This window comes from Pseudorca crassidens, chromosome 11 (genome assembly GCF_039906515.1).
Source record: "Pseudorca crassidens isolate mPseCra1 chromosome 11, mPseCra1.hap1, whole genome shotgun sequence".
In the NCBI taxonomy this organism is placed as follows: domain Eukaryota; kingdom Metazoa; phylum Chordata; class Mammalia; order Artiodactyla; family Delphinidae; genus Pseudorca; species Pseudorca crassidens.
Window position 1 is genome coordinate 48,042,343 of NC_090306.1, and position 224,082 is coordinate 48,266,424.

General features: G+C 42.9%; 7 protein-coding genes, 2 non-coding genes and 2 pseudogenes across 23 annotated transcripts; 3 read left to right on the plus strand and 8 right to left on the minus strand.

The window, feature by feature from the left end:
- Window positions 1-8,379: 8,379 nt before the first annotated feature.
- Window positions 8,380-11,900, minus strand: MIP (major intrinsic protein of lens fiber). Its single transcript, XM_067698672.1, has 4 exons — window positions 11,541-11,900; window positions 10,873-11,037; window positions 10,354-10,434; window positions 8,380-8,609 (listed from the first exon to the last, which is right to left on the minus strand). Exons 1-4 carry the CDS (start codon window positions 11,898-11,900, stop codon window positions 8,424-8,426), a joined length of 792 nt encoding a protein of 263 aa, XP_067554773.1. The 3' UTR covers window positions 8,380-8,423.
- A 7,882-nt stretch (window positions 11,901-19,782) lies between these two features.
- Window positions 19,783-36,065, minus strand: GLS2 (glutaminase 2). Of its 6 annotated transcripts, none has more exons than XM_067697000.1 (19): window positions 35,945-36,065; window positions 31,066-31,165; window positions 30,504-30,625; window positions 29,761-29,890; window positions 29,148-29,227; window positions 28,900-29,063; window positions 28,627-28,685; window positions 27,301-27,333; window positions 26,961-27,019; window positions 26,354-26,420; window positions 26,156-26,206; window positions 25,758-25,934; window positions 24,930-25,061; window positions 24,724-24,816; window positions 24,493-24,554; window positions 23,894-23,970; window positions 23,541-23,604; window positions 21,002-23,394; window positions 19,783-20,118 (listed from the first exon to the last, which is right to left on the minus strand). In XM_067697000.1, the coding sequence occupies exons 2-18, from the start codon at window positions 31,144-31,146 to the stop codon at window positions 23,238-23,240; spliced, it is 1,608 nt and encodes a 535-aa protein (XP_067553101.1). In that variant the 5' UTR covers window positions 31,147-31,165; window positions 35,945-36,065; the 3' UTR covers window positions 19,783-20,118; window positions 21,002-23,237. The 6 variants fall into 6 exon arrangements, with proteins under 6 accessions (XP_067553101.1, XP_067553097.1, XP_067553098.1 ...); XM_067696996.1 differs by lacking the exon at window positions 35,945-36,065 and adding an exon at window positions 35,647-35,930; XM_067696997.1 differs by lacking the exon at window positions 35,945-36,065 and adding an exon at window positions 35,410-35,659.
- On the plus strand, window positions 20,640-22,103 carry SPRYD4 (SPRY domain containing 4). The gene is made up of 2 exons (XM_067697002.1): window positions 20,640-20,765; window positions 21,133-22,103. The coding sequence occupies exons 1-2, from the start codon at window positions 20,681-20,683 to the stop codon at window positions 21,669-21,671; spliced, it is 624 nt and encodes a 207-aa protein (XP_067553103.1). The 5' UTR covers window positions 20,640-20,680; the 3' UTR covers window positions 21,672-22,103.
- Window positions 36,066-62,142: 26,077 nt separating the features above from the next.
- On the plus strand, window positions 62,143-123,790 carry RBMS2 (RNA binding motif single stranded interacting protein 2). Of its 4 annotated transcripts, XM_067697012.1 has the most exons (15): window positions 62,143-62,298; window positions 62,426-62,493; window positions 100,222-100,388; window positions 104,919-104,977; window positions 105,846-105,937; window positions 107,010-107,167; window positions 111,201-111,280; window positions 111,414-111,523; window positions 111,990-112,036; window positions 112,577-112,670; window positions 116,775-116,852; window positions 117,192-117,302; window positions 117,910-117,990; window positions 118,450-118,535; window positions 118,641-123,790. In XM_067697012.1, exons 3-14 carry the CDS (start codon window positions 100,246-100,248, stop codon window positions 118,528-118,530), a joined length of 1,134 nt encoding a protein of 377 aa, XP_067553113.1. In that variant the 5' UTR covers window positions 62,143-62,298; window positions 62,426-62,493; window positions 100,222-100,245; the 3' UTR covers window positions 118,531-118,535; window positions 118,641-123,790. The 4 variants fall into 4 exon arrangements, with proteins under 4 accessions (XP_067553113.1, XP_067553111.1, XP_067553112.1 ...); XM_067697010.1 differs by lacking the exons at window positions 62,143-62,298; window positions 62,426-62,493 and adding an exon at window positions 63,270-63,479; XM_067697011.1 differs by lacking the exons at window positions 62,143-62,298; window positions 62,426-62,493 and adding an exon at window positions 63,270-63,479 and having other exon boundaries at window positions 118,780-123,790.
- On the minus strand, window positions 63,509-88,836 carry LOC137202683 (RNA-binding protein 7 pseudogene; annotated as a pseudogene).
- A 381-nt stretch (window positions 123,791-124,171) lies between the features above and the next one.
- On the minus strand, window positions 124,172-158,450 carry BAZ2A (bromodomain adjacent to zinc finger domain 2A). 6 transcript variants are annotated; one of them, XM_067697007.1, is made up of 30 exons: window positions 158,242-158,450; window positions 153,385-153,470; window positions 143,215-143,352; window positions 141,047-141,640; window positions 139,987-140,172; window positions 139,269-139,487; window positions 138,326-138,814; window positions 138,120-138,180; window positions 136,956-137,064; window positions 136,684-136,785; window positions 136,304-136,514; window positions 134,985-135,046; window positions 134,605-134,670; window positions 134,191-134,424; window positions 133,799-134,053; window positions 132,341-132,555; window positions 131,977-132,051; window positions 131,600-131,780; window positions 131,436-131,495; window positions 131,075-131,219; window positions 129,890-130,548; window positions 129,508-129,730; window positions 129,234-129,389; window positions 128,969-129,120; window positions 128,492-128,781; window positions 128,267-128,399; window positions 128,006-128,152; window positions 127,371-127,597; window positions 127,113-127,256; window positions 124,172-127,025 (listed from the first exon to the last, which is right to left on the minus strand). In XM_067697007.1, exons 3-30 carry the CDS (start codon window positions 143,348-143,350, stop codon window positions 126,860-126,862), a joined length of 5,697 nt encoding a protein of 1,898 aa, XP_067553108.1. In that variant the 5' UTR covers window positions 143,351-143,352; window positions 153,385-153,470; window positions 158,242-158,450; the 3' UTR covers window positions 124,172-126,859. The 6 variants fall into 6 exon arrangements, with proteins under 6 accessions (XP_067553108.1, XP_067553104.1, XP_067553106.1 ...); XM_067697003.1 differs by having other exon boundaries at window positions 134,946-135,046; window positions 158,242-158,449; XM_067697005.1 differs by lacking the exon at window positions 158,242-158,450 and adding an exon at window positions 156,961-157,027 and having other exon boundaries at window positions 134,946-135,046.
- Window positions 158,451-160,096: 1,646 nt separating this feature from the next.
- Window positions 160,097-165,687, minus strand: ATP5F1B (ATP synthase F1 subunit beta). Its single transcript, XM_067697015.1, has 10 exons — window positions 165,516-165,687; window positions 164,870-165,052; window positions 164,453-164,627; window positions 163,790-163,911; window positions 163,358-163,542; window positions 162,684-162,842; window positions 162,474-162,596; window positions 161,566-161,778; window positions 160,943-161,144; window positions 160,097-160,364 (listed from the first exon to the last, which is right to left on the minus strand). Exons 1-10 carry the CDS (start codon window positions 165,640-165,642, stop codon window positions 160,267-160,269), a joined length of 1,587 nt encoding a protein of 528 aa, XP_067553116.1. The 5' UTR covers window positions 165,643-165,687; the 3' UTR covers window positions 160,097-160,266.
- Window positions 163,634-163,704, minus strand: LOC137203049 (small nucleolar RNA SNORD59). The gene has a single exon (XR_010932879.1). It is a non-coding gene; the product is annotated as a small nucleolar RNA SNORD59 (small nucleolar RNA).
- LOC137203048 (small nucleolar RNA SNORD59) lies at window positions 164,725-164,799 on the minus strand. Its single transcript, XR_010932878.1, has one exon. It is a non-coding gene; the product is annotated as a small nucleolar RNA SNORD59 (small nucleolar RNA).
- A 7,045-nt stretch (window positions 165,688-172,732) lies between the features above and the next one.
- On the minus strand, window positions 172,733-198,363 carry PTGES3 (prostaglandin E synthase 3). Of its 2 annotated transcripts, XM_067697016.1 has the most exons (8): window positions 198,230-198,363; window positions 180,249-180,362; window positions 180,027-180,096; window positions 179,379-179,477; window positions 177,085-177,174; window positions 175,105-175,167; window positions 174,193-174,217; window positions 172,733-173,894 (listed from the first exon to the last, which is right to left on the minus strand). In XM_067697016.1, coding segments are annotated over exons 1-8 (483 nt in total). In that variant the 5' UTR covers window positions 198,232-198,363; the 3' UTR covers window positions 172,733-173,874. The 2 variants fall into 2 exon arrangements, with proteins under 2 accessions (XP_067553117.1, XP_067553118.1); XM_067697017.1 differs by lacking the exon at window positions 175,105-175,167.
- Window positions 185,515-187,007, plus strand: LOC137202081 (heterogeneous nuclear ribonucleoprotein A1-like; annotated as a pseudogene).
- Window positions 198,364-224,082: the final 25,719 nt, after the last annotated feature.

Genomic DNA, 224,082 nt, shown 5'->3' on the forward strand with positions numbered 1-224,082 from the left:
GGTTTACCTGAAAGGCAAAAATAACAGAGGTGGTAACTGCTGTTACCTGGCTACCTAAATAAAAGCTGGAGGGGAAAGAAGATAGGGAAGGAGCATCCTTGCAGATGTGAGAAGGGAAGAGGTTATGTAAGAGACCTAAGACTTCAGGTTCTAATCCCCTGCAGTTCTGACAGAACCAGAGAGCAACAAGCAAAGTAGAGGAAGAAATGGGTAAGATGACTATTATAAAGCTCCCAGGCAAGCTGGGTTTACATGAGGCAAGCTGGCAGTCTTGGGCCTATTCATTAGAACTGGAATAAAAGAGCTCTAAACAGGAGTTCCAGCCCTCACTGGTGGAAACATACTATTAAAAAAAGAGCCAGGGACAGAAAACTTACAGTTCACTCTCTTTTCATGCAGTTATCTAGAAGCTACTCACCTAGTCTGTGTGGCCTCATCTTCCTCTCCTAAACCACTTATAATCTGATTATCTGTCTTATATCTACTTCACACTTACCCATCCAACCCACCACTTCTTAGATCCATGCCTTAGGTGCCTCCTCTGGCTATCTAGTCCCCCAACCCAGGAACATAAACATACACATTCCAAGACACAGAGCCCCCTCACGCTCTCTAAACCTTGCTTCCTCCTTCTGGAAGGTCCACCTCCCTTAATTCCAAAAGTTCTAAGCCTACCTGACCTTCAAGATCCAGCTCAAATGCCACTCCTCCACGAAGCTCTCCCTGATAGCCTACAGCAGGACAGGATCTGACTGCACATATCACTCTAAATGGACTTCCTCCTCTGGCACTGTACTACTTCTTTTTTTAAAATTTTTTATTATTATTATATTTTTTTTGCGGTACGCAGGGCTCTCACTGTTGTGGCCTCTCCCGTTGTGGAGCACAGGCTCCGGACGCGCAGGCCCAGCGGCCATGGCTCACGGGCCCAGCCGCTCCGCGGCATGTGGGATCCTCCCGGACCGGGGCACGAACTCGCGTCCCCTGCATCGGCAGGCGGACTCTCGACCACTGCGCCACCACGGAAGCCCTGAACTACTCCTTTACGTTACAATAACCTAGAGTACATCTTTTCTCCTCTACTAAATGTTTTATGCATTTCTGAATGCACTGAATTTCTTTCATAAGATAGACATTCAGTAGAAACTGTTAAATGCAACTTGGTGTAATAGAAAGAACAGTACAACATTCAGAAGGTGGGGTCAGAGTCCTGGCTTCACTGCCTACCGGCCCATTTATTCCTCATCAAGTCAGTCTTAGCTTCCTTATCTGAGAAATAAGGTAAAGGATACTGTGGCAGCCATGGAAGTGCCTGCTCAGATTTCTCAAGAAAGAACTTTCCATTCAGCTGCAAAGAATGCAGTTAGCTGACAGCACCTCCAGGACCCACCTCAGCCCTACTCTTCCTGGGCAGACCCCCAGCTAATGACTAAGCACAGGGCTCACTAGTCATAGTGAGCATGGGCTCACGATAGTTACCACCACCAAATTCTTTCCTCTTACAAAGAGGGAAAAGGAGAAACCACAAGTGCTATTCAGGACAACGGGACAGAACAGATATATACAAGCTTTTAATTTCTCTTTGTTCTAATTGGAGTACTTTACTCTCCTTCCTGAGTTTTCTACTTTGCAAATAATTCTCCCCATGCCACTTCTTTGACCCAGAACAAAGGCAAAACAGGAAAACCAGCCATTCTGGCTTGCCAAAGAACCAAGAGAAAAAAGAAATTCTTTTTTTTTTTTCCTGAAAAAATGTTTATCTTAGAATTAACAAAACATGCAAGTAAAAGCATTAACATTATACCCTCAATGTCCCAACTACCTTAACAGTCATTCTCAAGCCAGGCTGTACTTTAAAACCACCTTAGGATACCTGCTTAGGCCCTGTCCAAATATTCAGAAACTCCAGGGGCTGGCGAGAAGGGGCACAGGCACAGTATTTAGGAAACGCTCGCCAAATGATCCTATAATTGGGAACTGCTTTAACATATACAAGACTATTATGCTGAAGGAAAATCAAGATGCAAAGGTGGGGGGGAAAAAAAAGATGCAAAGGTGGTCTACAACTTTATTCAACAATCAGCAGTTAGTTCTCATCATTTTTTTAATTGATGACCTTCTAGATAGGGTTTTTTTGAGTTTTTTGTTTTGTTCTGTTTGCTTTGTTTTGAAATACTGACTGGGGTAATATAGTTGTTTCCAAACTTCTGGATTTCATGGATGGGTCTTTAATTTTTTTTTCAATTTAGGGAGACTAACCTAAGGTGGCAGACTCTAAATTTTGTAACTTAAGGACAATTTAAAAAAAATACAGACGCACAAACCTCGTATATTGCTGGTAGGACTGTAAAATGGTGCAGCTGCCATGGAAGTTGGTTTGGCAGTTCCTCAAAACGTTAAAACAGAGGTACCATAGGACCTAGCAATTCCACTCCTAGGTACATATCTGAGAGAAATGAAATGTACGTCCACACAAAAACCTGCACACCAATGTTCACAGCAGCATTTATAATAGCCAAAATGTGGAAAACCCCAATGTCCATCAATTGATGAATGGATAAACAAAAAGTGGTATATCTACACAATGGAATATTATTTGACAATAAAAAGGAATGAAGTACTGATACACGCTACAATATAGATGAAATTTGAAAACATTACGTTCCATAAAAGAAGCCAGACACAAAAGGTCACATGTTGTAAGATTCCACTTATATGAAATGCCCAGAATAGGCAAATCCATAGAGACAGAAAGTAGATTAGTGGCTGCCAGGCACTGGGGAGAGGAGGCAATGGGGAGTGACTGCTAGTAGGGACCTATGTGGTTTCTTTTGGGGGTGATAAAAATGTTCTAACATTAGCTGGCAGTAACAGTTGCATGTCTCTGTGAATTGTACATTTTAAAAGGGTGAATTTTATGGTATGTGAATTATATCTCAATACAGCTGTTATAAAAAACACCCACACAATTACTATACATTGTTTTCAGTAAACACCAAAAAACCCCCACAAAAACCTAAGAAGGACAAAAATCCCAGAATAAAGTACAGTCCTTTAATACATTTAATTTTATGAAAAAACTCATTATGTTGCATTTTCACATTTTATCATAGACAGATAAGAACTCTGTCAAATACCTTAGACAAAGCAGATCTGGACATTTAAAAGGGATGTTAGTTACTTTTCTCACTCAACTAAGTACTAAGCAGTTGAGATGAAGCAATAATCGTCTCAAATGCAGGCCTCAAAATGCAAGAACCAAAGGAAAATAAAGGATAAAATATTAAATACGCTTGCAATTCAAAATAGAAAATTAACACATTTCTTGAAAACAAAATAAAACCAAGCAAAAAACTCTGTCCCAAACCAACCCTGCTCTAAGAACCAGCTCTGAGATTCACTAGTATGAACAGAATGACGCTTGGCATTTGAATTCCAGTTCTGTCCAGTACTAAGGTGGTGATCTTGAGCATGTGGCTTAACCTAAACCTCAGTTTCCTTATCGGTACACAGAGAAAAATACGTAGGGGGTGGTTCAAATGAGATCATAGAAATCAGTGTCATTTGTGGACCAACGGACCATTGCTGGTCCACAAACTGTTAGCAGTCTGCATCAAGATATGGACAAAAACAAAACATAAGCATTTAGAACATCTTATAGCAATTTGATGCAGTTGATGTTTGTTGAATCTAATAGTAAAAATGCCTATATTCTGTATGTCTTTTTTTCACGTTATTTCTCTAGTAATTTAATTTTTCTAATAATACGATTCTAGTTCTACTATTTTAGAAAAGTACTTTATATTTCAAGTGATATATCACAATAAAGCTAGAAAAAAAGAAAGAAAGAAAAGTACTGGCCTGCAACAGCCTGGGGGGGCGGGAAACACTGGTCGTTCACCACAAAAGTTTGAGAAGCTCTGATATCAAACACTTATACTGAGTGTTGAACACAAAGAATTCTCAAAATATTAATTTCCTCTCCATCTATTGGACTCTATAGTCAGTCACTAAGTGCTTACGAAAATCCTCCTAGGCAAAAGATAGTGCTGTGCAGGTGCAGTGTGGCTGCAGTGCTAAAGAAATTTAAGGAATTTAGTTGCAGAAATAAAACCCACCTAATATAGAAGAAACAATGTAAAAGAAAGTCAGTACTAGCTCTAAGTGATATTTAAAAAAAAATTCTGAAAAACTAGGGCTCTTTTCAGGTTAAAGTGGCCAAGGAGGTTTTGTCAGAGAAAGTGTGATTAGAACTGGGCCTGTGAAGGCTGCATAGAATTGAGGCAGCTGAGAGGAGGAGGGGAACTTCAGCAGAGAATTTGCCAGAGTAAAACCAGAGAGGGAGCCACTATGAGTAGAGGAGTCTTAGGAAAAAAATGGAAAAGAGGGTTGGAACCGGCTTTATGGGAAAACTTGGTCTTTGTCTATCAATTCAAGGATTTAGAACATAAGCCTGGGACTAACTGAAGATTTCTGAGCTGAAAAACAAAACGATCAAACTGGGGTCGCACAAGCAGGAGCACATATCCTACTCGTGTATCACTAAACATATCACTCTCTGTAAGGTCTCAATCTTTTTTCCTTTTACTGCATTCACTCTGCAAAAGGTCCCAACCGCAGATCAATGCAACCATTTGCTTTCTAGACTCCTGGATTCAAATCTAGACTCAGATTTGCTAGAGGAAACCAAACAACCCTGCAAAATGATACACAACAAATGTGGTCTCCAATCTGAACAGGTCCTCAGCCTGGCCCAGCAAATCCTTCGTGTTCCTGGTCCTCTCCCTCTTCTTCCCAAGGAACAGCTGTTTCTAACTTTCACCGTTACCCTCAAGCCCCTTTACTCCACTGCTTCCCACACTTCTCAGCCGGTGTCTCAGGTCCCTTCCTCTCAGAACAACTGAGATCATCAGAAACGAACTGTCTCAATTCTCCCCACCCAAGTCTAAAAACATACATATTTCAAATGAATCTAAGCCCTCCATTTGTGAATGATCAATTACTTCTCGTCCCTCAATTGCTTCTTCCTCATTCCTCATTTGTTTCCAATTTTCTCTTTATACTGGCTCCATTCCCATATGTTATGAGTTGCTCAAAGCTCCACCATCTTAGGGGGTGGGAAAAACCCCCAAAACAAAACAAACACCTTTCCTTGACCTCACATTGGCTGCTCCTGTACTCCTCCTTAAGAGATGATGCTCCTCAGGCTTGCATCTTTTTCTTCTTTTGGTAGCCCTGCCACACAGCTTGGGGGATGTCAGTTCCCCAACCAGGGCTTGAACCCGGGCCACGGCAGGTATCATAAGTGTTCAACACATGCTTTCTAAGCTGAAGTAGACAAGTTTCGAAGTTGAGGGAGCAGAGGATGGGGCTGGAGATTTGGAGGCATCAGGATGTAAGGTGGTGTGTCAAGTTGTGAAAGTAGATAAACTTACTCAAGAGAGTTCTGAGTGAGAGGAGTAAGGAAGCCAGGGCAGACTTCTTTGTCACCCTGTAACTGCAGAGGACTCATTTACATGTGTTCTTCCTTCCAGTTCCTTAAGGGCAGGAACTCTGTTCTATTCATCTTGTCCACCTGGTACTGAGCACACGGCACAGTACATGTTAGGAGCTCAGTAACCTTTTACTCAGTTGTATAAGTGCCACTGATAATAGAGGGAGGTCAAATACTTCAGGGACACAGAGGAAGAAGTGACTACTTTGGCCCAGGAGGGCTGGAAATAGAGGTTTTCAGCGGGACAACTGAGCTCCTGAAAGAGAAGTTCACCTGGCAGAGAAGTGGCAAGAACTTCAAGTCGAGGGAACAGCAGGAGCACAGGTACCAAAGCATGAAAGAGCACAATGCAGACACACCCTTTCTATAGGTTTGGGAGTCAAGTGCATGAGATAGAAAAAAATGATAGGCAGCTTTAGAAAATCAGCTGAGAGGATCGGAGTCAGACTGCCAAAGGCCATAGACACCCACCTAAGGATATAAACTTGACCGTGGGAGGCCAAAGAGGAGTTTTAAATTTAATCTGAAATGACCAGATTGACTTTTTAAAACGGTAATTATGTAGTGGCAGCACGAAGGGCCAAGAATTGAGAGACTCAAGGGAAGGAGCTTAATTAACGACTGATGGTCCGGCTAACAAACCCAAGCAGAGGCTGTATCCTCCTTAAGCCTTCTACCCGAGGGAAAGGAGGGAAGGGAATGAGAAATCCATTTTATAAAAACTCAAGATTTAAGTCAAGCGACCAGTGAATCCCAGCTCCTGCTGACCACCAAGCTGGACACCTATTTTTTTCGGGTCTGAACTGGATGGAAAATTCCGAAGTGGAAATGCCCGGGAAGCTTCTGTCTTATTGTAAGGGTTTCAAGCCCCTTCCCATCACAGCCGCACCGCTGCGTGAGGACCTATCTGTGTAGAATGGCGTCGGGAAAACGAGGGGACGTCCCAGGAGAGTTGGAAACCCTGCGGCTCCCACACAGGACGCGGGGTGGGGACGCGTGCGCACCTAAAGCGCGCGCCCCACCCCCTGCCTTTAAACCGGGTGACGGGAAAGGGAACTCCGCGCCTCCCAGAAGAGCCCCCGCGGCTTCGAAGGGACGCAGTCCGCTTAGAGCCCTCTCGCCCAGACACTCACCCGCTCCCCGCCGGTCCTCAGGGTCCCCGCGGAGACAACAGCTCCCGCTGCATTTCCCGCCACCCGGCTGGGCTGGACCACATCCCGCCTACGTGGGGAGCTGGGCGGGGAGAGCGGGGCTGGTCCATGTGACCCCGAGCGGGCGGGGGAGTTGGTGATGAAGTAAGGAAAAGGGAAGCGAGTACAAGTATTCTTTTATCTGAGTCGATCCCTTATATTGAGTCCCAAATCACAGCACAATGGATTTCCTGCTGACTTAAGATAATTGGGATCTAAGTCCGATTAGAGGTGAATTTACAAACATTCTTCCCCCTGCACCTAGTCAAGTGGATTATTCCAAAGTCTTAACAAGGTTAGTTAGAAAAGTTAGGCTTTATTTGTGAGGAAATGGAGAGCTCAGCTACGTGGAAGAGTGGTCTTTTGCGGGACTGGGGTGTCTGTCTTACTATAGGTATAGGTTTAAAGCTTGCGCAATACGCAGGAGGCTCCTAAAAGGAAGAGGTCAACACAAGTATTCATCGTCAGGTCAGGGTCTCCTCTGGCTTCTGTTGAGATGAGTGTATTTTCCCAACAACAAAAGAAAATAGGGATCAAACAAATAATATCTTGTGAATAATTAAAATTTGAATGGAAGGAATCAATTTCTGGGACATGTAAAGGGTTAGATTTGCTGAAGATGAAAGGACAGATGAGAGAAAAATGAAAAGACACACACAAAAATGGAAAATAAAGAAGACTATAGAACTAGTGATAAAAGCAGAAGGATGCCATTTGAAGAGTGTTTTGGGCTGCTCTAAATTAAAACTGAGGGTCAAATCCTTTTCCTCCTATGTCCCCCACCCCTACCTCTGCATTTGCTCCAGGCATCAGGTTTCCTGTTTTGGCGTTAGGGAGCTCTTCTGGGCTTAAGTACCACCTGCTTGGAGGCCACATTGCGGGTGTGTCAGGCAGAACAGTTAAGCTACTTAATTTTTCTAGATTCTAGGCTCACCCACCTTTTGCTTAGGTTGGGAGCTCAGTGGCCCAGGGCCTCCAAACAGATCCATCATGCCAGAATGCACGCAAAACCCAGCCAGTGGATGTAGATAGGTTGATGTGGATTTATAGAATAGTTCAAACCCCAGTGTTCACTTTTCTCAGAGCTACTGCCCCACCCAAGTCCCTGGGGCAAGCATTTCTGAGATAAGTAGGCTACACCCTCGGGTTAACTACTCCAAAACTTTTTGGCATCCTGATCTGGGGCTGATACCTCCATTTCGTCCACCATGCCCAGCTGCTTCTACCAACTCTTGGAATGCCTCATCTCCTCCACTTCTCTCCATCTGCCTCCTCTGAGGAGTAACTAACTGCTTCCCTGCTCCCTCAGAAACCTAGAGCCATACACTTGACCGGCAGCAGGGTAAAGGCCAGAAACTTAAGGTCTTGGTTCCCTGTACTTACCACACTGGGTTGGGAGAGGAAGGTATAGGGTGACACCTCTTTTCCCTTCCCTACCTCTCGTGCCATGCCCCAAAACTCAGACACGGTCACATTCACTCACAGTCATACGCACAATCATGCACACACAGCGGCGAAGAGAGGTGGGATGGGGAGGAAGGGAAGTTTGCACCAAACAGCTCATGAATGCAACTTGAAAGATTTCACACGGCAAAAGGCAAAAAAATAAAACACACACATAAATTTAAAAATAAAGAAGTACATGCCCCTCCCCACAGTCTCTTTCTTTATCCAGGGGCTGGCTCAGCCCCTCCATGTAAACCCAGGAGCTTCCTATTCCCTCTATTCAGCTGGAGCTTTTACAGGGCCTGGGTCTTCAGTTCAACAGGTTCCCCTGTGCCCTCTGGTTGTCCATTGGATTCACTGGGCCTGGCACCCTTGAGAATAGACAGTCTCTCAGAAACACTCTTGAGCCGGGGGAAGAGGAGAAAGTCATAAAGGAGACTGCCCAGGCCTGCTCCAATGATTGGGCCCACCCAGTACACCTGCAGGAAGAGGAAAGGAATAATCAGGTTTGGGGAGGGGACCAAGAGCAAGGCTGCTCTTTTTCCAACCCCATTGTTGTAAAACACACATCCTGCACTTGGCAATTACAGCTGGGCACTATTTAAGTAGAAATCAGTGTTTGTTTGTTTATTTTAAAACTTTAGACTCCTGCACTGCCTGCACCACAGAACTTACCATTTCTTTTCCGACTCATTAAATTATACCTTTATCCCACACATTCTTAGCACATGTATATTCTATTTTTTGCTATAAGTTTGTACTAGTTTCCATATTGCTTTGAGAATTTCTTTTTAATTGTGGTAAAATACACATAACATGAAATTTACCATCTTAACCATTTCTAACTGTACAGTTCAGTAGTGTTAAGTATATACATGTTGTTGTGCAGCCCATCTCCAGAACTTTTTCATCTTGCAAAACTGAAATTCTATACCTATTAAACAACTCCCCATTTCCCCCTCTCCCCAGCCCCTGTTACCTACCATTTTGCTTTGTTTCAATAAATTTGACTACTCTAAATACCTTGTATAGGTAGAATTATATAATATGTGTCTTTTTCTTTTCTTTTATCTTTTTTTTTGGCTGCTTCTGGGTCTTTTGCTGCCTGTGGGCTTTCTCTAGTTGCAGAACTTGTGGGACCTCTCTAGTTGCAGAGAGCGGGGGCTATTCTTCATTGCGGTGTGTGGGCTTCTCATCGTGGTGGCTTCTCTTGTTGTGGAGTATGGGCTCTAGGCGCACAGGCTTCAGTAGTTGTGGCTCGCAGGCTCTAGAGCGCAGGCTCAGCAGTTGTGGCGTATGGGCTTAGTTGCTCCGCGGCATGTGGGATCTTCCCGGACCAGGGCTCGAATCCATGTTCCCTGCATTGGCAGGCAGATTCTTAACCACTGCGCCACCAGGGAAGTCCCCAATATGTGTCTTTTTCTAATTGGATTATTTCACTGAGCATAATGTCCTGAAGGTTCCTTCATGTTGTATATAGCATGTATAGAATTTGCTTCTTTTTGAAGGCTGAATACTATTTTATTGTATGTATATACTACATTTTGTTTATCCATTCATCTGTGAGGGACACGTGGATTGCTTCCACATTTTGGCTCCCGTAAATAATGCTGCCATGAAAATGGGTGTACAACTCTGAAAAATTTTTTGAATTATTTTCATACGTTTAGCTGGTATATGGCCAAACAACACAAAAATAGCCAATTTTTATTGAGGACTTATTCCATATCAGATTCTGTGCTAAATATTTCACACATATAATTTTCACGTTTATTTCTCATAACATCCCATTTTGTAGTTAAGGAAACTGAGATGCAGAATGATTGAGTTATTTGTCATGGTCACACATGAAGCTAATAAAGTGCTAGAACTGGGATGAAGCCCAGGCCCATTTGTGCTCATACATATCCTGGTCTCTGAGAGTAGAAGCTTCTGTCTTCCTGATCAGTATTCTGTCCTCTTAGCTCCTAGTTTGGAATCCAGGGAATACTTAGTAAAAATCCCTAACTAACTAGTGAAGGAACAATATAAACAAGAGCCTATCTTTCTAGCAAAATAATGAATCCTGCTCACACAGGCATGCAAACTCTGTGCAGCCCCCTTAGCTGAGTGTTGGTAGAGCAGTCAATACATCCAGATGGAAAGCAGGAACCAAACCTGGGAACCTGCAGTCCACACCCATGCAGGAGGGCCTCAGGATCTTGCCCTTCTCCTCTCACTCACCCAGTGGTTGGTGAAGTTTCTGGTAAGAATGGCAGGAGCAAAGGAGCGGGCAGGGTTCATGCCTGCACCAGTATAATACATCTGCAAAAGACACAGTTGTAACTGAGACACTTCCCGCCCACTCCACCCTGGCTTCTCTCCCACCACCCACCTGCCCACCAAGGGTTGGCACCTTGCCTCCAGCCAGCAGCAAGTAGGGGAGAACAACCTGCATGGAAGTCCCACAGTGGGGTGAAGTCACTAATGCCCCATCTGGGGACAGACTATGGATCCCCTGGCAAAACCCACATCTACCCATGATGCATGCCTTTCCTCCTTGGGGTCAAGAAGGACTAGATAAAGCCATCACAAGAGAGGAGAATAGGGACTTCCCTGGCAGTCCAGTGGTTAAGACTCCGCGCTCTCAATGCAGGGGCACGGGTTTGATCCTTGGTGTGGGCAAGAAGAATGCTTAAAAGTCAACAAAGGCTTGGGGGACCGGGAATCCTTAAACAAGAGTTGCTCCCCTCTCCTGCTTACCCCAAAGAGGTGCCCCAGGGTGAGGGAGAAGCCAACGGCCAGGGCCACGGAGCCCAGGCGGCCATTCCGCCTCTCGTCGTATGTGGCAAAGATGCAGAGCACGAACTGGAGCGTCAGGAAGATCTCCACTATGGTGGCCTGGCCCACACTCACCCCAGGGTGCAACTGGGCAAAGGAAGAAGAAGGGGGGCAGTGCATTAGGGTTGCCACAGCCTTACCTACTCAAGGCTTCCCTGGCAGGAACCCCCTTACGGCATCCATTCCGTGGAGAGGAAGGATAATACAACCTCTTTCATAGTAATTGTATTTGCTCCTTAATTTCTCCTAATAATACTCCTTCATAGTAGAAATAAATGCACCCACTAATATGGATGAGGAAACTGAGGCCCCATAAGGTAAAATAAGTTTCTTCAAGAACCTGCAGGAGTTGGAAGAAAAGTTGGGACCTGAACTCAGGTCCAGGGCTCTATGACTTCCTTATCCCTCCACAGCACCTGTGATCCTCCCCACCCTGAAAACACACACACACACACACACACACACACACACACACACACACACACACACACACACACACTGTCCCAGACCCCTGGGGAACTGATCTACCTGCACTTCAGGAAGGAAGTCAGGGCACCAGGTTCCCCCAGCCCCACTCAGCCAACCATTACCGTGTTAAGTGCTAGGTTTCCTCGGACGGCAGTCGGGGTAACACTGTACAGCACGGCAGCCCCAGCCACGGCTCCCAGGAGTTGGGCTGCCATGTAGCAGAAGGCACGGAGCAGGGACATCTGGGAGCCCACAAGGAAGGCGAAAGTGACTGCAGGATTGACATGGGCTCCACTGATGTGGCCCACAGCCTGCACCAGTGTAGCCAGGGCCAGGCCAAAGGCCAAAGCCACCTGCAAGATATGCAGTGGTCCAGGGGCCCAACGCAGTGAGGCCCCTAGCCCGAAGAAGACATAGAAGAGGGTGGCAAAGAACTCAGCAGATATGGCCCTCCAGAAGGAGGCTGACCGCAGTTCCCACATGGCACGGGGGATAGGCACAATGCCTGGGTCCCTGATACCCCCCTGGCCTGATCTGGATGGACAGCCCCCTTTATAGAGGACTTTTAATCCCTGGGAGGGGCAGGCTGAGGTGGCTGGCCCAGCCTCTTAACCCCTTCACAGCTGCAGAGGACTGGGACCACTCTTGTGCATCGGATAAAGCTGCTGCATTTTCCCCTCCCTCCTCAATTGGGAGATGAGCACAGCCATGGGTGTGAGGGTGGGGATAGGGTCAGGGCTCATGTCAGGCTCTGAGAGAAAAGGACTAAGAACAGGGGAACTGGAGGAATCTGTCTTTCTCAAGTCAAAGTTGGGGTTCATAGTCCTGACTGACATCTATATTAGAACATTCCTCAACTCTGCTTGGGAGGTTAGTGAGGCTGAGTTCACTTCATGGAGTATTTGACTGCTCCTGGGGGCCTCCAGGTTCCTCTGAACAAGCCGGGGTAAGGGTGGGGGTGGGGATCAAGAGTGGGGTCCAGCAGGGAAGTTGGATAGTTGAAGAGAATCCTTTAGTTCTCTGGGATTAGAGGGCCTTCTCCCATTGGCTGGTTTGGGCTGGAATCTGTGGACCCTGCAGCTCTGGGACAGAATAGTTCTGCTGCGTCTGGCTTTCTCTGAGCCCGGGTTCCCTCCCCCGACCCATGCCAGCACCTCCCTTTCCAAACCCTCAGCCTGGCCTTTTATTTTTATTATCTATCTATCTATCTATCCATTTATTTTTTGCCACACCGCACAGCTTGCAGGGTCTTAGTTCCCAGACCAGGCATTGAACCTGTGCCCCCTGCAGTGGAAGCTTGGAATCCTAACCACTGGACCGGACCGCCAGGGAATTCCCAGGCTGGCCTTTTAAACCACAGGATAGAGAGCAGGAAAATGCTATCTTCCATGGATAGGCTGAGAGTGGGGTTGGGGAGCTGGGGAGGGGAAAAGGGGTGAGTAGTTAAATCTCAGACTCAGTTTGTACTTCATCTTTCCTAACTCTAAGATCGTAGCAGGAAGTACTGAGAGGAAGGAAACTGAGTCATGCCTATGAAGCAATGGGAGTGTCTAATTCCTCCTAAACTGGCTGTGATCAGGACACTGGAGTCCTAAATCTCTATGCCTAGGGAAAGGTCTGGGGGTGTGGGTATCTGGGGAAGCAGGCTGGTCAAGGAGAGAGGAAAGGACAAGATGAGGAAGAAAAGCTTGGGGAAAGAGGTTCAGTTGTGGACAGGCTTAGTGAGGGACTTGGGATCTAGAGATGGGGGCTGTGTGGTGGCGGAGAAGGCAGAATGGGACACACTGATAAGCTCCACCATCTCCACATCGTGGCAAGTCACAGAGATCATAAGCTGTTCCCATGTGAAACACCGGAATTGGGAGTCACATATAGGCTATTGAGAAGGGGATGTCATGAACAAAGGACTATTCTGTGCACTTGAAATCCATAAAGAATAGCAGTAACAACAAAAATCCTGGCTTTACCACTTTCTAGGTGGGGAAGTTACCCCACTAGATACAAACTCCAGGAGGGCAGGGACTTGTCGATTTGCATGCAAACCCCATGCTTGACACACAGTATGCAGTAAATAAGTATTTGTTGAATAAATTAATGTAAGCTCTCTGAGACTCAGTTTTCTCTGGATCAAATAAGGTAATGTAGGTACAAGCCCAGGATGGTGCCTGGCACAGAACAAAGCACTTAATAAATTGGAGCCATTTGATAAGGGTTTTATCAACAGGAACCATTACCCCATAGCCTCTTATAGTAAGGAATAGAAGGGCAAAGAGCAGCTAATTTGGTGCCCTTGTAGACACCAAATAAAATGGTTAAATTTCCTTATTTGGAGCTACCAACCTCTCTCCTTCACTCTTTTTAAAAATTAATTAATTAATTAATTTTGGCTGTGTCAGGTCTTCATTGCTGTGCAACGGGCTTTCTCTAGTTGCTGCGAGCGGGGGCTACTCTTTGTTACGGTGCGCGGGCTTCTCATTGCGGTGGCTTCTCTTGTTGCGGAGCACGGGCCCTAGGCGCCCAGGCTCAGTAGTTGTGGCACGTGTGCTCCATAGTTGTGGCTCACGGGCTCTAGAGCACAGGCTCAGTAGTTGTGGCGCACGGGCTTAGTTGCTCCGTGGCATGTGGCATCTTCCCAGACCAGGGCTCAAACCTCTGTCCCCTGCATTGGCAGGCAGATTCTTAACCACTGCGCCACCAGGGAAGCCTGTCCCCCTTACTCTTTATCAGATGTTGATAAGAACCCCATGGAGAACTGAACCCCAGCCCATTTCCTTTCACATCAGCCTCCCTACTTAGCTGAATGCCAAACTTTCAAACTAGGGATGAGCTCTCAAAAGCTCACATGAATTTTTGCATATCTTTACATGTAATTAGCATACACAATGTTTTCTATTAGCCTAGCCTCCTGAAGGAAAAAAAAAAAAAAAAGCTGTGTCTCCCTTGAGGAATGGAACCCAGCCTTCCCCAAGACTGCTGCTTGGTATGGGTGGGGTTCTTATCTATGCCAGTACTCCAGAAGTCACTGAGAAACCCACTGCCAGCCTGCCTGGTCTACCTGCTGGTGAGCCACGGCAAACTGGAAAGTGGAGAACTTCATGCCCTGGCCCCGGCCTATATAGCTCCTCTTGCTCATCTGGAAAGGACCAGAGATGCTAAGACCAGGGGTGGAGGACACATACATCCCTCCTACTGGCCCACAGCTCCCACCATCTATCCACAAAGGCAGCTTTGAGCAGAATCTGCAGCAAGTCACCCAAATTCCTGAGCTGCTCAGCCTGACTCATTGGCCTATTGCATCGTATTGAGTGGCTTAATGAGAGGATGCACAGAGCAGGGCTGCCCCCTCTTTTGTTCATTCCGTAAAGTCCTAGCCATCCACCCTCCTTAACTACCTAATGTCGTCCTACTCAGGGAGAGGGGCTGCTGCTTACCTGAGAGACCAGCTAGGCTGCAGTCACCCATGGCAGTACCAGGTAGAGGAGGACTGAGGCCAGGATGGCTGCTGTGTCTGGGCCAGAACATAGGATACCCGCTGGAAAGGGTCAAGCCATTGGGCCCAGAAGTGCCAGTGGCAGGGCCGGATTTGTCTGGGCCCCACTGACCTCATCAAAAACCTGTGCCAGGCTCACCACTACCAGCCCTCCAGGCAGGGGGTGAGAGACTGTGCCTGACACGGAGCTCCCACTGGGGCATGATGCCCTAAGGACAAACCCCATAAAGATCAGGGTATCCAGGCCTTCAGCCAATACCTCTCTCCAAAACCGCCGGCTCTGTAGGTCTTGGGGGAGAGGAAGGAGAAGGGAAGGCGGCAAGATCATGCTGTCTTCTCCCCACTGTTTTCCCACCCCTCTCCTCCTTAACCTCTCGCTGTCCCCATCCCCTTTAACAAACTCTCCCAACCAGGCCTCAGCCTCTTCATTCTGTACCTACTGACCCCCAACCACCTGTTGTGAAAGGAAGAAGAAGGACTAAGAGACAGAATAAGGAAGTGATCAGAGAATAAGGCCCCCTTGGTTGGACTGAGATTTATTTTATTTTTTGTTTTACTATTTTTTAAAATTGAGGCAAAATATTTTTATATTTATTTTATTTCCTTTATTTTCTTGGTTGCGTTGGGTCTTACTTGTGGCATGCGGGATCTTCATTGCAGCATGAGGGATCTTTTGTTGTGTCGCGTGGGCTTCTCTCTAGTTGTGGCATGCGGGCTCCAGGGCCCGTGGGCTCTGTAGTTTGAGGCACGTGGGCTCTCTCGCTGAGGCTTGCGAGCTCAGTAGTTGTGGCGCGGACTTAGTTGCCCTGCGGCATATGGGATCTTAGTTTCCCAACCAGGGATCAAACAAGCGTCCCCTGCACTGGAAGGCGGATTCTTTACCACTGGACCACCAGGGAAGTCCCTGGACTGGAATTTAATGGCAGAGAAGATGAAATGTCTTGGCTTCAATGGGAGAAGGATGGAGTCTATAGAAAAAGATGGTGGTTTCTCCTCTCTCCAGGAATCTGACCTCCCAGGTCACCATTTTGCCAGCCTGGTCTGGAGTCTCTGTTGGGTGTCCTGCTCCAGTTTGGAGACTGCTATTCTAGGTCTAGGTGGGTGGAGTTGGGAGATGAGGAACAGTTGTTTCAGGTACTGGAGAAAGAGGCAGCCAGAGAGATGAGAGCTCTGCTCCTGTGTCAGGGAACATCCCTCATCTCCTTCCTTCAGCCAATACAGAGGAGCCTCATCCCTCAACCTGCCACCCCTAACCCCAGTCACTGCCCTTCCCAAGGCAGCCTTCGACATTTGTACTCACACATTCTCACACCTAGGCATCCACTCTCCCCAACCTCGGCGCTTCTCTCTCCTACCAAGCTTTTCTTCCTCCTTAGCCCTTCAACCCCAGCCTCACTGAGTGAGGGGCTGGAGCTTATAATGGCTTCAGTCAACCAGAGGTACTCACAGTGAAAGGAGAGACTCATTCTTTCACTCCCTAATCATCTCTATGAACCTGGCTTTCAGGAGCCAGAGAGGTAAAGAGGAAAGCTAATGTGTGGATCTGGAAGACAATGAAAAGAATTCCGGGGAAGGGGAGGTAAGGCCATTCCCATCCCTCACCAGAAACAAAGTCAACCAGTGAGAAGGTACCAATGCTGAAAGAGCACTTGGGCCACTGGAATGGGCAACGGAAAGCACCTGTGAGGAATTGCCTGGGAGTGCAGGGGATTCTTGGGGTCAGCACTCGGGATCACCCAGGACACACCCTAGTTCATCTTTGGCTTCTTTTCTGGCTAGTTCGTTCACTTTTTTGCTACCACTCTACTCTATTCTTGTATTTGGGGCTCTTTTCAAGGATTGCCAACGAAGTTTACTTCTAGATTCTCCACCTTTCTCTCTTCTGGCCTTAAGTAAACATATAAACATTTTTGAAGTTTTTTCCACTAGGAACTGCAGAAATGGATAAAAGGGATTTGTAAAGTAAGAAACTTGGGGTAGTTACAGAGTTATTTTAAGTCTTACTGGCTTGTGGTAGTAAACATCCTGGAGTCTCATCTAGCTCTACACTTGATTGAGTTATCTCTTGGTTACTAACCATCAGCCTTTCAACCTATTTATATTCCTGGAGCTAGTGATCCTAAGTTTACTCCCCTCTTCAATAAAGAAGGCCCGATTTCTGTCCCATAGAGGTGCCATAGGAAGCATAATCCACACTACTAGGGATCAAGTGAGTCTATAAAGCTTAGGGACTCTTCAGGCAGAGCTACTGGTCTTGCTTCATTTCTCCACAGTGGGTCCCATGTGATTACCCACTACCTTTCTGAAGCTACTCCCTAGCCAGCCTGTAACACCAGGACCTAAAGAATAACCCAAGTTTGAGTTCCATAAAAATATCTACTGACCATACAGGATTGTACGAGGATCAGATGAGATATGCCCAAGCAATATACACAAGTTGGCTGCCTTAAAGTATAAATGAACTGATTCATGAACTAATCTGATATAAACATGATTTATGATTTAGTATTGACCACCCTCTCTAACAATTACAATGTGGTTGAACAGCGATATGGTCCTGAGGGGCTGGGTGGCCATCCATCTCTGCTTCTACCATGTGGAATCTCTATCCCACCCCATATTTAGAGTGCCAGGTCAGCATGTAACCCAACTCCATTGTGTGGACAGTTTCAGTAGGACAAAGGCTGCAGCATAGCACAAGCTAGCAGCCCCTTTGGCTAGCTCCTGATGGCCCCCCTTCTCTCACTTTCTCTGGTTATGCTTTGCTGACTGCTGACTCCTGGCAAAGCCCAGAACAATCACCAAGCTCTGAGTGCATCATCCCTCTCCCACTCATAGCACTTAGAAAAGACCAGGGCCCCCACATGTTAGAAATGGGGTAATCCAAGAAATAAAGAGTAAATACACTGGCCTATCCTGTCCTTTCCTCCTTCACTACTTTCTTTCCTGTGGAGTCAGATACAACTCCAAGCCAGGCAGACCAATGCTCACTATGGGTCAGGTCCTGTTCCAAGCACTTTATATGTGTTATCTCAGATACTGGTATTCCCTTGGATTGCACCTTCAGTTTATTCCCTAATTACTCTAGTTTACATCCTCTCCTTGGATGACTTCATCTAAGTCATCTCCTCCCTTGAAATTTATATCCATATATCTATGGAATGGTTTACCTACTTGGGTATCCCACTGACCACAAATTCAGCCTGTCCAAAACTGAACTAATTATTTTCCCCCATCCAAACATGCTTTTCCTTCTGTATCCCCTCATTAAGTCAGAAACCTATGTATTAATTTTCCTTCCCCCATCCTCTCACTCCCATCTAACAGTCACCAAAGTTCTATCAGTTCTACCTCTTGGATAGCTGAACCCACACCATGTCCCACCTAACTCTAGTGGCCTTGGACCCTGCTTAACAGTTTCTAGTCTCATCCCCTCCAATTCATTCTCCATGCTGCTGCCAGCCTGACGTTTGTAAAAGTACCTGTAATTTGTCACTCCCCTGTGTTCCCTTCAACAGCTTGTGAATGTCTGAAAGACACTCTTATCAGGGCATACATGACTCTTCATCATCCAGCCTCAACTTTTCTAACTGCTCTCCTCATCTCCTTAGCATGAAACTCCAGCAATACTGTGCTCCTTGTTGTTCCTCAAACACCCACTCTGCTTCATAACCCAGTGCTTTAGTCTAAGCTGTTCCCTGTAACTTGAATGTCTCTTCCTCTTTCTTCTGTCAGGTAAAATTCTATCACTTCCTAATTATTATGCATGGAAATGTTAAAGAGTTAATTACTTGTTCATTAGCAACGAGGCAGGTAAATCATCAGAATGAGGGTGAGTTTATCAGATGGATAGTCAGTCTGTTAAAGTGAAATAATGCAAGCGATGACAGTTAAGACACTATACCCTGAGCAGGGAATAAAGTAATAGAGTTGTGTCTAAGTGACAGTGTAAGGAATGTGCAGTGATTGCTTCAGCTCTCAGGACCAAGTGGAACCGAGGGAGAAATCCTACAGAAACAGTCCTGGAACTCTTCTCTCATTACTACCAAAATGCAAAGTATTGACAGAGCAGGACTTTACTGAAGGAAATGTCACCTTCACGCCTTTCCTCCCAGGATTGAAAAGAATAGAAACCTCTCTTCTCACATACAAAGTAGGATGAAAAGGCTGGACCAGGATGACCCCTGGTGAAAGGAATCAGCTATTGCATGCAAGAATCAGCACAAAACTTCCTTTTTAAAATTTTTAAATTATTTTTAAAATATTTATTTATTTGGCAGCATTGGGTCTTAGCTGCGGCATGCAGGATCTTAGTTGCGGCCTGCGGAATCTTTCGTTGTGGCACGTGGGCTCTCTAGCTGCGGCACACGGGCTTAGTTGCCGCATGGCATGTGGGATCTTAGTTCCTTGACCAAGGATTACTCCCGTGTCCCCTGCATTGGAAGGCAGATTCTTAACCCTTGGACCACCAGGGAAGTCCCAAAACTGCTTCATTTATTCATTCAAAAATAGTGGACTTCCATGGTGGCGCAGTGGTTAAGAATCTACCTGCCAAAGCAGGGGACACGGGTTCGAGCTCTGGTCCGGGAAGATCCCACATGCCGCGGAGCCTGCTCGGCAACAAGAGAAGCCACTAAAAAGAGAAGCCCGCGCACCGCAACGAAGAGTAGCCCCCATTCACCACAACTAGATAATGCCCAAGCGTCCAGCAACGAAGACCCAACGCAGCCCAAAATAAATAAATTTATTAAAAAGAAAAAAAAATTCACAACCTAATGATGAGGTAGGTAGCTACCTCTTTAAATGTTCCCACAGCAGCACTGGGGAGAAGGTAAGACCAGTTAGAAAGCCAGTGCAGCAGTCCAGGGGAAAAATAATGTGATAGGGATTTAATAACAATCAGATATGTGAAGTGAGGGAAACAAAGAAGTGAAGGGCTTCCAGGTTTCTGGCCTGGGCAAAGGGCTGGTTGTGGGTTGCAGTTCACCAGTCTGTGTAGAAAAACGAAATTAGCTTTAGACATGTTAAATTTGAGGTGAATGGGGGACATTCAGGTAGAAATGTCCAATAAGCTTTTGGATATACAGATCTGGAACTCAGGAGAGAAATATGGAGTAGAGATTTTGAGAGTTCTCCAATAGGCGATAGTGGATTCTGCCTTCCGGGAGAAGGCATTAGATGAAATCTTGAGCAAACTCGGGTTCCTCCACCTGAGAAAACCAAATATTGAGTTAAACCTTCCATTGCCAGTCCTGAAAACACAAAACCAACACTTATTTATTAGAACAACTGCCACTTACCCAGTGACTGCTATTTGTCAAGATGTATCCTAGGTAATTCTCTCGTTTAATTTTTACTACGGTCTGACGGCTAGACATTTTTGTTTTACAAATAACATTAAGGCTCACAGAAGTTAAGTGATTTGCCCAGTCACACAGAGGAGCCGGGTTCGAATAATACAATTATTGTTTAATTCTGAAATCTATACCTTTAACCATCTTGTTACACCATCTTTCTAAACGCCCTATTTAGTTAAAACGTGAACAGCATTCCTCTCCGCGGAAAAATTGAATAAACTGTTCCGGACGCAACCAGAACAGAATTCACTAAAATGGCGGCTCCCTGCGGGGCGCTCGTTCTCTTACGTCATCACACTGCGCTGCTGCCTCTCGCGCACAAAGTGCCAGGGGAGCAGGCGGGCAGATGGAGGGGTCTCAGCCAGTGCGGAGGGGGGCGGGGCGGGGGGCGTGCCCTGTTCATCCGTGGCGTAAGATGGCGCTGCCCTTTGGTCGTTCGCTGTGCCTGAGCCGTTGGGGAGCCAAACGATTGGGGGTTGCCGCCGTAGATGCCCGCAGAGGTAGGATTATATCATTTTACTCTCTTTTACTTCCAAAATAGTTTCCGTCTGTTATTCCTGGAGCCCGCTCGGAGAAACAACTCCAGCCCCTTCGACTCATTCCCCCTCCCCCACCGCGTTGGTCTTGAGATTCCAAACCTGGGACACTCTCTGGTTTCTTTAAATTCCAGGGCTTCCCCAGTCCGAGTTTTTCGGATCCTTGGGCTGCCCATACTAAAGCGCCCCCACTCTCTTACCCGCTTGACGTTCCGACTCTTCCGTGTTTCCTCGTGATCTCTTGACTGCCTGTTTCAGATCGGAATATGTACGTCACTGGTTCTAGAGTTCTAGCGCACGTCATTATCCAGCCTCTTTGCTCTGCCCGCAGGCGTCAGTTTCAAACTGGAAGAAAAGACCGCTCACAGCAGCCTGGCACTCTTCAAAGGTGACACAGGTGTCAAATACGGCATGGTGGGATTGGAGCCCACAAAATTGGCCCCGAATGTGGAGCGCTTCCGGGAGTGGGCAGTGGTGCTGGCAGACACAGCGGTTACCAGTGGCAGGCACTACTGGGAGGTGACAGTGAAGCGCTCCCAGCAATTCCGGATAGGAGTGGCAGACGTGGATATTTCCCGGGATAGCTGCATCGGTGTTGACGATCGTTCCTGGGTGTTCATCTATGCTCAGCGCAAGTGGCACACCATGTTGGCCAACGAGAAAGCCCCTATTGAGGGCATTGGGCAGCCAGAGAAGGTGGGGCTGCTGCTGGAGTATGAGGCCCAGAAGCTGAGTCTGGTGGATGTGAGTCGGGTTGCTGTGGTCCACACACTACAGACAGATTTCCGGGGTCCAGTGGTGCCTGCTTTTGCCCTTTGGGATGGAGAGCTGCTGACCCATTCGGGGCTTGAGGTGCCTGAAGGCCTCTAGTATGTCCGTCACTGGAGTCCCTAATCACGCTCTTGGCCAGCCTCCTGATCCAAGTGTCTGAAACCTTTTAACTGTGCCCCAAGCAACTGCTAGCTCCCACAATTCAGTGATGGATCCTCTGTGCAATATCTGTCAGCTTCCTCTCCCCTACCTTGTGAAAGCTAGGCATACAGCTACCCTCTCCCCTCCCCCAGACTATTGCCAATTTCCTAGGCTACCATGAATGTACTTTCTCTGACTTGCTTCCTTCAGTCTCTCTGCCTCCCTGTGCCCAGGACTTTCTCAGACTGTATTCAGTCCTAGGGTCTTACTTTTCAGCTTTGTTTGAATTTATTCATCACTGTGCTACTTCTCCTTCCCTTTGCCCACATGTAACCTGTTTGTTTTGGGGGCTCTACCGAATCTCTCCAGAGTAAATCCTTTCTACCTCTGGCTGGAGGAGTGGTGCAGTGAATGACTTTGCCCTTTCTGTACAGCACGTACAGAGTCTGGGCTCTGGCTCCCTCAGGTAGTGCTTTATTGACTGTGTCAGAATGAGAACAGAGCCCTCCTTGCCTAATACCTCAGTGTTACAGACTCTCAGCCCCAGACAGCTGCAGCTCTCCTCACCCTGAGTCCATCTGCCTTAATTTGCACACCTCTGACACTTGGTCAATCTGTTGCAATCATTGGACCAGTTACAACCATGACCAAAGGGGAAGAGACATGTGGGGATTAGTACTAGAAACTTTATTCTTGAGAAGTTCCATCTTCATTTCTGCTATAGTTGTAACTTGCAGAGGGAGGAGGGAGGCCTGAAGTCTTGCACAATCCAATTTGGGGCCTGTTCAGACCCAAGCACTTGTCCCCACTTGGAGCAGAATACACTTAGCCTAAAGCAGTATTTGGGATTGAAAAGAACCTAGTGGGGTGAGTATATATGTGAAATATGTATTCTTTGGGCTCTGTATGACCCTGTGGTTCCATCTTACTCTACCTTTATGATGTGATGCAGCTGGATGGCCCTAGGGGAGAAAGAGAAGGACTGGGTCTAGCAAAAATAATAATTTGTGTAATTAAAGTTTATTTGAGCACAAAATACTTCCTCTGTCTATAAAATTGCTGTTAGCAGTAGCAGCACTTCCTGGTCAAGGGGGGCAGATCTCTCCAGACGACTAAAGCCTGGTGCATAGCTCCTCTCTTTCTCTGTGGATATATACATGTGCGTGGTGGCTAGAGCCCCTTACCAGAGTATCTCTCTCTCATAATGGCTTCTTCAGAGAGAGGAAGAGGGGACCTGCGTGAAGACCTGGGATGATCTGGAGTGGGCTAAGCCATTAGGCTGTCCCTTAAAGAAGCCCACAATCTTCATGGATAGCTCTACTGCAGGAGTCCACAAAGGCACTTCTCTATACTCTGTCTGCCAACGGAATGGGGTATTTTGACTCTCACTGAAAGCACTGCCCCCCCGCCCCCCCCCCACCACCACTGAAGCAGTGCGGCCCTCTGTAGCATGTTTGGTGGTTATATGTTAAGTGTGTGGCCAGCTCGTGCTTCTCTTATGCAGGGACTGTGCATGCCCCATGCTCACACCATGCTCTCTAAGTTCTCTTTGGACAGGGCCTCAGCTGTTGCTTCAGCCTGAGTCTCAGATGGTGTGTATGAGTCCTGGTAATCTTGGAGCAGTTTAACCACCTCCAGGTGGTTGAACTGCACAGCATCATCCAGGGGGATGTTGCCCCACCTGAGAGGAGGAACAAAGACCATGATCAGGCAAAGAAGACATCAAGAGTGCCCTGGTTATATACATAACTGTGGTGGCTGGAGGGCCGTGGTGGAGAAGCTGCTGCCCACCTCCCTTCCCCCCACTTTCAGCTTAATCCTACTCACCTGTCCTTGACAAAAGGATTCACTTTGCAAGCCTCAATAAGGAATTTAACAACTTCAGTGTGTCCTAGGAATACAGGCAGAAGGAAAATGAGAGGGTATAGATCCTGACCCTTTTGGTGTTAACATTAGTACAGACCCTTGGCAGCTAGAGTCTGAACTAAAAGGGGAGGGGGGAAAGGCCTCTTCCCATTTTCGCTCCCTGCAGCACCCAATAAGAGCCTGCAAACTGAAGCACAGCTGGACAAAACTAGTTGCTGCCCTTGTAACCTTGAGGGCACATACAATGCGGGGTACTCTTGGTAGAAAAGAAAGGTCTTAGGATCTGCTTCCTCTCTTATTTAACCTTCAGATACCTTCAGCTGCAGCAACATGCAGGGCTGTGCGGGAGTCATAGTCTTTCTGTTCCATGTCCATGGCTGACAAGGCAAACCTGAGAGGAGTGGAAAGTAGCTGGAGTTACCCAGATCAGCCTAGAATCACTGGTATCCTTTCTGAAGTGGGGTCAGACTGGATGAGTTCCAGAAAAAGCAAAACAGAGCTTATACCAAGATCTGTAGACCGTGTACAGTCTGTGTTCTCTATCCAGATGAGACTGCTACTCCTACGTCAGAGAGATGGGAGTGTGATGGTTCCAGAAACATCACTGCCTACCTGTAGTAGGTGCCCAGTACATATTTGTTGATGTTGGTAATCCATTTGAGGCAGGGTCCTTACCAGCCTCCTAGGACTCTGCTTTTAACACCCAGGTTAATCATAACGGTGGCTACCATTAATTAAGTTCTTATCACATGGCAGTCACTGTACTTTTTTAAAAAAACTCATTTAAATGTAGTCTCTGACCATTCAGTCTGACTCTAAGGCTGAAGCACTTAACTATATTGCTATGTTGACGGCTAATGAGATCTCTGACCAGGAGTATTTTATTGTGTTTATTTGGTCAGAGTAGAAGTACCTTCGAAGAGCTGAGACATCTCCACTATAGGCAGCAAATAACAGGTTCACCACAGTTTTGTTCTGGAAAACAAATCATACCCACCTGAGATTAACTGTGACTTTGAACCCACCCATGCCCAGCTCTACCCTGTCGCCCTCCCGCATGGATGCTTAGCCAAGGGTTTTACTGAAGTGTTACGGAATATTCTCTTCTGAAATAGTCTTACAAGCCACCTGGGGTTTTCCTTACCCGAACTTCTCCTCCTTCACGCCGTGGGTCTAATTTCCGAGCGCAGTGCCTCAGGTTGTCATAGTTGTGGAAATTGAAGAGAGATACCAACTTCTAGGATTGTAAGGCAAAAAGATTGTTTACTTCCTCCCTGTACTTAGTAGGAGCTCAAAATTGCTTTATTTTCTCATTCAAAAATATTAAATACTATATGCAAAGTGACTTACTTGGCAGAAGCTGACACCCCTATAGCTGTTCCCCAGCTTGTCCAGGGGAGGTGATAGACACATCATTCCCATGATATTGGGCACCACCAGGAGGATGGCTCCTGACACAGCTGACTTGGCTGGCAGGCCCACCTTGGGGACAAAGTTGGAACTGTGGATGAGCAAGAGGTGCCCCAAGTCTGTGTTAACAAGTTAGTCTATCCCAAATGACTTCATGGGCAAGGCCACAGCCATCTCAACCTATTGGCTTGTTAATTAGCTTTTCTTACTCCTGTCCTCCCCTGCCCCCTCTTAAATTTATGGCTTCAGTAAGGAAATATTTACTGAGTATCTACTCTGTGCCTGATGATGTGCTAGGACTAGGACAAGGTCTCTCAGTTAACTTACATTCTGGTGGTAGGACAGAGACAATAAATAGGTAAACAAACAAATAGACAAAAATAATCACAACTTATGATAACATGTTAGGAAAAAAGGAGGGTGCTGTGATAGAGAATGATGTGGGAGGGAGAGCCCAGTGGAGAGAGGGTGGTCAGAAAAGCCTCTCTTTGGAAGTGACATCCTGTATGAGACCTGGAAGAGAATCACCAGCGATGTGAGGGGCGGCAGAGGAGTGGTTCTGAAGTTGCACTGTCATGTGTTTATGTGTTTGAGGGACTTACTGTGTTTGACAAACTCCCCTAAGGATTCTTGGCCTAATTGCCCGGCTGGAAGTTAGTGAGTGAGAGGCAGGAACAGGTGTCCACCTCTCCACCTTCAGAGACTCGGTGTCCCCTTTTCTTGGCTCTGGGCTCATGGCAAATGGATGGCAGGGCCAGAAGCACTCACATGGAAAGCAAACTGGCCCGAGAGGTCATACATGCCGCAGGAATGCATGAGGCTGAGGGTGTTGCGCACTGCTTCAGCGCTCAGCACGCTCTCGCCTGTGATGGGGCAGATCCCGCCATTGGCCAGGGTGGCTGCCATGACACTGCCTGATTCACAGGTCACCTCCACGGAGCACAGCTGTGGAGACGAGGCAGAGGTGAGGGTCCGGTGTGGACCTGAATGCTGTGCTCTGAGGTGTAGAGCAATGTTCTTGACATCCTGATCCTTCAGTAAGTTCCCCTGGTGTTTCTGAAGGATGCCAGAACCACTGGAGATGAGTATCCCTCTTGTGGGTCAGAGCAAGGAAGGCAGTGTGTCCCGTTCCCTTGGCGCTGGGCTGAATGGCGGCATCTGCTTACCTGGAAGTAGAGATCCAGGGCAGCCATCATGTCCACCCCTTTAGGAAAGCACTGCAAGGAAGAAGAGGGGAGAGCGTTTCTCAGGCCATCAGCAGCCCCTGTCACACTGCCAGGACCTCAGCCGAAGTCCCCAGCCCCCATCGCCCTTCCACCAGCCACAGAATTCCCAGGGACTTTGTACCAGCCTCTCCCAGTTACCTTCTTTTCCTTTAGATAATAGCCGATGGCATAATTCCGATCCCCTGTTTCCTTCTCTGACTGGAATCTGAAGCAAACACCCAATTTAGTACTTGACATTTGAGGGATGGGTGTGAGGAGAAGGGGAAAAAAATACCTTCCCTGAGAGAGACAGAACTAGATCACACATGTCAAACTAAATCAGCCCCTTTATTAATTCTCACACTTACACTGGAGAAAACTTCTGAACCTGAGAAAGCACTGGGTCCAGCTTTATTGTAAAGTGTGAAAAACAAAACCAAACCCAAAATGATCTAGTCATTTAGTCTAGGAAAATGAGGTTTTTGGCTTTGAGAGACTTGGCAAGAGAGGGCCCAGGTGCAAACTCTCACACTGTCTTTCTCATTAAGTACCAAATAGAAATGGAACAGATCCTTTTACAAAGCAAACAAATGTCCATGAAGGGGCTCAGAGGAAGCTGAAAGGCCAAGGTTCCCCTGGGATTTCTTCTTCCTAAGATTCTATCCTCCTCCTCCATTCCCTGCCCCCCACATACGTATACACACACACACACACTCAAACACACATCCCCACACACATTCAGCCAATCCTGTGAACAGGGCCTTACGTGGCATTGCTGAAACCCATGTATTCATTCCCAGCCATTTTATTCAGATACTGCAAGACCTGGAAGAGAAAAAGGGGCATGGGAGGCACCCCATGCGTAAGGACCCCTAGTAAACACATAGGCTGATTAACCCTTCTGCACTCCTCAGTCCTTATCCCAGCAGGGACTTCAGGAGGCTTTCTTCCCTCACGCCAGCAGATTCCTACACCTCTGGAAATAAGGCTTCTAGTATGGGCTGGTACACCATCAAAGTGGGGTTAGAGCCAGGCACTGGGACAGCTGGAATGGACAACATGCCATGGAGAAAAGCAGCCAGGGGCTGAGCAGTGAGGGAACTTACAAAATCAAACTTCTCTGCTTTGTTACAGTCCATCTGCAAGGAGACAAAAAGAGATATCAGTATTCTAAGCCTAGGAGGATGACAGGGAGGGTCAGAAGGATGTAGTGGAGATAAAGTGTTAGACCGGTTTTGCTACTGGGTGTGTGTTGCATTTTACAATTTTTTTTTTTTAACAACTGAGACTTTTTTATATCCATGCATACCTAGTGATCTTAAAAACCAAATCATTTAGATTTTATTATCAGGTAATGAGTACAGATAAGCTCACCCCAGCTATGAGTCTCCCCCATCCCTGAGTCTCACTCTCATTTCCATTTTCAATGCCAACCATCATCCCTGACTCCCACTTTCATTTTCTTGATTCCAATCCTGTTCCCAAGCCCCACCCCTATTCCTGGTCCCCATCCTCATTCCTTACACCCCAGGCTGGAGGCTTCCTCTATCCTACCCCTGACTCCCATGGCCATTTCCAAGACTGGAGTGAGTGATGGGAATGGGAGGACGGTGTGTGTTGCATACATTATAATATTCAATTATATCAATTATATTGATAACTGAAATAAAGCTAAAGATTTTAGCTAAGAGTCAAGTCAGTAGGGCCTGTTTAGATAGGAATGGGATGAGGCAGGCCCCAGATACAGGGCTGTAGATAGAGCTATCCCGGAGCAAGGGGAGAGCCTGAGCCTGGTCCATCCCCCTCCCCCCACCCCACAATTGCTTCCTGTACTCGTCAGCTATAGTGTCAACACCACAGGGACTCTGACACTTGGGTCCCTGGGGGGAGGGTTCCTAACACCACCTTCCCCAGGAAGGGCTGTTATTGGCTCTGGATTGTTGCTGCCCACACTGCTCTCAGGTTCTTGCTCAAGCCCTGGGAGACCTACAGCTGACAGGCTGGCCAGACACCGTTGCTCAAGGCCAACTCACAGCTCCAGGTGACGTGAATAGCTGCCCTGTTCTGGCCATTCACCCTTCTTTCCATGTGTCCCTTACCCACAAGTGGCCAATCAGTACCTAACAGAGCTGTCCTCCCCCTGTGTGTGGCATTTGGTCCTTCGTGCTAGGCTGGGGTCAGGACCTGCTCACTTCCCTCAGAGCCAGGAAGCTCTGGGCTCCAGACTCATGGGTAGGAGCTGGGATACAGTTCCATTTACTAACATCCTCAGCATAATTTGTGAGTCCCTGCTGTGTCTTCACTGCCTCCTGGGCACCCTCAAAGGAATCAAGTCCCCACCAATCTCCCTGGAGAGACAGGCAGATACGAGGGATATAGGAACAAGGGGGTTTAGAGAACAGTACCTTCCAGAAGGCTAGGGTGGCACTGACCTTGATCAGGGAGCTCACAACAATGGCACCAGCATTGACCATGGGGTTATGGGGGATTCCTGGGGAAATACAAACCACCCAGAGTCTTACCAGCCACTGAGCAAAACCTTTACCGCCTGCCCACTCTGTAGGGTAAATGGGAAAGATCTCTTTGCTGGGGAGGATGGAGTGACAGAGCTGATCAGGAAGGGCAGAGAAACACACACCCTTGGGAGGAGGGTAGGGTAAGAAGGGGGCATCTGTGAGTCTGGTCTGAGCCCAGGGAGTGCTCACCTTCCTCATTGAGGGAGAGCTTATTGTAGCGCAGGCCGCTGGGCTCCTTGCCCACGAACTTGTGCACGTAGTCAGTGCCTAGGGTGCTTATGGAGATGGCATAGGTGAGGGGCTTCACACAGGACTGCAGGCAGAAGGGGATCTTTGTGTGGCCCACGGAGTGCCTGGAGGCAAGCAGGTGCCATGAAAGGGGTCGGACTATGCTCTGCCCGTGTGCCCTGCCTCCCCTTCCTCACCCAGCATCTCACCGCTGACCGTCCACAGTGCACAGGGAGACGCCCCACAGATCTGGATTTGACTTGGCCAGCTGAGGGATGTAGGCCGCCACCTGGGTATGAGTGGGTAGAGAAAACAGAGACAGGATGAAGACATGGATGTGGAGAGGGGGAACAGAGCTGAGGTTCGGGTCAGGAGAATCTTTTAGATAAAAGCTAAAATTCTGTCTTCTGCAAGACAAACAGGGTTCCCTCCTGCCTGTTGTTCCTAGAGACACCCAAGCCTTAAGTCCTAGAAGGCCTTGTATTTCTGCAGCCCCACTCCTATAGAGATGGCAGTAAAGCCCATAGAAGGTATAAAGAGAATTCTGGGGTCAGCTTCCCTTTTCTGCTCTTAGGCTTAATTACCCTGTAGGTCTCTTTCAAAGTTCTATTGAATCCTTATGTCAGCTGTCTCCATAAAAACTTCAGATTCCCTCACCTGTTCTAGAAATCACAGGTAAAATACATAAAGCCCTTGTCCCCATTTTTAGAGGTTCTGCTTCTCATCACTCATCCACTGAATTCCCAGCCCCAGGAAATCTCTGAGAAGCAAGGTATATCTGGTCCAGAGCCCTTGCCCATCCCTCAGTCCCCTGGCCCTCACTTTGCCTCCAGTGAGCTCTTTGGCATCCTCAAAGATGCGGTCCACATGGCTCGTGAACTCCTCAAAATCAGGAATGACGAACTTCTTTCGGAATGCCTGGGTCAGGAGCACAATGTTCCTGCTCACACACCTGGATCCCAGACACGATTGGGTTAGGGGGCTGGAGAGATGCAGCTGTGACTCACTCTGGAGCCATGGAAGTTGGGAACGAAGAAAGTGTGAGTGGTCATTGGGTTTGGGACCAACAGCTGTGTAACCTTTGGCATATCACTTGATCTTTCTGGGTCTTAAGTTTCTATGCCTCTAAAATGAGGGGTTGTAATGATATGTAAAGATATTCCAAGACACAGTGTCTTGGGATAGGAGAAAAAATAAATACCTGAATAATATGTATGGTAGGTCATCTTTATATTTTAAATCTTAAATTATACAAGTATGTTTACATATATTCCTATATATATATGTAAATGCTTAGGACATTATCTAGAAGATATCTACTAATCTGTTAACAATGTTTACTTCTGGGAAAAGGGACAGGGATGGGGAGAGAGGGAAAGGAGAACATGTATTTCTCTGTTGCTTGAACTTTTACAATACGTATAGGCATATATATGTGTTACTTGTGTAATAAATAAGTAATAAAGTTGAGGGGTTGAATTATCCAATCCCCAGTATCCCTTCCTGCTGTCAAAGTGTCCAAAGAACTGCTTTGAGAGCAGTGCCCTTGTTTCCGGGGCCCTCACTTTCGGAAGAGATCTCGGTCCAAGAGGCCACCACTGCTGGTCTCTCGAACCATGCGGCGCATCTGGCTCATGCAGTCCCGGAGCCGGGGATCTGACGTCTGCAGTCCAGTGGCCTTCAGTGCCTTCAAGGGAAAGGAGCCTGGTAAGGTCAGCTACAAGGACAATAATCTAATCCTAATCATTTTTCCCAATGGATAACAATTAACTCAACCCCAACTACTACAACAGGTGGAAGAAATGGGTTTGCAGACCAAGAAAGGATGGAATATAACAGTTTTGAAGGCTAATAGGGGTTTCCTGCCCTTTTTCATCAAGGCAGCTGGTTTCTGAACCCCTTGGGTCAAAGTCGCAAACCAAAAAGATGGGCTGAGTCAGAGGGTTGAATCATCCCACCTGGGGCAGGGATGGGATTGCCTCATCAGCCTAGGTATCTGCTATCATCAGCTATTCTTCATCCTCATGAAGCAACCCATTAGCTGCCCTGTACTTGTCCTACCTTCCTTTCCCCAGTTTCCAGAGATCCTAAGGGATCAGTGTTCTGAGCAGGTAGAGAGGAACTTACAGTAGTGAACTTGTGGATAGGGATTCGTTCCTGTCCCTCAGCAATAGTGTAGAAGAGCAGATCACCCAGACGGGACAGCATGCCACTCTCTGACGAATCACTGTTTGGGGGCAGAGACAGGGGAGGAGGACAGGAACCTGAGAACTCCTCCCTGCTCCTCCTCCTAGAACAAGGGCTTAGCAGCAGGTAGGTGTCCTCAGTCTACACCTTCTCCCTGAACCATCTGATCTACCCCTATAATTCCAACCTTCACATCGGTCCTGAGAAGTCTTAAATCCTATTCTCTTTCTTTTGTTCCTAAACTTCAGACATTTATTTCTAGTTGCGTTCTAAATACTTCCATTTCTAGATGTCCCATAGGCACTGCAGACTCAACATGTCCAAGCCTGAGATCATCTTGCCTCCCTCCCTCTGCTCCTCCTCTTGTGATTCCCATTTGGATTAATAGTGTTACCACTTACCCGGGGGCGGGGGGCAAGCCGGAAATGTGGAATCATTTGGATAATTCCCATACCTTACGTTCATAACCAACATTGGATGAATCTACCTCCATAATGTCTCTCAAATCCACCCTCTTTTCTTCTCTTCCCCTGTGCTAGCACGGCGTTGTAGAAAGAACCAGTTTGCCTTTAATAGCTGTGATCTTAATATGGATAGTAAGTCAGGTTATTTAATAAAGCTGAACCTGTTTCCTCATCCCTAAAATGAGGGTTTAACGTCTGCTTCACATGGGTGATGTGAGGTTTAATTTAAATGCCATTCCATGAAAAACCATCTTTCACAAAGTAGATGCTCAGTAGCTCCTTGTTGTCTGTTACCTATCTGCTCCTACACTCTCTTGACTTGCAACCCACCTTCTACAATGTGCCAGTTATCTTTCTAAAACTCAAATATCATTTCTCTACTCAAAAACCTTTGATAGCTCCCCAGTGCCTACAAAATAAGTTCTTATTCCTTGGTATGGCATTCAAGGCTCTTTAAAACCTGTCAATATTCCTTTCCTATTCTCCACTATGCCCCCATACTCCAGTTATGCCAGGTAATAAATAGGTGGCCTAGGCACTGTCAGGCTTCCTGGCCCTTGTTGTTTACACTGAAACTTCTGCATGGAAAGACCTTTTCCTCCTTCACCTGCACAGTCCTGCTTATCCCTCAAGGTCCAGATCAAATGTTACTAACTCTGTAAAGCCTTTCCCAAACTTCTTGATTTTGCTTATGCTGCTGGTATGACACAACATACCATCTTATTGACAGAAGACAATCTCCCTTGCTCCACTGTTATGTCTTCGTGTTTTATACATCTTTGTCTTCCTAGAACTGAGCAAAGTCCCTAGCACACTACGGATCTTCAATAAAGAATCACCAAGTTACATTTCTAGGAATACCCCTGTTCCCTAAAGTATCTCTCTCACTGGATTATAGCACCTAAAAATACAGGTACTAAAGATTTTTGATCTTCAAGATTTCTTCTATTAATATGTTAACAGATTTAGAGGAATTATTTTATCAGCTCATTCCAAATATGATAACTATGAGATTAGACCCTTCAAAACCCTTAGATCCAACAATTTGACTTCCAGGTATTTACCATATAAGTGTATTCACGTACCTACAAGGTAACATATTCACAGTCATTCATTGCATTGTTAGTAATAGTAACACTGGAAACAACCCAAATGTGCATCAACAGGGAACTGGTTAGGTAAATTAGGGTATATTCATATGATGGAATATTATGCAATGTAGAAAAAAGAAATGAGGGCGTGCTTTAAGTATTGATATGGAATGATCTTTAAGATGTAACATTAACTAAAAGAAGAAAGCTGTAGAACAGCGTTTATAGTATATGGTCCTATTTATGCTTAAAAGGGAACATATATATGTATGTTTTTTCAGGTACAAAATATTTCTGGAAGGATATATAAGAAACCGGTAAGACTGATTTAGCTCCCTCTAGGGAGATGAAGCAGGTGCTGGGCAAAAGAAGCAAGAGGGATACTTCCCACTATATATCTTTTTATATATTTTGAATTTTGAATCATACAAATATGTACATTTTACCTAATGGATATGATATATTGATATATGATTATGAATATATTATCTATTGAAACAATGCATTTAAAAATAAAAAGCCTCTCAAGGAACTTGGCATAGACTAGGCGTGTGTGTGTTTTGGGCCAGGAGGAATACCAGGAGAGGGGGGAGTTCTTCTGTTTCTGAAGAAATCCAGTTGTTATAATGAGGCTGGTGCCTATAGGGAGGAAAGGATCCATGTGGTGGCAGAGGAAGGGAGGAAAAAGCTATCTGAGGAATAACTCAAGAAGGAAAGTACGCAGGAATATTTTGAGGCCAGGTCTCCTTACCTGGAAAATGAAGGAAGACAGGAAACAATGCCACACGGCTGAATGTATCACAAGCATTTAAAAAAAAATTGCATACCCTTTGACCAAGATATGGATTGATCTGCAAGATAATGTTGGGGGTGGGGTAAGGTGCAGAATAATATGTATAGTATGATACCACTTGTAAAAAGTGGAAATAATATCAACATATATTTGCTGATATATGCATAAAATATCTCTAGAAGGTTATACAAAATATCAGTGACATGTCTCTGGGGAGCAAAATTTCCTAGGAATTTAAGAAATAATTGAACAAGTGCATAAGAATATGGAGTAACCAAATTGAAGACTGGTTAAATAAACTGATACCTCATACAATGGAATCTTAAAATGGCAAAATGGCAGCCATTAAGATGACATCATGCATGCCCACATTAAATCATAATAACAGCTGTTCATAAATGGGAAATATAGGCTACCAAAGAATAGGAATACTATGATCCTATTTTTGTTCAATTTTATATATACATATAGAGTATATATATGGGTTTAAATCATGGATAGATATTAAATATGGATATATGGTTCCCTCTAATATTGGGATCTTGATTTTCTTCTTGATACTCTATTTACCTGGTTCTTCTTTAATAATTAGAAATAAAGTTAAATATTAAAGAAACAAAACAGTAACCTAAATAACAGGGCATTTTCTCTTTGCTGCCCTCCTTATCCACCAAGAACACTTCCCCTCATGGTGTCACACTCCCAGAACCCATCCCCCTCCATGCCCTCAACTCCTGCCCAAAGGAGCATTGGTCCAAGGCCTTTACCAAGAAGTCCCTGGGAGCACAGGCAGCAATAGGCAAGAGGATTAAGGTTCCTAAAAACAATTCCAATTGTAAATCAACTATACGCCAATTAAAACAACAACAGCAACAACAAAACAAACCACTTCCATCACCTGACACCACAGGGTAAGGAAGGGTGTGTGTGGAGGAAACAGGGATGCTTCTTGCTCCCCATCCCACAGAAGGTGTGAGGGTGAGGGAGGTTAAGCCTTTTCTCTAGCCCACCACCATTTCTCCCAAGGTGATTATTTGGGAAAAGCCAGGATGGAGAGTAGACCAGGAGAGAGAGGGTTTATTCTTTAAAATTTAAACATTTTGTGTCTCCTTGAGAAGAGGCTGATGGAAAAGTACAGCATAATACTAATTCTTATTAATAATAAATAGATAATACCTTATTGGATGTTACCTATCCAGGACAGGGACTCCAGTGGTGGTGAGGTAGAGGACAGAGCAGTCTGTCTGGCTACTTTAATTATGGTGTGCATGTCTTTCTGAATGTCATCAGTAGATATCAATGACAAGGGAGATGGTCCATTTCCTGTTCCTGCTATAAAAAAGCAGGGACTACTTGGATAGTGTCTATGTTGGCTTCTGGGGAGGAAAAAATTTCCTGCTCAGCTCCGTTTCTGCGTCTCGAAGAAGCTCAGCCACCAAGTGTTCCAGGGCGGTGGGGGAGAGAGGTGCAGCCTCTCGGGCAGAGTAAGAACCCAAGGGAAGAGAACCCCTTAAATCAGGGAGCCGCCTGAGCAGCACATAAAACGGCTCTGACTGGCTCTGGTTTGGGAGATCTGCGTCTTATGATTCTCCCCCCCCATTATAAAGATTTTCCTCCTTCAAAAACCAATCGGAGAACCACCCTTATTCTACAGATTAGGGAGCCCTGATAACGTACACACCCAACACATACGCAAGTATCTGCGCACCAGTAACACACGAGCATCACACACGCCGAAACACAGATCGACCACACACAGACCCAAGAACACTAGGACTCTAGGCAGGCTGTTCTATACCCACGCATCCCCTAATATACACACGAGGACAGGGGAGAGAAGGAGGATTAGGATGGGCGGTGCGCACACGGCCCTGCACTCAGACACGCGCACCAAGCAACACTCCGCACCCACCTGCGCTCCCAATTAAGTACGCACCTTGGACAGGCACCATCCCGAGGACCGACCTGCCCAAAGGCCTTGCCGGGCGGACGGCACGTTACCGCCCGAGCGCGGCGGACCCAAAGCCCCAAATCTAAAGGAAAAGGCATCGCAGGCCAGTAAGCGAGGAGAGGAGAAGGGAGATGCGAAGCGCTCCTTGGGGAAGGGGACTCGGAAGCTAGTGGGAACGACAGTGAGAGTGCCTGTCCTCTGCCCCTGTCCCGCGAGCCTTACTGATCCTGATGCTGCGGCTGGTGGCTGTGTGGCATCTCCCTGCCCTGCGCCGCGGCCTCACTGAGGTGGTGCCAGACGCCCCCGCCAAGGAGGGGGCTCCGGCTCAGGTGACCCCAGCCTCCCCGCCGGCAGTAACTGCCGGCCCCGCTCAGCGCATTCTGCAGAGCCTTGATGGAGCGCATCCCCTCAGCGCGCCGGCCGCTCGGCCAGAGCTCCCAGGGCTTCTGAGCGGTGGTCGGAGGGAGGGGCGGAGGAAACGCGGACCACGTGGGGCGAGCTAAGCAACGGAGTGCCGGACCTGCGGGGTGGAGAGGTGAGACCCGGTAGGTGGGGTTGGAGCAGGAGGAGGGGCCGGTCCCTACAAGGCTCGGTACACTGCCAGGTGCACCCAATCCTCGCCTAGACAAGGCGTCGATGTGGAGTGCACGCGATAGGGAACACAGAGCGCAGGGTGTCTAGTGGCTGGTGAGAAGTGGGCGGTGCCTGAGAGTTGGGATGGACAATGCCCAGGCCCAATCATTGAGAAAGTAAAAAACTTGGGGGCGGAGATAAAACGAGGCTACCCAATGAAAGCAAGGCGGTGGGCCGTCCACAAAAAGCCGGCGGATTCCTCCGCGTTCCGGCTCCCTGCGGCCCGCTGTGCGTGAAAGCGCCGAGGGCGGGAAAGCTGAGGTGGGGCAGTTGTGAAGGCGAAGGACGTGGCGGCGTCAGAACGATGGAATTCTCGGAAAGAGGGGAAAGCGGTACCTCTCTACACTCGGATAAGAGTGAGCCCTGCTCAAGAGGCCTCTTAGTGACCTCCGATATTCGAAGTCCAAAACCGGCCTTCAGTACCCGGCCTTGTAGCGCGGCGTGGAGGCCCAACGAATGCCTTGTTTCCAGCACGCGGTGTTGGTGAGTGAGGAGTCATGTGGCAGGAAATTACCCCGACCAGAAACAGCGCCCAGGCACTTCAGTGAGATCATGAGGCGGGGGAAAGGTCATCCTGGGCTGCTAGGGTGCCTGGGTTCTCGTTTTACCTCTGCCAATTATTTGGTGTCTGTTTAAGACTTAGGTGTCCTTAACTCTGATCCCTTAAACATTTTATAAGCCGTTAGGTGTCCCCTAAATTTTAGCTAATTTAATTGCTTGCCTCTGTATTCCTCACAGGCAGAAAAGATGTACAAAAAGAATTTTGAAAAGTAAGCACATTCGGGAATTTTATCATTTGCAACTAGGAGAACATTCACCTATATCTTCACAGCATCCGTATTTAGTAGGAGCTCATGGAAATAATAGCTGTTATGGTTTGTCAACCACTTTATATAGTGTGTCTCTCCCTCTTACCAGAGACCTAAAGAATAGTTATTACTAGTCCCATTTTGAAGATGAGGAAACTAAGACTCAGAAATTAAGACTTTTTCTTTTTTTAATATTTATTTATTTATTGGATGCATCAGGTCTTAGTTGCAGCATGTGGGATCTTTTGTTGCAGTGCGCGGGCTTCTCTCTAGTTGTGGCGCAGGGGCTCAGTTGTCCCCCGGCATGTGGGATCTTAGTTTCGCCACCAGGGATCCAACCAGCGTCGTCTGCACTGCAAGATGGATTCTTAACCAGTGGATGACCGGGGAAGTCCCAAGACTTTTTTGAATAAGATAACCCATCTAATAAGTACCAGAGTCAGGAATCAGACCCAAGTCTCTGACTACAAGGCTCTCTCCATCATGCAGCTCATCCCAAAATTAACCACTGAATTATTCCAGTTGCTCCTAAAGGAAGCATTTACGTCGAAGCAGTATAATATGGTACTGAGAATTGGCTAGAGGCTGGCTGTATCACAAAATGTCACTTGCTTTTCTTTTTGTTTTTGGATTAAAATGAGCATCAAGGGTAACTGTGGGAAAAGAAATATCAAAACGATACTCTGGTGAGTTCTGTGGAAAGGCAGTTCTCCTTTGGCTTGGTTAAGGTCAGAGGGTTTATTTAGTTTGAAACCAGGTTAGAGTGACCTTCCTTTTGTTTTTGTTTGTTTTTCCCTTCTGTAGTTAGTTATTCCTTATCTGCCCTATCCATTCTCCTATAGGTAGGACTCTAATTCAGGGACTCCAGCTTACCCTGGCTGCCTTATTAATGGCTTTGCCCATTACTTCTTTAAGAAAGTTCTGGGTCTTAATACTTAGTATAAATGCGAGCCAGCATTAACTTTTCCAAATGTAGTAGGCTAATCTTATCCTTGTTTCATAGGAATGTTATATCTCTGAAGTTTTTTGAGCTGTCACGAGAAAGATAACATGTGTTAGGGAATTTCTAAACATTACCCAGGTGTTTGCTTCCTTTTATTTCCTACCCCTGCTTTTTTGAATTAGCTTTAATTATAATCAGTAACAAGTTCCTCACTCTTTTTCTTCCCAGGTCTCTCTGATAGTAGGAACTGGTTGGGCAGTGAAGAAAGTCTGCCTGTAGAAGGGGAGGTTCTTTGCATAGAGATCTAGCACTTTGACCTTTGGACTGATTCTTCTTCCACTATAACATTGCTACTTTTGTATGAGGATGGAGGGTGAACCGGTGACTTGGGAGGCCCACAGCATTGTGTAAAGTATAAGATATTTAAGAACAAGTTTGTCATCCCAGGTGGTTAGAGTTTGGCAATGTTAAGTTCTTTTTTTTATTTCTGATTTGAAAAGGTCCTATCCAGTTAAATCTTTGCAAAAGTACTAGCCAGCTGTGACATGGCCAGCTAAACCCGAAGCTTTTCATAAGCTTTCAGGTATCTCTAATAGTAGGTTTTTAGGCCAGTCCCTTGTTGTGCTAGAGTTTTGTGGTGTATGGGGAAGGATTTTGAATTTTTAAATCAGAAAAGCTATATCCTCTGTGGTACAAAATTGGAAACTTGATGCTTATGTTTGGAGGATGTATATTTGTTATGATTTACAGACTGTCATTTGTTCTACTCTTTAGATTGTAGTTAGAATCTTAATTAGTCAGAGTGAAAGATTATTTCACATAAGTTATTTTTTTCATTAGCGTTTGTTCTGCAAAAGTTACTCTTGGTGCACATTCCTTCCTGCCTTAGTTTCTCCATTTGTAAAAGATAATCTTGTCTTTTACTGGGTAAAATATAAGTACTGGGAGCTCTGACATAATCATCTTCAGTTCACTCAATGAATATTTATTCATTGGCCTATAGTGTGCCAGGCCCAGTGCTAGGAAATACAGAAATTAAAAACAAAAAACCAGTTTCTGATTATTGGAAGAAATGAGAAAGCCAGTTTTTAAAATTCCTAATGAAAAATGCTGAGGTGAAGAGATATGAAAAAGGAAGTAGAAAGAAGGGGCATCTAACTAGGCTCGGGGTGAAGGGTAGCTAAGATAAAGGGAGAGGGGCATCAAGGGAGGTTGGGGGATTGGAGCCAACTCTTTTTCTTTTTCCCATTCATGGATGGGTTTTTTAAACCCACTTTTTTTTAAAAATTTATTTTATTTATTTATTTTTGGCAGCATTGGGTCTTCGTTGCTGCACGCGGGCTTTCTCTAGCTGCGGTGAGCGGGGGCTACTCTTTGTTGTGGTGCTCAGGCTTCTCATTGCGGTGGCTTCTCTTGTTGCGGAGCACGAGCTCTAGGCGTGCGGGCTTCAGTAGTTGTGGTGCACAGGCTTAGTTGCTCCGCAGCATGTGGGATCCTCCCGGACTAGGGCTCGAACCCGTGTCCCCTGCATTGGCAGGCGGATTCTTAACCACTGCGCCACCAGGGAAGCCCTAAACCCACTTTTATTCGTTAATTGTAAGTAGTACAGATATTCCAAAAATATAAACAGACACTTAATGGCGTCCTACATTTCAAGTGTTGTTTTTTTTTAAATTTTTATTTATTATTTATTTTTAGTTTTGGCTGCGTTGGGTCTTTGTTGCTGTGCGCGGGCTTCTCACTGCAGTGGCTTCTCTTGTTGCGGAGCACGAGCTCTAGGCGTGCGGGCTTCAGTAGTTGTGGCCCGCGGGCTCAGTAGTTGTGGCCCGCGAGCTCTCAAGCGCAAGCTCAGTAGTTGTGGTGCACGGGCTTAGTTGCTCCGCGGCATGTGGGATCTTCCCTGGGCCAGGGCTCGAACCCGTGCCCCTGCATTGGCAGGCGGATTCTTAACCACTGCGCCACCAGGGAAGCCCCTCAAGTTTTTGACAACAAGTTTATCAAACCATGAACCTGTGAGCAAGGTAGTCAGAACCCCACAGCCCAGTCACGTTGGGAAGCAGATCTCCCCCACCCTCCAAACGGTATCTTGAAGGGGGTTGCGTGGCACGACATGGAACATGTAAAATCTGAGATACTACAAGCAAAGAAGCTCACGGGGCGCAAAGAGGAGGGTCTGCTCCAGGGGCAAACCCCACAGCAGTAAAGGAATGGTGCAGGGGGCCAGACCCCTGCCTTCCCTCCCCTGCTTGAATGCAAGTATTTACCAGTATTAAAAGGACAAAACTAAAACCCCATTTTACAAAAAAGGCGACTGAGGGACAGTAGTGGCAAGTAACCGACTGAAGACCTGAAGGGGAAAACAGGCTTACTTTCCGCAGACACTTGACCTTTCTGGGACATGGGATACAGGACAGCCTTACGGAGGGGTTGCCTTATTGAATGAGGCCTCATGAACAGGGTAGGGGTAGCAAAACAGGACGGGATCCATTTCCCAGGGAATGACTGCCTTTAGACTTCCCATGCTTTTAGCACAGAGAAGTTTCTGGGCCACTGTTAACAGAGGTGAATTTGTAAAATGGTCAAAATCTTTGGGAGGCAGGAGGGAATTAAACAGAAGGTCCCAGGTTAACTGAAGGCAAATTTACTCAACCTCGCTATAGTAAGGGACCCATGGACCTACAGTGTCCCCTCTACAATGTGCAGAGTGGAAACTCTGACCCTTTCCAAATTGGTCCTGTGTCCAAAGCTCCCCCTATGAGAGGGACACGAACATCAGGCTTTTGATTTAGAAGCCCAATCAGAGAGACACACTGTGTCCCTGAAGAGGCATCTTAAAGAACTGAACCTGGCAGGTGGGCAGATTCCTGGCACGGCGTGAACTGGGGTCGACCAGGCCTGGTGGCCTATTGCTTCCCGAAGACCAGCCTCAAACAGGAAGGGCTGGTAGGAAACCCCGGAAGAGATCCTGGGGTGAACTGGCTCTCTCTCAATCTTGCCTTCCTCCAAAACTGAGTCTGGCCTGATTCCTCTAAGGAGCACGTCTTGCAGTCATCTCTTGCCCCTAACACACTGTGAAACTGGAGACCAGAAGGTGCATAATGACTTCAGGCTGGCTCTGGTCCACACCGATGGACCCTGCTTAGACCTATTTGGCTGAGCTGCCTCTCCAGGGAAGGGAGGAGAGGGTGAGTGGGGGTGTGGCATTTCCGGTGAGGAACTGCATGGGGGCGGGGCAGGGTTCTGGCGAGAACGAGGCCTATGGAGCCAGGCTTCATGCAGAAGCAGCGGGGACACTCCCACCAAGCCATGCTGGGCTCTGGTCATGAGTCCCTTGGAACACTTGGACAAGTCTGATAGGAAAGCGGGTGGCACCAGCTCTTCCTTCACCTGGAGGCAAGGAGACCCAAAGCAGGGCAGAAAGGGGCCTCGGAACTGGATCAGCTTAGAGCCTCTTATTGCTTATTTAGTCAGAAAAGCATAGCTGGACCCCATGGCAGATTTGGCCCAAGGGCTAATCCTTAGGATGGGGCTTGGGAGAGAGGTCCCTCCTGCAATATTAGGATAGAGGCCTAGGCCAGGGCCTTAGAATCAGAAGCTCCCACTTTCCTTCAGGAGGTGTCGCTCCTGGCCAGCCCTGGAGCCCTCTTCCCCTACCTTGCATGAAGCAGGATCCCACAGGCACCAGGGAATGATGCCTGGGAAATGATCACATGGGCTTTGGGGACCCTGTTCTACTCATGTGACACCAAAGGGAAAGACAAAGCCTCACAACCTTGGGACAAGGAGGGGAGGTGGCATCACAATGCTAGAGAAGGATGCTAGGCGCTCAGAACGCCAAGCTACTGCTCCACCACCTGGTCCCGGCTAGCTCCTCACACTGCCCTAGTGTGTGGCCAGTCCGAAAAGGATAATGGGGGTAAGTCCTGAGTGGGCGGTGTTCTTGCACCTGAAGCAACTTACAAATGCTTTGTGACATCTGCCTCCAGGGAAAACAGAGAGGGGGATAGGAACCCCCTCCCACCCAAGGGAGGGAGGGGAAGCCATGGTTAAGGCAGTGATGCTGAAGTGAGGCTTCCTCTGGGGGATCCCTTGTGTGGAGCCAACTCATAAAGGTTGAGAGATGTTTGCAGGCACATAAGGAGAAAGGTGTTCCAGACAGAGAGCTCTGCAAGAACAAACATCATGAGAGGAACAGTTGAGGGACTCTAGATGAGTTTGGTTGGAGTGAGTTTGGTTGGGAGTGAGAATATGTGGACCAGTGAAGCTGAGGGTATACTGGGGGCTGCATTATGAAGAGTTTTGAATACTGTGATAAGAATATTCAGCCACAGCCTAAAGGCAACTCCATAGTAAACCTTCTTTTAAAGCTCCTTTCATTTAAACTTACCATCCCATTGCTTCATAAAGAAGCCCTCAATTTGCTTGCCATTACACTCATAACCAACATCTATCTCTTCAGATACTATTTAAGAGGACTCCTTCCTCCACTCTCAGGTTAATCTCTCTACTTACTTTGCTCTATTTTTCAACTTCTTCTGATGACTCCATCATTCAGCATTTAAATATGCTCAAGACTCTGCCATCTTAAGAAACAGCCACTATATTTTGACTCTTTTTGTGTGTGATTAAATTAAAATATATTTCAGTTAAGTAGCTTTATGCAATTCAGATTTTCCATCAATATTGCTTTTTTTTCTTTTTTTAAAATTTGAGATATAATTGATATATTTTTACTCTTATCTGTATTCCTTCCATCACCAAGTTTTTTGAAAAAGTTGTTACACTTACCACTTCTTTATGCTCAGTTATTATTTATTATGGTGAAACTAAGCTGATGCTGCCATTGTGTTGCTTTAGGCTCATAGGCTTTAAGGGATTCAGTGGAGTTGAAAGTTTAAATAATAATTCATCAAGGTCAGCAAATAGATTAATATGTTTAAAAACTCCTAAGACATCATTAGTTAAGCACGTGTATTGGAATAAGTTTTTTTTTTTTTTTTGCGGTACGAGGGCCTCTCACTGTTGTGGCCTCTCCCGTTGCGGAGCACAGGCTCCGGACGCGCAGGCTCAGCGGCCATGGCTCACGGGCCCAGCCGCTCCGCGGCATGTGGGATCTTCCCGGACCGGGGCACGAACCCGCGTCCCCTGCATCGGCAGGCGGACTCTCAACCACTGCGCCACCAGGGAAACCCTAAAAATTTTTTTTTTTAACTTTTTATTTTATATTGGGGTATAGCCGATTAACAATGTTGTGATTGTTTCAATAGAATTTTTATTATTCAGCATATAAGCTCAAGCAGGGAAAAAATATAGGTCATAAAACTTATCAATTAGCCAACTCATTAATAGGACCATTTTCTTTTAAAATTTTATTTATTCATCTGGTTCAAAGTTCAAAAGGTACAAGTGGGCATATGGTGAAGTCACCCTCCTGTTTCTGTTTCCTAGCTACCCACTTCCCCTTTCCAGTGGCAAACGTTGTTATTGGTTTTCTATATATCCTTCCAGATATATTTTATTCATGTCTAAGCAATTATATTTTTCCTCTTTTACACAAATGGTAACATAATATAAGCACTGTTTTATATTTTTCCTTAAAATTTTTTTTTTTTTACTATACATCTTGGAGAACCTTCCAAATCAGTGTATAATGTGCTTCCTTTTATGGCTATGTAGTATTCCATTGTCTGGATGTATCATTATTATTTTAAAAATCCCCTATTGGTGAATATTTGTATTGTTTTCCATCTTTTGTTGTTATTAGAATGACTTCATTTCCTGGTTTGTTTGGGACAGTCTCAGCTATGCCAATTGTCCCAGCCTAAATTTTTTTTTTCTTTATTGGAGTATAAATGCTTTACAATGATGTGTTAGTTTCTGCTTTGTAACATAGCGAATCAGCTATACATATACATATATCCCCATATCTCCTCCCTCTTGCGTCTCCCTCCCACCCTCCCTATCCCACCCCTCTAGGTGGTCACAAAACACCGAGCTAATCTCCTTGTGCTATGCTGCTGCTTCCCACTAGCTATCTGTTTTACATTTGGTAGTGTATATATGTCCAGCTTAAATATTAATAGTGTCCCTTTCTCTTATAAAAGTGTCCCGATTTGGACAAAACAAAACAATTTATTTTATGGTTACCTTAGCTAATACAATGCTGCAGTGAATAAGATTATATATCCTTTTATTTTGCAAGTTTGCAAATATAACTGTAAGTTGAATCCTAGAAGTAGCATTGCTGAGTCCAAGAGCCCGCATGCAACAACGAAGACCCAACGCAGCCAAAAATAAATAAATAAATTTATTAAAATAAAAAGGTCTATACATTTGTAATTTTGATAGATGTTGCCATATTGCCTTCCATATTGGTCATACCATTTTCCAGTCTCACCAACAATCAGAAGAGTACTTGTTTTTCCACCCTTACCTCAGTTCATTATCACTTTGTTTTTTAATGTTTGTTTTTCCAATAGGTATAAAATGCTATCTCAGTGTTTGTTTTTTTTTTAGTGTTGTTTTTATTTTACTTTTTAAAAATTACCAATGAGGTTGAGCATCTTTTTATGTGTTTAAGAACCATTTGTGTTTCCGTTTTTATGAATTATTCATGTATTTTCCTATGTTTTTGTTGGATATTAGCCTTTTGTGAAATGAGTTGCATACATTCCTCCTCCTCCCAGTTTATCATTTGACTTTTGGTTTTCCTTTTGCAGTTTTGCCATGTAGGAATTTTTTATCTTTACGTAGTCAGATTTCTTCATCTGTATTTTCTATTCAATGAATATCAAAATCCATTATTCAGCTGGAATCACGTGTAATCTTTGATTTCCTCATCCTTCAGATCCTATAATAGTTCTCAAATCCATCTACTTCTCCCCATTCTTGCTATTCTAGTTAAGCTTCTTAATTCAGTTCTCCCTCCCATCAGTTTCACTCACTTCTATTCTTAACAGCATAGCCACAAGTGATCTTTCAGAAATGCAAATCTGGTTGCGTTGTGTTTTTATGGAACCCATTGATGATTTCCCAAATCTACCATAACTTAAAATATAGAGAAAAATGAATAGGGAAAAAAACAAATGAGAGATGAGGACACTTAGCAAATGTAGATTACTCTTTTTTTAAAAAAAGATTTATTTATTCATTTTATAATTTTTTATTTTTGCTGCGTTGGGTCTTTGTTGCTGTGCGCAGGCTTTCTCTAGTTGTGACGAGTGGAGGCTACTCTTCACTGCAGTGCGCGGACCTCTCACTGTGGTGGCTTCTCGTAGCGGAGCACGGGCTCTGGGTGCATGGGCTTTAGTAGTTGTGGCACACGGGCTCAGTAGTTGTGGTTTGTGGGCTCTAGAGCACAGGCTTAGTAGTTGTGGCACATGGGCTTAGTTGCTCCGTGGCATGTGGGATCTTCCCGGGCCAGGGGTCAAACCTGTGTCCCCTGCATTGGCAGGCAGATTCTTAACCACTGTGCCACCAGGGAAGTCCAGATTACTCTTGACTATGGGGAAAATTAAAAGAACAAGAATAGCTAGAGAAGAATCTATAGTTCAGGGAAGGGGATTTTGTTTGTTTTGCATGTTTGTTTTTGTTTTGTCTTTTTAAGAAAATCATCATCTCAGTATGCTGAGGAGGAAAGCCAGTAGAGATGAAAAGGTTGAAGATAGCAGGTGAATATTATATGCTAAGATTATAGGGAGAAAAAGTGAGGTAGAAAGCTTGAGAATGGTAAATATTTAGAATAGCTTTTGTAGAAGTAAGAGAAGGCACTAACTAGAATCTTGTAGGAGTGTTGGGAAATATCTAAGAGCCTGTTTGAGATGAGAAGTTTGTAGTTTAAACATTTACGCAGAAAAAAAAATACAGATAGTTTTATGTGGGAGTGCTGTGAAACTTTCAATGGACAGATAATCCCAATCTTATGCACTTTGTTCCATGAAATAGAAAAAGAAGAAAAACTTTACAACTTGTTTTGTTAAATTACTGTATATTTTAAAACCAAAACCAGACAAGGACAGTTTAGGAAAGATAATTATAAAGACATAGGTGCAAAAATCATAAAACATACGTTTTATGATCAAGGAATTTTTATCTCAAGGATGCTAGAATGGTTAACATTAGAAAATGTGCATAATTACCAAATCAACAGATTAAGAGAGAAAATCTATTTGATCCTCCTGGTCACTGCAGAAGAAGTATTTGATAAAATTAAATACCTATTCATCTTCAAAGTTCTTAGCAAACTAGACAAGGAAAGGAATATCCTGATAAACCTGACAAAGGGTTTTTCAGGTAACAGGCCTGGTATCACAACTTCTGTTAAATATTTTATTGGAGGTCTTATTATTGTCCAGTAAGACAAGAAAAATAAGCATAAGATATAAAGGTTACAAGAAAAGATACAAAATTGTCATTATTCACAAGTGATATTTATGAGGAAAATCCAAGTGACAGGTAAATTGTTGGGGCTAATAAGAGAGTTAAACAAGTTTGCTAGATAAAAGATCAGTATCCAGAATTCAATAGCATTCCTATATTGAAGTAATAATTATACCTATTTCTTATGGCATTACAAACTGAGAAGTGCACATGAATAAACCTATTATAGGATGCGTAAGAATTTTAGGGAGAAATTAGTTAATGGAAAGGTATACCGTATATTGCAAATTCTAAGCTGGCTCCCATGATCCCCGCCTCCTGATATTCATGCCTTGTGTAAACCCTTCCTCTTGAGTATGAATGGGAGCTGTGATTTGCTTTTTTAAATTTATTTTTATTTATTTTTGCTGTGTTGGGTCTTCGTTTCTGTGCAAGGGCTTTCCCTAGTTGTGGCAAGCGGGGGCCACTCTTCATCGCGGTGCACGGGCCTCTCACTATCGCGGCCTCTCTTGTTGCGGAGCGCAGGCTCCAGACGCGCAGGCTCAGTAGTTGTGGCTCACGGGCCTAGTTGCTCCGCGGCATGTGGGATCCTCCCAGACCAGTGCTCGAACCCGTGTCCCCTGCATTAGCAGGCAGATTCTCAACCACTGCGCCACCAGGGAAGCCCTGATTTGCTTTTAAGAAATAAAATCTGGCAAAGGTTACTCTCCCTTGTTGGCGTTCAAGAAGCAAACTGCCATTTTGTGAGCTGTCCTAAGGAGAAGGCCACATGATAAGGAACTGAAGGCAGCCCCTAGCCAACACGCAGCAAGAAATTGAGGCCCTCATCCAACAGCCTGCAAGGAACTGAATGCTGCCAAAAATCATGTGACAGAAGTGGATCCTTCCCAACTTGAGCCTTAGATGAGAACTCAGCCCTGGCCAACGCTGACTGTAGCCTAGCTAAGCCATGCCCAGACAACTGACCCATAGAAACTGTGAGATAATAAATATGTGTTGTTATATACTACTAAGTTAATGATAATATTTTATGCAGCAATAGACAACTAATATACTGTGTTAAATGGAGGGAAACAATCAAAAATATGGAGGCTCTCCCCAAAGTAACTTATAAACTTAATACAATTCCAATTAAAATCTCAACAGGGTTTTGCACAGAATTTTCATGAATCCTAAAATTTTATTGATAGTAGAAGACAAAACAGAAGCCAAGATAATTTTGTAAAAGAGTGAAGAAGGGTCTGGACTTCTCTACAGGATATCAAAACTTTATAAAGCTATGTGGTAAAGATGTGATTAACTTTTTAAGAAACTGCCAGTTTTCCAAAGTGGCTTACCATTTTAAATTCCCACCAGCAATGTATGAGAGTTTTGGTTTCTCTACATCCTCATCAACACTTACTATTGTCTGTCTTTTTTATTATAGCCATTCTAATGGGCATATAGTAGTATCTCATTGTGGTTTTAATTTGCATTTCCCTAAAACCCAATGATTCTGAACAGCTTTTTATGTGCTTATTAGTCATTTGGGTGTCTTTGGTGAAGTGTCTATTCAAGTCTTCTGTACATTTTTAAATTGGGTTATTGCCTTATTATTGAGTTATAAGAGTTCTTTGTATATTCTAGATACAAGTCTTTTATCAGATATGTGATTTGCAATATTTTCTTCCAGCCAGCGGCTTGTTTTTTCATTTTCTTAATTGTATCTCTTAAAAGTCAAAAGTTTTAAATTTTATTGAAGTCTAATTTATCATATTTTTCTTTTATGCCTCATGCTTTTGGTGTTGTCTCTGGGAATTCTGCTAGCCCAGAGTCATGAAGATTTTCTCCTGTTTTCTTCTAGAAGACTATAGTTTTAAGCTTTTTCATTTAATTCTGTGATCCATTTTGAATTAATTTTTGTGTATGGTATGAGGTAAGGGTCTAAGTTTTTCTTTTTTGCATGTGGATATCCAATTATTCCAGCACTATTTGTGGAAAAATTCTTTCCTCATTGAATTGTCTTGACACCTTTGTTGAAAATCAGTTGACCATTAATATAAGGGTTTCTTTCTGGTCTCAAAATTCTGTTCCATTGATCTACATTCCTATCTTTATAATAATACCACATTCTCTTGAGTACTTTAGCTTTCTCATAAGCTTTGAAATCAATTACAGTTAGTGTAAATCTTTCAATTGTTCTTTTTCAAAATTGTTTTGGTTCTCCTAGGTCTTTTGCACTTTCATCAGCTTATCAACTTCTACAAAGAACCCTACTAGGATTTTGAGAGGAATTGCATTGAAACTATATATCAATTTGGGGGAAATTACCATCTTAACAATTACTTCTTTAATTTCTCTCAGCAATGTTTTATACTTTTTGGTGTATAAATTTTACATTTGTTTTGTTAAATTTATTCCTATTTAATTCCTTTTGATATTATTATGAATGGAATTGTTTTCTTAATTTCATTTCAGTCTGTTTATTGCCAGTGTATAGAAATATAGTTGATTTCTGTATATTGATCTTGTATCCTGTGACCTCCCTGGACTCATTTACTAATTCTAGTAGTTTTATTGTGGGATTTTCTACATAGACTGTCATGTCTTGAATAAGGACAGTCTTATTTCTTCCTTTCCAATCTGGATTCCTTTAAGCTATTTGTTTTTGTTTTTGTTGTTTGTCTGCTTTTTCTTAGGGCATTGTCTAGAACTTCCAGCATAATGTTGAATAGAAATGGTGAGAGCAGATACCTTTGCCTTGTTCCTGATTTTACAGGGAATGCATTCAGCCTTTTAGTGTTAGGTATGAAGTTAGCTGTAGGGTTTTTATAACTTTTTTCCTATCAAAATGAGGAAATTTCCTCCTATTATTAGCTAGGAGATTTTATCATGAATGAGTATCAGATTTTGTCAAATGCTAGTTCTGCATTTACTGAGATGATCATGGGGATTTTGCCTTTATTCTTTTAATATGCCAAATTACATTACTTGATTTTTGAACATTTAACCAGTCTTGGGTTCCTGGCACTAACTGCAGTTGATCATGGTGTTTACACCTTTTTTATATGTTCCTGAATTCAGTTTGCTAATATTTTTTAAAATAAATTTAGTTATTTAATTTATTTATTTTTGGCTCTATTGGGTCTTTGTTGCTGCGCGTGGGCTTTCTCTAGTTGTGGTGAGTGGGCTTCTCATTGCTGTGGCTTCTCTAGTTGCGGAGCATGGCCTCTAGGCATGTGGGCTTCAGTAGTTGTAGCATGTGGGCTCGGTAGTTGTGGCTTGCGGACTCTAGAGCACAGTCTCAGTAGTTGAGGCGCAAGGGCTTAGTTGTTCCGCGGCATGTGGGATCTTCCTGGACTAGGGCTCGAACCTGTGTCCCCTGCATTGGCAGGTGGATTCTTAACCACTGCGCCACCAGGGAAGTCCCTTGGTTTGCTAATAATTTTGTTGAGGTTTTTTACATCTACATTCATAAGGGATATTTGTATATAGTTTTTTTTCCTTATGATACCCAATCAGATTTTAACCTAATGATTTTTAATAACCTTTGATAATCATTACCCAAATGAACTGTTTCACTACGGGTTGCAAAGTGGTGCTATTCTATCATTCCTTATTTATTATTTTAAATTCTTCTATAAATAAGGACTTTGCTTTGTCAACTATTTGGTCATTCAGGGATACAGTTCATATAGAAAAGGTAGGCTGTATATTTGATCTGTTTCTCTTTATTTGCTAAGTTATAGAATAATAAGTTGGTTCTGTAATATCCTCCAAAGGTTATCAGAGTTTTAAAAATTATTATGATTTTGAACAACTATGATATGTTTACATTCTTTGCAGTTGTTATTCTTTTTGATGCTCAAATGTCCCATCTCTGGACAGTGGGAGTCCCCTCAAGTTGACTCTTGAATTCTTTGACACAACCCCAAGTAGTTTTGTTTTGTTTTTTTGATGGTTGACAGATCTTTTATTAACAGTCGAAAGACTTCACACTTGTTACAATAGGAGAATAAGTGTTTCTTTAATGAATAATTAAATGAAAACTACCTAGGACCTTATAGGATTTTTAATGTGTACTAGGTTTGATACATATCTTAGAAGATAGGACTAGCTTGCTGGAATCATGAGGGTATGACCAAAAATTAGGAACAGTAATTTATAAAACATTCACCTAGATGCACCAGAGGGCAGACAGCAGAAGCAAGAAGAACTCCAATCCTGCAGCCTGTGGATCAAAAAACACATTCACAGAAAGATAGACAAGATGAAAAGTCAGAGGGCTATGCACCAGATGAAGGAACAAGATAAAACCCCAGAAAAACAACTAAATGAAGTGGAGATAGGCAACCTTCCAGAAAAAGAATTCAGAATAATGATAGTGAAGATGATCCCGGACCTCGGAAAAAGGATGGAGGCAAAGATTGAGAAGATGCAATAAATGTTTAACAAAGACCTAGAAGAATTAAAGAACAAACAAACAGAGATGAACAATACAATAACTGACATGAAAACTACACTAGAAGGGATCAATAGCAGAATAACCGAGGCAGAAGAATGGATAAGTGACCTGGAAGACAGAATGGTGGAATTCACTGCTACAGAACAGAATAAAGAAAAAAGAATGAAAAGAAATGAAGACAGCCTAAGAGATCTCTGGGACAATATTAAACGCAACAACATTCGCATTATAGGGGTCCCAGAAGGGGGAGAGAGAGAGAAAGGACCTGAGAAAATATTTGAAGGGATTATAGACGAAAACTTCCCTAACATGGGAAAGGAAATAGCCACCCAAGTCCAGGAAGCACAGCGAGTCCCATACAGGATAAACCCAAGGAGAAACACACCGAGACACATAGTAATCAAATTGGTAAAAATTAAAGACAAAGAAAAATTATTGAAAGCAGCAAAGGAAAAACGACAAATAACATACAAGGGAACTCCCATAAAGTTAACAGCTGATTTCTCAGCAGAAACTCTACAAGCCAGAAAGGAGTGGCATGATATACTTAAAGTGATGAAAGGGAAGAACCTACAACCAAGATTACTGTACCTGGCAAGGATCTCATTCATATTCAATGGAGAAATCAAAAGCTTTACAGACAAACAAAAGCTAAGAGAATTCAGCACCACCAAACCAGCTCTACAACAAATGCTAAAGGAACTTCTCTAACTGGGAAACACAAGAGAAGAAAAGGACCTACAAAACCAAACCCAAAACAATTAAGAAAATGGTAATAGGAACATACATATTGATAATTACCTTAAACATAAATGGCTTAAATGCTCCAACCAAAAGACACAGTTGCTGAATGGATACAAAAACAAGACCCATATTTATGCTGTCTACAGGAGACCCACTTCAGACTTAGGGACACATACAGACTGAAAGTGAGAGGATGGAAAAAGATATTCCATGCAAATGGAAATCAAAAGAAAGCTGATTTTATCATATCAGATAAAATAGACTTTAAAATAAAGACTGTTACAAGAGACAAGGAAGGACACTACATAATGATCAAGGGATCAATCCAAGAAGAAGATGTAACAATTATAAATATATGTGCACCCAACATAGGAGTACCTCAATACATAAGGCAACTGCTAACAGCTATAAAAGAGGAAATCGACAGTAACACAATAATAGCGGGGACTTTAACACCTCACTTACACCAATGGACAGATCATCCAAAATGCAAATAAATACGGAAACAGAAGCTTTAAATGATACAATAGACCAGATAGGTTTAATTGATATTTATAGGACATTCCATCCAAAAACAGCAGATTACACTTTCTTCTCAAGTGTGCACGGAACATTCTCCAGGATAGATCACATCTTGGTTCACAAATCAAGCCTCAGTAAATTTAAGAAAATTGAAATCATATCAAGCATCTTTTCTGACCACAATGCTATGAGATTAGAAATCAGTTACAGGGAAAAAACCGTAAAAAACACAAACACATGAAGGCTAAACAATACGTTACTAAATAACCAAGAGATCACTGAAGAAATCAAAGAGGAAATCAAAAAACACCTAGAGACAAATGACAATGAAAACACAATGATCCAAAACCTATGGGATGGGCTTCCCTGGTGGCGCAGTGGTTGAACGTCCGCCTGCTGATGCAGGGACACGGGTTCGTGCCCCGGTCCGGGAAGATCCCACATGCCGTGGAGCAGCTGGGCCCATGAGCCATGGCCGCTGAGCCTGCGCGTCCGGAGCCTGTGCTCCACAACGGGAGAGGCCACAACAGTGAGAGGCCCTCGTACCGCAAAAAAACAAAACAAAACAAAACAAAACCTATGGGATACAGCAAAAACAGTTCTAAGAGGGAAGTTTATAGCTATACAAGCCTACCTCAAGAAACAAGAAAAATCTCAAATAAACAATCTAACCTTACACCTAAAGGAACTAGAGAAAGAAGAACAAACAAAACCTAAGGTTAGCAGAAAGAAAGAAATCATAAAGATCAGAGCAGAAATAAATGAAATAGAAGCAAAGAAAGCAATAGCAAAGATCAATAAAACTAAAAGCTGGTTCTTTGAGAAGATAAACAAGATTGATAAACCATTAGCCAGACTCATCAAGAAAAAGAGGGAGAGGACTCAAATCAATAAAATTAGAAATGAAAAAGGAGAAGTTACAACAGACACCGCAGAAATACAAAGCATCCTAAGAGACTACTACCAGCAGCTCTATGCCAATTAAATGGACAACTGGAAGAAATGGACAAATTCTTAGAAAGGTATAAGCTTCCAAGACTGAACCAGGAAGAAATAGAAAGTATGAACAGACCAATCACAAGTAATGAAATTGAAACTGTGATTAAAAATCTTCCAACAAAAGTCCAGGACCAGATGACTTCACAGGTGAATTCTATCAAACATTTAGAGAAGAGCTAACACCCATCCTTCTCAAACTCTTCCAAAACATTGCAGAGGAAGGAACACTCCCAAACTCATTCTATGAGGCCACCATCACCCTGATACCAAAACCAGACAAAGATACTACAAAAAAACAAAATTACAGACCAATATCACTGATGAATATATGCAAAATCCTCAGCATGCAAAAATCCTCAGCAAAATACTAGCAAACAGAATCCAACAGCACATTAAAAGGGTCATACACCATGATCAAGTGGGATTTATCCCAGGGATGCAAGGATTCTTCAGTATACGCAAATCATCAGTGTGATACACCATATTAACAAATTGAAGAATAAAAACCATATGATCATCTCAATAGATGCAGAAAAAGCTTTTGACAAAATTTGACACCCATTTAGGATAAAAACTCTCCAGAAAGTGGGCATAGAGGGAACCTACCTCAACATAATAAAGGCCATACATGACAAACCCACAGCAAACAATGGTGAAAAACTGAAAGCATTTCCTCTAAGATCAGGAACAAGACAAGGATGTCCGCTCTCACCACTATTATTCAACTTAGTTTTGGAAGTCCTAGCCATGGCAATCAGAGAAGAAAAAGAAATAAAAAGAATACAAATTGGAAAAGAAGAAGTAAAATTGTCACTGTTTGCAGATGACATGATACTATACATAGAGAATCCTAAAAATGCCACCAGAAAACTACTAGAGCTAATCAATGAATTTGGGAAAGTTGCAGGATACAAAATTAATGCACAGAAATCTCTTGCATTCCTATACACTAATGATGAAAAATCTGAAAGAGAAATTAAGGAAACACTTCCATTTACCATTGCAACAAAAAGAATAAAATACCTAGGAATAAACCTACCTAGGGAGACAAAAAACCTGTATGCAGAAAACTATAAGACACTGATGAAAGAAATTAAAGATGATACCAACAGATGGAGAGATACACCATGTTCTTGGATTGGAAGAATCAATATTGTGAAAATGACTATACTACTCAAAGCAATCTACAGATTCAATGCAATCCCTATTGAATTACCAATGGCATTTTTTACGGAACTGGAACAAAAAATCTTAAGATTTGTATGGAGACACAAAAGACCCCGAATAGCCAAAGCAGTCTTGAGGGGAAAAAATGGAGCTGGAGGAATCAGACTCCCTGACTTCAGACTATATTACAAAGCTACAGTAATCAAGAGAATATGGTACTGGCACAAAAACAGAAACATAGATCAATGGAACAAGATAGAAAGCCCAGAGATAAACCCACGCACCTATGGTCAACTAATCTATGACAAAGGAGGCAAGGATATACAATGGAGAAAAGACAGTCTCTTCAATAAGTGGTGCTGGGGGGCTTCTCTGGTGGCGCAGTGGTTGAGATGCAGGGGACACGGGTTCGTGCCCCGGTCCAGGAAGATCCCACATGCCGCGGAGCGGCTGGGCCCGTGAGCCATGGCCGCTGAGCCTGTGTGTCCAGAGCCTGTGCTCTGCAACGAGAGAGGCCACAACAGTGGGAGGCCCGCGTACTGCAAAAAAAAAAAAATGGTGCTGGGAAAACTGGACAGCTACGTGTAAAAGAATGAAATTAGAATACTCCCTAATGCCATACACAAAAATAAACTCAAAAATGGGTTAGAGACCTAAATGTAAGACCGGACACTATAAAACTCTTAGAGGAAAACATAGGAAGAACACTCTTTGACATAAATCACAGCAAGATCTTTTTTGATCCACCTCCTAGAGTAATGGAAATAAAAACCAAAATAAACAAATGAGACCTAATGAAACTTAAAAGCTTTTACACAGCAAAGGAAACCATAAGCAAGATGAAAAGACAACCCTCAGAATGGGAGAAAATATTTGCAAACGAATCAACGGACAAAGGATTAATCTCCAAAATATATAAACAACTCATGCAGCTCAATATTAAAGAAACAAACAACCCAATCCAAAAATGGGCACAAGACCTAAATAGACATTTCTCCAAAGAAGACGTACAGATGGGCAAGAAGCACTTGAAAAGCTGCTCAACATCACTAATTATTAGAGAAATGCAAATCAAAACTACAATGAGGTATCACCTCACACCAGTTAGAATGGACATCATCAGAAAATCTACAGACAACAAATGCTGGAGAGGGTGTGGAGAAAAGGGAATCCTCTTGCACTGTTGGTGGGAATGTAAATTGATACAGCCACTATGGAGAACAGTATGGAGGTTCCTTAAAAAACTAAAAATAGAATTACCAAATGATCCAGCAATCACACTACTGGGCATATACCCCGAGAAAACCATAATTCAAAAAGACACATGCACCCCAGTGTTCACTGCAGCACTATTTACAATAGCCAGGTCATGGAAGCAACCTAATGCCCATCGACAGACAAATGGATAAAGAAGATGTGGTACATATATACAATGGAATATTACTCATCCATAAAAAGGAACAAAATTGGGTCATTTGTTGAGCCGTGGATGGATCTAGAGACTGTCATACAGAGTGAAGTAAGTCAGAAAGAGAAAAACAAATATTGTATATTAACGCATATATGTGGAACCTAGAAAAATGGTACAGATGAACTGGTTTGCAGGGCAGAAGTTGAGACACAGATGTAGAGGACAATTGTATGGACACCAAGGTGGGAAAGCCGCGGGGGGGTGGGGATGGTGGTGTGATGAATTGGGCGATTGGAATTGACATGTATACACTGATGTGTATAAAATGGATGAGTAATAAGAACCTGCTGTATTAAAATAAATAAATAAACAAACATTCACCTAATAGCTTTCCTAAACATTAGTTCCCCTGAAATTAAATCAGGAAATAAAATTTCTGTTTATACCCAGTTTTAGATATGATTCATAACAGATGTTAATTTTATAATTTTTTTTTTTTTGCGGTACACGGGCCTTGAGCTCACTGTTGCGGCCTCTCCCGTTGCAGAGCACAGGCTCCGGACGTGCAGGCTCCGGACGCAGGCTCAGTGGCCATGGCTCACGGGCCTAGCCGCTCTGCGGCATGTGGGATCTTCCCGGACCGGAGCACGAACCCGTGTACCTTGCATCGGCAGGCAGACTCTCAACCACTGTGCCACCAGGGAAGCCCTAATTTTATAATTTTGATGCTACCTTTTTTTTTTTTTTTTTTTTTTTTTGCTGTACGCGGGCCTCTCACTGCTGTGGCCTCTCCCGCTGCGGAGCACAGGCTCTGGACGCGCAGGGTCAGCGGCCATGGCTCACGGGCCCAGCCGCTCCGCGGCATGTGGGATCTTCCCGGACCGGGGCACGAACCCGCGTCCCCTGCATCGGCAGGCGGACTCTCAACCACTGCGCCGCCAGGGAAGCCCCTGATGCTACCTTTTTAAAGGTACTCAATAAAAATTCAAATCTCATTTTTTAAGATTACGAATTTAAAGTGTGCAGTAAAACAACCCCAGTATTCTTTGATAGCTTCCTTGCTTACTGGTCTGGATATGCATTGTACATATTGTTTTCTCTTATTTTTGCCATTATATCTTTGGAATATATTCCTAGAAGTAGAACTGTTAGGTTGAAGGGTAAAATGATATGTAATTTTGCTAAATAGTGCAAAAGGAGTTATGCTATTCTCTATTTCCACGAACAATATATGACAGCCTTTTTACTACAGTCTCTCCCACTTGTTTGACTACTCAGTTTGTTGTCAAGCTTTTGGATTTTTGCCAGTCTGGTAGGTGAGAAATGGTATCTCTAAGTAGTTTTAATTTTAACATATTTTTCTGTTCAACAACACATTTCAATAAGTTAATGATAGTCCACATTAACATATAAAGAAAGAAATTTGCCATTAGGCATCTAAAATTTATGAGTTGGCTCTCAAGCTGAAGGTTATTTACTTAGATTTGCGGTAAGGAATAAGATGGATTTGTTTAGACAACTATTACGTTAATAAAATATTCAATAAAAAAAAGATGGATTTGTTATACTCAACATGGCATAGTAAATATCAACTGTGGTCTCACACTTGGAAAATGCTTTGTAATCAATAAAGTACTTTTACAGTCATTATCTAATTTGACTGTCATGATTATCCCTGAGAAATAGAACAGATACTATGCCCATTTTGTAGAAGGGGAAACTGATGTTTTAAAAGATTGAGATTTTCCAATTTAACACAGCAAATGATAGAGCTGGGTTTAAATTTCAAAGTTCTGATCTACTTACAAATTCTGTGCTTTCTCTTCCTGGTATTTGCTAAAGGGTGCATGACCTATATTATCCAGGCGGTGGCAGTGTTCTCTTAATGTTCATTGAGATTCACTTTCCCATTGGAGATACTTAAAAGAAATTGGGGCTTACCTGGTGGTGCAGTGGTTGAGAGTCCGCCTGCCGATGCAGGGGACCCGGGTTCGTGCCCCGGTCGGGGAAGATCCCACATGCCGCGGAGCGGCTGGGTCTGTGAGCCATGGCCGCTGAGCCTGCGCGTGTGGAGCCTGTGCTCCACAACGGGAGAGGCCACAACAGTGAGAGGCCCGCGTACTGCAAAAAAAAAAAAAAAAAAAAGAATAGGCCAAAATATTAGGTATCACTGCTTTAACACTTAAGATAAAAAGCTGATTTGAGGAAAATGGTTGAACTTTCACCTCTGAAATCCTAGGATTATTTCTTTATTATTTCTGACCCCGAAAGATATATATATCAGAATTCTAAATTTTACAGTCAAATCAGATTAGTATGGGAACAATGTTGAATTGAGACAGAAAGTCTGGATTCTGGTTTCAGATATTTGACCCCTATGACCTTATGCAAGTGAGTTTACCTTTCCGGGTTTTTTTATTTTCAATCTGAAAATAAGAGAGGACAAAGGAAAGGAACTATCCAATTCATCAGTATTCTGACTCATTATCATCTCCACAGTCTCACCCTTCTTGCAGTGTTAGATTTAACCATATGAAATTACCAGTATTTGACTATTTGAAAAGATTTATATTTAACCTACATAAGCAGCCATTTCATTTGGTTCTAATTGTTCAGTTCAGTTGTGGACGCTTATGGGGATCATCTGAGCTATTTATTTTAGGGATAGCTGAAGCCAAACAAAATTAATGTCTCAAGTGTAAAGGCAACATACATTTGGAGACTATAATATTACCCATCAATGCAGTCCATTCTGGGTATGCATAGAAACCAGTCTAATCTTTTCTTTCTACATTATACTAATTTTCTGGTCCAGTGATTCTAGAAGATTTGATTCCTCTATTTCTTTAGTGTCTGGCAAAGGAAAAGTCTACTTGAAAATTTTGTTAGGATATTCTCTGTAGTAAGTTTTGGCCAGAAATATCTGTTGTTATAGAAGAGGAGAATATACTATTAGCACTGATATCCAGGGTATGAGATAAATAATTCTTCAGAGTTGCCTGTCTTTTCCCCTGTTTTCCAATGAGTTAAGTCAAGGAGTCGAGAGGCCAAACTTTCCCAGTTTCTAGTTTTAGACCAATTTTGTCATTCCATCCTACATTCGAAGGGGACAGGGCTAAGCTTTTCTAGTTGTTTGATTCAGATCCTTAAATTTTCCTACTTAAGGAAGCTGATGTGTTAAACTTTTTTTTTTTTTTTAACTTCTTCTTAAGGCATTACCTCATCTCTTTACCATTAAATAAATTGAACTTTTTGGTTTTTTTTCATGACCTAGACTTTTGGGCACAAAAGTTAATCAGTGGGAGGAAAGATAATCCACAGAGAATATATATATATATATATATATATATATATATATATATATATATAACATATATTTATATAAATATAAATTTATATTATATATTTATTTGAAATATATATATGTATATTTTTTGGCCACGATCTTAGTTCCCTGACCAGGGATCAAACCCGCACGCCCTGCAGTGGGAGCGCGGAGTCTTAACCGCTGGACTGCCAGGGAAATCCCCACAGAGAATATGAATAGCTGGGGAAAAAAAAACCCTTGGCCCTAATATATTTATTCAGGTCTCTGAACCATATTCAGAGCTCCACTAACAAACTTGGTCCTGTCTCACTGCTGGCAGACACATGTGCTACATCAGCCTGGCTCTAGTCCTATAGTTAGGGTCTGGCATATCTGCAGGTAATACATTCCTTGAGTTCTCCACTCTGATGTGGAGGGCCCAATAGTTGCATGCAGTCATCTTTCAACGTACAAGTCAGGGTTGATCTGACCCCAACTGCTCTGTACCTGAGACACATACTTAAAAGTGTTGTTTTGTTACCAAGTCCAAGCTCGTGCTGCTTGCCAAAGGACAGGCCAGTAAACTGAGAGACAAGTTGTTGGGGCAAGGAATAGTGACTTTATTTGGAAAGACAGCAGACCGAGAAGTGGTGGACTAGTGTCCTAAAGAACCATCTTACCCAAGTTGGAATTTAGGCTTCTTTTTTACTCAAAGGGGAGGGGGTGTGGTTGGTTGCTGCAAACTTCTTCGTGTCAGAATCCTTTGTTCTTGCATCTGTCCAGGTAGGTCAGGTCATATTGTTCCTGTAAACCTCCAACATGACAAATGTTATTCTCTGTTCTGCAACTTTTTATCTCTGTAGGAATGGAAAAGTTTTATGCCTTTAAAGGTCAGAGCCTTGAGAATGGGCTGTCATGTATATTTCAGGCTATAGGCAACATTCTTAACTTGTAGCAAAAGCAATAGAATACAAAGGTTAAAGTAAAAGGAACAGGTCCAACATGGAGTCAGATTTGTTCTTCCCTGTTACAGTTTTTCTGGAGAAATCACAAACCAGTCTATATTGAATCTGAGGTATAAATGTCTCCGTCCAAGAGATGTTCCAAATAACTTATTTTACTTTTTCCCCTCAAAACAACTTTTGGGTGCTGGGCTCAAGAGAACCAAGAATTTGAGAGGCATTGACTAAATCTGGAAAAATGTAAGCAATATAACGGGCAAAGCAGATGGGGGGTGGTGATCAAAGTAAACACACTGGAAGAAATAGGATTCTTCCTCTTCTCATATACTTCCTGAATATAACCACAGAACTCCATTACCTTCTCTGTCACTTCCACAAGATTCCATCACCTCCTTTAAAAATATACTTACCATAGTAAAGGTTGTAGTTTCCAGTCCTGTTGGTGCTCTTTGACATAATTGACCTTTGGCATCAGTTCACCAATCTGGGTCATTTTACTTTTATGGCCCTAAACTTATAATCAGAGTATAAACATACAGGTTTTTGTATTAGTAAATACATATGGAATTTATTTATATAGAATTTATAAAATAGAATTTATTTAATTGGATCTTTTTTTTTAAAATAAATTTATTTATTTATTTATGGCTGCGTTGGGTCTTCATTGCTGCGCGCGGGCTTTCTCTAGTTGCGGCAAGCGGGGGCTACTCTTCGTTGTGGTGCGCGGGCTTCTCATTGCAGTGGCTTCTCTTGTTGTGGGGCACGGGCTCTAGGCATGAGAGCTTCAGTAGTTGTGGCACATGGGCTCAGTAGTTGTGCCTCGCGGGCTCTAGAGTGCAGGCTCAGTAGTTGTGGCACGCGAGCTTAGTTGCTGCACGGCATGTGGGATCTTCCCGGACCAGGGCTCGAACTCATGTCCTCTGCATTGGCAGGCGAATTCTTAACCACTGCGCCACCAGGGAAGTCCCAATTGGATCGTTCTTTATCTCCCTTCTGATACTTTCTACTTTTTCTAGATCTATTTCAATTTCTTAGAGTAGTAGGACTCTAGAGAAATGGGAGCTGGGATGTCTTGTCTAGTGTACTTTGATTCTGTACTATTTTGTTTCCTTTTTTTCCTAGAGATAAGAGATGATCCACCAATTTCCAAGAGATTGGGAGTTATGAAAAGAATTTACAAATAATCGGATTGTTTGCTTCTAGAAGGCAGAGAAATGAAATTGGATTGGGTGATTTCTGAAATTTCTTATTCAGTATTTTCACTTATATAGTTTCGCCTGCCTAGTCCTAGTATGATCTTTTGAATGTAACTAAGATACTAGTTTTTGGAAATGTTCACTTCAGATCATAAAATCTGGGTTATACAATACCCAGAGGGATACACTGGGAGACAGTAGGGTAATTAATCAAAATGGAGCTAACATCTGTTGAATGTGTACCAAGTGCCAGATACCTGCCTAAGGGCTTTATATACATTGCCTTATTTCATTTCACTACAATTTAGGAAGCAGAGACTATTTATTTTGTATATTTTACAGAGGAGAGAAGGTTCAGACATGAGGTAATTCTCCCAGTGTCACTCAGCTTGTGAGTGACAGGACCAAATCAGAACTTAGATTTGATTCCAAAGGCAAATGAAGTAGGTATTATCTCCATTTTGGAAATGAGTAAATTAGAGATGTTAAGTAACTTGGCCTAAAGTTACATAAACAGTAACTAACAGTGGTGTCAGAATTTGAACTCATGTCTGCTTCTCTCTAAAACTTACGGTTTTAACTATATTAAATTCTAAGATATCATTGAGCGTTAAGGAATACAGTAAGAGAACACAACACGTTGAGAATATTAGAAGTTTTAAAAAATTAAATTAGGTTGACTGCTATTATAAATCCCATTATAAATCAGGCCTTAAAAATGAAGGGTTTTTACCACATTGTTAGGCTTAGGGAGAAGACATCAACCAAGGACCTAAATGGCAATGATAACTTGGCATATCATGAATGAGAATCTCTGAGGGCAGAAAAGGGACTTTAAAAAAATATGGTATCACTGAGAGATGCCTTTATTGATTTATTGACTGCATTTGGCTGCTGTGCTTCCAATCTCAGTTGCAGTTCCCACATTGAGGCTGTTCCCACCCTTCCTGTGTCCCTTGAGCTGAGCAGGAACTTCCTGTCCTATTGGAAATGAAAGTTAGAGATTGGGGGTATGGTATGTGTATATTTACTCTGCAGACTGTTGGTACTGTCTGTCCCATTATTATAGCAAAAAGGTGACAGGAAAACTAGAATAGAGACTGGGACTTCATTTAAGGGACGGTTTGGGCTTAATGTTTTTTGTGGCAAAGCAGACAGGGTTAATTTATTATTTAGAATATCCACTATGGCTGTGAGGGGGCCTTAAGAAGTGATTTGAAGGCTTTCATTCTATATCCCTGTTCTACTTCGACTGGATTGGTAAATTACTGGGTATCATTCTTAAATTTTTGTTTTCCAACAAGTTTCTTTTATTGTTAAGGTACCTTCTACAGGACATTCCTTTGAAAGTATTAGAGGTGAGTGTTGCAACTGTGTTCAATTCTTGACTCTAAATTAATGTTCTTCTTTCCTAAGAACTTTGTATTTTTCTTCTCTGTGAAGCATATGTTTTTAAAATAGTTATTTATTTATTTTTTTCTACAGTTCACAGACAGCTTGAAGCAGACATCCCAACTCTGTGAACTTCAGCTTGGGCATAAATTTCAGGTTGGGTGAGTAACTAATTGTTCAGCTTCATAGACCTTGAAGACTAGGAAATAGTGGGATAAAGATTCAAATAAGATAGCTTACAATTGAAGAAATCACTAGGCAATTATATCTCAATAAAGCTGGGGGAAAGAAAAAAGAAAGCACTAGGCACCAAGTTTCATGACATAGTCCAGTTTGAAAATTCCTTCTCAAGTACTAAGTCATAGCTGGGAGAATCTGAAAAGGATTAAGAGGCATCAGCCCATCAGCATAACCTAAGAGGAGTAAAACTATCCAAGGATCTGAAACTAGTTATTTCCCATCCTCTGTTTTGCTTGTTTCTGCTCTTTGGTGAGCTCTTCTGTTTGTTCTTTCTTTGTGTGTTAAGGTCGCTCTAAATATAAAGTGGGGGGTAAGTCCTGAGCTCACCCCACATATTCTTTTTCAGTACTGTGATTTTCTTCACATGTTCTCCAAAGCAGTGTCCCAGTGGCCCCTTTAAAATCAAGATTGGAATCTTCTTATAGCTGAGATCTAAGGAGAAAATACCCTCATTTTTTCATGGGAATCTGAACTTGTTCACATAGGAAAGGTGATGGAGTTGAAAGGGGTAGACTTAAGAACTTTTCTTTTGCTTTAACTGCTAAGCCTGTGGGGGAAAACAAAAAACTAAAAAACCAAAAAAACATCTTGGGCATTAGGACCCAGTGGAAGAGCCTCACTCAGACTCGGGGTTAAGTTCTATCAGTGACGTAAACAAGCAGCCCTAGCTCATTCTTTACTCCCCCCTCCTTCTCTCCCCCTTTCTCCTCCCCCTCCTTTCTCCCTCTCCCTTCTCTTCCTCCCTCCCTCCTTCCCTCCCTCTCCCTCTCTCTCTTTCCTCTCCCTTTCCCTCTCCTTCTTCCCCTCTTCTGTCTCTTAGCTTCCTAACATTAAAGAGAAAATGCTGCTATCAGTGACTTCCAGGCCTGGGATTTCGACTTTTGGCTATAACAAAAACAACAAGAAGGTAGGGAAAAGTGCTTTTTTGGAATCCAGCTACTTCCTTTTCTGGGGATCGGGAGTGCCCTTGGCTTTAACATTCTCCTTAAGAGGGGAACGGGATTCCTCTCCTCTCACCGCCTCTCTTTTTCCATCACTTTTTTTGGCATCTTTTCTCACCTGGTTCTGAAGTTTTAGGAATTTATAGTCCCTGATGTGAGGCCTGAAGGCAGTGGAATTAAAAACAAATTAAGCTTTGCAAGTTTGTATCTTTGTGAAAGGAAGTTAGTTTGACTTCCTGCTGATGTATCCAATTTTCACAGGGAAAATATGTCACCTCAAACCCTGGCCCCCAGCCTACCACCTCCAAGGTTATTTTGTCATTTTGATTAACTGTTTGCATTCTCCCCCCAGCCCACCTTCCTTCCTACCATTCCTCCAGCATTATCAGGTAGCTGAATACAGTCAGTGAAATCACAACAGCTTCATCTGAGGACTGAGTCTACTCTTCTAGCTTTGATAAAGACCCTACCCCACCCAGCCTGTAGGGAAGGAGTTTTAAGAGAAGACGTACCTTGGGAATTAAGGCAGAAAGTTCTGTGATTCTTTGGGGTCTGCTGCTGAGCTGGGCCTTTCTGCTCTGCAGATAGCCAGGCTCAGCAGAGATATCTGGAGTCTATGCTTGGGCACAGGGGCAGTCTGGGGAGAGGTGTACAGGCATCCCCACAGTTGCCAGGGAATATCTTGGGCAGTTTCTTGGCATTTCAGTGCACACCGTGCTGATTAGGAGGAACTGTATGCTGTAGCAGAAAGACCATTTACCCCGTCTCTTGATTTTATAGCTGTTCTTTTTTTTTTTTTTTTTTTTTTTGCGGTACGCGGGCCTCTCACTGTTGTGGCCTCTCCCGTTGCGGAGCACAGGCTCCGGACGCACAGGCTCAGCGGCCATGGCTCATGGGCCCAGCCGCTCCGCGGCATGTGGGATCTTCCCGGACCGGGGCACGAACCCGTGTCCCCTGCATCGGCAGGCAGACTCTCAACCACTGCGCCACCAGGGAAGCCCTATAGCTGTTCTTTGAAGAAAAAAGGTGCCTTAGACATTTAAGGATCTTTTGCTCATTTGATGGATTGTTGGGCAGTGGGTAAGAATTCCTGATGCTTTCTTATACACCTAGGGAGACTGTTATAGGTGAACGAAGTATCTGATCAAGGCATTGGTAAGTATTTAGACCCAAAACACCTAGTGTTAGTTTATGGGTGTTAGTTTATGGGCGTTAGCTTATGGGTGTTAGTTTATGTGGTATTCATTCTGTTACATCCTTAAGAAATATGGGTTCATATTTGTTATCAATTTTATATGTACAGACACACACACACACATAAATCAATATGATTTTGATAGATATCTAATCTGTCTTTATTCTTTTCATATCTTGTATAGTACTGTATGAAATCTCCTTCCTAATTTTTTCCCTCCAAGTCTATCAGGTTACCCATTAAAATACAGTAAAATGAATTCCAGAAATTGGTTTTTTCCCTATTAGCGGCTTCATGTATTTGATGCTATCTAAAATATTCTCTTTTCTTAGCTCTCCACTCCCTTTCCCGCTTGTGGTATAGGAAACATTTAACTAGCTTCTAAATCTAGGATAGTGTAGGGGACAAGAGGTATGATTGCGGACTGGGATTCAAATCTCATATCTCTTTCTGATAACTTGTAAGGTTTGAGAAACACATTAGGAAACCTGGGGTAAGGGTAGATACATACTTACTAGTGTATTTGTCAAGTATTCTTTGAGTTCTTACAGGTCACTGCTATGATGACATCACTTTGTGACTATATCGATGACTCCTTGTGTGTATATATAGGTTTGTGGGTGTTGGGTATATTTAAACTAATTGATTACTACACTGCTCTTTGTCTTTTTGTTTATATGTATGGCCTAATGTGTTCATTCATTTTTTGGGAAGAATGTTTCGAGTGAATTTGCTCATGTAATTTGTCCATTTTTATACTGAAAATTAAATTTTTAAAATAACTTATTAGTTTATAGTAATAAATGTAAGACATGTCTATTTTTAAAATTTAAGCATAAAGAGGCATATAAAATAAAAAGTCAGGTCTTCCCTTCATGTCCTGAAGTTCCTTACCTAAATCCCACTCCTTAAGGGAAATAACTAGTAGCAGTTTGCTCTATCTATTCTACCAGACTTTTTTCTATGACAAAGTAAAGTTTTAATTTTGACATTGGCTTATTTGCTCAGTTCCTCAAGTAGGACAAGTCTATGTAAAAAAGTTCTTAGACCTGTCTGGAACATTTAAAAAACTGAAATAAAAAACAAAATTCTTAACTTCTGAAAAAGTACACATAAATGTGTGCTTTTATTGTCCATCATTTTGTTATACCAGAATCTGGAAATAATAGATTTGCAGAAATCTGCCTTCTTTAAGGAACATTTTTACATCATAATTTACTGTAGTCATCACTTCTGGTTGGTGGAATAAAAATAATTTCCAGTGAGCTCAGTTTGAAAAGACATTTGTACATTACTGTTGTGACTTCATTAGTTTTATTTACTTGTCCTTATTATTTATTTATTTATTTATGTCTGCATTGGGTCTTCGTTGCTGTGCGCAGGCTTTCTCTAGTTGCAGAGAGCAGGGGCTACTCTTGGTTGTATGCACAAGCTTCTCACTGAGGTGACTTCTCTTGTTGTGGAGCACGGGCTCTAGGCCCGCGGGCTTAAATAGTTGTGGCACGTGGGCTCAGTAGTTGTGGCACACGGGTTTAGTTGCTCTGCGGCATGTGGGACCTTTCCGGACCAGGGCTTGAACCCGTGTCCCCTGCATTGACAGGTAGATTCTTAACTACTGCACCACCAGGGAAGTCCTGCTTGTCTTTAAAAAGTAGGATTGGGGCTTCCCTGGTTGTGCAGTGGTTGAGGGTCCGCCTGCCAATGCAGAGGACACGGGTTCGTGCCCCGGTCCGGGAAGATCCCACATGCTGTGGAGCGGCTAGGCCCATGAGCCATGGCCGCTGAGGCTGCGCGTCCAGAGCCTGTGCTCCGCAACGGGAGAGGCCACAACAGTGAGAGGCCCGCGTACCGCAAAAAAAAAATAATAATAATAATAAAGATAAAAAGTAGGATTGTCTGGGGACTTCCCTGGCAGTCCAGTGGTTAGGACTCGGCGCTTTCACTGCCATGGCCAGGGGTTCAGTCCCTGGTCAGGGAACTAAGATCCTGCAAGCCCTGCGATGTGGCAAGAAAGATAAGTAGGATTGTTTTATTTTGAAACATATTTGTATACTTTATCAGGGAAGTTGTTAACTGAGGAGCCCAGGACAATTATCGTTTTCTTATTCTTTTTTGGCTGTTGTAAATATAGGCATACAATCAGCAAATATATAATGCCTGATAAAGGCACATTCTTTCTCAGGATGTAGTGTTGAATATCCTTTCCTTTCTTTGGAATTAAAATAGTCACAGAAGGGGGAAAATGTGGATTTCAAAGAGAGATTCTGCAAAATTATGGTACATGAAAAAAAACACATCTATTTTAATGGCCTTCAATTATTCTTTGTTCTTAAAAAAAAAAAAGATCAGAGTTCTAGGGTCTCAACACTTCCTTCAGCTTTTGAAAGAGTTGCCTAAGTAGAGAGATTTGAGTATAGGTGAGATTGAAAGAGGAAGTGTTTGGGACTAAAGGAATTTCAGACTTGTAAAGAACCTAACCACGCCTTCCCTGACATCATCTTCCTGGCATGTGTTATTATAAGTTAACTCCTCAGAGCATCAGCAACCATTCCCTTTGGAAAAAAAGAAAAGGGACTGTGTTTAACTTGGGATAATTTGCCTTCCCCAACCTATTTTGCATAAATTTCTATTTCTTCTTGATTTTAACATATTGAAGACCATATTGGGGCTGGGAGTTGTGGGGAGTGGAGGCAATGATGAGAGTAGAAGTGACTGGTAGGCACTGCCAGACTTTCACTCTTTAAGAAGTTTGAGTTACCTGAAATTTTTGGAAGAATTTACTCAGGAGAGAAGAAAGTAGGAAGCAATACTAGAATTGTTTATACTTCTAACAGGGAGAGAGAATTTTTCTGTGTTTACTACATTTTCATCTAGTTTCCATCAAATCAAATTTAGTAGAACTTTTAAAGTCTAACATCTCTTGACTGGGGGCAGCTAATAGTTCTGTTATCAGTAATAAAGTTAACTCAGTTGGTTAAAGTTTAGTAGTAATGTCTTTCCATTGATTCCTCCTTTTTTTTTTTTTTTTTAGCTCTACTACACTAACTTATGCCCTCATTACCACAGCAATAAACATTCCGCATGATCTCCTTGTCTCCTATTTCTCCACTCCCTACCCCTTGACTCCAAGTAATTTTATACCTGCTACCAGAATAATCTTCCAACATTCCAGCAGTTTAGTGCTGAGCATTTCTTATATACAAACCTTTAATGGCTATGTATTACCTGCTAAACAAAGTCCAAATCCTTAGCCCAATACCCACTGTTTATCCAGCCTTTCCTTATCTTCCCCACCTCTCCTGTATGATTTCATCACATTGACTCTGCTCTAGCCAGTTGTGTTACCTGCAGTTCTCTGGATATAACCTTTGGTTGTCAGTTTACATTTCTCATCCCATAAGAAAATATGCTATATAATAAAACAGAAAAATATAGAAAAGAACAGGACAAAATAAAATACAGATTAGAATAGGAAGTCAGGGCCTTCCCTGGTGGTCCAGTGGTTAAGACTCTGTGTTTCCAATGCAGGGGATGTGGGTTCGATCCCTGATCGGGGAACTAAGATCCCACATTCCACGTGGTACGGCCAAAAAAAAAAAAAAAAAAGTCAGCTGGAATTAAAATGCAGATGTGCAAACCATAGAATTAATCCTGGAAGATGAAGGCTGATGAATAGTCATTGATTTTGTCAGTGTAGAGGTGGTTGGTGACTTTGACATGCAATTTCAGAGCGGGGGAGCAAAAGCAGGGTTGGAGTGGGTTGTTGAGTGAAAGAAGGTAAGGAAGTATAGATGGTATATATAGACTAATCTTTTAAGAACTTTGATTAAGATGAAGAGCAGAACCCAATTTAAAAAATGGGCAAAAGGTCTGAATAGATATTTCTCCAGAGAAGATCTACAAATAGCCATGAAAAGATGTTCAGCATCATTAGCCATCAAGGAGTCAAAACCACAGTGAGATACCACTTCACACCCACAAGGATGGCTGTAATCAAAAACACAGATAATAATGTGTGGTGTAATTGGACCCTTATACACTGCTGATGGGAATATAAAATGGTGCAGCTGCTTTGAAAAACAGTTTGGCGGTTCCTTAAAAGGTTAAACACACTCCTAGGTATATACCCAAGAGAAATTAAAACATGTCCACACAAGAGCCTGTACATCATTGTTCATAGCAGCATTATTCATAATAGCCGAAAGGTGGAAACAACCCAAATATCCATCAGCTGATGAAAGGATAAATAAAATATTATATATACCCATACAATGGAATTTTGGAATTTTATTCAGTGATAAAAAGTAATAGAGGGACTTCCCTGGTGGCACAGTGGTTAAGAATCCGCCTGCCAATGCAGGGGACACGGGTTCGAGTAGATCCCACATGCTGTGGAGCAACTAAGCCCGTGCGCCACAACTACTGAGCCCGCATGCCACAACTACTGAAGCCTACAGGCTCTGCAACAGGAGAAGCCACTGCAATGAGAAGCCTGTGCACAGCAACGAAGAGTAGCCCTTGTTTGCCGCAACTAGAGAAAGCTCGCGCAGCAATGAAGACACAACACAGCCAAAAAATAATAATAATAATAAAGTACTGATACATTCTACAAAATGGATGAACCTTGAAAACATTATGTAGTGAAAGAAGCCACTCACAAAAGAACACATACATTTGACTCTTGAACAATGCGGGGCTTGGGAAAATCTATGTGTAAGCTATAGTCGATCATCCATATATACATGACTCCTCTATATCCATGGTTCTGCATCCTAGGATTCAACCAACAGCAGGTCTTGCTGTAGTGTAGTATTTACTATTGAAGAAAATCCACATATAAGTGGACCTGTGCAGTTCAAACCTGTGTTGGTCAAGGGTCAACTGTATTTGATGCTTCCATTTATATGAAATATCCAGAATAGGCAAATCCAGAGAGACAGAAAGCAGATTAGTAGTTGCCTAGGGATGGAGTAGGAGATGGTTAGGGGGGAAAAGAGGAGTGACTGGTAATGGGTATTGGGTTTCTTTCTGGGGTCATGAAAACGTTCTAAAATTGACTATGGTGATAGTTGCACAACTCTGTGATCCAAATACCATTGAAATTATACTTTAAATGGGTTAATTACATGGTATATAAATTATATCTCATAAAGTTGTTATTTTAAAAAGATAGGGAGCAGAGAAATGAGATAAAGCCTGAAAGAGGATGGTGGTAGTGTTGAGAAAATTTCCTTAAAGATGGGAGATATGGGAGCCAAAATGTAAAAAGAATCATGATGAGTAACTTGATACTTACTTTCCAAATATATATGTTCATATTCATATCCCTCCTACTCTCTGATTCTTTTGTCATTGTGCCTCATGTAGTATTCAGCCTCTGATCCTTTTGTTGTTGTTGTTGCTTCCTTTTGGAATGGCCTTTCTGTTCATTTGTTCACTCTGCCCACATTCGTTAAATAGCTCCAGAATGCTAGGACCTGGGGCTAAGGCATGATGGTGGCCATTCAAGAGCTCACAGTCAAAACTCTTTCAAAACCCTAACTACGCTTTAGAAGTTCAGCTGAAATGTTACCTCTTCTATAAAGCTTCTCCTAATCCCTCTACCTCCTAACCCCAAAGGGGACTTTTTTTCTTAGCCTCCATAATATTTTGTACTTCATATGTGGTATTTATATAATTTTGCATTGTATTGGAATCATTTAGGTGATTGTCTTATCTTCATTGCTGTAGTGTAAACTCTGTAAAGGTAAAGACAGTGTTGTTCAGTTTGTTATCCTCTGAAACACCTGATATAGCATCTTAAGCCTATCTAGTAGATACTTAAAATATATATCCTAATAAATGTAATTAAACTAATGTTAGGCATTAGATTAAGAAAAGAAAAGCAGCATTTTGTTCTATACAAATTGTGAAATTTCGAAGGGGGTGGGAGGGAGGGATAAATTGGAAGATTGGGATTGACATATACACACCACTATATATAAAATAGATTACTAATAAGGACCTACTGTATAGCACAGGGAACTCTACTCGATACTGTGTAATGACCTGTATGGGAAAAGAATCTAAAAAAGAGTGGATATATGTATATGTATAACTGATTCACTTTGCTGTACACCTGAACCTAACACAACATTGTAAGTAAACTAGACTCTAATAAAAATTTTAAAATAAAATAAAGTTGTGAAATTTGGAGTTAGATCTGAATTTAAATATGGCTTTTGTCACTTATTAGATGTGTGACCTAGTTCCAAGTTTCTTAGGCTCTCTGACCTTGAGTTCTTCATCTTAAAGTACTGATATACTTTATTGGGTTATTTTTGAGGATTGGTAATATTTGTTAATATTTATAATCATATATCAGTATGTAAATAGACTGTTTTATCAAAAAAAAACCCTTTTTCTTGATGCCATTTCTTCCTCCACCTGCTGCCCAATTTCTCTTTTTCCCTTTATATAAACTATCTGAAAGTGTTGTTTATTCAAGAGTTATATACTTGCTGTCTCCAATTTATTTCCTTCCATTACTTTTTCTTTTATTATCTTTAATATATTGTTTGATAATACAAAAGGTTACATGTAACTCTAAAGCATAATAATAAGAGGAACACCTGTAAACCCATCTTCCAACTCAAGAACTAGAATCATTGCTTGTAAATTGCATATATTCAGGAGTTTCTCCCCATCCCATCCCCTCCCTCCCTCCCTTCTAGAGGTAACCACTCTTTTAAATTTTATATTTATTATTCTATTGCTTTTTTAAAACAGTTTAAAGTCATGTTTAATTTGCTTGTTTACATTGTTCTAAGTACTTTATGTATAATTATATATATCATTTAATCCTTATGACAATTTCATTATTATTTTCCCTGTTTCACAGATGAGAAAAAATGAACTACACAGAGTTTAATAATCACATTGCTAGTGAACGGCCCAGCTGGGATTTGAACCCACATAGTTTGGCTCCTAGTCTATGCTCTCAACCACTACTATATTGTCTTATTGCAATTAGACAAACAGTCTTCTGTTTGTTTCCATTCAGTATTACATCTTCATGATTAATTCATGTTGTATATAGCTGTTTTATTCATTTTTTCATGTTGTATAATATTTCATTTTGTGAATATACCATAATTTATCCATTCTCCTGCCAATGAGCTTTTGGATTAATCCAGGTTTGTTTTTGCTATTCCTAACATTGATGCTCAGAATATTATCATTTATGTGGTACATTTGTGTAAGAATTTCTTTTGGGTTTATACCTAGGAGTGGTATTGTGCAGTATAGGTATGTGAATGTTCACTTTTAAGAGATAATGCTATGGAATTCCCTGGCGGACTGGTGGTTAGGACTCTGCACTTCCACTTTAGGGGGCACGGGTTGGATCCCTGGTTGGGAACTGAGATCCTGCATGCTGCACAGCATGGCCAAAAAAATTAATTAATTAAAAAAGAGATAATGCTAAATTGCTTTCTAACTATACCACATTTGTTTCCATCAACAGTGTAAAATTTACTGTAGACTCACATCCTCTCTACTTGTTGATAGTGTCATACCTCTCATTTTCTCCTAAACCTAATCCAGTTAGGCTTTTACTCCCACCACTCCACCAAAACTGCTCTTATGAAGGTCTGCAGTGACTTTCACGTTCTTCAGTGGTCAGTTCGTAGCCCTCATCTTACTTTTAATCTATTGTCAACACTTGACACGTTTGATCACACAATTCCTTGGAACACTTTCTTCATTTGGTTTGCAGGCCACCATACCCTCCTGTTCCTCTAGTATCTGTGGCCTTTCCTCTTCAGGCTCCTTTGCTGGTTCCTCCCAATTTTCCTGATCTCTAAACCTTGGAGATCCCCAGGACTCAGTCCTTGTTTCTTTTCTATCTACACTTCTTCCTTCATAATTTTATCTAGTCTCGTAGCTTTAAATATCACCCATATCTAATGGAAAATAGAAACCCTGCTGGATCCCATGTCTCCTGCCAGTTACTGTCCCATTTTTCTGATCCCTTTTATAATCCACCTTCTTGAAAAGTAGTTCCTACCTATAGAATCTCTACTTCATTACATCTTACTCTCTTTTACTTAGTATTTGGGGTTTTTTTAAAAAATAAATTTATTTATTTTTGGCTGCTTTGGGCCTTCGTTGCGGTGCGCGGGCTTCTCATTGCGATGGCTTCTCTTGTTGCAGAGCATGGGCTCTAGGCACATGGGCTTCAGTAGTTGCGGCATGCAGGCTCAGTAGCTGTGGCTCCCGGCTCTAGAGCGCAGGCTCCGTAGTTGTGGCGCACGGGCTTAGTTGCTCCACGTCATGTGAGATCTTCCAGGACCAGGGATCGAACCCGTGTCCCCTGCATCGGCAGGCGGACTCCCAACCACTGCGCCACCAGGGAAGCCCTCCATTTTTAAGTATACAGTATAATAGTGTTAAGTACGTTTACATTGTGCAACCAATCTCTAGTAGAACTCTTTTCATCTTGTGAAACTGAAAATCTACACCATTAAACAACTTCCCATTCTCCCCTCCCTGCAGCTTTTGGCAAACACTATTCTATGTTCTGTTTTTATTAATTCTCTAAGTACCTCATATAAGTGTAATCATACAGTATTTGTCTTTTTGTGATTGGCTTATATCACTTAGCATAATGTCCTCAAGGTTCATCCATGTTGTAACATATGTCAGAATTTCCTTGCTTTTTTTTCCTTTAATTATTATTTTATTTATTTATTTTTGGCTGCATTGGATCTTCGTTGCTGTGCATGGGCTTTCTCTAGTTGTGGTGAGCGGAGGCTACTCTTTCTTGCAATGCCGGGGCTTCTCATTGTGATGGCTTCTCTTGTTGCGGAGCGCGGGCTCTAGGCTCGTGGGCTTCAGTAGTTGTGGCACATGGGCTCAGTAGTTGTGGCTTGCAGGCTCTAGAGCGCAGGCTCAGTTGTTGTGGCACACAGGCTTAGTTGCTCCGCGGCATGTGGGATCTTCCCGGACCAGGGCTCGAACCCGTGTCCCCTACATTGGCAGGCAGATTCTTAACCACTGCGCCACCAGGGAAGCCCCAGAATTTCCTTGCTTTTTAAGGCTGAATAATATTACATTGAATGTATTTACTTCTTTTTTTTTTGGCCACACCACATGTCTTATGGGATCTTAGTTCCCCAACCAGGGATTGAACCGGGGTCCACGGCAGTGAAAGCCCGAGTCTTAACCACTGGACTGCCAGGGAATTCCCGCATTGAATGTATATACCACATTTTGTTTATCCATTCATCTGTGAGAGATACTTGAGTTGCTTCCATCTTTTGGCTGTTGTGAATAATGTTGCTATGAACATGGGTGTATAAATATCTCTTCAGACTCTGCTTTCAATTCTTTTGGGTATATTCCCAGAAGTGGAATTGCTGGATCATATGGTAATTCTATTTTTAATTTTTTGAGGAATTACCACATTGTTTTCCTCAGCGGCTGTACCATTTTACATTCCCACCAACAGTGCACAAGTTCTGATTTCTCCAAATCCTTGCCAACACTTATTTTCTGTTTTTTTTTGATGGTAGCCATCCTAATGGGTATGACAGGGTATTTCATTATGGTTTTGATTTGCATTTGTCTAATGATTAGTGATGTTGAGCATCTTTTCATGTGCTTATTGGCCATTTGTATATTTTCTTTGGAAAAAATTTAAGTCCTTTGCCCATTTTTTAAAATGGGATTGTTTGTTTTTTTGTTACTGAGTTGTAGAGTTCTTTATATATTTTGGCTATTAACTCTTTATCAGGTATACGATTTGCAAGTATTTTCTTTTTTTTTCAAGGAATGAATTTTTTTTTAATCTTTTTAAAAATTATTTATTTATTTATTTTTGGCTGCTTTGGGTCTTCGTTGCTGCGCGCCGGCATTCTCTAGTTGTGGCGAGCGGGGGCTATTCTTGGTTGCGGCGTGCAGGCTTCTCATTGAGGTGGCTTGTCTTATTGCAGAGCACAGGCTCTAGGCACGCAGGCTTCAGTAGTTGTGGCACGTGAGCTCAGTAGCTGTGGCTCGCGGGCTCTAGAGTGCAGGCTCAGTTGTTGTGGTGCACTGGCTTAGTTGCTCTGTGGCATGTGAGATCTTCCTGGACCAGAGCTTGAACCCGTGTCCACTGCATTGGCAGGCAGATTCTTAACTACTGGGCCACCAGGGAAGTCCCTAGGAATGAATTTTTATAAACAAGTTCTACAATGAAAAGTAAACAGCGTCTGTTTTTTAAAATTAACTAATTATTTTTAGTTTTGGCTGTGTTGGGTCTTTGTTGTTGCACGCGGGCTTTCTCTAGTTGTGGTGAGTGGGTCTACTCTTCGTTGCAGTGCGCAGGCTTCTTATTGTAGTGGCTTCTCTTGTTGTGGAGCATGTGCTCTAGGCGTGTGGGCTTCAGTAGTTGTGGCACACGGGCTTAGTAGTTGTAGCTCACGGGCTGTAGAGCACAGGCTCATTAGTTGTGGCAGACGGGCTTAGTTGCTCGGCGACATGTGGGATCTTCCCGGACCAGGGCTCAAACCCGTGTCCCCTGCATTGGCAGGTGGATTCTTAATCACCATGCCACCAGGGAAGTCCTGGAAACAGTATCTTGATACATAAAAGTTTTGTTAAACAAGGTTTTAAAGTTTTTAAATCAAAGTGTTTAAGACTAAATTCTCAAATGTTCAAATAAAAACAAAAAGCAACCTATACAATTTCAACAATAAAATGTGTCCTTGTGCACTTGTCTTGGGTACTTTGAACATGTTAAAATTTTAGAAGTTTGAGTTATAGAGGCAGCATTTAAAGGTTTTGTGAACCATTTTTTCCCCAAAAAAGTATACTTTTAGTAAAACATTTTACCATTTTATCTGACCATGCATTTACATTTTTATTCTTCCAGAATAAGGGGATTTACATTAACACTGTATTTTTACTGTAAAAAAATACATTTAGAGATATTTAACTTACTGAGTGGCTTCAGTCATACATCAAACATGATTTAATGAACAAATTCTAAAATTTTATAATGAAATAGCACATGTAGATATATACTTGCATGTTCAATTATGGTAAAGTTCAAGATTATGTCACAGAACTTACACTTAAGTTCTCTAAGAAGTTAAATAATATGATTTATCCTGAAGCTTTACCAAACAGCTTTCTGAAATGTTAGTAAAATGAATCACTGAAGTTACATTTTCTCATTTATTAACAAAATACTGAGTCATTTCAGACTATCAACTTGAATGTTTTCTATTACACCAAAAATCTGATTCACTAACAAGAAACTTCTTGCAGTACAAAAAGATAACAGATAATTAAAATATTTGCTCCATAATACAGCTAATCCATATAATACATCCCTTCCTCAACTATCTAAAGTGATTAGGAATTGTGGCACCTTCGTTTGCTTAAAACCCTTGCCTCCTCTTAAAACCCTGAGGTGAAAGGTTATTAATGTAATAAAACTAGAACCACAATTCTTCTCGTTTCTGTATTGGACTGCTGTTAGGTTTTAAAATTTTTATAAAGAAATGTGGCGACTTATAAAGCTGTTCTATACAGTTTTTTAAGAAAACAGTCCCAGACAAATTAACAAAAAGGGCCTAGAATGACCTTATGAAAACATCCTTTTATCACTTGTTAGTGTCGAGATGAGCACCATTTTCCTTCTCTACCACTGTCTCTTCTGTTATCATAGTCATGGCTCCAGCCATCGTGATTCCTATCTTCATAGAAGAAATCATCTCTGTTTTCTCTGTAATGATGGTCAGACCCATGATCAGTGGTGTAACACTGTTTACGGCTATAATGTCTATCTGCTATGTAGGAATGAGAATTCTGACTTTTCTCTGTGATAATGTGTATCTTGGCGCCACTGGGAGCTTGAAGACTGGTTAAAAGTATGATTATGTGGGGGACTTCCCTGGTGGCGCAGTGGTTAAGAATACACCTGCCAATACAGGGGACACGGGTTCAATCCCTGGTCTGGGAAGATCCCACATGCCACAGAGCAACTAAGCCCGTCTGCCACAACTACTGAGCCCTCGTGCCACAACTACTAAATCCCGTGCGCCTAGAGCCTATGCTGTGCAACAAGAGGAGCCACTGCAATGAGAAGCACGTGCACCACAAGGAAGAGTAGCCCCCACTCACCACAACTAGAGAAAGCCCGTGCATAGCAATGAAGACCCAATGCAGACAAAAATAAATAAAAATTTTTTTTTAAAAGTATGATTATATGACCGAACTGATGGGGAAAATCCTGATTGATCCAGATATGGAGAACCAAATTTCCCTCCATGTGACATCTGTCTCAAAACACTGTTCATCACTGCTTGTCTCTGAAAATTTTCTGAAGAAGAGAAAGATCTTTGAATTATCTGTGCTGATCGAGTCATTTTAGCTCCTTTCCTACCTACTAGGAGATGTGGAAGTAGGGCTTGAATTTCCAACATGATGCTGGGGATATGACAAACTGACCTCCTGTGAGGCATGGTTACTTCCTAATCTAATCTGAATTTTGATGGGCCTTCCAAAAAGCTTGATTCCGTAAAGTAGATTCATGGCATAAGGAGCAGATACTTTATGTTCGAAATTCACAAACGCAAACTGCTTTGCTTTACCATCCTTATCTTTTGGAATTTTCACTTTTATTACTGGCCCAGCCTGGTGAAAAAGCTCAAAAAGGAGCTCCTCTGTGACTTTGTTTCAAGGTTGCCCACAAAGAGAGTGTGATTTGCTTTGGCTCGCAAATATTTTCTTACATTCTGTAGGCTGCCTTTTTACTCTGTTGATTGTGTCCTTTGAAGCATGGAAGTTTTAAATATGGATATAGTCCAATTTATCCGTTTTTTTCTTTTGTTACCTGTGCTTTTGGTGTCATATCCAAGAAATTGCCAAATCCAATCTCATGAAGTTTTTCCCCTATGTTTTCTTCCAAGATGTTTAGGTCTTTGATCCATTTTGAGTTAATTTTTGTATAAGGATAATTTTTTACCCTTACAGTGTAAGGTAAGGGTCCAATTTCATTCTTTTGCAGGTAGATATCCAGTTTTTCCAATACTATTTGTTGGAAAGGCTGTTCTTTTCTCATTGAGTGGTCTTGGCACCCTTGTCAAATCATTTGACCATATGTGCAAGGGTTTACTTCTGGCTCTCTACTGTGTCCCATTGGTTAGTATGTCTGTCTTTATGCCAGTACCACACTGTTTTGATTACTATAGCTTTGTAATAATTTTTGAAATGAGAAAATTTGAGACTTCCAGCTTTGTTCTTCTTGTTCAAGATTTGGCTATTCAGGGTACATTGAGATTCCAAATGAGTTTTAGGATGGAACTTTTTATTTCTGTAAAAAACCCACAACAACAACAAAAAAAAAACCCACAACATTGTTTTTCATTTACTTGTGTCTCCTTCCATTTCTTTCAGCAGTATTTTGTAGTTTTCAATGTACAGATCTATCACCTCCTTGTTTACTTTATTCCTATTTTATTTTTGATGCTATTGTAAATGGATTTTCTTTATTTCTCTTTCAGATAGTTTGTGTATAGAAATAAAACTGATTTCATTGTTGGTGTATAGAAATGGAACTGATTTTTGTATGTTCGATTTTTGTGTGTGTGTGTGGTACGCGGGCCTCTCACTGTTGTGGCCTCTCCTGTTGCGGAGCACAGGCTCCGTACGCGTAAGCTCAGTGGCCATGGCTCACGGGCCTAGCCGCTCCGCGGCATGTGGGATCTTCCCAGACCGGGGCGTGAACCTGTGTCCCCCGCACCGGCAGGTGGACTCTCAACCACTGCGCCACCAGGGAAGCCCTGTATGTTCGATTTTGTATCCTGAAACTTTTTTTAAAATTTTATTTTTGGCTGCATTGGGTATTTGTTGCTGCACATGTGCTTTCTCTAGTGTGGCGAGCAGGGGCTACTCTTCATTGAGGTGCACAGGCTTCTCATTGCAGTGGCTCCTCTTGTTGCAGAGCACGGGCTCTAGGTGCATGGGCTTCAGTAGTTGTGGCTCATGGGCTCTAGAGCACAGGCTCAGTAGTTGTGGCACACGGGCTTAGTTGCTCTGCGGCATGTGCGATCTTCCTGGACCAGGGCTTGAACCCGTGTCTCCTGCACTGGCAGGCAGATTCTTAACCACTGTGCCACCAGGGAAGTCCGTGTATCCTGAAACTTTATGGAACTTGTTTATTAGGCCTCACACTTTTTTGATGGAGTCTTTAGAATTTTCTGTATACAAAATCATGTCATCAGCAAACAGACAATTTTACTTCTTCCTTTCTGATTTGGATGCCGTTATTTCTTTTTCTTGCCTAATTGCTCTGGCTAGGACTTCTAGTATTATGTTGAATAGGAGTGGTCAGAATGTTCACCCTTTTCTTGTTCTTGATCTTAAAGGAAAAGCTTTCAGACTTTCACTGTTGAATATGATATAAGCTGTGGGCGTGTCATATATGGCCTTTATTATGTTGAGGTATGTTCCTTCTGTACCCAATTTATTGAGTGTTTTTATCATGAAACGATGTTGAATTTTGTCAGTTGCCTTTTCTGCATCTATTGGGATTATCATGATTTTTGTTGTTCTGTTAATGTGCTATATCACATTTATTGATTTGTGTATATTGAACCATCCTTGCATCTCAGGGATAAGTCTCACTTGATCATGGTGTATGATGCTTTTAATGTGCTGTTGAATTTGTTTTGCTAGTATTTTTTTGAGAATTTTTGCACTTATGTTCATCATGGATGTTGATCTCTTGTTTTATTTTAATGTCATCATCTGGCTTTGGTATCAGGGTAATGCTGGTCTTGTTAAATGAGTTTGGAAGTGTTCCCTCCTCCAATTTTTTGGAAGAGTTTGAGAAGAATTGGTGTTAATTCTTCTTTAAATATTTGATAGAATTCACATGTGAAGCCATCTAGTCCTGGAGATTATCAGTCTCCTTACTTATTAGTCTGTTCAGATTTTCTGTATTTTTATTATTAAGACTTGGTAGATTGTATGTTTCTAGGAATTTATTCATTTCTTCTAGGTTGTCCAATTTGGTGGCATATGATTGTCCATAGCAGTGTCGTATGATCCTTTGTGTTTCTGTGGTATCAGTTGCAATGTCTCCTCTTTCATTTTTAGTTTTATTTCTTTGAGTCCTCTCTCTTTTTTTCTTGGTAAATCTAGCTAAAGGTTTGTCAATTTAATCTTTTAAAAAAAAACTAACAGTTTTCCATTGTTTATCTATTCCGGATTTCATTTATTTCTGCTCTGATCTTTGTTATCTCCTTCTTTCTGCTAACTTTGGGCTTAATTTATCCTTTGTCCAGTTCCTTGAGGTTGTTTATTTGAGATCTTTTTCTTTTTCTTCTTCTTAATGTAGGCAGTTATCACTCTAGACTTCCCTCTGTGCTCTATTTTTGCTGCATGCCATAAGTTTTGGTATGTTGTGTGTCCATTTTTGTTTGTTTCAAGATATTTTTTGATTTTATCTTTGACCCATTGGTTGTTCAGGAATGTGTTGTTTAATTTCCACATATTTGTGAATTTTCCAGTTTTCCTTCTGTTATTGATTTCTAGTTTATATCATTTTGGTCAGAAAAGATACTTGGTATGATTACAGTATTTTTAAATTTACTGAGACTTGTTTTGTGACCTAATGTGCTCTATCCTGGAGAATGTTCCAGGTGCACTTGAGAAGAAGGTGTGTTATGTTGTTTTTATTTTTTTTATTATTTTTTAATTTTTTTTTTATTATTATTTTTTGCGATACACAGGCCTCTCCCGTTGCGGAGCACACGCTCTGGACGCACAGGCTCAGCGGCCATGACTCACAGGCCCAGCCGCTCCGCGGCATGTGGGATCTTCCCAGACCAGGGCACGAACCCGTGTCCCCTGCATTGGCAGGCGGACTCTCAATCACTGCACCACGAGGGAAGCCCTGTTATGTTGTTTTTAGGTGGAAGGTTCTGTATATGTCTGTTAGGTCCATTTGATGTAAAGTATAGTTCGAGTCCATTGTTTCTGTATTGATTTTCTGTCTGGGTGATCCATTCATTATTGAAAGTGGAGTATCGAAATCCTCTGCTATTACTGTATTGTCTGTTTCTCCCATCAGATCTGTTAATATTTGCTCAATATTTTAGGTGCTCTGATGTTGGGTATATACACATTTACAACTGTTAACATCCCCTTGATGAATTGACCCTTTCTTATCATTATATAATGACTTTCTTCGTCTCTTGTTACAGTTTTTGACTTAAAGTTCTTTTTTCTGATATAAGTATAGTTATCCTTGCTTTCTTTTGGTTTCCATTTGTGTGGAATATCTTTTTCCAACCCTTCACTTTGTTCTTATGTGTGTCCTTGTAGTAAATGAGTCTTCTGCAAACAGCATAAACGTTAGACCTTGTTTTTTATCCATTCAGCCACTCTCTGCCTTTTGATTGGAGAATTTAATCCATTTACATTTAAAGTAATTATAAGTAGGTAAGGACTTATTATTGCCATCTTGTTCATTGTTTTCTGGCTGTCTTGTAGTTCCTTTCTTCCTTTCTTCCTCTCTTACTGTCTTGCTTTATGAATTGATGATTTCTGATAGTGGTATACTTTGATTCCCTTCTCTTTATCTTATGTGTATCTGTTATAGGTTTTTGTTTTGTGGTTACCCTCAGGCTTACTTGAAACATCTTATAGATGTAACAGTCTATTTTAAGCTGATAACAACTTAACTTTGATTGCATACAAAATCTACCCTTTTACCCCCACCCCCATTTTATGTTTTTCATGTCACAATTTACATCTTTTTATATTGTGTGTCCATTAACAAATTATTGTAGCTATAGCTATTTTAATACTTTTGTCCTTTAACCTTTATACTAGAGTTAAGTGGTTAACACCACCACATTACAGTACTAGAGTATTCTGAATCTGACTGTATGTTTACCTTTACCAGTATGTTGTATATTTTCATATGTTTTTGTGTTACTAGTTAACATCCTTTCTTTTCAGATTGAAGAACTCTTCAGCATTTCTTGTTAAGGCAGGTCAAGTGGTGGTGAACTCTCTCAGATTTTGTTAGGGAAAGTCTTTATCTTACCTTCACTTCTGAAGGACAACTTTGCTGGGTAAAGTATTCTTGTTTTGCATTTTTTTTCTTTCAGCATTTTGAATATATCATCCCATTCTCTCCTGGCCTGCAGGATTTCTGCTGAGAAATCTGCTTATAGCCTTATGGAGGCTCTGTTGTATGAGAGACATTTTTTTTTTTCAAACTGACTTTTAATTTGTCTTTGATTTTAGATGATTTTACTATAATGCATCTTGGAGAAGGTCATTTTGGATTGAAACTTTGGAGTGAGCTATTAGCTTAATGAACTTGGATGTCCACATCTCTCCCCACATTTGGGAAGTTTTCAGCCGTTATTTCTTTGAATAAGCTTTCTACCCCTTTCTCTCTCTCTCCTTCTGCAGCTCCAGTAGTTCGTAGCTTGTTTCTGTTATTATGCCCCGTAAGTCCCATAGGCTTTCTTCATTCCCTTTCATTCTGGTTTTTGTTTGTTTGCTTGTTTTTTTGTTTTCCTTCTGGCTGGATAAATTCAAATGATCTCTCTTCAGGCTCACTGATTCTTTCTTCTGCTTGCTCTAGTCCATAGTACTTTTAAGTTGCCCAATCCAACTAGTGTTTTGTTTGTTTGTTTTTTAGTTTTTATCTTACATAACCTCTTAGTGGCATTGCTGGAGTTGACTATTCCCCATTTCTTGAAACTCTTGTCTTTTGTTGTCTCTGGTAACAACCTTCTTGGGTCTTGCCCTTTTGCCCTCCTCTTTTGACCTCCTTGTCAGTTACTCCACTCAAATTCTGAGTGTTTATATTTCTTCAGGCTTTCTTGCCTTCTTTCTAAATATACTTTATTCCTAGATTTCACTTATTACTATGCTAACAGATTTACAGATAATTGCTAGACCAGACTTCTCCTCTGTGTATCCAACTGCTGAATTGATATTTTTTTCCTAGAAATCTCACAGGTTATTAAAATTAACATATTCAAAATGTAATGATTGCTTTGCAGTCCTCAAATTGGCTCTCCCCTCCATCTCTACAGCATTAGTGAATGATACCATCATCCAGCCAGTTACTCAAGCTAGACACTATACTTTCCTGCATCTAATTTATAAGCAAGTCCTTTGATTCTACCTATAAACTACACCTCAGATCTTTCCATTTCTCTCCACCTTTACAGCCATCTCTCCAATTATAGACTATATTGTCTCTTGTTTGGACTATTACAGTGGCCTCCTAATTGAGCTTGCCATTTCACCCCCTGCCTCACTCTTATTTATTCTTCCCATAGTAGCCAGAGTAATATTTTCAAAACATAGATCAGATCTTATAACTTCTCTCTTGCATAAAATCATTCACTGACTGTCTATTGTGTTGAATGAAAGCCAAGTACTTTAACACAGCCTGGAAGTCTCTGCCTACCCTTCCATCCTTCATTACACTCCAGCTTCACTGGCCTTCTGTTTCTTTCAGATTCAGTTGAAAATCTCACTTTGTGTCTTTTGCCCTTTTCTCTTTCTGGAATGATCCTTTATTTCATTCTCTGAGTGGCTAGTCTCTGCTTCTCCTTGAAGTCTCACTTAAATGTCACCTTTCTGACTATACTAACTAAAGTAGGTCACAGCCTTCTGTTCTTTTTTTTTCCTAGCCCATTTATCACACTGGGTAATTATACAATTACTTTGTGATTATTTGATTAATGGCTATATCTCTACTAAACGCTGAATTCTGTTAGAACCATGACCATCTCTAGTCTTTGTCTTAGACCATCTTTAGCTTGGCATTGTGTCCTTGCTGTCAGACATAGTGCCTGGTACTCTAAATCGGGCATTAAGTATTTATTGAATGAATGGATGTGAGCTCCTTTTATATTTCAGGCACTATAAGAGCTTTATATGTATTTATTTCAATCCCCACACTAATCCTATTACATAGGTGCTGTTACTGTCTGCATTTTGCAGGTAAGGTTAAGCAACTTACCCAAAGTCACAGACTAGTACATGGCAACACTAGAATTAAACTATAGTCTTTCATTTTTGAGCCCTTGTGTTTTAACCCCTTTCTGCTAGTTAATGGGCTCTATAGTCAAGAAATATACTTTTGAAAAAACATTTAGTAAACACTGATTCATTGCCTACTCAATTGCTAAATGAATAGTGAATAACTGAGTGCTTATATCAAAACTGAATCTGATTTTTCCTCATTTGTGAAATAAAGGTCTTACATTATAAATGAAAATGATTTTCTTTGTTGTCCCAAATTGAATTATTACTAAATCATTATTTTACAATTACAGGATTTGTAAACTGGTAGGGCCAGGCACACTAACATTTTACCCTGGCCTCCATTTCAACTACCAGAGGAAATACTTGCCTAGCCCTTAAAGACTGCTGGGGTTTGCGGGTTTCAAAGTGAAGCATCCTTCTTCCTCCACTCCAGTTGAGAAATAAGAAGAAAATTGACAAATGGAAATAAAAACAACAACTTTATTACTGATAACACTAATATTCAAGAAGGTAGCTTGTATCTCTGGGCCACTGGATTTCCTACTACTGCCAGAATTAGACAGATTTCTCCATCTAGGTGCAAGCAGTGATCAAAACCAAACCAAAGAGAAACTACAGACTTCCCCTGTGGGGCAACCCCTGTGAAACCTCACCAGTGTGTAAGGTAGCAAAGCTGAGTGTGTGCTCCCTTCAGGCAGTTGAACCCCCAGAGCGAAAGAGGACACAGCTGTGCTGCTGCTTCTAGAGCTGCCTGCACAGCAGGAGCGATATGCTGATGTCTGTCCCTCTACACTGAAGGGAGCAGTGGAGTGGGCAGTAAGTGTTTTCTCCAGGGAAGATGATGATCAGATTCCTCAGTTTAGTTCCATTTTCACATATCAGAACAGTACTTAAATCTAGTAGATATTTTGATTATTGAGGTAAAATGATAAGCTAAGTTTCTTTATCTGTTTTTTTGTTTTTTTTCTTTTTGACCACACTGAGTGTCCTGTGGGATCTTAGTTCCCTGACCAGGGATGGAACTCACGCCCCCTGCAGTGGAAGCGCAGAGTCTTAACCACTGGACGACCAGGGAAGTCCCTCTTTACCTGTTTTCTGGTGTCATTTTAGACTGTTGATTTGAACACATTTTAGAAATTGATCTCTTAAAAAAATAATTGGAGCTAATTGTTGACCTTGCTTATAGTTCGTGAAAGCCATTGCTGTTCCTGTGTTTAGACAAACAGCAATGGAAAGGATGCGGACTTGGGAACCAGATGATCCTCAGTCAAAAATAAGATTCTACTACTTATTAATTATGTAAACTTGGGAAAGAAAGAACTCCTCTGTACCTTAATTTCCATATCAGTAAAAATGAAAACGGAGGGAATTCCCTGGTGGTCAGTCCAGTGGTTAGGGCTCAGTGGCACTTTCACTGCCGTTGGCCTGAGTTTGATCCCTGGTCAGGGAACTAAGATCCCACAAGCCGTGCAGTGTGGACAAAAAAAAAAGAGAAAAGAAAAGAAAATGGAAATTATACCTATCCCATTATCTCATTATCATTTTTTTTAAACAAACCTCCACCTTCCTACTTTCTAAATTTCTCTTCTACTGTCTCTTTTATTTATTTATTTTAATTTTTAAATTTTTGGCTGCATTGGGTCTTCGTTGCTGTGTGCGGGCTTTCTCTAGTTGTGGCAAGTGGGGGCTACTCTTTGTTGTGGTGCGCGGGCTTCTCATTGCAGTGGCTGCTCTTGTTGTGGAGCACGGGCTCTAGGCGCGTGAGCTCAGTAGTTGTGACTTGCCAGCTCTAGAGTGCAGGCTCAGTAGTTGTGGCACATGGGCTCAGTTGCTCCGCGGCATGTGGGATCTTCCTGGACCAGGGCTTGAACCCGTGTCCCCTGCATTGGCAGGTGGATTCTTAACCACTGTGCCACCAGGGAAGCCCTCATTATCTTCTTTGTAATGATTATATTAGATAACAAAATCCTATGGGGCCTGGAATGTGGTAAATAGCCAACATTTGTTATTTTCCCTTCCCTTCGCCTGAGAAAAAGATAATAAAATAAAAGGTCAGTTGACTATTGAGATTAACATCAATAGTCACTAGAGAAGCTATGTTGTTACTAGGAAGTTTTGTTTTGATTTTATGTTTTTATGTCATTGTTCTGTTTTTGCATTCCATCTTGTGCCTTTTGAAGGCCAACCTTTTCTCTCATTTTGCATTTCTTCATAGCATCTCCACATGCTACATATTAGATACAATAAGTAATTGTTCAGTTATAGATTCTTTTTTCTATTCTCCAAATAGTACCTACTTAATAAATTTTTTTTCAAAAACAAACAACTTTTTATTGACATATAGTTGACTAGTAATGTTGTGTTAGTTTCAGGGGTACAGCACAGTGATTCAGTTATACATATATATGTATTCTTTTTCAGATTCTTTACCATTATAGGTTATAACATGATACTGAATATAGTTCCCTGTGCTATACAGTAAGTCCTTATTGTTTTATTTTATATATAGTAGTGTGATTTATTTTATGTATAGTAGCATGTATCTGTTAATCACAGACTCCTAATTTATCCCTCCCCCACCCCCTTTCCCCTTTGATAACCATAAGTTTGTTTTCTATGTCTCTGAGTCCATTTCTGTTTTGTAAATAAGTTCATTTGTATCATTTTTTTAGATTCCACTTATCAGTGATATCATATGATATTTGTCTTTCTCTGTCTGGCTTACTTCACTTAGTGTGACAATCTCCAGGTCCATCCAGATGGTTGCAAATGGCATTGTTTCATTCTGTTTTATGGCTGAATAATATTCCATTATACATTTATATACTGAATCTTCTTTATCCATTCATGTGTTGATGGACATTTAGGTTGCTTCCGTGTCTTGGCTATTGTAAATAGTTCTGCTGTGAACATTGGGGTGCATATATCTTTTTTTTTTTTGGCCACGCTGCATGGCATGCAGAATCTTAATTCCCCAACAAGTGATCAAACCTGTGCCCCCTGCATTGGGAGCGCGGAGTCTTAACCACTGGACTGCCAGAGAAGTCCCCTATATCTTTTTTTTAAATAAAATTTGCCATCTAAACCATTGTTTAAAATATTTATTTATTTATTTTTGGCTGTGTTGGGTCTTCATTGCTGCGCGCGGGCTTTCTCTAGTTGCAGTGAGTGGGGGCTACTCTTCATTGTGGTGCGTGGGCTTCTCATTGTGGTGGCTTCTTTTGTTGTGGAGCACAGACTCTAGGAGCGTGGGCTTCAGTAGTTGTGGCACGTGGGCTCAGTAGTTGTGGCGCACGGGCTTAGTTGCTCTGCGGCATGTGGGATCTTCCTGGACCAGGGCTCGAACCCGTGTCCCCTGCATTGGCAGACAGATTCTTAACCAGTGTGCCACCAGGGAAGCCCCCTGCCAATATCGTTTTGAATTAGTTTTCTCTGGATATATGCCCAGCAGTGGGATTGCTGGATCATATGGTAACTCTAATTAAATGGTTTTTGAATGGGTTAATTTTTATGCTGGTACAAACATAAGAATTTCCTTCACAATAAATTGCAAGAAATAGGGGACTACCCTTGTGGTCCAGTGGTTAAAACTCCGCACTCCCAATGCAGGGGGCCTGGGTTCAATCCCTGGTCGGGGAACTGAGATCCCACATACCACAACTAAGCCCGCTCGCCTCAACTACTGAGCCCATGAGCTCTAGAGCCCGTGTGCTGTAACTAGAGAGCCTGTGCAGTGCAAGGAAGATCCAGCACAGCCTAAATAAATAAATTTTAAAAGTTCTTAAAGAAAACTGCAAGAAATAGGAATGGATAGGGAACTTGTCGATTAAAAGATGTGTCAGCAACCAGTGACAGTATATGGACCTTACTTGGATCCTATTTCAAACAAATAAACTGGCGAATTCCCTGGAGGTCCAGTGGTTAGCACTCCATGCTTTCACTGCCAAGGGCCTGGGTTCAATCCCTGGTCAGGGAACTAAGATCCCACAAGCCGCACAGTGTGGCCAAAAAAAAAAAAAAAAATTCAAATAAACTGTAAAACAAAACAAAACAATTCTGACATATATAAGACAATTGGAAATTTTAACTCTATTTTATAAAATTAAGGAATTATTAATTTTTAGATGATATAGCGTTGTTTGGGTTTATATTTTTTTAAAGAGATTTTTCAGAGCTACATGCTGAAATATTTTGTAATGAAATTATTTATTTGCTTTGAAATAATATGGGAGGTAAGGAAATAGGTGGAGTTACAAACGAAGCAAGTTTGTCCATGAATAATTGTTAAAGCTAAGTGATAAATGTGTAGGGATTCATCATACTCTTCTTTTGCCTTTGTATGTTTTCCATAATTAATAGTAAAAAAAGTTATTCTTATTAAACTTTGCTTCTCATCCTCTGAACCAGGACTGTCTTTTTTTTTTTTTTTTAATCGGTTAAGATATGAACAACTTTAATACCACAGCCAGGCTAATTATTACTTAAGGATATCACTGAATGCAACTGTCAGGAGTAAGCCTAAGCAAAGATAGAGAAGAAGGGAAAAAATGGAGGAAGAATGGAAAAGAGCAAGAGAGAGGATGGAGACTAGAGAAAGGGAAAGAAGTGAAGGGGTAGTAGAGGGTTGCCTCTAAGCTATAAGTCTCTTATTCTCATTCTAAATTTTCTTCCAATTTCACCTCCAAAGGATACCAGAGGTAAGTAGGAACCTGAGATTCTGCTCTGTAAGTTGTCAAAACTTTTTGTAATAAGGAGAAAGAAAAATCGCTGTTTTGTTTTAATATATCAGCCTAAAAGAACAGGGATTCCCTCTTTTCTATATTATTTATGGATTAAGTATACTGTAGCTATTATATAAATAGTATATCTTTATGTGGCTATGGGTACTGGACCTTGCAAAAATTCTTACATAACCTTCCACATTACTATCCAGGAATTAGATAGAACTTACAGAACTTTCTCTTCCTCTTTTGGAGACCTTATCACTTTGTTTATAGTTGGCTTTTGGTATTCAGTTCTTACTTTGGCAATCAGTCCTCACCTCCACCCCTTACCTCCGACTTCTGCCCCATTCCCAATTGTAGTTTAAGACCATGAGTTTGATAAACTAGGTTAACACTTTGCCAAGGACTAGTTCTGTTCAGATCACTGTCTTTTTTGAGATTCAGAGTATGTTAGGAACTATGAGAGCATGGGTCCAGGAGTCAGGCTGTATGGACTCAAGTGTTTTAACATTCTATCCTAGTTTTAAAAAATTAGTATGTTGGACCTTGAAACTTTTTCTTTTGTTTTTAAATAGATAATAGATGTGTGGACTTGGTATAAAATATAAAAGGTTCAAAAAGTCTGTTTTCACTCCATCTTTCATATACCTAGTTCATCTTTTTAGCGGCCAACATTATTAACCGTTTCTTGTGAATCTTTCTGGATGTATTTTATGTATATTATATCAGACTTTGAAAAATTATATCTGCAGTTCTTTGTGACTTGTAAAAAGCAGACTAGAGGGACTTCCCTGGCGGTCCAGTGGTTAAAGACTCCACGCTTCCAGTGGAGGGGATGCGGGTTCGATCCCTGGTTGGGGAACTAAGATCCCACATGCCCTGTGGCGTGACCAAAAAAAGGCAGGCTAGAATAAGGATTAAACTTTATATACCTAACGTAATGCTAGGTGGTTGCATGTATACATTTTATTTTGATCTGAAAATAGACTAGGCATATATACCTTCCATATTCTTTGGTTAGGTTACTTTCTTCAGGTGTGTAGTATTGCCAGTGTTTATTGTTTGGTGAATCAAAAATATTTCTATAATGGTCACAGGAGCAGAATCTTTTCATGAATTTGAGATTTTAGGCCTTGATAAAACCAGATCCCTAATCTACCAATCTGGGGATTCTTTGTATAGGTAGTATGAGGGTGAAGAAGAGGAGTGCTGGTGTTTCCTCACTTCCTATGAGTTTGTGATCTCTGTATTTCTGAACACAATAAAATTGTGTCAGATGATGAAAATAGGGTAAATGACAAGGTAGGGCAAAATAAACTGTAGGCAGGCATTATCTTTTCCTATATATTTTCTCTATCTGAGGCAACTTGATTGTGGAAGAGAGGCACATATACTTCTCTGCAAGCTCTGAAGCTCCAATGATGCCATTATTCTTTTTCACTTTGCAACTCCTTCTCAGGCCATACGATGATCCACCAGCTAGGCTGAATAGTGGAGGGGTTGTGTAATTCAGAGTAGCACTCCATGGGGGCTCAGTTGTATCCTACCCGTGTTCTCCACAAGCAGTTGGTGGTCATGTTCAGACTTAAGCTACTTAACCTTCAAAGATCCTTTTTCTGTCCTGAGAATTAATTAAACTTTTTGCTTTATGGTTCCTGGTACATATGAGATATTGCTGACATGTACCCACAAACTGGTGGCATAGTTGGTTATTCCTTGGGATAGAGGCATGGGATTGTGCTGCCTAAAAACACTGTGCCTAAAAGGGCTCTGCCCCCCAATAGAATTGCCCATATATTTCAATTGAGGGCTCTTGCTCTAGTAAGTCTATGTAAGCACCAGTCTTATGTAGGTTTTCCTCTAATTTATTTGGTTCACAATTCAAATGCCTTTGTTCCTTAAATGTTCTACTTTGACTAGACATTACCTATGGCCAGGGGACTTAGAACTGTTTTCTTTCCAGAAGGGAGAGAAAGGATGTAGGGTCATGGAAAGGACTGCTTTACATGTTTACTCAGCTGGTTGACTTGGTTTGGATACTGTCAGTATTAAGGTTTCCATTACTTGGTTCTGCTTAACAAAAAGTGAAGCGACATAACAGAGGGAATGTTGAAATAAAACTGAACCTCAGTTTCTGAGTTTTAGAAGGGAAATAACACATCACCTGCTCTACTTCACAAAGTTGTCTGGAAGATGATATGAAATCATAAAGTTAAATCAACAGTTTAACTTAAGATACTGTTAAATTGTTGGACGAAAAGAATTCTGCATCAAACTGTGCCTTGAGGATTTTTGCCCAGTGAGGAGGTTCTTTATCCAATCTTAAAGAAAGCAGAGTTTCTCAAGAGTTTCTGGTACATATCCTCTTTTTTTTTTTTTTCTTTTTTTTTTTGCGGTACGCGGGCCTCTCACTGTTGTGGCCTCTCCCGTTGCGGAGCACAGGCTCCGGACGCGCAGGCTCAGCGGCCATGGCTCACGGGCCCAGCCACTCCGCAGCATGTGGGATCTTCCTGGACCAGGGCACGAACCTGTGTCCCCTGCATCAGCAGGCAGAAGCTCAACCACTGTGCCACCAGGGAAGCCCTGGTACATATCCTCTTGCACCTGAATCTTTAAGGTAGAATGGTTTGTTCATTGTTTAGGGTCCTAAAAGGAAACAGATGCATACCCAAACGGAGTAATTTGAGAAAGATTTAATAAAGGGACTATTTACAAAGGGACTTAGGGAAACCAGTGAGAGGGAGTAGAGTACCCTATGGCCAGCAATTACAGAGCCTACGTACTCTATATCTAAAAGGTCAAAGAACTGAGAGAGATTACCAGAATCTAAGAGTGTATGGAGAGAACTATGGGCTTCAGTAGAGGTATGCAGCCAAATCACGGTATTCTGGCAGGGAAAGGAGCTAGGAAAAGAAATACTCTGGTCTCATTCTCCTCCTGCCCTTTGATATCCTACTGGTATATATCTGGTTAGCCAAACCCAACTGGAAGCCAGAGGGCAAGGGAGCCTGTTCATACACTCTATATGGTCAGCTTCCAAGGCATAAAGCAAGGTGGACGAGAGTGGCTAGTGCATCTGGAAGGGTGAATGGATTCTTGAGCAATGTGTTTGGCTGTATGCTTAACTGAGGATTCTTTAGTTATTTTGACTTAGGGTTTAAAAACATCAATTTTATACTTGAGAACTAGTTTGAGTATCACCTGGTATGAATGTAAAAACTCCCTCTGGTATTAAAGGGATGTAGACAACAGATTGCGACTGTAGTGGTAAGAGCCATGAAAGAGTAGGGGGGAGGAGATGAGGAGCTGGAGATGGTGTCAGGTTTACTTGAGCTAAGAGGAAGTAGTAGAAGTGCTGAGAGTCAGCTTTGAAAACCAGGTATGGGGGCTTGCCTGGTGGTCCAGGGGTTAAGACCCTGAGCTCCCACTGCAGGAGGCCCCGGTTCGATCCTGGTCAGGGAACTAAGATCCCGCATGCCATACCGCGTGGCCTAAATAAATAAATAAATAAAATAAAACCAGGTATGGTGGGCAGATCCGTGGTATGGGTTCTCTGGCTCAGGTGCTGCGTGTTCCAGAGATAACTTTCTGTTTTTGTTTTGTTTTTAATGTTATATTTTTTTTCAGGGAGGAGGATTACAGAAAATATTCCTTTCTTGGTCTGATATGATTTAATGTCTAATTCATATTTCCACTTGAATTTCAATAAAATTTATTAATCTTATGAATTTTCTATCTGGAAATGAAGTAGGGTGATGCCAACCTAGGCTGAATCCTGTGCTAGGTCATACTAGCCTGTGATAGCCTAACATATCAAGAAGTTTTCAATGGTTGGAATGTCCTCTTCTCGCTACCCATCTCTATCAAATTTTTATAACAGCTTTATTGAGATATAATTCACATACTATACAATTCACCCATTTAAAGAGTACAGTTCAGTGGCGTTTGTATATTCACAGAGTCCTGCAACCATTACCATACTTTTAGGACATTTTCATTACCCACCCCCCAAAGAAACTCTGCCCACTTAGCTATCACTTCCCAGTTCTTTCATTATCCCCCTCTCCCAGCCATAGGTAATCACTAATCTACTTCCTGTTTCTAAAGACTTGCCTATTATACACATTTCATATAAATGGAATTATGTAATCAGTGGTCCTTTGTGACTGCCTTCTTTCACTTAGCATATTTTCAAGGTTCATATTATAGCATGTATCTGTACTTCTTTCCTTCTTATGACTGAATAATAAGCTCATGTATAGATATACCACATTTTATGTATCCATTTATCAGTTGGTAGACATTTGTGTTGTTTCCACTTTGGGCTATTATAATGCTGCTGCGAAATTCGTGTACAGGTTTTGTGCAGACATATGTTTTCAGTTCTCTTGGGTACATACCTAGGAGTGGAATTGCTGAGTCATGTGATAACTCTGTGTTGAACCATTTTAGGAGCTGCCAAACTGTCTTCCAAAGCAGCTGCATCATTTTACATTCCCACCAGTAGTGTACAAGGGTTCCAGTTTCTTCACAGCCTCACCAACACTTGTTCTTTTAGCCGTCAAAGTTACTTTTGAGTAAAGTCATAGTCTTTTTATTACAGCCATCCTAGTGGATATGAAGTGGTATCTCATTATGATTTTTTAAAATAAATTTATTTATTTTATTTATTTATTTTTGGCTACATTGGGTCTTCCTTGCTGTGCATGGGCTTTCTCTAGTTGCAGTGAGCGGGGGCTACTCTTCCTTGAGGTGTGTATGCTTCTCATTGCGGTGGCTTCTCTTTGTTGAGGAGCATGGGCTCTGGTCGTATGGGCTTCAGTAGTTGTAGCACGCGGACTCAGTAGTTGTGGCTCGCCGGCTCTAGAGCTCAGGCTCAGTAGTTATGGTGCATGGGCTTAGTTGCTCCGCAGCATGTGGGATCTTCCCGGACCAGGGATCGAATCCATGTCCCCTGCATTGGCAGACGGATTCTTAACCACTGAGCCACCAGGGAAGTCCCTCTCCTTATGATTTTGATTTGCATTTCCCTATGGCTCCCTATTAAAGGTTTAATATCCTACTCATCCTTCAAGGTACAACCCAAACATCTTACTTGAGAAACTTTTCCCTCAGGAATTGTTTCTTCTTTCATGTTCTTATACCATTTTGCTTGGATCCCTATTAGCACACATATTTTTTTCTGCTAGTTATCTAGATTGTACGCTCTGGTTTGTGAATTACTTAATGGCTTCTTGTGAGTGTGTGTTTAAATTTATTATGAAATATTTCACTTACACTCTTACTCATCTGTGAGTCCCCACTGCATCAAGCAGGGCTTGGACATATTTGCATTCAGATATTTATTGAATGATTCAAATAATGCAAAGGGTCTCATGAGTGAATATTAGGAGGTCTGTTACTTTGCAGGTTTGAAAGTGGACTTTCTCTTATTAGGAGACATTATGACAGAACTCAGAAAATAATGTATTTTTAGACAAAAATGTTCAGATGTGTTATATGTCCCAGAGACCACTGGCTTTAGGAACTTGTCTTGTGGATCATCAATATCCAGGTTGTAATAGGAATTTTGATGTCAGGCCACTGGATTGTGTATCTGTGAGACTTTCCTAGGTGTTTATTAAGATGATACACAATTAGCAAATCCCCTAAGTTTATTTTACTCCTTTTAGCAAATATCCATGCTTATACTCTATGCCAGGAACTTCACTGGGCACTAGACATGGGATGGAGTTTTCTCCTGCTCTGGTGACAGTAAGAGTTAAGGGCTTAGGATGGGGATAACTTTGATAGCAAATGAATGCATACAGGGTTTGTGAATTTTATTAAACCAGGCAAAATGAACACTTGATCAGAGAACCGTATTTTCAGAATAAAGACAGTGTTTCAGTTACATTAATTTTTAAGTAGCTCATCTGACTGGATCATTCTTTTAAAGATCTGATGAAAACTTAGTGATTGGGAAGTAGGCCTTGTATCACTTCTACCATTATGATCTCTTGCAAGAGAGCAAAAGGAAGAATGCCCTCTTGTCTCCTAGTTTCCTGTAACTCAGCAAGACAGGAAACATAAAGTTGCTTGCTACAGGAAGACGGGAGTTTGATTTTTCTTTTTCTGGATGAAAATGAAGGAGTTATATATTTCTCTATCCCCATACTATAAGCCCTTCCCCGGATTATTATCCCAGAGATTCTTATGGGATATTTTATAGGACAGTTCTCTAACCATCCTTCAAATACCACCCCACCAATCTTTAGGAAATTAAAGTCTCTTCAGTATTTTATCTAAAAGGCCTCAGCCCTAGACAGTAAAAGAAGAACAAAACATAAGGAATCGTTTTATAATCTAGACATAAGTAACTTTCTGAGGAGGTCAGAGAGAGGTAGTTCTGAAGATGGTCAGGGCCTGCTTACTAAGTAGTTATCTCGCTGCCTGCCTCATAGGCTCAAATCTCTTCATGTGCTTTCCATAAAAACATCTCTCCAGAGTTTTCCTGGATCCTTAAGAACTTCTGGGGGGTGGGGGGACTTCCCTGGCAGCGCAGTGGTTAAGAATCCGCCTGCCAGTGTAGGGAACACGGGTTTGAGCCCTGGTCCAGGAAGATCCCACATGCTGTGGAGCAGCTAAGCCTGTGTGCCGCAACTACTGAGCCTGCGCTCTAGAGCCCGCGAGCCGCAACTACTGAGTCCATGTGCCACAGCTACTGAAGCCTACACACCTAGAGCCCATGCTCTGCAACAAGAGAAGCCACTGCAATGAGAAGCCCACACCGCAATGAAGAGTAGCCCCCGCTCGCTGCAACTAGAGAAAGCCCACACGCAGCAACGAAGACCCAATGCAGCCAATAAATAAATAAATAAAAATTAAAAAAAAAAAAAAAGAACTGCTGGGGAAGCATCAAGTCTCTGCAGACAAATAACAGCTCAACTTGGGTGAGTTATCCATATTCTGCAAAGGAAGGAGAATTTTGTCCTTTAATTATAGAAGAACTCCATTTTTTAAAAGACTCCAAATTTTAAAATAATAACGGTTACTGACAGTTTATACTTGCTGTATACCAAACACCATGTTAAGTACTTTATATCCATTAACTCATTTGTCCTTTCTTTGCCTTCTTTCAGCTTTTATGTATGGCTGTTTACTATGCAAGGGGAGTGGCCCTTCTAGGAAACAGCCAAGTCCTCTTCCTGCTAGTGTTCTCACACACCTTTTATTGATAGATTCTAGTCTCCAACCAACCTCAAATTTGGTGTTCCCTAGCGTTTGCATTCAATCAATTCGTCTTTGCAATCCAGTGTTCCCTGTTCTGCCTTGGTAACGCATTGCCCATAGGCATCTGGGTTTCACTGGAAGATCCAAAGCCAAAAAGTCCTTGCCCTGAGATTGCTTCCCACCTTTAGCTATCATAACTGAGTTTACTCCACTTCCCAGAGAAGTAGTGCAATACTAGAACTTTCTAAAAGCATTAATACCGCCTTTATAAGCCTATATTTCTAAGGTGGTGCGTTAACTTTTAGCTAAGAAATCAAACTTCCAGGCTCTTCCATGCTAACTACCAGGCTTTTCACGCCTTCCCTGCATAGTATTTTAAAGGTATTTAAATGTTTACTAACTGAATAAATTAACCAGTATTTATTCTAAAAGTATTCAGCATATATCCATCAAGCAGATAACTTCAAATTCTGCCAGTCTGAATTTAACTTCTATACTTTTTCCTGACCTCCCTTCATGTCTAATATCTCCTAACTAGTCTTACCACCTCTGGTCTTCTACTCCTCCGAACCAGCTGGGATAATGCACCTAGTGTTAGCTTTCTCAGATATATGTTATCATGTCATTTCTCAGCTTATAAACCTGTTCATGTTTCCCAGTCAGAATTAAATCTCCTTCATGAGAAGACTCATACCTAGGGACTTCCCTAGTGGTCCAGTGGTTAAGAATCCACCTTGCAATGCAGGGGACGGGGTTTGATCCCAGTCAGGGAGCTAAGATCACACATGCCGCAGGGCAGCTAAGCCCCCATGCTGCAACTACAGAGCCCTCGAGCTCTGGAACCCGCCCACCAGAACTAGAGAGAAGCCCATGCGCCACTATTAGAGAAGTCCGAGCGCCGCAAGGAAGAGCCCACGTGCTGCAGCTAAGACCCGACGCAGCCAAATAAATGAATAAATATTTTGTAAAAAAAGAAGACTCATACCTACCTTTTCTACTCGATAACTTTACATATTTCTTTGCTACGTGATAATATGCTACCATCCTTTATTTCTAAAGGCAAATCTAATACCATCCCAGGTGTCTAAGATTCTAGGACAAATATGAGGGCCTTGTTTTAAACAGTTCAAATCTTGCTCTTCATTTTTTAGCTTAGACTCGGACAGAGAACCAGTGGCCTCAGAGAACCATTACAGACCAACAGGAGTCAAGAGAGACAATACTGCCCCACCCTTCTCTCGCCCAGTAAGAATATCTCAGTCCTCTGGACTCTCATATATACTGCCCTGTTCTCTTTTATGTACATAGGTAAACAAGGATCATTAGTTTACATTAGTTATTATTGTCTCTCCAAATAGTTTCTTTCGGGAAGCCAGATAAGCTTTACTTAGAGGCTTTCTTGACCTTTTTTACTGAATTCTCTTGAAAAGAGAATATTTTTCTATTTTTTCTCTTTGGAGACTATATAGTAGTTTCAGAAGCTGTTTGGGAATAGCAAAAGAGAAAAGTTTTGGGTTTTTATTTTCTGAACTACATCTTTTTTTCTAGGAATTTTTCTGGCCTTGCAGCAAGTTTATCATTGACTAAGACATATTTTTAGATTATAACTAAGACATTAGTGTTAAAACCAAGGTTATAACCATGGTAGTAAACCAAAAGCTTCTTTTCAATTTATTTCTTTCCTCAGTAACCCTTGTGTTCTTATTTGGACAGTCGTAGCATCATTGATAACTTCCTCTTAGGAGTATTCTCTCACATTAGGAAAGGGGATAGATGAACTCTAGCTGAGGCGGGTGATCTCATCTGCCAGTGCTTGGCACATGATATGATGCTGCTAGAGTTGCTTCTGCTATCATTGTTACTGTTGGCATCATCATCACCCACAGGCCTAGAATCTCTTATTTATTTATTTATTTATTTAGGGGCGGGGTGGGGGTGTGGCACACTGTGCGGCTCGCAGTATCTTAGTTCCCAAAACCAGGGACTGAACCCAGGCCCCAGCAGTGGAAACGCCGAGTCCTAACCACTGGACCACCAGGGAATTCCCTAAACTCTCATATTAGAAGCAGCTTGGCTTTCTCAGCTAAGGATCAATAATGGCAATTCCTTAGAGATGAGGAAAGGCATATCTTAGTGAATGATCTCCAGCAGTGATCTTATTCTGAACTCAGGAACAGCCATGATTAAAATATAGTTGATAATCTTCTTGGCCTCTACTTTATTTATTTTTTTTTTAATATTTATTTATTTATTTGGCTGCGCCCAGTCTTAGTTGTGGCATGTGGGATCTTTGTTGCTGCATGCGGGATCTTTAGTTGTGACGTGTGAACTCTTAGTTTCGGGATGTGGGATCTAGTTCCCTGACTGGGGATTGAACCCGGGCCCCCTGCATTGGGAGCATAGAGTCTTAGCCACTGGACCACAAGGGAAGTCCCTTCTTGCCTCTACTTTAAATCAGATGGTGCACTTACAACAGTAGTGATAATGGAGGGGGCCTAGACCACTAGTATTTGATTATTATTACATGTCTACTAATTCAGTGGAGATTTCAACATCATTCTTAAAGTATGTACTGCCATTTCTAGCACTGAATGTATGACTTTTAGGTTTATTTGCCCTGTTTTTGTCTTGTTTTCTGAAAGTTGCTGAAAAACATGCATGTGCCCTACCCTGCACTTGTCGACTATCACTACCACCACAGAGGAATAATTCATATTCTTCTGGCACATGGATTGTTCTATATGGAAAATCCTAGTGTAAGTGCTGGCAAAGAGAGGGGGACAAGGATAGGAAATATAAAGGGTGTATCAAGAGCTACAATAGGTCATGAGGCTTTGGGCCATTCCAGAATGTGGTATTGGGTTTCTTCTTTGCTGCAGTATAGAGCTGAGGAATGAACTGTGTATTTGCAAATGGGTACACATTTGTGATTATGTATAGTGACAGAAATAGGTAGATACTTGCTTCAACATATTTATCTTGAGCAAAGATTTTTATTTTAAAGTTTGCTAAAGATCAGAGGCATGAAATGTAAGAGGCACATTTCACATTAAGATTCTTTGGGGGGAAGATTTGCCCTCTTTGATATTCATGTTTCCCTTTTTCTTCTGTTACCACTCTAATCCCTTACTACTACTACCAAAGAAGAGAGAGAGGGGGAAGACCTGGAGATGCATCTAGTATTTTATAGGGAAGTAATTCCAAACAGATTTACACTACACAGTGCTTTAAGCCAAGGGAGAACTGGAATATGAGTATGATATAGTAAAATGCACTATGTTATAGGTAATTATGCAAATTTAGAGGATTATGAACCACATATATGTATATACACTAGAAGCCTGATTAGAGCATAAGGGTATAAAATATGCCATGAAAGAAATGGATCCATGTTCCAGTCAACCTGGTAATTTTTCTCTTAACAGAAGTACCCCCCTACAGAAGGGGCCCCAAAATGTAGCAGAGTCTGGTTGCCTGTCCTGGTATCAGTAGTGAAAAATTACAGATGTTTCACCCCAAATGCTGGATTTCCTTAACCATACTTTATCTATTATTCATTCATATTTAAACTTTTAAAAACTTGTAAATAACTTATGCCTAAACCCCTATCAGCATAGTAACAAATTTCATTTTTTACTACCTGGCGTGGTAATTAGTATTTCATTTTGTTTGTCTAATCTTATAATAATTTTCAAGTTCCTGCAGGTATTTTGCAGTCTCATATTCTACAGTTTTATGAATAATCTATGTTCAACTTTTCTATACCTTCATCATTTAATAAATTTTTATTAGTTCCTCTGTGATTTTTGAATGGAACCTAGATTTTATTAGTCTTGTCTCATTACACAGTTTACTTAAGAGGCATACATTAATTGTGTCTCCAGCATCTGTATGATAAAAACGTTCCTCTATAACTAAGTACCTTTTTTCAAAACCTTTATCAAGCTTATTTTGGCCTCTCATTTCCCCTGAAAGTTAGGTAGGACAGTTAAATATTTTCTTATTTTATGGCAGAGAGGAATTCCTTTAGGTTTCTTTTTTAACTCTCTTTTTAAAAAATTAATTAAGGGCTGCATTGGGTCTTTGTTGCTGCCTGAGGGCTTTTCTCTAGTTGCGGCGAGCGGGGGCTACTCTTTGTTGCAGTGCACAGGCTTCTCATTGCGGTGGCTTTGCTTGTTGCAGAGCATGGGCTCTAGGCACATGGGCTTCATTAGTTGTGGCATGCAGGCTCAGTAGTTGTGGCTCACGGGCTCTACAGCGCAGGCTCAGTAGTTGTGGCGCACAGGCTTAGTTGCTCCGCAGCATGTGGGATCTTCCCAGACCAGGGCTCGAACCTGTGTCTCCTGCATTGGCAGGCAGATTCTTAACCACTGTGCCACCAGGGAAGCCCTTTTAACTCTTGATGACTTCATTGCTGTTAAAGTTTAGAATCATTCTTTCCAAGGGGCCAAGATCTTCCTCACTCTTCAGCATCTAAATGTATAATTCTTCTGACCTTCTGTTCTTCATGTCTCCCTGCAGCCATATGTGTCATTGTCTCAGCCAATGGCACCACCTAGTCCAAGCAACAGCACCCCTAACAGCAGCAGTGGGAGCACTGTAAATGACCAGCTGAGTAAAACCAACCTCTACATCCGGGGATTGCAGCCAAGCACTACCGACCAGGACCTAGTCAAGTTGTGTCAGTCGTAAGTTGGGGTACATAGGGGTAGGTCTCCAGGAACAGTACAGATTTGGTGATACTGGCTTCTTACCAGATACTCTTATCCTGAAATGCAATATTATCAATATTTTGCTTCTACCCCTATAGTTGCAAGGTTTCTCAGCAGCCCCTCTTAGAGAAATTCTACCTACTACCAATATATAAAACTTTTATGTGTTTCTCTGAGGAAAGCTGGATAGGGCTGACCTTTGAAGCCTAGTTAGTATATGATTTTGTTTCCAGCATGTACCCAGAACTGATGGTCTTAGTGGAAATATTCCTTTCCTTACACCTTGAATAGAAATGCTCAGTATCTCTGAAGATATTGATTAGTAGATAGTGAAAACCAGCAGTAGGGATAGAAGAAAGTGGGACTAGCCAATCGAATTATACACTTAGGAGAGTTTCTGCTGCTAGAGTTATTCTCAGTGACCCAGAGGAGCCCTCAAATTAGTGGATAAAGAAGAAAATGGAGAAAGAGTTGTCACTTGGCATCTACCCCCTAAAGACCTTTGGGGTTTCTTCAGCATAGATTTGAGTCATGAGGTGGAGACAACTACCATGGAATTAGCCCAATTAGGAAAGCTGGAAAAATTGCAAGAATGCAGAGAGGCCAGCTCAATTCCATTTGGCAGAAATATGTGTTTCAAATCATTTATATGGGGGACTGATTAGAGGCAGAAGTCTGGTGGGATGGTAATATTAATGGGGAAGGGGAAATCGAGTTTAGAAAGAAATAAAAATAGGAACCTTAGTCTGTGTAAATTTACCATCTTTTAAAACTCTATTGAAGTGCACAAATCAGAAGTGTTTATAGAACAGTGAATTTTCACAAGGTGAACACATCCTTGTAACAGTCCCTGGTAACCAGATCAAGAAATAGAACACTACCAGCTCTTCAGAAGCCCACCTCCCAGTGACAGTCTCTCCCCCACCCCCAAAGGTATCTACTGTTTGGCTTCTAAACGATTGATGTGGCTTGTTTGAACCTCATATAAATATAATGATATAGCACGTACCGTTTTATGTCTGGTTTCTTTTGTTCAATGTTGTTTGTGAGATTCATCCACATTGTTGCATATAGCAAAAATTTGTTCATTCTTATTGCTTTATAGAATTCCATCATAGGAATATACCACAACTTATTTACTTGTTCTGCTGTTGCTGGACATTTGAGTTGTTCCCAGTATGTGACTATTATGGATACAGATAGTGCTGCTATGAACTTGTACATGTATTTTGGTGCATGTGTATAAGTATATACATTTATGTTGGGTATATACCTAGGAGTAAAATTACTAAATCATAGGATATACATTTGTTCAGCTTTTGTAGATACTAGTAAACAATTTTCTAAAGTGGTCAAAGTAACTCAAACTCCCATAACAGTATGAGTATGTGGCAGCTGTTCCAAATCCTGAAGAGGGAGAACATTCTCCCCTCAAAATGTAGTTGTATGCGGCATCAGAGGTACTCTATAAATCCCTTACTCTACTGAGGTAGTGGCTTTTGGAAGTTTGCTAGCACCAGGCTGCACAAAATCAGTCTCTAAAGGCTAGATGTGTGTATAAAATCTGAATCTGTTACCTCGGCTTACCTTGCTTTAGAAGGCTATTTAAATGGAACTCAGGGAACTTAGTCTAGGACTAGTAATTTTTTTGAGGGAATGGGAATTGGCAAAAATGTTGGTTTATGAGGGAAAAGAGTATCATATCAGTCTAGTTCCTTGATTTCTGCACCCTGTATTTCTTTTTTTATTTTTTTTGCGGTACGCGGGCCTCTCACTTGTGGCCTCTCCCGTTGCGGAGCACAGGCTCCAGACGCGCAGGCTCAGCGGCCATGGCTCACGGGCCCAGCCGCTCCGCGGCATGTGGGATCTTCCCGGACTGGGGCACGAACCCGCATGCCCTGCATCGGCAGGCGGACTCTCAACCACTGCGCCACCAGGGAAGCCCCACCGTGTATTTCTTGTACTAAATATAATGTGCTGCAAAAATCAATCCTCTCACTCCACAAGACAGAGAAAAAACTCAATTCTACTTCACTATACTTTTAGACTTTCATTTTGCCCTTCCCAATAGTTGCCTTACCTTCTGCTATGTCTGAAGGGATGAGAATAGTCAGGGTCAGCATATACAATAAGATGGAAGTAAGGAGCCCAGTAGGGGACCATAGAGAAGTAGGAATGAGGAAGGGAAAGAATAGGTGCTAGATGAGTTATGATGAAAGGGAAGCTGTGAAGAACTGGTGGGTGGAATCCTCATGGGTGTGTGAGCTGGGAGGGACACCTTTCTGTGAAGGGTGTTTGCCATGCATAGGACTTCCTGCCTTTGTCCCAGTTATCTCTCTAGGTTGTACGGGAAGTAAATGTTGCTGGATCCTAAGCCCTGGTGGGCAGGAAGGAGAGGCGTGGAGTCTGGAACTGGAACTCCTGGTTCTCTTGGAGGGGCTCCTTCGGAGGAGGAAGCTGCATGATCCAGCTGTTGCCAGCTGAAGTGGAAATTCTGACTCAAAGTCTCAGGCTGCTCAGACCACAGCAAGCTCCACCCTGGGGCCTCGATAGGGATAGCAGCGTGTGTGTCCTCTGGCTTACAGTCTCTTGCATCCCTTCCTTTCCTAAATTTGGGAAAGAATCCAAGTATGTAGCCCTGAAGGGTTAGGTTCGCCACATCCATTCTGGCCTCCAGGGCATCGCCTGGCTTATTCTGTCTAATCCAGTGGGTCACAGAGCTCCTCTACAACAGTCAGTGAGAGGCTGCCAAGGAGCGAAACAAATACATCAATCATCATCTGTTCTTTAGGGATGGGGTGAGAGGAAAAGTAGAAAAAAATGCTTGTTTCAGGTATTCGTCTCAAATTCAGTCCCTGCCAACTGTTTTCAGTTAAATTTTATACTTCTGACTTTGTTAGTGATTTCTGTTCTGTCTCTCTAATATTTTCACCCTCCTGGGTGGAATGTAGAGACTTCTTTATAGTAGAACACTTCTAATATAATCCCTGACCTGTGATAGATACTCCACTGCTCAAGTTTGGGGAACTCCACATGAATCTGCTGCCAAAGTATAATTTTCAGAAGGTTGAGAAACATAACTCTGCTGCAGATACAGATGAACGCATGCCAGATATTTATTTTACTCATTAGTGAGCGAACTAGCAGGATGGTAAAATGGGTTCAAAGAGTATTTGAGGGACTGAGGAAAGAATGTTGGAATAAGATTACTAGGTTACAGAGAAAACTGGTTCATACCCTATAGGACTATAAAACAGTAACCTTTGGGATCATCTTTTCTAATGGACAGAAATTATTTGTATTTCTACTAGATAAAAATCTACAAATTAATATGTATCTTCACAAAATCTGGGCCCTCATCAGTAATAAATAGTAACTGAAACAAAGAAACATCCCCCTAGATAACAGAATATACTTTGAATGGGCCTTGTAGACAGTGTTCCAGAATGACATTGAAAGAATGTGCAATCCTCATTTTGCCTTATCGTCAAGTTTTGGATAATTTTCTTAACACAGCTGTTGCATTTGCTTTTATGCCCACTCTCCTCCCTAATACACTGAAATCTTGACAATAAGAAATAGAAATCAGGGAATTCCTTGGCAGTCCAGTGGTCAGGACTCGGCGCTTTCACTGCTGGGGCCCTGGGTTTGATCCCTGGTTGGGGAACTAAAATCTCATAAGCTGTGAGGTGCAGCCAAAAAAAAAAGAAAAGAAATAGAAGTCTTAGAGATTAAAGCAGGAAAGAGCCATTTGGTTAAATGTTGAGGTCCCATGAATATAATAATAATATACAACATATAATAATAATAGCAGTTAAGAGTGTTCAGGTGTTTACATTTGGTAGACATTAGTACTTTATATTCATGCACTCATTTCACATTTCCAACAATCCTATCTCCATTTTACAGATGGTGAGACTGAGGCACAGAAAGGTTAAATGACTTGTCCAAGATCACACATAGCTATAAAGTGGCAGAACCAGGATTTGAACAAAAGCAGTTTGGCTCAAGTTGACCTTCACTCAGGGGGCCAGTAGAAGGGTGAAGAGTGGGGTGTCAGAGAAGAGAAACAGTTTTTCATGGGAGGAATGGTGTTTCTTCAAAGGAAGATAAATAACATCAAGGATTATTTTTAGTCCTCAAGGAATTCTAGCCAGAGCTCTGGCCTTACACACTGCTATGTGGACACCACCAAGCTTCTTTCCCAAAAAAAGACAGTAGTCTTTTTCTAACTAGTATCTGAGTCTTATTTGGGGAAGAAGAGAGAAATGTGTTGATAGTGTAGGGACTGCAGTTACCTTATTTCTTGTAGGTACCTTTGGGGAATAGGTTTATATGATAAGTGTGACGTTTTAAATTCATTTCTTCTTTGTTCTAAGGTTTGAGTAGGGACAGTTTTCCTAGTGGGAGTGAAGACAGGGCATGGATTCATCTAGATGTTTCAATCTCTGTCCTAGTCTAAATCCCTGTCCCCAGATTATCACTTTGCATTTTCTTCTCCCTTAGATATGGCAAGATTGTCTCCACTAAGGCCATACTGGACAAGACCACAAACAAATGCAAAGGTAAGAGAACAGCTGTTCTTGGTGGTGGAGAACAGCTGCCCTTGGTGGTGGAGAACAGCTGTAAGTGAGGCCATCCCTTGCCTTTGCCCTTTATTGCTGCAAGTCCCTGGTTTCCAGTGCCAGGGAGGAGTCTTCAGGGTTTTCAGGCTTAAAAGACTAGTAGGTATTTAGATTATTTGTGACCAGATAGCTAGAGCTGAAAATGCTGTTTTGGGGACTCAAGGCTAGAAGCCTGCACAGAGTGCCTTTGAGTCCCCTGGGCCTACTTTGGCTGTCATGTTTCCCTGGATTGGATGGTAGATATTCATTCATAGGTGAGTTTATTTCTACTTAGCAAAGCACTGTAAATGCTTTTTGTTTGTGGAGGTGGGTTGGGTTTGTTGGGGTTTTGAGCAATTCTAGGTGGGGATGGAAGAGTGGAAGGAGGGGAAAGGGCTGTACATTGGGGTGAGGAGGGGCTTCTTCCAGCAGGTGGCTGATGATCTGCTGTGGAGAGGCTGTATTTCCTACATGCCTAGCATTTCTGCGGGTGTGCCTAGAAAAGAGAAGGGGGTTCTTTTGGAAATAGAGGGGGCTGTGAATTATTAGAGGAGCCTAATTCTTGAAACCTAGGATTTCTTAGGGGAGAGGGAGGAAGGCAAGGATACCATAAAGACCTCATTGCCCTTGGCATTCTTAGCTATAAAGTAGCCCAAATCTCACAGGGTTTGAGGAGCACGTGGATAACCACCTGAAACCTCTTCATTTCTCTTCCTCCCTACCACTTCTATTGCGTGGATCGTAACTCCTCCTCTGTTTCCTGAAAAGCCTGGGCCTCCTACCTCCCTCACACCCCCCACCTCCCAGTGATGCTGTTTCCCTGTTCCAGGCTATGGCTTTGTGGACTTTGACAGTCCTTCAGCAGCACAGAAAGCTGTAACAGCACTGAAAGCCAGTGGTGTGCAAGCACAGATGGCAAAGGTAAGGGTACTACCCCGTGTCTGTTCCTCTGAGGGGTTGTAGTTAGCACCAAAGGCTTCCAGAGGTTTAAGAGCCATGCGGTTGATGGGCAAGGGCTATCTGCAGTGTTTTTTAATTTATTTAGTTAGTTATTTAGTTATTTAGTTATGGCTGCATTGGCTCTTCGTTGCTGCGCGGGCTTTCTTTAGTTGTGTTGAGCGGGGGCTACTGTTTGTTGCGGTGCATGAGCTACTCATTTCAGTGGCTTCTCTTGTTGAGGAGCATGGGCTCTAGGCGCGCGGGCTTCAGTAGTTGTGGCTTCCGGGCCCTAGAGCACAGGTTCAGTAGTTGTGGCGCACGGGCTTCATTGCTCTGCGGCATGTGGGATCTTCCCCGACCAAGGCTCGAACCCGTGTCCCCTGCATTGGCAGGCGGATTCTTAACCACTGCGCCACGAGGGAGGCCCTCTCCCACCTCTTCTTGAGAAAAGTCCTCTGACATTAGAGTGACTTTAGACTTCCTGTGAGACTAGAACTTTCAGGGCTCCGTGGTGACCCAGTGAGCTATACATCTGGCTCTTAGTGCAACCCTCAGCACATTGGCTTCCCTTTTCCCTTCTCTTCTCCTCCTGCTTTCCCTCCATCAGGGAGTGTACAGGCATTCCTACTAAGAGGAGTCTGCTGTGGCTGGAAGAGCGGAGTGGGGGGATTACCCAGAACAATGCAGCCTGGGAAGCAAAGGCAGTCCAAGAGAATCCAGCCTCTGGGACAGGCTGTTGGGCTGTTGGATAGAAGAGAAGAGCGCTGCTCTGCCTAGTTCTTAAAGAGACAGCCAAAAACTTCATTGATGGCTTGTATTGTGGGCTTGTACAGTACTAGAAATATTAAATCTGTGGGTTTTTTTGGCCCGGACTCAGTTTATAACCCATGACCCATGATAGTGGGACCAGGTGTTACAAATCATTAAGATCCTCTTTGTTTATGTGCATGCCTCCCTGCTCTCTCTTTTCTGAGATGTCATTTTGTGGCTGCCCACTGAGGGTGGGAGAGGGTTAAGAGATATGAAATTCATTTTTTCACTTCTATTTCCATAGCAACAGGAGCAGGACCCCACAAATTTATACATCTCAAACCTCCCGCTGTCAATGGATGAGCAAGAACTGGAGGGAATGCTGAAGCCCTTTGGCCAGGTTATTTCCACTAGAATCCTTCGAGACACCAGTGGGACCAGCAGAGGGGTTGGCTTTGCAAGGTGAGGGATGCCAAGAATGGGAAATGATGAGGTTAATAAGGAATGTCACTTAGAAGGTCACCAGAAAGTCTGTGCCCTGCTCCCCCCAGGACCAAACGATTAGTCGAAAGTACTTGACAGTAAATCAAAAGTTCATTTAATTTTAGGTCACAATACTCACAAACCTATTTTCTCCCAAATCTTTGTCCTTTCCCCATTACTTTCTGCTATTCTAGCCTTTGTTTCTTTGATTCAGACCTAACCAGAATAAAATAATTCCATATCTTCTTATAGTTTACTGAGTATTTCTCATCCTATTATTTAATCTGCGAAATAAATATTAATTCTCCATTTTATAGAAAAGGAAACCAAAATTCCCAATATGAAGTGATTTGCCCAAAGGTCTCACAGGAGCAGAGCCCTTATCCTTCTGGCTTCAGGATCAGCAGGATGAAATGGAAGATTTGGTACCTTTTCAGATCTGTTGAGAGTCGTAGATTCTAGAACCAGCTCTGCGACTAACTGCCCATGCGATATCAGATCTTTATGAGCCTTGGTTTACTCTGTGAAGTAGAGATTTAGATGAGTGATTTTCTTCAGGTGTTCCCTAGAGCGGCAGAGTTTTTCAGGGCACCTTCTTCTGAGCTTAGGGTCACTATTGTAGGGCTTCAGCCTCTTCTCGCCGACTTAGGAAATGGTTCTGCTTTTATTTAAGATTTTGCTTGAAAGGAGATTCTGTTGCCTTTCTAAAAAGTTTGAAAAGTATTGGAGTAAGTGATCTAAAAGTCCCTTTTTCTTTTATAATATCTTCTCTGGTCCAAGAACATTCTTTTACTCTAGAGTGTTTTAGACCTTGAGAACAAGGAATAGGACCTTTTCCCTATAGCCAACTCAATCTTGGTGGCACCACCTGCTGGCAATCCCAAGTATAACTAAAGGGGAGTTTCTAAAGTTTGTGGTCATCAAACTTTTTTGCTCCATACTCTTAAAGCAAAAGCTCCAGTTCATGGCACCTTAGTTGTCTCGATAATTTTTTAGCCCTAGACAAAAGAAATACTTAACAATTCGCTTTATTAAGAAATTAAATGGTCTAGACAATTCAAAAAGTGTTTAATAAATATCTTAACAACTTTGTAGTTATTTGAAAAATACATTGAAAGAGAAAATATTTTTATTTCATTCTTAAATAACTATACTTTCTAGTGAATGTGTGCCTGTTGGACACTACACAACTTCTCAAACCTTGGAATCAGATTGGACACTTACACCCTCATTTCCTGTTACACATTAGTTTTCTTATGGTACTTGCTTTTGTCATAGCAACCACTGAAAAACCAGCTTTGCAAAAATATGTTATCTAAAGGATTGTAGGGTGATCTAATGTTGAAATGATGAACTGTTTAGAGTTAGTCTTCTTTACAGTAGATATCCAATAGGTATTGCTGTATTTTCTTCAGAAAGTTAAAATATCCCTTGTTGTGCCTCTGTGAGCTCATCACAATGGCCCAGGGTGCCTCAAAGCCCAGTGTGGGAAATATGGCTTTGAAAACTTAAAAAACTATGAAATCTCTTGCATGTTTCTACATTAATACCTACAGATTTTCTTCATACATTTAGATTCTTGCAAAGTATAATTTCCAGCAATTTATAAATATTGACATTTTAAATAAAACTGTCATATCATTTAAAAATGTATCTAAATGAGATCTAAATGTCGTAGCAATTTAATACACAAAATCATTTTAAAAATTCCTAGGGCATTTTTTTTAAAGTCATAACTCTTACACCATTCTTATAGTGTTCTGTTTTTCTTCTTGATCTTGTATTTCCATTGTATTTCCCTACAGAATTGTATTCTAGTGTAAAATACTTTTTTATAGTTGAAAGTCTTTGTATGAATCATTGTTATACTTCTCTGCAATGAAAGTATGTATATAAATTTTTTTCCTGTGGCCCTGAGTCTATATGCATTAATCCATAAGAAAATTATCTTTATAATTAGTTCACAGTTGCCCCAAACAACATAAATATATTAAAATGTTGATACAAAATTGTTTCATATAAAGTAAATTTTATTGGAAATGCTCCTTTTAGATTTATATAATTAGATCATGTAGCCATCAGTGAATATTGTTTATTGCTGTAACAAGACAGAGTTTAGTACCAGCTCTGTTCCTGTGTTTTGTTTTCATGGTGAGGAACCTTGTTCACATAAATAAGTAAATGGGAATGGAAAGAGTTTTGCTAAAATAGGAATTCTTTGAATTCCTTCTGAATTATATGCCAAGACCAGGGTGATATATCATCCAAAATGACTTTTTTATGTGTCAGTTGACAACTTGTTGAGTCCTCTAGCTTGTGGGAAGGAGGAATTGGAAACATCTGACTTAACAAAAAGATTTGTAACTTAGTCCTCCATGCCTTGTGTTGAGCTTTGGGATGAGTTCGAAGTATATTGAGAAGAGTGGTTGTAAGAGGGGACTTCAGCCTTGATCATTAGTGATCACAGGCTCTCCCTCAGGCACATCAGTTTTAGGAAAGAGTTTATGAGGAAGCTGAGGTCCTGAAAGTGATTCTCTTAAAACCCTCCATGCCTGCTCACCCTTTTGAAAGACTAAGGAGTAGGAGTAACCCAACTCAACACTTTTTGCTCTAGGACACCTAAGGTTATTTTCTCTAAAAGTTTCCATTTGAGGCCTTTTTTAGTAACTGCCTTCATAGGAATGGTTCATATCTTTAGTGGTTATTGGCATAGAAAATATACTGAGACTTACTTTAAATATGGAAAGAGGGGAGGATACTGTACCCTGTATTATATAGATCTTTATCATTTTAAAACACATTTGTATGCATTATCTCATTTGATCTATACAGCCCTGTGTAATAAGGTAGATGGAGATTTGAAGCAGAAATGAGGAATGAGTCAGAAGGGTTTTTGTGCATTTTCTAACTCACAGAGACTTTGAGCGGTGAACGGGTGCTGGAATCTAGATTTTCTGATTTTTACTCAGTCCTCTTTCCCCAACAAGACACTTTAACTCAGTAGTTCCTAACATTGTTTTTTCTATCACTCTGGACCATAAACCCTGTCTTAATACTCTTTCCTCCCACAGACTCATGAAATCTTTTTTTTCTCCCATTTTTCAAAAAAAGTTGAAGTATAGTTGAATTACAATATTGTGTTAGTTTCTGGTATACAGCAAAGTGATTTATATATGTATCCTTTTTCATATATATGTATACATATGTGTTTATATGTATATATAGATAATATATGTATACATATACATATATATTCTTTTTCACGTTCTTTTCCATTATGATTTGTCACAGGATATTTAATATAGTTCCCTGTGCTATACAGTAGGACATTGTTGTTTATCTGTATTATATATATTAGTTTGTATCTGCTTACCCCAAACTCCTAATTTATCCCTCCCTGCCCCGACTCATGAAATCTTAATGATGTTATCAGTAGCTATTTAGACCTTGATAATTATAACCAGAAGCAAAAAATAAATATTGGCAAATTCTTAGCTTGTACAGTTTTATCAAAGTGAGGGAAGAGGGGAACCCCTGGTGGTCCAGTGGTTAGGACTCGGCACTTTCACTGCTGTGGTCTGGGTTCAGTCCCTGGTTGGAGAAGTAATATTCCACAAGCTGCACAGCGTGGCAAAAAAAAAAAAAAAAGTGAGGGAACAATTTCCATTAGGAATTTTGTAATAAAAAATAATGGTAACAGCATTGTATTCTTATTTAGGGACCCAGACACAACACTAGGTCCATCTATCAGTGTCTTCTTTGGAATATTCATGGTTTGAAGACCTCCATTATTCCTTTCAGGACCCCTATAGGAGCCAGTTGAGAAAACCTTCATTAGAAGCTGGGGTTGCCTCTTTAAGATACCTTGACTTTGTGTGGAGGAAACTCTGTATTTCTGTAGCGACAACTTTTGGAGCATTTGTGGGGCTGGGAACTTAGAGTTTTCTCTTCGAGTATAAGGAGAGTACAGATCCTGGAGAAGGTAGACCCTAACTCCTCTTGTGCTCCTTAGGATGGAGTCCACAGAGAAGTGTGAAGCCATCATCACCCACTTTAATGGAAAATATATTAAGACACCCCCTGGAGTACCAGGTGAGGCATCTGGGAATCAGGCTGAGAGGGCCACAGGTTATGACTTCCTGTGAAGATTCTGGAGGATTTTTGCATGAGTGAGTGGACTAAGTGAGGTGGGACTCAGCTGCCTGTCTGCTTTCTCTCTTGGCAGCCCCATCTGATCCCTTGCTTTGCAAATTTGCTGATGGGGGTCCAAAGAAACGACAGAACCAAGGAAAATTTATGCAAAATGGACGGGCCTGGCCAAGGAATGGAGACATGGTAAGAGGCCCTCTAGGAGACAGGAATACTAAGGACATTAAAATGTAATGGATGGGGCTTCCCTGGCGGTCCGGCGGTTGGGACTCCGTGCTTCCACTGCAGGGGGCACAGGTTCTATCCCTGGTTGGGGAACTAAGATCCTGCATGCCAAGCAAAGCGGCCAAAAAAAAAAAGAAAAAGAAAAAGAAAAGTGGAATGGAAATTTCCATGGCCTGATTTCTGTGGTAAACTTGAGAGCTACAGTATGTAACAGAGATGCTGGCTGCTTAACATGCTCTTCAGTGTGGATCTTGAATGGAATTTTGCATCTGCACAACCAGAAAAACCCTGGAACAGTTGTAGTGGGATTAGTTCAGACTTCATTTTTAATCAGTTGAACCAAATACGTCCTCAGCCTTGAAATTCTGGGCTTGTTCCTGTTCTCACTAAGGGCTCACAATGTGCGTGCTGTGTTCTTTCTTTATAGGGTGGTATGGCCTTGACCTATGACCCCACCACAGCTCTTCAGAATGGGTAAGGGTGTTTTCTGTAAACAGGCCACCTGAAAATGACAGAGGCCTGTGTCCAGGCACTCGGATGTTTCATCTTGATATTTAAAGAGTAGTCAGTGGTGGGACTTCCCTGGTGGCACAGTGGTTAAGAATCCGCCTGCCAATGCAGGGGACACAGGTTCGATCCCTGGTCCGGGAAGATCCCATATGCTGCGGAGCAACTAAGCCCATGTGCCACAACTACTGAGCCTGCCCTCTACCGCCCACGAGCCACAACTGCTGAGTCTGCGTGCCACAACTACTGAAGCCCACACGACCAGACCCATGCTCCACAACAAAGAGAAGCGACCACAATGAGAAGCCCACACACCGCAACGAAGAGTAGCCCCTGCTCACAGCAACTAGAGCCCGCACACAGCAACAAAGACCCAACGCAGCCAAAAATTAAATAAACTTATTTAAAAAAAAAAGAGTAGTTAGTGGGAAATGGCTGTGTCTATCAGTGGGGGCCCTTGCCTTGTAGTTTCCTGTGACTCCTTACTGATGAGGTCCCTTCCTACAGGTTTTACCCAGCTCCTTATAACATCACCCCCAACAGGATGCTTGCTCAGTCTGCACTGTCCCCGTATCTTCCATCTCCTGTGTCTTCATATCAGGTATGTTGTCTTCATATCAGGTACGTTCATGCCCAGAAAAGGGTGTGGTGGTTTTCCCTACCATTGTGTTTTAGGCTGGGAACTACTTGTTGTTCTTTTGTTTTTTCCTTTATACATACTATACCCAAATAGTTTTACATAAAAGCATAACATGTGATCACACTACATGTATATAGACTGTTGTAGAAGCATCCTTTTACTCTCCACCACTCCACAAGCAAACCCATGTTAATTTCCTACTAGTTTCCATATTTTTTGTTATCTGCATATACACATAAGTATAGGGTTTTGGAAGTCATTGTTTATGTTACAAAAATTTTCCATATTAAATATATATTTTTACACTTTACTCTTCTCATTTAAACCAGTGATTCTCAAAGTGTGGTCCCTGGACCAGCAATATCAGCACTACCTGGGGATTTTTAGAAACACAAATTCTTGGACTCCACCCCAGATTCACAGGAACTCTGGGGACGGGTCCTACCAATCTGAGTTTTAACAAGCCCTCCAGGTAGTTCTTATGCAGCTCTGTTCTAATTATTTCCTTTTTAATAGTAACATATTTTATGCTGCACATATACCAGAATTCTTCCACTATACCCCAGTGAAAGGCATTCTTTGGATTTCAGTTTTTATCTGGTGCAAATAATGCTCTAGTAAACATCCTTTTGCCTATATCCTCACATATGAGTGCTTTTGTTTCTGGGGGCTAGAGTCTGAGGGGTGAGGTTGTTAGGTTGAATAATACACGGACTTTCAGTTTTATAGATGTTACCAGATTGCTTTCCACAGAGACTGTGCCAATTCACATTCCACTGGCAACATATGAGAGTACCCATTTCCCTCCAGCCAGAGGTGACATTGCTCTTTTAAAATTTTTTTCTATCCTGATAGATGTAAAGTACATTGTTACTTTAATTTGCACTTCCCTGACTGCAGCTGAGTTTAAGCATTTTTTTGGTCATATTTTTATTTGCTCTTCATATACTTGGTCCTTTTTCCTGTTTGACTATTTGTTCTTTTCCCATCAACTTATAAAAACTATCAGTATTATTGGGACTTCCCTGGTGGTCCAGTGGTTAAGATTCTGTGCTCCCAAAGCATGGGGCATGGGTTTGATCCCTGGTCGGGGAACTAAGATCCCACAAGCCACACGGGGCAGCCAAAAAAAAAAAAAAAACTGTCAATATTATAAGTACCGATCTTCTGAATGTTATCTTTGTTACAAGTTTTTTTTTCCAAATTTAATTGTTTTCCGTTGACTTTATGGTCCTCAAACTTCAGCTGTGCATCAGAATCACTTATTAAACCTAGGTTACTGGGCACCACAGCAAGAATTTCTGATTCAGCAAGTCTAGGGTGAGAGGCAAGAATTTGTATTTCTAACAAGTTCCCAGATGCTGCTCCTGCTTCTGCTGCTGATCTGGGGACCATACTTTGGGAATCACTAGTTTTTGCCATACAAAAGTTTTAAAATTTGTGTATAGTTAAATATGTCTGCTTTTTTACTTACAGCTTTTGCATTTCTTGTCTTAATTTAAAAGGTCTTTCCAGTCCCTATATTGTACATATGGTCCCCAAGATGTATTTCATTGTTTTACATTTAAATGTATAATAACCAGGAATTTATTTTTGTATATGACATAAGATAGGGGTTCTATTGTATTTCCTTCAAAATGTTCACCAGTTATCCTAGCACCAAATTATTAAATAATCCATCCTTTTCCCACTGAATTGAAATGCCACCTTTGTCATATAGTAAACACTGGAATCTTTTTCTGTATCCTTTATTCTCTTCCAGTTATCATTGTGTCTCTTCCTATTTCAATAATATATTGATTTGATTACAGTGGCTTTCATAGTATGTTCTAATATTTGATAAGACAAAACCTTCTCCACTCTTTCATACTTTTCTTTGCTATGTTTTGGCATTTATTCTTCTGTATAAGTTTATGATCATTTTATCTAATTTTTAAAAATCTGTGAGGGAGAATTTTAATTGGAATTACATTAGATCTATATATTAAAGAGGATTGACTTCTTAAAAAGTACTAAGTCTTTTCACCTAAAATATGGTATTTCTTTTTATGTTCTCAAAGTTTTATGTCCTTCAATAAGATCTTAGTTTTATTTATGTAGGTCTTATGTTTTTCTTGTTAAATATACTTCTAAGTGTTCTGTAATTTTTATAAGCATTTCTAGATGCTTATTGATACACTGAGAAGTTACTAATTTATGTTCATCTATCTTGTATACTGCTCACTTACCAAATCCTCTTATTACTACTAGTTTTTTTTTTTTACTTAAATCTCTTAGGTTTTCTAGGTATACAGTTATATCATTGATGCAAAATAATAGTTCTCTCCTCCTTTTCAATTTTATGCCAGCTGTGTTCTTATCCAATTGTATTTATTTGACTCCACTACCTAATAGGTTACTATAATTGCAATGGTTTTAATATTTCTCTGTTTGGATTAAGGTTTGCAGATAGTTTTTGGTAATAGCCTTTAATATATGTAAGTAGTTTCTTTCTAGTCTCTATTTTACTTTGTGGTTTTTTTTTGTTTTTTTTTTTTTTTTACGGTACACGGGCCTCTCACTGTTGTGGCTTCTCCCATTGCGGAGCACAGGCTCTGGACACACAGGTTCAGAGGCCATGGCTCACAGGCCCAGCCGCTCCGCAGCATGTGGGATATTCCCGGACCGGGGCACGAACTCGTGTCCCCTGCATCGGCAGGCGGACTCTCAACCACTGCGCCACCAGGGAAGCCCTGTGGTATTTTTTAAAATTTATTTTCTGGTCGCACCTCGGGGCTTGTGTGATCTTAGCTCCCCGATCAGGGATTGAACCCGGGCCGCGGCAGTGAAAGCGCTGAGTCATAACCACTGGACCGCCAGGGAATTCCCTACTTTGTGATTTTTTTAAAAAGTAAATGGCTGCTGAATTTTCTAAAATGTCTTTTCAGCATCTAATATTACACTATGGCTTTTTTTCTTCAATTTTGACTTATGTTTGTAGAGCTTCTGATCTTGAACAATCCTTATATTTGTGGAATAAACCTACTTGTCTATCAAGATGCATTTCTAGCTTCTCGTTGCTTTTTTTAATTTTAAAATTCAGATATAATTTACAGATGATAAAATTCATCCTCTTAAAGTGTACAAGTCAGTATTTTTTAGTATATTTATAGAATTATGCAACTGTCCCCATTATCTAATTCCAGAACACTTTCATCACCTCAGAAAGAAACTGTGTACCCATTAGTATTTATTCCCCATTTGCCCTTACCCCTAGCCCGTGGCAATGACCAATATACTTTCTACGTCTATAGATGTGCCTGTTCTGAACATTGCATATAAATGGAAGCATACAGTCTATGTCTTTTGTGTCTGGCTTCTTTCACTTAGCATGTTTTCAAAGTTTATTCATGTGTAGCATGTATCAGTACTTCATTCTTTTTTATGACTGAATCACATTCCATTTTACGGATATGCCACATTTTGTTATCCAGTTATCAGTTGATGGCCATTTGAGTTGTTTCCACCTTTTGGCTATTATGAATAATGCTGCTCTGAGCTATTGTGCACAGTTTTGTGTGGACATATGTTTTCATTTCTCCAGGGTATATACCTAGGAGTGAAATTGCTGGGTTACATAGTAACTCTATGTTTAACTTTTTGAGGAACTGCTAAACTGTTTTCCAAAGCCCCTGTACCATTTTACATCCCCACCTGCAGTGTATAACATTTGTTATTGTGTCCTTTTTTAATTATAGCCATCCTGGTGGGTATGAAGTGGTGTCTCATTGTGGCTTTGATTTGCATTTCCCTAGTGACTAATGTTGAACCTGTTTCGTGTGCATGTTGGCCATTTGTGTATCTTAGAGAAATATCTACTCAAATTTGTAGCCCAGTTTAAAATTGGATTACTTGAAGTGTAAGAGTTGTTAATATTTTTTAAACAGTTTATTCTTAATATTTACAGTTTCTGGGGGGGCACATTCCAACCTTATGTGGGTTTTGCTGAACATTATCAGATCATTGGGCGAAATAATAGTCTCTAGGCAATTAACATTGTTGTTTGTTTATTTTCGCTTGCATTAGAGAGTAACTCAGACATCTCCTCTACAAGTACCTAACCTGTCTTGGATGCACCACCAGTCATACCTCATGCAGCCTTCAGTGAGTGTTCAGAAGTGGGCAAAAGCCAAAGAGGCAATTTGATGTAAAGAAAAACAGTGGGATTTGATGAAATGAGATAAGGGTGTGAGTTCTGGCTCAGTCGCTTGTGTAACCCAGGTGTTTGACCTTAAATTCTGTGAGTTTGCTATTCTTAGACAAGGATCCCTCCAGATTGATGGGCAGTGCCTGTTCCTGCTACATAGCTGGGTCGTTGCTCACCTATCATTTCCCAGGATTTTTAAATGTCTGTCTTCAGTGGTTCTGGTAGCCATGAATCACCACTTCAGGCAGCCTCATAGGATGCTGCCAACTAACCCTGTCCTTTGTTGCTGCTTCTAGGGTTCAGTTCTGACACCAGGAATGGATCATCCTATTTCTCTCCAGCCTGCCTCCATGATGGGACCTCTTACCCAGCAACTGGGCCACCTCTCGCTCAGCAGCACGGGCACAGTAAAGCAGGATATTTTTTTATTATAAAGAATACCTATGTAGTACTCTTAGGTTTAAATACTCTTGAATAAGGATGGGAATCACTTCAGTGTCATCGAGGGCACACTCAGAAAAGGCGATAAACTAAAAAGATAATAATCCGTGAGCTAGGAATACAGCCATTCTGCTGTTTAGCTCATTCATTTTAACTGATTCCTACTCATGCAACTAAATAAATGGTGTTTCTACCTACATATTAGTTTATCTAGTTCATACACTTTCCTAGAAGTCTTTATCAAAGTAGTAACAGGAAGAACGGGTGAAGCTCATTAGTTTTCTTGTAGGTCGGATGCATTCTGATTTGTTCAGGAGGGCTTAAAGCAGAGAAGGCGTTGAGAAAAAGCAGAAGACAGGAAAGAGGAGGAAAAGGTAGTCATGTACGTAGAAGCCTCTCTAAGCCAGTGTACTTTAGAGTCACCTGAAGTGCTTTTAAAAAGCACAATTAGGACAATTAAATTAGAATCTCTGGGGACAGAACAATAGGCACTGGTAGTTTTTACAGCTCCCCAGGTGCTTTAAATGTAGCCAAGAATCACTGCTCTAAGCCTATTGATGTATCTCATTCCAGTATATGCCAACAGCTGCAGCTATGCAAGGAGCGTACATCTCCCAGTACACCCCTGTGCCTTCTTCCAGTGTTTCAGTTGAGGTAAGAGCTTTATAATCTCTTTGGATTGAAGATTGGAAAATGAACAGAGGCAGATTTTCCCCTGATCAAAATCTTCCTCTCACAGTGATGCTGATTCTGTGTTCACAAATAGCTGGTAGGGATGTGAAGAATGTAGGAAGGAAAGACTTAGTTTGTATCTTTGAATGAGGCCCTTCCTCTCATTTGGCAGACGGTAGTTAATCCCAGGATGCTGGCTTGTATCGACTAGTGGGTCCTGGGAAGAGGATGGGCTGCTCTAAACGTTGGGGAAGTGATGCTCTGAGTGTGCGTGTGTGTTTGTGTGTGTGTGTGTGTGTGTGTGTGTGTGTGTGTATGTGCACTCACACAGGTGTGTGGGAATGGGTTGGTTGGGGAGAACATGCAACTTAGCTAGGCTGCTTCAGTGGGAGGTGAGGAAAGGATGCACAAGGTGACTCTCCTGCCTTGGCTGTGGTACAGGAGAGCGGCAGCCAGCAAAATCAAGTGACGGTGGATGCTCCCTCAGACCATGGGGTCTATTCTTTCCAGTTCAACAAGTAACAGTGGTAAGAATCACATACTGAGGGGCGGGGTGGGCTGAGCAGCCTGAAATCAGACTCTCATGTTTGTCATTCCCCCTCCCTACCCTCTCTGGCTTATGCCTCCTTTAGGATTTCCCTCCCCATCTTTGTTGAGTATATAAATGAATTCTTGGAGATGCTGATGCTCCAGACTCCAGAGGGCTGACCAGGAATACAGCCCCTCTGTGGGCCCAGCTGAGGACTAACACTTGGTCATCGGTTTTCACAGGCCTGGGCCTGGAAAAAGAAGTCTCTGCACTCCTGCCCTCTGCTCTTCCTCCACTCCTGGTGGAGCCTGGAGGAACTGTCACTTTTTGTGTGTGCTACAGTCGAGGAGACCAAAAAGACTTCTTTTATTTTGTGAAGAAAGTTTTATGTTTTGTTTTAAACTGCAATATACTCTTTCCCTACCCCAAAGAGACACGGTGCCTGGAGCTTGTCCTCATCTTTATGAAAAACAGTTTTTGATGTGTTGGACTTATTTGGGAAGGCTTTTTAAACAAATTATTTTCTTAAAAGAAAAGAAAAAGGTGTGGTGCTAGAACACGGATGGAGTCCTACTGCGGGCCCTGCTTACTGAGTTTAGTTATGGACCTTTTGGTGGGGGTGTAAGAAAACATGCAGACTTTTAAAGTTTTGTTTTATAAAGCTCTTAGATCACACATCCCATCTCTTCTTCACATACATTTTATGCCTTCTTTCTCTCATCCAGAGTGTTCTTTTTCTCTTTTCCATACAGCAGAACCTGCCTACTTTGCCTCTTTAAGTTTTTAGTTTTGTGAATTTCTTTTTTGAATGAAATTTCATATGGAATTTTGGGGGGCTGGGCAAGGAACAAGGTATAACACTAAGCAGGCAGTGGAAGTGGCTTTTCCTCCCTCTGACCTGCCACATCCTAGGAGGAAAGACTAGACTTTGCCCTCCAGAAGCAGAGATGTGACCTAGGCTCACTAAGGAGACAATCCCACAGCCTTAGGAAGCCATCCTTGATCCAAATTCGGATGAAGACTAGGTTTTCCCTGGTGAGTTCCAGAGGAGTGGACCTACTGACTTCTGACTAACTCTTCTCACTGCCGAGGCCAACACCACACCCTCTGAGAAAATGTCTTCCCCTGTTACAGCTTTTCAGGAATACCTGCTTTTCTGCTTCCTAGAGGATCTTTTCTGCCCTGGGTCTCAGGTCCCCTCTCTTCCCTATCTCACATCGTTGCTGTGCTCAGGGCCTTTGCATTTGTGACCTTGCTGAATCCATTTAGGTTCCTTCCCCACCACGGACAATCAGCTGCTTTACCTCTAGACCAGCGATTCTCAGAGGTGGTTTTGTCGCCTAGAGGCCGTTTGGCAATCTCTGGAGACATTTTTGGTTGTCGCGCCTGGGGGTGGGGCTGTGTGCTACTGGCAGCTAGTGGCTGGAGACCAGGGATTCTGCTAAACACCCTGCAGGGCACAGCAGAGCCCCAACTCCCCCAGCAGAGAATTGTCTGGCTCAAAATGTCAGTAGTACCAAGGTTAGGAAACCTTGATGTAGACAGTGTCATCCCTGCCTCCTGTACCAGAGGACTTGGTAAATTCCCATCCCCACCCTGGACGCACGGTGCCTTTTGACACTCAGGCAGCTAGTTGAGAGGGACAGAACTGAGGTTCTTGAATTTTCCCCAGGTTTTGACCTTTGGCACATCTGTGTACAGCAAGAGCTGTCCTTGAAAGGCTTGTGCCATGTGCACACACACATCCAGAGGGATAGAGGTGGGGACTGTTCCGTGTGTGTGTGCCGTGAAGGGGCGAGAAAGGACAAAGCTCTTTGTAACTGTCCAGAGCAACCTGCCCTAGTGTGTTTGGGCCCCTTTTCCAGGCAATCAGGACATCAGAAATAATCTTCCTGCTTGTGGAAGGACAGCAGGGAGCTGGGATAGAAAAGGGCCATAAACCCCATCTCACTATTTACAAGGTCAGGAGTCCTTCAAAAAAAGGCTATAATTTGCTCTTCAACTCCATCACCTTCTGCAAGACCTGACTGTGCACACGGAGACAGATAGGAGGAAGCCTTTGTCCATCTTCTAGGAAATAAGATCCTGCACCTGTCTCTTCCCAGTCACTCCCTTCTGCACTGAAAGGAGAGTTCTGCTCCCCTTCACTTCAAGGTCAGGTGCCTTTCCACCAATCAGACAGAAAGCCAAATGATGGAGAATGGAGAAACAGGTGTTCAGTAGGCTGGCTGTAGGGAGAGGAAGGAGATGCTGCTGGGCGGGAAGAAGCTGTATTATCAGTTGTTGTACCTAGAGCTTGGGCCTAGCTTTCCCTCCCCTCCACCCATCCCAGAGTTGAGAGTCCTAATGCTCCCTCCCCACAGAGTGTCCTTTTGTACATCCTGGGGTTAAGGGAGTAGGGGTAGGGGACAATAGGTAGGATGTGAAGTATAAAGGATAAAATTGCCACTATTCATTTTCTCACGGGTACTTCCAACCTCAGGAAGGGTTTATCTGATGTAAAACAGCCCCAAACCGAGTAACTTTATAGAAGGTTTTGCCTGGGCAGGTATCTCTTGTTTCTGAGTCTCTACTCCTTAGTCAAGGAAAATACACCATATGTTTCTTGTCAGTGGCCTTGAAGAAAAGGAGAAAAATCTAGAATCCTGTTCATTTAATTAATAGTTTAGGGGAGCCTTGCTTTGCTAGGAGGCTTAGTGAAATGAGGGCCTTTCATGTGTACAAACTGTTGATGTCACTGCTGCCCTCCTCTGCCTCCCAGAATTCCTGGTTCTGTCTACTTTCTCTGTATTTAAATGTTTAAATGGCTGTAATTTTGCTTTGTTTTGTTTTAAAATTCTGAAGTTACCTTTTGTGTGTTCTCATGTGAATCTGCTTAATGGATTTTATTAATGGGTGTTTCTGGTTTGGGAAGGTTTGGGCATGGGAAGTGACGGAGAGCCTGAAGTTATTTTTGTAATGGTTAATGGCATCGTGGAATTTTGTTTGGGCCTTTTTGGGTTACACTCATGATACTTTTTGCCTAATTGTTAGTTCATTTCTAACAGTTCATAACATGGGTGAGTGATTGGAAAAAGGAGACAAGGAATGAGGGATACTTTTTCTCCCATGAAATAGCCCCATTGGTGGCAGTGGTGGCAGAGGAATTGTAGGGGGAGCCTTCAAGCTCACAGCCTAGGGCTGGGCTCTTTAAACACTATGCTAGTGTTTTCTGAATCCTGTATTCATGGAGCCAGGTCATAACTCTCTCTGTACTTCCTATCTCACCCCCACTCATTACAGATGCTCATAACATTCTTAAAATATTTTAGTACTTTGTATTTTTCTCTTTTCAGTCAAATAGAACATACTAGATCCCTTTCTCAGATGATACAATCCTTTACTAGCCTCAGAGCCTGCCCATCCCATCTCATGCGGTGTTATTACTGCTCCTCTCTCGCTCTGAGATGATACTCAGCCCCGAGGCTGATTAGAGTTTTTGGAGGAGGGTGTGGGTCGAGGTTAGGGAAGATGTGGGAATGATGATGGGGAGAGATGTTATTTTTAAAGTGTGTTTTTAACCAAAGGATTTGAAGAGTTGTCTAGACTAGGAAGCCTGGTGACTCTGAAGAGGTAATAAATAGCCCTTGTCAGTAATAGATGGGGGTAGTAGGGGGACATGACTTGCACTCGGTGTGAGGACTGTGCTGCTCTACTGACCATCCCTGGATTGGGCCACCTCAGCCCAGTTCGTCTTCTTTCCTAACTTACTGATCAGTGAGCTCATTCAGCCCCGTCGTGCCTGCCTGCATTGCTTATTCCCTGATGCTTCAGTGTCTACCGTTTGGGGACCTACATGTGGGTTGTTACTTTGCTCCACAAAGGTGAGGTGAGAGGCCTTGCTGGAATGGAATGTTGCAGGGATCCCCACAGAATCATCTTCTAGGGGAAAAAAAAAAAATCGTTGCTGTTCTCTTATGCACGTTCTCTTAGGGCAATAAACTTGGGTCAGTGATCAGATCTAAACTTGTCCTCAGGCTCTGCTAGACCAGCTTCATTCAGAGAAGAGGGTGGGTATTATGAAAGCTAGTCTGTAAGGGCTAGGTCTTAAACCTTGGGCCTTGTCACACTGGTCCTTCCTGAGTCCCTCTTAAACCAACTACTACATTTCTATGCTACCTGCATTTTAGGTCTTTCCCAGCATTAGCAGATCCCTCATTTACTCAGCTTTTACTCCTTCCTTTCGTAGGAGGGTCTTCCTCCAACAGCTGAGATGGGCCTGAGAGCTCTATCACCCTGCTCGTCTTTGCTGAATTCTGCTGCATCTCCCTAGGGGTGGTCCCCACATGACTGTAGTAATGAGAAAGCTAGGTGCCCTCTCACCCCAGTTACCACTGCTCCTTCTCCCTGGCATGTCCACGTCTGTTTTGAATGAATCTTCATTCTCCAGGTGTGTCCCAGAACTTTCTTGTCTTTGTTAAAGACCTACCTCACAGTTTCACAATTCAACAGGGGCACCTGGTTCACTTCTTTCCTTCCTTTACTCTGTCCTTGCCTTCATGAGGGTTAGGAAGATGGGGGCTACAAAGGTCTCGTGATCAATTGCAGAATCTCTTGGTTATTTGTTTCTGGAATGTCTTGAGATTTTGACCTCCTTTATCACCCTAGAATAGTGTGAACTCTTCAGTTAGGTCTTGCTGTGGTATGCCAGGAGGATAGGCTGAGTAATGAGTGCTTAGAATATTAATTAATGCTTGGGAGCCACCCCCAGGAACACCAACATGGGAGCAGAGCTCAGAACTTGAGAGGATAAGAGTTTGCCAGTGGCTGCCATGAGCTGAGAAGTAAACATGCACCAGAGAGGGCATCTGGGATTTTTATAGGGCTGAAAGCAGAGATGCTCCTTCTCCACCTATTCCAGTTAGTTTAGAGGGTCACCAAAACAAAACTTCCAGCCTGGGGTGTGATAAGCTTTCCTAGCCTGAGTAAAGAAAAGTTCTTGCCCCATTACTGGTGTCCACATCCCCCAACACACACATTTTTTTGGGGGGGGGCAAGTGCTCTCTAGCATGCACTTATCGCCTTGGACAGGAAATGTTTAATTTATACTCAAAACACATTTTTTCTTTATCCAGAAGTTTCCAGTTTTATACTCTTGCCACGTCTGTGCCAATGCTACCCATTCTTCTGACTCTTGGTATTCACTTGGTCCTTCCCTACAATTGGGTAGAACTTTGTCTTATTTCAACTTTTGAAATAAAACACAGAAGTCTACTTCGTGGTGTCTTATCCATGATTGGAAGCTGGGAAGGTGGTGATGAGCACATATATTTGCTATAATGGGAACATAGGTGGCAGCTTAGGAAGCCAAGGCCATGTCTCACAAGGCAGGAACTAGGGACACTTGAATCCTTTGTTGTAGCACCTCAGCCAGGAGCACCTGTTCCACCCACATAAGCACAAATTCTGCCTTGGATGCCTCTTGCACAGGAAGGGCCAAGCTTGGAGGTTCAGAGATAAACTTTGAAGTTTAGAGGCATATTTCTCCCCGGCCTGTGGTCTCCTACATCAAACCAGTCGTACTCACCCTAACACCCAGCCTTCACCTTTAGGCAAGTATGAAAACCCATGTTGAAGGAAGATAAATACAGACTCTTTTGAATCTCTATCAAATGTGGTTTTTATTCAACTGACAAGCACTTTTCTACAGCTGCACTTGTGGAACATCACATGGCAAAAACAGGAGTTTTTTTCTCTAGACTTTTTTTTCCTTTTTTTTACCTTATTAAAAATGAGATTGGTCCTAAAAATATAGAAAGAAATAAATTTAAATTCACAAAAAACTGTACATTATCAAAAAGTCACTAAAACACCACATTTGGTTATATAAAAAGTCAAGTCCCTTTTGTTGTAAAAGGAACGTGGAAATTTGTTGGTGTTGATGGTGTGGTTTCTTCCTGTTACCAGACTGATAGGGGAGGGGAAACAAAGGGGTAGGGGTGGGTTTTATTTACTTTTTTAACTTGCCTTCCCTACCAAATACTCTTATTTGTCAAAAAGAGAAAATCCACCTAGCTCAAGGGGCAGTGAAGATGAGGAAAGAAAAGTGAGAAACGGCCCCTTTGGTCATGCCCTCCCCCCGCCCCCCATCAACCCTCACTTCAAATTGAGGCTAGGACTCCACCCACCCCACCTTAAGAGTGCCTGGTCCCTAGGGAAAGAGATGGAGCTGGGAGAGGAACACAGAACAGGAACAATCAAGATTTCACTCCCCCGTCCACCTAACCTCCAACAGTAGAATTAATCTGGAACATTTTATAGCAGGGTAAGACTGCCGTGGGGAAAAGAAGAGCCCCCAACTACAACAGTTCCAAATGTCTGACTAACACAAAGTTTGTTACAGCGCAGTTATTTAGATAAAATATAAATATTTATGCATAATATAAAGTCAATTCAAATATTCTTCAATCCACCTCTTATTTAAAAGCAAAAAAAAAAAAATCTCAAATAAAATTAAAAGTTCTGAGGTTTATCTGACAGAAAAGGCGACTTTAGAAATAGGCTATGGGGGAGAAGGGGCATAAAGGAATAAGAAAGGGGCTGCCCCGGGACCTGTACTGCCCCCTCACCCCCTTCAGTGGCTATTCAGTGCTGCCAGAAGCACAAGGAATGCTCCCCTCACCTGGCACCCCTCTCCCACCAATGGAACACTTCTTGGATGCCTCAGCGCTCTGCTTGGGCCAGCCAGCAGCCACCTCCCCAGTGCAAGTACCCGTAATCTCTGATGGGAGGGGCTCTGCTGAGCAGGAAAGCAGGGGCCAGGGGCCCATGGCTATAGCTGGGAGTTAGCAGCTTTCCTCTCACAGGTTGGGGCTTAACTTGGGCACAGTCACATGTAGGGCAGTGGTGGACCCAGAACCTCTCCTCCCTACTCTCCTGTGTTCTGGGGTCTCTGCTACTGGGGAAGGGGTCCCAGGATATGAAGTAGATAAGGGAAGGAAAGCACTACTAAACCCACAGAAGCTCATGGGATTAGGAAGAGATCCAGTTCTATTCCTCTCCCTGCAAAAGCTTAAGACTCAGAGCTACTGAAAGGAGAGGGAGTTCCTGCTGAAAGATTGCACAGTTTGAAGAGGCTGGAACAGAAATGACTGGGAGAGAGGGGAGAGACACAGCCTTGTACCCAGAAAAACTGTTCCTGTGGTTTCCCAAAGACAAAGTGATGGTGTGAAACAATGGGAAAGGTGTTTCAATGGTTGGAAACAATGGGAAACAGATACTTGGGGGAAAAACTGAATGGATGCCACCAAACAAAACGGGGGCACAATCACAGCATCCTCTCACTCACTCACTCTCTCACACACACACACACACACCTCTCTCTCTCTCAGGCCAGTCGATTGCTACCTGGCCTCCATCTTGGGGGTGTGCCCAAACTCAGCAGTAGTTGTCCCTGAGGAGTTCCCAAGAAGGAGGTTTGGGTAAGAGGTGGGGAAGGAGGCTGGAAGGCCCAGGATTCAGGGTGCCTCCCTGCCGTCTCCCCAGTTTGCTAAGTTTCAGAAAAGGCTAGAAACTCAGCATTTGAGGAGTATCCAACATTATAGAGGGACTAGCTATTGGCAGGAAGATGAGGACAGAGAGAAAGACAGGGACCTCTGAACTTCTTTTTCCTTTGAAGGGAAAAAAGATTTGGGGGAAAAGGATGGAGGAACCCGTACACAACAGTTTTACATTATTGGATGAGAGAAAATCTGAAAAGGGGGCGGGGGGGAGGGATTGAGAGAGAGAAAGTGAAAAGCAGGGGAGGGACTGAACATGGAAGCAGCATGTTCAGGGCCCGGTGTCCGGCTCGACACACTTGGGAGTTAAGTCCACTTTACTGGCCGTCACTGCGGGTCCACACACAGTACAGAGTGTTTCTTGGTTTCACACATTCACTAGAACTATTGCTATTGTTAAATAGCCCCAGAATGCTGGGGCACGAACAGGGAAGGTGAGAAAGCTGGGAGGAGGAAGTAGGGGCTTCTTTCATCCTCCTCCTCTTTTTTAATTAGGAAATAAAACAGAAAGGAAAAATTATTTTTTCTTTTTTTTTTTTTTTGGCTTTCAGTCCAGAAGGACCTCATCTCTGCCCCTCTTATGTGAGGAACAAGAGGAGGAAAGGAAGAAAAGGGTGTAGGGATAAGAAGATGTAGGGCGCTGCCAAAGGTAGGGTCAAAAATCAGGGTTCTACCTCTGACTCAAGTCTGGACCCAGGGCAGCATCAGCAGGTGAGAATGGCAGGGTCTGTCTGTTTGGAGGGCAGAGAGCAATGCCACAAGGTGACTCCCCACCTCCCTTGCCTCACAGATTGGCCTGTTTTCCCTGATAAAACTCCTCCCAGCGGCTCTCGAAGAAGCGACGCATGATGTGCCCAGCCTTGCCCACTTCAGAGTCATCCTCATTGAATGTCTGGCAGTTGTCAAAGACCAGAAGTGCATCAGCCGCAAACTCCTCTGAGCTGGTGTACCTGGGCAGGGGTGGAGACAGACCTGTGAGCTGGGTACAAGTTACGGCTGTAACAGAAGAGCCGGGACAGTTACTGAAGTCTACTTACCCTCCCCGGAGCAGCCGCTCCCGCATGGTGGAAAAATCCATAGGGTTTTTGATGATGCGCCGGTACCCACTCACCAATCGTGGGTTCACAGGCTCCAGGAAAGGCCAGGCTGCATCATGGGACTCCATCTCCATCAAGATAATCCTATTAAGAAAGACAGTGATGACTGCACTCTCAGGAAGCAAACACACTGACCCCTCCCAGCCCTTTACCGTGGCAAAGATAGAGCCAGTTGTCCCCAGAATTCACTCAACTCACTCGCAAAACGTGAGATCACTGTGGTGGTTCCGCATGGAGAGCCGCCGCCGCTTTGAGGGGGACTGTCCTCCTTCTGAGCACCGAGGCACTGCCGGGCTTTCTCGGCCCCTCGACAGCAGCCGGCGCCGGCAGCTATCACCCTCTGGGAAGTTCAGCACATAACTACTTTTCCGCTTCTGGCCTCGTTTTGGGAAACCTGGCCTCTGAGTCAATTCTCCCTCTACCTGCTGAAGATAAGAAAAAGGTAAGATCAGCAACAGCTGGAGATGTACTCTGCTTGCCCTTCACTTTATTACAATCCCAACTTGTCTAAGTGTGACTGAGGCTTTACAATACTTTCATGCATGAGCCAGCATGTGAATTTATTCACATAACCCAATACGGCAGGTGAAAGGGAAAGTATAATCATTCCCATTTTATAAGGAAAGTAAAAACAAGTAAGGTTATAGAATTTAAGTGACTTGTCCAAAGAAGGATCAGAACTCAGGTCTCCTAGCACTTAGTCTGGAGCCCTTTCCCAGGAGAGACTGAGGCATGGTTAAGAATGATATTTGTAGGACTGGTGGTAAATGGGATGAGAAAGAAAATCTCTGACTTTTGCTTGGGAGTGGAATGAGAGGGAGCAGAAGCCTTACCTGGGCCAAACAGACAGCACAGAACCAGTCTCCTTCTGGGACAGCCTCCATCTTGGGCCGAAGGCAGTAAATATGGCAGCCACGGTCACACCCATCACAAAGTAGAAGAAACTCATCGTTGTCACCCTTCCGGCAGACTAGACAGGTCTGGACCAAGGTTGTGAGGAGGCAGAGTGAGCCCTCAAGCCTCTGCCTGCCACTTACCCCACCCACGCCAGCTGGCCATCTTGTCAGCTCCCCCAGGCTCTCCAGGCCTCTTACCACTTTGTTGACAGACTTCTCCCAGGCAATGGACCTCTCCAGCTGGCCCAGGCACAAGCAGACCTGGGCCGCGCTCCAGCACCGCTCTAGCGTTTGGCGCCAGGCTCTAATGCGAGGGGTGATCTCATATGATCTGGAGGGAGAAAGTGGTGATCTGGGGATGAGGAGCAGGGTCCATTAAATTTATCCCTTCTCCGCAACACCAAGAAGGGGGGAGCCACTCACATCTCTGTAGTGGCACACTGTGGGGCACTACTGGGCGTGCCGATCAGGGCCTTCTCCAGCACAACCTCATGAGCTGGCCATAGGGGCTCCCGCAGGTACCGCCGCTCCACATTCTGCTCCAGGGCAGCAAGTCGCATCACTGCCAGGTCCAGGGGGTTGGTAGTTTTACGCTGGGGTGCCAGTCCTTCCTTGCCTCGACCCCGCCAGGTGATATCCTCCTGGGAGTCAGGTAGATGCTCACAGTAGGCCAAGTCTTCACGAGTAGAGTCTGGGCTGGGACGTGTCCAGCCCTGCAGGTGGGAGAGAGGAATAAAACTCATTATAAAGAAAGAACATTAAGCATAGAAAATGATGTGAACCATTTAGGGTCATGGGAGGTCACTTGTTAAGTGGGAACCCCAAGTTTTCCCTAACAGGGTACAGGAGATTAACACCCTCTCGTCAACAACCCCCTACCCAGTGCCAGCCCAAGTGTACCCGAATCTGCAGATCAGACAGGATAACCCGCTGTTCCAGCTCCTCTACCCACTGAAGCACGGCCAAGTCTGTCTCATATGTCTTCTCTTTGGGGGACCAGCTCATGATCCCTTCTTGAAAGGCAAGTAGCTGACTAGGCTCAAAGATAGGGTCTGAGAAGACAGAAGGCAGAGGGAAAAGCCCATCAGGCTATTTCGTTGTCCACAGCAGCAGCTCAACGTTTACCTGGGCTCTGCAGCTCAGGCTGGTTACGCATCTACCTTACCAGTTGAGGGCCGTAGGCAGACTTCCTGTAAGAAGTCCCTGTGCTTGTTTAGGTGTTTGTGAAGTGCCTTCTCTCGGATGCCTCGGGGGTGCAGGGCCTTGAGCATGGCATCCAATGTCTCAGGATCTCGGATCCACCACCAGCCCGAGCGCATCTCTGTGAAGACAGTTTATGTGTGTGGGGTGGGGAGTGGGAACCAGCTGTGAATCACATGGTCCACATCTGATGCCACTCCTAACTATATCTCACCCCATTCCACCCCAAAGTCACTCACCAGGGGGGACGGGCTGGGCTGTCAGCTGGGTTAGGTAACGCTGCTCCATCTGTTTGAAGAACTTACTGGGAGGTCTCCCTCTCCGTTTTGGCTGTCCCATCCCTGCGGGGCTCTGTGGTGTTTCTCTAGGGTCTCCTCCTCGCCTTTTAGGAGCCACGCCCAGCAAGGAGGTGGAAGAGAGCTGCACTGGAGAATAGGGGTTGGCAGCACTGGGTCTACTCACCTGTGAATGATGAAACATAAGGTGATGAGGGTGTTTTCATGTTGACAGGACCCCAGTAGCCCCATCCCTTCCCCCCAACTTAAGCAACAGCCCACAGCCAGGCAACAGGGCCTGTGGCAAGATGAAGATAAGTGCATACCACTAATTCTGGCTACTTACTGGCTTGGAGGAGGCAGGTAGCTGAGGGGAAGGAGTGGGCTGGTCCTCAGAAACTGCAGGGGGTGGTGTAGGGGCAGCACTGCAGGGCATCTGGGCTGAGAAGTTAAACCAGGGAGCTTGAGAATCGGGGCTGGCTTCTCTCTCGTCAGGTTCTGGCTCCTCCGGGGGCCGTGATGGCATTGGGTCCAGTTTTCCGGGGCTGCTATCAGGTGTGAGGACTGAGCTACTGAGCAGGGAGCCATGGCTCTGAGTCTGGCTCAGCCAAGACAGGAAGGCTGACTGGCTGAGGTCGTGCTGGCTCTGACCCAGAGACAAAGGGGAGCCCTCTGGCTCTAGGAACCCATTATGGGAGTGAGGATGGGACTGAAGCTGGGGCTGGGGCTGGGCATGAGCCTGAAGCTGAGGATGGGGCTGAGTCTCGGGCTGAAGCTGGACCTGCAGCTGTTCTGAACCTTGACTCTTGACAGGAGATTTCAAGTGCCTAGGTTGCACAGACCCAGGCTTAGTTTTCCGAGGTCGGCCTCGGGCCCGGGCAGGAGAACTGGCAGAGGTGCTGGAGCCAGCTAACTCCCTCTTCAGAGAGAAGGAGGCTGGGCTGGGTGTTGAATGGGTTGCCACTTTTAAGGAGTCAGTTTCCTGCTTTATCACATCCTCAGGAACTGTAAAGAAAAATGAAGAGCATAACACATACACAGATATAAGGGGAAAGAAAGAGGGTGTACAAACACAGGACATATACTTTCTTTTTCTCTTGGACTTCATACCCCCCTTTTGGAGACTGCACTGGGAAAAGCTTATATGCCAATGAGCACAGTATCTGGAAAAGAAACACTATGCTCCCAAGTAATCATCATCAGCATAATCATAAGCTAACATTTATTGAGAACCAGCTATAAGTTAAGCATTATTCTAAGAGCATTAACTCATTTTAATCCTCTCAATAGCCCTATGACATATACATTCTATTATTAACTCCATTTTACAAATGAAAAAACTAAAGCATACAGCTGGTAAGTGGCAGAGCAGGTAGGTAGGCAGTCCTACTCCAGAGCCTGTGCTCTTAACCACACTGTGCTATACTGATTCTCATACAATGAAAGAAGCCCAAGACAACTAGGTAGAGGAAAAGGAATCGTTTAACTTTTGTTAGATAGGACTCAATTCAGGGTCCTACAACACACCTACCTAAGCTCCCCTCCGTTCCTTCCACAAAGATACCAGTCAAATAGGGCAACACCCAGTAGTTGCGTCTGTAGCGGTCCTGACCCAAGGAGACTGCCCGAAGCATCTGGGATGAGTGAAGCAGCTTTTTGCGAAAGAAGAGCTGACGCTGGGTAGGCAGTGGAAAAGGAAGATGAATGAAAAACACACTTCCAGGGACTGGAAGTCCAGCTTCAGTCCCAGTGGTGACTTCATCCAGTATATGGGAGAAGGGCAATGGCTCTCAGCTTCCCTATAAAATTGATACCATCTGGGCCCTACTCATAAGGAATCAATTCTCACCCAGCCCCTATCTCCAGCTCCTGGGAGGTTAGAAGCACAATACCTTGCTGAGTTTTTCTATCTGGCGCTCTAGCTCTGGGATGCTAGATGCTATGACATCAACCTGGAGAAGAAACAAGTAGACACCAACAGAAAGGGAATCATCAGATTCAAGAAAAAGAAATAATCTGTTTTCCAACTCCCACTTTCCTTGGTCTGGGCTAGTACCTCTCCATCTCTTCGACCCCTACGGCCATGGACAGCAGCTGTAGTCTCCTCCTCTTCTTCCTCTTCCATGCCACTGGTCTCCTCCATGATCCGAGAACTGCGCCTCCGCCCCAGGCCTTCCTCCGGCCCCTGCAGCTCTACCTCAGGTCGCCCAGTTCGCTTGGCCAAAGCAGTTTTCAATCTTGACGTAGACAGATTAAGGGAAACCGTGGTGAGGAACATGATACCACCACAAAAGGAACACCGTGAATCTAAGCAATCCCAGGCCCTGGGGTAAGGTCCCAACCCCAGAGGAGGGGCTGAGGACACTGAGTTCCAAGCAAAAGTCCTGGCTACGCTTCACTCTTTCCCCCTTCTCTCCTCTGTCCTGTCCATACCTCCGGAGCCGGCCTTCAACAATCCACTTGTTTTTCCTGTAGCTGGACATACTCTCCAGAGTCTTGTCAATCTCACTGCAGGGGAACAGGGAATGGGATTTTGAGGGAGAAGTGGCAGCACATACACAAAGGAAGGGAGGCTCAAGGGTAAAGGGAGTTTCATCCTAGAGCCTAGATTGGATGAACGGCAGAGGAAGGCTTGGATTCTCCCAGGGAAGAAAATTAGATTCAGTCCTAAGTCACACCAGCATGTCCAGAGCATGGCAGTGGACACACATCGCCGAGGATTTCTAAATGGCTAACCCCCTCCCCCATCCCATTCTGACCAAGGCACACAATAACCATCCCCACTCCTGCCCCTCACTTGATGATGAGGGTGGAGCCATTGAGCTCATGCACAAGGAAGGCCAGGACAGCAGCCTTCTGCTGGGGCGGCTGGGCTTGAAAAGGCTGGGTGCGCAGGCTGTCGCAGAGGGCTGGCTCCACTCCATACGCCATGAGGAAGCAGCGCAGGATCTCAGACACATTGTCTCTTGTTAGTGGGATCTCGGACACCTTCTCCCCCAAGATCTTTAAGGACTGTTTGGAGGAGAGCATGATAGGAGTTAAGAGAGATAGAGGAACAACTCAAGTTGGGTGAATCTGGAGCAGGAAAATACAATAGAACTACGGGGTTAAGATAGGAAAAGAAGAAAAGAATGAAAGTTGATAGGACAGATGAGAGAAGGAAAAGGACAGGTGCAAAAGAAAAGGAGCAAATTAAAGGAAAATGAACAAAGTAAGCAGAGGGAGGTCAGAAAGAAAAAGAAATAGAAGAGAAAAAAATATATGGAAAACAGAAACAGGAAGAAACTACAGATCTTCCTCCACTTGTCCCTGGAGAGAATGACAAGAGTCAGGACCTAAAACCTTAAAGCAGTGAGTAGAAGTAACCTAGGAGAAGATGCAATAAATTACCAGAAGGGCTAGCATGTAGTATATAGATCTTCCTCAACTTATGATGAGGTAATGTCCCAATAAACCTATCGTAAATTGAAAATATTGTAAGTTGAAAATGCATTTAGGGCTTCCCTGGTGGCGCAGTGGTTGAGAGTCTGCCTGCCGATGCAGGGGACACGGGTTCGTGCCCTGGTCCGGGAAGATCCCACATGCCGCGGAGCGGCTGGGCCCGTGAGCCATGGCCGCTGAGCCTGCGCGTCCGGAGCCTGTGCTCCACAATAGGAGAGGCCACAACAGTGAGAGGCCCACGTACCAAAAAAAAAAAAAAAAAAAAAAAAATGCATTTAATACACCTAATCTACAGAACATGATAGCTTAGCCAACCCTACCTTAAACATGCGCAGAACATTTAAATTAGCCTAGAGTTGGGCAAAATCATCTAACGCAAAGCCATTTTATAATAAAATGTTGACTATCTCGTGTAATCTAATGAATACTGTACTGAAAGTGAGAAATAGAATGGCTGCATGGGTATAAAATGGTTGTAAGTGTATCAGTGAACACATGGCTGACTGGGAGGTGTGCCTTGCTGCCGCTGCCCAGCATCATGAGAGAGTATCGTACTGTGTTTCTCTAGCCCAGGAAAAGATCAAAATCAAAATGTGAAGTACAGTTTCCACTGAATGCGTAACACTTCTGAACCACTGTAAAGTCGAAAAATCATAAGTCAAACCACTGTAAATTGGGGACCATTTGCATATCTCCCTTCACTTGTCCTGATCACTTTGGGAAGGGGCTTTCATGTGTTTAACTTAAACAGAAAGCAAAACTGAGAAAAGCACGGATTCCAGGCCCTCTGAACCTGCCCAGGAAAGGACCTCACCTGACAGTAGGAAGGCAAGCCAGGATCATAGAGCGCAGCTTTCAGGAGCCGCACCAGCAGATCTTGCACCTCGCCCAAGCTGTCGCCTTGACACAGGAGTCCCTCCTGCAGGACCCCCAGGCTAGGTACATCTTTGGCAGGGTCAAAGCCCAGCACCTTGCCGAAGCTGTGCAGGAACTCCACAATGGTCAAGCAGTCTGAGAAGGCCCCACTAGGCAGGATCAGACCAGGGATGCGTGAGAAGTCAGGCAGGGGCTGTAGAGAGAAAAAGAGGTAGGGTGTTCTGTCAAACATATGGGAAGGCAACAGTCTGGATATCTAGGAGGCTCTTCCTTTCACAGAAGTGTCTTCATGGATGGCCCCTCCAGGACCTGTTACTCTCCCCTCACTACCTGGTGGTCAGTCAGACACATGTCCTCTGTGGGCTTCTTCATCTCCTCCAAGATCATCTGCTGCCTCTGTCGCTCCTCAAAGCGCCTCTGTGTGGCCAGCGCTTTATCTGCTTTACAGGCTGGCTTGGCTTTGGCCACCTCCTCCTTTTCCTTCATTTTTACCTTCTCCTTCTTCTCCCTCTTGACTTTTTCCTTCAGTTTTTCCTGCTTTGTTTTTACTTTCTCCTTCTCAGCCTAGCCACCCAAGGGAGAGAGGAATCAAGAGTGCCATAAACATTCAAGTCACCACCCTTTCCAGGTCCCCGTCCTCCCCACCTTACACCCAAAAACATGACTATAAAACGACACCAACTCACACGTCTTGCAAAATCAGTTTGGTGACTTCAAAGTTATGCTTGTGGTACATGCACCTACCTTCGATTTCTTCTTGGCTTCCTTCTGCTTTAAGCTCTTGGTCTCTTGTTTCCTCTTGCTCTTGGCCTGTAAACCATAAGGGAAGTCATTTCTCCTCAAACTCTGAAAGCATCACTGCTTTGACTAGCATTCAAAAACAGACAAGGGTACTGGGGAAGAGAGGTGAGACATGGGATGAAAGGTTGGCAATGGATCAATTCTCTCACCCTGGAGATGCTCACATTATTCCTGAATAAGCCCAATTCTCTAAATGGCGAGTGGCAGACGTGGGAGAAGGAAGAGAAAACAGAGCAGCTGTAGGAAAAGTTAACCTACTGTGTGATCTCTCTGATGTCCCTCACCTGCCCTTGGTTAGTAGTCTGACACTCTCCCCGTTGTACCTTCTGCTTCATCTTCTTCTTGATTTTACTCATCTTTCCTTTATCTTCCTCATTCAGTGTTTCTGTGAGGGCAGAAAGGAAAATGAAGAGGCAGGCAGGCCAATCTCCAGCACCCAGAGCAGCACACGCCTGTCACAAAGCTGGCCTCCGAAGCAGCTCCCTGAAGAATCCAGAAGTTTGTGGGGTTGTTTTTAAGTATACATAAGATGTTGTTGGAGGAAAAATGTAGGAGAGGCACCTGCCACAGAGGCGGCACAAAGAACTCCAATGGTATCTCCTGCCCAGAAGCACCAGCCCCTGGAACACTAGACTGCTTTAGAAGGGGTCCTAGAGGCCAAAACAGCAAAGTAGCCTTATAGCCTGTCTCTCCTCCAGGCTATCTGACAGATTGATTTTAGAACAAAGAAAGGAAACAGAAAAACTGCCAGGGAAAGCAGGTGGTCTTGAGTGGGAAGCACCAATTAAGCAAGAATGTGCCAGAAAGAAAGGGCCCAGATAATGGACACTTTAGCAGAATCATATCAAACTGACATAGCTATTGCTTACGCTCAGATCTTATGTCTTGCTCTACTAAAAGGTCTGAATTTCTTCCCTTTTGGAAGACAATATTGAAGTGTGATTCTGCAAACAATAGTGTTTCAGAATTGGTGTTTTTGATATGACAGTACCTATCCTATTCTGGCATATAAACACTACCACCACCACATCTGTACAGCAACCCTCTAAGTTAGACAGGTATTACCTGCAGATGAACCACTATAGGCTTTTATTAAAATATAAGTGACTTGCTCCAGGTCATACAGTCAGAATCTGCCAGAGCTGGAACTCTGAATAGGAGACCGATGACTCCAAATTATTTCAAATTTATACTATATCAGGGCAAGTGCAATATTTACTGAAAAATTAGACATTTCCAATCTGTCCATCCCACTAAAACAGTGCCAATTATCTTTTGGATTCAGATGTGAATTCTGAACCTCCATGATGGTGGCAATGAGTAAGGTAAGAGTATATGTACGAGACAGCCAAAACCAGTAAGAAGCTGAAAGATGGAAAGAAAGGACATGAAAGCCCTCTCCTCTCATAACTATTTTTGGGAACCACCCAGGCTCCACTAGTAAGAGAGTAACTCAGGAAAGAAACTTATTGTAAAAGAAGTACCACAAAAGTGCTGGGACCCTGATGCTGCTTTCCAGAGAGGGGAAGGTGATTCAGATTCATTTCTTCCAGATGTCAGTCACACTCCTGGGAAACCCAGGCATTAGCAATTCATCAACATTTCAGATACCTCAGAGAGTGAGCAGAATCCCCAATCGTACCTTGGGCCTCCAGTTTCTTTAGGAGGCGGTTGTCTGCCTTATTCAACAGCTCAGTGATTTTGACCTTGGGTGGCCGACCTCGGCCCCGTTTCACCTTGGGGACATCCTTGGTCTTGGCCTTCTCAGTGTTTCGAGGTCGGCCCCGTTTCCCAGTAATTGCCTGAATCCTGGATGGGATCTCCTCTGCTGAGAGCTGTACCCACTGCAAGCCCTGAGGTAATAAGGAAGACTCTGTTACAATGGGAGGGAGTCTGTGCAAGCCACCAGGCCCTCTGAACCATTCAATGCCCAAGAATCTCCAAACCCCATGAGAGGAAGCTGCAGCTTGTCCATCAACCCTTTCTCAGACACAAAAGCATATTTAACCCTTGGGTGTGCACCTCTGGTGTGTCTCTCTCTTCAAAGAAATCACCAACAGGCATACGGGGACTGAAGCTGAAGTGCTCACGGCGGACGTTGTGTACCACATTGCGGCTCAGGTACTATGAGGAGGAGGTAGAGTGGCATCAGTGAAGTTACAGCCCTACCACACCTTTGGCCAGCAATAGCACAAGCAGAACAAGCCCCAGAGCAGACAATGCCAGCTTGTTGCCACTGGGCCCCAAAAACGGAGTCTGTGCTTTCCTAAAAAAGTCCACGAAAGCTACATTACCTTGATCACTTCCGGGAACTGTTTCATCCTCTTCCCACAGGGGCCATAATACCAGGTCTCCCCCTGCCATCGGTGGCTGCCCTTCTTGATGCGCACCTCTCTCCGCCACCTGCCAGAGAAGCACACGGGCCCTGCCGCCAGGTCACACCCCTACCCACTCTCAAGCCACCCAGAAGCCAAGCCCAGTGAGCAGATGGCCCGCCCCGCACCTGTCTCACTAGAACTGCATGTAGATGCAGAGGTTCCTGAGATACAAGCTTGGCCAGAAGGCAGGCCTGGGCCACAAGCCCCTCAGCACCACAGGGGAAAGCAACACACCAAACTGCACAAGCCCAGAAAGACCTCCACCCCTCCCTTCACAAAGTCAGTGAGATGAGCAGCCAGAAACCCCCTCCCTAATGCCATTCAGGGCAAATTACTGGGTTTCCACTAAAGAGGATAAAAGACCTAAGAGAATAAAGGCAGAAGAGACAGAGGGTGGGGAGGCAAGCAGAAGAGTAAACTCACTGCTGACTCCATGAAATGACTCTGGAGAGGCCAGGGTTTAGTGAGGAACTCTGTGTTCTGAGCAACAGATTATTCTAAGACTAAGCCTTATCTTTCTCTCAAAACTTAAAGCAGAACTCAGACTTGGTGATCACAAGTAGCCTACAGGGGCGGAGGTGGGGAAGGTCAGGAAGGCAGTTATTCCTATAAAGCCCTTGGTGTGCTGGCTTGTTCATTCTGGTCTCATACTGTTCCTGCCCTTAAAGTGCATTAAAAAAAAAAAAAAAAAATCCCAATTCATGGGGACTAAGACACTCCCCATTCACTGCTATTCCTTCTCTAAGCATACAGGACAAGGTAACTCATTTGGACATCTGAACCCTAGACCCACCAGCTGAATTTGGAAAAGATAACAGCAGTAGCCCCTTGAGGAAAAAACTGAGTGGTCACAAAATGAGGAAAGAATGGGTGAGGGGAGGAAGACCGTGAGAGAGGAAGAAAGGTAGCCTAAGAATCTCATGCCCAGGAACATTATCACTGCAGGTAACTATCCTTTAACCCATTCTTGTCTAGCCCATTTCTCCCCATCTCAGATGAGAGGAGCTCCCTTCCCTTTTTCCTAGAGTCATTCATTAAATGTGTCAAAGGTCGATGCATGTAGCAAACTAGAGCATTTACCCATGTTGGAGGGGAAGACGGACTTCTTCTGGGGTAGCAATACGTCTCCTCAGGACATCACCTTGGGGAAGAAAACGGGGGATACCCAAGTTAAGAGTTCAAGCAAAATACTGAGACGACAGGCCAGTGAGGAAGGGCTAAATGCCACATGAGACAGAAACTTTTCCTGGAACCAGCTAAGGGTGGAACAGAATCTAGACACTCACCACTACCAGAGGGAGTGACTCCTTCTCCAGTGATCTCTTCCAGGTCAGCAGTTGTCTCAAGGAAGCTGCTGACATTCTTATCTGCTGGGGAGGCTGCTGGGAAGACAGCTGCTGGGGAAGGTGCGGGGGAGGCTTTTGGGGAGGTCACTGGGGAGGCCGTCAAGGAGACTTCTGAGGAGACGGGTGGGAGGGCTGCTGAGGAAGTTGGAGAGACTGTTGGGAAGGCTGCCGGGGAGATGGCTGGGGAAATTTCTGGGGAGGCTGCTGGAGAGACTTCTGGAGAGATTTCCGGGGAGGCTGCTGGAGAAACCGCCAGGGAGACTGCTGGCGAGGCTGTTGGTGAGACCGCTGGCGAGGCTGCTGTACGGAGCTGAAGAGTGGATGACTGGTCAGGGGCTGGCTGGGTCAGAGATGGTGGGAAGTCTGAAGCCTGAGTCTCCATCTCTTCCTGTTCTGCATCACTGCCATTATTCAGGTCAAAGCTAGTATCTAGAATCCAAAGGGACAGGACGGCTAAAGGAAGAACGATCATATAAAACAAGAGAATCTACTCAGACAAACCTGGACGAAGCTAAACAAGGTTACTTCAAGGGCTTTCCCCTAGGGTTGGAAAAAGAGAAATGGCCTCTGGCTCTCTTCCCCTACCATTCATGAAGGTTAAAGGGCAAAACTGCTGCTGCTGTCACTGTGTGAAGAAATACCTTTCACCTGGAGCCAGTAAAGGCCTCTGGCCTCCTGTTCCCCACAAACTCCAAGTCTCATCCCACAAGTTCTTTTGGGCACAGGGCAGAAGTCAGAGTGCCTTTTTTAGTCCCACCATACACTGTTCCATGGCCTCCTCAGCTCCCAGGAAGGTGTTCTCACAGATTTCCCACCCCTAAGGCCTGTTCTCTCACCTTTGCCCAGGTCAAGGACTTTCTCTGTCCTAGCTCTCCTCACTTACCTTGCAGAACAGACTCCCCAAGGACAGGGGGAGAGGTGGGGCTGGCAAATATAGAGGCTGAAGTTTGACTGTCATCTGCCAGGAGACTGAAGGCAGTGGCATTATTGAGGGAAGGACAATCGAGGGCAGAGATCACAGGGCTGTCCTCAAGAGGCAGCTTGTCCTCTGCACCCATCAGCTCCGTGTCATCTATACCATAGAGTCCTCCAGTCACTGGCTCTTCAGGGGTGGAAAAATCAGAAAGCAAGAGTTAAGAAATACTAGTCTGAATATATCCAGTTTTAGTTCCTATAGTGTGAAGCTTCCTTCTAATATTAGGGAAAGGCAAGGCAATGGTTTCTACCCACAGACCAACACAAAATTCTAGCATCTATCATAAAATAGGCCTTTCTTATATTTCAGTGGGGTAAAAGGTAATCGTTCAATGGCAAGTTAGTGAGAACCCAAATAGCCCATCTGTGTGGTAATAAGTCCCTATCCAGGGCTCTTGGCCAAAAGGAACACTGGGAGAGAACCTGGGAAATGAACCAATTCAGTTCAGAGTGCAGTTGGCCCAGTCAGGCCTGTGGCATGAAACTGTGGTCTGCCACAGGATCATCTAGAGACCCCAGTGTCCCAGATTCCCAAATACTTTCCCTGGCTTACTATCTCTTCCAGGTGGTATAAAGTGGCTACCCTCTGCATGGATACGTTGAAGGGAGCTAATCTCCAAGCCTACCCGGTGCCAAAGTGTTGAAGGGCTCCAGAGAGACTTCACTGAGGATTGGAGTGTCTTCCAGTTGATCAGGAAGATGTGAAGGATCATCTAAGCAGCTCACTGTGGGATCAGGGACCAAGACTGAGACCTCTTGGTGTAATGATTCCACAGAAGGGACAGAGCCGTTGTAACCACACATCTTTAGTTCTAGGAAATCCCAGGAGAGGGCAAAAGTCAAAATCAGTGCCGTCAACGGGTTCAGTTAGCTATTAGTAGGCAATCTTTGCTAGAGGGATGGATGTTCATTCTTTCAACATTTATGGGTCCCAGTTCTATGTTGGGTACCGATCATACCGAGAACTTTTGAGTATGCAAAGATGTGCGAGGAAGATCCTGCAGCAGGTAAAGAGGGGAAAGAAGAGTGGGGTCTGAGACAAGAACCCCATCATGTTCTCAACTGTTTCCCCCATCCAGTTAAACAGAGAAAACATCCTGTGATTTCACAGGGTGGTCACCTTTATACTTGGAATCAATAGCAAACTAAGCATTTATCTATTCTGAGGGGGAAGGTGAGAGGGACTGCACATGTACCTATGCTAACAACAACAAAAAAGAAAGGAAACTGTGAGTAGACAAGCAATGGTGTGCTCTGCCTGTTCCTTCCCTCCTGCACGTGCCAATCACTACTTAGGGCTCAGCCCACTTTAGCAGCCAGTCTGGCCCTGCCACAGTCAAATCAAATTGGCCTCTTTGCCTCCTGCTGATGCCCCAACCCCTTCCTATAACTTAGAAGAAGGCTTTCTTGATGCAGGGTGTCTGTTGGGGCTGTTTCGGGCTCGCCCACCTGCCCTCTCCAGGCCAGCAGCTCTGCATGAGCTTGAAATAATTTGCACTCCCACTCTCGAGCTGGTGCTGCTGCCACAAAAACACCAGCCACTTGGCTCTGCTAATCACCAACATGCAAATCAGCCTCCACTGCAGAGAGCTGGAAAGACAAGTTTTCCTCACCTCAAAAAGCCACTGCGCCCCCCAGAGCCCCATTTTCCCTCTCCCAACCCAGCTCACAGACCCACAGTTATACCTGGCTGCTCCTCTTCCAGCTCCAGGCTGCCTACCAAGCCAGTGCCATTCTCCGCCACAACTGAAGTCAGCTCCTTTTCTGCTGCCTCATCAGGATGGATACCACTGCCCACCTCCTGCGAGGGTGCAAAGGTCTGGATGCTGGATCCCAACATAGGAGAAGTCTGTGGGGAGGTGAAAAAACTAGGGGGTCCATTGGGCATCACCTCAAAATTCTGGTCAGGAAAGGAATCATATAGTTCCTGTGAATCGAAGTTAAGCCCCATGGGACTCTGGGTACCGTTGGCCCAGAACTCTTGGCTCCCAGCCCGAAGGTTAGTGTTGTGACTTGGGGATGAAGGTTGCCGGCTGCCCCCAAGGATGCCGTTGAGTGGGTATTGTCCCCCCGAGAACTGGGAGAGAAGGGGTGGGTCCTTGAGGTTGCTGCCAGGATTGGCAGGTGGGTACTGTGAGTAGTTCCAGAGACAGTCATAGGCCACGTTGGGGTGATGGAGGTGTGAGGTGCTGGAGGAGTGGGGAGCAGAGTTCAAAATCCCTGAAGTAGTAGTGTGAGATACAGTAGATAAGCCATTAACATTCACATCCCCATTCAAACCTGGCAGAGAAGGAGGGAAAAGGGTCAGTTACAGCTATGTATGCAAGTAACACTATAAATTCTACTAAAGCAACAGCACTGACTAGAAAAAGGGAAGGTGAAGGGGTGGGGGATTCCCCCTCTACTGTATTTATAGTTTTTTGGTCTCCAGGGAACACCAAACCCAGATGCTCCTGGGTGGAAGCTTAGCAATCGCTGCTGAGGCTGCTGAGTAGGGGGCTGGGGAGCTCTCCCAGCCTACCACAAGAGCGACCAGCAGAGAGCCGGCTGCTCTGGATGCTCAGGGCTTTTCAAATTTTTTTTTTTAATGAAACTGTTCGCAGACGCCCTACAGTGACTTGCATTCTTCCCCACCCTCATTCCCTGGAGGAATTCTTCCCTTGGAGTGGCATGACTGAACTCTCTGCCCCCCCCAGCCCCCGCCGCCTTCCCCAGTGCCTGTTTGCCCCACAGTGGCACCAGAAGAGACAGCCTCCACCTCACTGGCACATGCAGATCCAGCACTTTGTGCTGGGCTAAGAATAGAATTTGCAGTCACCACAGCAGAAAGATCCCAGCTCGGAAGGCTGGCCTTGGCCCCTCCCCATAGGCACTGGAGGGTAATACACGGGGTGGGGGGGGGGACTCTGCATGAGCAGTATGCAGACTTCAGTTCTCAACACCAATGGCGGCCTCTGGATTGGAGGGCAGTCAAATAAAAGGAACCAAGATACTAAGGAAGCTTCAGGGGACATGGGAGCAGTCCTCCAGCGAAATAAGGGAGTTTCTATCTATCTGCAACCCCCTTGTGAAAGACAGGAGGGAGTGGTGGTTAAGTATAAGCCTGTGGCAGTATTTTTCTGCTGCAAGGAAGGAGGCAAACATTTGTGCCTCACTCTGCTTCCAAGCATAAAGTACCTGAAACCAAGGCAAGATTAGAGAGGTACTTGGCAGGGCCATGGTACAGAGCAACTGATAAGCCAAATCCAGGAAAAGACCTGATCCTGGCAGCAACACTTCCGTCTGGAATTATAGATGTTTCTCTCTGGGGAACTAGGTAAGAATTATAACGCTCCCTGTCCCTATCTTCTATCCACAAGGACAGGAGGTGGCACAAGCACTTCAAGCATCTGCTCTCTTCTCTGCTGCACAAACTAAAAGGCAAACACATCCCAACCTTCACCCAACCCCTCCACCCCCAGTCCTAAGGGAGGGCTACTCCAGCCTCTAAAAACAGCTTCTCAGAGGGCTGGCCCTTTATCTCTTTCTCACGGGTCCAACCTGGTTATCAGAAGCAGCAGCCAGGGAACAGGGCTGACAGAAGAGCAAGCTAAGATGAAAAGGCCAGTATGTTTTTCTAATCCCTTCCAGCCTTAAAATGAAAAGTGTTGTTTCCATAAATCCCTAGAACTTGTTCTTAGAAGTTTGACTTCTCTCCAGCAGCTGGAGTTCTGAGGATTCACTTCCTCCCTTCCCACCTGGCATAAAAGAGAGTTGTTGTGAAGTAGCTAGTCCAGAGCCAAACCTTATCCCATCAACCTGCTCTCAAGGAGCGATGCCCACTCCCTCCCAGGCCATGTGGCCCTCACACTCACTTTTCCCTTGCTGGGGGAAGTTCATGGGAGACCCGTTAGTGTAGAGCCCCTCCCCTGAGGAGGGAGAGGGTTTCAGTCCTGAGGCAGCAGGTGCAGGGGGAAGGCCAGTAAAGTTAAAATGGTCGTTTGCCTCCATTTCTGTAGGAGGGGAGAGAGAGGGGAAAAAAAATACTGGCGGTTAAACAAGGTTATGTCACCTGGAATCTTCTAGAGGGAATGCCCCCTCCCCTCCATCTACTTTACTTACCCTTCTCCTACCCAGGTACTGGATTGGGAGGGAGGGGAGTTGCGGGGGGAGTGGGGAAGGAGAGAAGAGAAGAGGAAGTGGAAATATACTCCTAACCTGGGCAATGACCTTATAGAAACAGTGTTTTAAAAAGTCAGAATTGTAGAGATAAAAAGAGTTAGGGAGAAAACCAAGATACACACCTAGAGGAGTCTTCCCCCTGTATAAGCCCCACCCTCTTAACTCCCAGCCCAGGTTACCCCTCTATGTTAGATATTAGCCCTCAACTGCAACATTTAACATTCTCCATCCTTCCCGCCCCCCAGCCCCCCGCCCCCACCGCCAAGGTAAGGCCAGAGTCCCACTCTGGGACTTCTGTATACAGAAGGTTCTCAAAGCCATCTTTCTGACAGAAAAGCATGGACGTGTTGGCAGAAAAAGCATGTTTAATACATATACTGTTTTATTATTATAGTTGAGTTAAGCAATTACCACGTTATCCTATCCATAGCCCTAGACATCTGAAGAAGATAGTATAGTTAACTGAGGTAAAGGAATTTGAAAAGAATACACTTAAGGAAAGGTGACCATAATAGCAAAAGTCAAATCATCCGGTAACGCGTCTACTCCTTTTTCATGGGAAATACCATGCTCTCTAAGAACATAGCTCACAAAAGTGTCAGAGCTGGAAAACTGATTAAATAAGAGAGTGTCCCAAGGAACAGTATTCTGTTATGTCTACTGTGATTACTTCCCCATGTTTTGGTTTTGTGGCTTAAATGTAAATGGTCACTGAGAGGATAGCTAGGTACTTAAAGTTGTAAAGTACAGTGGCTCATTGGGGAGTAGTATGGTTAAAAAGCTCTTTACCCTCTCCTGAATATGATGAGGTGATATACTACTAGGAATGATGATGAGAATAAATTTACCTTCGATAGAGCAAAGGGAAGAAGGAAGAAGACAGAAAGCAGAAGCTAGAATTACTGGCAAAGCCTGACACATCAATCAGATACTTATGATGTACTAGCGCATACTAATTTGTTATATGAGAGACATGATCTGTCTTGATATAGAAAAAGCAACTCCTTTGGTTACCACAGAAGAGTAAAGGACAGAAGAGTTCAGGTATAAAGATTTTTTTATCAAGCTCCCAAGATGAGATAATAAGCAGACCTAGGTGGTGTTTTAAATAACCTCTTAAAAAAAAAAAACTATAAGTAAAGCTTTTAAAAGAATGAATAAATCAGTTAAGGACACATAAGGCCACTGCCCAAGGTTTGCAAGAATCATATTCTTGAACATGCTAGATAATGCAAATTAGCCACCATTAGGTGAATCTAACATAATTCTGAGCATGAAATATAAACCCTGTACAGTATATAGCATGATAGCTGTAAGATTTTCCATGCTTGGGACTTCCTTGGTGGCAGTGGTTAAGAATCCACCTGCCAGTGCAAGGGACACAGGTTTGATACCTGGTCCGGGAAGATCCCACCATGCCGTGGAGCAACTAAGCCCATGCGCTCTAGAGCCCATGCGCTCTAGAGCCCGTGCTCCACAACAAGAGAAGCCACCGCAATGAGAAGTCCGCGCACTGGCAACGAAGAGTACACCCCTCCCTGCCCCGCTCACGACTACAGAAAGCCCATGTGCAGCAACAAAGACCCAAAGTAGTCAAAAATAAATAAATTTAAAAAATAAAAAAAAAAGATTTTCCATGCCTAATACCATAATTGTCTCTACCTTTATCAATTTTAACTGGAATTTAAAAAATAAAAGCAGGGGCTTCCCAGGTGGCCCAGTGGTTAAGAATCTGTCTGCCAGTGCAGGGAACACAGGTTCGAGCCCTGGTCCAGGAAGGTCCCACATGCTGCGGTAGTGCACCACAACTACTGAGTCTGTGTGCCACAGCTACTGAAGCCCGCGCAGCTACAGCCCGTGCTCCACAACAAGAGAAGCCATTGCAATGAGAAGGACGTGTGCTGCAAGGAACAGTAGCTCCTGCTCGCCGCAACCAGAGAAAGCCCGAGCTCAGCAAAGAAGACCCAACGCAGCCAAAAATAAATAAAGTAAATAAATTAAAATAAATAAATAAATAATAAAAGCAATTTGCATTTTGTCAATTTAAGAGGGGAAAAGTTTTTAGGATAAACTCATTTCCCATAAAGGATTTCCCATCTTCACTCTAAAATAAGCAGCAGACCCAGACTTGCTATGCATCAGTGAAGAAACTTGGTCTCTACAGAAGACCTCAGGGGCCCCCAGGATTTCCTTATAGTTAAAGACCATCCTCAGCACTAAGGGATCTGAAAAATAAGCATCATGAGATTAGTGACCCTTCCGAAATGAAAGACACCAAGGAGGAAAGTTCATTCCCTATACTCTAGGTTAGGTTCCTTCCAAAGCTTACATCACAGGGAGGACTTCCCTGGAGGTCCAGTGGTTAAGATTTCACCTTCCAATGCATGAGGTGCGGGTTCAATCCCTGTTGTGGGAGCTAAGATCCCACTTGCCTCTCAGCCAAAAAACCAAAACATAAAACAGGAGCAGTATAGCAACAAACTCAATAAAGACTTTAAAAATGGTCCACATCAAAAAAAAAAATCTTTAAAAAACAAAACAAAACAAAGCTTACATCACAGGGAATTCCCTGGCAGGCCAGTGGTTAGGACTTGGTGCTTTCACTGCCAGGGCCCAGGTTCGATCCCTGGTGGGGAAACTACATGCCGCCAAAAAAAAAGAGGACATTCAGGGATTCATTTCGCAAGTCTAGAAATGCTATGCCTGGAGAGCCAATCTCATCTGATCCCCACATCTCCTCTCCCCCAGTTTTATACACAGCCACACCTCTGCTGTGCGCTGGACTATATTCTCCCACTCAATGATAGGCCACAGTTCGTTTTTCCTTTTTCTGTTTGAATCCATGAGGAAACTAGTGACCTTCTCATCTCTGCTACTCTGGGACAGCATAGCATTTCCTGTCTCATAAATTACATACTAATAAGCATAAATGGATGGCTTACAGAAATCAGATAAGTAAAAGGAATGGGAAGTTATCTAGTATCTGAGGTCTGTTTCCCCAGGAGCCTCTACTGAGGGGTCATCAGGACCACAATCACTTCATTTATAAGAAGCTTCCTAGAAACATAAAATACTCTGTGCTGTGCAGTGAGATCAGCGCAACAACAGTGAGCTCTAGGTGCAAATCCCAGCTCTATTACCACTAGCTGTGTGACCCTGAACAAGTTACTTAATGTTGCTGAGCCTCTGCTTCATCATTAGTAAAAATTTTAGTACTCACCTCCAGGGCTTGTGAGGATTAAATGAGAAAATCTATATAAAGGACCTGGCACAGCATCTGTCACCCAGTAAGCACTCAATAAATTTTAGCTATTATTATTAGACAAAAAAGAGTAAAAACTATTTTTTGTTTTTAGTTTTTAAAAAGATAATCATATCCAAAGGGTCAAAATATAATTTAAAACCATTACGATTTTTACTAGTATGGGAGATACTACCAAACCAGGGATGATCCTCCCAGCCAGACTTCCTTGTATGCAACTAGACTCTTGATTTCAAGAGAAGTTTTGCATGTGGGATCTTAGTTCCCCAATCAGGGATCGAACCCAAGCCCCCTGCATTAGCAGCGAGGAGTCTTAACCATTGGATGGCTAGGGAAGTCCCTACACTCTTGATTTCAGATGTCACTTAAATATGGGATCACATTATAGGAACGCAAAGAAAATGTGGGCAGCTCCTCTCAGCAATAAAACCAGGGTCATTTTATTTTAACCTTCCTACCCAAGATGCTTTTCACAATAAAGCCTAAAGGTAAATTATGTCCTCCCATCTAGAGCTAATAAGAAGAACAGTAAAGCAAAGGAGAGTGTCTCCCTTTGAACTAATGGGATTTTGGCCAAATGAAAAGAGAAATCAGTCAGTGCCCAACCCCCAGAATAGTAGACAGCTCTCCTGACCAGGAAGTACAATCAGGCCAGCAGCAGCCCAGTCCCAGTAGTATGTAAATGGATCTCTTAAGGACCTCTAAGCTTCATTTATAAGAGTTAAGGGACATTGCCCCTTAAGCTTGAGGTAGTAAAGCTCTTGCCACAAGGCCAAATAGGCTGCTCTTTCTCTCAGTTGCTACTGAAGAGTTACTACTCTGTGGACCTGTGACATGGTTTTGACAGAAAAGGGCTGACAATGCAGTGTTGAAATAAATGTTACAAATTTCAACACTGTTGCAGGTGCCCTGACCAACCCTAACACTCAGACCTCTGAGGCTACCCCCAGAAAGACAAGACACATTAACACCATCTAGCTGGACACTTGAGTCCCTGCAGCTCCTTGGTTCATTCTTCCCATATAGAATACTAAAATTCCACAAATAGAGAGGTTTCTAATTTTGTGGGGTGGGCAGAGATTTCAAATGTCTATCTTTACTAAACAGTGAATTTAAATCTTGCAGTATAGTAAGTAAATCATACTACATTTTAGATTTGTAATTGTGAATGTTATGAAGGATACTTCTGAACTCTACACATCTCTGGAATCATCCACCATACTCTAATACAGTGGTTTCCAACCAGGGTGATTTTGCCCCCAGAGGACATTTAGTCATTTAGAAAGGTATACGCTACTGGCATTTAGGAAATCAAAGCTGGGGATGCTCCTAATGATCTTGTAATACACAAGACAGCCCACTACAACAAAGGATTATTTGGTTCTTGCTCAATCAAGAGCAAGGTTGAAAAACCCTGCTCTACCACAAAAGCTGCCTCATTTCCCATTTCTACCCTATACCCTGGCGAAGATCCCAAAGTTTTTACTACTCCCAATTCCTGATGCTGCAAACAAGCATGCCTTCACTTTCAAATCTAAAAACTCCTTCCTGGCGAAGCTGTCTTCCTCCACCAAAAGAGTTCCAAGTGCCAAGCCACAAAATCAACATGCCTTCTTCCCCAGTAAGGACAGCCCATTCAGACAGCTCTCGTAACAATCTTCCCTTGGAACCCAGACTCAGACTACAGCCATACTGACTGAGGCTCATTCTCTCAAAATGTCCTTTCCTTAACCCCCTTTTCCTAGTCAGGACAGTAGGCAGAAGGAAGATGAGGAAAGAAGGAAGATTATTATCCTAAGGGAGGCTACTCAAAGACAACCGCCACGTCCAGGCTGCACAGAAAAACACAAAGATGATTGTTCTCTGTCCTTATTTCTTCTATACTACGTAGGTTCTACAGCATCAACCAGAAATTAAGTTCTACCATTATATCTCCAGCACTTAATTTAGTGCTAAGTACATTAAAAAAAATGAAAGGAAATACTTGTTGAACTCATAGATTGAGCAAATGAATGAGTAAATCTGTCTTTTCTGTCACTACCAACTTACTCATCCAATAAAGTTTGTGATTTTTGCTCCCACCATTCTCAAGAGAACCAAAAAATTCAGCTTCATTCTTCACAGAGATAATTTCTAGAGGGAAGAAAGGCCCCAAATCTTGACATATTTTAGACATATGTCTCATGCAGAAAATAAGGCCTGGAAACAGGGAAGCGTGATTTAACTGAACACTGAAGGCATATAGCAGGTTTTAAAGTATTTGGCGACTGAATAAAGGAGCCATATACTAACAATCTAGGCTAGGTTTTCTGCCACAGCTCTGGTCACTTCACTGTCAGAGGACTGGAAATGCCTTTAAATTGCAGGACACTAAAAACCACACTCCAGAGGTGGAAACAAGGTTATTTCCCTTTCAAGCTCTGACTGTTTCTCAGAATTTCAGCTCTAACAGTTAATGACTTCACCCCTTCCTTCAAAAATCTATCCCCCTTCCCCCTAAAAAAAAAACTGAGCTGAGAAGGCAGGTTATACAGTGCCCAAGCCCAAGAGACCAAAAGTAGCAGTACCACTTGTCTCTTAAGAACCCTCACGGTTTTTGTTTTTTTCTGGCCGCACCTCGCAGCTTGTGGGATTTTAGTTCCCCGATCAGGGATCGAACCCAGGCCCTTGGCATTGAGAACGTGGAGTCCTAACCACAGGACCACCTGGGAACTCCCAAGAACCCTCATGCTTTAGTTTTTGATGAATATTTGCTAAACTGTTTGGTAATATTTTCATTATGTAAAATGCCCCTTTGATTATTCTCTTTAACTAGGAGAAGGACAGAACACCACGTAACAATAACACAATGCTACTTCTACTGCCAGTGACCCAATCCAAGAACAATCTCCAGAACTCTTCAAAGAAGACAGGTTTTTTGTTTTGCACAATTTTATAAATCTCAAAATTATGAAGACCAAAAAGTTGGTGAAAAATGGTCCCTCTGACCCATGTGCAGCAATGCTGAGAAAGTATTAATCTTAGGCTATGAGGTATATGAGGACATCCATATCCTAAGAAATAAATCAGGAAGATTATCTGCCCCAGGAAATCCTCAAGAGTTTTATACTTCACTCTATGTCCTAGGAAATAAAAACTTTGGCATTACTGCCTCACTGTACACATCTCACACAAGGTCAAACATCATACCGGTTATTGGACTAACTTCCACACTATTTTAACTGTATTTTATTCTTTTAGTAAAAGAATATAGCAGACCTCTTCAGAGGTGATAAGAAAGGTCAACATCAGCAAGACACAGTAACCCTAACAAGCTTTGCTTCTCTCTTGGCAACACCTGATTCCAGAACCACAAGACTGCAAGATGAGCCTCTCAGGGCATTCTAGATTTCTGACTGGCTCTGAGGTCGGCCCACATAGTTCTCCCTACACCTCAAATTTTTTCCTTTACGGAGAGGCTTAAAAAAAAAAAAAAAAAAGTCAATATTAAGAAATCCACTTCTCTGAGAGAAAAATGCATCCACTTTACAAAAAGGCCATGAAAGGTTTACTGCATTCAGCTTTCTGATCAGTCGTGTATCAAATGAAGCCATAGCTATCTACTTTCTCAAAATCAACTTTTATTTCTCTTAAAGAGTCCAAAGAAATAAGAGTAGTCTTTCTCCTTCCTTCATTCTTTTAACTTCCACCAGGGAAAATCAATTTACTATTCTGTCAGGCCCCAATCTAGGTAAACAAAGGTTGAAGAATGGGGAACTTAAAATCACTGTCAAGAAAGCAACTCAAAGGAACCAATCAGTCAAGCAGAAGGGCAAGAAAAAGGACAGTGACACTGAACTCATTTTTACTGTTTCCAGACTATCAACCCCAACAGCCCCAGTAAAAGGAGCAATGATGCTATCTTACCAGTGCCACATAATCATATATGTCTATCTGGTCCTATCCTGGACCTTTAATCTAAGAATCTACAATTCAGGTGGAAAATAGAAAAGATTATTTAAATGTTAGACTTAAGCAGTTTTCAGGATAGTCCAAATGATCTCACCTCTCAAAACAGAAAATCCTGTGGCCAGCTCACCTCAAACCAAACCCAGGGTCTAACCAAGTGCCTGGGGGCACAGTACACACAGTCCATCACTATATGCTATAGTAGAAATCTCCTGGAGTTATCAGGTGGGAAAAAGAGAAAATCTGGACACATGACTTTGCACAGAACAAGGGAAAAGCTTAGCCCTCTCCACGAATGGTAATAAGAGAGATGTCCTTTATGGACTGAAGCATAAGTCATATGATAACTAATTCTCCTAATTACTTGGTACTGCAGAAGGTAAACCCCCCCCATGTCAACTAACAGGCTTCCCACAGGGACTTATCTTTAGGCTAGAATCACCAGTGAGGAACAAGCCCACCACACTCACTCTGCAAATCAGTCCCTACCCCCCCCCCCACAAACCCCACTCAGTTTAATCTTCCCCATTCTCCCCTCTTCTTCCACCTCTCGGAATCAACTTCATCACGTCACAAGCTCACTTACTCAAGTGCTCTGCAATACAGAAACTGTCATACTTAAGAATATATTTAATATTCGTATGTATATAAGAATATATATTAAGCAGGATCCCAAAAAGCCACTCTCTTGACACAAAAGATCCCAAGTCTTCCTGACAGCTCTCTACACCGAGGGAATTTGCATCACTTGTGTAGCCCTGCTGGTGGATGAGTGAGTTTGATTTTTCTATGACCTCTAGCTCAGGGGAAAAAAATCCAGACAGGGAGACAGAGATGCTTTGGAGGGGGGATTGGGATCAGGGAGTCAACTGCAGTGACTACTTCCAGTTGACAAATTAAGTTTACACAAAAAAAAAAAAAGTCGAACGAAGGACTCTCAGACCACATGGTTGGCAGGATCCAAGCTTGCCCGAAAGCCTCAGAAAATGAAACCAAATCTGATTAAAATGGACATTTCAAAACAACGAGAGACGCAGCAGCAAACGCACAGCTGCCATTTCCCGGCCACTTCCTGCGGGAGGTTTGGGGGAGGGGCTGTTTGTGTACAGATGGAGGTGGAAGCTATCCCCCCCGCATCGCCCCCCGAAGGATGCAAATCTCCCACTCCAATAAATCCTACAAAGGATGACTGCTGCTGGCATTGCATTCCCCTGAAAATTGGGAACACCAGGAAAGAAAGGGATGATGCGGGATCATCTTTTCTGCCACGGAAATGGGGATCCCCTTAGTGAGGGATCCCCCTTGGAAAGGGCTCCCTCTTCATTCTTCCCTCCGGCCCCTAAGGCCGGGCTCAAATCCGTACGCCTCAGCACCGGCCCTATCAACCCCCATCCCTGGAGTGGCGGATTCTCCCGGGACTCGGGGGCCCCAGGCCAAGCACAGCTCCACTCCAGCAAGGCCCTCTCCTGTTCGCCAAGCTCAAGAGAACGTGCACTCCACACCCCCACCCCGCCGAGCGGACACCCCGAGACCCCTGGAAACCCCTCTGACCTCCACTCACCGTTGCCAAAACGCCCCAATCCCCACAAACGGAGTGTTCAACCCGTCCAGGGAACCCCCTCACCTACCCTTCGCACTCGGGCAATCCCCACCCCATCTGAAGAGGTGGAGCCCCTCCCGGGGATTCCACCCCGAGTCCCCCACAGGAGTCATCTCCACCAGCCAGGCGGCTTCTCCGCCTCCTCCTCGCAGCCGCCGCCGTCGCCGGGAACCTCCACAGCTCCTCCCGCTGCCGCCCCCGCCACCCCATCCCGATCTTCTGCAGACCGACCAGCCCCCTTCTCCTCCCACCCCCCAGTGCAGGAAGACCCCCGCCCGGGGCTGGGTTCTAACTGGAAATAAACTCGAGTTGGCGTCTCCTCCCCCCACCCCCCGGCAAGGCTCTAGGCGGCTCCAGAGCTTCGGTTCCCTGAGGGAAGCCTCGGATGAAAGCGGGGCTCCCTCCCGTCAGGCCCCCAGCCACAGACCCAACAGACCTGAGGCGGCGGCGTCCAGCCAGGCTCGGGGCTTGTCTCTCCCCGGGGGACGGGCGGTTCACATGGCCTCGCTCCGGGCGCCAGGAGGGGAGGGGAACGCGGGGGAGGGGGTCTGGGGTCCGGGAGGGGGGAGGGGGACGCGGCTCAACCGCGGGGCCCGAGCGGAGCCAACATGGCCGGCGGGGAGGAGTGAGCCGGAGCCGGAGGGGGCGGGGAAGCTGCGGCCGAGAGAGAGCCGCCCTCCGCGGCCTCCGCCGCCGGGTCCTAGCGCCGGCCATCCCGGCTCCCCGACCCGGATCTGGGTCCTAGCGCCGCAGTGTCTCCCTAGCCTACCGGGAAGCTCCCTCTGCACTGTGTCTCATTGTGGGCGGTAGTCCTGCATCACACGGAGCAAACTGAAAGGCGTGTCCTGATCCCAAGGTTAACCTAAAAGACTAAACCAAATTTCTAGGACCGAGGCATGTGCCACTCCCCTAAGATCATTTCGGGGGCAGTTATTTCCCAGGCTGGGTAGTGGAAAAGTGGAAGTGTAGAAGCAGAAAGGTAAGTCAGGAAAATTCAGTCCTGGTAAAGGGGTGGAAAAAGGCAAGCTCCTGCTGCTTCTGCTGCCCACTCACCTCTGTCCCGTGGGTGGCAGCCTGGTCCTGCCTGGATCACCACTTTCCCGGCGACATCCACAGGGCTCTGGGGGTCGGGAAGATTCCTGTGGGTAGGAAAAGGAAGCTTGGCTCAGAGACCAGACAGGGAAGGCCTGAGTCTAGCCTAAACCTGGTCAGAGGGACAGGGGAGAAGCAGGAAAACTGACCAGCAAATGAGGTGCCCCAAATGTCCACCTATTCTATAGTTCCAGTATACTTTTTCTGATAGGGCTATATAACTAAGTGAAACCTTCTGAGAAGAGGAAAGAAAAATCTAGCAGAGGACTAGAGTTTAGCTATCACCTAAAACGTCTATTGCAGGGACCCAGAATGAAGAACAGTGTCATACATGATGTTAGAATTTAGAGAATTTCTAGTTCAACATTCTCTTGTTTGGTAGATGAAGCAATTATGGCCTGAAGAGGTTAACCGACTTGTTCAAGGTCAAACTGTGGATAAAATGTGACTAGAAACCAGGTTTCTTTTCCTTGCAACTCAACAGACTTTGCAGGCTTCAAGATAATTCCCATTCAATTCATTGCAATGCAGTTGTACAAACAGTTGCCTAACTGTGCAAAACTCAAGCTGAATATTCTGGAAGAGGAACAGACAGAGTGGGGATGATGAAACTCTGGCAGGTTGGGGGGTCAACAAATACTTTTTCCTTTGGGAGTCTGGGGAGGAAGGAGACCTGAAAACTGGGTGGGGCCAGAGTAAGGCAGGATCAAATACATTAGTGTAGATTGGATTTCCTTACTCCACAGGGGAGTGAGTTCTTCCTAAATTTGGGGGACAGACTTCACTCCCCACTGCAAATGGCTCAGAGAAGCTTAGAAGGAAGTGAGCTTCAGCAAAGCCTCAAAGTGTGTGGGCCAGAGAGAGAGGGGCTAAGAGGGTTGGGAGGGTTTCTGTCCCTTTCCTGAAAAAAGTAGATTGTCAGTGGGAAGGAGTAGACAGAAATCAAAATCCTTTTCTCCACCATGACTCAGTAACAGATTTATAGGGTCACCTAGTATAAAAAATAAGGACCCCCAACAGCCTAGTGACCTCAAGCCCCTGGGTAAATAGAGGCCACACTCAGGGTAGAGGGGGGTCCTTCTTTCTGGAGAAAGCAGGGATCCAGCAAATTTCTGCTAAGGAATGCTTCCCCCATTCCCAAAATAAAGACAGGTGAAGAAGAGAGCTCAGGGCATGGAACTGGCTTCCTAAAGGGCCGAGCAAGAGAGCTAGGTATCTCTTTTTTATTTTCCTTTTCCTCTTTCCTTTTCCAGGGCAGATGAGGGAGAATCTTCCTACCTCCCGCCCCCAATCATAGGGCTGGCCAGTCGGAGGCGGGCGGCAGGGGAGGAGCCTGGGCCAGTCAGACGGGTGTAGCCACGCCCCTTCCCCCACCACCACACACCCACACACACCCACCCGCTGGCTCCACTCGGCTCCGGAAGAGCCGGTTACTCCTGTGCCCCACTGACTGCTCCCACCCCTTCCGAGCCCCAGGCCTAGTCTCCAGGGCAACCCCTAGGACTATCCCGGCCAGGAGCGATTGGGAAAAGGGGTGTTGGATAGGAGAGGGCCACCTGGGATTAGAAAAGAAAGTGGGGCAGGATCCATTCTTTCCCATCTGGTGCGGAAAGACTACAATCACCTTCCTCCTTGAATGAGATCCCTCCTCATCCCATCTAATCAGAGGTCTTCCTTGCTCTTTGAGGAAGGATGAGGGTGGGGTGTCAATATGCCAACAGCTGGGTGTTTACTTCTTGCCAGAAGCCACCCCAAGCAGCAGCTGTGCTTCTCCCCCCCATCCAGATGACAGAGGGCAGACTGACCCTTTCTGTCCCCAAACATTCCTCAACCCCATCAGATCTGGCCAATCACCCACCCACCCCACCTCCCTTTAGGAAGCTACTAGAAAGAGGAAGGGGCAAATGGTCTTTTTTTCAGCAACTTGTGAGAAGGGTACCTAGGGAATACTCTGAACCTTTCACAAGCCAGGCCAGTGGGCGGGTAATAAAGAGAATGGGGAGGGAGAAATTAGCACCTGCTCCCCCTTTCTCACCCTCCCTGTGTTCCTGCTGCACCACCCTGACTGGGGTCAGCTGCCACAGTGCGTGGCTCCACGCAGAAGCCAGATGGCTGGGGCTGGGAGGGGGAAGAGACAGAAAGGGAGAGAGAGGGGATTCGTTTGCATCCCTCTACCTCTCCCTCTCCCTGTCCAGGTACTACTGGAATTCAACCCCAAACACCACTGCTGACCACCCTCTCCTCCCGCCAGCTCCCTCCCAGCCTGTGAAACATGACTCAGAAGAGTCTGAAGCAAATCCAGACACCCTGTCCCCTCGTTCTGGAGTGTGTTGTGTTGGGGTTAGCAGGGAATGAGAGCGCAAGAAGGGAAGGGGCAGGGCTAGGGTCGCAGCTGGATTTGCAGGGAGGGGGTATTCCCCAGTGGAGGTGGGGTAATTATTAAAGACCTCCCTTGTGCTCACTGGCTGAAGGGTTCACAGTGTTAATAGGGTCTAGTAGGGAGATGGCCCTCAACCTTGTAACCATTCCAACTTGTCCCCCTTCCCTGTGCAGGTTAATGGAAAACAGTCTCCTCCCCCTCTGTATTTTGGGGAGGCCAGATTCTTCTATAACACATCAAAAGGACCACAACTCATCCCTCTTCTCTCCAAATTGGTATGTGTCCCCTCAGATTCAGCACAGTCTTTTTTTAAACTCCCCAACGAGCTTCTCCATGCTGGTCTCAGAAGAGGATGGAGAAAGACCTAATTTCCTTAGGACTCCCTTTGCATCTGAATAGAGAAGGCTGGGCTTCCCAGGCTTTCCCCACCACCCCACTGCCCTTAGAGACTTAGTCCAAGAACCTCATCCACCGTCCCCCAACAGCCCCTTAAGCCCAGAATCACAAGATTCTGGATGCGCCCTCCCCCATTCCCTGACTCTGGGGCAGGAGCGTTCTTAGGCTGGACCGGCCCACCCCAAGTCCAAGAGGGTCGTTCCCACCTGGGCTGGTGCTGAGGTCTCACCCCCAAAGTCCGGGAGAGATGGAGTGGGGTGAGGGCTACAGAAAAGCTTTAGATGGGAGTTAGTTGAACTTGAAGGGCTAAACGGAGCAGGGCCTGAAAGTGACTCTAGTCTATGATAGCCCCCAACCCCCCTTACTACGGGTAAGGAGAGTAGTTGGGGTGGCGGTTGTTCCCCCTCCCACTGGAGGTTAGGATGGCGTGGGAAAGCGATGGTTCCAGAGGGGAGGAGGAGAAACCCGGACCGCGGGAGATTTTTCTGGCGAGGAAGGAGCGGGGGAGGGGGAGATCCTGGGTCCGGAACAGGAGGGGTACCCGGGAGAGGTTGGCCGAGAGGCGTGAGAAGCCTCCGGATTCCGGTCGCAGAGGACAGGGGAGAAATGGACGAGTAGATAGTGCGGGGGAGAGAGGAAGGGCAGCTCCCGCAGGGGGAGGGTCAGATCCCGAGTCCAGGGCAGCGGGGATCCCGGGGCAGGGGACCGCAGGGGCGGTCCGCCCGGGGGCTCTGGGACCAGACGTGGGTTCCGGGCCTCACCTGGAGCAGGGCCGGGCGGCGGCGGCGGCGGCGCAGGTGGCCGAGCCGGGCGGCGGCGGCGCCTCCTCCCCCAGCCCTGGCCGGCGGCGGCGGTGGCGGGGGGGTGGCTGGGGTGGGGAGGTAGCACTTAAAGGGACAGGAGCTACTGGGGTAGGGACGAGCGCTCGGGTAGGGCTGTCGCGAAGAATCCGCTGAGGGAGGGGGAAACGGGTGGCGTCTCCTAGGGGCCCGAACCAGGAAGGATCCCAGATGGAGGAAGAGAACAGATCCCAGGAAAAAGAGACAGAAACTTCTGCGGTCAAGTGGGGGATGGTGATGGGTCCGAACTGGAAGACCTGGGAGAGCTCCACCCGCTCTCCGGAGGCACCGGCAAAGATCTCTTCACAAAGGAGGGCCAGGAAGGCAGTGAGAGTCGCAAGGACTCCGGAGGAATGGAGGTGTCGGAGAGGGAACTCAAGGCCGAGCGTGCTGGGGGGTAACACACAGCGGCCCTACTAAATGAACAGGTTCCCTGTGTTTCAGCTCCTCAGGGGCTCAAGCCCTACAGCCGTGGAGAGACGCAGCCTCCTTCCCCCAGCCCGACCCAAGTTTAAAAACTTCTGCAATCAGGAAGCCAGGAGGGCAAAGACGTCCTAGGCCTTTCAACCTCAGTCCTGCCTCTCTCTGTCTTCTCAGTGACTGAAGCATGGGGATCGCCAGTAGCAGCCCTAGTGAGGCTGGTGTGGGGCCGTGAGAATCGGCTTTCTTCTAGTTCAGTTCTCCCCCAGCCGCCACCACCCTTGCGGCAACCTCTGGGGCAACAGGAAGCAGCTGCTCAGTGCAGCCCCCCACCTGGTGGTGGGTCAGGGTCTGGGAGGGAAGAGGGCAGGGACTTGAAAGGCTGGGGAGAAAACAGGGGGAGAAGCACCTTAAAAATCATCCAGTGCGACCAAAAGTGGGCTTTACTTTTGTGGGGGTAAAGCCAGCAGTGAGTGCTGTGAAATATTTCTTGAATCTCAGCAGCTTAAGTGGGAGGCGCAAGGGGCTGAGGCGGGGGTGGTGAGGTGGGGAAAGCCCCAACCTAAGGTACACTCTTAGGCTCTTCCCCAGAGCTGGAGCTGGCCAGTGCTCATGACCCCTTGGTCGGCAGCCTCACCAGCTGAGCCCCTGTGCCCCTATAGTCTGGTTTCCCCTCCTTCACCCCCCAAAAGAGCAAAGGTTAGGCCCCACCCCTGCTGAGTCAGCCAGGGAGGGAGGTAGGCATCCCTCAGGCCTTCCCGGGGGGCTGGTCCTCATACTTACCCATGTCGGGCTGGCAGGGCTCCAGGGCTGGGACCACCCAGCTCCTCACTGTCCTTGGTTCCCCCTTCACGTGCAGGCTGGTGTTAGATCCTCCCAAACTGTGAGGTGGGAACTAGCACGAATCAAAAAGCCAATGTATGCTTCCTGCGAACCACAGCCTGAACTGCTGTAGGGTGATGTCCCTGTGTGACAGACTAGGGTGGGGAGGGAGGAGGGAAGGGCGTGGCTTTCTCTGGGTGGAGAGGGAGGAGGCGGTGAGGACAGGGCAGAACCAGGAGAAATATGGAGGAAGGTTAGATCTGTGTTGACACCCCAGTGGCGTGGTACAAGAAGAGAGTGGTGAAGGGGGAAGGAAATAAATAGTTGCAGCTAGTGAGAGGGAGAAGGTTCTCGATGAATGCTAAGAGACATAAATGTATGGGGGGAAGGGTGGAGGTATGATAGAAACAACCTTTAGGTTCACAGTTCCTAGGTCTGCATCTGGATAACATGGGAAAACAGAGCAGAAAGGGCGGACCCATACCCTGGGGGCTTCTGCACCAGCTTCTTACCCACTCCAGAGTAAGGACCTAGAGGATGTGCCCCCAACCCCCATAACTCAGCATTTCCCCAAATCCAGGCTTTTCTAGGAGCAAACTACTGGACACAGGCAGCTCAGGGGCTCCACCTAACGTCCAAATCATGACACAGGAGAGACGTGCCAAGGACGTCAGAGGCAGATGGGGGGAAACTCAGAGGCCCCTACTCCACCCCTGGCACCTCTCCCAAGGCTCCTCCCCAGCCTTCAGCCCCCAAGGGCCTCTGAATTGGGATCTGTTTGTCCTGCCCTGCTTCTACCCGACTTGAATGCCTCGGGGTGGAGCTTATAGATTCAGGCTCCTCCTTAGGACAAAAGCCCCAGCTGGTTTGTAAACAGTCATTAGCAAAGAACCACATCCCAGCAAATGGCCTTCATGGATTTCAAAATGGTGAGATCAGAGTTCTTGCAGAGCCTCCAGTCCTACCACCACCAGAGGGCAGTAGGAGATGGGTCTGGGCCCAGAAAAGAATGTTTAAGGGGCATCAAATCCAACCCTGCGCTTGTTTGAAAAGGTGGGTGTACTTTTGAGTAATCCTTGCAATCCTGCATGTTTTGGTGGGCTAAGATGAAGGGAAAATTGTCTAATTCCATTATTTAGTTCAGAAACCCAAGCCCAACACCACTGAAAATTACTATTCTCCTGTAAGATTCCTTCCCCAATTTTCTTAAGGGATTTTAGCAGACCTCAGAATAGGCCCCATGGTACTTTATATTCTGCATTGCCTCAAGGAATCACAAACATACTAGTCTTGCCCAAAATATAAGTTAGGAGGCAGTAGTTAGGAACACCTTCTAAAAAAAAGGAAGGTAGAAGATAGAAAAGAGGGCTGTTTTGACTCAATTTTAATCCTTCAGAACATGTTATCATTTCCAAAAAATTTCATTCACTGATTAACCCCTGCCTTCTCTTAGAATAGCAGTTATTTCTAAACCCAACCCATTTTTCCCAAAATGCTCTTCTAAAAAGTCCTTTGGCTTTTTAAAAAGCAGAAATGCACTATATACAAGAGGCAAAAAATCAACTTCCTTTGAACAATGACATAAAAGGGCAAAAGATGAGGCCCTACTATTAAGATCACATCATCCCCAGGAAACCCATTCACAAGACTCACAGCTGTTCATCAATCCAAGACAATGGCTTTTCTTTTTTGATGACCCCATTTCAAATATATATGGCCTACTTTGTGCTGTTTCTTGTGTGTGGTTATTCTAAAATTACTATTAAAAACGTCAGTGTTGGCTGTGTTGTCAAGACCAAGAAAAACAGACAGATGCTGAGAGATGTACTTTTTATTGGAAACCTTAAATACTCTTCAGACAGAACACTATGTCTTCAATCAAGGCTCTCAGGAATGTGGCCTACAGAGAAAACTGCAATTTCTGGATTAGGAGCAAGGAGACGGACAGCACGGAGGATGAGTGCTTAGTTTGCCAAAAAGACCCTCTCAGGAGTGCTCTTCAGCCAGCTTATCAGCTTTTGCCACAGCTTCTTCAATGGGTCCCACCATATAGAAGGCCTGTTCTGGGAGATGGTCATATTCACCTACATGGAAAAAAATCCAACTGGTGAGAAGTGAAGGATATTATCAACTTTCTGCAGTGGGTACATACCTCACCACTTGAGGCCACCAGTCAGAATGTGGTGAAATCGTGTCATCTTAGGTATCTTTTCTTAAACTTCCCTCACAAATCCAATTTACAAGACATGACGCTACAGTACAGCTTAAGAACAAATGGTCCATAGTCATATAACCTGGGTTCAAATTCTTGCTACTTTGGCTGTATGATATTGGGACTGGTTATTTTAAACTTTCCATGCTTCAAGTTTCCTAATTTGTAAAACAGGATAATAATGCCTTCCTTATAAGGATGTTGTAATTCACTTAGAAGAGTAGCTAGCATGAAAGCACTCAGTAAGTCTAAGTCTTACTCTCAGACATTGAGTATTTCCAAAGAAAACTGATGGGAAATAACTTACTTTTATATAAAAATTATGTAATTAGGCACAATATACTTATATATTGCTTGATGGTTCCTGGAATGGGAACACAGCACAGCAAGCATTCAAGGGATTGCAGTTTCTTTGCCATTTTATGTTCAGCCTTATACTTGAAATCTCACCTGCCAAAATCTGCTGGAATCCTTTGATGGTCTCCTTCAGGGGTACCAGTTTCCCCATATGACCGGTAAAGACCTCAGCCACCTGGAATGGCTGAGACAAGAAACGCTGTATTTTCCGTGCACGGGACACAGTTAATTTGTCTTCCTCAGAAAGTTCATCCATACCCAGGATGGCAATGATGTCCTGGAGGGATTTGTAGTCCTATGAGAAAACAAGATTAAGAGAGGCCTAGTAAACATTTACATTCCTCTAATTTGGACAAAAACCTAAGGATTAACACAACTTTATATTCACACTGAGCTCTCTATACAGCATTTTAGCACTTTACTGCACTTCTTAACTGAAACAAATTAGTTACTTGGGGGTCATGAGAGCCCTCAGCTAAGATCAGTGTCTTGTTTCCCTTACTCCGAGTCTATTAGGTGGTGTTAGAAAATATTGGATTCCAAACGTGGAGTACCTGGAAACTCAAGAGACCTCATTAACACTCACTAGGAACTCCTGGTCTCATCTTTTCTTGCTCTAAAGCAAATCACAAATCACCAGGAGAGATACGGTCCTAATACAGTCCCCAAATTCCCTCTACGACTTTATGGCCACTGATCTCACCTGCAGTACTCACCTGTAGGATCTTTTGTACCCCACGGGCAACATCATAATGCTCATTGCCAACAATGTTGGGATCCATGATGCGAGAGGTGGAGTCCAGAGGATCCACAGCTGGATAGATGCCCAGCTCAGCAATAGCACGGGACAGCACAGTGGTAGCATCCAAATGGGCAAAGGTAGTGGCAGGGGCAGGGTCAGTCAAGTCATCAGCAGGCACGTAGATAGCCTAAAGTCAAGAACCCATGAAGAGCAGCAGGAAGCCAAGTAATTCTACTTAAGCCATCCCCTTTTCTGACCTCTCCTCATTATGTCACTCTTATCTTCTCAGCATTCAAGAGTCCACCTCAAAAAATGTGGACTCTTATCACCCCTAATAGTGGCTGAGTAAGCTTATAGATTATCTAGTCCCTCCAAGACATGATGAAAGAATTTTCATTGTTATTCCTTTTGTTCTTCATCCTACTTTTTAACTCTATTGTAGTGATACCCACTTTAATAGTAAAAAACAAAAACCCTTGCACTGTTATACTAATTCATCAGGAAAATGAACCATGAAAGTTAATAAAATTTAGACAAACTTCTAGATAATTTTTACTATATACCATCTACATACATTTGAAAATTTGTAGTAGTTAGTGTAGTCCATATTCAACGCTCAGTTTCCATGCAGCTTCAAACTCCCCTTCAGGATGGAAACCACTACTTTGTGATCTACATTTACATGTACACCTTCAATTAGTTTAGATGAGTGGTTTCTTAATCTTTTAGGGTCTTTAACATGCACACGCAGAATTTTACACATTATTTCAGGGAGCTCAGGTACCTACTTAAAAGCCTTTTGAGATATAAGTAACTAGATTTTGTACCTTTCTGTACATGCCTTTAAACAAATTAGACTTTCATCCATTTAACTGTTCTCACCTGTACAGAGGTGATAGATCCCTTTTTGGTGGTAGTGATTCTTTCCTGCATGGTACCCATGTCAGTGGCCAGGGTAGGCTGATAACCCACAGCAGAAGGGATTCTGCCCAATAAAGCAGACACCTTAAAAAAAAAAAAATCTTTAGCCTTATCTGCATCATTCCATAGAAAGGTCAAATGAACCAGGTTCTCTCAAGCCTTCTCTCTTACCTCTGAGCCAGCCTGGGTGAAGCGAAAGATGTTATCAATAAACAGTAATACATCTTGACCTTCTTGGTCTCTGAAGTATTCAGCTACAGTCAGTCCAGTCAGAGCTACCCGGGCCCGAGCACCAGGCGGTTCATTCATTTGACCGTACACCAGCGCTACCTGCAGTAATCATACAAATTCAGAAATTGTGGCAGAGGAGTGGGAAAGCCATATACCCAAGGTCCCCAAATCAGAGAAACTACCAAAAAACCCTCCTTAGATGTCTATGTTTTTGTTCACAATTTTCCCTTTTAGAGATGTAGTTCAAAACAACATGAAAGGTAATTTCTTATAATTACTGAGGCAATATTCTTACAGTAGAAAGGAAATAAATTGTAAGTAAGTGAAAGGCACAAAATAGGGTAATCTGAGATATAAGAACCACCTTCAACTCCCCCCAAAGTTAGCTTTCAAATGATGGGTCTATGTACCAAAAACAAAGACTAGAAATATCAAAGAAGAAAACAAAATGTACATTAGTGTATTAGAAGCTGGGGGAAAAACACTGACAAATTTCATTTGTAGGTCCTGGGACAATAAAATGAAAATATAGAACATGGCTTCACCTAGCAATGCAGTCAACTGCAGCAGTTTCCTGGCACTACTTTGTGGACATCAATCAGCTCAGTGCTCACCTTGGAGGTGGCATCTTTTAAGTTGATAACACCAGACTCAATCATTTCATGGTATAAGTCATTGCCCTCACGAGTCCTCTCACCAACACCAGCAAACACAGAGTAACCACCATGGGCTTTGGCAACGTTGTTGATTAACTCCATGATCAGTACTGTCTTGCCAACTCCAGCACCACCAAAGAGCCCTAGGAGAGGTTGAGAAAAAAAGAATAAGAGTTTTGTTTCCAAATAAGCAAACTTCAAAAAAAAATTTTGTTTGTTTCTTTCCATCTTTTCCCTTCTCAGAAATGGCATCTGGCATCAGCAAACTCAGAAGAACGAAAGTCAGAAGCTACTCATCAGTGAGGGATAGATCTCAGTACCCACTTTTAACACGGTAGGATTTTTTCCCACACATTAGGTTTGTAAAATATCTACCCACCACTAACATACCAATTTTGCCACCCTTGGCATAGGGAGCCAGCAGATCCACAACCTTGATACCGGTAACCAGAATTTCCTGCTCAACACTCATCTCCATGAATTCAGGAGCCTCAGCATGAATAGCAGCAAATCTGTAAAGGTAGAAGATCAGTGTCTATTCTTATTAAACAGTTCCTCTCAATTCTCAAGCCTAACTCTTTACTCATAATCTCATCTCTTAAGTAACATTCTAGACAAAACTGTCACCCACCATCAAGCCCAAATATTCTGCAATAAAGGGGATTTCATCACCTCGGGAAGCAATAATCCCATTCCCTGACAACCTTAACTGTCATAAGGTTTTCCTTTTACAGAGCCCTAACTTAACAGCACTTTTTCACATACCAACAAGAAATACAAAGGCCACTGGTATTAAAATGAACTGAAATAATCAACTTGGGCCCTAAGTAGCAATTTGATTTTTTCTCTCTTTTTTTTACCATCAGAACTTCTGCATCATTAATTTTCTTCAGAAGAAGCTGCATTGTGTGGTTTTAATAAATGAATATATTGGTACTTTAAGTATTCTCTGCAAGAAAATTCTGCTATAGTAGAGGCTGTCACCTTAATGTATAAAACTGCTAGGAAAAACAGTTCCTTTCTGTGTAGATGCAACAAGAGGGGGATACTTACTGTTTGGTTTTTATGGGACCTCTCTCATCAATAGGTTCTCCAATGACGTTCATGATTCTACCCAAGGTCTCAGGGCCAACAGGAATTTTGATTGGTGCACCAGAATCCAGGACTTTCTGGCCTCTAACCAAGCCTTCTGTACCATCCATGGCAATGGTTCTTACTGTGCTCTCACCTGTCAGATAAGGCATTGCAGGGTTATACCGGACATACTGGCTTCATGATATTTAATGAAGTGTAACTGGCATTGAACACCTAAGTCAACCAAGACTCCTTCTCAGTACGTAAATGTGGCTTCACCAAACTCAGAAGAACGAAAGTCATTTTGATAAAATCATCATAGAAGGAAAACAGCTTAGTTTTGGGGGATATTTCGGTCAAACAAGATCTTTACTATTCCTAACACATTCTACTTACCCAAATGCTGGGCCACCTCCAAAACCAGCCTGGTCTCCCTGCCTTGCACTTCCAGGGCATTTAGGATGGGTGGCAGTCCCTCATCAAATTGGACGTCCACCACGGCACCAATGACCGCCACGATGCGCCCAGTGGCGGTGCCTGCCTTTGGCGACGGAGATGGTTGAGCGGCATAGTCTCTGGCTAACAGACAAAAAAGATATGGAAGAAGCTGGGGTTAGGACAGTTAAAGGTCATCGGAAACCCCGACATAACTCGCAAGTACTGGTGAATACAGCCCAGGCCCGACCTCCTTCCGCTTGCACGGAAGGCGGGTCCAGAGGGAGGGCCGCACTGGAAGCGGAGAAAGAGCCTGCACCATCTTCCCATCCTCCTGCACAAAACCCCATTATTCGAGGGCTCGGTGCCCCCATTCCACGGGAAGGTCAATGCACCTGCCCACACTTTTCCGTCACACAACGCCCCCTTCCAAAATGAGACGGAATTAGATCGGTCCTGTTCTTGTTTTCCCGCCGTTAGAGGGCAGGGCGCTGGCCCTGGCGTCCTTCTAGCACCACAGATCCCTTAGGCCCAAGCGACTATCGGCCCCAGGCTCAAGGTCATGGGACGGCAGAAACGAACCCAGCCCCTAAAGCACGGCACTTACCAGGATGCAGCGCTGCCGGAGCGGCCCGCAGTAAGAGCTGGACTTGAGGTAGCGGCGCTGAAGGGCTGAGTCCCCGAAAGGCCCCAGAGGCCGTGGAAGCGACCACACGACCCACGAGTCCCAACATGGCGGAGCCCGGGTGGCGACTGAGCCCTGCAGCCGTCTAGCCTCCAACTCCCCACAGTTGGGGGGCGAGGCCTACCCTGCAGTAGGCATGGCCACTGGATGATCTTGCTGCTCATCACTCTCAGCGCTGCTCCTATAGGCTAATAACCTCTCATCTTCTCAACCATTGGCCAAAATTGGTGCTAATCTGAATTTCTTTTTTTTTATTGGACAGTGTCTGGTTAGGTGCAACCCTCAGAGCCTCGAAACATAATTGGACAACAGGGATGTCAATTGGAGAGAGTACTTGGCGGAACTGCGTTTAGGAAAGGGACCGAGTTCCTGTGGGGAAGCCCTTTGGCTGTAACTGGCTGTCCTTGAGCTCTCTCCTTAGATAGGACCTTGAGCTAGGTGACAGTCTCAAGGGCGGGGTTAGGGAAGTGGTGGTGTCGTGAAGCACCACTGACTGACCTTGTCTGTTAGGATCCTTCTCTAGGGGCAAACGGTTTTTCTAATTAGCGAGATTGGAAGCTTTCAGATAACTCAGGTCAGGAATCTAGACAGAATTAAAGCTACAAAGAAACTCATGTAACCAGTCGTTTAACAAATGTGTGCTAGGCATTGAGGAGGCAAAGATAAGTAAGACTTAGGACCTCTTTTAATGAAAGACAGATGAGTAAAAAATGCAATCAAGTGTGATGGGTCCTGGTTAGTATAGGGTAAAATGTATGGAGGAAGAAGGAGGGGATAAATTTGGGTCATCTAGAAATGTAGGAGGAATTGTCTCTAGGTGGAGGAGGCTGATAGATTGGTCGCAAAACATCAAAGTAGGAAGGAAGAATATTCCAAGCACACATTTGCATTAAACAGCATGTTCCTTTTGTGGAACTGTAGGTGAGGAAGGTCAGAGGTGAGGAAGGAAAAAAAGATAGTAAAGAGATGAGTATAGAGAGAAGCCAGAACCAGTTCTCAGGGTCTTGGATGGGAGCGGAGGCTGGGCAGTGGTAGGTGTGTGGTCCTTGAGCATGAAAAATGGTAAAATAAACAGGACATCCTTTTCTGTAGTATTGACTTTATTCAAGGTATTTGGGGGCAGGGTGGGGGAGACCCTTAATCTATTAGAACAAACATGGCTAAATGGAGTAGTTCAGCATGAAGCTAGTTCCCCAGACTTTCTCTGGCCAGCACACATTAGTTCTCATTTTTATGCGTGATAGTGAAAGTTTCCTATTTGACAGCAAGAACTATCAGAGAATTTAAAGGAGAAAGCAGGAATAGAAGAGAATGTTAAATTTCAAGTGTCTTTGGTAATCTTGCCTAGTAAGAGGGAAAGAACCCAAGAAAACAGCAACATGTATGGGGCAGGTAGAAAAAAATAAACTATGTAAGGAAGCAGCAGAGGAATAAGGAAAAGACCAAAGAACATAGTATAAGAATCAAAAATAGAGAATGTTAAAGAGAAAGTGGTCAATAGTATAAATCACATAACCATTCTATAAAATAAGGGCTGTAAAGAACTGGGTTTGGCAACTAGGAATTCATTCCATGGTAATGTGGGGTCAAAGGTACTTTCAATGGATGCAGGATATACATTTTTGTTTTGCAATTTGTGCTCTTCCCATTATGCTGGGCAGCATCCCAGTTAATAGGGACCTATATATTTCACTTGCCTCCCTCGACTATTAGAGTTGAAGTTTCTATAGATAGGATAAGACACTTAAAAGAGTATTGCTCCTGGAGCCATATTGTGTTTTTTTTAATTTTAAAAAATATTTATTTCGCTGTGCTGGGCCTTAGTTGCAGCACGCGGGAGTTTTTTGGTTACAGAATGAGGGATTTACAGCATGTGAACTCTTAGTTGTGGCACATGGGATCTAGTTCCCTGACCAGGGATCAAACCCAGGCCCCCTGCATTGGTATCACAGAGCCTTAGCCACTGGACCACCAGGGAAGTCCCAGACTGGGTTTAAAATCTTGTTTTTGCCACTTACTAAACTCACTAAGTTTAAAATCTCTGTATATCACTTTCCTCATTATGAGATAATCTCATAAGGGCGTCTCAAAAATTAAGTAGATTACAATGTGAAAAGAAGCATTTAGAACAATGTCTGGCATCTGGCACATAGTTAGCACTGTCTTTGTGTTGGCTAGTATTTTTACTTACTATTGACACAGTGTTAAGATCCTTTGGTTTTGTATCACCAATTTTGGTCGTGGCCAAAATTTTATTAACCGTTAAACATTTAAACTGACAATCGAAGTTTCAAAGTGAAGATTTCGACCTAAATTTCCAGGTTAACTGAGGCTCATCACTTTTTGAAATGTATTTACACATTTGTCTTTTTAGCAGATTATCAGGAAATTTAACTGTTCTTTGGGCAGCTGGGTTATAATTAAATCTTTGTACCAAAATGCAACGCTAAATGCTTTCAATGTTACCGAGGCATATTTCTCCACTATGCTCAACTTTGTAAATTGATTTTTCTAACTTCTTTGCTGTCAGTTTGGCCCCAGCAACCTCAAGTCCTCTTCTGAAATCAGATAACCTGCTAAATTTATAAGTAATACTGTCTAAAATAAAAGTAAATAAACTTGATTAGCTTGGTTTGAGATAGGCCTTAACAACAGTACTTCTGAATAATGTCATCTATTTTAGAGTTCTGACATGTTTTGGTCCTACTTTGTATTTCTTGATTCCCAGATAGTATTTCATGTAAAATACAAGTTACTTTCCATGGGACAACAGAGACCACAAAGACCTAATCTGGTTTCTTACCTGAAGTTAATTCCAAATGACTGACCCCACAATTCATGGCTGAAAACCTTATGAATTTTATCTTAAGGTGAAGATGGCATTTTCCAACTTTCTTTTGGCTGCGCCACATGGCTTGCAGGATCGTAGTTCCCCGACCAGGGATTAAACCCTCGGCAGTGAAAGCAGAGTCCTAACCACTGGACCGCCAGGGAATTCCCTACCAATTTTACTGCCATCCATAATGGTCATGTTCCACATTCTTTCACTACTCTGCGAAATAGTAAAATGTCTTTGTCTCTACCGTATTTCTTGACAATCTTCTTGAGTGATTTCAAATTCCAGGAAAATACTCCAATCAATACCCTAGCTTCAGAGTTCTTTAATCTCTTCAATTCCAACTAGCTTAGCACTGACATTTCATGTAAGTATCCTACTCAAGTTCTACCTCAAAATTTCAATATTCTCTTGTCAAACCACTTTTTTTTTTAACACAAGTAATACATGAACAAATTCTAAGTATACAGGATTAGAATAAATCCTTTCACAACCCAAATCTCATTCCCAGAAATAACCACTAAAAACGTTTTGCACACATCCATTACTTTCTATCCATTCCATGTACATAAAACATGTGCACTTCCAATTTTTAGAAACTTCAGTGGAAGCACACTACAGAAAGCTTAAGTTTTCTAATCTTTATGTTTTGGAGAACTTTCTGTGTCAGTACATTTAACTTTATTGACTGCAGCTACACCTCATGCCATAAAAATGTGTAATAACTTATTTTACTCCATTAATGGTTATTTGGATTGTTTCAAATGGCTATTACATGCAGTACTGAATGAAAAAAAGGATATCTTGTAAACATCTGAGTACACCATCTACTACTACCTTTAGATTCCTAGAAATAAAATGCTGGCATAAAATTATGTTCGTTTAATTTATTTTTGGGCCATGCCACAAGTCTTGTGGGATGTGGGGTTTAGTTCCCCAACCAGGGATCTATCCCGGGCCCTATGCAGTTAAAGTTCAGAATCCTAACGACAGGACCGCCAGGGAATTTCCTAAAATTATATTCATTTAAATGAGATTCTGCCAAATGCCTTCTAAAACATTTTGCTAATTTCCCAGGTTCCCAGAATCCTTGCCGAAACTTTTTTTTAAAAATGTGCCTAAAAGTTTAAAAAAAAGGGCCTAATACTAAATGTATGAAATTACTTTATTGACTCAAGTTGCATTTCCCTAATTTCTAAGACAATACTTTGTCATTTTTATTTCTTCAGTGAATTACCTATCTCTACCTTTTGCCCATTCTTTTCTATTGACTTGTCATGATTAGTGCTCTTCAAATGCTTTGTTCAATGTTGTAAATATTTTATTCAAGTATATCACTTACTTTTTAACCTAAGTTACCTTTTGATGTCTTTTTTTTTTTTGGCCACACCACGCGGCTTGTGGGATCTTAGTTCCCCGACCAGGTAATGAACCTGGGCCCTAAGCAGTGAGCATGCGGAGTCCTAGCCACTTGGCCAGCCAGGGAACTCCTGACCCATGTTACTTTTAATATTAGATTTTCTTTTTAAACTTTCCTTTGTAGCTTTTACATTCTGTATCATTCTTGGAGGATTTCCCCCTATCATTAATAAGAATTTGAATTTTTTTTTCAGTGAGTGGGCCAGGAACCACCAGCATCAGAATCACCTAGCTCTGCTTTATCTATGGTAATCACTAGCTATACGGGATTAAATTTAGTATAAAATTAAATATTCAGTTTTCAGTCACACTAGCCACATTCCAGATCCCTAACAGCTCTATGCAGCTGGCAGCTACTTTATCAGACAATGGAGAGGTACAGAACATTGCATCACAAAAAGTCACATTGGATGGAGCTGATACCTCAGCAGGACTAATTCAGAATCTGCCTTTTAGATCTAAAAGAGAAGATGTCAAACTTCAGCACACATCAGAATCACCTAGAGGGCTTAAGGCAGATCACTGGACTCTACTGTCTCATTTCTCATTTAGTAGGTCTGTGCGGGTGCCCGAAATTTATGTATCTAACAAGTTCCTAGGGGAGACTCATGCTGGTAGCCGGGATCATACTTCAATCGTTGTCAAGTATCAGTTAAATTGCAAATTCCTGGGCCCCACATCACCTACTATACGAAAGCCCATCTGAGGGCTGGGACTGATGAATCCACATAGTCCCATGATTTTGATTGTCCGAGAACCACCAAGGTCTAGTTCTACGGAAAAAACTAGAGCTATGAGGCTAATTAGTTGTGAGAACAAAAAAAAAAAAAACCAATGGTTGAGGGAGGGAGGTATACTCCTCATGGAGGGTGTTAACTGTATTGGAAGCAGCTTTACAGCTATCACCCCTAAACTTGTGATGAGATACAGCCACAGGAATGTGGTGCTAAGGAGAGTATGGAAGTCAAGGTCACTGGATCTGAGGCTAAGAAATTTAAGCTAGAGTTCTGGATAAGTTCTTCACGTAAACAATGAAGTTATCCAGGCTGACACTATAACTTGTAAGCAAATATTTGGTTTCCAGTTTAGAAAACATTTAAGTGTTCAGAGCAAAGCATGACAGGCAGTATATATACAAGTTATCATCAAATCCTATTTGACATATCTCTGGAATCTCTCTCCAGTTCTCAATGCCAGAGCCTAAATTTACCCTTTTACATTTCACCGTTTCAATTACTGCACTAACTTGTTTCCTTACGTCCAGGCCCACCTGCAATACATTACCCATGCAAAATGTAGTAATAAGTATGTACTGAGTGTTCAACATACCAGGTGCTGTCATCAGGCTGGAGATTTAGTTATACATCTTTCACTCTCCTAGTAGAGGAAACTACCAACTAATAATCAAGTGTGGTTAATGTTTCAGTTAAGTCCACAGGCCTTACAAGCCTACCAGGATAAAATAAATAATTTAGGAGCTAAGAGTAGGCCTTAGACAAGGTACCTGCCTCCCCTCTTCCAAGCCTTTATGTTCTCAAGGTTGGTATAATGCTGGGTGAGCCACGCAGAACAGCATTTGATGTTAGAATACGAGTGAAGTTCATTATCACTCATTTCTTGTCAAAAGAATTCTTGCTAAATAGAAAAAACAAAAACTTGCACAAAACTGAATGGGTAAATAAAACCTTCATGCTACTTGTAACAACTAATCACCTTGCCCTCTTCCTTGGAGGTAATTTAACAGTTCAGGAAGTTGAATATAGCATCTTTATCACCACATGTCAAAATAGACAAACTGTAAGAATAGATGCTGTCTCTCACTCAAACTTAAAAACTCACCAAATGATCCTCTCCCCAGTGACTCTCTTTAAAGCAAAAGTAATTACAGTTTAGATTTTCGATACAAGGCCAAATAAATAGTTCTCCTTCAGTTTTGGCCTGTCAATTCACCTTTTGGCATGAAGTACTTTAACTTAGAGGGATCAGACACCATTCACAAGACTTTGTACCTGACAGCAATAAGGGTTAGTGAAATCCCATTCAAGTGTCTGAGCACAAAATAGGTTTTAAAAATTGTAAGAATCTTAAGAAATAGGATGAAATCAGAAACCCATCATGCTATACTTTCTTAATGCTATAGCCTAATGGCTGGCATTAAGAAAATCCTTAATGAATCTTTTAACTTCCAGAACTGACATACAAAAATAGTTCGAGAAAATAAAACTAAAAATAGAAGGGTTTTTTAAATTTTAAAGTTTTTCCCTGAAGCTAAGCAGTACACTATCAGGCATACTGATACCTTTGGTATGCTCCAGAGAAAGGAGACCAAGCTTAAAGTAATTTTTGAGAAGTACGTAAGTCCAAACATACCTCCGAATGTGGAAAAACCTAAGGCTCTGAGGAAACTGCATTTCCTTAACAGGACCAGAACCCAAGTTATACTTCTGTAACATAACAAAACAGAGTTGACTGCCAAGTGTTGTTATGCCCACAGTCCCCAAAAAGTTAAGATTTTCTAGTTGTGGCATTTCAAGAAAATGGTCTTGAATATTATTTGGAACACTCATATACTTAACAAGGGAAGAAAAAAGGTTGTGTTTTCCCTTCAATCTAAATACTCTATCCATATCTATTACTACACTTCCCATCTCCCAAGTTTTTGTTCACTATTTGTCCTGAGGCCAGCCTATGATGTGAGCTCCCCGAGTTCACAATTACCTGAAGGGTTAATCTTTGTATCCCCCCCAGCACTTTAACACTGCCTGTAACACAGGTCCAGAATGACTGACATAAGGAAGTACTGAAATATGAAGTAGTTCTATGCTATGACAAATACGCAGTAGCTGGAAGGAATAAAAAGTGCCAAAATGCGGAAGCTCAAAGATTTAGAGGAGGACAACACAGTTAGTTTTATTTCAATCAAATCACAACACTTTCTTTTCCAACTGTTGCAAAGTGCAGCTACAATTTCCTGTTACAGATCCACTTTTAAAAGGTTTTCTGTGACATTACAGCAAGCCTCATTTTTTTTTCCCCAAACAGAGGAATATTCCCAAATTCTTCCTCAAGCAAAAATAAAAACTCCATTCCAGTAAATGGCAATACATGAAATTACAGTAAACCAGACACTTGAAAGGATAGCCAAGAAGTCTTCCAACAGTTTATTAGAAAGAATGTAGACATTAAAAAAACTCCCCACTGTCATGAACATAAATTGAGGTTTTCAGCCCAGGTACAAGCTGAATCAAAAAAAAAATAATAAAATAAAAAATCCAATAGTGTATTAACATTTTTTTCACTCATTTGCCATACTGACAGTGCAAATACAAATTTGGTCTAAATGTACAGACTCAAGCAACAATGTACAGCCTTTCTTCGTCCTCCATGCTAAGAGATGTAAAAGTTTAAGGGTCAAACAATACCAAATGTACAGGCTTCAAAACCATCTAAGTTAGGGCATTCACTAGTTTTAGCTAAGATACATCTGGAACACTGACAAGTGATCACTTACGAACAATAATGTGAAGTAAATTTTTTGAAAAATAAAACTTTAGTGGAACAATCCTGAAGGATATACCAGAGGAACAACATGTTACCAGTTTAAAGTATCAACCAATTTGTTTCAGCCACTTTTGAGTCCATGTTCTAAAATCTAAAATTTACTTTCCCTAAGCCGAAAGCTTCCGATCATGTCAGTATCTATGTTATGAAGTAAAGGAGACTTAGGTGAAATGTTTTTTATTTATCACAACTGCTTTATCAATTGCCTAGGACCTCAACAGCATCATGGGAATCTGGGAAATGTTCATGCATAAGGTTATTGCCTTAGCTGACTTAAAATTGCCCCATACAATGGTACATATCAACCCTTAGTGAAGCCTTTAAAAAAACAAACAGGTTGAAAAATGGGTTAAAGGAGGCAAATACAGAATCTGCCTTTAGAGCTATCAACTTAGGAATTCTCTCAATTATGAAATCTTGCAGAAGTTATTTTTCTTTCTCAAAATCCAGCGATGACAACATTCCTTACTCCAGATCTGGCATTTCTGAAAAGATTTTTAAAAGATTAGTATAAATTACAAGGGAATAACCTAACAACTTCAAAGTTTTACAATAGGAAAAAGCAGCCACCAAGAGTTGTTTCCTAGAGAATTGTCTTTTTTAAAAAATTTGAATCGCAAATCATTCAAATTTCTGCTTTAGCTTTTTAGAGGCCATAAAGAAACAATCATGTATCTTCCAAGAATTTTAAACAGGTTAATTAACTTTACTTCTCTATTTTGAGAGTTTGGTCTCTGATGTGAAATATCACTGCGTAAACATACTTTTTACAAAGATACTTACTTTCATCATCACTGTCTTGTGAATCCTGCAGAAAGGAAAATTTAAAAAGTTACCAAGTTGATCAAACATTCCTCTGCTAACTGAACAGTTTGCACCGTAAAAAGCTGAAGCACTGCACTTTTGACTAAGGTAGCAGATATATCAATCTTTGGTTAGATATAATCTTTGGTTTGGTGGTTATATCCATCTTTGAACTTAGCAATGGACTTAAGAACAGGTTTACTTAAGACAAACAGACATACAGCTGAGGATCTATCTTCCTATAAGATATATGCCTTTTCGTGGGAATTGAGCCCACCCTTTAAATCCCTTCCTATCAACCAGACTGAATCCTGGTATAAAATAGTTTCTCTTCTCTCTTGGCATTCAATGGAAGAGGAAAATGGCTCAATATGAAGACCCCTGGAATGACAGAAGACAATGAACTCTAATCCTAGCTGGTGAATTGTCTAAGTATCTTCCAAACTACACTGAACAACTTTCTTAAAGATGTTAACAGGATGCCAGGTGGGGAAATGTTGAGAAGAGTGGTCTAGTATATCCTTATAGATTCACAACATCCATCTGTTTACTATACGTCTCTCTGACCAATCCTGATGTTAAAACCTGTTCAACTTTCTTTGTCAAAATAATCCCTAAACTGTTAACTGAGTAAGGCATATGTCTCTATAAAATAGTAATTTTGAATTATAAATCTGGTGCCTTGAAGAATGATTCAGGGGACACCTGTTTCCTAGTAGGCATCCATCCCTCAAAAATGGGCACATTTAAAAAACTGGTTTTCCTTGTAATATTTTTTAGACCATTAAGTGGCAAAAAAAAAAGGAGCAATTTTGAATCTACATAAAACAACCTGAAAATACATTGTTTCTTAGTATTTAAGTAAACATAGAAAAGAACTTATAGACTTACATCATCTGCTCCATCTACTTCTGGTAAATCTACATCCTCATCACCACCCATGTTGTTCATCATCTATTTGAAGTGTAAAAATTAGTTTTTAAAATGATGTTAAATTAAGCCCTAAGTATTAGGTTGCACGCTCCAGAATAAACCTTAAGTCTGTCACAGGTTTCCACCAATTTAAAAAAAGAAAAAGAAAAAATAAATCAAACTATATATTAGGTACCTTCCTTTCTGGAAAAGGTAGATTATAGGTAATTACATAAAATCCTGAAACCTTGTAGGAAGTTAAGAGTAAGTTCTCATTGAAGAAAAATTATTAAAATTCATCCAACAAGATATATGTGTATAATGTAGAAATTAAACACCACAATCCTGAATAGCAGTCACCTCTGGTGGCTAAGAATGAGATTATTTGTACTGAATAGTTGTAAAGTTTTGTATCTTCAACTAAGTGGCATGTGTATTATGGTATTTTCATTGTAGTTTTAAAATATTGTGAAGAACCAATAAATAATTTAAAATAAAATCCTCTCGGCTGATTAGCTGGCATAAAAGGCCTGAATACTGAATCAAAGGCTAAACACCAGTAACTAAGTTACAAACAGAAAATAAACATAAACCTTGAAAGAAAAGATACACACTGTGGAAAACACCGTTGTATACTTACAATAAACTGGGACCAAAAGAGCATACTTATACATAAAGTACTAATTTCCCAAATTTAGTTCTTTCTGATCATAAAGCAAGCAGTATATTATTTAAAGAGGAACAAATAAGCAGACTAAATAATATGAGATGGGGACTTCAAAAATACATGCTTACCTGGACTTCAGAGTTAGAAGGGGACTTAAAATGATACCTACTCAAATGTCTCAGTATAAAAATTCTGGGCATCAACTCTCGAATAATATGAGCAAGTAGTAAAGAGTTTTCCTACATCTGAAAGCACTAAATACTGGTTAAGTTTCTTTGAGCAGGAAAAATGCTCAAAAGGTGCCAAGCTCAATGCTAGGTACCGAGATGCAATGGCAATAGACACAGAACTGAATACATTTGAGAGCTACTTAGGAAATATAAACAAAATACAGACAGCAAAGACAGCAGTTAATGTTATACTGGATAGAGAGAATCAGTGAAAGAGAACATTGTTAAGAAGTTATGACTTGCACAGCTGGGTAAATGGTGGCATCAATTACTACAGTAAGGAGTAGCATGGTTTAGGAGAATCACATGAATACCATTATCTCCCTTCTCTGTTTTGAAATCAAGGTGCCAGAGCCATATGAGGAGAGATGTTAAATAAGCAGTTGCATACATGAAGCTGGGCACTTACTCCTTTTAATTCTTTGTTGTCAAAGAAGAAACATAAAAGTATAGTCAAGATTTCAAATCACAATGAGAGTATCTTCAACTTACAATCTACCATTTTCTTTTCTGATCAGCTTTACTGCAACACATTTAATAAGGTCTAGTCTACCTAAGAGAATCTCAATGATTTTTTTCCCTTTGGCCACGGCAATATGTATTTCAGTGACGTCCTGGAAAAATAGGCTTACTTAAAATCCTTTCCCTGATTTTGCAACTAAAATATCCCTACACACCACTCATTGTACATATCTCATCGTGATTCTTGTGTTTAAAGGTTTATATTCATATTACATGGCTCCAAAATGCAAGCCAATTACTACATTCATGCTCCTTAAAAAAAAAAATCTGTTCCAATGCTGGAATAAAAACTAACTGTGCTGCACTGATTGTATGGTTTATTTTTTTGTCATTATACATCAACTTTAGAACACTAATTTTTAAAAATTCATAAAGGAAGGTTAAATGACCATTGTTAAAATCTTATTTGGTTTTCTGCAGAACAGTCTTGAAAGTAAAATAATGCATGTCCTAAATATCACTGTCTTTAAAACCAAATTAAATTGATTACACAGAAATACACTGGGAGGGAGGTGGACGAATGCATTTAAAAGAACTTACCTCAGAGAAACGATCAAAATTAGACATGTCTTCATCTGAATCATCTTCCCAGTCTTTCCAATTATTGAAGTCCACACTAAGCCAATTAAGCTATAGATCAATACAAATATCACCCTATGATTAGGTTACCTTGTACTCTTTTAGTGTGTACCTAAAGACTATATTTTTTGAGCTGTGGGTTCATACTAGTGAGGCATGGCATCAGCACACACACACACACACACAAAAACTAGAAAAACGTAATAATGGTAAGTATAGTTTCATGAAGCTGCTTTCACAGTTGTCAGAAACAAACCTACTTTTGGCACTTCCCTGGTGGTGCAGTGGTTAAGATTAAGAATCCGCCTGCCACTGCAGGGGACACAGGTTCGAGCCCTGGCCCGGGAAGATCCCACATGCCTCAGAACAACTAAGCCCATGCGCCACAACTACTGAAGCCCGCAAGCTCCAGGGCCCGTAAGCCACAACTACTGAGCCCACGTGCCACAACTATTGAAGCTGGCGGGCCTAGAGCCCATGCTCCCCAACAAGAGAAGCCACCGGAACAAGATGCCCGCGCACTGCAATGAAGACCCAACGCAGCCAAAAAAACAAAAAGAACAAAAGAACCTACATTTTAAAACAAAAATTCACTGGTAGAAACTATTCAAATTCAGATACTTGATTAATTTATTATTTTTTAAATGTCACCATGATATGCTCCAATGCAGCATCTGAGTAATTTATACTTCTAAGCAAAGTCTGCCTCTTGAATGCAGAAGAGTCTGCATCTATTAGTGACTATCTTATTCTGACCACACTTGGTATTAAGTTAAAGCTAATAAACCTCCAAGTAGAGGAAAATATATAGAACACAAGGCCTTAATATTAATAGTACCTAGCTATGAAACAAAAACACTATATTCCTTGTACCAATTTTTTTAAAAAATGTAAGTTTCAGGTGTATAACACTGTAACTCAACACCTGTATACAACTACAGAGTGATCACCCTCCAAGTCCACCTATCGTCTATCACTATACAATTGACTCCTTGTACCCCTTTCACCCACCCCTCCAACCCTTTCCCTACTGGTAACCATCAATCTGTTCTCTGTATCTGTGAGTTTTCATTTCCTTATGCTTTTTAAAATTAGGTTTGTCTTTTTCCTTCTGACTCATTTCACTTAACTGATTACCCTCAAGGTCCAACCATGTTGCTGCAAATGGCAAGATTTCATTCTTTTTTAATGGCTGAGTAGTAATCCACTGAATACACACACACCACAGTTTATCCAATCATCCATCAGTGGATACTTTGGTTGCTTCCATGTTTTGGTTACTGTAAATAATGCTGCAATGAACACAGGGGTGGCATACATCCTTTCCAATTAGTGTTTTCATATTCTTCAAATAAATACCCAGAAGTGAAATAGCTGGATCATATGGTAGTTATACCCTTAATTTTTTGAGAAATCTCCATACTGATTCCATAGTGGCTACACCAATTTGTAATCCCAACAACAGTGTACAAGAGCTCCCTTTTCTCTGTATCTTCTTCAGCATTTGTTATTTCTATTTTTCATATTAGCCATTCTAACAGTTAGGACATGATTATCTCACTGTGTTGTTTTTTTTTTAAATAAATTTATTTATTTTTGGCTGCGTGGGGTCTTCGTTGCTGCGTGCAGGCTTTCTCTAGTTGTGGCGAGCGGGGGCTATTCTTTGTTGTGGTGCACAGGCTTCTCATTGCAGTGGCTTCTCTTGTTGCGGAATACAGGCTCTAGGCGTGTGGGCTTCAGTAGCTGTGGCACGTGGGCTCAGTAGTTGTGGCTCACGGGCTCTAGAGCACAGGCTCAGTAGTTGTGGTGCATGGGCTTAGTTGCTCCGAGGCATGTGGGATCTTCCTGGACCAGGGCTCGAACCCATGTCTCCTGAATTGGCAGGCAGATTCTTAACCACTGTGCCACTAGGGAAGTCTCTCACTGTGGTTTTGATTGGCATTTCTCTGATAATCAGTGATGAACTTGGGCCATGGCAGTGAAAGCTTAAAATCCTAACCAGTAGGCCACCAGGCAACTGCTCTGCCCATTTTTAAATCAGGTTTTTGTTGTTGAGTTGTGTGAGTTCTTCATATATTTTGCATATTAACCTCTTATCAGATACGTGACTTACAAATATACTTTCCCATTAAGTAGGCTGTCTTTTCATTTTGTTGATGGTTTCCTTTGCTGGACAGATACTTTTCAGTCTGATGTCAATGTATCTTTAATTACTTAAAAATACCAAACTTTCAAAAAAAGAAAAAGGAACCTACCTTTGCCCTTTCTTTCGTTAACCTTGGCCATGACTGGCCAGATTCTCCTTTTCGTAAACAACATAAAATTGATCTGTCCGTTCTTTTATGCTTCGAATCCTAAAAACAAAAATAAGCGCTATCACACCGTTTATATCTCTGGTATTACTACAGGACACAAAGTAGCTGGTTATTTGTCATTTCTCCTAATTTCTTTCCCTACACTTTCTCTAAACCCTGAAACAATCCCTAGACTACTGAAGATTTCATAAGCTATCCAATTGCAAAAAACATTTTTCCTCCCCTGCACAAGGTGAATAAAATAAAACGTTAAAAAAATTAACTAAATATGGTACAATCATAGAACATACTTAGATGTATCTATGCTTAAATAAGACAAGCCTTAAGAGTACAGCCCTTACATCAACTACACAATTTAATTTTTAAAAGATAAAAAATAAAAATTAAAAAAGTATTGCCCTGAGTCCAAACAATAACAAGAACAAAAAGAGTATCCAGAAAAGTAGTTACAAGAGGGAAAATAATGCAAAATATATACTTATTAGCCTCTGAACTGTAAAGAATTAGTGCTTATCTCTAAAATGAGTACTTAAAGTATGTCCATTTCCTTACAATTTAAATTGGGATTAAAGCATCAAGACTACTTACATTTGGATCAATACAGTGAAAAAGATCAATTTCATTTAAATGTTTAAAATTATCACTTCCTCCAAGACAACTGTACCAAAAAAGAAAAAGGGAAAAAAATGAGTCTCTTCAAAGAGGTAAAGATTAGTAGTATCTTCAATGAAAACACAAAACAATCAAGCAAAAGTTATTCAAGCTGCCTGAAACAAGTCTTTTACCCAATGATGTAAAATGGTAATTTACCTGAATGTAAGTTTGGATTTTTCAAAATTTACATTAACATCTTTACTGTCTTCAACACAAAATTCAATGAAGACATAGTCCCTTCGATCGTACCACTTTGCAGAAGCAGGCTGCCTACAAAAAGATAAAATTAGACAAAGTTAAGCTGAAATTCACTAACTATTTACAAACCTCCAAAGCTTAGCATGTAAGTAACATACTTCTGTTCTCCCTCAGAGCATTAATTATTTTGAGGCAGTTTACTGCAATTTCAAACATAAACTACATCTTTTTCCCTAACAGCTGCAGTACAAGTTAAAACGCAATGATACGGACTCCCCTGGTGGTACAATGGTTAAGAATCCTCCTGCCAATGCAGGGGACACCAGTTCGATCCCTGGTCCGGGAAGATCCCACATGCCGTGGAGCAACTAAGCCCGTGCTCCACAACTACTGAGCCTGCACTCTAGATCCCGCGAGCCACAGCTACTGAAGCCCGCGCACCTAGAGCTCATGCTCTGCAACAAGAGAAGGTACTGCAATGAGGAGCCTGCGCACCGACGAAGACCCAGCACAGCCAAAAATAAACTAAACAAACAAACAAAATGCAATGATACAAATTTCATCATAGAAAAGATTTAAAAAATGAAACAAAATGCTCACTGGAGTTAAGCATTTAGGTAGCCCTGTCAAAATTTGTGCTACTCCTTTATAGCCCTGCTCTTAAGAATTCAACTCCACAGAATTTTAAAAACCAGAACTAGGGGACTTCCCTGGTGGCGCAGTGGTTAAGACTCTGTGCTCCCAGTGCAGGGGCCCCGGGTTCCATCCCTGGTCAGGAAACTAGATCCCACATGCATGCCACAACCAAGGAGCCCGCCTGCCGCAACTAAGACCCAGTGCAACTAAAATAAACAAACACATATATATTTTAAAAAAATAAAAATAAAAATCTGAACTAATCCATTGTCAACTCAAATACAGCATTCAACATTTCTACTTACCATGTTAGGAACTGTGGGGGGAATTTTTTTTAAGTATGAGAAATGACAGTATTTGTCCTCAAAAGAGTTCTCATTTGGACTGTTCTGGCAGTCCAGTGGTTAAGACTCCAAGCTTCCACTGCAAGGGGCAGGGGTTCAATCCCTAACTGGGGAACTAAGATCCCGCATGCTGTGCAGCACAGCCAAAAAAAAAAAAAGTTTTCATTTGCAGCTGACTATATAAAGCAAAGCAACCATTTTTTTTTTCCTGGGCAAAAATATCTTCCTTATGATTCTAAATAATGACACTAGATAAAAAATTAAACTTTATAGTCCCAACTGTTAATCTGTATCTGTATCCAATATATACTTATACTAGAAACAACTTGGAATATTTGCTTGTTCCTTATTATTCACCAGCTCCTATCCCTTGCAATAGACTCCTGTCTTCTTCAATGTTAGCTGCCTAAAGCTCTATTCATCCATTAAAATTATGTTTTAGAATATAGCTAAAAATCTAATAGAAGCAAATACAGTCAAATGTGGTTAATTAACAGGCAATAAAGATTATACATGGTAGATACTTTGAAAAATTTCCTTTGTCATCTTTAAAACAAGTTACTTAAATATTTACATATGCATAAAAATTCCAAGAAGAATTCACACGCACATAAATGAACAGCATCTGCCTCTAAAGAATGAACCAGAAAGATGAGACAAAGTAGAGCCACCTCATTCTCAACTATTTCAATTATTTTTAAAAAAATAAGCATGTAGGGCTTCCCTGGTGGCGCAGTGGTTGAGAGTCCACCTGCCGATGCAGGGGACACGGGTTCGTGCCCCAGTTCGGGAAGATCCCACATGCCGCGGAGCGGCTGGGCCCATGAGTCATGGCCGCTGAGCCTGCGCGTCCGGAGCCTGTTCCGCAATGGGAGAGGCCACAACAGTGAGAGGCCCGCATACCGCAAAAAAAAAAAAAAAAAAGCACGTGAGGGGCTTCCGTGGTGGCGCAGTGGTTGAGAGTCCGCCTGCCGATGCAGGGGACACGGGTTTGTGCCCCAGTCCGGGAGGATCACACATGCTGCGGAGCGGCTGGGCCCGTGAGTCATGGCTGCTGGGCCTGCGCATCCGGAGCCTGTGCTCCACAGTGGGAGAGGCCACAACAGTGAGAGGCCCGCCTACAGCAAAAAAAAAAAAAAAAAAAAAAAGCATGTGCTGCTTTGATAATCTAAAAATCAAAGTTACAGGAATTCTTTGTATTTTTGAAACTTTTCTGTAAACCTAAAACTTCAAAATAAAATTTAAAACCAATTGGTTATTACATGTTCAAACACTACTCATAAATCAACTTAAAGGAACTGTTTTGCTTCCAACCTCTGAACTTCCCAACCCTGAGGAGTAGCAGTTTAAAGTTCTAAAGTTACAGCCAACTGCTCATCAACATTTTCACACAACTGTTAAACCTGACTAGTCATACTCTACTCCAAAACACTGATATCAGATCTGAAATTAAAAATTACAGATGGGGCTTCCCTGGTGGGGCAGTGGTTGAGAGCCCGCCTGCCGATGCAGGGGACACGGCTTCGTGCCCCGGTCCGGGAAGATCCCACATGCCGCGGAGCGGCTGGGCCCGTGAGCCATGGCCGCTGAGCCTGCGCGTCCGGAGCCTGTGCTCTGCAACGGGAGAGGCCACAACAGTGAGAGGCCCGCGTACCGCAAAAAAAAAAAAAAAAAAAAAACCAGGAGGAAACAATTAGAGTCTCTCTCTCCTTGGCCAATGACAATTTGAAAGGATGACTGCAAACTGATCCAAATACACAAAATATAAATACTCCAGTTTATATTTATTAAAGAAATGTAAAACAAACTACCCACAATTCTAGATCACCAGAAGATGCTACAACTCCAATTCTTTACAAAAAGGCAATTAAAGAGAAAGAATAGGCATTTATCCTTCTTTCCCTTTATGAATCTTTATTCATGATACCTGAATAGGGCCAGTTCATGAAGATCAGCTTTGTGTGGAATAAAACATGAGGAGGAAAAAAAGAAAAATCACCATTTTGCAAACTTTAAGCTGATTTGGCAGTGTTCATCAATGAATGGGACCATTAACAATGATTAGATGAACAGCAGATAAAGAACTTATGATCTTAGCATCACTAAAAGTGGGACGAGACATTCACTTCCTGATTTGATCAACATGATATATTCCACAGTAAACGTAATTCCAGTCTATAGGAAATATGAGGAAAAGAAACAAGTTAAATCATATCACAAGAAGTGAAAAATTCAGAATACTGTTTCTTAAATCAATGGCAGAAAAGAGGGGGGTACTGCTCTAGATTAAAAGAAACCTAAGAGTTATCAAAGAAGTGCAATTTGTAAATCTGGTATGCATCTTGATTCAAACAAACTAAACATAAAAAAGATTACTGAAACGGTGGAGACCTAGATATGGACAGAGTATTAGATAATGTGAAAACCGTTAGTTTTGTTAGGTGTGAAAGGCACTGTTTTATGGAAAACAAATGTCCATTCAAGATTAAAAGGGAAGTACATGGAGTCTGCTTTAAAATAACTAAGGAAAAAGGGCGAGATAAAGCAGTGTGGCAAAGGCCTGCTGAATCTGGTAGATGGGTAGATGGGGATTTATTACATTCATAATACTTTTCAAAAAATGATATTAAATGGTTTCGGCATGGAATGCTTTCTTCCTTTAGAGCAACCCAGTCTAACTGTGAAATTGTGTTATTTAAAAATTTAAAAAGAGGGACTTCGCCTGGTGGTCCAGGGGTTAAGACTCCGTGCTCCCAATGCAGGGAGCCCGGGTTCAATCCCTGGTCAGGGAACTAGATCCCACATGCCGCAACTAAAGATCTGGTGCAGCCAAATAAATAAATATATATATTTTAAATCCATTGGGCAGAAGAGGAGGGGAGTAGATAAAATAAGAATGACCCTGTACTGATAATGGTTGTGACTGAATAATGGGTACATGAGGAATTCATTGTAGTATTCTACCTTTCCTGTTTGAACAAAAAAGGTAATAAAGCTGAGAACAATTACCCTGATTTTTTTCAAATTAATTTTTATTGGAGTACAGTTGACTTACAATATTGAGTTAACCTGATTATAGTGAGCAGATTCTTCTCTCAATATGTTTACAAATGGCTATTTCAATAAACTCTGGTAAAAATGCTTTTCTAGCCGAATTTAACAACATAATCTGAAAATACTTGATAGTACTGTTTACCTTGTTAAAATCAAGTTACACATTAAGAACCTATAGTAGGGCTTCCCTGGTGGTGCAGTGGTTAAGAATCCACCTGCCAATGCAGCGGACAAGGTTCGAGCCCTGGTCTGGGAGGATCCCACACGCTGCGGAGCAACTAAACCCGTGCGCCACAACTACTGAGCCTGTGCTCTAGAGCCCGCGAGCCACAACTACTGAGCCCACATGCCACAACTACTGAAGCCCACGTGCCTAGAGCCCACACTCCGCAACCAGAGAAGCCACCGCAATGAGAAGCCCACGCACCACAACAAAGAGTAGCCTCTGCTCACCGCAACCAGAGAAAAGCTTGCGCGCAGCAACGAAGACCCAATGCAGCCAAAAGTAAAATAAATTAAATAAATTTAAAAAAAAAAGAACCTATAGTAATGGAGAAGGAGCACATTAATGGCGATCTGGTATATAAGCTCTTTAGTTTCTGTTCGTATCAAGGACACTGGAACCAGGGAAGAATCTTTCCTTTCCTTGAATTCACATTAAGTAATCTAGATTTATATCACTGTCATGGCCTGAAATCACATCCTAAATTCATATGTTGAATTCCTAAACCGCCAGTACCTTAGGATGTGACTGTATTTGTAGAGAGGATCTTTAAAAAAGTAAGGTAGGGCTTCCCTGGTGGCGCAGTGGTTAAGAGTCCGCCTGCCGATGCAGGGGACACGGGTTCGTGCCCCGGTCCGGGAAGATCCCACATGCCGCAGAGCGGCTGCGCCCGTGAGCCACGGCCGCTGAGCCTGTGCGTCCGGAGCCTGTGCTCCACAACGGGAGAGGCCACAACAGTCAGAGGCCCGCGTACAGCAAAAAAAAAAATAAAAATAAAAAAGTAAGGTAAACTTAGATCTTAGGGTGGGCTATAATCCAATATGACTGGTGTCCTCATAAGAGATTAGGACAGTTACACGGACCCAGAAGCAACCTAAACGTCCACTGACTTTCTGCACGTGGACGCCGCCAAGTAAGCACCATTGACATCTCCTCCCTCCACTGCAGTCAAGTCTAAGTCAGTTACCCAAAGAGCCCCAACATCTGCGGAAGCTCTTCACTGGAGGTTTGAGCTTTGAAGCAACCAATGAGAGTCTGAGGAGCCATTTTGAGCAGTGGGGAACGCTCAGAGATTGTGTGGTAATGAGGGATCCAAACACCAAGCGCTCCAGAGGCTTCAGGTTTGTCACATATGCCACTGTGGAGGAGGTGGATGCAGCCATGAATGCAAGGCCACACAAGGTGGATGGAAGAGTTGGGGAACCAAAGAGGGCCGTCTCAAGAGAAGATTCTCAAAGACCTGGTGCCCACTTAACTGTGAAAAAGATTTTTGTTGCTGGCATTAAAGAAGACACTGAAGAACATCACCTAAGAGATTATTTTGAACAGTATGGGAAAATTGAAGTGACTGAAATCATGACTGACCGAGGCAGTGGCAAAAAGAGAGGCTTTGCTTTTGTAACCTTTGATGACCATGACTCCATAGACAAGACTGTCATTCAGAAATACCATACTGTGAATGGCCACAACCGTGAAGTAAGAAAAGCCCCATCTAAGCAAGAGATGGCTGGTGCTTCATCCAGCCAAAGAGGTTGAAGTGGTTCTAGAAACTTTGGTGGTGGTCGTGGAGGTGGTTTTGGTGGGAATGACAACTTTGGTCATGGAGGAAACTTCAGTGGTCGAGGTGGCTTTGGTGGCAGCCATGGTAGTAGTGGATATGGTGGCAGTGGGGATGGCTGCAATGGATTTGGTGGAATCCAAATTGGTGGAAGCAATTTTGGAGGTGGTGGAAGCTACAATGATTTTGGAAATTACAACAATCAATCTTCAGATTTTGGGCCCATGAAAGGAGGAAACTTTGGAGGCAGAAGTTCTGGCCCCTATGGTGGTGGAGGCTAATACTTTGCCAAACCACGAAAGCAAGGTGGCTATGGTGGTTCCAGCAGCAGCAGTAACTATGGCAGTGGCAGAAGGTTTTAATTACTGCCAGGAAACAAAGCTTAGCAGGAGAGGAGAGCCAGAGAAGTGACAGGGAAGCTACAGGTTACAACAGATTTGTGAACTCAGCCAAGCACAGTGGTGGCAGGGCCTAGCTGCTACAAAGAAGACATGTTTTAGACAATACTCATGTGTATGGGCAAAAAAACTCGAGGACTGTATTTGTGACTACCTGTATAACAAGTTATTGCAGTTTCTGTTCTGTGGAAAGTGTAAAGCATTCCAACAAAGGGTTTTAATGTAGATTTCTTTTTTTTTTTGCACCCATGCTGTTGATTGCTAAATTTAATAGTCTGATCACGATGCTGAATAAATGTGTCTTTTTAAAAAATGAGCTGTGTAAAGTTAGTCTACTCTGAAACCATTTTGGTAAACTACCTCAACAGTGTGAAGTTAGAGCTCCTTCAGGGTGATGCCAGGTTCCATTCAAAATTTATTTACAACCTGCTTTGGTGGAAAAGCTACTGCCTTCAGAAACCTTGGTGTAGTTGAACTGACAGTTACTGCGTTGTGACCTGGAGTTCACCGTGAAAAGGGTCACCCAAGCAAAGACATGGAGTTTTTTGGTTATTAATATGATTGTTGGCACATCCTACGCAATATATCTAAATTGAATTACAGTACCAGATAAAGTTATAGATGGGAATGAAGCTTGTGTATCATCCATTATCATGTGTATTCAATAAACGATTTAATACCCTCTTGGGGGGAAAAAAGGTCCATCGACAGGAATGGATAAAGATATGGTACATATATACAATGAAATATTACTCAGCCATAAAAAGGAACGAAATGCTATTTGCAGAGATGTGGATGGACCTACAGACTATCATACAAAGTGAAATCAAAGAGAATAATATCATACAATATCGCTTATATGTGGAATCTCGAAAAACGGTACAGATGAACTTACTTGCAAAGCAGAAACAGACTCACAGATGCAGTGAACAAACTTATGGTTACCAAGAGGAGGAGATGGGACGAATTGGGAAACTAGGATTGACATATATACACTACTATGTATAAAATAGATAACAAATGAGAACCTACTGTATAGCACATAGAACTCTACTCAATGTTCTGTGGTGACCTAAATAAGAAATCTAAGAGTGGATATACCGTATACGTATAACTGATTCAATCTGCTGTAGAGCAGAAACTAACGCGTTGTACAGCAACTATAATCCAATAAAAATTAATTGAAAAATAAATTAATTAAAAAGAGAGAGAGGGCTTCCCTGGTGGCGCAGTGGTTGGGAGTCCGCCTGCCGATGCAGGGGGTGTGGGTTAGTGCCGCAGAGCGGCTGGGCCCGTGAGCCGTGGCCGCTGAGCCTGCAGTACAGTTACAGAGGAAAGACCCTGTGAAGAAGACAGAAGCCGGCCATCTGCAAGCCAAGCAGAGGCCTCAGAAGAAACCAACCCTTCTGACACCTCGATCTTGGACTAACACCCTCCAGAATTGTGAGGAAATAAATTTCTACTGTTTAAATCACCCAGTCTCTGGTACTTTGCTATGGCAGCCCTAGCCAACTAATAAAATCATTTACCAGACAATAAAAACAAAATTAAATGATCCTAACCTGGAGCCAAAAATGGTTTTTATATTTTTAAAGTTGTGAAAACAAAAATGTGAGACAGATATTTGTGGCCTGTAAAGCCTAATATTTACCAAGTGCCCCTGATCTAAACCGTCTAAAAATACAAGGGGGGGAAATCCTACACTTAACCTGAACGGTAATAAACACATATATTCACTCATTTGAAAGGAAAACCAAGTGTTTATGAAATCACAACTCTTTTCTCCTATTAACTCAGAGAAAGGGTGATTTTAAACTCTAGCTCCTAAACTATGTTGGATTCGTGTCTATAGTCTTATACAAACACTGGCAAAATCCCAAACTACTGTTCAAGTCTGTTAATTCATTTTAATAGTAACATACCTATAAACGCAAAAACTTTTTCACCTCTGCATACATTATGTGAATAAGCCACTACTTATAACAAAATAATACCCAAAATCTCTGAAGTGGGACATTCCAAGTTCTTCTGACAAGTTCTTCCAAGCTCAATGTTAGGGCTATGTCAATTCGAGCAACTAAACTTTGCATAACCTAAAATTCTCCTCTGTAGTTTTGACTAAAATTTCTTAGTTTGTCTTAAAATGACAGAGTGGAAACCACATTTGTTCCCAAATACCATTTTTAATATACTAGAATCTCGTGCATTTTAATTCTAATTTGTAGAAAATTACAAGCACCTCTCCCTTAAAAAAAATGAATGCACCATGGACTTCCCTGTTGGTCCAGCAGTTAAGACTCCGTACTTCCACTGCAGGTGGCACAGGTTTGATCCCTGGTCGAGGGAAGTTCCACATGCTGTGAGGTGTGCACCGCCCCCCAGAAAGGATGCACCAGTGCAATGACCTTAATGCATGCCCTCCAAATTCATATATTGAAATCCTAATGCTCTACGGGATGATATTCGAAGGTGGGACCTGAGAGGTGTTTACTACTAGATCATGAGGGTAGAACCCTCATAAATTAAAGTCATGCCTTAGGGGCTTCCGTGGTGGTGCAATGGTTAAGAATCCACCTGCCAATGCAGGAGACATGGGCTCGAGCCCTGGTCCAGAAAGATCCCATATGCCGTGGAACAACTAAGCCCGTGTGCCACAACTACTGAGCCCACGTGCCACAACTACTAAAGCCCGCGTGCCTAGAGCCCGTGCTCTGCAACAAGAGAAGCCACCGCACCGCACCAAAGAGTAGCCCCTGCTCGCTGCAACTAGAAAAAGCCCGTGCGCAACAACGAAGACCCAATGCAGCCAAAATAAATAAATAAAATTAATTTATTTAAAAAATAAATAAAGTCATGCCTTATATATAAAGAGGCTCCAGAGAGGCCCCTAGCCCTTTCACTGCTCCAGAGGGGCCCCTCGCCCCTTCCACTACTATGAGGACACAGCAAGAAGCTATGAACCAGAAAGTGGGCCCCTTCACCAGAAGGTGACCATATTGGTGCCTAAATCTTGAACTTCCAGACTGCAGAATAGTAGACAATAAGTTTCTACTGTTGATGAACTACCCAGTCTGTGGTATTCTGTTACAGCAGCCCAGACTAAACCAACCAGCAAAGCTACATGGAAAAAATTTGCTAAAGAACATTTCCAGGTTATTGCAGTTCTTTTGATAGTTTACTATGTGCAGGACAGATTAAATTATTAAAAGACAATTAGGACACATCAAGCCTTTTATGAACTGGTAGGACAAACATATCATACATAATTCCAGGTAAGTTCATAAAGCTTAAGGTTAAAAACCAAGGTCACAGACGTCCCTGGAGACCATGGAAAAGAGTTTATTCTGTATCTGGGTAGTTTAAAAAAAAATTAATTATAGCTATCATCGCTTTAGAAGTTTGAATATCTTGAGAGAGAAAAATTCTGTATCTAATAGAATTCTACAGCATATGTCTTGTCTCTATAACCAACACTACTGTCAAAGCTCCAACATCTTTATTTTCTTTGTCTCTCAGAATTTCCAATGTTCAGAAGTTTTTGTAAGGGGAATTCCCCTGGTGGTCCAGTGGTTAAGACTCTGAGCTTCCACTGCAAGGGGGCGAGAGTTGGATCCCTGGTCAGGAAACTAAGATCCCCACATGCTGCAGAGCGCAGCCAATCAATCAATCAATAGAAGTTTTTGTAAGCAGGTACTCTGGACCATTATACAGCAAACATGGAAAATTATGAGGTCTGCGTGCCGCAACTACTGAAGCCTGCATGCCACAACTACTGAAGGCCGCGCGCCTAGAGCCCGTGCTCTGCAACAAGAGAAGCCACCGCAATGAGAAGCCCCCACACTGCAGTGAAGAGTAGCCCCTGCTCGCAGCAACTAGAGAAAGCCCATGGGCAGCAACAAAGACCCAATGCAGCCAAAAACGAATTAATTTGTATTAAAAGTTAAAAAAATTTTGTGAGCTCTGTGAGAATTTAGTGAAAGAAAACATTTTTACTATTCAAGTGAGAGGCCTACAAATCTTAGCACCATAATAATTCAAATTTGGCTTCCTGAAATGCACAGTTTAGCTCAACCTCATAGGATACGTATATATTACATGCTCGTCCCATAGAATCACACAGGATTCCACATCATTTTGGTGTTTTCCACCCAGAAATCATTAAGAACTGTCATGGGATTGTTCGATCAAATTAATTTTTTTATAAAAAAGTTTTAACATACACAAATGAGACATATGATCAATATCTCAATTCTTACTCTGAATCATTGAGAAAAAATTAGAATACTATTATTTGGTCACTAAACATTAGGCTCTTCAACATATACAGACAGGGAATTCCCTGGTGGCTCAGTGGTTAATAATCTGCCTGCCAATGTAGCGGACGGGTTCGATCCCTGGTCCTGGAAGATCCCACATACCATGGAGAAACTAAGCCCATGTGCCGCAACTACTGAGCCTGCGAGCCACAACTACTGAAGCCCGCATGCCTAGAGCCCGTGTTCCGCAACAAGAGAAGCCACTGCAATGAGAAGCCCGCGCACTGCAACGAAGAGTAACCCCCATTTGCCGCAATTAGAGAAAGCCCGCGCACAGCACCGAAGACCCAACGCAGCCCAAAATAAATATTTTTTTAAAAACCCCAAAAAACAGACAAATATACTGGGGAAAATAGCAATAACAACCTTTTAATAAAAATGCTCTACTTTTGGGACTTCCCTGGTGGTCCAGTGGTTAAGACTCCACACTCCCAATGCAGGGGACACGGGTTCGATCCCTGGTCGGGGAACTAAGGTCCTGCATGCCGCACAGCGCAGCCAAAAACTAAACACAAAAAATGCTCTACTTTTGTAAAAATATTTAAGACTGCAAAATGTGATACAAGGATGCACTAAATGACAATCTTTATGATAAAGCAAACATTCTTAAATCTATTAGGTTTTATCTTCAACTAATGGCCTCATACAGAAATTAATCAAGCAGAAAAAGTGTAAGTATTAATTTTTGATTGGAAGGCCAATTTCTTTAGATTTAAAAAAAATGGAGGGGAAAGAGAAAGAAGGGTAGAATCTCTTAAAGGAGAATTTATGGTAATCATCAGTTAATTAAGAGAAAAAATCAGTCTGACCAAATTGTAACTAATAAGCTAAATATTCCCAAAATAAATATTCTCAAAATAAAGGGCTCACAAACAAGTCAAATGTATTTTGAGGGTATATACTGATTTGGTGGTCCTTCTTTTCCAGATTTCCCAAAATACAGCAAAGCCTCAATTAATAGAATCTAAAGTTATAAATGACTCTCACCAACTTTATCTTTCACCTACTGACCACCAAACTACTCGCCCAATTTGGGTTTTTTTTGTTTGTTTTTTTGCGGTACGTGGGCCTCTCACTGTTGTGGCCTCTCCCGTTGCGGAGCACAGGCTCCGGACGCGCAGGCTCAGCGGCCATGGCTCACGGGCCCAGCCGCTCCGCGCGGCATGTGGGATCTTCCCAGACTGGGGCACGAACCCATGTCCCCTGCATTGGCAGGCGGACTCTCAACCACTGTGCCACCAGGGAAGCCCCTACTCGCCCAATTTGCATGAGATAGGGACTTCCCTTGTGGCCCAGTGGTTAAGACTCCGCGCTTCCAATGCAGGGGACATGGGTTCGATTGGTGGTTGGGGAACTAAGATCCCACATGGTGTGGAGTGCGGCCAAAAAAAAAGAAGCCAATCTATATTGAGATATAGCTGAATTTGACTGAAGATGCGATACAGCAAAATAAAGGACCAACTGTAAAAGATCCCAGTTAGTTCCAAACATCACTCTCAAGCACCTCATATAGCCAAGTCTTATAGCTGAAAGAGATTCAGAGTCTAAATATTATTCAATAAACAAATTATTTATTAAACATGATACCGGGAATTGTTCCGGAGATACAGCTGTCAGCAAAGCAGATAAAAATCTCTGCCCTTAAGAAGCTCACATTCAAGTTGGATGAAATTTAGCCCAAAATTCTTCTTCTAAGAAACATGGGGGTAGAGGGATCCATTACTAGCTATGGTTTACCTTTCTTAAAGTATAAGTAAGTGATACACTATAAGACAATGTTTTTTGTTTGTACTCTTAAAAGTAACTCATCTATATATTTAATTATATTTGTAAGATACATTACATCACAATCTATAACCTCACATACTTTATTCAGAAGTAATGATAATCCCCATACAAATTTATTTATTTATTTTTTTCGCATTACGTGGGCCTCTCACTGTTGTGGCCTCTCCCGTTGCGGAGCACAGGCTCCGGACGCGCAGGCCCAGCAGCCATGGCTCACGGGCCCAGCCGCTCCGCGGCATGTGGGATCCTCCCGGACCGGGGCACGAACCCACGTCCCCTGCATCGGCAGGCGGACCCCCAACCACTGCGCCACCAGGGAAGCCCTACAAATTTATTTTTAATGGAACATGATGTTTGTCTGAATTAAAACATCACTTTGAATTCTAAGATAAAACAATAATAATCAGAAGACTAGCTTTTTACTAGAACTTGATAATGGAGAAAGTATCCTCTATGTTTATCCTCTATAAACTAAACATTTCCAGTAAATGAAAAGCTTCTTAAAAAGCAGATTCACTCGCCTTCTATGTATCCCAGAGTATTTTTAAACATCAAGAAGGGTTACAGGGACTTCCCTGGTGTCACAGTGGTTGGGAGTCCACCTGCCAGTGCAGGGGACAGGGGTTCGATCCCCAGTCCAGGAGGATCCCACATGCCGCGGAGCAGCTGGGCCCAGGCACAACTACTGAGCCTGTGCACTGCAACTACTGAAGCCCGAGCATTCCAGGGCCCGCCTGCCACAACTAGTGAGCCCACGTGCTGCAACTACTGAAGCCCGCGTGCCTAGAGCCCGTGCTCCACGAGAAGCCCACACACCACAACGAAGAGTAGCCCCTGCTCACTGCAACTAGAGAAAGCCTGCGCACAGCGATGAAGACCCAACGCAGCCAAGGGAAAAAAAAGGGGGTTATGGAAGAAAACAAACTCATTATAACCAAGGGAGAAAAAAAAAAGTTTAAAAGATGTTACAAAGTTCAGAATAACTGATATTTTAAAACCAAGTCTATCAACTGGTCTATTATTTACAAAAGAGAATCGGGAAACTGGTAAATCTATTTCAGTTTGTACTAAGTGAGGAATGATATGGAAACATGAAAATTCTGCTTAAAAAAAAAAAGTTCCAGTTTCAGACTGAGCAGTTTTTCCTTGTTAAGTATTATCAAAAGCCCTGCCTAAAAAAAAAAAAAAAAAAGCCCTGCCTGTAAACATCTAAAACCAAACTCTCTCACACATATTCTTTGCTCAGAGAAACCCTGATACACTTCTCATATTTTCAGATCTTCTGTATGCCAGTTGTACTACTATGTAAAACTTCCTGGAAAGTTAATCTGAATATACATGCAAGTCCAGTGATCCCCAAATTACATGCCAAGGTGCATCAAGGCACTACGGAAGAATTTACAGGGCTGCCACAGGATATTTCAAATTTAAGAGAAATTCAGTGATACTCAACTTCAGTCAAGACACTAAGTGGTTCAGTTTCAACAGCAGACTGCACTGTAACCCTCTCCACTAAGTTTCATCTTTGCAAAGCTGGATTTTTGGTGGTTACGATTTAAAAAAAAAAAAAAGACCTACAAAAAACTCAACAGGGAACAGGAATTGAGATGGAAGTATCCAATCTGATTTCAAGGTATAACAAGTTATACAGTTCCCAAAAGGCATACACCTTTCATCAGTAACTGTGCTTATACAAGAAACTACGTTTTTCTTTCAATTTATGTGTGTTAGCTTCCTGAAAAGCTAACAGGCTATAAGGACGAAGTACTTAAGTTGTTTGGACCCAACTATCTAATAAACAGAACGTCTAGGTTACTCCTTATGGCCTAGCAGCACCATTAAAAAACCAACCAACAAATAAAAAAAATACAAAATAGTAACAACAAAAATACTACTAAGACACCAAGGGGTGAACCAAGATTGTGAACCTCTGTGCTACTTCCTTTCTTTGATAATTCCCACTCTAAAATATAAAGGTGTGGGACTTCCCTGGTGGTCCAGTAAAGACTCCACACTCCCAATGCACAGGGCCCGGGTTCCATTCCTGGTCCAAGAACTAGATCCCACATGGATGCCACAACTAAGTTTGCATGCCACAACTAAGGAGCCCTCGAGCCACAAGTAAGGAGCCCGCCTGCCACAACTAAGACCAAACACAACCAATTAAATAAATAAATATTTCAGGGGAGAAAAGAAAAACTGAACTACAGGCAATTTTTTTATGTGTGTGTGGTACGCGGGCCTCTCACTGTTGTGGCCTCTCCTGTTGCGGAGCACAGGCTCCGGACGCGCAGGCTCAGCGGCCATGATCTTCCCGGACCCGGGCACGAACCCGTGTCCCCTGCATCGGCAGGCGGACTCTCAACCACTGTGCCACCAGGGAAGCCCCAGGCATGGTTATGTATTGGAAATAAAAGGACAACCTGGAAAATTATTCTCCCTTTTTTTAAAGTGAAAAAAATGTCTTTGTGAGAAATTCTGGGTTCCAATCCTATTTGGGACAGTTGTTTATACTAATCAGCAGTGCTGTGAATTGATATTTGAAGAACTAAATCCTGTAATGTAATAAAATTAAAAGTTAAAAAAAACACCTCTGTGGCTTAGATCCTTTCAGTACACAAAGATAATTAAGCATGCTGAGTTGGAAAGAGCCCTGATACAAACACTCTTCAGCAATAAAGTACGACTACATGAGAAGATCAACTACGGCACAGAAAATCCACAACAGCACATTTTATTTGGTTTTGGAGTACAACACGGGTGAGGGCATATTACTCAAGGTAAGACTTAAAGTAATTGGCATCTTCCTGGAAAACCAAAAGTTCTAAGGTGTTCTGTGGAAGTCATCAGCCTCAATTTAAAATCTATCCCTAACCTACACAGTAAATAATAAAGTTTACTAAAACACACTTTGTATTTCTGTAGTAAAATACACTAGATGCAGCAATTCTTAATAACTCAAATAAAATGATTATTAATGTTTCAGAGCTAGATTGATTCTAAACAGTTTATTACGAAGGTGTTTTTTCCTGAAAAGCAATCATCACTAACCACCTATGACTCTAAAATGATAAAGCTTCTAGAAGATCTTAAAACTGAGAAAACACAATTAAACAGGAGAAGCTTAACAATACATACTGGTCTGCCTCAAGTGATTTGTCACTTCGTTTCTACTGCCTTCCGGTTAAAGTCTAACTAAGCACAGAAAAAAAGAAAATCCAGTTGCTAGGTTACAGTGGCTAGGAAATCAACACTGAACAAAAGCCTTCATCAGTTACTCTTCCTCAACTTATAGAAATTAACCATATGCTGTATGGTCACTATTACCATTTGTTTTGGAGGTTAAAGACTGATGATTTTATTTTGGGGACTCAATCGTACAAAGTTGAACGATGGCAAAGTTAAGATTTTAACCAACGCTAGCAATGGTCGCAGTGTTTCTGGACAATTTATTAATTTGACTACAAGACACTGTAAAGAATGATTTCAAACTGCTCAAAACTGAATGTTTTACTTCATACCTATTGTTAATACGTCCAACTTAAAACCTAGAACCAATTACAACAGCTTAAAAAAAAAAAAAAAAGTAAAGTAGCACCCCCTACAGGGGATTTGTGCAGGTCTTAAATGGAGGAGAGAGGTCCTAAACTCCCAGCCTCCTCCAAGGTAGGTGAGAAATTGAGAGCTTTTATGCAAACTACTAGACAAAACTTGATTAGAAAAAATTTATCTAGGAAATGACGACTGAAGAGCAATCAAATGATAAAAAAACAGACCTTAAAACCCTTGAGATGTCCAGCGTAAATGGCTCTCTCTACAGCTAAAAAAAGTCTACAGCACACATCAACAAAATGAATGCTCATCAGCCAGATTCTTCCTAGGACTCATTAAAAGTCTTTTCCAACTCAAATAACTGACTCATAATATTCATCTTACAAATTCAGTCATTAATAAGATCCCCTAAAGAATTTTCAAGATGGCATATACTGAATACCTTAAACACAATGAAATTTACCTGGTCCCTTCAAAACACTCATTTTGAAAATAGCATTCTTCTGACAGACTGCTTTTTGGAATACCGCTACACTTTTCATCCGAGTTTTTAACCTATTTACATAACTTAATATTTCTTACCTATTTAACTATTTAATGTGACCTGTGAAAGTGTTTCTATCTCAAACATATTATTTCTTCACGAAAAAATTTGCTTGGCTACATTAATCTATTAAAAGTTGGTAATGCCTTATCTGAGGATTAATTTTCTCCTCACAGATGTTTTAGGACTGACAATCCTGCTACATTATTTGGAATAAATGTCAAAGAGAAAAAGCACAAGCTATTTTTCACAGATTAAAATCTTCTATTACATACCACTTTTGGGGGTGGGAGAATCCTTCCAAAATTCTAATATGTCACTTTACAATAATACATGCATTCTTCTCAAGGCTTCTTTTCCATCAAGTGACTATAGTGTTTTCTTTACTTATCTAAATAAAACGTCTAGACGTTTTATTAAGTAAACCCTTGCAAGTGCATTACTTTTTACAGGAATAAAACTTGTTCCCCTCAATTGCTCTCCATACATAACTTTTAGGGAGCGATTAGAACCAAAAAACTACTAAATCGGCAGTTCTTGTATCTGAAAAGGTAAAGCTTTCCCTGAGAAAAATCTAAAGGCTGAAAGTGGCGATGCCAAGAATTCTCATTCGGTTAAAATCACCAAGGTTTTCCTGTATCATAAAGCTTCTAAACAATCTGTAGTCACTTCAGTAAAGAAAATTAAACTAAGGCAACAAAAAGGTGACGACATACCTGTTTCATCCTTAAACTAAGATAGGATGATGAAACCTCGCCTAAAGTTTAATATGAACACTGAAAACGTCCACAAATATCTTTCGACTCCAACACGTGCAGAACGCCCTGCTCAATGGTAATTCCTCGCTGCCAGGGACACAGCTGAGTTTTGGCAACTTTCACTCCGTCAGCGAGACTGGAGTTAGGAGGAAGCCTGGAAAGACCATACTCAAGCAATCACGACACCCGAGAGCGAAGTTAAGTTGCGGCGACGGTATGGCCTCCCTCCAGTCGCCTAGCAGTACCTGTCGCTCGCGGCGCACGGCCGCGTGGTGCTCTACGAGCACCAGCAGCCTTGTGGTAGCACCCACCGCAGGTGCACTTGGCCCCGGGCCTGGTCACAGCATCACAGAGCGACAGGAGCAGACCACCCCAGGAGCGGAGCGGTAGCCCACGAGGGTCCACGCCTCCAGGGCGCCCGGACGGCGAAAAGCTCACGGGAGACTAAGGCCTACGGCTAACTTACGGAGAGTTAGGAGCAGCCGGCACTGCCTAAGGGGGAAGGTGGGATTTCCGGCACGGGGAAGCCGAGGGCCGGTTTAGAGGTGGGGGAAGCGGACATCGGAGGAAATATGTCCTCCACCCGCCAATGGTAATCATAACAAGGATACTGAACCTCCCACTCCCAAGCAAGAACGATTTCCACCGAGGGGGAAAAGCCGAGGGGGCCTAAAGCGGGGGAGGGGAAGGGACGGCTTCCCGGCAGCCCCCCGCGCGGCCTCGGCCTCCCTCACGGGCGACCTTCCCTCGGTGGGGTGTCGCACTCACATCGTGAACGGGGCAGGGGGACGGGCGAACGGGTGGCGGGCGTCTCCGGCGGCAGCTCCTGGGCAGGCGACTCCTCTCCGGTGGCGACTCCGGCGTCTTCTTCCCGGTAGCGGCCTCTTTTCGTTTCCCTTAAGCGACGGCGGCGGCGGCGGCGGGCTCGACCTGGGTCCCCAGAATGCACCGCGCGGAGAGAGCGACTCCTCCGGTCGGAGAGAAGAGGAAAGTGTAGGAAAAGGGGCGCGAGGACGGAGAACGAACGTGCGTGCGTGCGAGCGAGGGGTGGTGAGGCCGGGCGGCGGCTGGTGACGCAGCAAAATGCCCGGGCCTAGCCGCCGCGCGTGCGCACTGTTTGTTTTCGGGCTCCTGCGCGGCTTTCTAGAGATATCTACGGAAAGGGCGGGGCCTCCCAGCTCCTTCGCGATCCTTCCTAGCGCTGGCCCCGCCCTACGTCCGTTTTCTCTGGCCCGTCTGGTTCCCGCCGCTCCTCCCGCGCTCTCCTCTTGTGGTGGAAAACCGTTGGCCGCCTAACCTCCCGGCCACCCGACTCGGGCGATCTCCCCGAGAAACGGCCGCGTTGATCCCGGGAGGAAGGCCGAGGCGGAGGGACGCAGAGTCCTGAGGCTTGAAAAGTGAAATGAGGGTTCAGTTACTTTTAAGAGCGTAAAGCGGCCCACTGAGGAAACATTCCACCGCAGAAGGAGGGGAAAAGCCTCTGCTGGTGATATAATATTTGCGGAGAAGGGCTGACTTCCGAATGCAGGGCCTTGGTCCACCTCGCCATTTTTTATGAGAATTGGAGACCCTGTACAGGGGCAGCGGAAATTTGAGGTCTTTGGCTGAGGAGGAACGTTTACACTTGGGGGCCGGCGTTTGCACCTGCTTTGAGATATTAATGCTGTAGGTGAAACAGGAATGCCGTTAGGGTCTAAGTTTGTGGGAATGGAGAGACTAGGACTTTCATGTCTCCAGGCACATCAATTGGTGGAGGTACCCCATCTTTTTTCTGCGGTCGAACTGCCGCTTTGTGCAAGGCACTGGGTTAGGCTCTTGGGGGATGGTAACCAAGAGAATCAAAACAGTACCTGTCTACTGTAGAAGGTCACTTAACGGTGCAGTAAGGGAGAAATACAATGCGCCGCTCGTTAGAAGACAGAAGGTTTAAGGAAGTGCGGTAAGACATTTTGGGAAGTGTTTGGGGGCTTCATATTAAGCATTGAGGACTTGGTATCTATACTGTGCAAGGCAGATGTTGGGAACTACGGACATTGGACCCAATGCTCAAATCCCTTTGAAAGGGGAGATTAAACCCCAGCTCTCAATACCGTGATTCTAAGGAGCTTAGTGCTTGTTGGGGAAAACAAAATAAAGCACACAAATCCAGATATTTGAGTCCTATAATGGAAGTACAAAAAATAACGGGAGCATAAAAGGAGAGGTCGATATTGACTGGAAGGATTAAGAGAGGCCTTGTTAAGAAAAACTACCCAAAACATGGAAATAAGGCAAGGAGTGGAGGGATGACCTTTCAGTTCACGCTGGGACATGGTTTAACTTGTCTGCCCAAGGATGATTCTCTAGGAGAAGGTACCTGTGTTTGACTTGCTATTTGTTATATGATAAGAGCTCAGACATTGTGAAGTTACTTGAGTTGCAGATTGCTGTCTGATAGAAAAGCTAACTCGAAAGTTTATGGTTTTATTGCTCTGTAGGAGCTAACCAGTTTTGTTTAACCTGCAACCTTATTCTAATTCTTACTTTTATGCCTGTAAATATCTAGTTCCTTAAATGCTCCTGGAACCAGCTTTACCGTCTTACTGGTTCCCTCGGTGAGTTAAATAAAATGAATGCTTGGCTCACGTTAATTTTATATTGGCGGGAGAATCATGTTTTGAAATTTTTTGAAAATTTTACTTTGATAGCCTCAGAGGTGACAACAGGAATGAGTGGGAACAGTACATTCCAGGCAAGGATCTTGATAGGTGAAGAGACAGGAATAAGTATATCTAGGTGGAGTTGGCAAACTTTCTGTAAAGGGTCAGATAAGGCCACAAGGTCTCTACTGCAGCTTTTGAACTCTGCTATTGTAGCATGAAATCAACCATAGATAATGTGTAAGCAAATGAGAGTGTGTTGGAAAAAAAAACTAAGAATGCTGAAATTGGAATTTTTTTATGTCCGCATGTCATATGATTTTCTTTTCCAACCTTTAAAAATGTAAAAATCATTCTTACCTTGAAGGCCATACAAAAAATTAGCAGCCTGCAGGCTGTAGTTTGCCAATCCCTGGCCTAGGAAGTCCAGAGTGTAGGGAGAGGGTAGGTCACACTGAGTATCAGGATAATTGTTTTCAACTTATTTCTCTGACAGTGGGAAGCTATTGAAGTTTTTTTGAAGGAGAGTAACACTCTTATGTTCTAGAAAGATTAATTTGGCAACAACATATAAGATGAACTGAAAATGGAGGAACTGAATTGAAGATAGCATTTAGAAGTCTGCAACCCGAAATAACTGGCATTTTCCCTTATCAAAAGAAGTGCTATGGGAAAAACCATCACACAAGAAATTTTTGAAAATTCAAATCCATTGCATTGTAATTTATAGTTTATTTACTACCCCCATTGGACATATTTCAAGGGATTTCATGTTAGTGTAGCTCTGGAAATGGCGTCTCACCCAGAAGTTTCACAGATAGCTTATAATCAGGTTTATCCATGTCTTTACGTTTTATCTCATCCATTAGCTGATGGGGACCCAAGTTGTACCAGATCTCTTTTTCAAATTCACTGAAAAGTTCTGTATCTAGTAGGGGGCAAAATCTAGATTCAAAGATGTATAGTTAGTAGTGTCAGGGCTTTGGGGAGAGAAATATGCAACCCGAATTGGCAAAAACTAGAAAATACTTGGTATTAGATGCCATTTCACACGTTTGATCCTAACAGTCTCCTAAGAGAAAAGAAGTACCCAGGCCAATTTAAAACACTAGTAAAAAGGAACACAGAATTTGTCAGTTTTAATTGTAGCATCCACCTTCTCCCTGATATTTTACTGAGGACTGAATTTCAATGTGTCCACAGTCACTAATAGCAAAAGAGAACTTTATAGGCTGATATGAGAAATTTTAAAAATTAAAAAAAAATTATAACAGGTGAGAAAAGTCCAGTTTTATGAGGGGGTTTTCTAAAACGATAAGAACTTAGAGGTTGTTACTTTTGTATTTGTAAGGTAAATAAAAGGAAAGGGGGCAAAGTAGTAACCTGTTCTAGGTATAGGAAATAAGAAATTGGTCATAAAGTTTAAAGGAGACATCATGACCTAGCTAAATGTAAACATCACATATACCAACTTAAATTACTTTATGTTCTCTGATATCATTATCTTCCTACAATTTAGAAGCATACCTTACCAGTCTGGTTTGGCAGTAATAGAAAGGGTTAAGAAATGACTGTGTCTTGTGTTGAGCTTTTTCATATTTTGAGTTTTGCTGCTAGTCTCTCACTGTAGGATGACAAAAGCATGAACAGCTCTCAGTGTAGGAAGCAGCTTTAAAAAGCTAATTTATTTTTAAATAAAATACATTGAAATGTTCTAAAAATGGTCTTCTACCCCAAACATCACCTTACAGCAGTTCATGTTGTAGAAAATAAGACAATAAATAGAGTGATATATGCTTGTTTCTATGTAAATTAGCAGTACTCTCTGGGATCAGAAAAAATCAGATAATTTTAATTTCATGGTTTTCATGAGAGAGAATGTATTACAGTTCTCGGGTAACTCTGTTTGCCATAAGCAAATACTTCATTGTGCTCTTTCCATTGTGTAAGGTAGGAAGTGACCAGAAAAAGGTTACATATACATTCAGACATTAGATTTTGGGGGAATATTAACATCATTTTGTTCAGCACCTTGCAGGATAACTGAGTATATAATGGGATGATGGAGAAATAGGATTACTTTCAAAGTTAAGGGAGGCTTCTTTTTTTCTGATATTTTAGTTGTTCACCTGAAATTTTTTTAATGCTCCCTTTTCTAGGAAATAAGGGCTAGGTAATTCCATTTGGAGGAAAATAAGAGAAGACCAAGTGCTAAGAGATTTCATTTAAAAAATATTTGGAGGGAATTCCCTGGGAGTCCAGTGGTTAGGACTCCATGCTTTCACTGCTGTGGGCCAGGTTTCAATCCCTGGTTGGGGAACTAAGATCCCACAAGCCATCCAGTGTGGCAAAAAAAAATTTTTTTAATTTTTTAAAAATTTGGAATTTAGGGCTTCCCTGGTGGCGCAGTGGTTGAGAGTCCGCCTGCCGAGGCAGGGGATGCGGGTTCGTGCCCCGGTCCGGGAAGATCCCACATGCTGTGGAGCGGCTGGGCCCGTGAGCCATGGCTGCTGAGCCTGCGCTCCGCAGTGGGAAAGGCCACAACAGTGAGAGGCCCGCGTACTGCAAAAAAAAAAAAAAAAAATTGGAATTTAGAGCCTACCATATGTCTGATACAGCAAAGCAATATTGTTCCTGACCTCCAGGAATTCTAGAAAAGGTAAATAAGTAAATAGATAAATTATAATGCATGTGACAAGTACTATATTAGAGCTGTAAACAGAGTACTGTGGGAACAGCAACCCAAAGAACTAAGTAGGGGCATCTGGGAAAGCATCAAAGAGGGGTAATGATCAAAGCTGAGTTTCAAAGGCTGAATGAATTTCTCCCAGGCCAATGGTGAGAGGTAGAAGAGGGTATTCCGGGAGGAGAATATGGAGAATATAGCATATGTAAAGCAGAGGCAATGGAATTATCAGGGATCTGTGCAAGGTTCAGTGTGGCCAGAGCCTAAGAGAGACTATAGGTAAAGGAGAGTGATGAGAGATAAAGCAGGAAGTTCAGTGGGTTCAGGCCAGATGGTAAAGGGCCCTATATGTCTGCTTAAAAGTTTGTACTTAATTCTATTGGCAACAAGTTTTTAATAGGAATGATGCTATAGCGTGAGTGGACAAGCTTCTTGCGTATAGGTACTGGTGTCATATTTGTTTGTTTCCAGTGCCAGACACATAATAGATGCTCAAAAGTTTGTGGAATATAATTTGCTGTAAAAAGACTGCAGACAGGCCAGCTATGGTAGTTTAGGCAAGAGAGTAGAGCCAGAACTAAAGCAGTTGCTGAAGGGCTGAAGAGAAATGCTCACCCAGAATTTTGATACATTTCTGCCCTTGAAGACCAGTTAGAGAAGTGGGGAAGAGATAAAGAGGCTTCTAGTTTGGGAGAGGGGGTGAAATGTGACACCATTAGCTGAGACTGAAAGGGACAGATGGAGGAGTAAAAAGAGATAGTTTAATATTGTATATATTTAGTACTTGAGGGAAGGATTTTTATTTTTGTAGCTTGTTTAGGAATGAGGAGTGGTTTTTGTTTGTTTTTATCATGTTTGAAGAGTAAGAGAAGCAGCTAGTAGAAAGGGAGGGGTTGAAGACAGGATAACAGAGAACAAGATCTGGTATGAAGCAGGAGAGGATAAAACACAGAGGAAAGAGGGAAGGAGATGAAAGCCTAAGGGCTTTTAAACTAGTATGTAAACAGGTTCTAAACTCCTTCACATACAAAAACTCAAGGCTTGGCTTGTAAGGAGGATCTCTTATGTAGTGTATATAGATAGAACTATTTTGGTACTCTAATCCTGGAATGTTAAAGTTTTGGCTTTGTGTGATAGACTGTATGCTTGTGTCCCCCGCAAAATTCATTGGTTGAAATCCTAACCTCCAGTGTGATGGTATTAGGAGGTGGGGACTTTGAGAGGTAATTAGGTCATGAGGGTGAACCATCATAAATGGGATTAGTGTCCATTTAGAAGGGACCCCAGAGACCTCTCTCTTCCCGTCATTCCACCATGTGAGGATACAATGAAAAGTCACAGTCTGCAACTGTGAAGAGAGCTTTCAGCAGAACCCAACCGTGCTAGTACCCTGATCTCAAACTTCTAGCCTCCAAAACTGTGAGAAATAAAGTTCAATTGTTTATAAGCTACCTAGTATATGGTACTTTGTTAGAGCAGCTTAACCTAAGACAATTTGCCAAAGACGATCAAGCATATATCAAAGTGATGATTTCATACAGATCTGATCACCTCTGTATAAACATTAATGATAACCAATAACAGGAATGGGGTATTATTGATAGAGTCCAGACACAGATACAAGAATATTTTGTACTGGACTTCCCTGGTGGTCCAGTGGTTGAGAATCTGCCTTCCAATGCAGGGGACGTGGGTTTGATTCCTGGTCGGGGAACTAAGATCCCACATGCCACCAGGCAACTAAGGCTACATGCTGCAACTACTGAGCACACATGCTCTGGAGCCCACACGCCACAACTAGAGAGCCCACTTGCCACAACTAAGACCCGACACAGCCGAATAAATATTTTAAAAAAAAATAGTGTGGTACTGGCTTAAAGGCAGACATGTAGACCAATGGAACAAAACAGAGAGACCAGAAACAAACCTTTGCATAATGGCCGAATAATTTTTAAAAAAGATTTTGTACTGAAACTAATATAATGTTATGTGTCAATTATATCTCAATAAAAAATAATTTTAAAAGGTACTTTGTTATCTAAATAGTGAAGTTTTACCACTTTTTTTTTTTTTACCACTTTAATATTTTTATTTTCACTATAAAATTGTAGTTTTCTTGGGACTTCCCTGGTGGTGCAGTGGATAAGACTCCATACTCCCAATGGAGGGGGCCCGGGTTTGATCCCTGGTCAGGGAGCTAGATCCCACATGCATGCCCCAACTAAGAGTTCACGTGCCACAACTAAGGAGCTTGTGAGCCGCAACTAAGACCCAGCGCAACCAAATAAATATTTTTAAAAATTGTAGTTTCCATAAAGTCAGAGATTTTGTTTTGTTTGTTGTACTCCTAGGGCCTGATATGTAATAGGCATTTCCTCCATTTATTCAACACATATTTATTGAGCACCTACTATGGCCCAGGTGTTGTTGTAGATGCTGAAGATATAACAATGAACAAAACAAAAGTCCTTACCGTCATACATCTTACATTTTAATGAGGGAGACAATAAAGAAGCAAGAAATATGCTGAGATGCATTATTCAATGTCTTTACAAAAAGATTTAAGAAATTACAATCACCTCCAAATTATCTAATATATATTAAAATTACACATTCTCAAGTATGTGGCCAAAGAAGGTTGCAAGGAAATGAATTGGTGATGACAAGGTTGCAGTTATTGGTGATGCAGTTATTTGGTGATGACAAGGTCATATAATCATTGAAATGGTGGCTCAGGTATGGTGAAGGAGAATATCATTGGAGGAGAAGAGGTCAAGGAACTTGAAACGCCAAAGTATTGAAGGGTTATTGATATCACCAAGAATTCTGATGGCTGTCCCTGGAGAGGGTGATAGAGAGCCAGGATCTAAAGCCTTAAAGGAATGAGTAGAAGTAACCTAGGGAAAGAGGCAATAAATTACAAGAAGAGCTAGTGTGTAGTATACAGATCTTCCTCAATTTACGATGGGATTATGTCAAACCCATGGTAAGTTGAAAATACTGTAAGTCAGGACTTCCCTGGTGGCACAGTGGTTGAGAATCCACCTGCCAATGCAGGGGACACATGGTTTTGAGCCCTGGTCTGGGAAGATCCCATATGCCGCGGAGCAACTAAGCCCGTGCACCACAACTGCTGAGCCTGCGCTCTGGAGCCTGCAAGCCACAACTACTGCAGCCCGCAGGCCTAGAGCCTGTGCTCCGCAACAAGAGAAGCCGCCGCAATGAAAGGCCAGCACACCGCAAAGAAGAGTAGCCACCACTTGCCACAACTAGAGGAAGCCTGCATGCAGCAACAAAGACCCAATGCAGCCAAAAATACAAAACAAACAAACAAACAAAACCAGTATGGAGGTTCCTCAGAAAACTAAAAATAGAACTACCATATGATCTAGCAATCCCACTCCTGGGCATATACCCAGACAAAACTATAATTCAAAAAGTTACATGCACCCCTATGTTCATAGCAGTACTATATTCATAGCAGTACTATTCACAATAGCCAAGTCATGGAAACAACCTAAATGTCCATCGACAGATGAATGGATAAAGAAGATGTGGGACATAATATACAATGGAATACTACTCAGCCATAAAAAAGAACAAAATAATGCCATTTGCAGCAACATGGATGTAACTAGAGATTATCATACTAAGTGAAATCAGAAAAAAAGGCAAAATACCATATGATATCATTTATATGTGGAATCTAAAATATGGCACAAATGAACCTATCCACAAAACAGAAACAGACTCACAGATGTAGAGAACAGACTTGTGGTTGCCAAGGAGGAGGGAGGAGGGAGAGGGATGGACTGTGAGTTTAGGATTAGTAGATGTAAACTATTACATTTAGAATGGATAAATAACAAGGTCTTACTGTATAGCACAGGGAACTATATCCAATCTCCTGGGATAAACCATAATGGAAAAAATATTTTTAAAAGAATGTAAAAATAAACGAATAAATAAGGGAGTTCCCTGGCAGTCCAGTGATTAGGACTCAGTGCTTTCACTGCCATAGCCCCGGGTTCAATCTCTGGATCTCTGGTCGGGGAATTAAGATCCCAGAAGCCACATGGCATGGCCAAAAAACAAACAGAGCAAAACTTTGAATAAATAAATATAGTAAAGTGTTGAACATCTCATGTAACTTACTGAATACAGGCATGCCTTGGAGATATTACAGGTTTGGTTCCAGACAACCACAATAAAGCAAATGTCAAAATGAGTCAGGCTTCCCTGGTGGCGCAGTGGTTGAGAGTCTGCCTGCCGATGCAGGGAACACGGGTTCGTGCCCCGGTCCGGGAGGATCCCACGTGCCGCGGAGCGGCTGGGCCCGTGAGCAATGGCCACTGAGCCTGCGCGTCCGGAGCCTGTGCTCCGCAACGGGAGAGGCCACAGCGGTGAGGCCCACGTACCGCAAAAATAAATAAATAAATAAAGTGAGTCACACAAATCTTTTGGTTTCCCAGTGCATATAAAAGTTATGGTTACACTATACTATAGCCTAAGTGTGCAACAGCATTATGTCTAAAAAAACAATGTACATACCTTAATTAAAAAATACTTTATTGGTAATTCCCTGGCGGTCCAGTGGTTAGGACTGTGTTTCCACTGCAGGGGGTACAGGTTCGATCCCTGGTTGGGGATCTAAGATCCTGCATGCTGCGTGGCATGGCCAAAAAAACCCAAACCAAACCAAAACAACAACAACAACAAAACTTTATTGCTAAAAAATGCTAACCATTATCTGACCCTTCAGTGAATCATAATCTTTTTGCAGTAGTAGCATTAAAAATCAGTGATCACAGATCACTATAACAAATATGATAATAATGCAAAAGTTTGAAATATTGCAAGAATTACCAATATGTGACATGGAAACAAAGTGCTGTTGGAAATAATAGCACCAATAGACACGCTAGATGCAGGGTTGCTACAAACTTTAATTTGTAAAAAATGTAAAGTGAAGCACAATAAAACAAGGTATGCCTGTACTGTACTAAAAGCGAAAAACAGAATAGTTGTATGGGTACAGAATTGTTGTCAGTGTATGGCTTGTTTACCCTTGTGATCGAGTGGCTGACTGGGAGCTGTGGGTCACTGCACTGCCCCGCAACACAAGAGAGTATTGTACCACATATTGCTAGCCCAGGAAAAGATCAAAATTCAAAATTTGAAAGTATGGTTTCTTCTATATGCATATACTTTTGCACCATTGTAAAGTTGAAAAATCACCATGTCAAACAATTCTAAGTTGGAGGCTGTCTGTAGTCTGATAACTTATGATTTAAAGAGGACACTTACCCCACCTCTAGGCCCAATAGTAACAGAGTGTAGGAGAATAGCTACATTCAAGAGGGCTGCAGGGGAAACATTGCCATCAAAGGAGAGCCAGGTTACACTTAGAGCAAGAAGGTGAAGGAAATGTTCAGAGAAGAGATTGAGGATATAAGGGATTTTGCAGATATTTGATCTTGAGTTCAGTTGTGAAAGGATTTCAAAATGTGGGAAGGCATGTAAAACGGAGTTAGAAGCAATGATATACAGACTGTAGGAATTTTAGAGTCCAGGGCATAAGGCATGGCTGGGGACTCCTGGATTCTAATGATAACTGACTGCACAGGGATAAAGGGCATAATGATCTCAAGGGAGATGGTGGTAGAGAGGCTGTGAATATTGAGTACAGTGGGGAATCTTTTTTAAAAAATTAATTAATTAAGGCTGTGCCGGGTCTTAGTTGCAGGATGCAGGATCTTTTAGTTGCAGCATGCAGGATCTTTTATTTGTGGCATGCAGGGTCTTTTAGTTGTGGCATTTGGGCTCATAGTTGTGGCATGAATGCAGGATCTATTTCCTCGACCAGGGATAGAACCCAGGCCCCCTCCATTGAGAGCATGGAGTCTTACCCACTGGACCACCAGGGAAGTCCCACAGTGGGGAATCTTGCCAGGACATGAAGAGTTCTGGGGTTCCCACTTGACCTCTGCTGATAGAGGTCAGTAGGGAGACATGCAGAAGGGCTGTTCTCACCCTGAGGATACTGACTCCCTCACTTTTTTAAAAATAAGAATTTGGGAATTCCCTGGTGACCTAGTGGTTAGGCTTCCGGGCTTTCACTGCTGTGGCCCTGGTTCAGTCCGTGGTCGGGGAACTGACATCCTGCAAGCCACACCGCACGGCAAAAAAAAAAAAAAAAAAAAAATTGTATTAAAGTGTACAAATCTGAGTCCCCCTTGACTTCTCAGGAACCTCCACTCCAGGCTTATAGAGGGACATTCTTAATTCCTAGCCCATGGGTCACTCTCTTTTATTTTATTTTTAATTTTTAAAAATTTATTTAAAATTTTAAGATCCTGGCATTAGGGATCTTAGATCCCTGACGAGGGATCGAACCCGTGCCCCCTGCATGGAAGCAGGGAGTCTTAACCACTGCACCGCCAGGGAAGTCCCCATGGGTTACTCTCTTGACCCCTGCAGATGCCAACAGCAGTCTTTACAGGACTGGTTTCATTTCTAGTAGCTTTTTTTTTTCTTCTTTTTTTTTTGCCACATCGAGCAGCAAGCGGGATCTTAGTTCCCCAATCAGGGATTGAATCCATGCTGCCTGCAGTGGAAGCGCGGAGTCCTAACCACTGGACCACCAGGGAAGTCTCTATTTCTAGCAGCTTTCTCTTGATTCCTGCTCAATAAATAATTTGTTGAAGGAGTGCATCAGGTGCCAGATCTGTGATAGAAATCACTTTTTACCTCAGAGGACCTCAGATCACTTGAGTTCTGTGTTTCCAGATTTGCAACATGGAAATAAAACTAATATCTAAGTCCCACACAATATCTAAGATATATTTCTATATGGGTAACTTTAAGGGCTTCGAAATCCTCAGGAAAATGCCAAAGAAGCCCTTATGTTTTTTGATCCTCTGTTCAGCATGTATGGCTTATTGCCTGATGCTCATGAATAGAACACTGATTAAGTACTAACAGATATTTATAGCATTCATCAATATGAGGAAAGAGTAAAGGGATAGATATGATAATTGCTAAATTATTTCTATATCTAGATTGATTTTCTATCATAACTTCTTATCAGCTATATTCCCATCCAAGCTTCATATGTTTAATTCCCCACATTAGAGAAATGATCCTGAAGTGATATTAAATTTCAACTATTTCAGTTTTTAAACACCACATCTTAAGAAGAGCATACTAATATTGCGCCAATCTTTATTTTTCTAGGGCAACCCGAGGTTTATGAAATGTGAGGGTGAAGAAAGAAATATTTGAATGCGAGAATAGTGCAGGGCTATCTTCATCTTCACTGAAACTGAGGACAACCCTAAGTGCCATTTAAAAATTGTGAAGTACACACACACAGGATTCTGGAAATGGTATGGAGAGTTTGAGATATCATCAGAGATCCAGATTCTTTAAGTTTTCCACTCCTTGATCCCTAGGGCCCTTGTCCTTATGGTCTAAGATATCTGTTGGATTTCCAGCCATCACATTCATGTTCCAGGCAGTAGGATGGAGGATTGGAGAAAAAGAAAGAGAAAGAAGACATCCCAGCATTCTTTTATTTTTATTTATTTATTTATTGGCTGCGTTGGGTCTTCATTGCTGCGTAGTTGCGGCGAGCCGGGGCTGCTCTTTGTTGAAGTGCTCGGGCGTCTTATCGCGGTGGCTTCTTTTGTTGCGAAGCACGGCTTCTAGGCACGCGGGCTTCAGTAGTTGCAGCACATGGGCTCAGTAGTTGTGGCACAGGGGCTTAGTTGCTCCGTGGCGTGTAGGATCTTCTCTGACCAGGGATCGAGCCCGTGTCCCCTGCATTGGCAGGTGGATTCTTTTTTTTTTTTTTTTTTTGCGGTACTTGGGCGTCTCACTGTTGTGGCCTCTCCCGCTGCGGAGCGCAGGCTCAGCGGCCATGGCTCACGAGCCCAGCCGCTCCGCGGCACGTGGGATCTTCCCGGACCGGGGCACGAACCCGTGTCCCCTGCATCGGCAGGCGGACTCTCAACCACTGCGCCACGAGGGAAGCCCGGCAGGTGGATTCTTAACCACTGTGCCACCAGGGAAGTTCCCCAGCAATCTTTTATTATTTTTTAAATTTATTTTTTACATTTTTTTTTTTTTTTTTGTGGCTGTGTTGGGTCTTCGTTGCTGTGTGCAGGCTTTCTGTAGTTGCGGCGAGCGGGGGCTACTCTTCGTTGCGGTGTCTGGGCTTCTCATTGCCCAGCAATCTTTTAAATCAATCTGCCAAAAGCTGGCACAGAACCTTTCTATTTGCAACTCACTGGCAAGAACTTACGTGGCTACATCTAGTTGCAAGGGAGACTGGGAGAATGGGATTGTTTACCCAGGTGATTATGTGCCAAGCTAATATCAGAGATTGTATGATTTAGGAAGATAAAGAGATGTTGGAATAGGTGTTTAACAGTTTCTGTTTCAGATATTTCACATATTATATTCTTATTTATTTATTTTTATTATTTAAAAAAAAATTTTTTTTTGGCCACGCCGCTCAGCTGGTGGTTTCTTAGTTCCCCGGCCAGGGATTGAACCTGGGCCCTCAGCAGTGAGAGCACAGAGTCCTAACCACTGGACCGCCAGGGAATTCCCTATACTGTTTTTTAAAAGGTGGAGGAAAAGTGCAGTTCTCAGAAACTTAAGAAATTGGTTAACAGGGGTGGTTGGAAAAGGGGTAAAAAGAGGAGAATGGGAAGGGGTAGTACAGATGAGGATAGGGTTAACACTTCTTTGAGAAAACCTTTTTGTATAGCACCATGGTAATTCTTTACATGCCCTTCATATTCCCCCCAAATAAATAAAGCAAACAAATGAGGGCTTCCCTGGTGGTGCAGTGGTTAAGAATCCGCCTGCCAATGCAGGGGACATGGGTTCGAGCCCTGGTCCGGGACGATCCCACATGCCGCGGAGCAACTAAGCCAGTGCGCCACAACTACTGAGCCTGCGCTCTAGAGCCCGCGAGCCACAACTACTGAGCCCGCGTGCCACAACTACTGAAGCCCGCACGCCTAGAGCCTGTCCTCTGCAACAAGGGAAGCCACCGCAATGAGAAGCCCGCGCACTGCGACAGAGTAGCCCCCGCTCTCCACAACTACAGAAAGCCGCATGCAGCAACGAAGACCCAACGCAGCCAAAAATAAATAAATAAATATATTTTTTTTTAAAAAAAGAGAATGTGGAAGGAACCCAAAATGGTATACAAACAGTAACATATGGGTCTAACTGTATTTTACATAAAAAAACACAGTCACACTGAAAGAGTGATGAAGAAAAGAACTACCCTGAAGTAACTTTGGGAAACAGTATCTTGTCTAGATACTGCGAGGTTAAAGACAAAAATAACTATACATAAATTATGTAATAGAATTAGGAAGACGGGCTAGCAATTCTGACACTACTTTATGGGCATGCTAGAGCTGAATAATTAAGTAAAAACACTATTAAAAAATAAACAAAAATTGTGGGCTTCCCTGGTGGCGCAGTGGTTTAGAATCCGCCCGCCAATGCAGGGGACAAGGGTTCAAGCCCTGGTCCGGGAAGATCCCACATGCCGCGGAGCAACTAAGCCCGTGTGCCATAACTACTGAGCCTGTGCTCTAGAGCCCATGAGCCACAACTACTGAGCCAACAAAGACTGAAGCCTGGACGCTTAGAGCCCCTGCTCCGCAACAAGAGACGCCAACGCAATGAGAAGCCCGCGCACCGCAGGGAAGAGTAGCCCCCGCTCGCCGCAACTAGAGAAAGCCTGCACGCAGCAACGAAGACCCAATGCAGCCCAAAATAAATAAATAAAATTTAAAATAAAATAAATAAACAAAAATTGTGACATCTACTTTTGCTTCCATAGCTAAAGAAGTGTCTTCCTTCAAGCCCAGGATGACCCTTCTCCCTTTCTTCTTTTTTTTTCCCTCTCCCTTTGCTCTTAATCTCAGTGTCTTTTGCCTTTTTCCAAGACTATGCATTTTCAGCTTGTTCCTTTAATCTTTCCATTCTGCCTACAAATATGCTTAGGTCCTCCATCTTAAAAAGCAAGACAAAAACATAAATCTTTCCTCAGGCCTCCCTTTCATGCTGTGGTCTACTAGACTTTTTCCAGATTTCTGAGGATAATATGCAATCATTTTCACAAAAATGGATATGTTGAAGGTCACTCAGCTGCCACGTTCAAAGACCTTTTTAAGTCCCCGTTCTTGACCTCTTTGAAGCATTTGACATAACTGATCAATCATTCCTTTTTCTTGAAACGGCTCTCTTCTAGTTCTTATCAGTCTCTGTGACTGATGACTGACTGGCCTTTCTCCATCCTTCACTGACTCTCTGCTGTCCTCTAAGCGTAGGTGATCTCCCAAATTTTACTCTGGAGCTCTCCTCTCCATCACTAGTGGTTGCCAAACTTTCTCGATCACAGTACCTTATTGAGATATATATATTATATATATATATTATATATATATCTCTCAAAATAATATATATATTGATCTGTACATGTCTGTAGATGACCATGAATTCAGAAACATGTAATTGTGAATAATAAGGATTGACTTTATATGCACATATATATGTATATTTATAAATTAAAAACTTGTGCTGCCAGTTATTCAGGTACTTGTCTTTGGCACCTACCTCCCTCCAAAAAACACACAAATTCCTTGAGGCAAGGCTACAAACTGATCTTTATATCTCCATCCCAGCAGCACACTATTGACATTTTGGGGGTTCTTTCACCTATGCCCCTTGTATCCAAAGATTCCTGAAAAGATGCAACAGCAGGGACCTACCAGTTAAATGCACAATATTCTTTTTTTTGGCTGTGCTGCGCTGCATATGGGATCTTAGTTCGCTGACCAAGGATCACCTGTGGCCCCTGCAGTGGAATCTCAGAGTCCTAACCACTGGACCGCCAGGGAAGTCCCTAAATGCACAATATTCTTGAAAGAATGAATCTTGATTTCCTTTCTTACCCTAATGATCTGGGTTGACTATATAGAAAACTTCATCTACCCTTACCTCAGCTTCTTAAATCCTAGACATAGTCCTAAGTAGTCAGGTCCCTATTCCTCTTCTCTGGGCCCCACCCAGAGTTCTCCATTGAGCACAGAAGCTTCCAAGAAACTTGGAGATCCAAAGCTTCAATGTTCCCTCCTATTTTAGCAGCCTTTTCCCTTCTGAGTTTCTTAAAGGTGAAATTATTCTCCCCTGCTTGCCTAAGCAAGAGAATATTGGAGGGGCAGGGCACAGGAGGATGGGCAGTATTGTTTGACTTTCCATTGTAAGTTACCTCCTAACTACTTTCCTGCATTTCTGTGGTAGCTTTAATACAGACTATACTGTAATTCCTGGGTGGTTCCCATGGCCCTTCCCTAAGGTGGAGGCTGAGAGAACTACTTTACAACTTCAACATTTGATTATATATATATATTTTTTCTTAAATTAATTAATTAATTTTTGGCTGCGTTGGGTTTTCGTGGCTGTGCGCGGGCTTTCCCTAGTTGCGGCTAGCGGGGGCTACTCGACACTGTGGTGCACGGGTTTCTCATTGCGGTGGCTTCTCTTGTTGCGGAGCACAGGCTCTAGGCGCGCAGGCTTCAGTAGTGTTAGCTCACAGGCTTAGTTGCTCCGCGGCATGTGAGATCTTCCCGGACTAGGGCTTGAACCCATGTCCTCTACATTGGTAGGCAGATTCTTAACCACTGTGCCACCAAGGAAGTCCTTGATTATATTTTTTTGCAGGGATTTCCAGGAATTGGGTCACCACCCACTTTTTGGGCTTTTTTGGTCATCCTCAGAACTGTCATGGCACCTGGTGGGTGTGTCATGTAGCATATGCTAAAGTATTACAATGAGCATATAATGAGGCTCAAGGTCCACTGCAAGTTGAATCTTCCGCCATCTTGGGCCTGATAGGTTCTAACCAGTTTTTGTCATGTCCTCTGGCTATGTCATTCTTTTAAAGGTTGTGCCCTGCTCTCTTCCCTCCTGTTTCATAATTTTCTTTAAAATTGTTCAGCAAATAAATAAATATGGCAAAATATTAATTGTTAAAAAACAAAACAAAACAAATATTAATCGTTGAATTTGGAAGGGAATATAGCTATTCACTATACTAATCTTTCTACTTTTCTTTATGTGTGAAAGTTTTCATATTAAGAACCCCCACCTTGGACTTCCCTGGTGGCACAGTGGTTAAGAATCCGCCTGCCAACGCAGGGGACATGGGTTCGATCCCTGGTCTGGGAAGATCCCACATGCTGCGGAGCAACTAAGCCTGTGTGCCACAACTACTGAGCCTGCGCTCTAGAGCCCGTGAGCCACAACTACTGAGCCTGTGCGCCACAACTACTGAAGCCCATGTGCCTAGAACCTGTGCTCTGCAGCAAGAGAAGCCACCACAATGAGAAGCTGGCACACCACAACAAAGAGTAGCCCCAGCTCACCACAACTAGAGAAAGCCCACACACAGCAATGAAGACCCAACGCAGCCAAATAAATAAATAATATACACAACATAAAAATTTTTTTTAAAAAAAAGCACTGAAAAATAAAAAGAACGCCCACCAAAAATATATATATATGGAAAAATGCTTATACATAAAGAAATCAAGAAAGTAATCTCATCTATTTTCCTATGCTTACTTTAACTCCCTCAGAGAATTGATAATCCATTCCTCAAAAAGAACCCTACCTACTTCAATTGCCATTTCTCCCCTTCACATTCTGTATTTGGAAGCAAAACTGATGACTCTCCTTTGTATTTGAAGATCACCTTTAGGTTTTTCCTTCAGCCTCCTGTCCTCTACTTCATGAGAAACAACTTTCAATTCCTTACATCCCTTCTCTCTGCATAACTGGGGGCAGGGAAGAGGAAGAGAGATATTTTGTGCCTTGATTTTGCCACATTCCAAATTATGAGATAACTGGTAATGTTGGAGCTGTCTACTAAATGCTTAAAATTTATTGTTGAAACAAAGTTTAACTTTAAAATGGTTTCTTCTAGGGAACTCCCTGGTGGTCCTGTGGTTAGGACTCAGCGCTTTCACTATGCAGTGCGGCCAAAAATAAATAAAATAAAATAAAATAAAATGCTTTCTTCTAATACTTTAGGGCTTCCTTTCCCTGTTGGGCTTGGGGGTGGAATGAGATGTCATATATTTTTTGGCTGCTTCTCGCAGATTGCGGGATTTTAGTTCCCTCACCAAGGATTGAACCTGGGCCCTCGGCAGTGGGAGTGCAGGGTCTTAACCACCGGACTGCCAGGAAATTCCTGAGATGTCATTTTAATAACATGTCATGGGTAAAATATAATGAGAAAAGTGAAACTCAGTATATTCCAAAAAAGAAAAACAAAACAAAAATAAAAATATTTTTCCTCAGGTAAGTTTTAAATTATATTTTACTGGCTTTAACTTCCATTACATGGACAATTGGAAATTGACTTCAATTTCAAGTGCAACTCCTAAGAAGCTTGATATTTTGATATATTCTCCATCCAGTAAGTGTAGGTTTCTTACTCTAGGAGAGGGAAGCCCCCTCCTTGCACCTTAAAGCCAAATTCAAGGAGTAAGATGTTTAAGTCTGAGAACCTGTTCTCTTGTTTGGCTCAGGTCCAACAGATGGAGTATTGGACAAAATGAGATACATTCATGTTTTCTTATATGTGGTCAGAAAAAAAGATCTTTGTATCTGGTTTTCTTTATGCTAGTTTTTGGTGGAAAATCTATAATTGGATAAGACAAACTCAAATCAGCCACATATTTTACTTTATTGCCTCAAGCTTTTTTTTTTTTTTTCCGTGCTGCGCAACTTGTGGGATCTTAGTTCCCCAACCAGGGATTGAACCTGGGCAGTGAAAGCACAGAGTCCTAACCACTGGACCGCCAGGGAATTCCCTCAAGCTCTTTTGTAGACATCTCAAGAATAGTCATCTCTTTATCTGAGGACAACTCCCAAGGATGTGCCCATTCTATCTAAATGTATCTGGTCCATCACAATTCAGTCAGCCATTTCTGCATAACAACCACCACAAAATCTAGTAGCTTAAAGCAAAAACTTATTTCTTACTATTTTGTGGGTTGGATGGGCACAGCTGGTTTTTCTGCTCCATGTCATATCAGCTGGGGTCAGTCATGTGACAGTCTTCTGGAGGCTTGGCTGAGTCTGGGTGATCCAAGATGGCCTAATACATCGGTTAGTTGGTGCCTGCTGTTGGCCAGAGCTTTTCTCTTCACATAAACTCTCAAGCAGGATAGCTGGACTCCAAGGCTCCAAGAGTGAAAAGTGGAAGTTGCCAAGTCTCTTGCATCCTAAGCCTCAAATTGTCACAGCTTTATTTCCAACACATTCTTATGGTTAAAGCAAGTAGCAAGGCCAGTCCAGATTCAAGGTGTGGGGAAATAGATGACACCTCTTGAAGAGAAGAGCAGCATGTATATATAGAAATGAGAGGAACTATTGGTAGCCATCCTTGCAGACAGTCTACCACACATGGGGAAGGAGAAAACTAAAAAGAGGGAAAAAGATTTTAGTTCAGAAAAGAGGAGAAACATGAGACGAGACAGGGAGTAAAACAATAGAGGTACACTTCTACAATGCTTTTGTGAGTTACTATTCTAGAACTCCCCCAGGAAAACTAGCTGAAGGTTTATGTATGTTTGTTTTAATAAGGGAAGGCAACGTCATTCATTTCGTCTGCCCTCTTATTATTATTTTTTGCGGTATGCAGGCCTCTCACTGTTGTGGCCTCTCCCGTTGTGGAGCACAGGCTCTGGACGCGCAGGCTCAGCGGCCATGGCTCACGGGCCCAGCCGCTCCGTGGCATGTGGGATCTTCCCAGACCGGGGCACGAACCCGTGTCCTCTACATCGGCAGGCGGACTCTCAACCACTGCGCCACCAGGGAAGCCCACCCCTATGTTTTCTTATGAGAGTTTTATGATTTTAGGTCTTACATTTAGGTCTTTGATCCATTTGTAGTTTTTTATTTTTTATTTATTTATTTTTTGGCTACACTGCGAGGCTTGTGGGAACTTAATTCCCCGACCAGGGATCGAACCTAGGCCCACAGCAGTGAAAGCACCGAGTCTTAACCACTGGACTGCCAGGGAATTCCCTGTAGTTAATTTTTGTACAGTAAGTCCCCTACATATGAATTAGTTCTGTTCTGAAAGTGCGTTCATAAGTCCAACAAAGTTAGTCTAGGTACCCAACTAACACAATCTGCTATATAGTACTGTACTGTAATAGATTTATAATACTTTTCACACACATAATACATAAAAAACAAACACAAAAACTAAAGAAAACATTTTTAATCTTACAGTACATTACCTTGGACAACAGCTGGCATACAGGGGCTGGCATCAAGTGAACAGGAAAGAAGGGTTACTGACTGGAGGAGGGAGAGGAGGTGGGAAATGGTAGAGCTGAAGGATTGTCAGCAATAGGAGACGGAGGGCAAGCTACAATTTCACTCACACCTGACGCTGATGGAACGCACATTTGCCTCTTTGAAAGTTTGTACGTAGGGGACTTACTGTATATGGTGTAAGATAAGGGTCTAACTTCATTCTTTTGCATGTGGATATTTAGTTTTCCCAACACAATTTGTTGCAAAGACCAAGTTCCTTTTTTTAAAGAAAAAGTAAAAAAAAATTATTTATATTTATTTATAATTTTTAAAAATATTTATTTATTTGGCTGTGCTGGGTCTTAGTTGCAGCCTTAGTTCGATCCTGACCAGGGATCGAACCCGGGCCCCCAGCATTGGGAGTGTGGACTCTTAACCACTGGACCACCAGGGAAATCCCTATTTATTTATTTTTGGCTGTACCACGTAGCTTGCAGGATGTTAGTTCCCCAGCCAGGGATTGAACCCGGGCTCTCGGCAGTGAGGGTGCAGAGTCCTAAGCACTGGACCCAGGGAATTCCATTTTTTTTTTTTTTTAATGTGAATGAATGGATAGCTGTGTCATTCATTAAATGTGTTAGCAGGAAATACATAAGGGAATTTTTTTTTTTTTTTTAAAGATTCTATTCTTTATTTATTTATTTTTGGCTGCATTGGGTCTTCATTGCTGCACGCGAGCTTTCTCTAGTTGCGGAGAGCGGGGGGCTACACTTTAATGCGGTGTGTGGGCTTCTCACTGCGGCGGCCTCTCTTGTTGCGGAGCACGGGCTCTAAGCATGCAGGCTTCAGTAGTTGTGGCACACGGGCTTAGCTGCTCCACGGCATGTGGGATCCTCCCCGACAAGGGCTCGAACCCGTGTGCCCTGCATTGGCAGGCGGATTCTTAACCACTGCGCCATCAGGGAAGCCCCATATGGGAAATTTTTGACAGGATAGATAACAGAACTAATTTTGGGTATCTTGAAACTGAAGATGAACTTGCTAAGTCAGAAAACTAATTTGAAGAAAGACAAATGCGGCCATGCATGAAGAGTATCCACGGGTATTAGCAACTAGGTGAACTGGACAAGAAACATTTGCTGGAGAGGTAGAGTTAAACAGCAGACTACAGGGACTTCTCGGGTGGCACAGTGGTTAAAAATCCACCTGCCAATGCAGGGGAAATGGGTTCGAGCCCTGGTTGGGGAAGATCCCACATGCTGTGGAGCAACTAAGCCCATGCACCACAACTACTGAGCCTGTGATCTAGAGCCTGCGAGCCACAACTGAGACCATATGCCACAACTACTGAAGCCCGTGTGCCTAGAGCCTGTGCTCCACAGCAACAGAAGCCACTGCAATGAGAAGCCTGCACACCGCAACAAAGAGTAGCCCCTGCTCACTGCAACTAGAAAAAGCCCATGTGCAGCAACGAAGACCCAATGCAGCCAAATAAATAAATAAATAAAACCCTTTTTAAAAAAAAAGAAAAATAGGGAATATTAAAAAAAAAAGGCAGACTACAATGGACCAGGAAGAGAATGAATAGAACTACATCTATCATCATAGATAAATCTTGGAAAGTAAGTTGAAATGAAAGGCAATTTGCATGAAGATATGTAATGCACAATATAATTTTATTTAAAGTTTTAAAACTTGCAGAACACGAACTTTTTTGGGTATATTATAACTATGTATTAAGAGTAGGAACTCATGTACAGGAATTATAAAACATCAGTTTTTAAAAAATTAATTTATTTATTGGCTGTGTTGGGTCATCGTTGCTGCGCGCGGGCTTTTCTCTAGTTGCAGTAAGCAGGGGCTTCTCTTCGTTGCGGTGTGTGGGCTTCTCATTGCGGTGGCTTCTCTTGTTGTGGAGAACGGGCTCCAGGCGCGTGGGCTTCAGTAGTTGTGGCTCATGGACTCTAGAGCGCAGGCTCAGTAGTTGTGGCGCACGGGCTTAGTTGCTCCGCGGCATGTGGGATCTTCCCGGACCAGGGCTCGAACCCGTGTCCCCTGCACTGGCAGGCGGATATCTTAACCACTGCACCACCAGGGAAGCCCACATCTCTCTTTTTAAATCAAGAGCTAGAAATGATTAAACTTAGTGAGGAAGCCATGTCAAAAGCAGAGATAGGTTGAAAGCTAGGCCTAAATTACACCAAACAGTTGGCCAAGTTGTGAATGCAATGAAAAAGTTCTTAAAGTAAATTAGTGCTGCTCCAGTAACACACAAAAGAAAGCAAAACTGTCTTATTGCTGATATGGAGAATTTTTAGTGGTTTGGACAGAAGATCAAACCAGCCACAACATTCCCTTAAACCAAAGCCTAATCCAGAGCAAGGCCCCAACTCTCTTAGATTTGATGAAGGTGCAGAGGTGAGGAAGCTGCAGAAGAAAAATGTGACGTTGGTGGAGGTTGGTTCATGAGGTTTAAGGAAGTAAGCCATCTCCATGACACAAAAGGGCAAGGTGAAGAAGCATGTGCTGATGTAGAAGCTGCAGAAAGTTATCCAGAAGATCTAGCTCAGGTAATTAATGAAGGTGGCTATACTAAACAGATTTTCAGTGTAGACAAAACAGCTTTATATTGGAAGAAGATACCATGCAGGACTTTCACAGGTAGAGAAATCAATGCCCGGCTTCAAAGTTTCAAAGGACAGGCTGACTCTCTTGTTAGGGGATAATGCAGCTGGTGACTTTTAAGTTGAAGCCAATGCTCATTTATCATCCATTCCAGAAATCCTAGGGCTCTTAAAAATTATGCTAAGTCTACTCTGCCTGTGCTCTGTAACTGGGACAACAGAGCCTGGATGACAGCACATCTGTTTACAACATGGTTTACCGAATATTTTAAACCCACTGTTGACTTACTGCCAGAAAAAAGATTCCTTTCAAAATACTCATTGTGCTCATTGACAATGCACCTGGTCACCCAAGAGCTCTGACAGATGTAGTGAAGTTAATGTTGTTTTCACACCTAACACATCCATTCTGCAGTCCAGGAATCAAGGGGTAATTTCAACTCTTATGACTTAAGAAATACATTTTGTAAGGCTTATAGCTGCCATAGTGATTCCTCTGGGAATCTGGGCAAAGTAAATTGAAAACCTTCTGGAAAAGATTCACCATTCCAGATGCCATGAAGAACATTAGTGACTCATCAGAAGAGGTCAAAACATCAATATTAAACAAGAGTTTGGAAGTTCATTCCAACACTCATGAATGACTTTAAGGGGTTCAAGATTTCAGTGGAGGAAGTAACTGCCGATGTGGAAACAGCAAGAGAACTAGAATAAGAAGTGGAGCCTGAAGATGTACCTGAATTGCTACAATCTCATGATAGAACGTGAATGGATGAGTTGCTTCTTATGGATGAGCAAAGTAGTTTCTTGAGATGGAATCTACTCTTGCTGAAGACACTGTGAAGATTTTGAAATGACAACAAAGAATTTAGAATACTACATAAACTTAGTTGATATAGCAGCGGCAGGGTTTGAGAAGATTGACTCCAATTTTGACATAAGTGCTGTGGGTGAAAATGCTATCAAAACAGCATTGCAGAGAAATCGTTCGTGAAGGGAAAAGTCAATCGATGTGGCAAACTTCATTGTTGTCTTATTTAAGAAAGTTATCCCAGGGAGTTCCCTGGTGGTCCAGTGGTTAGGACTCCACACTCTCACTGCTGAGGACTGGGGTTCTATCCCTGGTCAGGGAACTAAGATCCTGCAAGTCATGTGGTGTGGCCAAAAAAAGTTACCCCAACCTTCAGAAATCCCCACCTGATCAGTCAGTAGCCTTCAACAAGACCCTCCACCAGTAAAATGAAGAATTATGACTCGAAGGCTCAGATGATAGAATTTTTTAGCAATATTCTTTAAGTAAGGTATGTACACTATTTTAATTATTTTTTTGTCCATGCTGCACGGCATGTGGGATCTTAGTTCCCTGACCAGGGATCGAACATGCGCCCCCTGCAGTGGAAGCGTGGAGTCTTAACCACTTGCCTGTACAGTAAGTCCCCTACATACGAACCTTCAAGTTGAGAACTTTCAAAGATGCAAACATGCGTTCGTTTGTCCAGTCACGTAAGTTAGTTCCTGTGTCTGGTGTACGTTGTCACGTGCGTTCATCCAAAAGTGGTTGTGCTTCTGTGTACTTTACTGTACAGTACTATATACAGTACAGTAGTACAGTATCTTTATCAAGCCCAGGATGTCCAGAAGCAAGGTTAAAGCAGTGGTGATGTAGCTGGTACTGCTAACAAGCACCAAGTGGTAACAATGGAATTGGAGGCCCAGAGAAAGGACGAAGAGACAAGAGGAAGAAGTAACTGAAGAACCGAGGAGATTCACAACACAGCAAATGGTAAGGGGATTTTCTTTACTTGAGGCAGCACTGTTAGTTTTTGAGGCACAGGACCTGAACATAGAACGGTACATGAAGGCTGCAGCAGCCGTTCAGAAAGCAATCCAGTGCTACCGTGTCATCTATGACTAGAAAAAAAGAGCTATTACCCAGACATCACTGGATTGTTTTCTCAAGGGGATAGATGGAATTGAAACCAGCAAGGAACCAGAACCTGTGCCATCAATGTCAGGCGAGTGAAATTGCAGCTTGCCCTCTGTCTCCTACTGCTGACGGTCCTTCAGCTCTACCATCTCCCACCTCCTCTCCGTCCTCCAGTAACTCTTCTTACCCGATCACTCGATGCCAGCCCCTGTATGCCAGCTGTTGTCCAAGGTAATGTACTGTAAGATTAAAAATGTTTGCTTTTTATGTATTGTGTGAAAAATATTATAAACCTGTTACAGTACAGTACTATACTACATAGCCGATTGTTAGTTGGGTACCTGGGCTAATTATTGGACTTACGAACAAACTGGACTTACGAATGTGCTCTCAGAACTCATTCATATGTAGGGGACTTGCTGTACACTGTTTTTTAGACATAATGGTATCACACACTAATAGACTACAATGTAGTGTATACATAACTTCTATATGCACTGGAAAACCAAAAAAAATTCATGACTCACTGTACTGTAATATTTGTTTATTGTGGTGGTCTGCAACCGAAGCCACATCTCTGAGGTTTGCCAGTAATACATGGTAGAAGGGGTAGCAACAGCAAGGTCTTTGAGGTGGAAATAAAGAGCATTACAGTTACCAGTGGCAGTAATAGCCTTCAACAAGATACTTCTCTAAAAATGTAACCAAGAATTGGCAGTTTGTGAACTCTGTAGAGGGAAGGGTGAGGAAATGAGTTAATATCCCTAATTTCTTCCTGAAATGAGAATTACTAGGCTGACTCAGACTTGGCAGACTTTAGCCTCTTGAGACTTTGTTCATTTAATGATCTAATTTGTTCTACTCCAGTGAAATGGAAGCAGATCATCATCCTCCCCCAGACACCCATCTGTGCTTCTCCAGAGTAGCCTACCACAGCGAAAGGGCTCTGGTCTTTGTGGAAGTCATTTAACCTCTTTGGTCCTCAGCTTTTAATCACAACTGCTAAAATAATGCCTACTTTCTCAGAGATTGAGAAAATAATAAAAAAAGATCTAAACTTTAGTTCCAAAAGCCTTCAGCAATGTTAGACTAATTTATTCTTATCCTAATATTCATTCTAAGTGTCTTACCACTTATTCATTTTAGGATTCTTGACTCTACATTTACTTGTAGGCTTCCTATTTCCAAATTTTAAGCCCTCCACTTTTCCCCAAACCATTTCCTAACAACCTAAACGCAGAACTTTCATTCTTCTTAGGACTTCTATAGAGCTATCTATATTTATCACAAACTGGCTAATTGTATGTACCAGTTTGCCTGGTACAGTTCTGGTTTTCATTTATTATCCTAGCATAACTATGGCTACCCTAATCATAATT

Coding starts and splice junctions, on each gene's coding strand:
- MIP (XM_067698672.1), bottom strand. CDS start 11,900: ATGTGGGAACTGCGGTCAGCCTCCTTCTGGAGGGCCATATCTGCTGAG. Junction 11,038..11,540: donor GAAACCTAGCACTTAACACG/GTAATGGTTGGC, acceptor TCCTTTGCCCAG/TTGCACCCTGGGGTGAGTGT. Junction 8,610..10,353: donor GAAACTTCACCAACCACTGG/GTGAGTGAGAGG, acceptor CTCTTCCTGCAG/GTGTACTGGGTGGGCCCAAT.
- SPRYD4 (XM_067697002.1), top strand. CDS start 20,681: ATGGCGCTGCCCTTTGGTCGTTCGCTGTGCCTGAGCCGTTGGGGAGCC. Junction 20,766..21,132: donor CGCCGTAGATGCCCGCAGAG/GTAGGATTATAT, acceptor CTCTGCCCGCAG/GCGTCAGTTTCAAACTGGAA.
- GLS2 (XM_067696996.1), bottom strand. CDS start 35,828: ATGCGCTCCATCAAGGCTCTGCAGAATGCGCTGAGCGGGGCCGGCAGT. Junction 29,064..29,147: donor TGCACTGTGGACGGTCAGCG/GTGAGATGCTGG, acceptor GCTTGCCTCCAG/GCACTCCGTGGGCCACACAA. Junction 28,686..28,899: donor GCTCTCCCTCAATGAGGAAG/GTGAGCACTCCC, acceptor GTATTTCCCCAG/GAATCCCCCATAACCCCATG.
- RBMS2 (XM_067697010.1), top strand. CDS start 63,414: ATGCTGCTATCAGTGACTTCCAGGCCTGGGATTTCGACTTTTGGCTAT. Junction 100,389..104,918: donor CTAGTCAAGTTGTGTCAGTC/GTAAGTTGGGGT, acceptor CTTCTCCCTTAG/ATATGGCAAGATTGTCTCCA. Junction 111,524..111,989: donor GGCCAAGGAATGGAGACATG/GTAAGAGGCCCT, acceptor CTTTCTTTATAG/GGTGGTATGGCCTTGACCTA.
- BAZ2A (XM_067697003.1), bottom strand. CDS start 143,350: ATGGAGGCAAACGACCATTTTAACTTTACTGGCCTTCCCCCTGCACCT. Junction 132,052..132,340: donor GGCTCCACCCTCATCATCAA/GTGAGGGGCAGG, acceptor GTTCCCCTGCAG/TGAGATTGACAAGACTCTGG. Junction 127,598..128,005: donor GTGCTGTCTGTTTGGCCCAG/GTAAGGCTTCTG, acceptor TCTTATCTTCAG/CAGGTAGAGGGAGAATTGAC.
- ATP5F1B (XM_067697015.1), bottom strand. CDS start 165,642: ATGTTGGGACTCGTGGGTCGTGTGGTCGCTTCCACGGCCTCTGGGGCC. Junction 162,843..163,357: donor TAAAAGATGCCACCTCCAAG/GTGAGCACTGAG, acceptor TGATTACTGCAG/GTAGCGCTGGTGTACGGTCA. Junction 162,597..162,683: donor TCACCCAGGCTGGCTCAGAG/GTAAGAGAGAAG, acceptor TTTTTTTTTAAG/GTGTCTGCTTTATTGGGCAG.
- PTGES3 (XM_067697016.1), bottom strand. Junction 175,168..177,084: donor ATTTTGATCGTTTCTCTGAG/GTAAGTTCTTTT, acceptor CACTTCAAATAG/ATGATGAACAACATGGGTGG. Junction 174,218..175,104: donor AAGTAGATGGAGCAGATGAT/GTAAGTCTATAA, acceptor TCCTTTCTGCAG/GATTCACAAGACAGTGATGA.